This window comes from Nyctibius grandis, chromosome 12 (assembly GCF_013368605.1).
Source record: "Nyctibius grandis isolate bNycGra1 chromosome 12, bNycGra1.pri, whole genome shotgun sequence".
NCBI classification, from domain to species: Eukaryota; Metazoa; Chordata; class Aves; order Nyctibiiformes; family Nyctibiidae; genus Nyctibius; species Nyctibius grandis.
Genome location: NC_090669.1, coordinates 2927371 through 3202426, shown reverse-complemented (window position 1 = coordinate 3202426; position 275056 = coordinate 2927371). Strand labels below are relative to the sequence as shown.

At 51.6% G+C, this 275056-nt stretch overlaps 12 protein-coding genes across 23 annotated transcripts in view; 8 read left to right on the top strand and 4 right to left on the bottom strand.

The window, feature by feature from the left end:
* NUP93 (nucleoporin 93) overlaps window positions 1–77305 on the top strand; it is an 81986-nt gene extending 4681 nt beyond the window's left edge. Inside the window, exons 2-22 of the mRNA XM_068411237.1 lie at window positions 835–1048; window positions 1596–1713; window positions 44700–44762; window positions 46889–47017; window positions 53826–53900; window positions 56038–56127; window positions 57485–57624; window positions 59717–59849; window positions 60845–61002; window positions 62714–62879; window positions 63702–63795; window positions 64882–65073; window positions 65317–65443; window positions 65556–65628; window positions 65961–66005; window positions 67637–67753; window positions 68403–68521; window positions 70520–70637; window positions 71014–71097; window positions 71864–71992; window positions 77059–77305. Of these exons, the coding sequence (XP_068267338.1) occupies window positions 870–1048; window positions 1596–1713; window positions 44700–44762; window positions 46889–47017; window positions 53826–53900; window positions 56038–56127; window positions 57485–57624; window positions 59717–59849; window positions 60845–61002; window positions 62714–62879; window positions 63702–63795; window positions 64882–65073; window positions 65317–65443; window positions 65556–65628; window positions 65961–66005; window positions 67637–67753; window positions 68403–68521; window positions 70520–70637; window positions 71014–71097; window positions 71864–71992; window positions 77059–77169 (2460 nt within the window). The 5' untranslated portion in view covers window positions 835–869 and the 3' untranslated portion in view covers window positions 77170–77305. The remainder of the gene's footprint in view (window positions 1–834; window positions 1049–1595; window positions 1714–44699; window positions 44763–46888; window positions 47018–53825; window positions 53901–56037; window positions 56128–57484; window positions 57625–59716; window positions 59850–60844; window positions 61003–62713; window positions 62880–63701; window positions 63796–64881; window positions 65074–65316; window positions 65444–65555; window positions 65629–65960; window positions 66006–67636; window positions 67754–68402; window positions 68522–70519; window positions 70638–71013; window positions 71098–71863; window positions 71993–77058) is intronic.
* Window positions 77306–83484: 6179 nt separating this feature from the next.
* Window positions 83485–92141, top strand: SLC12A3 (solute carrier family 12 member 3). 2 transcript variants are annotated; one of them, XM_068411124.1, is made up of 26 exons: window positions 83485–83775; window positions 84030–84176; window positions 84466–84541; window positions 84739–84834; window positions 85008–85147; window positions 85347–85457; window positions 85649–85760; window positions 86015–86145; window positions 86408–86492; window positions 86774–86928; window positions 87299–87406; window positions 87631–87754; window positions 87856–87957; window positions 88052–88207; window positions 88285–88384; window positions 88776–88887; window positions 89454–89594; window positions 89772–89878; window positions 90045–90127; window positions 90313–90363; window positions 90575–90676; window positions 90840–90951; window positions 91245–91331; window positions 91421–91556; window positions 91657–91724; window positions 92000–92141. In XM_068411124.1, the coding sequence occupies exons 1-26, from the start codon at window positions 83485–83487 to the stop codon at window positions 92139–92141; spliced, it is 3075 nt and encodes a 1024-aa protein (XP_068267225.1). The 2 variants fall into 2 exon arrangements, with proteins under 2 accessions (XP_068267225.1, XP_068267224.1); XM_068411123.1 differs by having other exon boundaries at window positions 90313–90384.
* A 423-nt stretch (window positions 92142–92564) lies between these two features.
* Window positions 92565–97562, bottom strand: TMEM170A (transmembrane protein 170A). Its single transcript, XM_068411255.1, has 3 exons — window positions 97424–97562; window positions 97160–97330; window positions 92565–95792 (listed from the first exon to the last, which is right to left on the bottom strand). Exons 1-3 carry the CDS (start codon window positions 97533–97535, stop codon window positions 95662–95664), a joined length of 414 nt encoding a protein of 137 aa, XP_068267356.1. The 5' UTR covers window positions 97536–97562; the 3' UTR covers window positions 92565–95661.
* A 365-nt stretch (window positions 97563–97927) lies between these two features.
* On the top strand, window positions 97928–163616 carry CFDP1 (craniofacial development protein 1). The gene is made up of 7 exons (XM_068411323.1): window positions 97928–98054; window positions 98123–98228; window positions 98842–99070; window positions 100892–101010; window positions 117780–117884; window positions 157088–157246; window positions 162878–163616. The coding sequence occupies exons 1-7, from the start codon at window positions 98000–98002 to the stop codon at window positions 162966–162968; spliced, it is 864 nt and encodes a 287-aa protein (XP_068267424.1). The 5' UTR covers window positions 97928–97999; the 3' UTR covers window positions 162969–163616.
* Window positions 163617–169366: 5750 nt separating this feature from the next.
* Window positions 169367–176622, top strand: BCAR1 (BCAR1 scaffold protein, Cas family member). 2 transcript variants are annotated; one of them, XM_068411034.1, is made up of 7 exons: window positions 169367–169443; window positions 170396–171094; window positions 172324–172485; window positions 172704–172808; window positions 173187–174335; window positions 174564–174653; window positions 175379–176622. In XM_068411034.1, the coding sequence occupies exons 1-7, from the start codon at window positions 169432–169434 to the stop codon at window positions 175892–175894; spliced, it is 2733 nt and encodes a 910-aa protein (XP_068267135.1). In that variant the 5' UTR covers window positions 169367–169431; the 3' UTR covers window positions 175895–176622. The 2 variants fall into 2 exon arrangements, with proteins under 2 accessions (XP_068267135.1, XP_068267134.1); XM_068411033.1 differs by lacking the exon at window positions 169367–169443 and having other exon boundaries at window positions 170297–171094.
* Window positions 176623–176730: 108 nt separating this feature from the next.
* On the bottom strand, window positions 176731–180119 carry LOC137669131 (probable D-lactate dehydrogenase, mitochondrial). Of its 4 annotated transcripts, none has more exons than XM_068411030.1 (11): window positions 180037–180119; window positions 179809–179921; window positions 179420–179561; window positions 179171–179312; window positions 178493–178652; window positions 178229–178428; window positions 178022–178150; window positions 177457–177584; window positions 177287–177377; window positions 177107–177218; window positions 176731–177032 (listed from the first exon to the last, which is right to left on the bottom strand). In XM_068411030.1, exons 1-11 carry the CDS (start codon window positions 180103–180105, stop codon window positions 176867–176869), a joined length of 1452 nt encoding a protein of 483 aa, XP_068267131.1. In that variant the 5' UTR covers window positions 180106–180119; the 3' UTR covers window positions 176731–176866. The 4 variants fall into 4 exon arrangements, with proteins under 4 accessions (XP_068267131.1, XP_068267129.1, XP_068267132.1 ...); XM_068411028.1 differs by having other exon boundaries at window positions 177107–177156; XM_068411031.1 differs by lacking the exons at window positions 177287–177377; window positions 177457–177584 and having other exon boundaries at window positions 177107–177156.
* A 574-nt stretch (window positions 180120–180693) lies between these two features.
* On the bottom strand, window positions 180694–182862 carry LOC137669324 (chymotrypsinogen 2-like). Of its 2 annotated transcripts, none has more exons than XM_068411365.1 (7): window positions 182793–182862; window positions 182570–182673; window positions 182386–182465; window positions 182210–182288; window positions 181555–181734; window positions 180956–181081; window positions 180694–180882 (listed from the first exon to the last, which is right to left on the bottom strand). In XM_068411365.1, the coding sequence occupies exons 1-7, from the start codon at window positions 182860–182862 to the stop codon at window positions 180721–180723; spliced, it is 801 nt and encodes a 266-aa protein (XP_068267466.1). In that variant the 3' UTR covers window positions 180694–180720. The 2 variants fall into 2 exon arrangements, with proteins under 2 accessions (XP_068267466.1, XP_068267467.1); XM_068411366.1 differs by having other exon boundaries at window positions 182814–182862.
* A 1025-nt stretch (window positions 182863–183887) lies between these two features.
* Window positions 183888–186064, top strand: LOC137669282 (chymotrypsinogen 2-like). 2 transcript variants are annotated; one of them, XM_068411302.1, is made up of 7 exons: window positions 183888–183936; window positions 184077–184180; window positions 184285–184364; window positions 184462–184540; window positions 185016–185196; window positions 185668–185801; window positions 185876–186064. In XM_068411302.1, exons 1-7 carry the CDS (start codon window positions 183888–183890, stop codon window positions 186035–186037), a joined length of 789 nt encoding a protein of 262 aa, XP_068267403.1. In that variant the 3' UTR covers window positions 186038–186064. The 2 variants fall into 2 exon arrangements, with proteins under 2 accessions (XP_068267403.1, XP_068267402.1); XM_068411301.1 differs by having other exon boundaries at window positions 183888–183957.
* A 573-nt stretch (window positions 186065–186637) lies between these two features.
* On the top strand, window positions 186638–190483 carry LOC137669151 (probable D-lactate dehydrogenase, mitochondrial). 2 transcript variants are annotated; one of them, XM_068411068.1, is made up of 11 exons: window positions 186638–186721; window positions 186836–186948; window positions 187154–187295; window positions 187394–187535; window positions 188054–188213; window positions 188278–188477; window positions 188556–188684; window positions 189295–189422; window positions 189502–189592; window positions 189723–189772; window positions 189847–190483. In XM_068411068.1, exons 1-11 carry the CDS (start codon window positions 186653–186655, stop codon window positions 190165–190167), a joined length of 1545 nt encoding a protein of 514 aa, XP_068267169.1. In that variant the 5' UTR covers window positions 186638–186652; the 3' UTR covers window positions 190168–190483. The 2 variants fall into 2 exon arrangements, with proteins under 2 accessions (XP_068267169.1, XP_068267170.1); XM_068411069.1 differs by having other exon boundaries at window positions 189661–189772; window positions 189847–190150.
* Window positions 190448–209332, bottom strand: ZNRF1 (zinc and ring finger 1). The gene is given in 6 exon segments (XM_068411070.1): window positions 190448–191735; window positions 191866–191956; window positions 192063–192168; window positions 192850–192945; window positions 208462–208813; window positions 208815–209332. Coding segments are annotated over 5 exon segments (705 nt in total). The 5' UTR covers window positions 208908–209332; the 3' UTR covers window positions 190448–191735; window positions 191866–191898.
* A 515-nt stretch (window positions 209333–209847) lies between these two features.
* On the top strand, window positions 209848–269381 carry WDR59 (WD repeat domain 59). Of its 4 annotated transcripts, XM_068411076.1 has the most exons (27): window positions 209848–209925; window positions 213883–213932; window positions 215873–216008; window positions 218855–218940; window positions 219852–219932; window positions 221878–221915; window positions 223928–224016; window positions 224478–224594; window positions 225517–225594; window positions 226615–226771; window positions 228449–228528; window positions 230716–230848; window positions 233894–234018; window positions 234897–235061; window positions 235890–235985; window positions 237338–237494; window positions 238442–238511; window positions 238791–238944; window positions 242729–242785; window positions 248793–248926; window positions 250334–250415; window positions 252313–252425; window positions 253497–253644; window positions 253737–253809; window positions 255367–255493; window positions 255916–256058; window positions 256940–258753. In XM_068411076.1, exons 1-27 carry the CDS (start codon window positions 209872–209874, stop codon window positions 257173–257175), a joined length of 2979 nt encoding a protein of 992 aa, XP_068267177.1. In that variant the 5' UTR covers window positions 209848–209871; the 3' UTR covers window positions 257176–258753. The 4 variants fall into 4 exon arrangements, with proteins under 4 accessions (XP_068267177.1, XP_068267175.1, XP_068267173.1 ...); XM_068411074.1 differs by lacking the exons at window positions 242729–242785; window positions 256940–258753 and adding an exon at window positions 269327–269381; XM_068411072.1 differs by lacking the exon at window positions 242729–242785.
* FA2H (fatty acid 2-hydroxylase) lies at window positions 263242–274451 on the top strand. Its single transcript, XM_068411527.1, has 7 exons — window positions 263242–263505; window positions 269327–269422; window positions 271068–271210; window positions 271321–271427; window positions 272681–272853; window positions 273320–273572; window positions 274372–274451. The coding sequence occupies exons 1-7, from the start codon at window positions 263242–263244 to the stop codon at window positions 274449–274451; spliced, it is 1116 nt and encodes a 371-aa protein (XP_068267628.1).
* The last annotated feature ends 605 nt before the right edge of the window (window positions 274452–275056 follow it).

The following is a 275056-nucleotide window of genomic DNA, read 5'->3' as shown; positions in this document are numbered from 1 at the left end:
GGCATGAAACTGCTGATTTCCACCACCCCCGTGCCCCTCCATCTCGCTGACATGCTAATCTCTTCAAACAAATCCAGTCTCCGCTGTCTCTGCTGATAAACAAGTCAGTGCAAATACGATCGCTGCCTCCCCCAGTAGCTCCTAGCTTTCTAGAAGTGGGTGGGGAGTCCTTGTGAAATTCTCCATTCCTGGATGGCGGCTGTTAGGGTTTGTCCTGGCACCCAGGCAGTAGGGATCAGTTTCTCTTTCTAATTGCATATGTCTGAATGAATCATCATGCAATGCTTTTAAATCACTTGTCCAGACAGACAAAAGCAGTGCTGTTGCCACTGGCAGTTGTACTTGGGAATGGTGGTGAGACTGAGGACATGAGGAATATTAAAATTTTACTGTTAAATTGCTTTGGTATGATTGAGGGGTATCAAGAAATACTTGAATTGCAGGCTATTTTTGGTTTGTAAAAATGCCCTCTTTTCTTCTTGGTGGGCTCCCTTGAACCAGATAGTCTCCATTGATTTTACTTTTGAGTAAATGATAAAGAGCTGGAGTTAATGCTTGAGATCTGGTTTGTCTTATTTGATCCCAGGCACTTTGGGTTAGGGTGCAAATGCTAAGAGAGAGGGATTGTGCTGGAGATTCCCATGTCTGTAGCACCATTTAGCAAGACTAGATTTCTATGGTCTTGTCCTGTGGCTTTACAGAGGTGCCAGGTGCTCGTAGCATGTCGCTGATTTAGCTGCAAATATTCTAGAAGACCCACTCTTGCTGGTCTGTGCTCCTGTAGGTATAGAATCTGGTTATAGCTGAGCAAGAATTTTCTCTCTTTCTCTGAAGGTTTCTGTGCATCTTGAGTGAAACCTGCAACAGAGATGGATACGGAAGGCTTTGGAGAGCTTCTCCAGCAGGCAGAACAGCTTGCAGCCGAGACAGAAGGTATCTCTGAGCTCCCTCATGTGGAACGCAACCTGCAGGAGATCCAGCAGGCCGGGGAGCGCCTGCGTTCCCGCACTCTGACCCGCACCTCCCAGGAGACTGCAGATGTTAAGGCGTAAGTACGGAGCACTGCCATGGGAAACTACGCAGAGGGTAGGAGCTGTTTACAGGTTTGGTTTCTAACCTGTGGGGAGGCTTGCTGGGAGGACGTGTATGGGAGAAACGGAATGACTGCAAAGCTGTTTTGGTTTTTGTTTTTTTCCCTCCCGCCTTTCTCCTACCTACAAATTAAAAAAATACAGTAATTGAAGGATGTATCCAAGGAGCTACCATTCCTGATTTCAGGCACTAAAGCCAAACAGTGCAGTACCTTGTTCTGGCTGCTGCTGAAGACATTTACCAACATGCTATGGAATTTTTCTGTCTGGAAGGACTTGGCAGCTGTGCAGTACTGCAGTGGAACAGCAGAAAGAGTTCAGCTGGGGTGGTTAGATGTACACATAGGGCTGCTCCAGGTTTGGTTTTTGTGTGGTTTTCATAACACAGCTGGGAGCACTGGCTGAACATGGCTAGCTGCTGACCTAAATATTGGCAATGAATTTGTGTTGAGAGCTCTGTCCATTCAATACAAATTTCATACCTGTACAATTTCTTCCTTATAGGTCTGTTCTTCTTGGGTCTAGAGGGCTTGATATATCTCACATTTCTCAGCGACTAGAGAGTCTAAGTGCAGCCACTACATTTGAGCCTCTTGAACCTGTGAAGGACACAGACATCCAGGTAGGGGCATTTCTGACATGTGAATTACACTGCCCTTGTAACTGCCATTCCGGTGTTGTGGTTCAAAGCTCTTCTAAGGCCGTTGTGGAAATAGTCTTGCTCTGTGTTTAATTCACTGGCTAGAGGAAGTACAGAGGAGAGATGCTGCTTTCAATGGTGAAAGAAGTTTGAGTTAGCCATCAAAAGCAGCATTAAGTACCAGATCGGCAGAAGGACTTTAAGTTCCAAGCTCTTGCTGAAGTCAAGAGGAGCTAGGTGTGTACTTACTGCCTTTTTGGACCTGTCTTTGTTGGCTTTGCAAGCCTAAATTGGACAGGGATACCTCTCCCTCATAGTTTTGAGACCTTTTTTTTTTGGTCTGATGGGAAGAACACATGTGGAACCACTTTGCAATTATGAGGTGTTGGAATAGGGGGCATTTAAGTCAATGTGCAAAAGAGGTGAGTATAGCTTGTTCTTTCACTGTATCTCAGATGTCATAACCTTGGCTTGGTGGTAGACTGACTTTGCCATGTTTCATATGCTTTACCACTGCGATTTAATCATGTAAATTTTCCTGTAGATCATCTCCCCAGGTGTCTTAGAAATGAATGTGACCCTTCTATTTTTGCTTTATAATAGTTGCCTGCTCTTGTAGAATATCTTCATGATGAAGAAATCTGTGGAAACCAGTTAAGAGCTGGTTATGGAATTGATGTTGTGGGTTGCATTGAAGATAAGTCTGAATTATTGGTTAATAATTTTGAAGCTTATATTCTCTCTCCTTACTGGCAGATGGCTAAGTTAGGAGGGTCAAAAGAGTTATAAGCTCTTCTTTTTCACAGAAGTAGTATGCCCTAAACTACTTAACTTCAGGAGGGAAGGGAGGTGTGTGAAGTTACCCCATTTTATCTAATGATATGTTTTATTTAAGCATTTGGTGCTGTCCATTTTGGGTGGATGGGCCCTTCGTCTGATCTCATTCTAGGGTTAGGGGAGCCCTGTGCTCTCCTGTCTTCAGGGCGATGTACTGAATCCCCTATTCTCTAGGCCCCATAGCCTTTCCAGCAGGCTATGTGTGTGCCCTGGGGCCCGTGGCAAGGAGATGTTTCCTCACAGTGCAGGCAGTGCTCCTCTGTGACGGGGCTCCCTTCAGCCCTCTTGGGCTAGGAACGCAGAGGGGTGACTCTCTGCGTGTGTGTGAGAACTGACTACTTGGAGCATCTAATGTGTTTGTCAAAGACGGGATTTCTTCTTGTGCCTTTGCTCCTCTTCACCTTCTGGCAATTCCTAGCATATTTGGCTATCTTCTCTCACCCTCCCCAGATGATTTTCCCCTCTCTTTCACTAAAAATTAGTGTTCTCTGGAGACTTTATTGCGTGATCATACAGTGAGAGCTCTAAACCACTGGCATTGTTAACTTTGTCTTTTCTCATTTTATTCCTTTGTTCCAATACTGATGCTGTTGTATTTCTAATTGGTGATGTTAAACTTGGTACATGTCTTCCTTGACCCCATTCTGTCTAGATTTTTTTTCAAGAACTCTTCCTTTTTTTTTTTTGTTTTGGTTTAGTACTGCTCTTAGCTCTTCTTTGATTTCTGGTGTTTTTCCTTTCTGCTTTAAGAGAAATCTTATTGTAGATTCTCAAGCCCAGAAGCAGTGGAGCTCTTGACTCTGGATCTGAGATTTGTGACATATGAAAAAACAGATAGGACTGTGTAATACTCACATTTTACTTTATTTTACTGGCTACTTAACCAAAATGTGAAGGCTTTCTTCTTTTTTAATTATACCAGCTCTCAAGGCTTTATCATTTGATATGGTGATTCTGGTATATTCTGGTGATCTCAGTATATTTTCTCATCTCCAGTATATTTTTTTATGACCCGTGTCAATATTTGAATGTTTTTCATTAGAATGCATTTATTTCTTAAGAAACGAAGTGGTTAAGTTTGAATTCATGGCAGTTGACATTATGGACTAAACTTACTATAAATTATTAAAATTATTTAACTAAAAATTTTTAAAATACAAATTAAGTGACAGATGAGATTTCTTAATTGGAAAAACTTCAAGGATGTGGGAGGAGATTATTTTTTTAAATATCTTACCACCTGAAATCAAGAGATTTTCAGCTGTGCTTAGACAAATTTGGTGTCTGAGACCCCTTGATTTCAGCTCTAGGTGATTTCTGTGGGAACTGGGTACTTAACCTTGCGTAGGCATTCTTGAAAGTTTCTTAAATATTGGTCTGTTTGCATGATGATTTCTTTGGTCTCAGAGACAAGCTGAAATGCAAAGACTTTTAAATACAAGCTGGATACTTTTTTCTTTTATATAAGGCATTTTACTTGACTGAACATTTTTATATGGCCTGTTTCTCATAGGATTCTAGCCCATCCTAGTGGAGCTTAACACAAAGCATGTGTAAGAGCGTGCGTAAGAGTCATCTAGTAAATAAGAAATTTCTCATTCATTGTTTTCAAGCTTAATAAAAACGTTTTAAGATTCTGAATAAATACTGTGCTTTTTAAATAATTTTATATTGTGAATATAGATACAATTGTATCCTCCTGTTTAGGAAAAGCTTCAAATTTAGCATAAAAACAGGGGTTAATTGCAAAGCAATGTGTTTAAATGGCCAAATCAGCCAATGAGATTCAGCCCTTCCTTTAGGAAAACAGCTAAAAAGTACAAATGAAAACCAGGATTAAAATCAATCATTGAAATCAAAGTTCCCTGCTTGCTGTTTTGAACCATGATTAACACTGGTGATTTAATCAGTGATCACTTTAATTTAAATCTAACTACTCATGTCTGAGGCCTAATACATGTGTGCTTTGAATCTTAAATTTTTTTGCAGGCCATGTGCAGAAAACACTCATAGTAGATCAGCTAAAACTGATTGGCAGTGGGAAGCATGGGAAGGTGCTTTGTTTTAGATCATCTTGCAGGCACATGAGATAAGCATCAGTTTTAAATGTTTTGGCCCTGTTTGTTTTGCAGTTAACAGGTGCAAGGATTTTCATGTTGTTTTGCAGAGCATAAGCCTCTGCTCTGTCTGAGGATAATTGCAATCAAATCTCAGGCTGTCTGGCTGATGTCGACAATGGTCTGTTTTCTGAAAGTAACTTTTTTAGAATATGGACAAGCCTCTGCACTCACCTGTAGGTTCTGGTATTCAGTCATCCACAACAGGATCTTGTTCTTTCAGAGTAGGTCTTAAAATTACTTGATGCTTTAGATAAATATGTGCTACAAAAGTTTCTTCCTATGTTACTTTTTCTTATACCTTCTGATGATTGTTGGGATTTGTTTTCGTTCTTCCTAGCTAATTAGTTTCATAAGGCTTCTTCAGGCTTGTGTTTATTTCGGGCCAGGTGTAGCTATCCCTTTACCCTGTGTAGAATTCTCCCTCTGTACATTGCTCCTGTTGTATCCTGGAAGGCAGTGTGCAGAGTGATGTAAGGAAGGGATCTGGTTTATTGTTTTACAGGACTTTACTATTCCTTTGCTGTTACTTAGTATTCACACAGACATACTGGTAGGCTTTAATTCTGTGGACTGGGGTGGTCTGCATCAAGCCTGCAGCCTGCACTTTCTATCATTACCTCTTCTATTTTAACCAACAAAATCTTTTTCCCAAATACTTAATAAACCTGGTTCACAGTTTAACGTCAGTATTGTAGGCTCAGCTGTCCTTTCTCAGTCCCATCTTTTCCTGATGCTCAATACACCTACTCACAAACCTGTGTAGTCTGCAGCAAATTTATTTAGCTTAAATCCTGTCTGAAACTTACTTGTTGTTTGTAGATTCTTTAATATTTCAGTTATTCTTGTATGTGTGGTGTCCTTCAAGCTTCAGTTTGAGTGGGTAGTGTTATAAGTTCATAAATTACAGCCTCATTTGATTAAGAGGCTGAAACTTTTTTCAGATAAGCGCCTGAAACTGCAAGGCTGTGCACTCTTCCTCCCCGTAAAGCTGCGGTGGGACTCTGCATTGGTCCAGCCTAGGTACAGCACAGCACAGGAGAGGGTGGTGTCTCAGGGGATGAATGTGGGCACTTGTGCCAGAGGCGTAGACCTAATGCTTAGCCTTTGCTGACTGTTGCAGTTATGTGAAGGTTACAAATATGATTAAATCTTTATTGTATGAATTTTAGGTTTCTGCTGACTTTTAAATTCTATAAAAGCTCTTGCAGCATGAAAATACTCCTCAGACTTCCTACCATGTGGTCCCACATCGCTCCTTTGCATCTAGTGATTTCTCTGACAGTTTGCTTGAGCTTCTCCAGCTTTCTTACCTGAAGTATTTACTTATTGTCTCTGTTCCTTCTTAGTTGCAGTCTATTCTAGCAGTCTGTACGTGGGCAACATAGAGGGATATGCTGGAATCTAATATCTCAAATGATAGCAGTCAGCACTGCAGAAGGAGAATTCCAGGAAATATCCTGTTTCTTATATTGGGAGTAAAGCGCAGCAAGAAAAATCAGAGGGGAGCATCCTAGGGTATGAAGTCCCAGGACACTGATGTGAGACATTTAGGAAGTGTTAAGAGAATCTAGGAATTCACCTTAGTAGAAGCCTCAGCTTGGGTTAACAAGCAGGAGGGACTTTCTGTACAGAGCCTCTTTTAAATGGTACTCCATAGTGCTGACTAAAAAGAAGTACACCAAATTGCAGCTCAATTAATTATCTGAATTATTTATCGGTTGTAAAATGTAGATTGCATGCACATGAAAGGGTTGAGTCCAGGAAATGTCTCCCACTAGAGCAGTAGGCCGGGAAGATTATGAAAAAGACTTTAGGCTTGTCACTAAATTATAGGAACTTGTATTTTTCCTCTCTCATTTCAAAGATTGTGTTCTTAAATTGCATGCAACACAACAAACACTTCTCACAGCAGAATCACAGAATCAGTCAGGTTGGAAGAGACCTCTGGGATCATAGAGTCCAACCATTGCCCTGACACCACCATGTCAACTAGACATGAATCAACTAGACAACTTTACATCCTACAAAGTTATCATTTTACCAGTCTAACAGATAAGTAGAGCAGTAAGGGACAATTTGACACATCCAGTTCGTGACAATTCCTATGTCAAGAGTTTATAAAGATCAAGATTTTCTAAATTCTCAAAACCCCCTATTTTGCCAAATCCTTTTCAAAGTTGAATATGGTAGTCAAGTGTTTCTTGATGTTCTTAATGCCATATTTAGCACATAAATGCATGTTGGTTTTGTTTGTTTCTTTGTGGTTTTTAAAAATCCCAGGTAAGGGTTGATCATGCAAGCTGGTATCTCAAAGATGGGGTATATGTGTATAAACATAATATTGACATTCTGTTCAGAAAAGGCGTTTCTTCACGCTTCTGATGATGGAAATTATGATGTCCTCTTCTAGTGAGCAGTGTTGTAGCAGACCTCTGTCAGGTTGCAGTAATGGCAGCCAGAGGAGGAATTATTACAAGTATATGGGAAGGCTGTGCTGTTGTAACGTGTGAGCTAGGACCTGGCTCTTGCACGTGTGCTCTTTGGTTTATGTATGGACGTCAGAGAGGGGTTTGGTGCAGCTCTAGTAGACTTGTTTGGGGTACCTGGTGGGGGTTAGTTCAAGGATCAAGGCCTGATTTATACCTACTAAGATAGTTTGATTGTATGTTATGCTCTACTGTATGCTTTGTGTTTCGAACATGTCACGATGACTTGGTATTAGGTTTAGCCCCCCTGTATGCTTGTTTTGAAACGTCTAAGCCTGAAGTCATGGTAGTAACTTTAAGAAACAGTGGTGTTCTCACTTTTAAGGCTTGGTCCAGCTCTGTGCAGATCTGTGAAGTGAACTCTAGAAACGAACACGAGCTCTCCTTGCATACATTGCTTATCTGCTTAGAAAGTTTGAGGTGAAGTCCTGGCTCCATTACACCAAAGGAAAGTTTTGTCTAATTATCTCATTTGTACAACAGTTTCACTTTGGCCTTCTGATGTAGGCAGAACTGAAATTAAAGGTTGCATTACTAGGTTTTGGGTTTGATTTCTGGGTGTGGATGTTCAGAGTATTGACTGAGTAGCTCTCTGGAGGTCCAGATACAGAAATAAGAGCTTTTATCTAAATGAGGGCAGAAGGTTAGACTGAAATCTGTCCAAGTGGCAGCTGAGGCAGACTGAAATTAAGTACCTGGGATATTTTCAAGTTTTTCAGAGTACCAAGAACAGGCTTCGTATCAAAGACAGCTTTGACTTCTGTTTTAGCGTTGGTAGAACCTGGGTCCCAGGATGCTCGCCCCAGCACTGTATGTTCTGTTCGTGTGTATGTATGCGGGTGACTTGTCATTTAAAAATGCTTACTCTGACATCAGGTACCAAAAGGGTGCATTATTCAACCAGTGAGCTCTTACTGCTATTTTATATTACCATTTGTGATGTACTTTGTGGTATCAGCTAGAATAATACCAAAGCCTGTGGTAATCTACTAGAGTGTAACTAAAATCAGAGTTTATAAATGGAAATGCTGACACAACCTTAAAGGGGCAGCCTCAAGTACTGTTCACCATCCATTGTTTGCATTAGCTTAGCCTGAAAATGCATTTTTCCTTTTGCAGATTTTGTCCTTTCCCATTTGCCAAACATTGATTTCTCCCTCCCCGAGTCCTTCAGTTCTAATGGAGCTTGAAATTAAGGTGGCTTTATTTTTCTGTAGCTTCCTTGTTCACCCTAATCGATGATGCCAGCACAGCTGTGGGGACCTTTTAACCATTGCAGAGCCAGGACAGTGAATGCAAGAGGACAGCCTTCTACTTTGCTTTTTTTAGCATTGATTGTTAGCTGTTAGTTTCTTTGCTGTAGTCCAAATGAGATATTACTTACGGTCCTAGTTGTGAATTCTTCAAAAGCTGTAGAAGTCTTATGCTCCAAAAATATCTCTCTACAAAGGTTCTCAGAAGTCATTTTTTTTCCTCCCATTGCTAGAGCATGCTAGTGTCAAACCCTGCTGTCTTCTTTGCCTAGGTTGTCTCATTGATTTCATTCAGGATTTGACCCTTAATGTATACATTTAGGTGTGTAAATCACAAATATAAATATCCTGGTAATTAAATGTAGCCGGAGGCAGTTTTAACACAATTGAAGAAAGCAGTGATGTGGAATGAATGAGTGTTTTGACACGCAGCAAATGGAGTTAAGGGATGTGGACCTTAGAAATATAAATTACAGAAACTTTCTCATCTCTGATGTTTGCATGTCTCCCTTCTTTTAGGTAACATGTAACAATTTTACATAAACCTCTAAAGGAAAACTGCAGCCTGCCTGTGGCTCTCTGCTGGGTGACAAGACTTTCAAGGGCTTCCGCAGCACACAGCCTTGGCGAGGCAGCCAGGGGTTCGGTGGCCTGTCTGCCACCTTCCTGGCACTGATTCAGGGCCCCTCTGAATGGAGGGGTTGGCCCTGAGCCTCCCAAGGCCTGTGCTGATCAAAGAATCTCCTGGGAAATGCCAAGGTGTGCAGAGACTGGGATGTGACTGGGGTTTAAGAGTGCAGGCTCCTCTGTTTCATAGCCAGAGTGGGGTTGGTTTTGTTTGCTTGTTTTTCAGTACAAAAAAAAAACACAAAACAAACACCAACCCCCAAAAAAGCTTCTTCTGGCATCAGGTAGGTAAGTGAATAACACTCTATAAAAAGAGAGGGGAAAAAGAGAAGCACAAAACGTCGAGAATGTATTTGGGGGTTTTGGGTGTTATTTTTTTGCTTGTCACTTTTTCCCTCACATGCTTAGTTTACATCTAAGCAGCAGTTTTCTCTAGTTTTCATTTCTGGTTTAGTAGCATGATTTAGTAGTGCAGTTTTAAATTACCATGGCTTTATCAACCTTAAAAACAAGCACACACATGCCCCAAAAACCCAAACCGTGGCACATTTAATGTAGAATACTCTATGGCATTTTGTTGGTTGGCCAGATTACAGTCACTCAATCAATACTGTGATACTGAATTATTTCAAATTTCTTTTGTTTGCTTGGTTGCATGCTAACTGGAGTAATTATGTGGTGATCTTCCAGTTCATCATGGTTCTGATCATGGATTCCTAACCCTAAGGGGTTAGGGACAGGGAGAGAAGAGGTATGATCTGCCTTTCTCTTTCATCATGGGTAAACAAGAGAGTATGAAAGGGACGTTTCAAAACTTTATGCTAGTGCAAGGTCATGAGATGGAAAAATTGCGAACTCTTGTTCTAGTAGCTATGTTTATTGATCTATTTAAATTCTGCTGTGTCCTGGCACACTTTATATTTCCTGTCTGTGCAGTCCAGATATGTTCTTTGCATCTAAAATAGGTACGACTGTAGACTTTTAATAAACATCTTTGAAGTATCTATCATAAACATCTTAAAACAGAGACCAGATTTTGAGTTGTAACACTTGACTTCATTCCCCCCTCCCCTTTTTTCCTCCTTACGCTGCATAGCTCTGCCTTTTGATGAAAATTGTTCCAATTCCTAATTGAAAGTTAACTTGTGAAAGGGTAAATACAGTATAAAAGGCAGTTTGGAGATCACATATCCAAAATGCAGCCTCTCCTGTGCTGAGGTGTAGACATCTCAGTAGCATTGCAGGACCCTTTAAAACACCACGTGTAGCTGTAGAGCGAACTTTGGCTGGTGGGATGTGATTATCCGAGTCAGAATTCCACCAAGACCCTGCTTGGAGCAATGTTACTATTGCAAGAAGTAATGTGGGATCATTAATGACTTTCAGGATCCATGTTGCATCTTACCAGGAGGACGGCACTTCTGGCAAAGCGGTACCTCTTAATGTCACGCCGTCCCATTAATTTAGTGCTTGCTGAGGTCTTGTATTGACTACTGCCCTAGACAGTGTGTGCTCAGCATGTGCAAATGAACTATTGGAATTAGGGTTTTCATCGTGCTGGAAAAATTTAGTAGAATGGTTTCATCTCTGTGGTTACACAGATTGGTGAGAAGAAACAACGCTGAGATGCAAATTCTTGCAGCCTGGCAATTTACCACCTCCATGTATCATCTGATAGAACTTGGGCTGAAGAGATGGTTTTATTTATTTATTTGGGGCTCAAATGTAGCTTTTGCAAAGCACCACTCCATTTTTGTTTTGTAAAATACTGATATTTCCATCAATTTTGAAACCACTACAAAGAAAGTGTAGACTTTACCGGAGAGGATTTGGAGATTTCCAGTGCCTTGATTATAGCTCTGAAATAAAAGATCTGCAGAGCTGTGCTGGAATTTAACAGTGGAACTGGCTATACACAGAAGTGAACTCAATTCATCTTTGTTGCATTTAAGGCGAAAAAATGTGAAAAATTAACAAGGAAGTAAATTACGTTTCAAAAATATTAACATTTTTGGATAGTAACAGCATAAGACCATAGTTTGGAGTGTTGTTTCTTTTTCATGTATGTATTTTTGAAGTAATCCAGTTCTTTCCTGAGTGGACCATGGTATGTCCTTCTAGTGCCTCTGTGGAAACTGGAAACAAAGACCCTGGGCTTTGGGAAGCCCTGCTCACAGCCTTGCAGAGGTCTTGTTGCAGGGACTTTTCACAGATGGCTGAAGCTTTCTGTCCTGGTGTTGCGGTGGGTTAATGGATTTAAGCTTTAAGTTTGGGACTGAAAAATGAACGTTTACCCATTTAAGCCAGTATGGCTTTTCAGTTCTTACCTCTGAAAAGGAGAAATAAAGATAACTTCCCCACTGCAATAGGAAGAAAATAATCCTGATCTTCAGCAAACTTTTCTGAAATGGGGCAGAGTGGCTTGGGGCAGACCTATGCAAAGAGAGATGGGTTTGTTACCTTTCTCCTGAGCTATTGTTTTTGTAGGGTTTTTTGCTAGTATCTTTATTACTTAAGCGTTGTCTTGAGCATCTTTCTCAACTAATCCCTCACGATGCTGTGAGCTGTACAAAACAAATCACACTTTCTCAAGGGAAGTTTGTGATGTGGGCAGGCCAGACTGTCTCGCTGAACTCCTGTGCTCACAAGCAGCATAAAACCCTGGACACTTTCTTTCCAATGAGGCTGTTCATCACATCTATTAGAAAAACCAGCAGCTGCTGCAGCTCTGGACTCCCTCCCCTCCTTTCAAGCCCCCCTAATTTACTCGGGCCTCTTGAAAGTGTTACTCCACTGATAATTCCACTGGGGTTTATTACTAAATGATTTGCATAATTTAGTCAGGGAAAGGCCACAGGTATATTGTTGTGCATGTCCTCTTCTGCACTCTAGTAATTAGTCAGTTTGATTCCACATCCAAAATTAATCCTAGGCATTATTAAGCTTTGGTTTAAAATAGTCACTAGTAAGTGTGTAAGCTGTTTACCAGTGCCTGGGCATCAAACTGTGGATGTACTTAAGCTTCCCCCTGCAAAACGGCAGCCTGAAAATTTGGCAGTTTGCAGAAGAAATGTTTGGGTGATGTGTATAGATGTGTTTTAGCTTTCCTTTTTGAAGTCAAAATGGATTCTTGTTCCTGCCAAGATATGCTCCTGAAAGAAAGTTGCAGCCTTTTGAGGTGGAACTAAGGACACATGCATTTGCTCCTCTCATTTAGATTTTTGGCACAGCTTCCGTTCTCGCTGCCTCCTTTTTCTTTTCTTTCCTGTCCTTTATTTCTCATCTTTCTTCCACTCTCATTTTTGCTCTTACTCCAGTTATATTTATTCCCTTTCCTTTCCTACTTTGGAGCCATGTATTACCTCCTGCCCTACCTCTTTACTCAGGTCTGTGCTTTCGTGGTATTTTGGGTGCAAGAGGGTTATTTACTTACTTTTAGCTAAATCATTAAACTCCTGTTTAAACAAAAAGCAATTGTTGTGAAATGTCTCATGCTGGTTTTCCGTGCACATGGAAATGACGGAAAGAAGCTTAAGGAGATGAGTTGGAAATTTTCTATACCATTCCCCTATTTGTATCTCAGCAAGCATGCAAGATGCATGGTGCTTCTGCCAGAAAGGATCTGCTTATGCAGCATTTTGAGCCACAGCTAACATTATTTTTTAACTTAATTGGAACAGCATGCTTAATTGTTGCTTGGTAAAAATGGCTTGAGAAGCTTGGAGAGACTTAGTTTTAAAATAACTTTATAGAGAATAAAATAGCATTTTGCCAGCTTTTGTTGACTGTGGTGCAAGTCTCTGTGGACTGTCCTTTCAAAGCACCAACTCCTGGATTATGCGATATCTCCAGTGTTCATGGTGGGGTGGAGATGGGGAAGGGGAGAGAGATTTTTCTAACTCGTGGCGTTTTTGAGGGAGCAAAGGGAAAGCTTACCAGTGTTATGTGAGTGCTGTTCAAAGGCTGGTGAATGAGGAAAGACTGTGGTAAACGTGTCAGTGTTTAATTTCAGTTTCAGCAGCTTTATTAAACCATTTTGGACGGTTCAGTTGGCTATCCTAGACTTGAATCGGAGCTGTGCGATCAGCTGAAACTAAGTTTGTCGTAGTTGATTTATTAGATCGGATTTGGGACATGTCTATTCAGTTGCCTTTACATGCTAATGACCAGCATGGGATAATTCGGAGGAGAAACACTGACAGAGACGTTCATGGGGATATCTGCTTGCTTTCTTGGGCTTCACCCTGTTCTCCGGTGGTTAGAAATTGGTTAAAACCCCAAAGCATGAGGGATAATAATTCTTTCCACAGTTTTATTGTTAAACACAGCTCTAGATATTGTCAATATCCATATACATAGTGAGTCACTTTTTAATCCCATTATGTTTTTGGCCTTGCCATCTTCCTATGGTAGTAAGTTCCACAATTCAATTACAGATTGTGTTAAAATTTATTTCCTTTTATTGGTTTTGAGCTTGGCATCACTTAAACAGACATCCTTTCCTTGTTGTTTGGACCTGTATGAACTGGATTTCAGGATCTGCTCTTTCTAGATCATTTATTTCACAGACTTTTAAAGTGTCAGCTCTTATTTGGTTCCTTTTTAATGTTATCCATCCTGAATGTGTTCCTGTCTGCATCACGTAAGGGGGCATACACGCTTTTGCTAATTCCCCAAATCTGTCCTGCAGTTTCTCTTTTGAGAGTGGCTGTCCAGCTTACACGGTGTTCTTGATAAAAAAGCCACATTATTGTTTGGTTTCTCTGATAATAAAGTTCAGTGCAGCCAAACTTGGTGTGAAAGGCAGAAGGAGCAATCTGTGAAGGATTTGATTTTAATCTCAGATAAGTGGGAGGGCACAGGTGGGGATACCATACAGTATCATGACAAATCCTTATCTCTAAATGTGTTTGCAAGCCAGTAGGATTCTTCAGGCCAGATTCTAATGTTGAGAAAAGACATTTCTGAAGAGAAGTGGGGGAGGAAATGGAGAGGGGAAAAAAACCCCTACATTTCAAATAGATGAGTGGGAACCTGCATGTTATCTCCAGATCCTCTCAGCTGTAATTGATTTTGCCTGCTATGGTTACCGTATAGTAACTCTGAAACATTTGTTCCTTATTTCTTTCCCCTCCTGCTGCAAGGCTTGTAGCAGAAAATGGCATGTTTAAATCCTTTTACTCTGTTAAGGAGATACAAAAACATAAAGGCTTTAACGGCTCTGAAATAAGCACTAATTCAGTAGTCAGAAGTCCCACCGTGTCTGGAGTGAAAGGGACTGCCCATCCTGAGGTCCTAGTGAAAGCTAAATGGTGGAAGCTGGATGCAAAGACCCACCTCGCTGTGGACGTGGACACTGTACTCTGTTTCTCACATAGCTAACACTGCTATATTTCTCTCCTTAGTCCCTGTCTAGCTTGATTTAATTTTTCCAAGGTTAAAGATGGCTTATCCAGAAAATTTGCAGCTCATCTCTAATGGTAACAAGCTTGATTACTGAACAGATACAGTGACTCAATATTGCTTCTCTTATTTTTGTTTTGCTATTTGACTTGAGGTTAATGTTGTGGCTCCATGTTTGCTGGTAGAATGAAGTGCATGATAGTGCTGTATGTAATTCGTTGATGTGCTATGCTAAATGTTTTGTTGTTTGTCTGTGGTTTTGTACCCTTAGCTGCCTTATTCTCTACCTTTTCTAATGTCCTTTTTTTTTCTCTTCTGAGGAAAAACTTCTCATCTTCTCAATGGTTTCTATTTTTAATACGCTTATGATTTAGTGAATTATGGAAATAGGCACTCAAGGTGGACATGTCCTCTGGCTTGCTGCTGGAACTGGGGGGAGCTGAGCTGGGAAGGGGTTACCATCAACTAGTTGTGTAAAATCTCTGACTAAGAGTTGATCTGTAACTTGTCACTTGGTTATGTTTCTGTTAGTCGCTGTAGCAGAGTTGTCATCTCCTTTCCTTCATTCCTCTGAGTTACTTTTTTTTGCCTGCTTTTTCCTTGCTTTCTCTATTATCTTCCAGAGGAGTCTCTCCAGTATGTAAGGTGTGTTATGCTGTGTCATTTGAAAGCTGTCAGAAGGCAGCTGGGAACCTCTAGGCCTTCTCCTGCCCCTGTTACGGTAGGTCGACCGAGTCAGCGGGGCAGTCCTCTGTGTGAAAAGAATCTGGGGCCTGTTTTGAAGGCTGGATGGTTCTTGCTGCCATTTAGGGGCACTGGGTTTGGGGAGGAAATGTTACATGTGAGTCCATCCATCCCCAGGGATGCCAGAAATGGCATGCCTTTTGCAAAGCATCACCAGGAAAAAAAGAAGCAAGTCTTGCTTTTCAGTCAGAAGTTATCCCTACAATAAATAACCCAAAGCTAAGCTTTGTGGAGAAATAATGTCCTTTTGCAGCAGAAGAGCAGAACAGATCTCTTTCCAGCAGTAAAATGAGCATCAGGGGATTGAACCTGCAGTCTGTCTTAAAGGGCAGGATTTAGTTGTTTGTCTCAATAGCTCTATCTTCTCTTGGTTATAGGTTTGCTCTGGTTGTCTCACAAGATTTCTTCCTCAAACTCTTCTGCATTCATTGCCTCTAAAGAAGTGCCTGTAACATTTTCTCTCTGAGACGAAATACTAATTTCCAGCCAATATATTATGTATTAGCAAGGCGTCCTGGCAACAAATGTTGCCTGAAGCCCCATATTCTGAGAGGGAGGTGGGAAGCACAATTCAAAGACTCACGTTGTTGCAGAGACGGCTCAGCAGAACATGTTGCATGTGGGAAGTGCCCTCGTGGATCCAGAGAAGGTTCATCTTGCCACCTCAGAGGAGTTTCTAAATCCATTGATTTTATGCAGACCTCTGAGGTGGATCCTTTTGCCTTTAGCACCCTGGATTGTTGTCATCTACAGGAAAGAACACCCCTTGGTACTGGGATGTGCAAATCCGGTGTTTGTCCTGTTGCAAGCATGCTGAATGGTTATGGCCAGCTCATACCAAGGAAGATGGTGTAAGCTTTTGCTCTAAAGCCCGTATCCTTTACGTTAATAGACTGTGCAGAAGATGTTCTTTGCCTGGTCCATGGCCACATATATCTGTTCGTAAAAGCAACTGTTTAACTGGTTTCTTGAAACAGAATTTTTCTCAGATACTTTGTATGAACCTTACCATGGAAACTTTGAAATTAGAGTCAGATGCTGAAGCAGGAGAAGGATAGCCACCATTTATAATGGAAGTGGTTTTTACTGGCACTATTTTATAGGCTGATTAATTGACTTTAAGCAAGTTGAACAGGCGAAGGCTCACTTCTGCGCTGCATGTAGTGCAAGAGTTGGATGCATCTGGTTGGATGTGCCACTGAAGAGCACAGATAGCCAGGCAGGCTGTGCCTTTGCATTAGCGAGGCTCTTTTGCTAGTGTCAAAGGCAACGGCTTGCTTCATTTCATCCTTTTCCTGACTGAAGTTCCAGAGTGATAAATTGAAAACTGTCCTGACCAGCGTCCTGTACCTATCTGCGTTATATGAAATGCATGCAGCAGACAGTGAAATTGAATCGCTGTCACGTGTGACTGAAGAAAAGGGCTTTTTGTTTCTTTCACAATTTATTTTTCAGCAAGTGTTGCAATTTATTTTTGTAAGCTGAATGTGTAGTTAATGCACTTCCTTGAGAAGCTGAGGAGTTCTGTTAAATGTGTGTATTTGTGGAGCCTTTTGTTCTTGGGCAGGGTAGGGAGGACCTCAGAGTTTAAATGTAACTCTTGAGCTTATTGATCTATTTTACTGCATTTTTTTCCCATCTTGAAACAACCCTTTGCCACAGTTATAGAACCAGATCTTTGGCCTTGCTGTGTAGTATCGACTAATTATCTTTAAAAAAATTAAATTACAGCTTCGAGAACAAACCAGGAGTGGCATCATACCAGCACCAGGAGTGGCAACCTCTCTCTTTGATGGAGAGGCCTCCAGGTGGTCACACAGTAGTGCTGCTTAGAGTAAGGCCAATGGCCCTGAAAAGGCTGAAGTGCTGGACCTTGCAGTGCTGTTTGTGAAAGCAGTGCAGTGTATTAATAAATTTAGCTTTCATTGATGGGGACAGCTTTACAGTCTAAGTCTTGTTTACTCAGACTGACAGTCTCACAGCTGTTTCTGTTGGACTCTTCTTTTCCAGGGCCATCATAAGTGCAGCGCTGCCTTTCAGAGTGTTTGTATGACAGCAGTGCCTTTTGATACACCACGGTGCATTCTGATGGAGTAATCTGATCTCTGGGATCATCAGAGCTCCCTTTTGCATTAGTACCAAAGATTTAGTTGCTTGTTACTTCTGACAGCCCAGCAAAACTAAACCTGTTAAGGAAGAGTTGTCTTTCATTCCTTGCTTTTGGGTTTGGTTTTGGGTTTTTGTTTGTTCTTACTATTAATCTCTTGAAGGACTTGCATAGGTGCTACTAGGAGCATCTGCTGAACAAGCTATTGCTACCAGTAGGAGAAGCAAAATGTTGCAGATGTCAGATGCTATGTCAAATTTCTGCTGTCAGTAGTTAGATGTGTTTAAGAATCACAAATTTTTTTGGTAATAGAATGTAAGTGTTATTGACATATCTTTTAACAGAATTTTTAACTTTGTTTTCAAGAGAAACTTCAGCTGTTTTGGAGCAGAATTATGCTGACAGACCTAGGATGTACAAGCACAGGGAAATGAAGGCTGAAATAGGAGCAGGTTCTGCTAATCAGTATCGAGTGTAACTGTGGAGATCTCAGGACTGGAATGTTCAGCAGAGCTGCAACTCAATGGATTGAATTGTTAGAGTGTGCAGCCAGGTGGGATATTGTCAGTGCACATCTGCGTAGCTTCTACCTCCGTTTACGGCAACTTCTATCTCATCGAGTGTTGCGTCGGTTAAAAGTAGGGGCTGGGCAGAGCAGCACGGGACTCATAATAGGAAAATGTTGCCCTGCAATCTCATAATCATAACTTACATTAATGACTTTAATAATGATTTTTTTTCTATGTCAAGCTAAAACAAGAGATTCAATTGCACATGGAATATCAAAATGCATTTGTCACTGTGCTTTGACTTCTTGAGATTTATATTCAGATCTAAGCAAATATTATAATTCATCCATAGTTTGGAAGTGTCTAATGACAAATTGCATCTTATGGTATTTTATAGCACACACTGTGAGGATAGCTAAAATGGAGCCCAAGCTTTTAGCTTTTGAAGTCAGAGGTTATAAATGAGGTATAAAAATGGAGGGTATTCTGGAATTTTGGTGTTTTGGGTTTTTTTTTTTGTTAAGGGGAATTTAGAACAAGGCCTTATAAAGAGCCAAGGATACAGGATTTCAGCACTTTAGATTTGCCCATTTGTACTCGCTGACTGAAAGCAGCATGTTCAAAACAAACCAGCAAACTGTTGTCAGATGTGCTGCGGATAAGCAGGGAATGGGGTTTTTTTTCAGAGGTTCAACAGGACAGAAGGAAGAAGGGAATGTCTGTTACAAACTTTGAAAGCAACTGGCTGAAATATGTTCCAAGAGTATTTTGGAGCAGGAGTGCCAGTTTAAATATTTATGCAGTGTTTTATTGCACTGATTCAAATATTGAGTAGCGCCTGACCCTTGAATTTTTGGATCCTTGCCTGACTGGCACCCCATGATGGGTATATTTACTTAGAAAACAGCCTTCTGTGGCAGCTGTTTTTCAGTGCAGGAAATCGGAAAAGATGGATTTTGATCCAATTTTTGTCATGATTTTCATGCTTGACTTTAAGTTCAAGAAATACTTTCCCATGCATCAATTTCTTCACCTGAGAAATAAGTTGCATTTACCATTGGCTCTCACAAGATTGTGAGAGTCTGTAGTTGAAGCTTATACGGATATTTTCCTTTTTGCTATTTCCTCAAACCTCTTTACTGTTCATGGTCCTAATCAGTATTCAACAGCATTTAACTGGCTTCCACCTTCCCTCCCTCAGATACCAGACCTTGTGAAAAATAAGGTTGTTTCTCTCCATCAGTAGATGTCTGGTTTGGCAGTGCTGAGGAGCACAGCCCTTGGCTGCCCCTGTGATACGCTGACTGTCAGCAGAGCTCCTTTCCCCATCTGAAGAAACTGAAGCTGTGCTGCAAACACCCATCCACTAGCAGCTCTGCTGAAACCACCCTTTTCTTGTAAAGACACCTGTAGTGGCCATCACCAGTCTGGGCTGGAGATCTTCAGCTTCTCTGAGCTGAAACTGTGATAAGACTGCTGTTAGTTGCTGCCCCAAGCTGGAACTGTGGCCACGTGAAAACCCTTTAAGCTGGCAGTTGATTAGAGTCGTAAGCTAAACCTTCAGTCAATACAGCTACTGCCTGCTACCCAATATAATCATTTTATGCAGCAGTGTTTTGTAGTGTGGCGACTCTCACTTGAGATGGATTATTTAGGATGTGTCTGATATTGAGAGTGTGAGATGAAGTAGCAAAGCAAGATCAGAGGTCTGGCCTAGCCTGTCGCTGGATGCATACCCAGCTGCTGGGCTTGGATCACGTGCCTGCGAACTGCTCTGTGGTCTATGAGGACTTGGGTATTCCTGTTCCTTGGCTTCTAGGCTTGCAGCGGTGGGTCCTTTTGCAGAGCTCAACCTCAAAGTGCAGATGCCCTGACTTCAAAATATCAGCAAAAAGTCTTTGCTGTGTGCTTGTTTATAGCTGAAACCCCAGGGATGCAAGATAGTTTTAGCAAATAAACGTGAGGGATCTCTGAAACAATCATTCTCTGTTTCCCTCTGTGTATTTGCAGACTCGGAGAAGAAAATGGAGAATTCGGTTGGCTTGTTTGCCCAAGCTATTACGCTGGCTTAACTGTTCCTTGATGAAGTTCCATTTCAGTACTGAGCTTACTAGACTGTGGAGATAAAAATGATCAATTTGATTGTTTTTGTCCTCCTGTTTTTTACATTCAGGTTTCACAGGATTGGATCAATGACTGCCACCATTTCTTCCTGAAAAACAAGCTTACCCAGAACCTTTCTGCAGACATACGCAGCTGCTCCAAGCGTCTACCAACCGTGGGGTTTTTCTGCTGTTCAGAAATATAGCAGTGGCTCAGCATTATGGCCATGGCTCAGCACAGGAAGCCAGAGTTAACTAACTTTAAAGCATTTGTTCTATTGCAGAGCAATACTGCTTGATGCTGGCACTTTCCAGAGGGTGTTCAAGTCTCATACTCTGCAGAGCTTGCCTTTGGCTTCGTTTGATCAAACTGATAGAGTACGTTGAGAGGGGACATACAGGACTGATGCTGTGCAGGCAATTAAAGTCTATGAATTGGATTAAAACCCAGATGTTAGTATGCTTTGATGCAGTTCTTTTGTTTTCTTTTGACTGAGATGCTTTTTGGAGATAAAGTTGGAACCAAGCTCCTAATCTGCAGTTGCTTGGGGCTTAGCTGTTTGAGGTTTCTTTGTTATGCTGCTCTTACCTATTGACCTGCTTGATAAATTTTGTGTCTGAACTTCTGTTCTTTTTACTCCTGACTTTTCTGCCATGTCAATACACAGTTGAAAAAAATCTGTGCAGTCAAGAGGACCAGTTAGGTCTAGACTTCAAGAAAAATGTTTGGTGGCTGTGAAATAATATGTACTTCACTTCTTGCTTCAGGACTCTTTATTTTTTTTGATGTACAGCTGAGCATGACCAAGAAGGATGAAGCCAGAGGCAGTTATAAAGGGTGCATTGTATTTTTACTGTAATACTGAAGTATTGATTGTTGACTTATTGGTAGGCTTAATGCACAACCATTTCCTTGGTTAGTGTTTGAATGTCCATTAAAATGTTGGTTGGGTGCCAGAATGTTGAAATCCTGCATTTTATAATATAATTTGGCTATCCAAAAGTACTAATGTGGCTTGGATTTAAACAAAAAAAACCAACAGATAAATAGGCAAGTCTTGAGTTTCTTTGGGTTTTTTTTGTATTTGTTAACCTTTACATACTGAAATTAACCTCTGAAGCAGGAGATGCTGAAAAGATGACAGAGTGGGGGAGGCAGGAATACTGATGTTTTGAGGTTTGTGCCTCTTAAAATTTTCCACCTTTTCTCTTTGAGATGCCCAGTGCTTGCTGAGCTGCTGACAGACATTCAGGGATGCAGAGTAATGTTACTGATTCTTTAATTCCTTAGTTTAAAACTGGTTATTGTTCTTTCTAGGGGAAAGTTTTGTTCATATTGCTTCACAAGTGTGTTGCATGTTAGTAGCACTGGCCATACAAACATGCCTGTTGTCTTCTTGTAACTCTTTTCAGATGTGAGGTGGGGCTTGCTCTCTCTTCCCTGCAGCATCAATAATCTGTGCTCAGTTCTCAGGGATGCTTCGCTGTATTGTTTAATGGTACATGTTCCACTTGGTCCCCTCTGCTCGAGGCTCAGGGCCATCCTACTAACTGGACTGCTTTCTACCTTGGAGAAAAGACTGCATCGGGTTTTGAAGAGATGGGTATGGAAGGCCTGATGCTATCGCTCTTGTACAGGAACAGCACTTGTGCAAAGCAGCTGTCCTGAATGCGGCAGTGGCTTTTTGTTGTATTGGTAAGGTAGACAGGAGTGGAAACTTTAATTGCTCTGAATTATTTGCCACTGCAGTCAACCAGCAGTTACCCCAAGCCCTTCCTTTCTAATTGCTCTTCTGGAACAGGTACCCAGTGCTCCTTGAGGTACATCTAGAGTTTTCTGTCTGCCATTTCTCCATCCTCTTCTGTCTCCTGTTTATAGAAACACAAACTTTCACAAAACAGAAAGGATTGAGTTTGCTTGGGTTTATGCACGTCTCTGGTTTTAGGTGGCGACATGCACACACTTTTGGTGGAAAATAACATTGTTTTGGCTTATCTGGTTCCATGAGGTAGTATTGCTGTTTGTTACAACCTGCTGTGAAGGACAATAATTACACAAAGCCTAAATACTTCATTACAGCTGGAAACAAGTACTGGAAATTAAGGGAGACTGAAACAGCGTTGGGCTCTACCAAATGTGAGGGGAAACACTTGACAAAAGGTGAGGAGCCAAGAGTTTGCCCTCTGGCTACTGTCCTGAGTGTTATTTAATCTTTCTCACTCAGACTTGTAGCCAAGACTTGCTGCAGTCCCTTTCCTGTCATTTCAGCTTGCCCTTAAATAATAAGATTTTGTAAGGTAGGGTTATTGCCTGTTAGAGTCTACCTTTTTAAAAGAAGTTAGTATGATAGTTTTACCAAAAAAAAGATGTTTTTCTCTCACTGGGAAGAAGTAGTAGCAGTTGCTCCATTTCTGAAGCAAATATCAGTTTGAGTGGTACAATTACCCAAATGAAGCTTGTGTTGGTATTTGTTTTAAAATGGACTTTTTTTTTCTGCCATGGAATATTTTGGGCTTAGTGTTTCTTTCCCCACCCATCTGACCACCTCCATTCCCCTGTTTCAGTAGTCTGCCAAATCTGATCACTCTGTGCAAAGGCAGCTGTTGTCATTGTTCAGCTGTCTTTCCAAAACATAAAGATGCTGGAGAAAAACTTTCAGATTTTTTTTCCTATGCAGTTCATATCCATTCAATTACTGTGGCTGGGCTATGGAATTTTGTGGTGACTCTTCAATATTTTGAGTTTGGGTGACAGATGATGAAGCAATTTGGAAATAAGTCTCTTCTCTTTCCTACTAAGTGAGAAAGAGGGAACCTAACAAGCTACTTCGGATTTTCAGCTCAGCTTTGTGTGGAGTACAACACAATTTCTAAGCACTTGTATTCGCTTTCCATGGACTCTTGTATGGCATAGTCCCTGCTTACCTGACTTAATCAGAGTTTAGCTTTAAAAGGTAGAAAAGAAAGGATGTTAGTGTATAGCAATTTAATTTACACTGTGGCAACAACTATTTATAGACTTTAAATAATTGCAATGCCAATTTAAGTTGCCCTGCTCCACTTTTTTAGATACTAGCAATTGCAAGAGATGATAAACTCCCTCTCTACAGGAGGGTGAATTAATAGGTGTCCCAGTAGGCCTGGAAGGGGCAGGATTTGATTGCATTCCTCGAACGCTTAACACCTAAGGCTCTCAAATAGCAAAAAGAATCTGTTGGAAGAACGTGTGGACTTGCAAGAGAGGCCCTTGCTGATAATGGAGGACCCTAGGGAAAATGCATTTTGGGTAGTATTAAATTTCAGCAGCAGGAAGATCTTGTTTGGAGCAAATATTAATAAAGTTTTTCTTAAAAAGGAAATCAAGTATTCTCCATCATATCCTTACTTCCAATAAATATACACAGGAATTAATGTTACTTGCAAGACCCTAGTTCAATAACAGTATGTGAATAATACATTACATCATAATTGATTAGCAACTAGTCTTTTTATATAAAAATATGCATTGATGTGTTTTATCATCACGTGCTGCTGAAACTGGAAATGTTTGCTTAATGAATAGTGTACAGAGAGTGGTTTGACCCAAACTCCATGTAAATACATCTGCAGCCGGTGTTATTGTGCCCAGTAATAATGAGAAGGAAATTGCTTCCCTGGGTGTCTCGGTATTATGCAGCATAGTGCAGTAGTAGAGCTACAATTCCCTGTGAAGACGGGAGACACCGAAGTTTTGCTTGATGACCAAAGTTAAAGCAGCTGCATTACTGGATGTACCTCCTGAGCGCTAAACATTGTGTGTTTACTACTTTTCATTAGTGAAATGTATGTTTTGGAATCCTGTCTGCCCTCTTTGGGCATCTTCTGGAAGGATCTTCTGCAGTAAGTCATCTCGTAATGTATATGTCTGAGCCTGCAGTGCTACGAGATCTTTAATGATAATTGGGGCCTTTTCTGATCAGTGTTGGGGAAAAGGATAAATGATATTTGGTGGGTCTATTTTTCATGAACATGTAAGCGTTATGACATTAATGAATCAGCAGAGTAATTTTACAGGAAAATTCACTGACAAAATAATGCCCTTGAAACCTGCAATGTGATCTTTACGCTTGTTTATAGATGCTAAGTGGGTATCTTTAAATGCAGTAGCTGATTGTATGTGTTCAGCAACAAACAGGTGAGCGCACTAGAGAGTCATAACTGAAAGAAATAACTTACCCATTTTGAGGAAATGGAGCAGTGCAGCCTTCACGCTTCTGCAGTGACTGTGGGGACAGGCCCTTGGGCTCTGGGTACCCACCGAAGCCCTGGCTGTTCCTGTGGGGCTGGGACAGAACGCAAGTTCTGTGGCACCTTCTGTAGTGAATTTGCAATATGGGCACTTGTGTAGCAGGCACTGAAGGAAGATTAATAACACGTTTTTCTTTAAACTGCTAATCAGTCTTTAGATGCTTTAGTCTTGGCCACTACTGATCTAGTTCATGTTTGAACTAGTGACTTCTATTTGAAAGTCACTTTGTCCTTTTAATAGTTTACTGAGTGAGCCTCTGTCCCTTCCTGAGAGTCTTTTTATCTATACACTTGAAAAGGTTGTTCTTTTTTTGTGAAAGACTAATCCCCGTTTTGTATGGCTGTGCACATTGCATTAAACGAAAGCTATGTGTATTCCCCTCACTCGCAATGAGTGAGTCCTTGCTTCTAATCCAACAGTTTGTAACTCAGTTTTCCGTGGCCTTCTATTACCTTCAGTTTGGGAGGGTTTGGATGGGCAAATGGGGAGAAGGTGGTGGTGAGGGTCTCCTCCCCTGCAGCCTGTTGTTTCCAAATCTCTACCAAGTTTATGTTCGTGAGTTTGACCCTTCTCCAGACACTTGCTTTCTACTAGAAGTGCCTAATCGCAGCTAGCTGACCTTAAGACACATTGCATTGTTGATCCTTCATCACCTTGACTGAGCTCTAAGATCTGATCCCTCCCACTTCTTTTCCATCTAGCTTTTCCTGTTCTCTAGCTATCTCAATACTTGCAACAGTCTTTGCAAAGAATTACTGGGTGATAACTCAAAAGCAAGGTGATGTAAGTACTTTTCAACATAAAAAGGATAGACATGTACAGATGGAGGCTCATTGGGAAAGGTGAAAGGCATGTGAGCACAAAAGAAATAAAATCACGGACTTCAGTCTTCTAATTTTGATATTCCAGGTGAAACCTCTGTAGATTTAAGATGTGTTGTGTTTTGGAAGGGATTTAAGGGCAGGATAAGCTGTTCATGCCTTTTGTCTTCCTTTTTAGTCAAACTCGAGAGATGGACACTTTTATTTCCTCTGCTGGAAGTTGTATCCTCAGTATTGTCTAATGTAAGATGGCAAGGCAAGGAGAGTCAGGCAGAGAAATGAAGCGATAAAACTCCAAATGACTTGATTGGGTCCGCAAAGGACAGATTTCTGTTTGTCTTCCAATTCTGTCAATCCTGCATAGAAATGTTACTGGGAGGAGATTTGTTGCTAACCCATCTTTTAATATGACAGCTTCATCATTAGTGATGATGATAATATTAAACCATTAACCAAGCAGGCATGGCCGACATGTGCTCTGTGTGAGGAAGCCGAGCCAGGGCTGGAAGAATCTCCCTTCCCAGTTGTTGGCTGTTCCATGATCCCCTTGAACGCTGCGTTTCCAGTTCCTCCAGGAAAGGGAGAAGAGAACAAACAACATGTGACAGATGTTAGTCATGTCACTTAATGTAGGATGGGAAGGCACTTGGATATTAATGTAATGAGCACAGTGTAAAGACCTGAATAGAGTAGACCTGACTTCTAATTAAGCCCGCCGAGATGCCAATACTGATTTCAGTTGTACGTTCACTATGAAAAATCCAAGGATGGTTTGACAAAGCAGGCATGCACCGCTGTGGTTATTTTAACCATCGTGCTTGTGGGTGTTAATTTACCATGCAGGCCAGTAGTTTTACTGCCACTTTCTTCAGAGCTGACAGCTGTAATTAAAGGAAAAGCACAAATCTAGCTGCTTTGCTAAGAAAAACCTAAAATGCCATCTTCACCCTGCATCTTCGCTGCTGATTGTGGAACTGCATGGTATCCAATCCCAAGCAAACACGCCTTAGGATTCAGATGGTCTTCTTAGGTCCATCACTAGTGTTTGCCTCTTGGCACCTTTTGCTTTAATATTGGGAGCTGTCTGGATTCCTTTGGCAGAGAGGTGAGCAAGTTGTTCTTGCTGTATGTTGGGATGCTGCTGGAGGCCCGCAGGTTACATCCACCTTGCAGGGTGGCCCCCCACTGCCTGCCTTTCAGAGGGACGTCAGGGACACCCTCTTGGGCAGCACTTGTCGTGGTAAGAGCTGAATGTATCTGTCTTTATCTGTACACTAATGGTGAGCAGGCTGGGAGCCACAGGTTCTTATGTGTACATGCCCAATTGGGCCCTGGGCTGGAAACAGCCCCTGCGATGAGGTGTAACTTGGGAAAGGATGGTTCTGAAACTGCTGGTGGGTTTCTGTGGCTGCATGGGTTGGATTGCTGTGGAAATAAAGAATATGGGCTTCGATCTGCATATGTCACTCTTCTTCCAGTGATGCAAGTCCGTGTATAATTGCTGTAATGCAGGGGAGGAGGCAGAGCTTTCTTTTCTCAGACCATTTGCAGCTGATAATATAACCCTGACAAAGCAAAGGTAAAAGCACAGAATTGTTTCTGCTTTTGTATGGGTGAGCGTGTGTGCCTGTGTGGTGCCTTTTGGGCTTTGTGTGGTGGAGAATTCAGAGACATTTTGTGAGATGCAGGAACACTGATAATTGCATTCTGGTTAATCATCGTAGAAGGACCATGATTGCTACTAGCTGATGCTTTCAGCTTCCGCTGGAGTTAATAATTCATTGCCGGACTGTGTCAAAGCGTGCTCTTAAGTCGAGTCCCTCCGTGGATTGCAGGCATCGGTAGGAGTCAGAAGAGATGAAAGATGGGCTTAGTGTTTGACAGTCATTAACTTGGTGTGGGCCTCTAGACAGCAGTAGGTTAACTTCTTCATCCTGTGCTTCCCTGTGTTGGGGAATGTGAGGGACGTGGGAATTCAGCTTCTTGTGAAATTGTGTTAAGAAATTCAGTAGCTAGACAGAAGAATGCTGAAATGAAAGTGTGAATATCAGTGAGCATGTGGTTCTGGTTTAATAAGCTGTGGGGTTGAGAGGATTTTTGCCTGCCAGGACGCTGAGGTGACAGTTTTATAAAAGAGCTATATTACTACGGAGCGGAGTCGCTTTCCGAGGCGCAGTGCCTAACCTCCCAGGGAGAGCACGCTTCTGCCACCGAGAGCCGAATTGGTTGTGTTGGTGCTCGCAGGCATCTGCGAGAGGGATTGACATTCAGGGCTTGTGTATAAAAAAAGGGGTTAGCATTCGAAATTAAAAATTAACACATTCTCTGCATAATTACAGACTTCCAGCACGCACTAATGCTGTACAGAAGAGGGCTTTCCAGGCAGAGTTTAACGGCCCAAAAGCAGAGCCATCACTCCTTCCCCCCCTCCTTTTAAATTAGCATTGGCATGTTTAAAACACTCCTCAGATTCTGCTGCAGAATAGCTGTTTGGCTTCCAGTTGTGTTCTGTGGGGTTTTTTTAAAGGTGATTATTCTTTTTAATGCTAAAGATGGAAAGTGGTTTGCGTATTCATGGAACATTATAATATTGAAAATAATCTCCTAGTAGATATTTAACAATGGCTTTGGGTAAATGGACACTTGTTGCGCTTTGTTTAAACGATTACATCTCAATTATCGCTCGATGGTGAGAACATGGGTAATACCCTCGGTTCTTTGTTAAAAAGGCTCTAATTAAAACTGGTTCCTGCTCTCGCCTCTTGGATAAATATGGACGTGAGGTAGTTCAGTGACACTGTCCAATTGCCGAATTGAGTGCAAGTTCCCTATTCATCCTGACAAATGATACCGTTAATTGGGGTGTGGATGGCAGGAACAGCACTGCCAGTGTTGGTGCTAATCCTCTCTGCTTGGCTGGGCTTCCCCCAGCCTCTCCCCTGCTTGGGACCATCCCTTTCCTGATTTTACCGGACTTGTGTTTCTTTTTCCCCCCCCATCCGCCTGGTCACAAAAAGCAGCGCTCCTCAATCGGTGCTGACAGGGGTGTTTCCGACTCCGTGTGTTTACATCCTGCCTCTTGTTTGGTGCAAATTTAGCCCCAGAAAGCTGTGTTGAAATTCAGGTCTCCTTTGAGCTCTGTAATAAGCTGACGACCAGTCGGAGCGAGTTGGTGGTTTTTCCCCTGCAAGAGGAGGGCTTTCTGCGATGGTGCCACGTGTTGCTGGAGCCAGTCATTTTCCAGTTCTAGTTTTTGCTTCAGCTCTGGATTAAACTCATGTTCTCTTTAGTCCGTGGAAGTTAGCCCTTTGCCACTAAGCCCGAATTCCCTGCCAGGTAGGCCAGTAGCATAGTAACGTACTCAGCCCAGCTGACTTTTTGCTCTGCGCTGTTTGTATGTGGATATAACTGTATTGATGTGAAAATGCTAGCCTGGAGTTCCTTCCTGTCCTCTTCACCCTAACCTGCTTGAATCCAACTGCTGAACCCTCCGGCTCCTTTTTCTGCATCCCTCTGAAGGGAGAGGATGAGTGTGCAGAGCTGAAAGCAGAGGCAGCCTGCTGGGTATGGCAGCCCTCTTTCTGAAGAGACCCAGTGTGTCGGTAATGCTGGGTAATCGCCCTGCCAGCCTTGCAGAGAGGAAGGGAGCTAATGCTTTAAGGCGCTCTCCAGACCCACTATGACAGTGCAGTATTTGCTGCTGCTACAGCGCTGGATTAAGCAGAGATAAAAAGGCTTTTGGGCAGGAGCTACCTATCGCTGTTTTAGCTCGCTGCCAGTGATGTCTCTTGCTTTTGCTGGCTAATGCTTGCTGATGATAGCAGGTGTCACAGCTGTAGGACTTCAAAAAGGAGCTAATACAGGAGCAGATCCAGGGATGCTGCTCATATTGCTCCCCTTACCCCTGCCCAGTGCAAGACTGAAAGAAAGGGAGAAGAGTCTGCAGTGATTGTAGACTAGCATGTTTTATGGGTTTTTCTTGAATTTAAGGTAGGGGTGATAGCATCTTTTGATTTTTGTAGTTACGGTGAAGGAATCTCCTTCACTCCAGAGATGCAGCTATACCTAAAAGGGAGAGAGGTCATTGTGGATACCCAGAGATGGAGAGAGGGAGCAGTCCTGACACAGAGGAGGATATTCATATTCCAGCAGCTTCTGCATGATCTTTGCATCATCATTCTCTTAGGGATATGATGCTTTCTACTCAGAAGGAAAACTCGGAAGCCGTAGCTGTGGCCCAGCAGCCCTGAACAGTAGTTTTCTCCCTTCTCCTCCCACAGTCACATTTGAGTGCAGAAGTGATTGATGTGTGAGCTGACTGAACACTCCACTAAACTGATTGCCAGTGAAACAGATAGCAGTTCCGACATCTTAGCTGGGTTACCACTCAGAGTTGTTTACACTAACAGCCATTTGGGGTGAGTAGTTTGCTGTTTGTATCCCTCAAAGCTGTTGCTTTAAGAAATCTGTAGGTAAGAGGAGACAGTGCTGTACTGAGCCTCGCTGGGAAAGCTTTCCCTGCAATGTTGTGAGCTGGCAATGCAATACATAAAAGAGAAAAAAAAAATATATCTAAACTGTGCTGATCTGTAACATGTAGTTTTGCAGTTGGGAGTAGCTTCTGCAGTAACCTTACATGGCCAGAAAAAAAAAAAAAAAAGAAAATGTCTGATAAAAGCAGCATCTTTGAAGTTGTGGCTAGCAGCTCCAGACAGATCATTACACTGCTGAAACCCCTGACGAGGCTGCAGCCTGCCCCAAAGAGCCAACTGGCTCTCCAGGTAATGCCCTTTACCTCTTCTAAGGTTTGGCTAGAAAGCAAAAGCTCTGTGAATCCCCTGTGCTTTTGGCTCTGCACCACTAGTGGGTTATGCAAACTAGAGGTAAGTAGAGGGAGAAACCATCCAAAAACGGAGCAGTGTGTGCAAGGCGAGTGGCAAGTTACGGAGGCGAGCACGGCTGCAGGGACACCGCCAGGCACGGGTGCTCAGAGATGCAGGAGGAATGCCAGAGGCAGATTATGCCTGTAATATATACCCTTCCTCTCCCGAAATGGACCTTGCTTGTACTCTTGGGTGTAGCTGGTAGCGATCAGTGGTTCTCCCTGCAATGCCACTGACTGAGGTGTTCCTCTAAGAGCGTCGGTGGGTTTGGACCTGTTTTCTCCACTCGTGAGACTCCTGGTACACGGATTCAGGTATTCAGCAGTGTTCATTTGGTCACAAGCGGGGAGGGTTTGCTCCTTGCAGTGGTTTGAGGAAAATCACCCTTAGGATCAAGTTTGCTAGTTTCAAAGCCAAAATGTGCTGTATTTAAGAGATTGCTCTGCCACTTGTGAAGCTCTGAATTGTGCAAGGTGCCCAGTGATGCCTTTGGAGTAGGTAAACCCAAGTCACAGAGCACCTTCTACAGATGTAACACTGTTAATTGGAATTGCTCTCAAACTAGAGAGCACAATGTCAATTCAGAGACAGGTTTTTTTTTTCCTCTATCTAAAATGTCCTGCACCATTTTTACTGGCAGTTCGTGTCCTACCTATACCCCTGCAGCATTGTTTTAATTAAAACAGAAGTGGAAATAATGAATTGGTGGTATTGGTGGTGATTCTACAGATACGTCAATGTTAATGCACAGTAAAACGCTCTCCTGATAGCTTTCTGTGCTTCATTAAATTAAACATAGACATCCCAAATCTGGATTTTTTTCGTGTATGCGTGCTTGCAAATACAAGAGGTGCATTTGATAAGCAGAATTATTGAATTGTGAAATGCATTGCTGTTGCAGCAGGGCTGTCGTTCTGGGATTTAAAAAGAAGCAACTTTGAATTTGGGAGTGTCACCAGCAGTTTGCGGATGGAAGGGAGCTGTTTTGGCACCGTGGGTTAAATGTGCACTTGGGACCTGTGGAAGTAACCGCCTGGTAGTGTCAAGCTCGCGTTTTGTGAAACACTTCTTCATGGTTGCACATTTTGTGTATTAGCAAATGCATTCCTTATTTCTTTGGTGCTTCTAATTTTTTTCTTGAAGATGGGGGTGGTCCGTTTCTCGATGTTTCTCTGGCTTTCTGCACTGTAATGATGGCACCATCACCTGACTGCTGGAATATACTGGCCTGACTTTAATCATCGGGTGACTGGCTCTTAGCATGGTTTCATCTCGGCCGTTTTACATCCCCTCTTGTAATTGCACGATTGCTTGCAGCATTGTTTTTCTATTGGTGACAGTGAAAGGCACATGTTAGTATTTTATGTAACCTTACACTTTTCGTTTGATGTTTAAAGTGTAGGTGAAGGAGTGGCACTTTGCAAATAAAATCCTCTTTATTTGTAAGCAGCATATTTTCAGCCCTCACGTACAATCGTTTGTAAGATAAAGTTATATATAAAAACACGTTCGCAAGTATCGTATGGAGGAAGAAGGAGTTAGGCTGAGCCTGTATTAATCACAGGGCTGCATTTCTGTAGTGCTGACAGTTTCATTGAGGTATATATGCTTACAATTAAATAACCTATTCAAAGCTACAAAAAAGAGCAATGTTTAATGTAAATAGTATCTAAATCTTTTAACTGCTAAATGACCAAACCCAGCAAAACAATAGAGAAGCAAAGCTCTCCTTTAAAGAACATTGACACCAACTGATATGCAGTAAAATTATCTGCCTGTACAAGTTGTTCCAACAGCTCTGCAGGTCTAACATGGCAGAAGCTTTCTGTTGCTGTATAAAAATCCAACTACCATTTATTTCAGCCTCATGGTATGTGCAAATTCATGCAGCTCAGTTAAGGGAATAGCTTCACAACTGCTGTTACGATCTGTGGCTGGAGTGCTGCATCACAATGCAGCAAATGCATTTTCCACATTAACCAAACATGACAGCTGAAACGATTATTACCCATGCAATATGTCGGAAGTCATCAAAAATTCACATCAGAGTAATTGCAGTGGCTCGGGGAAAAAAAAAAATAGTAGCATCTCTCTCCTCTTGCCCGCCTGCCGCCTCACCCCTTCCTAATTCTTACATGGTACAGTCCGTTAACAATAAAATATCCTTCTGTAACCTATAAACTGTTACTCCCATCAGTTACTGGTTTCAGACTGATGCTTTCCCTAGAATTTGAATAAAGCACCACTGGAAAAAAAAATATATAGAGGCTTTACAGGCAGTGGTGTTCAGCTGTGGAAAGCAGCTGCTTTCTTATTGTCTTGCTGGACTCTTGACTGTCTCAGCCATTTCAGGACTTGCAGGTTTGATTTATATATATTTTTTTTAAAGATGAGAAAACTTGAGCATTGATACAGAAAGATAGAGCTGTGTAAGCTTAAATACCAGGCAACTGAAGTGTGGCAGTTACAGCCAGCATTAACAGGTTTGTAACTCCTCAGTACTGAGATCTACAGGTAGGAATGTATATATTTAAAAATATCTAAAATGAAGGTTAAAGGCTTGCTTTGATAAGGGAGAGTTTTCCTTCAGGTGTCTTCTGTGGCGGTTTTTCTTTGTGCTGTTGCTGTGGGTTGTTTAAATTTGTAGGTGAGTAATTACAGAGAACAGGTGGGTAGTATTGGAGAAATCCTCCTTTGCTCACAGAAAAGAAACCTCAGTGTCTGTGCCTTTACCTTCTAATATTCTTCGCTAGAGCAGCTGCTGGGTGGGGCAGTCCGGTGTCTGCTTGGGGTTTCAGCCGGGTTGCCTTTTTAAAGACCCTCTTGACATTGCTGACTTTGCTTTTCATTTAAGCAGAAATACAGTAGCATAACTTTCTGAATGCCTTTATTCCTGTTCTCTCTTCCCTAGGCTATGAAATGTCTACAGAAGGATTTTAAACAAAAAATAAAGATGCTACTTGATTATATGATATTTCTCTTAGTTTTCATTGTGGTGCAAAGATACCGGTACACTGTTTCCTCTGTTCCTACAGATGCACTTAATGATTTATTTAGAAGACACGCTAAACTTTCTTTAATTTTATTTTGAAGTAAGTCTTTCAAATGTGGGATGAGAATAAAATAGAAAATATTTCTACTTGCCCAAAGTAAACGAAGACACTTGGAGATTTGCTTTTTTTTTGCTAGTCTCTTAAATGAGGTGGTGAAGTATATTTGCTTAGTCAACTGGAGTTTGCAGCCCAGACCCCACCTCTCTTTCAGTGAATAGGATATGTTATGAAAGGGGTTAAGCCAGTAAAATCATAGTAAAAGGAAGCAGTCGGGGATTAACACTTATATAAATGTGGTGGCCGTGACTAGCTGGGTGGGTGGCAGCTGATTTAATACTCGGAGGCTGCATGCAAACTGGAAGCTCTGCCTGCCTTTGGTATGGGGACAAAAGTATAGGGTGGGTTGCTTTTTTCCTCCTTTCCTTTCAGTTCTATTTCTCTATATGGAGAGAAGCAGGTTAATGAAACGTGCTGTGCCAGGACGGCGTCTGGGCTCTTGCAGCAGAGAATGACTTGCCTCCTTCAGGGCTCTGTCCCCAAATATTAAGGTGCCTCTATGCCACCTTCTGCGCTCTTCCTATTGTCAACTGAGAAACATCTGAACTGCTCGGAAGGGGAGACACGGGAACAGTGGCATAGCGTGGCCAAAAAGTTGCCTCTTTTAAACAAGATTACCTGTGCTAAGGGGGAGGTCTTGCCACAAAAGCAGCTCAGCAAGAAATGAAGTAAAAGACAATGAAATGTGTGGTTTGCATGTGTAAAAAGATGGAGGAAGCCATCTCCGCTGACCCCGTATGGGAGACGGCTCAATTATCCGTGCGGTTGGTACAGTGTGGCAAATTATTTTCCTTTGTCTGAAGTGGGTGGGAGACAGAGTTCAACTAAGCTCCGTAAATTAACGTATGGAAAAATGACTGCGCCCCTGTAATTATTAATTAGCTGTAGGTCTCTTATAGCAGGGTTTTCCGTGATATCTGTTGGCAGCATCTGGAGTTGGCATTTCATTTACATTAAGGTCCGGGAGCTTGCGTGCCTTGTTAATGCACGGCGCAAATAAAGGCATGCGCTGCTAGAGAGTTCCTTAGCAAGGGTGGGGTACAGCCGGAGGAGAAAGATGGAAACCTTTTGTCTCCGGTGTATCCTCAGCACGCCAGTCTCCTGCCCCAAGTCTGCGAAGTTTAAACCTTAGGTTTATTACACAGTAGGAGAAATAAGCAGAAAAAGAATAAAGTGTTTATTATAACATACCAGTTGTTGCAGCAGAGAATTATAATACATGCCTTTTTCTCCGAGCTTTGTCTAACATTTTTTAAATATAAATTGTATAGTTGGAACAGGCATATTCCAGACTTCTGGTTTTTTTTATTTTAATGATCTGTAATTAATAATTCATAGGTAATTTAAATAATTAACTTTGTGAAATGTATCAGTAATGTAGTAAGGAAACACAATTTCTAAAGACCGCAGCATGTTTAAATTGAGGATTTAAAGATATTGTTACACGTATGAAGTCCTCCAAATTGCTTGCTTTCACTGCCAGTAAAATATTTATATTTATTCCAAGGGACATGCTGCCATGTTGAAAATACCTATTAGGTGAACAAAGTAGCTATGATTTATTTAGAAATATTGAAGAAGAGTGAGCTAGCTGATTTGGGCTTATTTTTCTAACGCAGGTGGATGATTTTGCCAAATCATCTCATATTGTTTAAGAGGGCTGAACTTTAAATTTGCCCATTTTCTTGACATTCCATTGTGTATATATATTAAAAAAAAAAAAAAGCAAACCCAAACCTTGTATTCTTCACACTAAAATGCATGTAATCTTGGCTCTTTGTAGCATTAGCCAGCCACTATCAGCGAAATAAAGTAGATTTAACTTTGGAAAGGTTTTCTTTTTCTCCGTGGGTTTTTCTAGGAGACTTCAAATTGCCGTAGAAATGTTACGGGGAAACCCCGTTGTGGAGGTGCGGCACTAAGGAAAGCCACCTCTGCTGGGGCTTAGGGTTTGCATCCCGGTTTGACTTGGTTGTGGCGTTTACAGCGCTGACAGGATTTTGATGTCTCGGAACCAGGCGTTGTCCCTTCGAGGCACTGAGCGTTTGCTGCATGCATCACTTTGTGTCTGAAATACAGATGGAGGCTGGAAGATTTTTGCTTCGCTTTTTTTTTTTTTTAACTGAAGCAGAAGGATAACTAGTGCTCCTGAGGAACGTTCAGGAAGATGGTACGCGGGCTTTCTGCTGTGGGATGGGGGCACGGCAGCCGAAATCCTTCTCCTTGAGTCAGCCTGAGAGCAGGGAGAGTGTCAGGCTCAGCGCTGCCACGCTTGCTCTTTGCATCCAGACGAGGTAAAGAGAATCAATTTCTTTCATTACTATTTTTTTACATTCAGTTTCAACTAACTTGAAGGCATTTAACTGTTTTTATACCTCTGAAATTGTGAAGGAAGAGATAAGAAAATTCCAAGAATGTGTTTTCTTTCCAAAAAAGCCCGAGAACACCCATGCTTCTCACAAACAGCAAGGTTATGTGCCCCCAACCAGCCAGGCAGAAGGATAAAGCACTTACGGGGTGGGGGGAGATTGAGGGATTGCACTAAAATTTGCAGAAGTGGGTTAGAGGAGACTGGGTGCTAATGACTAGCAGGTTTCTTTAATATTTGTCCCTCTTGCTGGTGTTCCATAAGAAATGAGCCGTTTCAGGCTGGGAAATACTTCATCGACTGATGGGGATGTCAGTTTGGCTTTCGGATGCGAACAGTATATCCAGAGAAATGAATTTTCTGCCGCCAGGTTAAGTGGGTTATTCTGTCTGCCTACATGTTAACGCTAACGTACAATTAGTCCAGCGACGGACACCGCAAGCTTGTCAGCATGCCTCCTTTATGTCTTTTTCTTTTCAAACTACTCTTATTAGCTAGTGTTTTCTGTGGTATTCGGAGAGAAGCCTATCCTCCTGTAACAGGGCTGGACACTCCTCTTTCCTCGGCTTTATCAATTTTCCGTGCGGTGCTGACAGATTTCCAGTGGCTGGTTTCTCAGCTTACACCATCTCGGGAGGCTCCTCACCAGCTCTCGGTACAGTAACTCGAGGTGTGGTCTGCAGTGGCAACCGTGGGCTTCGTCCCTGCCACGCAAGGACGTGACACGGGCAGAAATTCAACGTCCAGGTTTTATTTGTCACCGCGTTATTTGCGTGTGGCTTCCTCTTGGAGGGGGAAGAACGCACAGCTACTGCTCGAGAAAATGTGGAGTAACCACAACGCTAAAATGGCAGCGAAAGAAATAAGAAAATGGCGTCATCAGGGAAATTAGTTTCGATGGCTTGATTTGAGGGCGTCCTGCCTGATGTGAGGACGTTTTCAGCAAGAAGTATTACATTACAGGCTTAGTTATGACTATACAAAGAAGATTTTAAAGCATTTAAATCTCTAGTTTTTTTCTCAGTATTCCCTTAAAAACCGTGATACCAGAGAGGCGGATATAATAGCTTATTCCAGTGGATGATCAGAAATTATCTTTGTTTGCATGCTATAAATATTTTTAATATAAGGTTGCATTGTGGATCTCAAGCCCATTGGAATTACCTCATAATTTAATTTATTTAAACTAAACTCCAAATAAAGAGCCAAAGCCCTGAGTATTGCTTTGATTGTGAACCTCTTGATGCGTTTGATTTTTGTAGGGTTGTATTTTTTGATTGGGATGATAATACAAGGGCATTTATAGGGCGGGGGAGAGACTGTAGCCACTCGTCATGGCACTGAGCAAAGCCCCGCACCAAGGTCACCCCTCTGCATTTAAAAATCTGGAGAAAAAGAGATAGCCGTATATTTGGAAACTTGAGGAACGAGCTCAGATTTCAGATTGTGTGGTTCGTTTGCTCTGTGCTGGTGCCGTTGCTGATGGTGAAACGCTGGTACCAAAGGAGATGGGCTTCCTGCGGGTCCTGCTGGCCTGATCTATGCGGAGGGCTTCCCTTGCTCAATAAGCTGTGTTCCAAGTGAGGTGACAGGGTGTTTAATTGCCTTTGTGACATTTTGGTTTCTTTATTAAGATGGAAACGCTGGCTGAGATGCTTTCAGGTGTGATTACCAGTGTTAACCAGCTGAACAAGCTCCTTCTGGTGGCTCTTTCCTACTGCCGTAATTGGCTGGCAAGAGGCTGTCCACCTTCTTTCTCTAGTTCAGATTTTTGTTTTTTTCATCATTTTTCTTCCTTCTGTTCTTTGCATGGCCTCTAAGCAGGTTAGGGTTATTCCAGACTTTCTATTTTGTTACTGCACAGATTTCCTTGGCGCTTTGTAGCTTGGTAGGACCTGGGATTCTTGTTGAACAGTTCCCAGTTGCATTGTAGGGAGAAAGAAAATGAGTATACGCCTGGTGAGGAAGAGAGGATCGCTAGAGAAGGTAGCACTGTTGCTTACACTATTTTTGTGTTGTGTTAACAATTGCTGTCAAAAATCATCTGTGCAGTGGAGGCTGATAATTGTATGTGGAAGAGAACCTCATTCTGAGCAACTTCGGTGTAAAATTTTAGAATAAAAAAGGTATTATCTTAGTTTTATGTCATTAAAGTGTTTGTGACTTTGAAAAAAGCCTACTAAACCCATTTCTAACAGCATTCCCATGCGCTGTGCAGCCAAACATGACATAGCAAAGATTTTTAGAGCCCAAGAATGAGACGCTAATCTGTGTAATTGAAGTTATTTTGGTTTCACTCTGATGAAGGGGAAAGACACAACAAATAGTATGGTTAATTACTAATATTTTAATAATTAGCTACACTGTATAAGTAATATATAAATTACATATATTGCGATGGTTGCTACATTTTGGTGGTTTTTAGAACAGTGTCCCACTCCACTCAGTTTAATCATTACACTTGGGTTTGTTAAATCTTGCAAATTTCTCTGACATATTTTGTAAAATCTTAAAGTGCGTAGGAACACTGCGATGAATTTTCATGTTATGTTGGGAGTTAAGCCACTTGTAAGTACAATTTTAAGTGAAATATTGAGGTCTTATGGTGCATGAAAGCCTGAACTGGCTGAGCATCCTATGTTGAATTAGAAGAAACTAAAATTGAGCAGAGTCATGTTTCGTGCCAGCAGTGATCATCTGTTTATACGCAGAGCAAGCCAGTGCTGTGTAGCAGAGAGAGTTCAATTTTGTGGCTGCTCTGTGAGCACCTGGCACAATATTCCAGCAGGAAATCTGAGCAGTGGTATTTTTCTAGACCTTTCCAGCATGATAAAGCTGTGCTCCCTGTATACTTCATACTAAATCTTGCTTATATGCGCTGCAAACACCTTGCGCTCTCCTTGCTGGCCGCATGCTGCAAATTGGTTTTGGAGAGCTGTGGTCGGTGTGGGATACGATGGTGCCTCTCAGTGCTGGGGGATGGTTTGATATTAACCTTCTGTGCTTAATAGATGGTCTTCTGGCTGAAGCAGGAGCTAAGAGGTATTTGTATTTCTTCCCTTGAAGCCTATATGTCTAAGAAGCACATTTCTAGTCTTCACTTGCCAGATCCAAACGGTCCCAGCAAGAGTCAAAGAGCATACGCCATCTGCCCCTGCTTCTGCTAGGAGCTGATCTGTGATTTCCTGAGGAGCGCTTCTTTCAGCAGTTTGAGTTTTTCCTGTCACGGCCAGAAGGAATAATGATATTTATCCAACACAGCAAAATCCAGTGTTCCTGGATACGGTCTGAAGATTACTGTGAAAACTGCACGAGTTTCAAAAACCAACCAGTTTAAACCAGTAAAATAATACAAAAAAATTTACTAGATTTTTGCATTGCTGGCACTAACGTGCGTCAGAGAGCAGTCACGGTGTGTGGGGGACGTGGTTCGAGACCCCCGTGAAGGCGGGTAGTGGAGCAGCAAATCTTCCCCAAGGCCAGTGTTTGGCTGTATTAGCACAGTTTTGTGTTATAGCTACTAGTCTGCATGTTTTTCCCTCTTCAGCCTCAGCATGGCTGTTGCTTTGAAAATCTCTGGTACAACAACTGGCTCTTGGGTCTTAGCAAACTGTAAACCTTTCAGTTTTTTCCCTACTTTTTCTCCTGTTTAGTCAACAGTGAATTAATTTTTTAGAAAAATAGTGCAGGATTTCCCATTCTAAACATGGTGGTAAGGAACTTGAGAAATGTTTGTTGTAGTTTGACAAGCTCAGCTGCCTTAAGCTAGGAGAATTTTGTATTGTTAAATCCTTGAATTGAGCCCTGTATACAGCTGTGGGACCAGCCTTGTCAGACCTTCCTCTTCAGTGGAACTTTGTGTCTGTGTACAATAATTTGTTCCTTATCTCTCATGCAGCTTTAAAGTGATGCCAACTGGTAGATCACCCTTCCTTGGGTTCTCCTCCTCTCTGAGGATCTCTGCACTTGGGCCCTCAGTCTGCTTTGGCCCCCTAGTAATTTTGCCATCTGAAGTTCTCTAAGGAGAAAGGCAACTTCACAAATGCTCTCAGCATTTGATAGCTGATCTTCGGGCAGCTGCCTTGCTTTGAGGGACACTATTTCACAGGCCAAGGTATGTAGTGAAGCTGCTTATCTGCTTGTTTTTAACAAAACCTGATGCTTCTGCAGAACAAATCTAAGGAGCGGTGCTTGCAAAAGAAGAGTCTGAATAGAGAAAAATATTGCCTGTGATACACCGGCATGTCCCTGTCCTCAGGAATGCATTAGTTGGCCACACCATTGCTCATGGGCCCATCAGCCTATCTGTTTAAAGCCAGCTAGCAAGCATTGATGCTTGTGTCAGCATAAACAATAATTTGGATAAAAAAAGCAATAATATATAGTACGGTCTGTTAGTGTGGCGGTGGGTTCTAGGTAGTTTTGCTCCATTTTCTGTTTCCAGAGAGAACATGACCAGGAGGGCTGTGCCAGGGTGCACCACCCCGGGAGTGTGCTCAGATGCACGTTTGCAGTAGGATTGCATTTAGCAAATCATTTCTTAAAATTGCTAGTAGAGATAATAAAATCAGGTGCTTCGTCTGGAGCTACTGTTCCCAAACCATTCCCAAAGAGTGATGTTTAACTGTATAATCATCATCCCTGCTGGTCCTTTGCAGGATTCACTGGATTTACTGGAAATCCAGCCCTTGGAAATATTTTAATGAAAGAGCAATTGACTTGAAATGGCCCCAGATTGTTCATTTCATTTTCTCCTTTATTCCTCTGCCAGTGAAAAAGTAAGCATTGCTGTCAACATCCAAGGCCTCAGTATACTATTTGGCAACATTTGCCTTCTCCTGACAGCTTGAATACTAAGATCAAGTATTAAAAGTATGGCCTGGCTGATGGAAGTAATTAAGAGACTTCTATCAGCCAGGAGAGAGTTTACTAACCCCATTTACTGCAGTAAATGGAAGAGACTTTCAATCTCCTGTCAAAAAGAGACCATCAGTGCATGCATGCCCTTTCGTACCGATAATGAATTAGTTACTGGAACACTTTCTTGCTGGAATTCAGGCTGGAGCAAGGCAGGTGCCGGTTCCTGTCACGTCAGGCAGTGGTTGCCCGAGATGAGAAATGACAGTGGAGCAAGGAGCACGGGGAGAACAGGGACATGGCACGGCCTCCCAGGGTCCTGCCTCTCTCCACTGATGGGACCAATTCTACAAACCAGCCCCAAGCAAGGCAGAGTGGGGCTGGATTTCAGTGGAGAGGGGAGAACGTGAGAAGATCAGACTGGAATCCAAGGGGTAAGAAGTCCAAGAGGAACTGAAATGTGCTGGGGAAAGATGCTGAGAGCCAGTAAATGTGCAAGAATAAGCGGGACTAGCTGGAAAATGAGAACCTGAAGGTGGGAGAGTGGGTGTATTTCTATGCCTGTGTCCCTGTTTTGCAAACACCATCTCATGAGATATTGTACAAATTGTGTGTAGGAAACATTCAGCAGCGAGTGTTGCAGAGAACCTGTGATGAAGAGCTGTGCTGCTTCCCTTCCAAACTAGATGCAGGAAGAATGTGTGGGAGTCGCACAGTAACAGAGAGGAAAATTAAATGCCACTCACTAAAGCAGGACAGCATGGTGTGACATTAGGGCTCTGTGAGCTTTTTGCATAAACCTGCCTCAGGGAAATGAGATAAATTTTCATTTTCGAGCAAAATCCAGGCTGCCTTGGGATCCCTGCAATGGCAGAGCTTGTGTACGGAGAGCTGCAAGGTGAGGATTTCGCCTCTGAGGTTTTAGTGATGCTCGTGTTAGCTATTCCTGTCTTTACCATTTGCCGCTGTGAAATAGGCCTTTGTCTCCTAACAATGCCTCTGTTCTCCTGCTTCTCTTTGGATACGGAATATGAAGCGCTGTCTCGTTGTACAATCAGTAGCATCTCTCCTGAGAGGGCAGCTCCTGCGGTGTGGGTCGTGTACTCCCTGTGCTGCTGCACACCATACCTCCGTATCCTCGTTACAGCCTGCAAGTGTTTGTCGCAAAGTCAAACCTTGCCTCTGGGATTGCAGAAAGCTTTTAGGGCAGATGTGACTCAATGAACACAACCAGCACTGTACAAGGCCCAGACTTAAGGGACACCTGAACCCTTAAAGCTGTTGTGTGGCCTGGGGGTTTTGAGGACCAAAATTCTCTAGCGTCAAGCACATCTCTTCCGTCTTTCTGCCCATCCTTGTTCCAGAGCTCTGTTTTTTCTTACAGCAGGTGGACATTTGTGTGCATTCATACGCACAGCCGTGACATCTGGATGTCCAGTGCCCAAAGCCTAGTGCACCACTAGGTGGCAATGCGGCAAACCCAGGGAATAAATCCTGTTACAGCAGCTGGGTACTTCTCACTTTCTTAACGTGAGAAATTTTGGCCCCCAGAGCCTAGAATGACAACCCCAGGAGCTCTTGTTTGGCCTAACTGAGCAGAAGCAGTCTCATGAGCAGTAGCAGGAGCCCCAGCATCAGCTACTGAAGCTCCTTTTGAGGTTTAACAGTTAGCCTGTAATTAACTTGAAGCAGCAATTGTCGTGGTACGGTCATAAGGTTTAGCACAAGCCATAGGGCAGTCCTTTTAAAACGTACCTCTCCTCAGTGAGGCGTGACAGATATTATTTGGAATGTGTGAGGATTTTCATTTGTTAAAAGAGTAGGTTTTGAGATTGAAAAAGACAATTATCATCCCCTAACTGGCATTTGGCGTAATGTAATCCCTTAAATGGACCCAGTGTACTCTCTGGGACCTGGGAGGTTTCATTAAGAAAGACACTCAGCCTGGATTTACTGACTTCAAGGGAAGTTCAAGCACATCTTAAATTACTCTGCTGATTACCATCATTGCTTGTACCTTTCTAGGCAGGTCCCTGCTCAGCTCAGGGCACACATCCCTCCGAGGAGAGAGGGGAGCACTGCGGGCAGTAAGGTGGGACTTGTATCTCTTGGGGCTTTCAGGAGCCCAGTGCTCACAGAGCAAGCAGGGAGGCAGGGCATCCAGGACCTCCGCAAGCTGTGGTGCGTGGCTCGGTGTGCTCGGCACCTTCCATCGCATGCAGGTAGCTGTAGGTCTGCGTCTTAGAGACAGCGGGCTTTTTTTGCCTGTAAAATTAGCAGCGTTGTTAGGATACGGCAAACACAGTGTTCTCTGCAGCTTTAGATCCCTACTATCAGAAATGTGGCTGTGTTTTCTGCTCCTGTGTTGGCCTGTGCTTTGAAGGTCTAGAAGCACTGCTTGTTATAATTCCAGGTAATTTTTCTCCAATTTAGGTTGGAGGCAGAGAAATAAAATAAAAAAAGAGAACATGTTGCCCTCCCAAAGTCCTTCCACCCATGCAGATATGGGCAAAGCTTACAAAGCCATGTCTCCATCCCTCCCCACTGCTCCTGCACAGAGCTGGGTGTTGGCCTGGTTAGGTGACTGCGGCAGCCCTTGCCTTGGTGACAGCTGCTGTAACTGTAGGTGCCCAGACATGTGCAAGGATCTGGATTTAGCTTCCCTTTTTCAGATTGTAACCGTTTTTTCTCTGTGGACATAGTCTAAAAAGAAAGCGGGACATGGCAGATGATGGAATTAAGAATAGGCCGTGTGGAAGTGGCCGCTCTCTTCCGTATGTAATTCAAGGGCTGTTTCTGGGGGCATCACGTCGCATGTCTGTCTCGGAGGATGGCAGTTTGTTCTCCATCTGGTGTACAGAAAGGGGTCACGTTCCTATTTCCAGCTGAAGGGGGTCACAGGCTGTCCCATACCTCGAATGCTTGTTCTACATATTTCAGAAGGAAAGGGTGCAATGCCCTTTATTTCATGTACGGCTGCTGGGTAGCAGGAAGGCAGACGGCACACCTATGTGGCAGAGTTTCCTGCCAGATTTCTTCATTTTGGGGATATTTCAAAGCCTCCTCGCCTCCCAGAGCTAAGCAGCAATCTGATACCTGTGGCTGCGTGTAGTACTGCTGCAGGGCTGTTGCTAAGACCTACCGTAAGTATATTTTCCCGAAGGTCCAAACCCCTGTGACAGCAGGTTTGTGTCCTGCCGCAGGATCCGTGCTCCTCTGGAGATCTTGAGCTTTGCCTAGGTTGGATGGATCCATACTGATGTTGTCAGATTGTTGGGGAACCGTTTATTGGCAGGAAGAAGGTTTGGGGAACGAAGGGCACGAAAGCCTCGTGATTCCTGTCAAGTTCAGTTGGACGCTGCTGCGATTGCGTATCCTCGTTGTAAAAGCATAAAGCATGGTACATTGAACTCCCCCTCCCTGGGTTTGGTAGCGGCTCTTAATTTTAGAGCTGTGGAGTGAGCGTACAGACTCTTAAGATATTAGCACTTACTGGAGTTGAAAATGTTGTAGTTGATTACTTCAGAGGGAGACAAAGGCTTCTTTTCTTTTTTTATTATTTGAATAATGATGAAGTTGGCGTGTGGGAGTACGAATCAACTTGCTTTGTGTAATTGGTGATATAACAATGAAAATGCAAAATAGTTATTCAGGTTAGGGTGTAAGAAATGTTTCCTGTTTGCTGTCTCTGTGTTACTGCAGTTTACCCCATGGCTATTTGTCTGAAATTCAGAAATTGTGTGTTTCCTAGTATGGGTCACAAAAGTAACCTTTGGGATAAAGGGCCAACAGCTCATCTAAATCAGTGTTCTGACCTCTTTGAGACTTACAGATAAGCTGAAAATTAAAAATACAATTCTTAGGTGTTATTTTTCACCCACTCCAGCTGTATGGGTGGAGAGAGGCTATGCACTAAACTTTTTCTGTATGCTTTCCAACTGCTTAGTTATTTCCATCCTTCCTCAACTGACTATTTTTAAGGCTCTTTTTCACAGTGCCTGTCGGGCCTCCAAGAGCTCCACTCCTGCCTGAAGCTGCCAAGTCAAAACCTTTTTTTATTTTTATTTTTTCAACATACTCCAGTCCAACAATCTTATCTTGGCTTATCGCTCCTACCAGCTTTCATCCGAGCTCCCTCAGATGGAGAGCAAGAGGCAGCAGTTGCTGGGATGCAGAGATAAAAGAGAATAGAAGCAGGACATTTCACTAGGATTTAATGCATATTAAAACAGGAGATTAATGCATTTTCATTTCCACATCGCTCTGTATGGGCATCTCACTGTATCTCTGGTGAAGTAAAGTGACCTTTAAACTTCTCGGGAGTGGACTGGGGAGACAGCTGTGAGCACATCTCAGAGTTGAAAGAGCTCAGTACTACAATATGTATCTGATGTTAGTGCAAGGCTGATTTTTTTTTTTTTTTTTGACTGAAGCTGTGTCTCCTTTTCTGCAGGGATTCCTGAAGAATGAAAAAGATAATGCATTGCTGTCAGTCATTGAAGAGTCTAGGAGGAGGGTAAGTTCGAAGCAAGCACCTTTTTTTTATTTTTTTTTTTTTTTTAAAAAAGGGGTGGTCCCTAAGGAATTAATACCTTAGATATTTAATGAACTAGTGGAATTTAAGAGGACTATATTGAGAATATAGAAAAATTAGATGTTAGGAAATACTTGCTTAGAATTTCCAGAAGAAATAGCTGTCGGTTGTATTTCAGCTGCGGTATTCCGTAGGGTCGTGAGGCTCAGTGTTAAACCTGTTTGAACAGAGCAACTGTTGTTTGTAAGGTACGGCACACTCGCTCCGGCCCTCTCCGTGTGGATGCTGCCTTCTCCAGAGAGAATGCTGGATGTGGGGTTTATTTCCTTTGAGAAACACCGTGTGTGCCAACTTCCTGTGCAGTGGTGACACTCCATGAATTTATGGTAGCTATTTCTCCAGGTTGCAAGAGTTGAAGTACATACGACCACATTCAGGCCTATGCAGCAGAAGTGCTGTGAGGTTTAATTCTCGTGTCTCTAGAAGAGCCAGAACACTGTACTGCATCACGCTGTCCAAAGCAAATCTCTCCTATAGGAAAAAAAAAATGTTAAGGATTTTCTGAACTGGAAGTTGCTTTCTTATGTGGAATTAATCTGATCCTGTTTCTGAATCTATTTATGCTTTTGGTATCTTGTCATGTTCTAGGGCAATGATTTCTACAATTGAATTATGCAGTGTGGAAAAATGCTTCCTGTTGTTTGTCTTCAAACTGCTGCTTGGAGATGTCATTGCATGCTTCCTGGTGCTTGTTACGATTGTTTCCCTCTGTGTACACTTGGGGCATCAGGTTTAGAACTGAGCCTGTGTTTTTTTTCAAATGACAAGAAATAGTAATTAAGCATTATTAAATTATTTTAATTATATATAATTATACTGTAATTATTGAAGCATATTTAAAACCCTCTTGAAATTATTATAGTGAAGGTAAGGATAAGACCTGTATTCTACCATGAAAGTATAAAGTGAATTTATGTAATAAAACAAAGAAACACAAATCTTATGCTCTAGTTGCGTGCGTGCACCATAATTAAATGTTTGCCAAATGTCACTGCCTCTTATCAATTCATTTATACTGGGGAATGTTTTGCCCCTTAATTGACAATATCCTAACAGTGGGCTGTAATGAGATGAAAAACTTATTCAGCCATCCAAGACATTTAGTTACGTACACTGCAGCACAAAGCTACGTGAAAGAGAAGGCTGGGAAAGAGAAAGAAGTGGAAGATCCAATATCACTTATTCTCTATCTAGAATTAGTGGAAATATTCTTATTTCCTGTTCAGTATACTCAAGTCTGCTAGTTAGCATCACCCCAACAATAATGGCAAAGATAGTGAAGCATCTTCTCTATCCTAATGCTATTGCCAAAATAAGGGATATTGAGGGAGAAGCTGTTTTTTTTTCCACGAGTTCCCCAATTGGATCTGAAGACAATGTAGCACATAAGCCATTTTAAAGGTAAAAGGATGTTTTTTCTTGGGATATGATTCTGCTACGTGTTTTCCTGAGTTATGTTCCTGATGAGAGAGACTCTCTGGTTCTTTGGCACTGCTTAATTTTCCTTAATACTCTTATTTTTGTTTTATCCTGTTTCCCATTTAAAAAGAAAGAAAATCCTGGTAAAGACTTGAAATGCGGGCAATAAACGTACATCTCTGTTAAAGGTTTGACTTAATACATTCTTATAGCCCCCAGGGAGGTGAAAAACTAGTTGCAATTAGAGAAGTTAGTCTCAACAAACTGTATGGATCAATGATGACCTGGATATTGTGTCCGTGCTGCTAAATTAAAGCAGCCTATCAATTCCCAGCCTGCGAAGTTTTGTGTGTATTGCAGTACCGTGGAAGAGACACAGATTCCCTGTTTTACCAGCTGGGGTATGTGAGAGTTGTCTTCATTCCACACACACCTACTTTGTGAATCCCCCTGTACCTGAAAGGAAGGCTGTTAAAATAATACGTAGCACATCATTAGCCCTTGAGGGCTGGCCTGGTTGATTATCTGGTTGCTGTTTTGTTTCATTTTTGAGCTGGTCTATTACTAGCAGAGCTAGGCTGTTTGGTGTTTCTGTATATTTCTTAGATCTTGTTTTTCTTCACCAACAGACCTTTGCTATGGCTGAGGAGTATCACCGAGAATCCATGCTGGTTGAATGGGAACAGGTGAAACAAAGGATTCTTCATAGTCTGCTTGCATCTGGGGAAGATGCTCTCGATTTCACCCAGGAAAATGAGGTAACTCTGGCGTTCTAAACACTGCATAGTCACACACGGCATGTATGTAGCTGGCACTCCAGCACTGCTGAGACCATCTCTGGATTAATCTGTAGCTACAACTGTGTGAAAATGAGAAATATCAAATTTATTTAATTCCATAATGGCTGTGACTAGCAGAATGCATTCTCTAGCAAAATATCAAACCTTTATGATTGTTTTTATTGACTGATGGGCACAGGCAATGGAGCTCCTATTGCTGAAGCTATGTTTTAAGAAACGTATGTGCAAACTGGAAACTTAGTAACGCTACCACATATTAGGTCAGTAAACCCAGGGGACAGAAAACACATTGGGGTTAACTTCACCTTCAGGAAACCTTTGCAATGCTCAAGAGACTGAACAGTTTCTCAGGTGCAACTGTGCTCACACATAGGTCTTAGAGTGTCTCTTTCCCTTATTACTGTGTGCTAGCCAGGATTTATGGCTTTTCTTAGGAGACTGATGAAGTCTCTCAGGTTTCTTGGCACAACCAAATGACTATTCAACAACAACAAAAAAAGAGGAGTATGCTTTCCTTTTTACCTTGCTGTCTCACACAGTGCAGATTAAAATTTTGTGCTGCTAAGAACTCTAGTGTTCAGCAATTCAAGGTCAATCCAGTAGTGACCAAACCCTTTGGGCAAGACCGCCCTGGTGTTTAACATGAAAAGGTATGACTAGCAATTTAAAACATTCCTTATCTTTTGTTACAACTTAAAACTTTACAGTTTATTCTCTTAAAGAAAATGCTCCAGTTACATGAGTAGGGTAAAGCAGAGCTACGTGCCGAGTTGTGGGAACTCTACTCCTCTGAGCTAGAGGCATCAGACATCAGCTCGGATCCCTGGAGTGCAAAGTTATATCGCAGCCCCTGCACGATGCTCCATGAAAACTGTAACCCTGAGAGGAGAGGTGATAGGGTTGGGGGAATGCAAGTTGCTGTGCTTTCAGGCCAGAAAACAGGCCCTTGTTTTTTTAATAGCCATGTTCCTCCCCCTGCCTTTTTCAAAAAAAAAATTCTTGTTCATTGGAATGACTTATAGAGCTGCAAAGTACATTAAAATAAAAAAAGCCCTTGGTGTTAATGGGGTGTGACCTGTATAGGGATTTGGAAATAATTAAAGTTGTTAATGAAATGTCCCTTTCTGATTACTGTTCTTTTAAATATAGGCTAATCCCAGTTAGAATACATCTTTTTATAGAAGCTGTCTTTCCCAGAAAGTATTTTACTGATACTTTACTGTGACTTCTCAGAAGGTTGTCCAGCTTTCCAATATTAGAAACGCTAAATAATGCAGGCTGAATTAATTTAAAACTAGGAACAGCTATCCCATTATTTTAGGATGTGGGTCTGAAGACTTGGCAGCTATTCTGATAGCTTCTAACATCTTTGATTTGTGTGTGAGTTACTGGTGTGGGGTTTTCCTTTCGAAGTGTGGATATTAACAGCTAGGAGAAGCAATTCAATAACCTACTCTGAAAAGGTAAAACCTCTTTCTGATGTTTCAGTGTCAAATGAACACTACCCCTGGTCCATGGCACTTGAGGTGCCAAGCCTCAAATTGGTGGGAGGGAGGAGGGGAAAAAAAGCCCTCTGATTTTCATGAATGAGTTTAAAGTCTCAATATACACTGTCACTCAGTAATACTCCACTCTCTGTTTCAAAGCACTCGTAGCATTAGTATGTCATTTCAAGAGCATTTAAAATCCTTGATATATTCTAGTCTTAGCCTCAAGAAGTCAAAGGTCTGAGAGGTTTGAAGTGCATCTACTGTGTTAAAAGCCTGTTATCTAACCTCCCCACAGCAGGTTGTTCTTCTAAAGCCTTGTTCCAGTCAAATAAGTTTTTTGTGTGTGTGTGACACAAACAGACACAGCCTGTAGAATATAGTAGAGGTTTAATTGATATCCTCTGGAGATGGAGAATCAACTGAAAAGGCACAGATCCAAACGCAGCAGGGGGCCAATCTGCCTGCGAGCCAATTCTCAAGCTTTGGGCAAGCTAATTTGGGCAGAGTGAAATACCAACACATTATTCATGGCAATAAGACCAATTAACAGGCAAAGCTCATGATTCAAAGAACCTAGTGCAGGACTTGCCATTAGGGTTTTCTGCTCCCCCTTGCACTCCAGCCTGGCCTTCTTCCTGTAAGGGAAAAACAGAGCTAATAAAAAGGTGCTTCTTGGGAGGAAGGCACAAGTTTTGTTTTTAAGGTATCAAACACTTATGCTCTCAAGGTGTTCGTTCCGAGTCTTGTTCCACTGGGTGCCGAGGCCTTTCTTTTGTCCTTTTGTTCCAGGTTTTTCTTTCTTCCACCTCTGCCCTAAGCTCTCCCACTCCTGCTCTCAAGCAACCCGCTCCCACAGTGATGGAGAGACAGTGTCGCTCTCAGTTTCTGTTCTGCCCTCTGTATCTTGTCTTCGTATCCCTTAAATCCCAAGGACTGCAAGATGCTTTCTGCTCCCCCACTGCGCCGCAGTGTATTTAGATGGTGTTTCTCCAGCTCAGTCTCCTGCCTAGTTATTCACCGCATCCGCTGGCCAAGCCATTTGGAGTGCTGACAAAATGTCTGCCCAGACTTGTGCTGAGGAATGTGCATATGCGTATGAGGGTGATGAATAATGCATCTTTATATGCACGCGGGTTGGTGTGCAAGTGAAGCTGAATGCTCGGCTGAGTACAAATGAAGGAGGACTCCTTTGAAAAGCAGCATCGTTAGGCTAAATGAATTTAAAAGATAAAAATGTGCCGGCAGTGCAGTGTAGCTGCAGCTTTCACGAATGGATAATATTCAGAATAAATATTACAGTTCTGAAGAATGTTTTGGAAAGACCTAAATTCAGGGCAGGGAGAAGCAAATGTGGTTGATAAAACCACAAGCCGTTTAAGCAATATCAGACTAGAGATGCAGAAAGATGTGTGTGTGCGCTTGCACTTCTGCAGTCCTTTGTGCATTACCCACTTCGCTGTTTTTCCTTTTGCTGCTCCAGTTAAGCTTAAGAACCTGACCTGAAACACGATTCTTCTCATATGCACCTAGCTGCTGTTTTCAATGCATCGTTCATAATCTTTTCCTTGCTTGAAAGCCTCGTAAGTTCTGACTTGCCACCAAAGGATATCCTCCCCCTTCCCCAGATCCCCCCCTTAGCTTGTAGGGGATGCCTCTTCAAACGCCAGTTACCAGCCGCAGAAGGATTGCCTGCGCAACTCCCCGTTTCTGCAGTACAGGGTGAAAAGTGGAAACGGCCTTCCCCACGCTGACTCACTGCTTTAATTTTCCTTTTGAAATTTCCTTTTAGCACAGCCATGAGAGTTCAGTGAGCTCGTGCTTTTTTCTAAGTTTAATAATTCAAAGGTGAAACCAGAATGCAAGTATAAGATGTAAAGATGGGCAATAAGCTTGCTCCCATGGCTCTTGGCATAGGAAAGAAAAGCAAGACAAATTCTGAAGCTCCTGAATTTTTTCCTTGCTGAAGTGCCAAGTTGGTAGTGGGCACTTAAAGAGTTTAATTTCAATGTGACAGTTCTCAGCTGTGGCAGATTGTTAATAAGTGATCCTCAAAACATAACAGTGAGGGTAAAATTAAAATTGGAGAAAGGAAAGGAAAAAAACCCAAACCCCAGAGCAGTTATTTCTTGGTTTCAGGCGTGCGCTTTTGAATTCAGACCCTTACCTGTGGGTTTTAACCCATCAGTCATACCCCGGTCTCTGGAGCGGCAGCCATGTGGATGCTCTTCGGTGCTGCAAAGCAGCAGCGGGAGAAAAAGGAACCAGATTCACAAAACAAAGCCCCAGTCCTTATGTTTCTGGTGTTTGGGCACTGGTTGAAAAGTGACACTAAGTCACAATGTACCTTCTTCACTTGCTTTAGAAGATGAAACCTCATCAGTAATTAATGACAACGTCCATAATTTAGCGTTACTTTAAATAACTCTGCAATTTATCTGGCACAGCGTAGGGGAAGGCTGCAAAGCGCTATTTCTGCCATCATGTCTGTTTCCCAGGAAACCTGCTTTAACAGCTTCTTTGTTCTTTAGAACAAAGAATTGGTCGGTTTTTAGGTGGGTTTAAAGGAATTTGTGTCAGATGATTTGGCACTGAAAGAAAAATGCAAATGCTTCAGAGTATCAGTATCCATTAGGAGTGACTGTGAAGAGTATTTTTAGTGGAAGTTCAACTGCAAAAAGGAAAAGTGGGATTTCTTTGGGGTTTTTGGTAAGGCATTTTTATACTGCTTAAGGTCTAAATGTATCTGCCTGATTTCATAATCAGGTTGGATGTAATTTAAATAGCACTATTGCTGAGAAATTAGTGCAGTGATAAACTAATTCCAGCAATTTTAAAGGATTGTCCAGGTTCATCTTTGATACCTTCATTCATTTCTATTTCACTATATCAGGGATAAACACAACTGAATACTTTTTATTCTGTAATCAGCTACAGAGAAAGCAGTAATCACAAATAACACAGAGTTCTTATAATTTCTCCATAGAGGTCAATGCCCTTATCGTCACATAAGTTCCTAGCTAACTGGGACAGCTGCTTGGGCATTGCAATTGTGTCACTTTATTGGACTTTAAATTTACAACTGTGAAAATTTTCCTGATCAAAACTCCAGGACTAGAACAGTGGATAGCCATTGTCTTTGCCGGAACATATGCCCATGAGTGTAAGGGAGGTCCCACACCATAGAAGATAACCTGGTTTAAACTGATATCAAGTTAAAATGATAAGCAGTTGGGAATGACTCAGACACTGTTCAGTGCATAGACTGATCTGTAACTTGTCTGGAAGTTCATATGTTTGTATTATTTCATTTCAAAGTTGGGATGCAGTTCCCAAAAAAGTGAGATTCTTTTGAAGATCTTGTCAGCATTTCATCCTCATTTGAAACAAGAAACTGAATGATGGCACCATCTGGAGACAAGCTTACCCATTTCTCAAATCTTTTGCTGAAGTCTACGTAAGCCAGGTCATGGCAGGAATGTTGGTGCTGCCATGCTGCAGCCTGACAGGTGTCAGCAAAGCTGAACTCTAAAACTGATTAAACTGAAAGTGAAAACAATGATTTTTCCATTGCATTTGGGCTTTGTTGTGTTTATGCAAGTTGGTTCATTTAACTGAACTCTTCCAGGAAAGACTAGAACATGTCCTTAAGCAGTACTTGAAGGTGATCTTATCTACACAATAAAGTACTGACATTCAGGGTAACGGATGTAAGAAAAAGTAAAGCTATTTGACAGTATTGCTAAGGTGCAGCATAACAGCTAATGAGGGTGTGCAGCTAGCCGTAACCGACTGTGATGGTAAAAAGCTTATTTTTTAAAACTCTGCAGATGTACCTGCTCTTTCTTGGAAAAAGTTACTGTTTCCAGTTTAGAGGAATATAGATGGACTTGAGTTATACGGTAACAAACCAAGGCACAGCAAAGCCCCTCTGTGTTTGCTTACAGCCGCTTTCACTGTTTACCTTAGGTGCTTTGCATCCTCTCTCCTGGTGGAAGGGAACAACAATCTTAGACCAGATCCTCATAACTACCTAAGCTAGACCCCTGAAGTAAGCTGAGCAAGGTTTGTGCGGAGAGGTGATACCTGTTACCAGACCAACTATACCTGGGAGAATCAAATGAGCTTTTGGGTTCAAAGTCTGAAAGTCAAAGGCTGTTGCTTCAGTTTCAGACCTGAGAACATGCTTGCTTTTCTGAAAGCTTGTCTCTTCTTCTTCGCTTGCTCAGTTGGCTTCATAATAAATATTATGCTTCTATACTGAGCTTGCCTTGCTTTTATCTTCAGACTACTGTGGCTGTAGCACTGCTTATGAAGCAGCTGATATTAAAGGACTGCTTACCTCCAAGGGATCTGTCTTTAAAATGATTGCACTCTATTTTTCAAACCCAAGACTTGCAACACTGATGCTGAAACAAAGAATTGCGTTTTTAGGAAGCAGAAACCCTTGGAGAGTATTACATACTTAATTAGGAGTATTCTTCCCCCCCGCTCCAAGTAGCGAACATCTGTGTTCAGTGGTGGCTATACTGAAATCATACATGTGATTTGTAGTGAACACTTATGAGGATAGTTTTATGCAGCATTAGAATATTCTGTCAGTATTATATTTTGAGTTTTATAAAAGGGTACAAATTTTCCATGCCATGACTCCATCTGCTGTCACTGTACACTGAAAATATCTCAATCTTGACATAGTGTTTGTGGGTAGGAAGGTGGTTTTTTCAGGTCAGTGTATTGCCAGCATCCTCCTTTCTCCTATAGTTGACCAGCAATGGGGCACTTTTTGGCAGAAAATTGAATGCTGCAGTCACATTTTGTGTCTATGTCATGGCACTAGGACAAAACTGCAGGGTCAGCCTTGCTAGACTGGGTGTGTTGAGCTGGTCCATCAAATTCTGTGTCCTTCCTGTGATGGGGATTCAGACTAGATGCTTCACACCGAGATACTAACATGATGACAAGCAACCTTTCAAGAAACAAAAGGAAAGAATTCAAATTATAAGATGCTATTGAGAGACGCTGATGTCCTAATTCTAGAGAGCTAATGGCTGGTTTGTGCACTGAACGAGGAGGGTTTCTGTCACGTTAGAAAGTTTAAGCTATATGGGGAAGATAACGGGGTATTGCAGTGAGACTATGCATTTTACTCCATAGATAGTTCAAAACCCTGTTCTTCTGTCACGAACATGGTTTTGCTGTTGTTCTTTAGGACTAGGTATGCTGGTAAAATGCATTGCAGTAACTTTATACCTTCTTATACACTTCTCATTAAACAGCCTAGCTACGTTGGTGATTCGGGCCCTCCAGGTCGCAGCTCTTTGGACAGCGTGGAGATGGCGTACGCTCGGCAGGTGAGTGGAAATGAGAAAACGTAGTCGAACATTGCTTTCCACAGAGAGAGGTGGGGAAATTAAAGATCTGTGAGGGTAGTGTGTAAGAAGATCTGGCAGATAAAACACGAAAATATCTGCCTGTGGTCAAAATGCAATTGGAAAATACAGAAATTTAGCCTGACTTTTTTTAAGCAGCGTACTGATCTGTCTGCTACAGGGTTTTTTTTGTCGAAAGGAGATCCTGAACGTCATATATGACTGTAGAAGTCATTTATGCTCGTATAGTAAATTGAAACTCTTAACCTTTCAAAAAAAACCCTGTTTTTTTAGAATTCATGTTAATGTGTGATAGTATGTAAATGAAGACTTTACCTTTATTCTCACATGTGGAAGATCACACTTCTGATGTGTGCACGTAGGAAAAAACGTGCTGAAATCTTAATCCTGATGTTTGTCAAATTATATCCCATTTTAATGGTATCACTTATGAGAAGCTTTAGTGCATCAACTATGAATTAATATATCTGGTGGCTTTAGACTCCCTCTGAGCGTTTTCAGGGAAAACTGATAAACCTTTACATAACCAATTTGTTACTTTTGTTGTTTGAGGTGATCTGTTTCCCAGCACTGTTGGAAACAAAATGAAAGAGAAGGAATTGATTTTTCAAAATGGAACATGTAAAACTACGTAGATGAAGCATTGCCTAATTTGCACACAATTACTGTGGTTGTGTGCATTGGTTCAGTCCGTGCTGATCTAAATAGCGTGTACATCTGTTTTTCTATGTCTGTGCTCAGTTGTGGTAACTGTGAAGAAATGAATCGCAAAATAAGGTGCATGGTTGTGCTGATAAAGTGTATGTTTGATTTAGTGGTTGTTAATAGTACATTAATTTGTTTCGTATCTACTGTAATATACCTGCATTAAGAGTCTTCCTTATAGCATAATTATGTCTGTACTTTGAGGCCATCAGCATTACTCCCTGATGTTTTGTGAATATGGGAAGCCCAACCTCTCTAGCAGTGCTAGTACCAGGGGTAGCTGCAGAGTCACAGTGTCTTCCCCGTGGGGGGCAGGTGAGCTCTCATCAGGTTTACAGGCTGCGTGCAGGCTGCTTGCGATGTGCCGTGGAAACGTGGCATTCGTGGCCAGGCTTCTGCCACCAAAACTTTTGGTGCAGTTGTCGTGTGCTCCCAGCAAGCCCTCTGGAGAAGCTGGCCTGGCTGAGCTGTCCTTAACGTCACCCTGCTTGGGTACAAAAGTACCTGGGTTTCAGTGGGTAGTTAGGAGTCCTGGAGGTCAGGCAGTCCATGCTGTTTCAGTTTATCATCAGCCATGAAATGTGTTTTAATTACACTGAAATGATTAATTGTTCTTTGTGAATAGTTGAAGCTGTTTCACAGAGACATGGTCCACATATATGATTTCACTGATGCTGGATTCTGGTGGCAATCCTGAGCTCCGCATCTTGCTTGCTGGGCTTGTTGAAGAAGTAGTGCCTGCAAAGGGGACTTAAAGTACAATGGCACTGCCTTTCTAGCATTCAGAATTATTATTTTCAGAGGTAGCTGGAAGGTCTTTGGGCTGACAGTAGAACAAACAATAGTAGAAGTACCTAAATTAAGACTAAGATTTAAATCAAAATGGCTGTGTGCATGTGTATAGATGTTTAAGGGCAGGTTTTGAAGAGCCAGGTTTCTGTTCTAATTTTCCTGTGTCAGATTTCCCTGAATACTAACACAAACCAGCAAAATTCTGTTTCTTTTATGTCAGCAGGTAGGTGGCTGCCGTGCAGGGGAATATCACAGCCATCCAGTTGTCAGGTGTCTTCTGAATCTTTGGCCTCCAACAATTAGCTGCAGTTAGTCTAACAGGGCATTCAGCACAATGCTTTGCCGTGCAGAACCCCTGCGCAGCTGGATTGCTGCCCGCCTTCAGGCAGGGCTGGGACTTGGTGTGTTGTGGAAGCGCGGTTGGTGCTGATGCCCGTTCCTCCTGCGTTGGATTAGAAGCAGCTAACGTGGGAGGGAAGCAGAAGGGACTTGCCGGGGACGCTGTGTTCTTGAACCTGGTTCAGATTTTGCTGCTGTGGCTGGGGAGAGGGAATGGAAATAATATGTATTGTTGAAGTTGCTTACTTTCAATATGTTTCAGATTTATATTTATAATGAGAAGATAGTGAATGGACATCTGCAGCCTAACCTGGTGGACCTTTGTGCTGCTGTTGCAGAACTGGATGATAAGGTACTGCCAGTGAGTTAACATAAGGAAATGTATTTAATCTGTTTTCCGCTGTGATTAACAGCCTGCTGACACTGGTGGAAAAATACTGATATTGCCAAAAAAATTACATGGCTCCACAGAAAATACAGAGCCAATGCTGGAATCTTCTCTAGTACAGCAGGGCTCACCTGTGATGAACTTGGTCATGGTGAAAATTTCTTAACACAGCGAGGAAGAAAAGAACCTGCTTTCACTGTGGTGTCCCATCATGAGTGACGAGCTGTTGAAGAAAAAAATTGCTGTTCATTTTAAATGGGTTCTATTGTGTTTGGTTTTCAAAATGTGGCCTCCTAATATCCTTTGAATATATTTAGCTGTAGGTGAAGGGTCTTCAGTCAGACCCTGCTAGAGCTGAAGTAGGCTCCCATAGCAAAGCATAAAGCCCCAAGGATTGACTTTAAACCAGTGATCTGCCTGCTTTTCTTTTTTCCCCAACTCCTTTAATTGTGTTACCTTGATCCACCTCAAAAAAAACCCAAATGCACAAACCTGACCACCTTCGAGAAATGCTTGGAGGAGAATACTGCAGGAGAGTCAAGGCATGAAAAAACTTTGCAAATACAGAGAGCAAAGAGCTGTTCAGAAGCTGAGGGGCAAATGCTTTAGTCAGATCTGAATTAGATGTGCATCTTTGCTTTGAACAGCTCGGTTCATTTTGCTAGGGACAACACGGTGAGTTTCAGTGTTCTTGCTGCTTTGAAGCTCTGAGATCAAACGCCTGCCCTTGCTGGAGCGAACAGTGCTGTTACTTCTCAGTATTTTGCTGTTTCAGCAGGGATGCTCTAGTCCTGGAGATACTGATACGATCTTGTCCTTACGGATGAGCAGACCTGGATGGCTTTCAACATTTTTTTCAGACCTGAGTCCAAGTGATTAGTGTCCTTCAGACGTTTCTCACCACAGCTGGTTGCACAGCTTTCCAATGGCAGCCAGAGCAATTTCTTATATGGAAAGCTGATGATGTTGTGGTATTTATTGAGTGAGATGTAAAAGCTGCAAATGGGGAAGGAGGCTGAGCACCAAGTACCCAGCCTAGGTTTGGAAATCATTGTTGATCCTGGGTGGCAATTGTTGGTACAATATCTATAGCCATCTTCTGGTGCAAAAATTATGCTGAGAAGCCTGGGAAATTTGAATTCTGCACAACAGAAGTGGCTTACCTTCATGAGTGCGTCCAAGATCTCCATTACAAATCTAAACTGACGTTAGTCTTACGTTTTAATGCTTTTCTTAAGCATCTAAACACCACGTAGCTCAAAAAAGAGTTGCTTGTTCGTCTCTGTACTAATCACTGTTGCATGGGATGGCTTGTTTATAGAACATCTCTGAGATGTGGGCCATGGTGAAACAAATGACCGATGTTACCCTGGTTCCTGCTAGCGATGCCTTGAAAGTCCGGACCAAGATGGAGGTGCGCATGGAGTTCGTGAGGCAGGCTCTGCACTACCTAGAACAAAGGTAAGGTGAATGCTCTGGGTAGCACAGTTCAATAGAGTTCCCTGGTAATAAGCCAGAATGACTTCTTAATGCACACAAACATATTACTAAGTCAGTTACCTCTTGCTGCTCACAGAAGTGTCTGTTGCCTGTCTCTTCTGCAGGGCTTAGAGCAGCCACTTGATTATAAAACCATTCTAATTAAAACCTATTGTAGTTAAAAAGGCCTTGAATCCATGGGGAGGTTGTTTAGAAGACGCAAAGACCTTTTATTCTTCTATGTTGTCCTTGTCGCTGTGACAGATCTAGAATATTTATGTGAAGATTTTTCACTTGTGGAAAGAGATCTATTTCCCCTCTGCAAAAAAAAAAAAATCCCCTTTTCTCATCTCCCTTTCTGATTGCTGATTGCTGTCAGGAGCTAGAGCTGGGAGGAGGTGAGGACAGCACTGGGGACAACCCTGGTGCAATGAGTCAGGTTCTGATTGTGCCATTTCTACACCAAAAGGTTTTTGTAACATTTGAAGAGAAGTGTCTTACTGTCTGTATGGGCAAGTTTCAGAGGGGCCTCAGCTCCTTGACCAAGAAAATGCTTGGAGAATTGCAGGCTATGGAGCAGACAGAGTGGTTGTAGAGAGAAAGCCCAAAGCTGAATCCCCGGGTGGCTGTTATTACCTATTCACTGCACATGTGGATATTGCAGTCTCTCTTATCTAGTAGCTGCTGATGTGATGCCAGCAGGCTAGTTCAGCAGCGGAAAGCAAACAATAGCTGCAGTGTAGTGCGTGGGCATTTGTTACAGACACAGCACAGGAAGTGCCGCACTCTGATACAGCACACTGGTTAGGGGTGTTTTCGCCTCCTGGCACAGCCTCTTCTTGGCCCCTGACAGTTGGTTGCCACACCTCATCAGCACTCATTGCCACCCAGGGGTGGTGGCAGCGTGCCTGCCTGTGCACGGATGAACTGACACATCGGAAGGATCTTCTGTTTGCAGTTCTTCGGTCTCAGCGGTGTGCGATGAGCCAGTGACTCTTAACCTGATTTGTCAAATGTCCAACTTGCTAAATTTTCACAGTGCCATTAACTACTAACTGAAATTAGGAATTAGTTACATATAGTTCCCCCCCCAACCCTCCCAGTTGTGGAAATTGGGCCCTTCAGGCTTGAATTTTTTTTTTTTTTTTAAAACCAAACTGTGCCTTGCTTTGTAGCTTTTCATCCTAGCAGGAATTGGCTAATACTGGGGTGTTTCCATGCCTCACCAGCCCATCACACGAGGAGGAGATGTAGTGCTGCTCATAGCTGGTCTTGCATTAGTTGCTTTGGAGCAACTGTGAGCTTAAGCCCTGAGGAGCACATGCTTAACTCAGCCGTAATGTCAAGATACGCTGATACTTGCCTATGTTTAGCATAGCCTTTCAGTTTTACAGTCTGGTGGTGCACAAGTCTATCATGTCCTGCAGAGAAAAAAAGAACTTCATGTGATTTATTTCTGCTGTTTATATAGGTATTCCTTCAGTGTACAGACTTTAGAGACTCCTGCTTCTAAACATGAATATTTGTTAAATTGACCTGCCTTGATTAAAGGCTTTGGGTTATTTTAGAAGGGGTTCTCTAAGCTGCCTTTACCAGATATTTTCCTCTAAATTTACTTTTTCTCTGTGATTTCATTCTGGTAGGTCCATGGCCCTGAAGCTTGTATTTGTCTGTAGGGCAGGGAGGAGAGATAAACATATCTGTGGTGTTTAACTGTTCTTTTGTGACAGGATTTGAGAGTTAAAGCATTAGGATGGAAAGGCTTTTTGCCAGTTACATAATTGAGTTTAACTTAGTACTAAGAGAACCTAATGAGAGGAACCTCATAATAGAGTTGAACCTGGAGGAGTACACCACAGGCTCCAAACATGGTTTCTCTTGGGACTGCTGAATACAAGGATCTTCCTAAATTGGCAGAAGTTTTTGCCTCATTTTGTTGTAATGATAATGTTTGAACATCAAAGTAATTTGCTTTAAATTGCTAATTGGGTTGGATCTGAAAGGCAGTGGATGTTTTTGTAGCAAGTATATTTCAGTCTGTTCACATGTTTGTTTTGTTTGTTTTGGTTTTCAGTTACAAAAATTACACCTTCCTGACAGTCTTTGGAAACTTGCACCAGGCTCAGCTGGGTGGAGTCCCAGGGACCTACCAACTAGTCCGCAGCTTCTTGAACATCAAACTCCCTGCGCCTGTCCCTGGTCTCCAGGTATGTCCATCATTTTCAGCGACTGAGCTAAAATAACACAAATCTGTTTGCTCCAGCGCAGCCAGGAAACTAGTTCAGCCTCCAGTGGGTTTTCTATTGTTTAAACTGCTTTTAGGGCAGCAGGCTCTTATTCCTTCTCTAGAATTTTTCATTACGAAGTGGAAGATAGTAGACAAAACCACTTTGAGTTCAGAGGTAGTCCCAAAGCATGGTGGTGCTCATTAGTTTGAGTTCTAAATTCTAGAAATTACGGTCTCTTCTGGGGGTCTTTTTAGACATCAACAAGCAAGTATTAAAATACATTATGATGTAATCTCCCCATTTTGCTTTTTCTCTTTTTTTTTGCATTTATTGTAAGATGTTGATGACTAAACTATTGTAAGTTGTTGATGACTAAATATGTAATGAATTAATCTGGATTGTAGCCCGAGCCTTTTATTTAGGAATCTGAACAAAATCCTGCTCGCCTGCACATACTAGAAAGTGCATAGGTGTGCCTTTACAAAATTACCGGATAAACAGGCAGGCTGGGTTGAAAAATTAAAGTTAAAAGTTAAATGGAATCATAATAAATTATAACATTGGAGACCACATAGCTGAGTCTAGCTGTCCTTATCTTACCTGCTGAGATCTGTGATTAGTTTGGTATCTTTCTTTTTCAATACAAATGTTTTTAATACCTCAGTGGTCAAATCCAAATCCACCTCCTGGGTGGGGAGGATGTCTGTATGCTAGTTCTGGGATTGTCAGAACCTCACTCAGAACTGAAACCTGGCCAAGCAGAAGAGAGTCCATCCTTTGCTGCTGGGATGTGCGCAGCTTTCACAGGCCTTAAACTTCATGACCTCTGGCTTTTGTAACACAAACAGAATTTTTTACCAAAATCAGTGTGTGGGTATAAGGGCAGAAGTAATGAATGAGGCAAATGATAAAGAAAACTCATTAAAATATGCTGCTTTTTAAAAAAAAATAATTATTTCTTACTTTATTTTCAGGATGGTGAGGTGGAAGGGCATCCTGTCTGGGCACTGATTTACTACTGCATGCGCTGTGGAGATCTGACTGCAGCCATGCATGTGGTGAAACGGGCACAGCACCAGCTGGGAGAGTTTAAAACCTGGTTCCAGGAGTACATGCACAGTAGAGATAAAAGGTAATTGGGAACTAGGAATGATCTTTGTGAGGGGTGGGAATTGCTGTGGAGTAGTGAAATAATCAGTGGCTTGGTAGAAATACAAGAATCTCAGGTCTCTTCTGGAGGTGATGGCTGCCTGGTATTTATATTATCTACCTAAATTATATGTAAGAAGCTGCATATTTTAATTTGTGGCTTTGAAATCTAGAAACCTCCATAGAGGAAGAGTTGTTTGAAAATAAGCAAAAATTTACATTTCAAAAATGATATAGTGGTGTAGCTTTGCTTTTTTACCATAGGATCTGCCCTCTGTAATGGTGGGATGCTGCATATGATAGATCAGATTTAGTCTGCTGTCACGAATCCTGTGTCTGTTTATTTCCCCCGTCACTTATTTCAGTTGAATTTCCTTTGAGGAACGCTTTTTACTACACCTGTTTTCATAAGAATGCCACACAATAAAAGCAGGTAGTGTTATTAGAGACCTTTAGAGGTGTTCACCCTCACATCTTTCTTGTGCTTATTCTCCTCTTCCAGATGCTATCCATCACTTGACAGAGGCCACTGGCCAAACTACTGATTATGTGGTTGGAAACAGTTGAGTTAGTGCATCTTAAGATGTGCTCTGAACTCTGCTGTGGTGTTTTAGGTTATCTTGTTTATCTTTCCACTTGCAATGAATTTCAAACAAGCACACAGTCAGCTATTGCATTATGGCTGTGCTCCCTTCAGGGGAACAGCACTGTGCTAAGGTACTGGCTGAAATTGGGGGAAACCGGAGGGCGCAGGTAACCAGGACCTGTAATATCCCACCTCAGCCTATGACAATTTCATTCCTATGTGGGAAGCCCTTGTTCTGCAATATGTTGAATGTGTTGGGGCTCTTCAGGTATGAAAATATGAGCAAGAACATATCAGTTTGTATGTCTTAAAAAAAACAAACCGAGAGGAAAAAAAAAAATCAGTGCCGTTTACCAAGTAGTGTATGCCATGTTATTCTTCTATAAATTAACCTGGTTTGTAGAGAATATCTAGGAGTGCTCATGATAAGAAGATTGTTCCAGAAACCTTGGTGAAGGTACTGCCACTGTTTTCATTACAAACACTTTTATGAGATACAGTATAATTGATTTATTTTGTTTTTTATTACAGCTATGAAAAAGTACTCTGGCTACAGATTTGACAAACAATGTCTTAGTCTAGGAGAACACTTTATTGATTCAATTCTGTAAAATTCTCTACAAGAAGGTACAAGAAATAGAATGACAAAGAACAATCTGACAGTGTTTAATGATAAAGATGAAAGTGTCTCTCCTAAAAGACTTCATAGTACGACCTGCTCACTTGTGAGTTACTAACCCAAAGAGTTCCAAAGACTTTGTGAGCTCTCTCTTTCTGAAATGATGAAATAGCAGAGTCAGACAAAAATAGCTCATCTACCACAGTATTACTGCACCTCTAAAGAGACTTTCATCTGATTGATTTATTTATTCCTCCAATGAGTATTTGAAGATGATCCTCCATAGCTTTATTTATATGTTTAAATTCACGTGTGCAAAATTTTTACCTACAGATGTAAATAGAAAGTGCAAGAAATATCAGCCAGTGCTTACTGTCATTATGGCTTTGCTGTGAATACGCACCTATTTACATTGATTTGTATTCAGGTTTCCTCATATGGGGAAAGATGGGTTTCATGTCTTTTCCTTCAATCTTTTTTTTGCCTTAGACTATCTCCTGCCACAGAAAATAAACTGCGTCTTCATTACAGACGAGCTCTGAGAAATAATACTGACCCCTACAAAAGGGCTGTTTATTGTATTATCGGCCGTTGTGACATTACAGATAACCAGAGTGAAGTTGCTGATAAAACAGAAGACTATCTTTGGCTAAAAGTAAGTGTGGTGTTGGGATTTTGTGGTGTGTTTGTTGGGTTTTCTTTTTTTTTTAAGAACAGATCTAAATGGTATTGCATTTCTGCGCTGCTCTGCTAACCTCCCTACTTCTAGGTCTGGTGGTTTGCATCAAGGTAATGCAACGTGACTTGACCTTGCAGATAGTGAAGGGCTGGGAGTCCCAGGGCTGCTCTGTTACCCTCTGTACTGTCAGGTGTTAATTTGGGGACACTTGTCTTTGAAAGTGTCTCGTTCTTCTTTTGACACTGATCTTTGTCAGCTGCTTTTACAAGTAGTGTTAGCTTGCTAACATGTGTTTTTACAAGTAGTGTTAGTGAGAGGATCCTTTGAATTTTCCTTTCTGGATGGATTATGGCTGAAAGATTGGTGTCAATTGGCAGAAGAAGATGCTGTCAATGTTCTATAGTCCAAAGTCCTTACAGTTTTGGTGGGGGCATGATAGGTACTGGTCAGTACCCATTTCTCTCCATTATCAGAAAGAGGGAGTAGAATGATGTATTTGTTGACACTGGGTAAAAAAAACATTGCTTTTAATTATTGCTTAGTGAGTATTCAGAGTCCCAGCATCGGAGTTTGATGGCACGGACAGACACGAAAGGACCCTTGGGTTTCTGCTCTTGCTGTGTTGGAGATATTTGCTTCCAGCAATGGATGGATCTGGTATTGTGACTGGAAGTAATTTCTAGTCAGTTGGTCAAATCTTAGGAGGGGCTTCAGATGGAACTAATATATTCTGAGTGCATCCCTTGTGCAAGGTGAAGTTGAAATATCTGTGCTTCTTTTTTTGGATGTGTTTTTTAGCTGAACCAAGTGTGTTTTGATGACAATGGTGCAAGTTCTGCACAAGACAGACTAACATTATCACAGTTCCAGAAGCAGCTGCTAGAAGACTATGGTAAGAAACCACACAGAGATGTGTTACTTGGGGCTCTGATTTTCTGCTTAGGGCACTTTCCAGTTGTTATTGCACAAACCCTGGACTTCACATAAAACTCTATAGCTCTCCACTAGTGACAGGCGTCTTTAGGGTGTTCATGGACAGCCTTCTTCCCTAGAGTAACAGCAGACTTCAGTAAGACATGGTGAGTGAGTCTTGTGTGTTCCCAGCAATCCAGAGAGTGAATATTCACCTGTGAACAACACTGCTGCTATTTGTACTCTGTGCATGCTAAATTATGGATTGCTTTCTCTCACCATAAATATGCTAAGGTCTTTTAGAAAAACTTCCAACTGCTGGAATAGAGAACAGAAAAGCAATCATTACCTAATGTAAGCATGTGTTCCCAAGGCTTTTCTCTGTGTGCATATATTGCTCATTGTTTCCATCAAATTACTATTTCAAGTAATTTTTTGGGGACCCAAATCACAGTTCCTTCCACTTCAGAAAGTTTTAGGAACGTCCACAGCCCAAGAGAGTACCTTTTCCCATAATCGTCTTCTAGTCAATCAAAATTAGGTCACTTGGACTGTCCAAAACATACAGAATTTGATCTCCACAGCCTTCTAGTTTGTAGCATCACTCGCACCCAGATAAATATGTGTGGAAAAGAAATACAATAAGCTACCGTTGGTGTCACTGAGTAGGAAAATCCAGGTGTTTAACATTATTTGTACCACTTGGCATAAGTCTAAATGAAGACAAAAAGTTGTGGTCTTTAGACTGCAATAGATTCTGCAGTCTGTCAGAGTTGGTGGCTTGTCTGAAAAGATCAAAGGAACTTTTCTGGGTAACTGTTTATTCTCTTTCACTTTCTGAGCCTGTCTTTATGCTGTGGTCTTCCGTGATATATTTGCAGTGGAACAGTTGTGGATAAGCCACTGATGTGTGATTAGGTATTCAGTTTTGTCTAGTGTGTTTATTTCTGAAGGCACTGAATAAGCAATAGTGATGCAGTGCGACAGGAAGCATCCACTGTCAGTGATCTCTGATTGCAAAATCCTTTTCACTTACGCACCGTGTGTGTGTTGTGGTTTTTTTCAGGTGAATCACATTTTGCAGTGAACCAGCAGCCTTTCCTCTACTTCCAAGTATTGTTCTTGACAGCACAGTTTGAAGCTGCAATTGCTTTTCTCTTCCGGACAGAGCGCTTGCGTTGTCACGCTGTTCATGTTGCATTGGTACTGTTTGAGTTAAAATTGCTCCTGAAATCTTCTGGGCAGAGTGCACAGCTATGTAAGTCCTGCACATTTACTTTCCAATAAAGGAATATTTTGTGAGCCCTTAGAGTACCCTGTAGACACTGCATGCCTATGTAATTGATCCAACAAGCAGCATTTGTCAGAACAATCTCCTAAAAGTTAATTGTTTTAGTTGCATTAGAGCTCTGGATCGTGGCTCTGACTAATCTGAGAGGAAGATCAGAGCCAGCCTTTCCTGGCATTAGATTCTCTGATGATGCTGTTTCTGACATTGCAGTAAGCCGTGAAGCTGGTGACCCTCCTGGCGTCAGGCGTCTAAATTTTGTGCGGCTTTTGATGCTTTACACCCGTAAGTTTGAATCAACGGATCCAAGGGAAGCTCTGCAGTATTTTTACTTTCTCAGGTAGGAGCTAGTATATGCCTCTAGATTTTCTCCTAGTTATTACTGTTTAATTATTCTTATCTGGGAAGTCCTCAGAAACAGGAGTACCTCCCTCCTTCCCTTTCTTTTGTAGGAATGAGAAGGACAGCCAAGGAGAGAATATGTTCTTGCGTTGCGTTAGCGAACTAGTAATTGAAAGCAGAGAGGTATGTTTGGCTGTGTTTTGCCTTCCTCACTTAAGCTGAAATTCATTTCTTCATTGAAGTCTTTATTAGGCAGGACAGTCGTAAACAGTCATTTACTCTTTCTGCCTGATGCAAACCTAGATGAGGGGAGATCTCGAAATGACTATATGTTTAAGATATTTAATCATATCTTTTTGCCTGTTATTTATATAGAAATAATTTTGACATTGATCACTATTTTTCATTCATCCATGACTGCATCTGTGTACTTGATAAATATATTGTGAAATACGTGCAATTCATCTCCTTCTTTTTGTTTCCTTTTTTCTTACTTTACATCTGTGTGGATATAGTTTGATATGATTCTTGGAAAGCTGGAAAACGATGGCAGTAGAAAGGTGAGTTGACAATTTATGTTTGTTTTACACAAAAAGTACAAACGATGTGTGATTTCCAAAGTAGTCATGAGGCTATCTTGCTTTTCTTCATTTTTCACTAGCCAAATTATTACTGTGTTTGAATACATACAAGTTCTCCAAGTATGCAATCGTTTTAGAGAATAACCTATGAAGTGCCCTAACAGAAGGCAGGTCAGGAACTGCAGGGAAAACGATGTCCCTGTAGACAGCCGATGGTTCTAAAGAGACAAATGGCATCAGGTAACTTCAGTGAGGTCAGAATTTCTTCTTTACGGTAGGAAATGGAATTTAGTATGCATTAGTAAAAAGCAATTAGTAAAAATGGCTTGCTTGTAAGTGGGTGTGAGCTTGTTCTGTTAACTGAGATGTGCGTATGAAAACTATACGACATTGTCCTCATTCACCTCAGAGGAGAAATGTGTTGCAGCCCATTAAAAATCCTTGTAATTCAGGGAGCAAGGGCTAACAGGCCACAGGCATAGCCACAACTGATCTGTCCTCTACGTATAGATGAGGATAAGCACTGGATCAAAGATCAGCCATTTTTAGTTGTGGTGGGTCTTACTTCTGCTGTAAAAGCAGTAATCTAAAAGTAAAATGTAAGCTTATATGGTCAGAAGATAAAGGAAACCTTAAGGTTTCACCTGAAGGTGAAATGATGCAAATGATTAAAGGTTTCTGTAATCAATGAAGTTTTTCTGTTCACTTCAGCAACTTTGGAAACTTTCTGTGTAAAGCACACTCCAGAATCGTTTAAATCTTAAAATTAAGATTAGGGCTCATGCTGCAATCATTGCTACTGTCAAAAAAAAAAAAGTTATTTCTGGCAGGATTTTCTTTTAGGTATTTTTGTTCTGTCAGTTTAAAAACAGTGAGATTGCATCCACAAGAGCAAGGTAACTTGGTAATCTTTGCAAATATTTTTTCATTTTACGTTTTTTTTGTAGATAATTTTTAGGTTATACTATTAGTGGTGAATCCTGTTTTCTTGACTTTACTCAGTTCCTTTTGAATTTAGCTATTCTTGTGTTTCTTTGGTATGAAACCAGCAATCTTATTTTTAAAATAAATTATTCTAGATGGTATAGTCTTATTTTTACATCATCAACTACAGTAAAATCCTTTCCAGATATCCTTGACTCTTTCCTCTCTTTTATTTTACTTGTGTTTATTGTTTCTTTTAAAATTCTTGTTCCCCTTTCATTTATCTGTGTAAGATTTCACTTGCACCCTGTCATGCCGATACACACAAACAGCATCCCTGGAGATCCTGGCACATTATATGCTGAAGTCTTTTTTTGTGTTTTCTTCTCCTCTGTAATGTGTCATCAGCAATTAAAATAATTTAGAATTTGACCTGTTATCTGGTTCATTCTGAATGAATTAGAAACCGCAGATGTCTCAGTGCTGACTCTGTCTTGGAGAAAGTCTCTCTCACAAGAGCTCTTTCTACTTTTAATGTGTCCCTTTTGCACGTTCCCATGGAAATGTACAGGCCATTTTAATCAGAATCCAACATGTAAAATATTCATTGCCTTGACAGAATATTCAGGAGTTTTTAAGCATTCTGATTTCTCTTCTCTCCTTTCATTTTTGTCTCACCTCTTTAGCCTGGAGTGATAGACAAGTTTACAACTGATACAAAACCCGTTATTAACAAAGTGGCTTCTGCAGCAGAAAATAAAGGATTGTTTGAAGAAGCTGCAAAACTCTATGACCTTGCAAAGGTAAATATCTTCTATGTGCTGCCTTAAATATGTACCTGGTTCACCATTTTCTTCCAAACGTCCTCCCTGTGATTAGGAGGTTAAATTTCATCTTGGAGATTGAATTGCCCTTATTCAAGCAGATTCTTTCTGCTGCTGTTAAAGCAGAGCCATTGGCTGCATGGAGAGGGATTTCGGTGAGCAAACCCAGATGGGTTGTGCTCCAGCCTGTTCTGATTTAAGACATCTTGGTTCTTGATCAATGTGGGCTTTTGAAGAGATTGCCCCATGCATGATTTTATTCTGGCTAGTGAAGTTATTTACTTGGAGTGTGCTCTTCCAATTTCATAAGACACTGAATTGAAGTCTAAAATAGTTGGGCTTTATAGTGAGTACTCTTGTTTCCTTTTGAAATATATTTGAAATAAAAGTGGATACAACTATGGCCACTGTTTTAAAGGAAAATTAGGGAAAAGTACTTTTTCCCATGAGCCAGCAGCATTATGTTGCTTATAGCTAATATGATCTTGGCTCTTTATGGGAGGGAGGCATCTCTGAGCTTAGACTAGACACCACTGCATGACATGAGACCTGTCTACTTTTTCAATGAGATTAAAACACTGAGTCACATCATGCTCCTTTTATTTGTGTATAACTTTAATACCAACAGAACCCTGACAAAGTTTTGGAACTGATGAACAAGCTTCTCAGTCCCATCGTTCCCCAGATTGGCTCTCCCCAGTCGAACAAAGAGCGGCTGAAGAACATGGCCCATTCCATTGCTGAGAGGTAAGACAAGGGAGCAGGACTGGGTGACTTGCCTGGACCTGCCCTGGGACTGTCTGTTCAGTGGGTATTAGTTCCTGACTTTGTTTCTGCTGGCTGGACTGTGGCATCCACAGCAATGTATTCAGGAAGATGGAGAAGAGGTCAGAATTTAGCCTGTCCCGCTCATGATGGCGTGCAGTACTGAAACGAGAAACATAATCTTCAGGGGCAGGTCAGGTAAATTTGGCAAGAAGCTTTATCTGTAGGTGAAGCAGGAAAAGGGAAGTACAGGATTGCCAGCTGGAGAAAGAGGCTATTAAGGAGCAGTAAATATAATGAATTGTATGTTTTAAGTGATTTTTAAAGCAAAATATCATAACAGTTGCAGAATCATTGCACACAATTCACCTGTTTGAGATAGTATTAAGAGAGAGCTACAAACCAGTAATTCTGAGTTGTAGCAGCAGAGTGGCGAGCTCAGTAGCGGTCTGAAAGCTTTATCTCCCTGCTGCTTTAGTGAAAGCTAAAAAGGGAACATTTAAGCTGAGGTGTGTATATGGCTAATGTAACCAGTGGACCTCATTTCCACAACCTGTTACTTTAGGAAAGTGCCATGTGGTGTTTAGAAAAGAGAGAGAAATGGCAGTGACCAAAAGGAATGTCATCTGCAGTGTCGGTGTACTAATTAGGACACGTATTTGAGAGACGTCCGTGCTCAAGATTCATTAGCAGCTACAAGTCAGGAATAACCTGCTTCTGAAAGGTTGTAATTGCAAAATAGCTTTGGGATTTTTTAAATCATCTTTTTCAACCAAAATGATTCTATGATTCTATCTTCTTTTGGTGCATCTTGTCACAGTGACTGCCATGGGCAATTCCTATATTGTACTAGAGCAAAATATGGGTACCTGTGAGAAACATCTTACTGCTTTTCCTCAACCATTCTCGTGGGGAGAGAATAAAAATAAACCAAGCACACTTGCTGGCACTTTGAAATTGGGAAGACAAATACAGAAATGTGTTGATTTCAGTCAGAGGCCTTTGTCTTCTTTTGACCAGCGGCATTTGCCAGTCACTCCTTCAGTCAGCTCTCCATTTAGTCAGGCTGCAGGCTGAGTGAAAATTGGTACCGTATGGACTTAGTGAGAGACTCATTTGGTAGCAGACATTAAGGCGAATTAAGCCTATGGTTTGAGTTTAAGCTTCATCAAAGGCTGTAGTGGGCTTTGTTTTGCTACTCGCTTTGATCTGTGTGACAGCGCTAAATATTACTGTTCAATAATGCCACTTTACAGCTGCAAACCTTCATGACTGCAAAGCCAGAATGGTTCTGATAAGCTCACCTTCTTGCCAATTAAATGTAGTACAGGGCTTTTCTTCATATACCGTACTGTAGACGGTACTGTAGCGATGCAGCTTTCCTCCTGTGCAATCTCGTGATGTTTTTGGAACAGGGGAGACAGCCAACAGGAAAGGCCAAGAGGCTGTCTGGTGTCCTCCTCTGCAGCAGCACAGTGAACCAGGCACTTGACCACCCTTACCTCGAGGAAGGAGCTCCTTTCTGACTTGGTGCTGTTAGGAGTGAGAGCAGACAGCCCTCCAATTCATCAGAGAGCATACAGAAGTGTCTGATCCATTTTTAAGTCTTAACTTCTTGCCTGAAGCGGAGAGTTGTGCTGGAGAATTGTCTGCTATAAAACAGCGTGTTAAACATGCTTGTACAGCACTTGCCTTGCAGGTCTCTAGTTCCTGTCACTGTTTCCCCCATGAATATGGGAAGTGTAAACATTTAAAAGGAAACAAATACTGGATTTGATGGAAAATAAGAAGGGAATAAAAGTATTTTTATAAAGCCACAACCTGTGAAAATTCTGCCTCTTGGTTAAGGAAAATTAAAACTGTCATTTGCTAGATGCCTTCTGTCCTTGTGCTTGATGTCTCCCCTTCCAAGAATCGCAAGAGCACATTTATAAATGGTTGCCATTTTGCACAATAAAATTGTAAAACAATTTCTTTCAGGTACAAAGCTCAAGGGATAAGTGCAAAGAAATCCATTGACTCCACGTTCTACCTTCTGCTAGACTTAATCACGTTTTTTGATGAATATCACGCCGGTCACATTGACAGGGCCTTTGATGTAAGTTTCAAGAGTTCTGTTTGAAGTGCAGCCTTCCTAATGCCTGTGAAAGCCCCAAATCTCAAATAACATCACTTAAACCAAAAAATTATATTTAATGAGTTAGAAGGTGCTGCAGTGCTATAGACATTTAAAAATGGGCTTCTTCCATGTTGCTTGATAATCGGGAAGATCTTTCTGGAGCTGTTTTGTAGACCTCGAACAAAATATTCCTGCAACTCAACAAAGTGAGGAGATAAACCAGTAAATAACAATGAAATAATTTCTCTTGAGTGGAATCAGGAGCATTTCATTAGCACTTCAAAAACATACTTTATTAATATGTGGTACATAGAACGTTGATTACCTACCCTGATCCCTGCTTTTCTTTTTGAAGATTATTGAACGCCTAAAGCTTGTACCTCTTAGCCAAGATTGCGTAGAGGAGAGAGTTGCTGCCTTCCGGAATTTCAGCGATGAAGTAAGTAACGTCTCTTGGTTTTAGCTTCCAACAGCCTTTTGCTTTGTTAAAAGGATCTTAAAACCTTGTCATCTCATTGTTCTTATTCTTTAATGCGGAAATAGAATGGAATTATTTTGCATTCGTAGTAGTAGACTCTTGGCTTGCAACTTTTTCTCCTTGGTGCTGCTCTTTGAAGCACTAGAATTCCCTACCCAGAAATCCTGTCTCCATTTTGCAGAAGGCAGCTGCAGATCTGAATCTCTCTGAACTTACTGAGTTTGATTCAAGAATTTGGAATATTGAAAACTTTCAACTGTGCTGCTGGCTTAGTTCTTCTGTGCTTTTAATGGTCACTGAGGTCTTGTGTTTCCTTCCCTCCAAATTAGAGGAACTCATGTATTTGGATATAAGCAGATGAAGCATAATGGAGGCTATTACTGCTCTAGAACTGTTTTAACTGCAGGGTGACACTTCTCTTTTAGACAGTGTTTGTGTGCGTTTGGGTGCTTTAAAGTTTTTTGTATTTGGGCACTTTGGGTTTTATCGAAACTTGCTATCAAACATGAAGGTGCAGCCATTAGTCTGTCTTCAAATTCTGGGTAACTCTTTTTGCCAGGTGGTGCAGTCACAGCAGGGGTAACCATTAAATGTATGTATAAATGTATTAAATGTAAATGTATGAGTAATTGTCAACCATAGTTATCGTTGCTTGGTTTTCTGATGTCATATAGCAAGAGTAATGATTCATTGCAATATGGGGTTTTTTTTCCCCTTCTTTATGTAGATCAGGCACAATTTATCTGAGGTCCTGCTTGCAACCATGAATATTTTATTCACCCAGTATAAGAGGATGAAAGGCACAAGCCCAGCCACTCCTGCCAGACCCCAGCGGGTAATTGAAGACAGAGATTCGGTAAGATTACAATCCTCACTGTCTGGCAAGTTTTCCTACTTCCTTTTCCCCCTGATTTCAAGGGACTGGGCTTCAAATAACTGTGACTCTCTAATGGTCTTTGCTTTTGACTTGCTCAGTTACTTAGAGTCTTCGACTACTCAGCTTGCTCAGTTTAATTTAAAGTCTTGAGACTAGTCTCTCGTAACTTCAGCTTTGTGTAAAAAAAGGATATTGCTCTAAGTGGCATTGAGCTAATTAAGTTGTATTACACTGTATATCCACCTCCTAGCAAGAGAAAACAAGTGTTCAGTTTGCTTCTTGGTGGGATCTTAAATAGTAAACAGATGGGGACAGCACGGTGTCTGTAGGATGGTTGGTGTTGCTGCCTTGACAACTGAGCTGTTGTTTTTCAAGAACCTGATTTCCACTCCTTTCATTTGAGTTAGTGCCCTGCTCGTGCAAAACTGAGTTCTGGTGGAAGGGCCTTCCTTGCCTCCTCTCCGTGGCTTGCTTCTGTAGTGCTGTTGGGCTAATGCTTTCGAAGTGTCCTTGGGCAATACACCAAGATGCTCAGTACCTTCACTGGGTGAACGGCTGTAGCAGTTTGCCAGTGTTGTTCCACTGCTTCTGCAGCGGAGTGGGCAGCTTCCAGGTGCGGCAGTGCTTGGTCTGGCTGCCCGGTTTAAATGGCTGACGATGGTGGGTTTGACTTCACTGCTAGAGTTGGTGCTGGAGCATTTCCCCCACCCCCTGATAGGAGCCTACACCTTCAGCCAGCCTCAAAATAGGTGCCACTTAAAGGGCACAGCCAGATTTGTGGGCACTCGCCTGTCAACATGCTGTGTTGAGCAGAAGGGGTCTCAGCTTAGCTGTCGTCGGGTTTGGCCTTGTACCTCTTATGTTAAAGCTGCCACAGGCACTTGAAAACTGAGGCCAAACCACTCATCCCATCTTACAGATTAGGGAATAAATATCACCTCCCTGTGAGAATGAAAACCACCTTGGGCCACAGCCAGCTTTATTCCAGGCTTTAGTTGTCTGCAAAGGCGCCTTTGATCTGTAAATCGCAATATTGGTAAAAGCCTTAGTAGCATTTTGAAATTACATCAGAAAATGAAAGGCTCAAGAAATGATACAGCTTTTGTCTGTGGGGTATGGTCTGTGTGTGAGCTGCGGGATCCTGCCTTCCAGCTATGCTTGTACTCGGCAACACTGGTGAAGGATGCATGCTGCTTGGGCTTCTCCCACCTTACATTCTGCATGTGCAGAGAAGTCCCAGGCTAATGCAATCTGTTACCTGCTCTGTGTGTTCACGAGGATGGCACTGAGCAAACAGCCTTAGCTCCTTGCTTTCCAAGTGAGCTGTTTATTTTGGTTTTGTGGTTTCAGTCTTGTGCCTTACGTAGAAGCATTTACCATCTTCATAGGGGTGTAATGCTGTCAGGAGTCATCTCAGTATGAATACCATGACCGTGGCCTACCAAAGATTGTTAGGCTGATTGGCGATGGGATTAGCAGCTTTGCTGGCAGGAGTTTGTGTAGAAGGAAGCCACCATGACATCGTGTCACATCAACAGCGTGCCTCTTACCAGCATGCTTCCTAAACATGCTCCACAGTCTCGTGCTGTTACAGTTGTGGAGATCAGGTGATGATGTACCTTGCTAAAAATCCTTGAAAGTTTTCTTTTTTTTGGGCTTCAGGTTTTGTTAATCAAGCTCTTGGCCTTGTGATGGGATCTCACAGCAGCAGGGTATCAGTGGTGGTGGAGACACAGGGTTTCTGAGTCATGGATCTCTGGCTGCTGTGTGCAATAAAAGCTGTGCTTAACTGTCGGAGGGGACAAGTGCCTGCTGTCTCTGCAGTCAGGGAGGTGACAGAGAACGGCTATGTGACTGCAATGTCAGAAGGGAGCATAAATCTCCTAATGTAGGATTAGCTAGAGAGGAAAACATCTGCAGCCCTGTAGCTCCCAGCTGCCTAAAGATTTGCATGCGCAGAAAAACACCAGCCATGGGCACACGGAAGGCAGGGTAAGAATAGCTTTTTAGCCTGTGTTCCCTGTTTTTCTTACCCTGAAGAATTTCCTCCAAGCCCATGGGAGCAGGGAATCTAGATCGCTTCAGTTTCCCTGTCTGGGGAGCAACTCGGGGGATTTTAGTGGTGGGAAGAAATGAGGGTGTTTCAAATGTGAGAAGAGAAGGTGTTTCTTCAGCACAATCTCCCCGTTCACCTGAACACAGACAGAAGCTTCTGCAGGCTGTGCTTGGCAAGAACTTTTCTTTTGAACTTCCTTGGGAGAAAGGCAGTTTTCCTTTTTCCACGGGGCAGCAAATTTTAGGGGAAAACAGGCTCTTCCAAAAGCTTTGACAATCTCAGCGCATAGCCCGGTAGACAGTGCAAGCGAAAAATGAGCTGTCCTTGAACAGGTCTTTGAAATCCCTAGATCTGTCGGAGCAGACAGATTCAAATCCCTCTGCTCATCAGAAGAATTTGAAAACACAGGATATCAGCTGTTCATAAGTCTGAGGCTTATTCCCCCATAGCAGGAGAGTCCCTCGGAGCAGGAATACATGGCTCTTGAATTTGCTCTCTGGTGCCAAGCCCTGAGCGGGAACCTGCTGTCATGGGTAGGGAGCAGAGGGGCTTTGGCAGGAGCAGTGGGGACCTGGCAGCAAGGGTAGGACAGGAGAGGAATAGTACCTGTGGAGCCCCTCGAACCCAGTAACCCTCTCTGCTAGAACGTCTCCTGTCCCACTGCGGAGGCGAGATGGGCTTTATACAGAAATGATCAGGTTTGGAGTCAGAGCTGGGGTTGTGCGCTTTGTTTATTTCAAAACGAAATTACCTAAGCGGTGTTTTGAGTCTTTTTTTCTTTTTAATGTTATATACATTAATTAGTTTCGGGAATGAGGGAGCCAAGACCTGTCCCACTTGGCCTGATCCATTTTGTCAGATTTCGGGCAGAGATTGCAGCGAGCCCCAACTGCAGTGCTGGAAGCCATGGCTGTGGTGACAGCCCTGACCCAGATGCCATGAGTGCATGACAGCAATGTCATATGCTCCCTGATCCGGGGTGGCAAACCCTCTGGAGCAGGCCAAGGGCATTATCTCAGTGGTGAAATTAGGTCATGAAAGGAATGGAATTCTTCCTTTTTTATTTGTGGTCTTATTTTAAATCGCAGGCGACTCTAACATTCATTAAGTAATTACAGCCAATAGAACATCTAGACCTCCAGGCCGCTCTTAACCTCTGCAAACCTCTGTTTGTTCCTCCTGAAGGATTGCAACCTATCATGTTGGTTTGATTTTTAAAAGTAGACCAGCTCTAGTATCATTGCAACTGAAAAGGTAAAGGGAACAGTAACTCACACTGCTCCTAAGCCCGCCTTAGTCACAGTGAGAGTTTGTGCTTCTTAATATTTTAATTCCAAAGAGTTGGACACCTTGACATGCTTTTTTTCATCTACCACCTGTTTTGACCTCCACTGAAGAGTAGCCAGTTAGACCCAATTACGTGACCTCGCTGTGTAACAGGGTTGGAAGCAGACTAGAAGAAGGGTTGACTGTGACTGGAACTCAACAAGTAATTTTCAGGCCACCTCGTTTAGTAGTCGGTGCCTTGGTGTTAACTAGGTGGTGAGTTACAGCTGGGGAAACCTTCCTGGGAGCTTTTAGTGATTGGGTCCATCTCAGTTTTGCTGCTCACTCCAGAGGCCTGCTGATGTGCTGTGCTGCTGCGGTGCTGAAGGGAGGGAGGAGTGCTTGTGGTGCCAGGGAGTCATCTGTCCTTGGCCGACAGGAACACAGCCCAAGAGGGGGACTCTGCTCTGTGTTCCAGCCACGCCGCTGGCCTGTGTAGACAGTCACAGCTTTCCTTCAGACAGGGCAATGGAAACAGCAAATTAAACGGCTGTGATCTCAGCGCTAAAGAAAACTTCCTTTCCTGCCCCGTGTGTAAAGTTGAAGGGTTTTGGCACAGCTGAAGCAGTAGCATTTAGACAGTGTCTGGAAACAAACAGATGAGCATCCTGGCTTTTCCCTTATCGGCTTCAAAAGCTCCTCTGTTGCCACTGAATAACTGACTGCTTTAATGTCACCCTGACAAGGGGTAGGATTGCCCAGATGGGCATCGGGGCAGTGTTTGTAACTCTTCCCAGACACGTAACGGGCTTCGGTCACTTCTCAGTTTGTAAGTTCCCGCTGTCAGATTTACCCTCCACATGCCCACAGCAACCAAAGCTGCTTCAGCTTCCCCTGCAGTCAGTAGATTAAAGGAGGATTTGAACAGTGGGATCTTCTAGTGCAGTAATTTAGAGAGGCTTAATATTTAAGAAGAAAACAGTGAGCAATCAAAACAATCGCTCTGCACAGCTTTCCATAAGGATTTGGGCTTTCTGTGTTCTCCTGACCTCTACCAGTTATCGGAATGATTTTCCTTTTCATTTACTAAGGGTTTTAACAAATTCAACAAATTATCCCTGGATTCCTTCAGTTGTTACGCAGCCGCCTGGTGCGCAAGAAGGGGTTTGGTTACTTCAGGCCAAGGTCTCTGACCATACTTGGTACATCTGCTTTCACTGCATTACGGGATGAAGAGCCTTTAAGGGTGTCAGCGTGTTGTAGGTGATGCTGGAGGCCTCCAGGTTCATGTGGCACCACTGGTTTCTAGTGCTTCTGCTTTGAGAATGTTAATGCTGCATTTCAGCAGGGTCAACTTTATATTTCGCGAGGTGGGAAGGATTCCTGTTGCCCTGGGAAAGCCCACTTCATGCAGGAATTACAAGATTGCTGCAGTACAGCAATGCCCCACGTTGTTGAAAATGCTTTTTCCTTGGGTAATTTTAAATAAACAGATTTTTTTTTTTTTAAGCAAAAGGGTAACTTGACATACTTCTAATGGTTGGAAAAGGAAATAATTGGCTTTCCTTCCAAATGCAGAGATACATTATCCAGAGAGCAGCTCTGAGAAATAAAGATTACATTTGCTTGTTTGAAAAGGCAATTGTTTAACTCACGTCTGACTCCGCTTTCATTGGGGTTTTTTGATACTAAAGTCGCTGCACTTTCTTTTTCTGTTTTTTAGCAACTTCGATCTCAAGCTCGTGCCCTGATAACGTTTGCTGGAATGATCCCTTACAGGACGTCGGGAGACACGAACGCGAGGCTGGTGCAGATGGAGGTCCTTATGAATTAGCAGAGCAGCTTTCGCTTAGGGTTGCAGCGACCTGTGCCTCTCTTCAGGGCATTCAGAGGGTGGGACCAGTATTGTTTTGTGTTCTGTATTTTTGTTGATGGAAATAAATTTCTTTGATTTCTGTTTGGTTTTGGCATTTTCGTTTTCACCGATTTTTGTGGTTTTATGTTTTTACTAATTTTATTTTAAATTGGTTTCTATTTAGAAAATTATTCGGAAGTAGTTAATGGGCTGTGCAGAGAAAGAAGTCCTAAATCTGCAATAGGGAGGTGAACGAGCAATTTTATAGCAGAAGAGGAAATGGAGAAGAAAACTTTGGTTTAATGCTTGCTGAGCATACAGCTTGGAAATGTAAGGGATTTTTGTGTTTTGAATGCATGTTAAATGTTGAAAATCTGTTTATGATACACCACACACGTGACGTGCTGCTGCCAGTCCCTAACGTCTCGTGTGTGTATGTGTTTGTGCGGTGCAGGTGAGCTCTGTGTGCTGCAGAGGCTCCTTTAGGCTTAGCGAAGTTTAAACTCTTGGCTCGGTGTCTCAGATGTACTCGGCTCTGCAAGCCCTGGAACTCTGCTGAAGCTTCTGTAGGAGCAGCTGGGGTTGGAAACAGGTGTATTTTGGTAGGAGAGATTTTTGTGATCGATGTGAGTTTTTAGGCAGTTGAATTCAGAATGATCCCGTGTCGAGCTCATGAGGCAGGTAAGGAGCTCACCAGAGAAATCCCAGTGTGGGTGCATTGCGTGTGGGTGGGTGTTACTGTTGGTTTAGTGGGAAGCCTGAGTCCCACTGAAGCGAGGGGCATTAAAAAATGGTGAGCTTTACATGTTCTGAGCTACAATTAAATCAGTGTAGGAGCCCAGGGACCACGTTGCATGATAAGCTTTTCTGTTTGATATAGCTGCCTAGCTTTGAAATGAAGCGGGAGGAAGGTTGGTGGTTACTCTTGCTGCTCCCTGCGCACACGTCCTTCTGCATTGCTGCTGTCTTGCTCTCACCCTGTTTGTGTTACTGGGAGACAAGAACATGAGTGGTTCTGGGTACAGTATGGGCAACACAAGGTGGGGGCTGATTTCAGCCTTTGCATGTTAACAGCTGTTGTGGGAGAGACTTAATCTCCATCTCGCAGTGTCTAAGTTTAATGGCGTAGAGGGATATTTGACTGACTTGATGACAATTTCCTAAATACTTTTTCCACCTGAAATGTTGTAGCATAAATTTTGTCACCCTTTTGGACAGGAAGCCAAGGGCTGGCTTGCCAAGCCACCCAAACCCGTGGCTCGTGGCTTTAGCAAAGTGGCCGCTGGGGCTCCCAGCCAGCAGAGCTGGGGATTGCGTGTGGCACTGAGGGGTCCTGTAGCACGTTCAGGATTGTTTCAACCAAAAGCTGAGAGAGACCTGGACAACACCCTGCAGGTACAGGGGGTTTGGTGAGTTACTGAAGGGTTATTTGGGGGGCAGCATGGAATGACCTAACAAAATGTCAACAGGTGAGCGTGGAAAGCTTTGTTGGTTATTAACATTGCTGGTGGATTCGTGTGGGAATGCTTCTGGGTATGTCTCAATTGAAAATTCATCCAGTCCCCTAGAGAACCAGTTACCAAAAAGTAGATGGCAGAGCAAGGTGTCTTCCCTGACAGTCCCGGTTGGCCCAGGGTTGTCCCCCATACGGTCCTGCGGGACAGACCCTGCTCCTGTGTTTTTCCTGCTGGCACCGTGTCCCAGAGTCACTCCGAGCACCAAACCACCTCGTGTACAGAGGCTGGCGGGTCTGTACCTGTCCTCAGGCAACCGCTGACCCGAACGAGGGAGGGACAGCGTCTGCCGGAGTCCGGGAAGGGTGAAGGCCGCCTTCCCCACTGTGACCCCCCTCCCCCTCCACCCTCCACGCAGGGACAGGACCCCTTTGGGGCTCGGCTCTTACCGTTGCCATTTGCAGGACCTTGTTCTCCTGTCTTTTGCCCGTCCCCTGCTCGGCTGAGCGATCGTGCAGCCTCACTGGCATGTTCCTGATGTCAGATGTTGAACCTAAGGACCTTTTGAAAACGACAAGTTGCCCTTTTTCTGTCTGCCCTTCGAGGGTGGCTGTGGCAGATGCTTTCTGGTGCTTCTCAGCCTTTGTGGGTGTTAGTAAAAGAGAACATTGATGGCTGTGTGCAGTTAGCTGCCTTTGTGCTCGGTGGTTGTGACTCCAGGCTCTGGTCCCTTCTAAGCTAAGCAGAAACTGAATTATTCCATACTTTGAAAAGCCAAGAGAGGGTCCTTCTGTGGTACACGGGCAGAGGACATAAACCCCAGGAAGTCAAAGCCCTGGGACTAACCCTGGCAAGGTAAGGCCCAGCCCTGTTTCAGACAAGATGTGAGAGGTGGTGGGTGTAACAGAAGGTGCCATGGATAGTTAGAATTAAATTAGTTCTTGTTGATTGCCCTGTGATTTCTTTTTGCTCCCGTGCAGGTTGTGAACGCTGCAGCCCATCCGCCTTCCCAGGAGCGGCGGGTTCCAGCTCCGTGCCTAGGCCTGGCTTTGGCAAACCTGGCTCTCCTCTGCACGACTCGAAGGGCTGTGCTGCACTGAGGTAGATGCTGACGCACGTACTGGTGCTTTGCTGAATTCAACACCCCCGTGGTTTTCCAGATGTCACTGTTTTCTCTCCACCCCGTGCTTAATTCTGCCGGAGAGAACAACCTGGTTCTGCTCCCTTGGGTTTCTGACCAGCAGAACTCCTGCTGCTGGACTGGAGTTCATAACCCTTTGTACCTTCACACTCAGCCTTTGCTGATGTGCAGGCTTAGCCTTGGCTTTCTAAACATTTAATCTGCTAGAAGGGCTTTTTGGGATGTCACTTAATTCTTAGGTTGTGTTTGGAGCAGCCTGCTCAAAGGTCGTGTCGCTCAGCACTCCCTTTACAACATGGAGTAGCGCTCGCTTCTACAGCCTGGTGCTGTCAGGGGCAGAGCAAGAGCCGCCTCAGTTTTCCTCGTGCACAAAGGGCTTCCGTCTGCTTGGTCAAACCAAGAAGCGTGATCATGTGCAGCAACATCTGAGGAGGTTTATGCTTTGCCAGGCACAGTTGGCAGCAGAGCTGGGGATGTTCATCTGAGCTGAATTTATTCTTAGTGTAACCTGACAAATCTCTAAGTTAGTGGAGCTCTGCCTCTTTGTACAAGAAAAAAAAAGTACAGATGAATGCTGGAGATTAAATTAGGATAATTCCATCCAATTTAGGGACTAATTCTCAGCAATAAAGATCCTCCAGGTCGATGAGATGCATCCTAAGGGTGGGTCGCTACTTCAGACAAGGTCGGAGTTGATGTGGTCTGGATTTAGGGGGCAGTTACAGGGAGATATAGAAATACTAATTGTAACCTTCAGCCATATGTTACCTGTCCAGCAGGAGAAAAAACAAGTTGAAGCTCTGCCTGGGGGTTAACCATGGGCAACTGGTAAAAACTGACCTGAGCTACTGGAAGACAACCAGCTCCTGTGGGAATTTAACAGGTGCCAACAAGCAGGAAACCTGCTGAAAGGTGCCCTGAGGGCCCCTCCCAGCCCTGCCGTGGAGCTGGTGTCAGCGTGTCGTGGCATCTCAGCTCTGTTTCTTTGGTGTTCATTGTTTTTTTTTTTATCCCCTTGACAACATTAATTCTTCTAAGCGTTTTCACTGTGGTGCCTGCGCTGTTACCCCAGCGTATGCTCGGCTCAGCTGGTCGCCCTGTCAGGTTACTGCCTGCAGCCTGCGAGATACCTTCCTCCTCCTCTGCCTGTCCTTGATTTCCCCACTGACTGCAGGTGCTGCATCTCAATCCTGACCTTCTGTTTTTCAGACCAACGCTAAATGAGGTGGCTCCTGCATTCTCCTACAACTGCTGCGTTTGTCTAAGGCAGCACTTGGACCTTGTTCCTTGCAGGAGCTGAAGGAATTAGGTTCAGAAAGAATTAATGTAATGATTTATTTTTGTTCTTGTTACCCTCTCAACACTTTGTTTTCCCAACCTTAATGAACCACAGCCTCTCAAAGCAGCAAGCTGTTTTCCTTCCAGCCTGGAGGAAAGAAGGGGATATTGTTAATTCCATTTCTGTGCCCCTGGGGTGGGCCAGCGCTCAAATACCACCACTGTTCATCTCCCTGTACTGGGATTTTTGTCCTCTCTCTGGGTCTGAAGTTGGAAGGGATGGAAATACTGTCTGGAAGAGGATGGGGGATGTTCCTTTTGGCCCTGTCAGGTGAGGCTGCTGGCAGTGGCCTGAATAACCATGTGTGTTCTCTTCCCAGGCTTCCTGCCCCGCAGTGCTGAGGAACTCGGTCCTGCTCCGCACGGTGGGTTTGCAGCGCTGAGCCCCTGCGTCGCTCGCGCGGTCCCCAGGGCGGTAGGTTCCCTCTGCCACGGGGGTGGCAACAGGATTGAAGTGGGAACATAGTGCTTTGGCAAACTGTAAAAGGAGCCACGTGTAAAGCGTCACCCCATTCTCTAACTCGATTCAGGTTCATTTGATGCATTTAATAGCCGTAGTGGAGCGGGGGGTCAGCTGGAAGGGACAGAGCCCTGCAGAAGCAACACGTCACCTCTGCACTGCGTGAGCGGAGGGGCTGGAGGGACGTGCCGCAGAGCTCTCCTCTCCCGCCCGCAGCTCCCAGCGCCGCGCTGCCCCGGTATTGGTGCTGCAGCTGGTGTTGTGAATCAGGCCGACGACAAGCGCATCCTACTATCCGGCTATTTCACTACACCAGGGTTGCATCATACCACTCGCTTCGCTCTTCGCCCGGCGTCTGGAGTCCTCCTGTCTCTCCCGGAGCATCTTTGACCACGCTGTGTTTAACAGAGACCCCTCCCACCCTGTTTAAGAGACTCCATGGTTCATGCTGGTTTGGGCAAGTTAGTGTGTTTGGTGCAATAATGAGGTCTTAAAATAAAACCATTTCTGCTGGGCATGAGTCTGCTGCTGCATCTGTTGTGAGAGGAAGCTGGTGTCCACCTCGGAGGAGGTGTTGCACGAGGTGCTGGAGCGAGGCTTTTTCCTCGTCCCCAGCTCACCCTTCACGTCCGCAGGGCCGGGTTTGGGGACTGGGCTGTGCGGGCGTTACGAGGGCTGAGCCGCGCGGGCGCAGTCAGGGCTGCCTGTCCTCAGCTTCCCGGGGAAGCGGGTGCCCGCTGGCCCACACAGGCTTGTGTAGCTGCAGATGGCGTCTGCTCACGCACAAACAATACAAGGGGGCTGAAGCGAGTCCTCAAAAAGCAGCTTAAAATGGGTGTGTGAATGCAAAAGACAGCTGGAGGCGGCGGGGCAGGCAGCCCCAATTTTCCATTAACTCGCAAAGCACACGGGGCTGAAACTCAAATGGGCTCTGGTGCTGCCCTCCAGTTTTATTGCTGCCTTGTTTGCTGTCTTGGCCGATCTTATCTGTAACGGCTTTTGAGGCACATGTGACGCTGGGCTGCAGAGGTACAACAGACGCCCGTCCCTCCCCCTGTCCTCGCCCGCCAGCGGCTGTACGGTGAAGGCCGAGCGGTGGCGCGGCCTCAGCCTGGGTTGTGCATGATGTGGGGAAGGGTTTAGGCGGCTTATTGGATCAGGGGTGGGATGTGGGGGAGTTTTGAACCCTGGGTGCTCGGCAGTTCCCCCTCCCTGGGGTCGGGAGGGCAAAGGGGACTGTGGGACCATGGGCATCTCTGCTGCCAGCGCCCAGCCCTGGGCAACCACTGCTCCATGTCCCCCAGCCTCTCCAACCCGCTTCCCAGCCCCGCAGCATCAGACCCTGCGCAGGGGATGTCGCACTCCCCCCCTTTCCCCTGGTTTCACCGTGAGAAAAAGGGGCCGTTTCCCGTCCCGCGCCCAGCACAGCTCAGCGCCGCAGGCGGCAGCTCGGAGTCCGGCCGAGATGATTTACGGGATCAGCCGGGTCCGGGGCAGTATCCCAGGGAAGGGCGAGCACGTGTGGGAGTCTGCTGCCATTTTCCATAACAAATCCCGGTGGGAACTGAATGTTCCCCAGTTGGGGCCGGAGGCAAACCCAGCGTCGCATTTCCCTGCCGCTCTGTCCTTGGGACTTAATCTCAAACCCGTTATCACCATCCCCATCGAACACTGGGAGTCAGCGATGCCCATTACAGCGCTTTTGATATCCCTTCTGGCTATTTTTTTTCCCCCTGACCAGCTCGGGGTGGTTCGAGCCAATTCTTTTCCCCCGGTTAGCAACAGCAGTGGGTGGGTGCCGGTTGCTTCGCTCCGGTTTTTCCGGATATAAAGCTGGCGAGCCCCTCTCTGCCCCATCCCTGGCACGGCAGGCACCGCCACCGGGGACCTGGGCTGGGGCAATGGCCGAGCTGCCCATCCCCGAGCTGCCCCCCGCCCTGTCCCGCTGCAGCGGCCGCTTCACCATCAGCACCCTCCTGGGCCCGGAGGAGGGCGGCCGGGGTCCCTACGCAGCCGCAGAGGGTGCCGGCTGCGACAGCACCCACCTCTCCGGCAGCACCCTCTGCACCAGGACCTTTGGCTACAACACGGTGGACGTGGTGCCCGCCTACGAGCACTACGCCAACACCAAGGGGGTGGGTGAGGCCGGGAAGGGGAGGCCCTCGCTGGCGGACCTGCACTCCATCCTCAAGGTAAGGGGGGGCTCGGCCGTGTCTCCAGCATCCCCTGGCCGCGCTGCCTGCGCCTGGTCCCTGCGGCGTGTCCGTGGCACGGTGTCTCCCGCTTCCTGATGCTGCGCCGGCGTGCACATCCCCAGGGGAAGCCAGAGGGATAATCCAGCTGTGTCCAGCTGTGTGCTCAGCCAGAGCTCCCCGCAGCTGCACCCCTCAGGGCTGGCTGCCTTCCGCCCTGCCTGCCCTCACCTGCCTTCCCCTTGTCCCCGCAGCCCGACCCGGGCCACCTCCGCGCGCCCGTGGCCGACCCTCAGCGGAGCAATGGGTTGCCCGAGGCCGGGCTGGAGGAGGCGGCGGGGGAGCTGGGCAAAGCCCCCGCGCCGGAGCCCGTCCGCTTCGGATGGGTGAAGGGCGTGATGGTGAGTGCGACTCGTCCCACCGGGAGCATCCTCCTGCCCTCCCGCCCCCCAAGTAGGGGCACGATGCATTTACACCTCATCGTCCCATTTTTCCCAATATACGTGTATTTTTGCAAGCGCCTGCCCTCTGAGCGATCCCTGCCCTCTGAGCCATCTCCTGCCCTCTGAGCCATCCCCTGCCCTCTGCGGCGGGCTGGTGTTCACTCGGAGGAGCGGCAGAGCCAGCGTGGCCCCAGCCGTCCCCAGGTGGCTGCACGCTGAGGGCCGGTCCCCCTCTCTGTCCCCCCAGATTCGCTGCATGCTGAACATCTGGGGAGTCATCCTCTACCTGCGCCTGCCCTGGATCACCGCCCAGGCGGGAATCGGTGGGTGCCGCGGCGTGGCGCGGGCAGGATGGTGGCACCAGGCTCACCAGCACCGAGGACACCCAGGGGGGTGGTGGACATGCCGGCAGCATCGAGCGTGGGGCGATGTGTGAGGTCCCTGTGGGTCTCCTAGGGAAGGCAGGGGGGTCTATGGGGCCGGGGGGATGCAGGACTGAAGCGGTGCCCTCTCCCCACAGCCCTGACGTGGCTCATCATCCTGATGTCCGTGACGGTGACCACCATCACGGGCCTGTCCATCTCCGCCATATCCACCAACGGCAAAGTGAAGTCAGGTAGCGCGTTGTCAACCCCCTATCACAGCCTCCGGCCACGCCGGGGGAGTCTCCTCCACCCTGGGGCTGCCCCGTGGACGTGAGCTCCCAGCACTGGCTGCGAGGTGCAGGGGGGTCCCCCAAAAACAAACGGGGGAGGCAGCTGACGCCCCGGGGTACTCCTGCCACCTCAGGGGGCACCTACTTCCTCATCTCGCGGAGCCTCGGGCCGGAGCTGGGTGGCTCCATCGGGCTGATCTTTGCCTTCGCCAACGCAGTGGCCGTGGCCATGCACACGGTGGGCTTCGCCGAAACTGTCCGGGACCTGCTGCAGGTATGAGTGGAGCTCTGGGTGTCCTCTGGGTCCTGTCCCCTCCACCTTCTCCATCCCCACCTCCTCCCCACACCAGCTGCATTAATTATAACATTGGGCCACTGATAATCAACCACCAGCTGGTAAAACTCCCGGCAATCCCGGTGGTTTGCTAAGGGAAAGGGTTATTTCCACCTTGTGGATGGTTCCCCCTCCCCAGGAGCACAACTCCCTCATCGTGGACCCCACCAACGACATCCGCATCATCGGGGTCATCACCGTGACGGTGCTGCTGGGCATCTCCCTGGCCGGCATGGAGTGGGAGGCCAAGGTAACACTCGCTGCTTCTGCTCACCTTATTCCCTTGGGCTGATAAGAGCCGTCCCTGCTGCCCACCAGGCATCCGAGGGGCGGGGGATGCCCATAGCTCCCCAAAAACAGGCAAGGGTTTCTCCTAATGCACTCTGCACCCTCTCGGTGCCCAGACCCCGACCCCTCAGCTGGCTCTTTCTGGTCTGGCAGGCACAGATCCTGTTTTTCCTGGTCATCTTGGTTTCCTTCATAAATTACCTGGTGGGGACGGTGATCCCGGCCACCGCTGAGAAGCAAGCGAAGGGCTTCTTCAGCTACCGAGGTGGGTCCACCATGGGTTGGACTTACACTCTACAGGTCCAAGCACATCACTGGAGCTTGGCTCTTTGCTGCTGTTGGGGGAGATGTTTGCTATGGGAAGGTGCTCCTCGCCGAGAGGTGTCATTAAAAGCACGGTGTCTTCCTCCCGCGGGTCACCTACCACCAGCGGCGTGCCTCCAGCCAGCGCTGGGATGCTTCAGCCAGGAGAAAGGCGGTTGGGAGGCCCCAAACGCTTCTCCCCTGCTTCCTCCTCAGCCGACATCTTTGCCCAGAACTTTGTGCCCAGCTGGCGCGGCCCCGACGGCTCCTTCTTCGGCTTGTTCTCCATTTTCTTCCCGTCAGCAACCGGCATCCTGGCCGGGGCCAACATTTCGGGGGACCTGAAGGTGGGTTTTGAGCGGGGCTGCCTGAGCTGGCGTTTCTTGGGGCTCAAGCCCCGTTTTCCCCCAGGGCTTTGGTTTTGATCCAACTTTTAGATCCTGTTTTATTTCTTCTGGACATTTTGGGGAAGGCTCGGCCAGGAGATGCTCTGCGGCTCCGTGTCGCAATGCATTAAAATCCCTCTTGTAGAGCAGCCGCCGTTAAAAAACCGTTTTAGCGGTGCTGCTGGAACGCTGTCTGACATCTCCCCATGACTCCCTTGGGCAGGATCCCGCCGTGGCCATCCCCAAGGGCACCTTGATGGCCATCTTCTGGACCACCGTGTCTTACCTGGTGCTTTCTGCTACGATCGGTAAGCGGCATGTCCTCGGGTGAGCTGGGTGGGGTGTGTCCCCCCCCGAAATGGGTGGCCTGGGAGGATGCAGGTGGTGGGAGATGGGAGCAAGCCGTGGCTGGGGCAAGTGCTGCAGGTGCCAGACCTCGTTCCTGCCCCCATGGGGGGCAAAGTCCTCCTGGGTGGGCAACACAGCTCATAGCTGTCGTGCAGTGGGGCAGCCCCACCGCAGGGATGTGGGGGATGCCGCAGGTGCAGGGGGTGAGCAGGCACTGAGCGGGCACCATGTGCCCCCGCAGGCGCCTGCGTGGTCCGGGACGCCTCGGGCAGCCTGAACGACAGCGTGGCGGTGGGCTCGCCGGGCTGCGAGGGACTGGCCTGCGGCTTCGGCTGGAACTTCACCGCCTGCGCCCAGCGGCAGAGCTGCCGATACGGGCTCAGCAACTACTACCAGGTGCTGCTCGGGGCCGTCACCCACCCCAGCCCCTGCTCCTGGCTGGGTTTGTGCTGCAAGGGATGGGTTTCCCAGGGCAGCCCCATGCCCGGCATCCCCCCCAGCACCCTGGGAGGTCCCCATGCTGTTAAAGCACCCGTGTAATGGCGATGCACCGGGGAGCGCATCTTCCTGGGGCTTTTGGACATGGCTGGACTTCACGGGCTGGATAATGTCGATGGAAAAGCACAGAGGGCAGCAGGATGGGCCCGGGGGCTGGAAATCCCTTAGGGTCCGGGCGGAGGTTGATGCGCTGGGGGTGCCGGGGGCCTCTGACCGCTCCGGGGCTCCTGACCGCCCCGGGGCTCCTGACCGCCTGGTTCTCGGGCAGAGCATGAGCATGGTGTCCGGATTTGGCCCCCTCATCACGGCGGGGATCTTTGGCGCTACCCTCTCCTCAGCGCTGGCCTGCCTCGTCTCGGCCCCCAAAGTCTTCCAGGTGAGGGGGTGGTGTGTCCCCGAGCCAGCAGCGGGCGATGCTCCCAGCCCATGCTCAGCACTGCGGGGCTTTGTGGCCATGAGCAGCCCCGGGCAAGGAGGATGCTGCTGTTGGTGAAGGTGTGAGGCCAGCCGGTGCTCTTCCCACCTTGCTCTTCCCACCGTGGCGCTGCCGTCGCATGTCCCCCGTGAAGCCCGCTGTCCCCAACACGTCTCTCCCCGCAGTGTCTCTGCAGGGACCAGCTCTACCCTCTCATAGGCTTCTTCGGGAAGGGCTACGGGAGGAACAACGAGCCCATCCGTGGCTACATGCTCACCTACCTCATCGCCATCGGCTTCATCCTCATCGGTAAGTGGCTGCCGCCCCCGCACCCTCCTGATGCCAACCACCAGCCGGGTGGCTCGGTCCCCGCTGCTGACGGCTCGCACTCCTCCTCCTCCTCCCCGCAGCCGAGCTCAACGCCATCGCCCCCATCATCTCCAACTTCTTCCTCTGCTCCTACGCCCTCATCAACTTCAGCTGCTTCCACGCCTCCATCACCAACTCCCCAGGTGGGCTGTGCCGTGCCGTGCCGTGCCGTGCGGCGGGCGGCTCCCCATCCAGCTCCCCGTCCCGGCAGCGGCCGCTGTGTGTGTTTGCGTGCAGGCTGGCGACCCTCCTTTCGGTATTACAGCAAGTGGGCCGCGCTCTTCGGGGCCGCCGTCTCGGTGGTGATCATGTTCCTGCTGACCTGGTGGGCGGCCCTCATTGCCTTCAGCATCGTCATCTTCCTCCTGGGATACGTCCTCTACAAAAAGCCAGGTGTGTGGCGGTAACCAGGCGCCGGCGATGCGCCAGGAGGCCTCTGGCCCCGTTGCTGATCCATCTTTCCCACGCAGATGTCAACTGGGGCTCCTCCATGCAAGCCAGCTCGTACAACATGGCCCTCAACTACTCGGTGGGGCTGAGCGAAGTGGACGAGCACATCAAGAACTACAGGTAAGAGTGGCTCGGCGCGGTGCTGGGCATGGAGGGAGGGGGATGCAGAGCCAGCCGCCACCAAGGATGGCTTCGTGCCCATGGCCATGTCCTCACCACCATCCTCAGTAACTGGGAGCCCTGGCAAAATGTGGCTGTCTCCAAAATCACACATCTTTGCCGTGTGGGCAGAGGTGGAAAGCAGGGCAAACCTTGCCTTCCCCATACCAGGTAGACGTGTTGGTCTCATCTGATATAAAAAGCCCAAGGAGTGAGGCTGGACCCTCAGCCGTATGACTTTGTCTCATCCTAACGATGCTCGCTATAGTTGCTGCTGCCCAGGCACGGGGGGCAGAGAGGCTCGGTGCCCCCAAAGTACCAGCCTTCACCCCTTTTCTCTCCCTGCCCGCAGGCCGCAGTGCCTGGTGCTGACGGGCCCTCCCAATTTCCGCCCGGCCCTGGTTGACTTCGTGGGGACATTCACCAAGAATCTCAGCCTGATGCTCTGCGGCAATGTGCTGATCGTGAGTCGCCTGCAAAAGCCGGTTGGTTCCTTGGCCAGGGGGCTCCAGCCACCCGTGGGCGGTGGGCTGGGAAATCCGTATGCATCCTGGTGAGCTCGTAGGGTGGGGATTGAAATGTGCCCATTGATGTGCCGCCAGATGATGATGTGTTTCTGGAAGCCTCTCCAGCTCGTTAAGCAACATTGGTGAAGCACTGGGATGTCCCTGTGGGCTAGTGGCTTTCCCCTTGCCAATTAATTGCCAAAGCAAAGATATGGTAGGAGGAGGTGGTTGCTCAGAGGACGGGGTGGTCCTGCAGCCCTGAAGCCTCAAGAGCAACTGGGAACATGTGGTGCAGCAACCACCAGCACATCCGCAGCCAGGGGACTGCTGGCATCAGGTGCGATGGCTGTTGAGTCCCAAAATTCGCTGGTTTTCTGGCTGCAATTGCAACTCCCCACGTGTGCAGCGGTTACAGCCAGGTCTTGCCAGTGATTTAGGAAGAGAGGAGCTGGAGGTCCTTGGTGGGAAGACCACCAGCTGGAAGGGGCCGCCTGTGCCTGAGCCCCTGCCCCTGCTCCCCACAGGGACCACGGAAGCAGAAGATGCCGGAGTCCCGGCTGACGGCAGACGGCCACACCAAGTGGCTTACGAAGAGGAAGATCAAGGCTTTCTACACGGATGTGGTGGCCGAGGATCTGAGAAGTGGTGTCCAAATGCTCATCCAGGTAGAGCCATCCTTGGCCATTGACTGTCAGGGTCCCTCCTCTTCCATCACAGCTCGGGGGCTCTGACTCCCATCCCCAACCTCCAGGCACCCCCCTTTGCATCGGTCCCCTGCGGACTGACACTGCCCCTGTCCGTCTGTCCCTGCAGAGGGGTCTCACGGGGACATCTATCCATAGGCTGCCGGCCTCGGGAAGATGAGACCCAACATCCTGGTGCTGGGCTACAAGAAGAACTGGCAGAGGGCGTCCCCGCAGAGCCTGGAGGACTACGTGGGCATCCTGCAGTATGGCCACGCCGGCCCCTCCGCCCCCAGGGATGCCAGCACCCGGCGGTGGCCTCGTGGTTGGGTGTGGGGACGCTGCAGCCACGTGCACAGGGTCTGGCCACGCTGGCAGTGCCACTCAACATGAGCCGGCCACCATTAACTGCCTTCTCCTCCCTCCTTCCAGCGACGCCTTCGATTTCAAGTATGGCGTGTGCTTAATGAGGATGAAGGAAGGGCTGAACGTTTCCCGGGTGATGCAGGCTCATGGTAAGTGGTTTTTGGGCAGCTGGGGATGCCCAGAGACGTGCTGGAGCTGCAGGACGTGCCAGCCAGCACCATGTCCCCAGGTGAAGGTCACAGTCCTGGGGGGCATCACTCCTGGGCTGGGACCGAAGGGGATGGGGACAGCAGGGCGCTGCCCTGGTGCCCATGCTCTTCTTCTCCCTCCCCAGTTAACCCCGTGTTCGAGGCAGCGGAGCACCCCGAGGAGAACGGCACCGGTGGCAGAGCAGCCCCGGGCACAGGTTGGTCCTGGCTCGGGGCTGCCCGGAGCACCCCAGCTCCGAGGATTATTTTCAGGGAGCCAGGTTGGCAGGCAAGGGCGTGGGTTTCAAGCAGCGAGGGGAAGCAGGGCTGGGGCGAGGAGGACGCGGTGCCTTTAATTCGCAGCCAGTGGTGCCCCTCACCGACACCGGGACCCCCTTGCCCCGGTAGCTGACCCCACCGCCTTGGCCGGCGAGCAGCAGGCGAGCACCATCTTCCAGAGCGAGCAGGGCAAGAAGACCATCGACATTTACTGGCTCTTCGACGACGGAGGTAACCTTCACCTTGGCTGCTGCAGCTCTTCACTGTCCGTCTGTCCAGCTAATGCGAACCCAGCGCCTCCATCGCGGCGCCCAGGAGGGCTCGGTCCTCACCAAACGGTGCCAGGGCATCCCTGGGGTCACCTGGGGTCTGCCACGGGGTGTTTTGGGGACAGGTCTCACGCTGCTCATCCCCTACCTCCTGGGGCGCAAGAAGCGGTGGGGAAAGTGCAAAATCCGGGTGTTTGTTGGCGGGCAGATCAACAGGATGGACGAGGAGAGGAAGGCGTAAGTGCCAGCAGCCACTCATACCCCACAGCCACATGGCCACTGCCGCTGTCCCCATGGGCGGGTGGCAGGAGCTGCTTCACCCCCTTGAGCCCCCCAGGCTTTGCCTAACAGGATCTGTGGGCTCTGGCCTGGCTGCTTTGCCTCACTGCTCCAAAAATCAGTGATTGCAGAGCAGGAAAAACCCCAGTGCCAACCGAGGAGGGGGCAGAGGTTTGTGCTGGGCCGGGTCCTCACCAGAGCCACCACTCCCTGCTCATTTTTTGGGAAATGTGTCCTTTTCCCTCTGCTAGGATCGTCTCTCTGCTGAGCAAGTTCCGCCTCGGCTTCCACGAGGTCCACATCCTCCCTGACATCAACCAGAAACCCTGGCCAGAGCAGTAACCGCCCCTCTCCCCTTCTCCCCCCGCCCCAGCACCCCCAAACCCACCCGGACCCCCTGCCCCGGCACCGTCTGCTTGTCTTGCAGCATCAAGAGGTTCGATGACCTGATCGCTCCCTTCAGGCTGAACGACGGCTTCAAAGACGAGGCCACGGTGAACGAGATGAGGCAGGGCTGTCCCTGGAAGATTTCTGACGAGGAGGTCGATAAAAACAGAGCCAAGGTAGCACCGGTGCCGGGGGGGCTCCCACAAAGGGTCTCCTGATTTTGAGAGAAAATTCAGTCTTTTTGGAAACAATTCTTTGGCATTTTTCGCTCCGCAGTCGCTGCGACAAGTGAGGCTGAACGAGATTTTGCTGGATTACTCGCGGGACGCGGCGCTCATAGCCATGTAGGTGCCAGCAATGCCCTCCTGCCCATTTCCTTCCCTCTGGATGTTCCCCCCGTCCCCAGCCCTGCGCGGGGACATCCTGGACAGACACCCCAATGCCGTGGTGGGACGGGGAAAAGCCCTTGGAAGGCACCGAGGGGTCCGGCCCAGGTCCCAGCAGGGTGGGGAGGATGCGGTGTTGCCCCTTTTTAGGGAAATAACCTGCAAATTAGCCCTGGATTGAGAGAGGTGGCCGGAGGGGCTGCGCCTCACCCGGCCCCCCGCTGCCGCCGCAGCACGCTGCCCATCGGCAGGAAGGGTCGCTGCCCCAGCTCCCTCTACATGGCCTGGCTGGAGACCCTCTCGCAGGACCTGAGACCCCCCGTCATCCTCACCCGCGGAAACCAAGAGAACGTGCTGACCTTTTACTGCCAATAAAACCTCCCGGATCCCCGCCGACTCGCCATGTGAATTTTTCTGGCTGCTTTAGATCTCGGAGCGGTCCCACCCCGGGGTCTGGGGGAGCGGAGAAGGCGTGTGGGGTCACCAGCTCTCGGGAAACGCCCGCCGCACGCAGCTGCCACCCTCTTAGGAACTCATTTTGCCCATCTCCACCTCTGCAGGTTGTAGAGATATAAAATCACGCAGGCCCCGTAGCGCAGGCATGGCTCCGGCCCTGGGTTTAGCCGGAGCCACACAGGTGAGGTGGGGGGGGGGGCCCATCCTGAGAGCAGCAAGGGGGACAGCGGGACCCCACGCCTGCTCCCCCGGGAGAGCCCGAGCGGTGCGCAGGGACTGACCCACGGCCCCGGCAAAGCCACCGTCCCGGGTGCAGGAGAAACACACGACTCAGTTCACCTCGATCGTTACGGAATTTACTGATAATCACCACCAGGATTAGAAGTGTCAGTAGAAAAATAAAATTTACAGAGTTTTCTATCATACAAAGATTTGTTCATGACAGCCACGGTCGTTAGGGAGACAGGACACGGGGCGGTCTCAAAACCAGGCCAGCACAGGGGATGTTTGCGCACAGAAAGCAGGGCCATGGGCTCAGCTCGAGCAGCGATGTTTCTCCAGTGCAGGTGGCTTCTCTGCAAGGTAGAGGCCTGTGGTTCACAGCACTGCCCAGCCCAGGACACCTCGACATTGATATTTTTACAAGCCCTTTGCAGCTTTTGGCAAGTTTGACCGAGCAAAATCTACCCACACCCGCTGAAAACTAAAGGGATTCCTCCGCTCATCTCACGGGGGATAAAGGACCATAAAGGGAAGACCCAACCGATGCAGCGAGAGGGGAGGAAACTGCTGGCATCACCTCGAGATACTCCTCCTTCCCGTCTGGATCTGGTTTTACCGGAGAGGTGGGTCAGGAAGGCAGCGAGGGGAGCGGAGGGTGCTCTGCGGGTACCGAGGTGGCACAAAGAACTCGCCCCCTCAGCGCTAATACCTGTTAAGACAAGTCATCACTGATTGTTCACCTTCTACACAAGAATTCCCTGAAAATTTCTCACGGGGCCTGGGCAACAGAGAGGCACCACCGGCTCCCGCCGCTCGGCTTCCAAACAGTGGCCAAGCTGCCAACGCTTCAAGCGAAGCAGCCCCCCCTCCTTAAAATGGACTTTGGGAGATCACGACGGGCAGAAAACGGGAAGTTTTCAGTTTGCCCAGAACGGAGTGATTTATTGAGCAATTTTTATTCGTTTGTTCTGAGCTCTGAACAGCCCGGATTTGTCCCTGGCACGCCTCAGCCCCGTTACTGCAGAGGAACAATCCTCCTGCTGTAGCACACTGATAAAGTGCTTTCCCAGTTGCAATCAGCTTAGTCCTCGCTCCTGAGGGATGCCAGGCACCGGGGCAGGGCAGCACAGCGGGTGCCCAGGACACTGGTTTCCAGCGTCACCCAAAAGGTAAGGCCAGACCTGCCCAGTCTGAGTCTCACGAGAGACTTGTAATCCATCCAGGAACACGTGGGCTAATTCATGTGAATTAACCCAGGTGCTCCGGACGCGCCCTGTGTACGCAGCCATTTGAAATAGGAAGTGGGAAGGAGGGAAAGAGAGATCATTAATCCTGCTTTTTCATCAGGGGCAGAAGCAAAGAGGGAAGGAGAGGCCCAGCCTTCCCCCGGGGACGGGGCGGGAGGCAGACCAGCTCGCTGCGAGCAGCACAGCACACGGGGCACTCCGATGGTCCAGGGTTTACTACACATTACACCACTTGGACCTCACCCACCTAAGGAGAAGGATTCAGGTTAAAGTCTTTCCTAAAATGCACAGCTTTACTCCCTGAATTAACATGGGCTAAAATTTAGAGTAACCCCAGTAAGTAGCTCCTGAAAAACACCTCTCTCCATCAGCTGTCAACAGAGCACTGCGGAGAAGTTAGTACCTAGAGAGAAATTCTTTTGCATGATAAACATGGGGCCCTGGTGAGGGTTGTTCCAGCACAGAGGACATGGGGCTCCTGGCAGACAACTGGCCTTACAAAACGTGGCGGGTACAAAAGGCGAGCTGGTTTTGGTTTGGAAACCAAAGGAGTTCAGCAAGAACACAGATGGGACACGTGTCCTGGGAGGGCGGACGCAGACAACGCCTGCCCACGGGTGCCAGCAGGGACCGCAGCGAAGGCACGGGGCTGGCTACGCCGCCCAGCCACGTCCCTGGGCTTCAACCTCAGCTCCCCCAAGCGCCCCGAAAAACCCAGTTCCCAGGAAGAGCCCAGCTAGCTACCCGAGCGTCCCAGCCCCACGGCATGCCTCCGGGCACGAGGGCAGCCCTAAGAGTCAGTTAAAAGTCACTTAAAACAAAACAAACTAAAACAATTCATTAGAGGAGACCATACTGCCTGCCCGTCAGGGTTGGTTTGGGGCTGTGTTCACACGGCTCGTCCCTGATGGCCACGGGAATCACCCAGGCTCTTCCCGGGTCCCTCGCAGGCGTCCCTCTCACCAGCATGCTGCGGGCTGGATGCTGAAAATGTGGCGCGTCCCCTGCCTCCGCAGCCGGCGAGCCCCGAGTCACGACAGCCCAGCGCCGGCCATGCAGTTCTCACCAGCGCAGCCACAGAAGCAGCAGCAACGTGCTGGATTTTATATCAGCTGGCCAGCGGCGTTCAGAGATCAGCGGAGACGCCCAGTCCTGCCACAGCAACGTAAACACGATCAGCGAGGGAAAGAACAGAGAAGTTTAAAACCACAAGTTTCCTTCAGAGCCTGTGAAGCAACAGCGCATGCTCACGCGCGTGCCCTGGGCTTTCTAGCGTGGGCAGCGGGGCGTAGCGCCCGTTCAGCCGTGCTTCGCCTCTCGGGCAGAAGGGACACGGTGCCAGGAGAGCTTCACCGTAATAAAATTCACCCAAACGGCAATCCTTTTGACACCGGTTAGTCACAGCTCTCGGCCACAAATTTGCACTTTCATCCATCTAAAATGATTTTTCCTTTTGCTGCTCCCAAATTCACTATGACCAAAACCTGGTATTAGGAAGTTGGGGCCAGGAAGACAACAAATTCATTTTCTCATTTTAAAAAAAAATCACATTAAAAGAGCTTCAGGCTCACTGCAGACAAAGCAGCAAGAGGTCAAAGCACTAAGCGAGCTCCAAAGGTGACACCTCACGCTGCAGTGCTACCCCACAACAGCCAGTGTCACATCTTAGTTACATCCTGTCGCTACAGTTCATCACTGGTAAAAGATATGTGGGCCACCTCCTCCGGAAGCCATTTTCTTATCCTCCAGAGAAATGAAAAGTTTCACTTGGCACTTAATGTTACCAAAAAGTAACAAAATTCACTATTTTGAGCTTAATTTCAAGCGGCGCTGGAGGCAGGAGCAGGCCTCCACGTATCCTTTAACCAGTGGAGAGCCTCGACTTGCGCTCCCTCGTGATTTGTTTCAGAGACGGCGCAGGCAGCACATGCTTTGCTCTTCCTTTGTGATCTCTAGCGTCCGAAGAAGAGCTAGAGAGTGGCTAAAATCCGTAGAAACGAAACCACCACCACGCAGAACGTCTGGCCCACTCCTAAAATGAGGGCTTCAAAGGGAATCATTTTTTTCCCCGCAGCTCTGTAAACTCCAGCAATGGCAGCACCTGCGGAGAGGGGAAAAAGCTGAAACATGAGTGCGTGACGGCCCACGTGAGATACACGCTGTTGTACCGCAGGGGCAGAGCGGGGAAGTCTCAGAGGATGTGAGACTGGGGCAGAGAACAGGGGGGTCTGCAGGAGAGGGCCCTGAACCCCTGCACATTGTCTGGCAGAAATGCCAGGCTGGGTTTACTGTGACAAACCAACGCGTGCTGGTGGCAAGGGGAAAATCGGTGGGGAAACTCCGCTGAGGCCTCCAGGTGGTGTGGAGGTTGGGGCGGTTTTGGACATACTCTTGTCACAAGATCCTCTACACCACAGCCTACAAGTTGCAAATATTACCCAGTTTTGGGCACAGGCACCAAACCTGTAAGTGTTTTTTCTCCGAGTGCTCAGGAACCTGGAAGCCCAGCTGGCTCTGCATCTGACAGGCGGGTTTGGTACCTGACAAAGGGCTCGATAGGTGGGATGGTCCCACACTTTCAAACACAGGGTGAGGGGGGGGAACACACGTGGGTCAGGGTGATTCCAAGCACACCTACAGGCTGGGTGGAGAAGGGATTGAGCAGCCCTGAGGAGAAGGACTTGGGGGCGATGGTTGACGAGAAGCTCAATATGAGCTGACAACATGCGCTGGCAGCCCAGAAAGCCACCCGTGTCCTGGGCTGCATCCCCAGCAGCGTGGCCAGCAGGGCAAGGGAGGGGATTCTGCTCCTCTGCTCCACTCCTGTGAGACCCCCCCTGCAGTGCTGCGTCCAGCTCTGGGGCCCAACATCAGAAGGACACGGAGCTGTTGGAGAGAGTCCAGAGGAGGCCACGAAGATGCTCAGAGGGCTGGAGCCCCTCTGCTCTGGAGACAGGCTGAGAGAGCTGGGGCTGTTCAGCCTGGAGAAGAGAAGGCTCCGGGGAGACCTTCTAGCACCTTCCAGTGCCTGAAGGGGCTACAGGAAAGCTGGAGAGGGGCTTTTGACAAGGGCATGGAGTGACAGGACGAGGGGGAATGGTTTTAAACTGAAAGAGGGGAGATTGAGATGAGATCTGAGGAAGAAATTCTTTGCTGTGAGGGTGGTGAGACCCTGGCCCAGGCTGCCCAGGGAAGCTGTGGCTGCCCCCTCCCTGGCAGTGTTCAAGGCCAGGTTGGATGGGGCTTGGAGCAACCTGGTCTGGGGGAAGGTGTCCCTGCCCGTGGCAGGGGGTTGGGACTGGATGGGCTTTAAGGTCCCTTCCGACCCAAACTATTCTATGATTCTATGAATATAACCAAAACAATCTCCTCTCTACCCCGGGGAACGCCGCGGTTTGGTGTGCTCCTGAAGGCAACCTCTGACCACTACAGAGCCACCCGGTCGGTATTTTCGAGCATCTACCGTACTCGTTAGGATGCCGGCGGTGATGGGTCCCACGATGCCCATCAGCAGGAGGCTCACGGACATGAACCTGCCGTACTTGTGATGCCGGAGCGTGAAGAGCGCTAGCAAAGCGGCCGGGACGTGGAAGGAGAGGGAGGAGACGAGGGCCCAGAGGAAGACGCCATACCACATCTCTGTGGAGAGAAGGGCCGTGAGGCAGGCTCGGGGCCCGCGGGCCTGCGGCGGGAGGGCCCGGCTCCGAGCAGGCCCCGCCGCGGGGAGGGTACCTGGGAAGGTGGAGAGCGGGCTGGAGTAGGTGGTGCCGTTGCCCACGCGGGGCACCAGGCGGAGGCTGAGGATCTGCTGCAGGAGCCCGCCGCCCGCCTCGCCGCCCTCCATCCCCTCACCGGCCCCGCCGCCGCCATCCGCCGGCCCCTCTGCCGCCCGCCCCCTTCCGCCCGTCCTACCCAATGGGAAGCGCCGCGCGGTGACAGGCAGGGCTCCCCACCAACCGCCGCTCGCCGGGAAGCGTCGGGCCAGCCGGGCCCCGTCCCCGCCCCCGCGCTGCCATGGGAACGGCTGTCAGCCGCAAAGCATGCCGGGAGCCGCGTCGCAACGGAAGCGGCCCTGGGCACGCGGGCGGCACCATCGGCCGGGGCTGGGGCCGCTCTAGCCCGCTGGCGGCGCTCTCCTCGCTGCTCCCCGTGCTCGGCGCCGCCTCGGAGGCGCGGCCACCTCCCGCCCCGTCAGGGGGCGCCCCGGCACCGGCGGCGACGCTCTGGGCAGCGGCGGGCGCGCGTGTGAGGAGGCGGCGGCGGCGGGCGTGAGGCGGCGGCGGGGCCGGGCTGGGCTGGGCCGGCAGCATGTCGGGCTCGGAGGAGTACTCCTCGGCCGAGGACGAGGACTACGTGCCCTCGGGTGAGCGGCGGCGGGCCGGGGGGTGCGGCGGTGGCGGCGGTCCCGGTGCTCACCGGCTGTGCTTGCAGGTGCGGAGTACAGCGAGGACGACGTGAGCGAGCTGGTGCGGGAGGAGGCGGCGGACAGCCCGCGGCCGCCCCGCGGCAGGAGGAGCCCCCGCCGCCCCGCCAGCAGGTAGGGCCGCGGGCGGAGCCGCCCCCGGTTCCGCACAGAGGCGGGTTCCCGGGTGGGAGAACCTGCTTTAGCTCTGCCCGGCCCGGCCGGGAGCCGCCTCCGCCGGTGCCCGTTCCGCCGGGCGCAGCGCTGAGGGGCTGAGAAATGCTGTACTTCGTTCCGGTTTAACGTCAGAGGCAGGGATCCTCAGGCTTCAAAGACACCGTGCCTGGAAGCCCTCCCCCGGAGCTAGTTATTTCTCTTTTAATAAGCCTTTTTAAGTACAAAACACTTTTTGGAGCCACATATACACAGTTTATTTAAAAGTGGTTCCTGTCCTGTCCAAGTTCTCCTCCCCTCGTGGTTCCTACAGCATCCCAGAGTCCATGATACCCTTACGGGTGCCAGTCCACGTCAGGGGGCTGCCTGCCTCACTCTCCCTGTGTCTGCTGAACAGCATCATCTCTTAATTAAGTTGCTTCACCCCAAGATTCGGGGAAACCTCCCAGGTAGAATGTGTTAGTGAGAATATGAAATACCATGTTGCTTCACCCATGCTTACAGTTCAGCTCTGGAATAGTGTTGCAGCACCTCAGTATATATATATTTTTGTTTTTTTGGTTTCTGCTTCCAGGAAGCGGAAGAAAGGAGGTCTCCTGCTAGAGCCAGATGAGAAAGAGGAAGATAAAACTCAGCAGAATGAAGAGGAGGAGGAAGAGGAAGTGAATAATGTAGAGCAGGTGGAAAGAAACAGAGAAGAAGAAGAAAAAAAGAAAGAGGATGCTCTTTGGGCCAGTTTCCTTAGCGATGTGGGACAGAAACCCAAAGCGGGGGCTGCCACGCAAGGGATGCAAGCTAAGAAGGTAACGGGGGCCTGGGCCTTCACCCGGGGAGTGTGGGAAGGGCCTGGAGCTTTAGAGCACACAGCGCTGGTTCTAGGTGGTACCTACTGTCAGTCAGAGCTGGGAAGAGGCAGGGTTTACTCCTGCCCCGTCTGCTTTGTAAGCCTGGAGCCCCACCATGGGGCAAACTGTCAGCTGCTGGTTTCCTTCTGACTGGGGAGGTCTGTGATCTGGTGGTGCTGCTTTTGGAGGTGCCTGTTAGTGTCTCTGAGTGTCCCACGGAGCCCTGTTGGCTTCTCTTCCTGGTCCTGGATTCTCCCTGTGGCACAGGAGCAGCACTATGAGCTTCGGCCTGAGTTGTGTTTGTGGGCACAGCTCTCCCCCGAGGCTCGTGCCTTTCCCAGAGCTCAAGAAAAGGGCAACTCTGCGTGTGTGAGTGGGGAAACTGAAGAGACCTGTGCTGACATCTCTGTGCCTCACCCTTCGTCCTCGTACAGTGAGGGGGTCTGACAGCTCCTGCATGTTGGGATGGGCATTTGTAACAGGAGTGAATGTAGCTTTCTCTAGTTGCCTTTATAAACCCCATTAACGTGCTCTCACTCTCAGTCTGCAGGGGTTTTCTGTAGAGGGATACTGTAAATAATAACTGTAACAAAACCAGATACATCTACTTGCCTTGCAAAACCTTTCACACTGAAGGTGGCAGAAGGGAAGAAGGTAGCAAAACTGACCCTCTGTTGCTAGAATTGACTTTTTTTTTTCCCTGAGTGGTCAGCCAAAAAAGTATTTTGTAACAAAATTCTGGGCTCTTGACCCAGTGATGCCTGGCGAGTACAGTTCTCACTGTGTGAAGCTTCTTTCTACAATTGTTGGAAAGTTGCAGAGCAAGTGTAATTGTGTAATCTTTGCTTGCAACTTTTAGAAAAGTTGTCCTTTCATCTGAACCCTCCGGCTTCTCTCCACCTCAGTTGCTAATGGCTGAACAGCTGAGATGGTTGCAGGTAGAATTAGAGAGAAGGAGAGAGGAAAAGTTCTGTGCTGAGCAATTCTGCTTTTATGGGCAGATTGTTAAAACAGGGGTGGTCTTTGCAAGTTCCTCTGTAGCCTGGAATAATTCATGGAGAGATGCAGTTCCTCTGTTCTCTTTGTGAACTTCTGATTTTGGACTTAAGTTGTCTGCTTGAAGATCTCTGCGGTGTCTGGTTGATTGAGAGCAAGAACTTTGGTTTCTGTTTTGATTATTTATAGGGCCTGAGGTTTTTTATGTATGCTGTTAAAAGCTGTAGTTGTGACTGAGTAAATTAAGAGGCATTGTTGACAAATAGCTTAATAAAGGTATTTCTCTCTCAAATTAAAGAGATGTTATTGACAAGAAGTTTCATATCTTCACTGTTCTCTATGAAGATCAGCCTTGCTTTTCCTGCTGATGGGTTGTCCTCTGTATTCTTGAGTAAAAATAAACCTATTTCTGTGTAATCCACCCTGGCAGCTTTACTGCCTGGCGGTGCTTAGTTTGGGAGAACTGAGTCTTCAGGCCTTTACTTGCTTTCTGAACCCCAGCAGTGTATTCTTGCTCCTCCCTACATTTAATTACAATTTCACATCTTGTTTTGTGTCTGTTTTGATCCTTGAGCTCCACTGAGAGCCTGGAACCAAAGTGGGGAATTTTCTTCTGGTGACAGGGGCGTTTGTTTCCTTTTTCTTGTATGTAGGTGACTTGCTTTGACCAGCCAGCCTAAATTGCAGTGCTACATGAGGTCTGCGTTGGATCCTCGGCCCATTGGAGTGATAATTTCTTGGCTCCACAAATGCATTATTTTGCTTTCTCTGTTTATTTTGTAGGCTGAAGAAGGGAAGAGTGGGAACAAGCTTCAGGAGAAACCAAAACAGTCGGAGAAGCCAAAAGATTCAGGAAAAGTGACAATCACCAAAGTGTTTGATTTTGCTGGTGAGGAAGTCAGGTAAGTTGGCAGATGTGACACATCCCCTGCGGACTCAGTGCAAACTGGGTGCTGCTCTTCTGCAGGCAGGCTAGAGGTGTGCTGTGAAGCATAGTGTATCTTCTCCTTTTTCCTTCGTGCTTTTTTTTTGATCATGAGCACAGACAGACCTCAAGGAAAATGAAGCCAAGATTTTTCTGCCTGAGCGCTGCAGAGGATCCTTATACGCAGACCTCAGTCTTTGCTCGACTTCAGAACATGCCTGTAAATTCACTTAGGCTTCCCCATCTGGACAGTGCTTAGAATGGTTGGCAAAGCTTCCTGGTGGCACTGCTGCTGTGAAGGTTGAGACGAGGAAAGAACCATGTATGACCCCACAGGGATGGCAGTAGTGCATTTTATTCCCTCAGTCTAGTCCAAGCCCTGTGCTGGGGGCAGGATATCTGCTGGCACTTTCCCTGGTGATGTGCACAATCCACTACAAAGATCTGCAGACAGTCAGAGGTGTTCTGCTGAACAGACTGATAGCTGGGTGCTTTTACCTCTGAAAGAGCTGCAATGAAGGTGATGGGCTAGGTAAAATCATCCTTTAGGCTGAGTTTGGCTTGCAGGACGCCTCTCGGGATGTGCTGCAAAAAGGGGCAGGCGTTTTATAAAAGCCTGAGACCAGAACTGAGGGGCCTGGGTGAAGCCACTTGAAACCTGAATGCACTGTGACCTGTGTGGTTATTACCGTGGTGTAACTTTTTTTTTTTTAATATGTAGCTGTAAACCTGGTTTGTCAGAGGAGAATTCCGCCTCTGTTTTGTGTGACAGCAGAGGGCAGCAGTTCCCAGCAGTAACACCCACGCTGCCTAAATCTGGAGGAGGGAGCAGAGAGCAGGGGCTTCCTCTGCCCTTGCTTTTCGTGTCAGCACTGCTGCCTGAGCTGATGGAAAAATCTGAGGAGAGCCATGAGTCATAGGAGTGACTTCCCCCTGCACGATCTAGGCTGTAGGAATACTCTTCATTCTTTGATGAAATGGCAAAGAGCAATTCTTGTGAAATGGCTGTTGCTTTTATTGGTAATATGAGTTAGAGGAGTCCGGGAAACTTTCTCTGTCCTTCAAAAAATGGCTTACTTTATGTGAACAGAACTTGTCCAAGGCTCCTAAGATGCTGAGTTTGTGCTTTTGAAATGATAAAATGGCAAAGAACTGTACCACTGCAGCTTTTCTCAGAGAGTATCCGTCATACCCTTTCTAGGAAGGAAAAGCTAAGTCTTTCCCTTGGACAGATAAAAATCTGTAGCAGAATTACAGACAGAAACTTTGTCTTCTGATGCACACTCTCCTCCTCAGCCACCAGCTTGTTTGTCCTCTATTTTCCTGGTTTTTTTTCTGGTTCAAACACGATGTCCTACCAGGTGAGAATAGCTGAAGCTGTAGGATCGCAGGGCTGTCATGCAAAAGCCGTGTTGGGTTCTGATGTATCCTCGGGTGGCATATGGCAGAACTGTGTTCCTGACGCTCTGGGCTTGCATGAAATCAGCGTGCAATCTTATTTGAAGTCTGGACATGTCCATCTGTGTGTTGTAGGCGAGTGTCTTGTCCTAACACAAGCACAGAAGTGTATCACTTAAAGGAGGGGCTTGACTGAGAGGAAACTTGCCTTGTGGCTTACTTCAGAACATGAGTCTTCCACTTGTGGAAGGGAATTTTTTTTTGTGCAGTTTTTGGTGAAGTACAGGACCCTTTAAAGTAGGGAGCTGGTAAAAATGTCTGCCTTGAAGCTTCTTGTTTACCTGTCTGTATGAAAAGAAGCCCCAGAGAATTATGATTTAAGCACAGAATTACTCGGGTGTTGGTCTGATTGTGGCATTCTAGATTTTGCGTGGTGGTTGCAGATTAGCTTTACCAGTGCTGCTCTTGCTTTTATTGGTAATATGAGTTAGAGGGGTTGGGGAAGCTTCCTCTGTCCTTCAAAAAGTGACTTGTCTTATGAGAACAGAACGTGTCCAAGGCTCCTAAGATGCTGAGTTTGTGCTTTTGACAGCAGTATCTTATCTGTAGTTTTTTGATAGCTATAGGAAGAAGTTTCCAAGTTAGATAAAGGCGTATTTTTCTGCACCAGTTGCTTTTCCAGTGTCGTTTGTACTGCTCAGTACTGACTGTTTCCCTTGGGGAACTTCAAAGGAATCGATACAAGTTTCTGCTAAATTTTGATCAAATAAGGCAGAAGCTGGAGCCTGGGCAGCAGTGAGATTGTAATTCTGCAGACCACCAAGGCTAACGTATTTTTTGTTTCCAGGAGCCGTTGTATCAACAGGTTACAGAGCCAGCAGCAGCGAGTTTGCAGCGAGGTCTGGAGGGCCGTTTTCTGCTGTTGCCAGAGTTAAAACACGCTACTTTGTTTCGCTCTTTGATAACAGAAAAATCCTTCCGTGCTTTTTGCCCCCTTAATTTTTTGTGATATTCAAAGCTGAAGCTTTTGTGTTGTTTGCTACGCCTTGCATCTCTAAATACATTACACTGTCAGCTGTGAGTAGTGTATAAGGAGTTACCACTGCTTACAGCTACTGATGCTTTCCTGTCACGGCAGTAGGTGAGGGCCAGAGGGCTGCTTTTTCTTCAGAAACCCAGGAGGTTGTCTTTGCACGACCCTAACATCTGCAAATGCTCTGAATACCAAACGCTGACTTCCTTGCCTGGGGAAGCAGCTGGCAAATTGTTGGTTACAAAGGTCAACACACGGTAGTTGTGTGTGTTTCTGGACTCAAAGAACTGAAATGAGACAGCTGTCTCTGTTGCTTTCCTTTCTAAATGGTTCGAGGCTGCTTTTGAGTGTTGCTTTTTTGAAAGCTTGAGAAGAATTTAGATCAGTATTTAGGCACTGATAGATTCAGGGCACAAATTTCGACAGTCTGCTCACTGAAGCTTTTAACAGAAGATCATTTAGTCCTGATCTCATGTTGCAGAACAATTTATTTTCTCCTGTAAGAAGATGGTATAATCTCTCTTGCATGGTTGGAGTAGCAGAAGTGTCTTGAAAGATATCTCCAGCTACAGGGCTATACTAGAATAGTGAAAGACCTTCCTTTCTAAGCTGTCAACTCCCTATAGGTTATTGTTGCACTTAATGTCCATTTTGATTAGTCTGTGTTTGTATCAGTTGCTAATGCTCAACTTTAGGTTCAGAGTACTACAAATTACCAATTACCAAATAAAAAATTAAATTTAGTGGCTTTTAATTTTATAAAATACATTATTTAGTATTACCTTGTAAAACCAAAGCCGTTGAATCCTGGAACTAGAAACAATCTTTAAGTGATTTCTGTGTTTTCCACTTATGACTTTTCTGTCTGCTTTTAATTCCTCCCTGGTGTTAAATAAGAGCAGCAGGTGACTGTCACCCAAATGGCTGTAACTGTGGGCAGTGGGAGCGATTTGCAAAGGCAGTTCAGCATCTAAATGGAAGTTCAAGTCATTTCTCACTGGCAGAGGAGATTGAGGCTCCTTTGAAGCCTCAATTTATGAACTTGCCTCACGATGCAGGACGTGTGCTTGCATTAATAGAGAATCACATCCCTGGTGCCAGGGTTTATCTGTTGCACAATGTGATTGCTGTGTGCTGAGACTTGTTTTCTCTTTAGCAGTCCAAACTAATTTGGCCCTTGGCTTTCTTTAAACTGCTGCTGTGCTCAGTGTATCAAAATGGTTCTTCTGTGCTCCTTCCATGAAAGTCAGCTTTGTGTCCGTGCAGGACTGCAGCAGAATGGAGCTCACGTACGTGGAGGTAGCCCAGCCCCACAGTATCAATCACAGCGTAACAACTTGTGAGGGAAGAGCAAGTTGGGTCACTGAATGCTAGCAGGAGTAGGTTTTAGTTTGAAATGCCTTCTGTGTACTTTCCTCTGGCTTGTGGGAGGCAAAACGAAGTTGAGAGGAGTAATGGTGTCTGGCTGAGGTGCTAGTTCAGGAATGGGAGGCCTGTGTTTGACACCCTGCTTTATTCATACATTGCAAATTCCGAGTACAGGACTCGAAGCGTGAAGCTTGGTATTTCTGCACGTATGTGCTTTGTTCACGTGGTTTAAATCCAAAGCTGTACACGCTCAGGTTATTCTGCTGGGAATGCTTTCCTGGTATCACAGAGCTGCCGTGCTGTACTGATAGTGTTGTGTTGTGCTGGCAAAACTGTGGCTTGTGCTGCTTCAGTGACCCTTGGCCACTTGCCCATGTGTGTGACCAGAGCAGCCAAGCCAAAGCAAAGCCGTAGTAGGGCTCCACTCTCCATCTGTCACTGGGGAGAGCCCTGCTCTCTTCCTGAAATCTGGCAAGGCGTTTCTGTCACGGTCCCCTTTGCTCTCCCACAAGGCTGTCTTCTCCAGGAGTGCCCGTCTGGGATCCAGAAAGAGTCCCAGCAGGCTGAACAGTGGCCTCAGACCTCTGCACTGTGGTCCCTTCCTGCCCAGTCCTCACTGGTAGGTGACAGCTAACTTCTCGGAGGCAATTGCTCCTGAGCCCTGCAGGACTTGCAGATTAGATTTTGCATTAACCCTTGAGCTTCTTTTCTCGAGCGTCTTCACTGTGCTTGCACACTCTGAACCTGTTCCTTTCAGCACTCTCATGTGTCTGGCAGGTGTTCCTGTGATGTGAGTAGCTCTTGGCTTCTTGCCACATCTGGGGCCAGAACTGTCATGCAAGCTGTGTGACCGCTGGCAGCGTGCTGGGCCTGGATCCATGTAGAAATGTTTCAGGAAGAGGTTTCAAGATCTCCTCTCTGTGTCTGCAGTGTGAGCTCCCTTCTGCTGTCTAGCTGCTGGGGTGAGCGATCGCAAAGATCCAGCTGGTACTTTCTTGTACGCTGCGTGTCTTCCTCCTGCCGAGCAGCTGACAAGTGCTGAAGGCACCATTCTTACTGGTATGTCAGAAATTGCCAGACCACAGAGCCCTGAACCTGGAGCATTTACAGCCAGGGAGCTGGGGGTTTACTGTGGACCTTGCATAACGGGTAAATGTTTGTCTAGTGAACTCTTCAGTTACTTTCGTATTTGAAGGCTGAGCAGATGGGTGAGATTTTGCTGAGTTTGACTGAAGCTCATCTTTTCAGGTTGAGCTCGGTAATCTTTATCTGCTTCTGAAGTGCCTGTTTCCTGATTAATTCAGGCTGCCTTTGAAAGTATTCTTCAGTATTTGCCTGATTAAAGCTTACTGTTGCTTTTAAAGTTGGTGCTGGCATGCCCATGTTTGGTGGGGCGGCAAGCCCTGCGCAGTGCTCTCGCTGGGAGGGCTCTCAGCGTAAATTCACAGCTGTGAAAATCACCTGACTTATGGTAGTCTTTTTTTCTTGCTCCAAGGGACAGATGATGACCCAATTCCACGGATATTCTTCGCTTTTTTAGATTCCTTTTAGATGGGTTTTAATAAGGCGTTTAGTCCAGAGGTACATACAAAGGAGCAGAAATCTCTCTGATGTGTTTGAAGTCCCTGAAGGCTTTACAGATGTAAAGAGGGAAAATCCTTAGCTTTCCTGCAGAACTTTCTGTCCATGTGTCTCAAAGCACTTCTGAAAGAAGTGTTGTTATTCCCCATTTGGGAATATGAAAGCTGAGTTATGCAGGAGCTGATGACATCCACTGATTCACCGGGGCTCCTGGATCTCATGGCTCAGGATACCCAGGGGTCCAAGCTCCCCTCGTGCGTTGCATGTACCAAATCAAACTAAGAAGGGCCAGTGCCAAACATACTGGACAAAAAGCTGCGTTATGCTCAGTATGGGACTTGCTGCTGGATATAATGAATATTTAAATGTTCATACAGTTTTGTAGAAGGAACTGGGAAAACTCATGTCAGAAAAATTTGTCTGGGCTGTCTTATGTGAGACGTGAACTCCATCTCTGGAAAAGGGCTCCTGGTCATTGGCTCTTGTAGGAGATGGGATTTGTGACTTAGAATAGCCTCTGGTCTGCTGCAACGTGACTGCTTTTATTTGTGCATCCACCGTGCTGCAAGGGAGCAAGTTGTGCTGGCTACGTGTGCTGAGCAGAGCTGAGAGGCAGCCTGTGTGCTATGTTAGGGAAGATGATGGTTCACAGTGCTGCTGTTGCATCTTAAAAGCAGAATACAAAGCTTTAAAGAGGTACATAAAGTATCTGATTAATAATCAGTTATAAACTTAAATCATTGTCATAATTACTGGGGTTTATACTGGCTGAGGTTGATATTTCATTTGCCACGGTTGAAGTGTGGGGTGAAAGAGAACCTGATCTTCATCTGTTTCTGTTTGTAAATGGTCATCATTTAGGATGTTCCTAGAAAAAAACCCTCATTCTGTGTTGCTGCTTCACAGGTTTCCAGCCTGGCTTAAGGAATCAAGAAAAAAAGATTATTCAGAGGAGATTGTTCTTCAGTTGGAACTTAAGGACCTTAAGCTGGACCTTAAGTTGGATTAGTGGGTTTTGGTGGTGAAATTCATGACCTTTTTGAGCAGGCGGAGCAAAGGTGAAGTGAGGTGGCTGAGGGCAGGCTCGTGGCAGGAGGCTGGCCTGTGCTAATAAAAGCCCTTTCTCAGGCAATAGCGCGGATCTCCTCTGTACAAGAATGCCATTGCCAGTGGGAATTGTGCAGGCAAGGCTACAGGCCGTGTCCAAAGTGGTTTGGGTTTTTTTTTTGTCCCATAGAGTCCTCAAGGTCAACATAGCCTTTAACTTAGGCCTGGTTGGATGGGGTGGTGAGGTCTGAGCCCAGGCTGTGTTGTTAGCTGCGCTGCTGGACTCTTCATCTTGGTGAGCTGCTCCGGAGAGCTGTGCAGAGCTGGTTAGGGACTGATGTATTCCCTCACGGCGAGAAGTGCTGACCTGTGCGCAGCAGGGCTGAGGCTGTAATTCAGTTCTGTGCAGTTGTACAGTGCTGCGTCTTGGGGTTTGCTTGATGCTGCTTCTCATTACTGAAATACTGGCTTTCTTTTTTTTTTTTAATCTTAGCTCATCTGTGTGCTTGTTGAATAGAGGAATAGCACCTATGTCCTAGACTGCTCGCTATTTCTAACCCCACATCTGCTGTCCTCTTCCAGACCTTCAGCCCCTTGATCCTGACCCTTTTCAGGAGAGAGCAGGTGGGAATGGCTGCAGGAGAAGCAGATCAGACATCTGAGAGCAGCTCGAGCTTTCCAAAGTCCTTGTTCAGCCTCTGATTTCTTTCTCAATGGCTGTGATGTCCTCTTTGCTCCTTACGTGATAACTGAGACCAATGAAATGTGACAAAGTTGGGAAGCAAAGGGAGTGTAAGCCAAGGAGTTTGGGAGACTACCTCCTATTTTATTTTATTGCTTTGAAAACAGTTAAGGCAGCTGTCTGAGCAATAGCTGCTGCTTCTGCTTCCTCCTGGCAAGCACTAAGCAGGAGCGGGGAGAATGCTGAGGCTGATAGAGTTAATATATTTCAAGGGGAAGGGGAAAACGAGCAGGGATTTCACTCCCACAAGTCTCAGGATTTAGAGCTGGCACAGAGGACAATGTTAAAAGTGTGTAATTGTCCACCTGTGTTCTCGCTCCCCAGTCAGGTGTGTTGGCTAATTAGCACTGAGAGAACATGTAACACCATTAACTCTCTCCTTACCTTGTGATGCTTTTCAGGAAACTCAGCAGATGCATAATAGCACGGGGTTGGCAGCATGCTCACACCTCTTGCTGGGTGTGAATCTTGGTCATTTGTTCTGTGCTCATGGGGTTTGGTGCAATGCTGAGTGAAGGACAGTTCCTTTTAAATCAGGAGAAAGGTCAGCAGTTTGGATGTGCATCTCTTATTGATGTTGTAGGTAGTGTGGTGCACATCAGCACGAGGCTGATATGTGACATGTTCCATATGTGCTTTTTTTGCAAAAGCCTTTGCTGTATTGCTTTTACGTGTGAGTGAGAAGGCAGGTGAGCATTGCCAGAACCTGTGTCCTGAAGCCTTCTGTTTGGGAAGCCCTGCCTTTTTTCCAGGTGGCTAGCAAGTGGTACACAGCTTCCATCAGATGAGGTAGGTGGGTGTTGTCAGATGAGATATGGAAGGCAATGAACTGAATTAATAGGGGCAGAGGAAGAAACCGCTTGTTCTGTTCTGGTGTGCTTTTTGCAATGGCATCGACTACAGTACCAAGGAAGTGTTAGGAGAAGTAAGACAAATGAATTTCAGTAGCACCTTGAAAAGCCACTCCAAAGCCCAGCCTCTCTGAGGACTTGTTTCGTATTGATGCCCAGTGATGCTAGATATTCATAGGGTTTCATCCTCAGTTCTCCTCGGCTAAGGTGTTCTAGAGAAATGCATTCTAGCCACTGCCTCTTCCTCAATGAGGCTTGCACGGTACAAAAGCCTTGGCTTTTCAGATTTTTCCAGAAATTTAATCTGAGCAGTAGGAGCCTGAGGATGATGCCTTGGGACCGTAAGACAACTCCAACCACCCAGAATTACATGGAATATCCATGTGAGTGTGCTTTAGAGGCGGCAGTCTAAAAAGTGACTGGTTGCTTTTCTACAAACCAGCACCAAAATGCTGATCTTGGCATACTGGAGTGTAGGCAGCAGCCTGTTCCTGTCCTTACACTGTTGTTATTTGTGGAGGTCAGAGCATGTCTTGGTTATCCACAGTTTATACTGGCTTTTTCCAATTTAAAAAACAGCTATTGATTTTTTTTCTCCAGAAGCCAGTAAGTGAAAATATGTTACCTTTCAAAAGATGCTTAAGAATGAAAGGGTCTCGGGGCGTGTTTTGATAACCTTTCCTCTGTGTGCATCCATTCCCTGATGCTTCAGAATTTCCTCGGGGAATCCTAATGTTGTACGATGCTGATGGGCACGACAGTGGCGCAGAGATGAGGTCATTAAGTGTGAGCAGGAGCTACGTTGTGTGGCTGGTTCACTCCCTAGGCATTTGCCTTTCTCAAAGGCAGCTGCAGAAATTAAAACTTCATAAACAGGGTGACAAACCTAGCCAGAACTCTAAGCCAGAGCACTTGCTTCTAAAGTAAATCATGTTACGGCTTGCTTAATGTGCTTGAGAAGGGGAATAGCCTTAGTGAACAGCTCCTGTTTGGGACTTTCATTAGTAGATGTGCAGATGAGGCTTCTGCTTAGATGGGGAAGCTGAAGCACAGAGGGGCTGTGACTTGCAAAGTGCTACACTGTAGTGCCAGCTTTTTCCAGGGCGTTATCTGGCATTCACGGACGCGCTGACTCCAGTTATCTTCATTTACATGACCACGCTTTTGAAAATCCCAAAGTGACTGAGCAGATGTCCACCTGAAAGTCCTCTTATGCTTCTAATAGGGCTTGATGCTTTTAAGGAAATAATTGACATGTGCTGGTTTCATTTGTGCATTTTTGCTGGTAATCAGTGTGATGAAAAAGAAGGCTCAGCTGGGATCTCCAAAGGTGGGAGGAGTCTCCAAGCATCTCTGAAATGATGGCTTGACCTCCAGATTAACTTGGGCATTTCTAGGGCTTTCAAACCTGTGGTATCTGGGCGCTGCCTCAGCTTTGGGAATTGGATGACCAATTGCATTCTCCCATTTTCAGGTTCTTCCAAGTGATTTCTGCCTGTGTTGTGTGTAGTTAGGGTGGAAATGCTTAAGTAAAAATCCCACCCTTCCCCAGCAGGTAAGGGGGGAGACACTGTTTCTGTACCTGGCTCTCAGACAATTTCCTGACTCTTAAAAATCTGGAAACAGAAGGTGCTTAGTGACCTATTCTGGACTCACAGGGGCTCTCTTGCTATTAGTAAGGGGATCTTTTGTCTCTCTGTTCATGCCTTCATCTCAGGGGCCTCAGATCCAGTCCCAGCATTTTGCTGCTTGCCGTGTTTCCCTTGCTTCCAAGCTGCTGCCTCATTCCTGACAGCTCCAGGCTCAGGAAGGGGCTTTTGATGTCTGGTGAGATGCTGGCAGAGCCTGCTTTGCAGCCCTTGGGCCTGGGGTTTTCCCTGCTGAAAAGTGCAGCTTGTGAGATGGGTTTTTTTTTTTTGGTAACTAAGAGATTCTGAAGCAGGAGCGTTTGTTAGCCTGAAGGGAAGGCAAAGCTGTTCGCTGCCTTACTATCTCATTAACACATTACAAACCGAGTCAAGCTTAGTCTGGCCTTTTCCCCATGGGGATGCTTCTGCTTTGTAGTGTGTGGTGGCTCCTGTTGTGATCTGGGTAACCTTTGTGTCTAGTGTTCATCGCTGTAAGTGAATTTTGAACCCCTGGCTCTTGAGACCTACGATACTCCTTCCCTCAGCAAGAGAAGACATCCATAATGCAAATATTGCACTGCTTTGCAGGAGTTGTGGGATTGCAGGGGTCTGTCTTGCTTTTGGTATACTTGGAAGTCGTGGTTAACAGGATCAGAGGACTGTGACTCTCACATGTACAGCAGCTGCATCTGTTCATCTGGATTGCTCAACTCGGAGGTGTGTAACGTAATTTGAAGTTAATCCTTTTGGGAGCTACAAACGAAAATGATGGGATGCCTCACAGACTGAAACGCAAACTGCATGTTGGGATTTTGGGCTGGCCAAGGGAATTGTTATCCAAAGAAACAAGCAGAGACCTGATACTTGGAGATGCTTAAAACTAGGGTGGATAAAGCTCCAGTCAACAGGGAGGTGAAGCCTTGTGCCCTGGCTGTGAGTCAGCTGCTCCAGAGAGCCGTGTTTGACGTGCTCTACCTATTGCAAGCCCCAGTGGGAGCTTGGTAACTGGAGTGTTACTTCCCTTTGGATTTAGAGAGGCTCTTATGGAAGTAGCAAGCAGAAGCCCAAAAGGGGCCTGACAGCTTGGTCAGCATCGGGTGGCAGCACTGTCCTTACATTTTCTTTACATCTGTCACAGAGTTGTTGTCATACAGGAGATGATGGAAAACTGCTTGTTTCCTTCAAGGCTTACAAGATCAGGATGTGGATGTCAAAAAGCACTTTTTGTGCATTATTGATGTTAAAATACCATTCATCTCTGCTTGTTTTCAGATGATTTGGTTTGAGATGCAGCCTGGGCTGACTGCTTGGATAGCAGCACACACCTGCTGCGAGGAGCAGCACCAGGCAGGCAGCTTGGCCCTCGCCTGACTCCAGGAGGGCTCTGATCAGATTTGTTTCTTTTTAAAACAAGCCAGCAGCTTCTGTGCAGAGAGGCAGCCCACAAAATTATCAGTCACTCCAGCCTGGTCTTGTCTGTGTTGCTTCAGGGAATAGGCTCAGTTTCCCAAGGAACAGCTTCTCCCACCTGGTTTGAAGAGCAAGGTTTGGAGAATGTTGTTTTTTTTCTGAAAGGGAGAAAACTAATGTTTTACTTTGAAATTAGAAAAGTGATGGGGACCTATACATTTTAGCTCTGTTTGCTTTACACTGGGTAATCCAGCATAAAACAAATACATACCCAGTGTGCAGGCAGATGTGGCCTGGAAGTTCAGTTGTGCGAGGACTTAATTCTCTCCTGGAAGGTGCTGAGCATGTGCACCCCAGCAGCTTCAGGATCTCTCAGGCTGGAGCACTGCCGCTCGTGCAGTGCATCTGTCTGTGGAAGGCACCAGGACATGGCAGCTCAAGCACAAGAGTCCACCAAAAAAATATTCAGACAAAATATTCCTCTTGGCTCACAAGGGATTAGTTTTTTTACAGACCCCTGTAGATGAGCATTACTTGCTTCTCAAGTGATCATTCCAGAAGGCTGGAGGTCTACTTAATGAGGCTAGACACAGATGGGGAATATTGAAAAAGGATAATTAGCCTCATTTTTCCCCCCTGCTTGGTCTGTGATTCCCCAGAGCTAACAACATTAAGATCGTGTGGAAAGTTTTATAATTGTGTTGGGTCTAAACTGGGACAGGTTTCCCAAGTGAGGACTGTGTGTCCTGAGTACGAGTGGTAAAGAGCTGGCATTTTCCAGAGGTTCCACTCTTGCACTCCCTTTCTCAGCATGGAGGTCAGGGGAGATGGTATCTTTGTGTCGTTGCAATTAGGGATCCTAACTATCTTCTCAACTCTGAGTCCCCTTGTACCCAATACCAACATGTGCTTTGTCAGCCCGATGTGCACCAGGCATTTTGATGAGGAGAATGCAGTTGTGTTGAGTCACCTGGGGGTAAGTTGGAAGGATTTTGGCACTTGGGGTGCATAAGGTTGCTATTACACAACGGACTATGGACAGAAGCCTGCAAGCCTTCTTGATGTGGCTGTTTGTCTTTCCCAGCTTTCCCTGTCCTGCCTCTGAGACCCTGCCTCCTTTTCCCTTCCTTGCAAGGAAGTGGCTCTGCTGATGTGCTTCTGTAAGGGCTTGCAGGGCACCTTGCTGCTCGCTGCTGAGCTGGGCACTTTCCTGCCACACCCTTGGCATCCCTTATGCTAGTTCTGTTTCACGCAAACAGGACTGGATTCAGCTGTGCTGGAGTAGAGGCACCTGAGCACTGCGCTGGGGTGAGTCCTGCGGTGTGGGTGTTGTGCTGTGCCACGGTAGCATGAGTGGGATGATGTGCTGGATTGGGACCCTCCTCTTCACACCTGGGAGCTCTGTACCTGGTGTAAAGATCAGGACTCAGGAGAAAAACTGATGTATTAGACTTATTCCGTCACTGAACTGAAGCATGAATATTTGGTTTTAAGCCCCTTTTGCAGATTAGCTGGAGCTGTGTGATGCAGTGCTTATTTTAGCCTGTGTTCCTCCTTCCTTTTAGCTGCTTATGTGGCTAAGGGGACTGCTGGGAGCAGATCAAACACTTCTTAAATTAGGATGCTACAGTTCAGTAGTGTGAGTGCTCTGTGGAAAAACTTCTGGGACAGTTCATGACAGCATGTGGGTTGTCTTCATGTGGTTTGGTGCCCAGCATACAGAACTGGGGCCTCTTCCACGCACGTAGGTTGCAGTGTTTCAGTTGGTAAATGGTAAAGGGAAGGATGAGAAGTTCTTCGGTGGAAGATGGAGGTGATGTACCCACAGCTGGGCACCAAAACAGCAGGCTGGGTGTGTATGGGTATGCTTAAATGCTTGGGTACCACTTTGAGCTTGGTTCAGAGATGAGGAGTTGTAAGGAGGACACCTGTGAGTATTAGAGGAACTTAGTGATCTAGTTTCTAGCATGTTTTCCTTATAATAACTTCATAATATGGAAGACCTTTCTATTTTACAGTTGCACGGCACCTCGTACAGTAGCATCATCTGTGCTACCAGGCTCCAGCACGGTCCAAAAAATTAATAACTGCTCTGTGTTTTGGAAGTAGTCTTGCTCAATTTAATAGCATGGAAAAGTGATGAGGGTGAGTGGTTTTGTGTGCGAATTACAGGGTCTGCGAGTGGGCGAGACACTAGCTACTTGTTTTATTGCTGACAATATACTTATTTTCATGTTTATTCCTGGATTACAGTGTGTGAATAGCATCCCAGTAAACAGTCAGGCAAATAGTTATTTATCAAGCATTTAAAAGTGAAAGGTCTTGTAATTTTCCTTAGTAATGACTGTGATTTCTTCCAGCTGGATTAATGGCTCCCATTTCTCCCCGTGAAGAACAAGAAGTGTTTTGGTTTCTACATGGAGAGTTATTGTCTCCCATAATAATGCAGACCAGAGGATTTTTTTTCCTTCCTGGCCTGGGATCTGGGAAAGGTTGAAATGTGCATAACCTGAATTAATACCTCGTAATGCCCTTCAATGTTGTTTTCTTTTTGTCATTCCTCTTGGAGTGGTGCAGGAGTTGCTGCTGGCATCAGCCCAGCAGCAGCCTGCCTCAGAGCTGCTTTTGTTTCAGTTTATGAAGCAATCAGTGAGTCTTGTGATGGAATCGCCTTGGAAGGTCACTTTTAATTACGTTTCTGATGCACTCCTCTGTCCCCAGCTGGGCAGTCCTGGTGGAACAGGTTGCCCGCAGCTTGGCGGCTCTGTTGCCACAGCAGACGACTTCAAAAGTATACTCTAGAGCAGCTGCTGGCAGGCCAAAGGGGGCAAAAAAAAAGGGAATAGTGTTTTATTCTGTGCCCAGCCATTGCTGCTGGGACCCTGGGGTGGTGGAGAATGCAAGTATCAAAGCCTAAGTAGTCCCTTGGTAGTAACCTGTCTCGTGCCTCTGGATAGCAAAGTGACTTCTTTGCTGCTGAAGTGACTGTCATTGGAGGGCTGTGCCAGACCCTCCCTGCACATCATGCTGAGGGGCCACAGCACGTAGAGGTTTCTCCTTTCTCACCCTTTCTGGGACTGACCATCTTCCTGCTCCGAGAGCTATGGCTTGTAGCGCTGGTCCAAGCCACAGCGTGCTAACTCAGTCAGACTGCAGGCTGGCAAATCCCTGGAGCCGTTTTTCATGTACATCTTAGCTTCGTGCCTTCCTCTGCCTCAACTGATGCGATGGACATCATTCAGTCTTGCTTCTGGGTTGGAGAAGACTGAAGGCATCATGAGGTTAAGACCAAGGGGCCCTGTGTTTAGATCCTGGCTCTACCACAGGCTTTGAAGACCTGCTCCCCGTCGTGCGTGTCCAGATCTTGTAAGCATTTAATTGCTGGATTCCTGTAGGTTTATGGGAGCTGAACTGAGCTGTCATCTCGTAGCGCAACAAGCAGAGTTAACGGCAAGGCGTGCTTTCTGTGACCTCTGCTTCCTTTCCCAACCCCTGCCTCCTCTTGGTCCTACATTCTTCAAGTCCCAGAAACGTGCAGGGTTTAACAGTTGGGATCTAACCCAGGAGCAGGTCCTGTGGCTATGTCGAGGCCAGCACGCAGGTTTTTTTTTTTTTCCCAGAGCATGTGGTTACTGTGCTATGCCTCTGAAATTCCTGCATGCTCGAGGTTGCCTGTTGTTTCTCACGGTGGCTTGTGTGCTTCCTGCACCCTGGGGGTGGACCCTGATGGCACGAGAGTGCAGGGGGGTGACAGGAGGAGGGGGACCGTGCCGGGAGCCAGCGCTGCAGAGCACATGAGAAACGGGCGGAGCCGGCTCTTTGGATGCTGCGTTTGAGAATGGACTGTGTGATTGTGTTAGTCTGAACCTGGTGCTCGTGGCTTGCAGGGGCTCTGCGAGGAGTTCTGGCTAACTGCTGCACGAAGACACCGAGTTTATTCTGTCAAAGGAAATTCATGGATGTAGAGTAACCTTTGCCGTATGGCTGCTGCATGATGTGACCGTCCCTGCTAAGGGCTGTGACCGGGTGGTGTGTTTGGGATGCCCTAAATTGTGACAATGCTGTAGTAAGGCTTTTGTTTCTTCCTGAACTGCTTTTCCCCTTTTCCCACCCCACTCCTTTCCAATCTCATCAGCAAACACTTCTAAATATTCATAACATGGGATTTGTCTGTATCCGCATGACTGCCGCCGGTCTGAAAGGCATGTGACGGTGCAGGGGGGCAAGCGGGGTTAATCTCCTCCTGCCCTGGCAGAACACGGCTGAGCAGGAGGTGTACAGCACAAGAGTTTATTCTCATTTCTGAACATGCCTTTTCCACTGGATGTGCAGCCTGAGGAGAAGGAGGAAGAACAGTTTCTCTTCCCTAACTGCTTCTTCAGATGCTGATTCACTGTCAGGATGGGGATGTGTGTGCCCTGGTCCTGTGCAAGTGGGATTTCAGGGCATCGATGCCTCCAGGCTTAACAAATAACTCCCCAGCGCTTTCCTCGCCACCAGCCCAGCAGTAACGCGGCTGGGTTTGCAGGTCCTCAGATTTCTCCATGTCCATCAGCCAGTTTCTACATGGAAGTTGCAGGGACAGGTTGGTGGGTAGAAGGCAAAGCAGCGATTAAGCTTGACTTGTAACCAGGGCAGATCCTCTGACCGACAAGGCTTTCAGCCTCTCATCGGCACACACTGTAGACCAGGGACAAGCCTGCCCACCCTTGCTGGCAGCAGATGCAACCAGAAGCCCAGACTGCAGCAGGGTGGGATGGAGAAAGGTGCCTTCTGGGCTGGCCGAGCCATGGGTCAGGCTGCCTCTGTGCCCACAGAGCTGCAGGGCCCCGGAGAGGCTCACAGGCTTGTGCTCCAAGGGAGCAAAATTATCGGCTTGGCAAACTGGGGCAGCCTCATTAAGAGCTACCGAGAGCGTGAAAAGCGTGTTGCTGGAGGCAGGTCATTGGAAATGAGGGGGCTAAAGTAGCTGGGATTTCCTAACAATTAATTATTGAGTGGTTTTCTAGAGATTCTTTCTCATGTTTGTAATTCATTCCCTGCTGTAGATGCCGTATTGATTTATAATTTTTTTTGAAGTTCAATATTTTGCGCCCTCAGGGCCTCCAACAAAAATTAACTAGAAAATGAGAGTAAATTTCTGCGTTCTGCCTCGTCAGAGCTTTCTCTCCCATTCCCCATCCCTGGAGCCAGTTTCCGTGCTGCGGTTTGGGTTGCAGATGTTGCCAAGCCCGTGTGCCGTGGGCTGCGAGACGTGGGTGGCAGAACAGCTGTGGCAGAGGAGCTGCCTCACTGACCAACAAATGAGGAAATCAAGAGCCCAATTAAGAGCCCGGAGCTGCCCCCAGTGACCTGAGCAGAGCATTCAGTAGTTGCTAGTGAGACAGGCCTGTTTGAATGAATAAGCATTCCTGTTTGCTTGAAGAAAAAAAAAAAGATCCCCTCCTCCCCCAGCTCTAATTAGCTACTCTTTTCCTTTTTTCTGCTATGAATGTAGAGGGTTTGTCACTGGAATGAAATCTTAACAAGATGCATATTCTTCAGCTTGCGGCTGATGGAGGTGATCTCTGTGCAGGTGGTGTGGGGGCTCCTGTACCTGCTTTCTGTGTTTCCTTGCTGGATTGTTGGTTTTGCTGTTGCTAGTACAGCTCTTCCTTACACTCTGGTTTGTCTCTTTTCCTCCAACAGGGTGACTAAAGAAGTGGACTCGACCTCAAAAGAAGCGAAATCTTTTCTGAAGCAGCAAGAGAAATGGCAGTCAGCAGCTCCAGCTTCCCTCCCGACAGTCTCTGGGTGAGTATGTGGTTTCTCTGCCCAGGTATGGACCCTTAGTGAGAACGACGGCACTCGAGGCGATCATGTTTAAGCTAATGGGTATTTGTTTTCTGCAGGGTTTCAGTGGGAGCAAAACTAGGCCTGGAAGGTGTGATGATTTGGGTGGGAGGGAAGCAGGGGAAGCAACGAGTGACTCACTTTGTAGGATCAGGCTCCAATTTTGCAATCCTCATAAATCATTCATCCTAGTAAGGAAATATTGTTTTGAATGTCTTGAGCAGCCTGATGAAACTGCAGGTAGCCAAGGAACATGCCTGAGATTGCCTGCGGTTCCTTTGAAAGGTGCTTCTCGGGACCGTAAAAAGCCGTGACAGGCTGGGCTGTGGCTGCTTATAAACTTTGGGGGAACATTTGAATGAGAGATGCTTTTGCCTCTTTGTTCTCTAGTATCATTTCGATGTGGATTTGTCACTTTCTGTTCGAGCTGTAACACCTAATTCTGAGATTATCATAATGCTTGTCAAAGATACAAGGAGGTCAGGTCCCCTGTGCATCTGACGTGCCACTCTGTGTAGTTCTGATGAGCTTGGGAGACCACCTGCTTCTCAGGAACAGAGGAGATGCTTCTGTGTCCCAGCTATGATTTTTATTTAAGTCAATCATTTGCATTTATATTTGAAAGACATGAGCTGTGTACGATTTGGTCACATAGAAACAACACCCATCAAATAAATGCGTGGTCCTTCCCATCTGCTGAAGAGCAATTCTCCAGTGCGAGTTCAGGCTGCCTTGCCTGAGATAGCTGGAAAAATGAGTGACAATCCAGCTGCAGCAACTGAATACAGCCTAAGTGTTGCATAGCTTGTAGTTAGATCAGGGTAGTGAAAGCATAGTATGTGTGTGTGACTCTTGACAGCTGCTGTTCCCTCAGATGAATGAATGCATAGATGAGCGTAGTCTTGTTGCTGTTGTTCGTGCTGCACAAGGGTTCATCCCTGCAGAGCTCATTAATTGTAACCTAAGTGTTGTGTATGGGGTTTTGTGCTGGAAAAACTTGCCTGGAGTTGGACTGGCATTCTTTGTTCGGTCTGGGCAGCCACAGAGGCGGTTCGGGTGGCAGCTGAAGCTAGGGCAGCTCCTTACTGTGCACACTGCTGGTGGTCCCATGGCTTCAAAGCTGCCTTCTGGTTCCCCCAGCAAATGCCCTGCTGCTCTGAGCGCAGGCAGGTTTGGTAGCCTGCTGGGAAGGCCCCACGGGCTGCTCACCGTCCTGCTCTGCTGAGATCTGTGTTTCCTCCTGTATCTTACTGGCCCAGGGGAGGAGGTGGGTGGCCAGTGGGCCTGCACAGCCTAGTCCTTGTCAAGGTGCACGGCTCCTTGTGCTGGAGCTCTGATCGCTCGGGAGAAATAGCCAGAGCCCAGTTTGAGTTAACGCTCAAGATAACTGAAGTGAAGAATCTACATCAGTTATGGAAAAAATGGGATAAAAATCAATATAAGAAGTAACAAGTTCAAACACTCCTTTAACTTTCCTCCAGTGTGATTATTTGGGAAGCAGCTTAATTAGGCCGTTGTTCAGCTTGCTGATGTGTGATGTCCTACTGACAGTTGCTTGCCCAGAATAAGAGGTGGCCTGGCCGCGGGGAAGGGAGGGGAAAAATACCCTGGGCGTGTGTGTCCTGCCTTCAGAGCAGCAAACCCTGATGCAGTGCAGCCCCGTTGCCTTCCCTTTCGCAACCTGCTGCGGAACATCCTGGTTTTGTGCAGTGATACCACTGCAGAGGTGTATGTGTGGAACAGCCCAGCACTCTTGAGGGTTTAGCAGGAGTCTGTCTGGGGCAGCCTGGCCAGTGTGTGCCCTCTGGTCTGAGAGTGCTCCAGGCAGTCTTCTGCCTTGGGGTAGTATCCAAGATGACCAAGATCTCTGAGACTGCCTACAAACATGCTTGCCTTTGGGCTTAGGAGGGTGCTTCCAGCTGGGAAGTCAGCCAGGGTATTATCAGGTGAGAAAACTACTGACGGGCTTGCAGTGTTCCTTAAAGCCAGCGGCGAGTCCCTTATGGTAAGAAGATTACAAAGGTCAGGTTTTAGACTTAGAGCCAAGCTATTGTCCAAGCTCTGCTCCTCTGGAGCCACAAGCCTCAGTGACATGCCGGAGCAGCGCCTGGGGACCGAGGGAGCCTGCCGTAGCCTGATGGTTCTTTGCTGGTGCCCTTTGGCTACTTAAAATAGAAGTTTTGAGGAAGAGGATGCATTTCTCCCTTGTGCATTACAGGAGAGCCCCAGTCTGGGTCAGTATCCTAGAAGGCAGTGAAAAACATGGGATTCGGGATCCTCGATGTGCCTGTGGACACCCACTGTGCTGTGAGCCATCGTCAGCCCCCAGGAGCTTCATCAGCTATTGGAAAAAAAAAAAAAGAGCCTTGCCCAATGTACAGCTCAGAGTGGCCTCTCCATCTGGCTTTTCTTTCTTCACCTTGCAAGCAGCTTGCATTCTTTCTGGATGCAGCCAGCCGACCCTGCATTTATTTAATTTCCCTTCTCTAAACAGACAGAAGTAATCCAGGAAAGCAGCGGTCACAAAACCAAACATCCGGTTCCACATCTCCACGTTACAAACCCTCGCAGCCTCACTGGTCCAGGGGAAGGGATGTTTGGGGCTCAAAGTGCATTTCCTGAATGGGTTTAACATCCATACCGGATGTGCTATAAAAAGCTAGATCTGTGCTTCTGAGGGACATGGGGGTGGTTGGAGGAGAATAACTTAAACACTTGGCTGTAATTAAAGCCAGGAATACAAAACAACCCACCCAGTTCTCTCAGCAGGCTGTGCTAGAAAGGTCAGAAGCCCTTGGTTCCCAGGGATGCGATGGTTTCCCAGCCTTCCCATTATTCCCATCGTGTCCCCCCGTGACACCCAGCTAGGCTGCGGTCTATCAGCAGTGGGCATCGGTTTGTTGGAGGGCTTTGGGGTTGATACTCTGTTCCAGCCGTGTTTCTGTCGTGCTCTTGGGTTGTGTTAGGCTCTCACTGATGCTGTCAGAGGGATCAGATGTGATGAGGGGATCCACTGATCCCTTCTAACTTGCTGTCAGAGGGATCAGATGTGATGAGGGGATCCACTGATCGCTTCTAACTTGCTGTCACAAAAAATGGGTGGAAGGCTCCCCGCATTCAAAAAAAAAAAGCCCTCCACCCACCCTGCTAAGCCTTCTTGCCTGTCTGTGTGTTTTAGGGCTCATTTCCTATCCTTACCACCACTCCTGGGCCTTTTGTGGGCAGCAAGAGGAGCTCCTGGCTGTAAGTGCCTGACCTGATGGTCAACCAGCTCTGTGGGCATCCCTGGTGCTCCGAGAGCTGCTTTCTGCTCCCTCCCCGGGCCAGGCGGGACCAGCGAGGCGGGTCCGTCATCCTTTACATTAGTAATCTCATTTTGCAACACGATTTCACGTTCAGAGGATGTTAAAGCAAATTAAATCCTCCGTGCAGCTTGCTGCAAAATGACTGTGTGCATGTACTTGTGACTTGAGACACAACGAGAGGGTCGAGCTACGGTCTGGGAAATACCCGCGCAGACCAGTGCCCTTCGGTGTCAGCGGCTGCGACCTGCCCGTCGGTTCTTGCCACTTGTGCTTCTGTAGCAGTGCTGAAAATGAAAAAAAAATGGAATTGGTGGATTTTATTTGAGATTCTCCTCTAGGCAGCTGTTTTTACACAACCTGAACAGGAGCCAGGAAGAAAAAGGGAGGTTTTTCGCTGGCTTTGTTCTTGCCTTTGCTTATTACCAAAACCATTTGTAATTAAACGTGGACTTGCTCACTCAGCCCAGCTGTTGCTTTTCTGTTTGATCCTGCCTGAAATTACAGTGGTGGATGTGTGACCTCCTAGGCCTTTTCATGCCTTGTAGGCTGGTATAAACACAGGGTAGAACTTGCCTTTGAAGCAAGCAGGCACCACTCCCCCGGAGTTCAGGAGGTGTGGTGCTTGTCGACCCCGGGGCTGAGTTTGGTCTGCGAGGATTTGGACCTCGGTGCAAGACCTGGCAGGAAGAGGCACTGCAAGAAAGCTCTGACCCAGAACAAAGCAAGCAAGATAAACTCTAGCCTGTTCATGGTGGGTGCTCTCCTCCCCTAGTCTACAGCAGAGCAGTTCACGAGGACCGTCCATTATACGGTGTGAAAAGCTTCAGGCCTTTGCTTTTAGAAGTCATGTACTCTGCTGCATGCTAACGTTGGAACAGAGGGACTCCAGCAGGAAGACCTCGGTCCCTGGCTTCTCTCCCACCTTCGGTGTGCAGGAGGAGGAATGGTGGCAGTCTTTGTGGGAGGACATGGGTGGTGGGAGAACCCTGAGCCTGTTTGGAGCATCCTGACCTGTTACTGTAATTTCTAAGCTAACCGTTCCCCTCCAGCCTGGTTACTCCTAGGAGCTGCTTTGCATCCAAAGCTTTTTCTGACAAAAGATGTTCTTTCTGCACGAGTTGGCTGGAGCTAATTGGATCCCTTTGCTGTCATGACCAAAACTGGTTACTTGAGATCTTAAGTGGACACCAATGAGACGGGCACAGGCTGTCAGCTTCTGTAAACCTCAGATGATCTAGAGCAAGTGCTGCAGCACTCTCGTGCCTCCAGGGAGCAATTTCATTTCACAGCAATCCCACGGGCTTTTTTTTTCTTCAGAAAGCAGGAATTTACAGTCCAATTTCAGCTCAGCATCAACTGCAAGCGGTTATTTAACTAAAACTCTTGCATATTTTGCTTGTATGGGCTGAACAAGGATGCAAATAAAGCAAGTGATCAAGACCTTTGGGAGAGCTGGGGGTGGGAGGGGGTTCGGTAGTCACTGAAGCATTTGAATAGCTCTCTTCTTGCTAGTGATTTCAGGGCTTCTCTGCTTTCTCCTGCGCTTCCCTTACTGTGCTCCAGAGAGTGCTCTTCTCCCGGACGGAGAGATCCAGCCCCTTGCACCACAGCCAAATGTCTGGATGTGAGTAGTCCATGACATATTTTTCTGTGCACAACAAGATGAACCAGCCAGGGGCAATATTCATGTGCCCTAGAGCTAGTTTTACTTATTTCCTATTCATACACTTTGGTTGTGAAAGATTAAATGTGGCGGTAGCTGTTCCGAGTGAGTAATTTCTCTTCAAGTCTCAGATCCTTTGTTGGTTTTATTTTTGTTTTAATTATTCATTGTTCGTGTCTGTCTACTGGTTTACGTGTATCCACTTCTTGAATCAACATGGTAACGAGGCTGGGTGATTTTTTGGAGTACCCTGGTTTTATTTGCTAGGTGGGACTGAAATTACTTACCCCACGGGGATTGGTGTGGAAAGGTGTTTGTGTGTGCGGGGAAGGGGAGGTTTGTCATTAGGAAAAGTGGTGGCTGGTTCCGTAGTGACGAGAAGGGTTTCCGTCAGCCGTGGTAAATAAGATGCTGATTGCTGCACAGTTGTAAAGCACGCCAAACAGCCTTCTCCTCTGAACATCTGCCTCTCCTCTTGAAGTCCACGTGGACTGAGGCTTCCAGCGTCACACGAAATCAGACCCCTTGCAGAGCCCGCGGCGGTGAGGATGCCCATCTCCCATCTCTGGCTGGCGCAGGTTCGACAGCAGCGAGGGCGCTGGCTTGGGCTTCGCAGCCCAGCTGAGAAGCAAAGTCAGTCTGGCCGTGAGCCATGGCCTCGCTGCCATCGGATCCTGTGCTGGGGAGCTGACCGCTACCTGCAGACAGGCTCATCCAGGGCTGCAGTCACCTCTGGGGCTGAGCTGTGCGTGGGAGAGCTCTGCCATTTTGGGTCTTTGCGCCTTCTCCGAACAGTTCTTGCTCTTGAGCTTATGCTAAGCCTTTCCCGATAAGAAATGGAGCTCTGCGTGTGGGAAGTTTCGTACCCACTCTCCCAGACGCAAAGCAAAACATGCACTAAACAACCTTCTTTTAAACTAGTCTCTCAGGAGCAATCCTTTCTTGTTCCCAGGGCTAAATGAGTCAGTGCCTTCTACCCCAGCCTCTATTTTGCAATAGAAATGAATGAGATTTTTTAGCTTCATTCCACGCTTCCCTGCGGCCATGCTAGCGTGTGGTTGCTTTTGCTTGGGGCAATGGCATCTTATTGGAAAGAAGTTTAGCAGCGCTGGTATGGCTCTGTGCCTTGCTTCAGTCTTCTGTCTTGATGTGGCTAAGCTGGATCCCTGGGCCGGACTAACTGGGATCAGCTGTTTCTTTTTCTAGTCTCGTTGGAGGTTCAGCAGAATGGAATCTCAGCTATTTGAGGACTTATACTCTCTAAAGCATCTGTCTTATAAAATACAAACAACCCCCCACCAGTCTGGGGCCTTTGATAATTCCCCAATGAAAGCTGTGGGGCAGTTTTCCCTTAGGGCTCTACAGGTTTATGAGGCTTATTTTCATTTGCTTTCATCTCTTAGATCACGAGCATTTCTCTTTCTCCCTCTGTGAAAATGACTGAGGAAATTAACTGCTAATGGGGAACAAAGCCAGCTGTATTTTATTCCAGACCCCTTGCAAGGTTGTGGAGGGAAACCCCTGTATCTTCCCATGTTAGACTCGGTCTGGTTGGAGTGAGAGGTGAGAGGGGCAGCCTGGCTTTATGGTTAAAGCCTGGGATTGGAGGTGGATGCTGAGAGCTCCTGTTCCCAGCTGTGCCATGGCTTGGGGGTGTGTCTACCACGAAGATTGTTTCCACTCCTGTCTTATTTTGCTTTTATAGTGCCTCTTTGCGTATTAACTGAGCTGCACCATGTCCCTTGGGTGTCTCCCCCATACCAGATGCTTCTGTTACATCCTCTTGCTTTCCCACACTCGTGTTCCTCCCTTTTTCTCACGTCAAGGAACAAGTTCAGCTGAATCATTCTTCATAAAATATGAACCAGCTAAGTAAGGCTGGAGTGGCAGTCAGAGCAGAGCGGTGCTCCCTGCTTTCAGGCAGTCTTGTTTGCCCCAGGCTTTTCACATACTAGTGGCTGCATTCATGGAAAATCACATACTGGTGGCCTCATTCATGGAAAATCAGCACACCAATATTTTCCAGAACATTTGTTAGCCAAAACTTTGATCTGCACGCTAAGGTTGTCAGCCTCGTGCAGGACTAGGCTTAGCAAACAGGCATGCCCAGGCTGGCTGGCTTGATATCAAGATGTGAAGTCAAGCAATTAGCGTTAAAGTTACCCACTAAAATGCTGGCTTTCTCCCTTCGTGTTTTAAAGGAGATGTTGGTGTGGCTCTGAGCTCTCGAAGGGCGCACGGTCTCTCTTCAGAGCTCCAGCCTCTTTGGATGGCAGCAGTCTCTGCAACTGATCTTTTGTTCATTTCCAGAAAAAGCCTGAGAGAGGCTGAGCAAGTGTTCACCCCGGCCGTGGGGATTTCCTCTGCCGGTGTCTGGCCATGAGGATGGTTAGCATGGCTGGGGTTCGCTTCGGCTATTGCTGTCATGGCATGGAGGTGGCAGAGCCCCCCAGTTCTTGCACTCCCCTTGCTTAGTCCTGCCCGAAAGCCTGAGCCTCAAGTGAACTGGTGCACGGGCTGAGCTGAAAGGGCACCTTAAACAAGCTCCAGACTGCCTCAAGCTCTCCAGGGTGCTCTAATCCGGTCTGCCGAGCCAGGGAGTACTTTATTTCCCTGTCCAAGGAGTTTCAAAGCCTTCCTGAAGCGTTTGGTCACAGCCCAGTCAGCTTTGCCCCGGAGCCCTTGCCGTTGCGCTCTTCAGAGCGAGCGTGGTCCTTGGGGCAGTTGCCGCACCGAGGGGCCCTCTGTGGCGGCAGATAACTGCTGTCGCGCTGGCAGCAGCCGCGCAGACCTCCCTCCGGGTGTGCGAGGACGTGCAAGAGATGCTCTTGTACCCACTGAGGCAGGGAGTGGAGGGGACCGATTTATTTGAAGTTTCTGTTGGAGACCACTGGTTGTTATGGGAATCCTGGGGGAAGATGCATTTTGTGCCCTCTCTTCTGTTCTCATAGCGTCTGCTGTCTATTATCAGCAGATAATCGTGGATATATGAGTTTGATCCGACCTGGTGCAGTAGCTTTTCGTACTCTTTCAGGAACTCTCACTTCAACACTGTTGCTATAAGCCTCCAGGCAGCCAGTGGACAACACAGACGCCTGTTCATCGCCCGACCGCCTGGCTTGAGAACAATGATGGCATTTCTTGAAGTAACAAGTCCTGGGCATGTGCAGAGTTGCATCATAGCACCACTTTTTTTTTCCCTTTAAGGTGCAAGCTTGAGAGCAGCAGGCCGGGCTGCAGCACCCACGAGTGCAAGCGCAGAGGAAACTTGCACCTTTTGGATAATACTCCCCGAAAGAAAGCAGGTGGCTGTTCTTTAGGTGCTTGCCGCTCTTGTCGTTGAGCGTGTGCGCGCTGTGCATCACCGGCGCGTGCATGCAGTTAGGAGGTCAGTTGAGAGGCTTGTTTGGCAGCAAGGAGGGGGTTAAAGGGAACCCGCAAAGGCTGGCTGATTGCAGCTCATGGCTTTCATAATGCAAAGCCGGTGGGAATTCAGCCGGCTTCTTCTCCCCCTACCCCCTGCCCCGCTGCTAGAGGCAGGCTAACCTTCCTGACTCGGTCTGGAGCTGCGTCCCTGCCAGTACAGCTCATGCAGGGAAGCTCTGCAAAAAAACAGCAGAGGCGTAAGAGTGTGAAAGATGAGATTATTAAACTTTCTTGGGAGAGCACTGGAAGAGTCGTTTTCCAGCGTGGTCGTGCTGTTTCCTTACACAATGGCTGCCTCTTCATCTGCGACCTGCAGATTTCCCATGGCAGGTCGGCTGAGGAAGCAGCTGGTATATGCGATATCTCTGACTCTCTGGAGACTGATATGTGGGGACGTCCTTGGCTTTGCCGTAGGCTCTGGATGATGCACAGCAAAGTCGCTTAGGCCAGAAAAACATGAAGGTGGTTCCGCAGTGGTTTGTACAGCACCCGGCACGCTGACCTGTGCTGCAGCCAGGAGCGGTTCCTGTGATGTCCACCCTGCTGCCAGGGTCTCCGTCTCACCATATAACGCCCATTTTGCCTTAGAGAACTGCTAAACAGGCAATGCAGCCCAGGGCCTTTTGTTGTGCAGCGTTCACTTTAAGGACAAGCACCATCGCGGTATTTTTCCTAATGTGTAAAATCCCTTCTCCCTCCCTGCTGTTTGCAATAACCCTTTGGAAAGCTGGAAGGGCTCCCCGTTTCCTCTCCTGCTCACACGCATGCACTAGCGAGCCTCGCCAGCACTGTTTGGCTGTTGGTGTTGGTAGGAGGGGGGATTTTTTTTTTTTTCTACTTTCCCAAGTCAAAGAAGAGTGTGTAGCATTTGTTTTGGAAACAAAACCACTTCTAGAGAATTACATGGCCTCTGCAAACAGATCAGTACAAAACAGGTCGTGTGCTTTGGGCTGGCTCTGAAGGCTGTACAAGATAGCAGTCTCCTTCCTCGCTTTATGGTTTCATGGCCATTGCATTTAACAAGGACTCTTAAACCTTTGAAGGAGTAGTGTATCGTCAGCTTTACTTGTCCTACGGGACAGTCAGGATGCTTAGCAGCTTGCCCCTGGTCAGGGCTGTGATTGCAGGGCAGGGTTTGAATCTTTTACGGGGTAGAATATCTGCACTCAGACAAATGGGTAGGGCTTTACATACTGACTTTTCTCCAAAGCCTTTGGGAGTAAAAATGTGTTGGTGAGTATTAGTAAGAGGTTGTTGATCATAGCTGTTGAGGAACACTACAGAGCTGATTGTCTTCAACTTCCTTTGTTACAAACAAATGTCTTCTGGAAAAAAATATTGCCTTCTGCCTCCTTCCTTTAGCACTAGGCGAGCTGGATGGGAATTAGGTAGCACTGCTGTGACAAGGAGTGCTTTCCTGTCTCTGCGTGGCACGGGAATCCTTTGGTCAGCTTTGATACCTTCCTGCTCCATGAACTGCCGTGCTCATGTAGTGTCAGATCAGTAGGTATATGTGCTGTGTTGTCCTTAGCTGCTGAAGTCATACTTAATGAGCATGGGACTCAGTGTCAGATCTGGAGGAGCTTGGGAGGGACAGCACTGGCACCACAGATACCTGTAAACACATAAATGAGTGTAGTCTGTGGCCATGGGATTTCTGGCCATGCTCTTCCTTCGGGAGGCAATGAGATCATATTGACAGGACTGAGAATATAAATCCAGGCAGGCTCTGCCCCAGGTTGTGGAAAATCTCGAGAGCTTTTTGTGCCAGAGCTTCTGCTTTGCTTGATGTATGACAGGCTGAGAAGGGGACTGGCTGGATATCGGCCATTGCAGTTATGAAGTTTTCATTTTCTTTATCAAACTTACAAACCAAGGGAGCCTGGGATGGTCCTGGAGACTCCCAAGTCATTCTCCATGTAGGATTCCCAAAGCAAACCCTGCAGCTGTCTCTCCTCCCGTTTGCTGTGCTTTTCCTCCCCCTTCCACACCTCCTGTGTTGCTTGGGTGTAACTTTAGTACAGGGCACAACCCTGAACCACAGACTTGGCAAGGCAAGCCGGATCGACTTTCCAGCAATCCCATCCTCAGACTGATGGAGAAGGCTTGGAGGGTGCCCGTGCATTTGTTGTTGGCAGATTGGTTTCATGGTTTACAGCTAGTATACAGGAGGAAAAAACCTTCACAGTACGCAGATTTATTGCCACTACCCGCTCTGTAGGACAGGTGTCTCGTGGAAGAAGGTCTCATCCATTCATGGAGCCACGTTGGAAGCTCTGAGAGCTCATAGCTGAGGATTCAGTGGGGTAAATCCTAAACCCTGCTTATGTTGGGATGGGGACCTAAGTCAACTCGTATACTTTTTAGCTAGTAAAAGTGCAGGGTCCCAAGTCACTCTAAAAGATTATTTGGAGTCAAATCCGTGCCTGAAATGGAAGGAGGGCTTTAAGCACAGTCTGATTTTGTCCACACCTGCAGACTAAACCATCGCAAACCTCTAGGCCTGAAGCAGCTTTGGGCAGTATGTGCAGCTGCCTCGGGAGCATGGCACCTTTACAAGCCCACCCTGGCCTCTTGCTGCTGCTGGTTTGTTTTTTTGAGAAGCAATGACAAACTGCAAACACTCAGTGCCTTTTCATTGCCAGGAGCTGTGCTTTGCAGGAGGGGCTCCGGGCTCTAGCATCACTCTCTAGGCAGTTTGAGCCAAAACAGTGGGTTCCTGATCTATGCTGAAGGTACTGGTACTGTTACAGGTGAAAATGTTTGGGACCAACTGTCCTGTTTGTGCACTTCCCTGGAGATGCCCTTGGCCTGGTCCTCGTCGCTGCGGTGTGGTTAATATTTTCATCCTGACGGTTAAAGGGAGAAGGGAAGGCACCAGCTTACCCAGGAGGTCTGGCAGATGAGGTTTCCCAGGTCTGAGACTCATCCCAAGCTTCTGGATTGCCTTTCTTGTAGTACTTGCTTTCCGTGTAGCCTTCGTGTCTGCTGGGTTAAATGCGGCTGCTTTTATGTGAGAAGTGTGATTGTACGTGGAAAAAAGTTTTTAATAAAAAAAAAAAAACCAAACCCTGTCTGAATTGGGCATGCCCAAGGTGGCAGGCCTGCAAAATAGCTCCATAGCCAACTGCTTCCAGCTACAACCTCTGCCTGGCTGCTGGAGCTGGAGGGCAGAAATGCTCATGAGTTCGTCTGGCCTGAACTCCTGCACGGTTCGCTTCTCCCCAGCCACCCCTGTGCCAAACCAGTGGCCTTTGTTTGCCCTTTCTGGTAAAGGATTTTAGCTGATCTTGAGTTGAAGCCTTCAATAAATGAAGAATCCTCTCCTTTCTCTGAGGTTAATTAACTGCGGCAGCTAATTGTTGAACAAATTGTTTGAAACAGTTGCAAATACGCCAGAACTTCCTAGAATACAGCAAATTGCTTGAGCTCTGCTCGTGTGGGTTTTATTTGGATGTCACTAGGACACAGTTGTGTTTATGCCTGTTTAATTCAGGGTACTCTGCTGCTGCCCCTCTTGCTCTCCAACTCTCTCTAGGTGCCTGCCTCTATATTTGAGGATGCACAGTGGCTGATTTATGACATTTACCAGCTTGACCAAGGGCAAACTCCAGAGCTGTGTAGCTGTGAGTGATTCATCTTTCCTCCTCACACACGGAGATAAATGTGGGGATGGATGTCAACTGTCTGGCCGATGCATGAGTGAATCTGGTTTTGTATGTGCACCTTGAGCCGAGAGTACGTGCATGCATTTTTTACTGTTTGTGATAAACCTGGAAGTGCGGATTGTGTAGGGGGAAGAGGGCCTTTTGGTTTTAAATATTGATACCAATATGACAGGGCTGTGGCTGTGACAATCTGGGAGCCTTGAAGCATTAGCTCAGAGATTGTGCTGAATGCCGTGGGGAATTCAGTGTTGTGCAAAGTCAAATCAAGGGCTTTGCAAAAGTGCTAACGTGCTTCAGATGCAGAAATAATGGACGGGGTCCTCTTGGGTCCACAGGCTGTGGACCTGTGGGGCTGCAAATGGGAAAGGAAAGATTCAGACCGAGTCTTAGGAAGAGGCCCCTGACAGAGTATTTTATTTACTTTGATTTGTGATGTAACTGAAAAGAAAGCAGCTGCCCAGAAACCCAGGCGCCTATGGATTGATTGCTGTGGAGGAAGAGGTGAAGACCCTGTTCCTTGGAAATGCTGGAAGCATGGTGGGTTGGATGTGGTAGGTCGTCATCATCTCTGGAGCCTCAGTTCAGAGAGCACTGAGTAGTTGTGCTGTGTGATTCTTCATCAGCTAATCAAGTTGAACCGTCATCCAGAAGGCATGATAAGGCCTGAGAAACTTCTTAAAGTAACTTTCAGTGTTCTCATCTCTCTGATCCTTCTAGGACTTCGAGCCACATGCAGAGTTCATACGCAGTCAGAGCACGCTGGGTTTCTTGCGTGTGCAGTTGCCCCTTCCCCAGCGAGGCACCCACCACGTGGCTTGGGAATAAACCCTAAGAGGGGCCCACGGACCCCTGAGCTGGCTCCACGCAGAGCGTACCTGCCAGTTCTTGGAGGGCTTACTAGCAAAGGCATAGCTTTGTGCAGGCTGAGCTGTGCCGCTTCCAAATCCGAGCTGGCTTTGTGCCTCGCTGTGCCTGGCCTAATAAGCTCTCTCCGAATGGGATTTGCTGGGTGGTGCCTGTGGAGGCACGCGGGCTGGCTGTGCCGCAGCGAGCAGGGGTCTGGCGCTTTGTCTGGGCGTTGCAGCCCCCCTTCCTCCCCTGCTGCTGTGAAGATGAGGAGCTGACCGTAGGGTATTTTCTGCATCTCAGCACCGGCTTTTACATTAGCTGGTTGTAATAAGTGTAGTCCACAACATAACTAGGAGTCGATGGTTATTTAATTGTTGCAGGCTGTTCCGTGTAGGGTGTAGCTCTTGCTGGGAGAAGTGTTCAAAATACAGGGGTAGCTGTTGATGAGGGTAGCAGAGACATTCCAGCACAGCTCGGACTCATCTGGGCAGGAGAGGACTCACCTTTTGTCCTGTGCCAGAGGGGTCTCAGCATCTGATTGATCAGGTAGCGGCATGGGAGCACGTTGTCATGAGTTAGTGTGCGTGCCAGTTGCATACACTGCCCTGGAGAGTCTGAGCACCTGAGCGTGGTTATTTGGTAAAGGAAAAGCAAGCTTATAAAACTTCAGGATAACTATCTTCATGTAAAAAAGCAAACCACACCAAGAGGCTGCAGGGGAAGGGGAGGGGGATGGCAACCCAGTCTTTTAATTCAACTGAAGTTTCACTTAATGGGGAGAGAGTAAATGAGAGGAAGTGATTTTTCTCTGCCAAGTCCTTTATTTAAACATAAAGGCTTTTCCTGGCTACTTGCAAAAGATACTGTTAGCAGAGTGGTCCTGTGCATGACACTTCTTTCAGGCTGAGGCTCCACTGAAGCGTCAGCTAGAAGATCTGGCTGTTGTGTTCCCACTATTCCTCTCACATCCGTGCTTGTTGGCTCTTTTTGCTGAGCTATTTCAGTGCACGTAGCTGAAACTAGCCTGACTGCCAGCGTCTGATGCTAAAACAGCTCTGCAACAGCTGAGTGCTGGAGTCAATGTCAGAGAAGAGGTAGATGTGGTTTAAATTGTGAAGGAACTTCAGTCTTACTTAAAGATCTTCATCTTTCCCAAAGGAGCTCGTTTTCCTGAAGCAGGGAAGGTACACCGAGGAAGGATCATTTTCCACTTGACCTTTCCTCTTTCCCTGCATGCGTGCTCTTGGGCAGTGCTAGAGACATGGCCCTGGATGAGACACGACCTTCGGACAACGGATGACTTGCAGTATCTCCTGTTTTGAAAGCTGCTCTATGTCCATGTATATTAAGGTTACTATTAGGATAACGTCATCATTTGTTGCATAGAGTTGCAAGAAAAAATATTTTATGTCCCAGCAGAGCATTGCTGCAGTCACATACGTGCAACTGCTGGGGCCCGTGGTCTTTGCAGCCATAGCTCACTCAGACGTAAGACATTGTGATATCATTTTCTTCAGCTTTTTAATTAAACAGAGGCTTGAATTTCATATATTTCTTTCCTCATTTCTTCAAAGCTCTTATGTTCACCCCCTTCCCCCCACTTCAGCTTTCCCTGGTAGATTATAGCCTGCTGGAAAACATAGAGCACATTGTGAAGCCCAAAGCAAAGGCTGACTCAGCGATCCTTCCCATTTAGGCTGCTGCTGTTCGTGGAACAGGAGGTTAGCCTTAAAATACTTTTGCCAAAAAATACTGCTGCTGTAACGGAACTAGTGCCCCTTTTATTAGCTGTTGCTGTGTCCTTTAACTTAGTTTTTTAAAGAATGTAGTCTACTAGTGCCTTAACACTCTGGGAAAGAGAGTTTTCTTTTCATATGCTGGAATAATTCTGATTTTTCTACAAGAAGCATTTGGCATCTCTTCTCCAGATCTCAGGAGAAAGGCTCTGTCCTGGGCACAGCTCATGTCACTACTGACAGTGGCCCCTGTCCTTAAAGGATTTCAGCTCATCCCAACTGAAGTCCTGGGAGCTGCTGTATGGAAGGGTATGGGCCTTGCTTAATATCTGGATGTCAGCACATGGGTGTGTCTTTACAGGTTCAGGCCCACCTGTGGTCCTATAGAGCAGGTCTTTCTCTCCCCCATGGGACTTCTCCAGGTTGCACTTGGATCTACAAAGAGCCACCCACCAGCTTTCTGCTGGGGACTGTTTCAGCTCCTGAAGTCAGGATTGGTTCTGGAGCTGCCAAACCTAGTCCCTGCTAGGAGCATCTCCCCAGCTCTGCCACGCTGCATGGAGCTGGAGGGATGCAACGTTGCTCTTCTGTGCTTCCTCTCTTGAGGAGTGCAGGGATGGAAGTCGTGCTGGGTGGGCCCCTTTAGAGCAGGCACAGGGCAATACAGGAATAAAAAGCCTTCCTTATCATTCCCACCATCCTTACTACCTGGAGCAGATCCGTTCATGACCTCGGACCAGATGGGTGGCAAGACCTGATCTGTGTGCCTGAGTGTGATCTCGCTGATGTGTATGAAACCAGATGGGAACATGGCAGCAATGCAAGACTAGCCAGTGAAGTGAGGTGCTGCTCTAAAGAGAAGAGTGAGTATCATCAAGTTCCTGTGTTCTCCATAAAGCACTCAGTGACAACTTGGGTGATATTCCAGGGAGAAAGTGGGTTTTAAGGAGGGAGCTGGCCAGAGAGCAGTGCTTCACGTGACAATGGTGGGAACTGTGGGTGTCTGTCGTTCACGGAAATACACTCGAGTGCCCTTTTTCCACCGGGGGATTGAGAAGTTATGCAGACTCAGCCTAGTTTCATTAATGGATTTAAAGCAGGTTTTGGCAGAAGGCAGCCAAGCACACTAGGAATGGAACAGAAAATATTCCTCCCAAGTCCAAGAGCCTGGAAACTGCCTCTCACACCATCTAAAGCAAGTGACAAATGCTGTTCTTGTTGTAATCTGAAATCTTTCTCTTTTCTCCCTCCCCCACATCCATTGTGTACATGAGTGCACGGCCTATTTATTAGGAAATTTAAAGCCACAGGCACAGAACTATTGTGGAGTCACCCTAGGACTCCTGCACTGGAGAAGGAACAAGTTGCATTAAAAGGTACTTACCAAAGCACCAGAATTCAGTTTCTTGATTGCCTTAGCTACAGCTCCAGGTACTTGTTCGTATTTTTTCCTTTTAACCCTTATTTCTTCTCCAGTCTGATCTGCATCTTTGACAGGTGATTATTATCACTGACAGCTCTGGTAGTCTCAAGTGCTGCTGAAGTCCCGATACTAGTTGTGATGCACACAAGTTGTCTTTGAATATTTGGAAAGAAAGGCTGTAGAAAACTTGCACCATACACAGCTTGTCTGCGCTGGTGTGAGCCGGAGCACTGAGCACTGCTCTGTCAGGGCAGGACCTACCCTGGTCCCAGAGCACCCCAAAGATCACAGGGTGTCTTGGACCTCAATGGGGAGCACTTCTAGTCGTGAAAACTGGAGCAAAGCGAGGCCAACGACAACTAGACAACTCCTGCTGTAGGTATTTTCAGCATTTCCCTGGCTCTGTCTTTAGTGCTGTTTTCTAACCCTCTACATTTGGGGTGAGGATCTCAGCTTGTCCTTCTCCCAGCTGGGCTTCCCCAGGGCCAGTGCACGTGTCTGGAGCTGTACATCAGTGACCCAGCTTCTGGGTTTGTTTTTCACAGCGGATGCCTCTTACAAAATTCATCTCATTAGTGGGTAATCTGTGACTTACCCTAGTCCAACGGAGAAGCTTGTCAGTGTCGGACCCAAACCCAGGCTGTCAATGTGTGAATACCTTCCTGCTACGCTGAAAGGCTGCAGCGATGCTCAGGCCGGTTCCTCAGGATGTCTCAGTTAAGCCGTGTTTGAAGTTGGGATAACTCTACTGCACTGCCTGCTGCGGTACTTTGAGACCTGTTGATGGGAAGAATATTCCACCACGAGGAACAATGGGAGTCCTGGTGGAAAGCCCCCCCCCCGCACAAGGTTTGAACAACTAACAAATATTAGGATGACATTAATTCCATAAAGGCCCTATTTTTAACTCCTTAACATACAAAAATCTTTGTGGTTGTAGTTGCAGTTTCGCAGGGTCCTGCCTCTTGCAACAGGGGTCACTACCTCCATACAACGCTACAGCTGGTTTAGCCTATTCTTACTAAGCTGCGAAAGTTGTTTTTCTAACGTGCTGTGACTCTGCTTGCTTCCCCACCCTTAGCCTCCATCTGTACACTTCAAAATAGTAGGAGGAAGAGGGCAGAGAAAGAACAAAGGCTCATAATACGAATGGAAGGAAACTAGGGAAATTCAGGAGGAAATGGACAGTGAGAAATACAAAAAGATCCAGCTACGCTGAATGCATGGGGCGTGAGTGCACAGGGATGCTTTCTGCTTGGCATTCAGAGCTCAAGACCTGCATTGTGGAGGTGAACTTTCCTTTGAGTCAGTGACCTATTCAGTCACCTAACAATGTCCATTATGTACAGTCAGCTTGTTTATGCCCAGTCCTGGGGTTTCTTACCTTTTTTTCATGTACAGTAAAACAATATCCTACTTGTGAAGTGGCCAGGCCGAGCTAGATTTTGCTGTGTGAGCGCTTGACCATCAGCTTTCAGCAAGCTTCTTGTTACTTAAAGATTTAAGAACACAAACTATGATGACACGATGCTCAAGGAGAACATCTGGTGACGAAAACACTGCTCTTGGTTGACTGATAGCAAATGTCTCTTTCCTTTGAAGGATGGAGGGGAAAAAAGAGGTAGCAAGAGGTGGGTCCCTGCCTCTCTGGAGTTGTAGTGCTTAAATTGGCAGCCTGGAGAGATAAGTCCAGCACAGCGCTGAGGCTTGGTGGCAGCGTGGGACCAGCCTGCTAGCGACGCTCGTGCAAGAGCAGCAGAGAGGTGAAACCCGGGAAGCTGAGGGAGAACATCTCTGCTGCGGAGAGGCAAGCGGTGCTGTGCAGCCCGCGTCCTTGCTGCAGAATAGGTGGGGCTGCCGGCCCACGTGAGAGCTCCGCTTAGATTAGTTCTACAGCTGCAGAGAGACCAGCTGGCCCAGGTTTAACATACGAGGGGGTCCCCTGAGAGGCTTTGTACTCTCTCTGCGGAGTTCAGGGCAGCAGCTGCAGAAGTGCCTGAGCGTGCTCCGCAGTGGAGATATCCCCTGCGACCTTGGGCAGCCCAAGGTTTTAGCCCTGTTACTTGCAAACAGCTCCCACAAAACACAGCGCGAGTTGTCCTTGGATCCCGTGGCAGCTCTGATTAACGTGAGAGCCGAAGTACAGCTTTCGGGTTAGAAGGAATCGTGTATGATATGACTTGACCTTAGCCCGTACTTTTCTGCACAAGGACATCATTCTCGGTTGAGGGAGGTGCTCTTTAACCCAGCCCACCAAGGAGCAACTGTAAGCGGTGATTGAAAGAGCTGGAGCTAGAAATAAGGTTTTGTGGTGAGAGCAGTGTGGGCATTGGAGCAAGTCCGTGCAGGCGATGGTGCTTTCTCCTCCTATTTAAAGAGAGAAAGCATTCTGGCAACCTGCTTGTTCCGTCTTACGCCCTTGTTTAACCACCACTCATTCAGAGCCACTTAACAGCTTTTAAGACATTTCTTTAGGGGTCAAAAAATGAATTCTGTGCATTCAGGGAAACATCTGTCATTATTTAGAGGAGAAACTGTTGTTAATACAGTCCCTGGAGCGTGTGGGAGAGCTCCAGGTTCTTACTGCCGCTGTGTAGTCACTTCTCGGAGAACAGAGCTGGCTGTGAAGGGTGGAGGAGGTGGTTTAGCACCATTGCCCTACATCTAGAGAAATCAGGCGGTGCCTCTATGAAGCCTCGAACGTGTGCGCAGCACATGACACACGAGAAGTGTTTCTATTCATGTTTGCTCTCAGGAAATTGTGTTGCTTTGTACGCTGAGCCCTTTCAAACGTCTTAAGTTTGGCACCCCAAAAGCTGGGCTTTGGCAGACACTTCTGGAAGATGTCAGCCTGAGCTGTATTTTCCTGACTCAGATCCTTGCAGTAAGAACTGAGGAATGGAGCATTTAAATAGAAAAAAATAGAAGCTACAGTGCAGCTAGATAATGTCAATCTTGTCATTGCTTTTAATATTCATTGCCAGGCACAGCGATCAAACTGTGTCAGTTTTAAGTTAAGCAACCCTTAGTCCTAGTCAGCTCCTGTCTGTGTACATGAAAGGGATGACTGAGCCCACAGCTGCTAAAAGCATCTCTCAATTACTTATATCTCACTAGGTATTTAAAGATTAGGTTGGGGCGTAGAGGATGAAAGGGCTTTTTTTCTTTATCTTTTAATAAGGAACTTGTATTTGCAGATATGAAAAAGACCAAAGACTGAAGCGTATAACATGCTCCTGTTCTCCCCGCTGCTTCTCCCGAGTGGGGTGGGGGGTATGGGAGCGTGTGGAGATCCTACAGGGAATAAAACCATGTCCCTCTTGGTCTGCTGCTTACCACAGCTCTGCCCTCATTCCCAAAATTGAGGGGTAAGGATGTGCCGTGCTGCAGTTCTCATGACATAGCCTTGCTTGCAATGCAGAAGACCAAGCAATGTACGTGGGAATTAAATATATGGGGCTTTGTGTGCTTTAAATGTGAAAACAAAGGGGAGGAGGATCTCTTCTCTGTGCCTGTAATGTGAGAAGCTTTGGAAGATGCCTGTAGTCACTTGCTTTGGCTGTCTCCACTATCAAACCCTTTTGGGGGCAAGGATGTCTTCATTAGCTGTGTGGTGCTCCAGCCCTTCAGTGAAAAAATAACCATCCCTGAGTTCTCCAGAAAATTATCTGGCAAAATCAGGGAGGACCAGATTAACATTGTCGGAAACAAGAAAGAAACAGGGTAGAATATTTTGGAGAATGGCTTCCAGCTGTTTATATTTTAAAAAGTAGGAAGGGGGGGAGAAAGGCATGAATCCCAGTGTAAAACAAACCCAGCAGCTTTCGTGTCCGTTCAAGGCAGACGCATGTGGCAGGACCAGTGGTGCTCCCCGCGCTGTAGCTGTGTGACCGCAGGAATGAGCAGCGTACGGACTGCATTCGCCCCAGCGCGCGCTTGGGAGAAGGGTGCGAGTGGTTCCCACACACCCTCCTCAACAGCAGCATTTAACGTCCTCCTGCCAGGCGCTCGTCTGTACGCTGGCAGGTTGAAACAAGTGATGGAGCTGCTTCGAGGGCATTCGCTGGCGAGCTGGGTGTGTATGGCATAACAGACTTCACTGGTGTCTTGGGATGCTGCTTTGTTCATAGCTTAACTGGACATAGAAAGCTCTGACTTCGGGATCAGTAGGCTGGGGGGTGTGGGGGGAGCTGGGCACACTAGATCCAGAACCCTCTGTGTCACCAGATGCACGTGGTGTGGGTGAGGAGGGCACAAGGAGCTTCAGCCCAAGCTAAGGCGGAGTGTCTGCACGGTGCAGGGTGGCTGAAGCGCCGAGCAGTTAAAAGCACCCTTTGTTATTCGGGTTTTTATTTGGACTGTACACTACCTGTGTGTGCAGCTTGGCTGAGGAAGCCTGGCCATGCTGTGGAAGTGCTGGTAACTCAGCTGATCCTAATCCAGATCAGGGATTTTTGTTGCTGTGCCTTGGTTCCTTTGCATTTTTAGCTTATCCCATTGTAACAGCCTCAGGGCCTGAAGGCAAGAAGTGCAAGGTGAAGAGGAGGTGATCCTGGTAGCTGGGTGTAGCTAGGAGCACATCAGCTCTCCTTAGCTCTGTCTGAGTTTGCTGTGAGCCTTGCCTTCATCTCTCCGTACTGCTGTTCTCTCCCCCAGGTCCCAGACTGTGCCTCACTCACACCCGTGGAGGGCTGTGAGGGGTTATATCTGTCCTCTTCTAACATGCAGCATCATTCCTTGCGACAGATTAACCCTGCGAGTTAATACCTCCGGGTCACCTTTCCTGGTATAAACCAGCATCACCTGTAACTTTGGTCCCTCTGCTTATGTGTTCATGCCCCAGCAGTCCTTTACTCCTCCATCTCAATCAAATGTGCAAGGTCAGGACGCCAGCAGAGAAATTCTACCTCAAACTCACATAAAGCAAAGGAACCAGGTAAAATAAACACTTGCCTTCTAAAGTGGTTACTTGGGATTGTACCAACGCAGACTTTCCCATCTGCTCTGTTCTCCACGGAGTTGAACGCAGCAGGGTCTGCTCAGGTAAGCATCACCCCACCTGGGAGCTGTTTCTGTAGGATTTTGTTATGAGGGAGAAGAAAACTGAGGGTGTTTTTTGTTCATAACATCAAGAACCCGGCTTCTAAGCTGTGCCTTTAGGCATATATTTAAATGGCAAGAGCTGTCAGTTTTTCTTCCGTCAGAATTTATTCTTCTTGTTGCCGCATTCGAGCGGGGGTATGTTGTGAAAAGTGATCGTCTCTAGTGGCAGCTTCACTCCACAGCCCTTTGCCATTCAGAATTGGCCTTGTTTAGTTCTGCTGCTGAAAAAGGGTGTTCAGGCAGCGTTGCTTTGCTTTTGTTACCTCTGTGGGGAGTCAGTGTGGCAATGATAAGAGGAGAACGTAAGCTGCGATTTCTCCTTGCACGTTGTCACCAGGCTGGCTATCAAGCTTTGGGCATCTTTGTGTCCTCCCCACTATTCAAGGCAGGAGAGCAGATCAGAGTCCCCAGGGTAGGTTTCAGCCTGCAGAGATGTTTGTGGTGACCCACAAGCTAGGAGCAACCCTAATTTGACGTGCAGACCCTTTCGTATTGCCTCGCTGCTGTGTCCGTGAGTTGTTCGTGCACATCAGAACAGCATTTTTCTGAGATCTCTGGGGTTTCTGCTGTCAGTGCTGCTGTGCTGGTATTGACAGCTTTCATGCCCTGCTTCGGCTGCTTCTCGGAGGATTGCACTAGTAACCCTGTTTGTCTGCAGCGTGACATTGCACTGCACCTCTTCCAGCACAGAGGATTTTAGAGGGTCATTCACATGGCCCATGGTCACAACATGGTCATTCAGAGTCCATGGACAGTTTAAGCCTTTGGTCTCCCAGCTGAAATTCTTAGAAAAGGGACTTGGTGAAGAGCACTGATTTGGTGGCATAGACCTTTCCGTCAGACTCTCTGGGCTGGGTTGTGGACAACAGTTCTCCTCTACTCTTAAGCAGCACAAGCCTCTTGTTGCAAATCCTGAGTCACCCAGTGTCATATTTGATTGCCTGTGGGAGGGGGTAATACTAGCTTTGCATGAACCACTAAGTCTGACAATATTCAGCAAATTTTCATGTCCTGGGGGAAGGCGATCAGGTAAGAACCTCAGCTTTCAAGCAAGGAAAAGAAAGGTTCTGCTTCTAATGGCTGGAAGGAAAGGGCAGCCACTCTGTCTGGCTTAACCCAAGGCTTAGAAACTAGGAGGCAAATTAATACTGTTTCTGATTTTCTTATTTTTTCTGCAATGTCTAGCTTTTAAGCTGACCTCGACCAGAGGGGGTGCGGAGGCTGACTCACGGCTCTTGAACACTGGTGTTGGCAGCTCTACAGAAGAGCTCCCATGTGCTCTTGGTTACCCTGGTGTCCATGTGCCTATGAAATTTGGGTGTGTGCTCTGGTTCACAGCACTGCTGGGGACCAACATGTGGCTGGATGTAGGTGGCCTGCCCTCGTCTGTCGCTTGGCTGGTGCTCATACATCAGCTCTAGGCAAATCTGCCTTTGGTTAGCTGTTTTCTTCTCCCAGATGTACGACAGTGCCTGGGGGGTTTGGGTGTTCGGATCCACGAGGGCAGGCGCTGTTGGAGGGTTGTAATTCGCCCTGGTTTAATTACGTGTTCAGAGACAAGGGTTTGGTATTGAAAAAGCTGGGGTTGTTCTTTTGGCTTCTGACTCCATCTAGTCACTCTCCAGTCTAAAAAAAAAAATTGGTTATTATCAAGAATATTACTGTCCTGGTTGGGATAAAACTGCTGGGTGATTTTTACATGCATCCCAGTCTTGCCAGTTAATGATGGGCTGAGAGAGTGGATCAGCTGGCTTGGTTTAATAGCAGAAGCAAAGGAAAGCTGATGGTGGTGCTTTTTTTTTTGGTCTGCAGTGATCTTTAGCTCAGAAGAGCACATCTCTGCTAATTGACTATTAAATGAGATTGCTTGCTGAGGTGTGCTGTCTTGCCATTTCAATCCTTTAAGGAATAATCCTCTGATCAGCTGCACATACGGCTCTTAAATATAATCTGCCTAATGACTGGAGGGCTTTGACCTTCTGGTATCAAGGCGCCAATGTTTTGGGTTACAAACCAACCCTTTGGGGTGAGGAGCCGAGCAGGGGTGGGTTTTTTTCTGAAATGGTAATGTTCCAAACAACAAAGGCTGCTTTTTTAATCTCGAAGCGAGACTTGGAAGCAGCACAGAGACAGTCTAGAGATAAAGTCTCTTTTAGCTGGAGATTTCTAGGGTTGCACACATGTTACTGCACGCCTGGACCACCGTTTAGACACCTACCTGGCCACAGATCCTTTGTCCCAGTTGCTGTGCATGCAAATAACGCGTGTTTGCGTGTGTTTACCCAGTCTGGAAAAAAATCTGAGCCCTGCGGGATTCTCGCTTCCCTTTGTGTTATGAAACAGGCCACGCCGAGAGCCAGCCGAGGCAACGCTCGCTGCCGGCTCTGCAGGGACGCTGCGGGCTCCGGGAGGGCGTTGGAGCCGACGCGTCGGTGTTTGAGGAAGGACGGTTAGTCCCATCGCTTAGCGAGGATTCCCACTGCCATTTTAAAGAAAGTTCTGCTGACAGACCCCGGAGGGAATCCCAGCCCAGGCCTGAAAGATAGCAGCAGCTCGGGGTCGGAGTGAGAAAGGGCTGGGCGAAAGGAGGGGCTGGCAGCGAACAGAGGCAGCCTTGCTCTTCCCCTCTTCAAATCCTGCTCTGTTTCATTCGGCTGGGCCAGCCCCTGGCACCGTCCTCCGCAAGCGTGGATGCAGGGGAGGAATGCTCCTTGTCCTGGGAGGCTCGGGGCACCCTCCCCGGGGCGTGGGGAGGGCACAGATTATTTGGATGCTTTCCCGTCCCGTTCTCCCCCACCCCAGTTGGTTGATATACATCATCCTAAAGCCTTAATACCACGTAGTGATTGGCGCAGCAGGCTGGAAATGGGAAGGAGGACAAGACTCAACGCTTGCTCTGCTGCTTTAGAGTGAATGCTGCAGGAGCAGTCGGTATTTCATCGCTGATATTAAACCTGGATGCAGGGAGAGGAGGGAGAATGTGGCTAATGCAGAACACCTGCCTCTGACAAGAGCCCAAGCCACTAGAGACCCCACCGTGATTTTGTAAATCACAGGCAGGTTTTCAGCCTTCCCAGAAATGTGAACCATCAAATGGCCTAAATTACTGATCCAGCAGATTAATCTATGAATTGAGGGAGGCTTAGAACAGCCGTTGGAGAGCAGTGTTTAGTACGTGGTACCTGGTCCAGTGCTCTCTGTCTCTTCTTATTCTGACCTGACAAATAATGCAGCCTCTTGTTTGCGTTGCACTGAAATATATCGTAGCAAGGCTGTTTAAATGGGGTCTTTTGGACCTGTCACGCGGCGTGTACCTCTAGGAGGGAGTGCTGCTGCGTGCGGCAACGCTGGAAACGAAGTAAGTGCGAGACCGTGGGCAATGAGTGGTGCCTGGAGCCTCAAAATCCAGCCTGCCTGTTTTCCCTGCCTCTCTCTTCCTCTCTCGCTCCAGACACTTGTCATCAGAGAGAATATTGAAGGTTTGTTGTATTGCTCATAATAAAACCTCAAAGCAAGGCTCAGCCGTGGGAGCAGTATATTCCTGTTGTAACCTGAAGTGGTAGCAGAGCGTCTCTGTGCTGCACGTCCCAATGAGATGAGTCAAGTTGCCACCTCTGAGGTGACATTACAGGATGTCTGTCTGCAGACTTTGGGCTTTTATTTGGGAGGGGAGAGGAGAGAGATGGTTTCCTTTGCGGCAGCAAGGGCAAAATAGGCTTTTAATAAAGCTTAAATTCTGCAGCTGCTGGCTAAGTTAGAAAAAAGAAGTGCTGGCACTCCGTCCTCCTGGAGATGAGCCTTTTCCAGCTCTCTGACATGACCCAGGGTTGCCAGCCATCCCTGCTGGCCTTTTTTCCTTTGTGCCACTTTCTTGGATGAGAATAGTGGGAGATTTCTTCCCTTGGCAAGGCTTTACCCTGCTTGGACTTTTCTGCGCAGGAGATGGTTTAGGTTGGGAATGGAAGGAAAAGAGCCTCAGAAGGAGAAGTGCTGTAGGAGAGACACCCTGGAGGGGGCTGTTGCTTTTTATTGGGTATAAATCAACTCCTCAAATCTCTGCTTATAGACCCTGGAGAGAACTAGAAATTCAAAAGCCAAGAAAAGGAGGAACAACTTTATATATGATGCAATAAACCTTTCCACCAAGGTGCAGCACTGGTAGGGATCTGCGAGCAGGCCCACACGTCACAGTCCAGATACGGACAGGAACGCTTTATCCAAATATCACTGTGGTTGAGGCAGATAAGGGAATTTTTTTGTTGTTGTTCCTGCAGAAAGTTTCCTGTTTTGTGGCGGTCTCCTGGGATGTTTGGCGTGACCTCCTTGCTATTTGCAGAGCCTGGTCCTGGTGCTGGTGAGCCCTGTAGCGTGGTTTGCAGTCAGGAGGGTTGCACAGCACCTGGCTGCTCCTGCTTCCTGATGAGTATAGGCTGGTTTAGGTGGACTTGAGTAAAGTGAAGTGTTATCCCTGCTTCTCCCCTGTTCTCCCTACCTCTCTCCTCCCTCCAAGTGTATTTTTCTCCCCCTTTGCTAACAGTAGCCTCTGAAATGCATCAGAATTGTTTGCAGGCAGATTCTCCACTGCAAACCACTGGAAACCACCAGATGTTTTGGAGCAGCTTGAGGCGTCTGGTTGGACAGGAGAGGGCTCTGAATACACTTGTAACTGGGTGCTTAGCATCATTCAGCACGCTGCGGTATGTGTGTAGGGGTATCCCGAGGCAGCTACTAGGCAGAGCCTTGACCCTTGGTGCAGTTGTCACAGGTGAAGTCAAAGAAAAGGAGGGGTTGTGCTATGGGTGAGACTCAATCTCATCTCTCTCTTGCCCAGGAATCTTCTCCAGGAACTGGGAGCAGGCAGGGTGGTGGAGGACCTGTCTAGCAGTATGGGTCGTTGGGTCCTGCATGCTGTGAAGGCTTTCAGTAGTCCTCATCTGGAAGTGTCACCAAGAAACTGTGCTGGGGGAACACAATCTGAAGCAGAGAAACAAACTTTCACCAGGAGATCTGATTTATAACCAACAAACAAACAAACAAAACCAGCTAGAGGGGTGACAAGGTTTAGAGGATTGCTCAACAGGTTGGGTCAAAGGGAACTGAGCTGGCCCGGGGCAGATCACAGCAGCAGCTGAAAACTAGGCTGGGCAGAGACATGGAAAAGGAGCGTAGCCAAGAAAAGTCTTGAATTGCCATGGCAAGGTGCAAAGGGCAGGGATTTCGTTGGTTTGTTGCATGAAGGTCAGAAGCGGCTGCTTGGGTGCCCAGTCTGAGCTGCTGCCTCCGCTGGGGTCGTGGCGTTTCCCTGAGAGCTCCCTGCGAGCGCTTGTGGTTCAGCTGCAGCCTGCATTTTCGAAAGAGGCATCCACTCGCAACAGCAAGACTTACAATTTGGGATCCACCACATCCTCTGGGAAGCTGTTCCCATGGTTAATGCGTTTACCGCCTAACTGTTAGAGTTCCCTGAAGGGGTTTGAATCCTCAGCTGGCAGCCTGCCTGCCCTTGCTCAGCGCTGCCGCATAGCTCGCTGCCTCCTGAGACACAAGTCTTGCTACGAAGGGACTAAATGGCCTGCCCAGGGTCATGCAGGCTGTCTGGGAGAGCCAGGGACCTGAACCTGCCCCCTCCAACCAGGAGTACCGGAGTGAGTTTTGTGAAGCATTTGTCTGTTCATTCATCAGGAGCCCGCCGATCTTGTCTCCTCTCTGGATGATGTATGCCTTGCTGGTTTGCCCTCAGCAGCTGGTAGGTCATGCAGGATTTGAGAAACGGCTCTGGCGTTGTACCAAGCAGAGGCTGTGGGATGCTTAGCACCGAATTCCAGAGATGATGTGTCATGAAAACCCTGGCCCTGCCACCTCCCTCTGCATGGGGCTGCTGGAGGTAGTGGGAGCCCTGCCGGGTTGCGGTCCCCACGTTCAGTGAGAGCTGTGGCTTCCCAAGCAGCCTTTGGTAGGTGGATGTTCACTGCAAAATCTTTTTGGGAGCCTCCCACTTTGCGTGGGTGGAAGGGAAGCCTTGCTCTTACCCTTCTGCCTGTCTCCAGCTGGATGGTGACAACTGAGCTTGGGAGAAGCTGGGAGAAGTCAGCTGTTTCCATGTTCTTCCTCTGGGGATTTGAAATCTATTTCCAGTGAGGTGGGTCCCTGGGAAGAGGAAGGGCAGCTCTTCGAAGTGGCAGCTGCCAAAGCTGGAAGGCACTCAGAGGTAGCCTTGCCAGCCGCAGGCATTCAAAACACTTCAGTCAAGCCCTGGAAAAAGAACAGGGGATAATCTTAGTTTCTCCTCTTATATGTGTTTTGGGCTCTCTGCTCTGTCCTCTGGTTTGTTACTGAGCTTTTTCTGCAGCCGCCAGCCTTAGAAAGTTGTAGTTGAGAAGAAAAGCGGGTCCTTTCATCAGTTAACTTTTTATTGCCTGTTTTCTCATGGGTTGGACTTCAGGTTTTATATGGCAAACATCTTTAAAGCTTTTAGGGTATCTCCCTCCTTTCCTTACCCCCTGAAATACCCTCTTTGATCTGGATCATTTGACCAGCTCTTAATCTGTGATGGTACAGTTTTGTGGGAGGGAAGGTAATTGTGATGGATACCCAGGTGATGTTACCCTTCCCAAAAGCAATTAAATGTGATCAAACCCTCATTCTTGTTTTATAGCTGCTTGTAGCAGTGCCCAAATGTTTATTGTCCCCCGTAGTCCCACGTGCTGCCAGGCCAGGCTTCCCACTGGAAGATAATATATTATATTCATGCTATTTATTAACTTGCATGACACTGCAAAGCAACTGCTCCACCAGGCTCTAGTTTGTTGCTCGTTGTAGCAATGCGTTGGTCCTAGGGAGCCCTGACGCTCGCTCACCCTGATTTAATTTCCTGGGAATTTTCCCCTCTCGTCACCTGCTGAGCTTCGCAAACATTTGCCAGTGGAAGGCGGTGTATTTGTTTTAATCAGAACTATTCTTAAAGCTGTCAGATTAATTGCTGGGGGAGGAGGAGGAGGGGGGTCCCTCCCTACTTCTTGTCCTGGCTTTCTCACGTCGTTTTGATCAGAGCCTGGCGTTGATCTGGTACAGTGGGAAGCTCATCAGGACTAAACGCTGGGGCTGTCTACGGCTGGCAGGGACAGAGCCAGGGACTCTGCATGGCTGGGGGGGGACAGTGGGGGGTGTTTTCTCAAGGCTGGGGCGGTTGGGGTGTTAGATCCTCCTTGCATGGCACACGGCGCTGCCAGGAGCGACCTGGGGCTCGCGCCAGCTGCTCTGCCATCCGCGCTCATTCACTCCGAAATCCCTTTAGCGCTGGAACAATTCCATTAGCAGTACTTCTTTAGGCGCGATTTGGAGCGGTTTTTCTGCCGATTAAAACCGAATCCGCGTGCACCAGGCTGGAGGGCTCGTCATAACCAAGACATTCCCTGCGTACCTCGGGGCTTCTCGCAACTGAAATCCTGAACAAAAGATCTGCTGTTAGACAAAGGAGCAAGGAGCGAGCCTCTGAAGAGAGGAAGAATTTCTCCTCTGTTTGCCAGCAAGTTTTTTCTGACTAGTCTTTTTTTAAGGATTGGTCACCAATTAATCTGTGTCATTTTGCGGACAAAGCTGTCAACGTTTTTAAGGTTGCACGGTGAAATAACTTTAGTGCCGTTGGTTCTAGCAGCTCTGAATGTTCTCAAACAAATGCCTTTTAAGATAAAAATGGCCTGTGCTTGGTCCCAGCCCAGAGTTGTGGTCGTTATTGTTTTGTTTGAAACGTCTCAACTGAACCCAGTGAAGTCAGTGAGAGCTGCGAGTGTTTGAAAGTCAAGTCACACTTATTTCCATGGCTAAATATGGACGTAACACAGGGTGTTACTCTAAAATGCTCCAGCGTGTGACCCAAGCTGTGGCTCAGCAAACACGCTCTATGCTGCAGGTACCAACTTGCAGTAGCTTCTGGCACCTTCTGGGTCATCAGCCTGTTAGACGTGGGTACCAAAAGCATCGTGCCTTCTCACTTTTATTTTTTGCTCTTGCCTGCTGTTGGGGTGTGAGGTGCTTCACAGGCACGTAGGAGTGTAAGCTCGCTGGCACGTGTGTGTGCATCAGAAATGAGGGTAGTAGAAGCAGGGCACCTTCCCGCACCCCCACGCACATACACAGAGCGGACAGTTACAGCTTTATAAAAGGCTTTTCTTGCCACTTCTCAGTGTCACAACTGACATACCAAATTAAATGTGGCCAACCACCTTGCAGTGGGGTAGGTGTACTGGTTCTGTGCTGGTGTAGCAAAATCCATCTGAAACAGGCACAGTTGTTATCCCAAAATGTTTACAGGACTTAAGAGCAACATAAAATATATATGAAGAGCATGCATAATATTTTTCAATAAAAAATAAATGCAAGCAGTGCTGTGCAGGTTCAAATCAGTCCATGTGGGAACAGTTTTGGGAGTTGCGGTGCGTGTACATGGTCCCTCAGCAGCAGGAGCAGGTCTGGTTTGTATTGCATGGATGCCCTGGGTGAAGAAGAGCTCATGTGAGGAGTTGCTGGGAAGGGACAACTCCGTCAGCACTTGGCCGCAGCTGCGGTGCTGTGCTGAGTTAACAGGGGCGTAGCTTTGGCTGCGGACCAAGCCCCGAGTTACAGGTCCTCACCCATCAGCTGAGCATCAGACAGGGCTGGTTAGCGCTGAGTTGGAGTCGTTAACGTCTTCATAGTATCAAAAGTCATTTGAATGCTACAGCTCTTTCAATTAAGCTCCTGTTGAGCTCCATGCGCAGATATTGTAACGTAATTGGCTGGCTCGCTGCAAATGCGTTGGGAGAGTCTGCTCCTGGAACAGCCTCCGTCTGTGCTCCGGGCTGGAGAGGAGCCAGAGCGAGCCGTGGTCTCCGCACAATGTCATACTGATTAGGAGGGTGCGAGGTTTTGCTTGTGCTAAAATAGTTCTGCCAGTACAGCCCGGAGGGCAGCTGCAGTTATACTGGTACAGAGGGGCCTTATGCCACTCTGAATCGTCCCCGGCGCGCAGGGCAGGCAGTGATGCTGCTGGGAGCACCTTTATCCTCCAGTAACAGCCCGTGCGCTGCCCAGCTCCACAAGTACAACTTTAATTTGTTGACAACCACCCCGTAGCAACTCTGTCTCAGAGGCCCAAGGGAAATATTTTGCTTCCTCTGGCTGTTAGGAAGCGGGTTCTCCATGGCAGCAGTCCCTTCACAAAGGGTTCGGTCCTGCGCAGGAAACCCTGGTCCGTTCCCTAATGAGCCCTTCCTGCTGATAAGGGGACCTGCAGGTCAGGGGCTCTGCCTGAGCCAGCCAGCTCCCCGAGAACTGATGTGCTTCTTGATGAGCATGTCCTCCAAAGCCTGTAAAACGAGATTCCAGCCTGTGCTTCTCAGCCAGGTCCTCCAGAGAGGTGGGTGCAGACCTGGATGGGACCTGCTTGAGGAGAGGCCGGCTCCGGCAGAGCTGTGCACCTGTGTTACTGCTGCTGCTCTCGGCCGTTCCTGAGCCAAAGCATCCCAGCTCTCCCTTGCTCAGAAAATTTGCCTCTTGGTGTACATGGAGACAAGACTGGAGAACAAGGTAGTAGAACATCTGTGCTGTCCTGTTTTAGAGCAAGGCAGCCCTTAGGTCTGTTTTCCTAGCCCTGCACTTTGGAAAGTCCTATCTAGCACAATTCGTGACGTGGAGATGAGCACAAAGTATTTGTGTATCTCAGAAAGTGCACCAGAAAAGAAGTCAGTAACTGGGATCTCCACTGGCACCTGATGGCGTGATGCTCTGCAAGCCCCTTCACCACCTGCCTCGTTGGTTTTGCCGTTGGTAAGCCGGTACCGTGACGCTAATTTCTGTCCTGAAGGTGAGGTGCACTCTGCCAGAGCGAAGCAGCATTGTGCAACTTATCAAGTCCCACAGAAACTCGCTGTGCTGGATTAATGACAAACCCAGCAATAAAACAGGAGCTGGAATACCGGAGCGTTGCCCTTCAGCGGGCTGTTGCTCACTGCTGCTGGGGGGTGGGAGTGACGTGGGTTTTTCCCCTGTGACAAATCTCTGTTCCCCACTGGCTATATTTAGACATAAATACATCCAGCACCAACCGTGCCCGTGGCACGCTCTGCCGCTGCCTGCAGCAGTCCTCACCAGGGCAGCATCACGCGTGCGTTTAATCTGTCGCATCTGCCCTTGCATCTCTGCACTGATGGAACCCACATCAGCTTGGCCACGCTTCGATTACCGGGGTGCAGCGGTCCGCCTGCCCTTGCCTGGCGGTGCCTTTTATCTCCATCTTAAACTCTTTTCCACATAGATTGTGTTTTGCCAGCGCACTGGCATCTCTTGCTACGTCCTGATGTAGCTGCCTGCTCTGTTGTGCCCCGTGGCACTGCCAAACGGGTTCTGCCCCAGTCGTGGCTGCTTTTCCACGGTGGTTTGGTGCATGTTGCTCTTCGGAGTGCGAGAAGCTTTATGATCCTTGTGACAAAGATACAGCTTTATAATCGTGCATCAGAAATCGCTGCTGGAGCATTTCAGGCAGGTTCTTTGGCTCAGTTTGTGCGTGCTTTAGGGTGTAAATGCTGAGTATCTGCTACCAACTCAGCAAGCGGAGCATACGGACAGGCACCGCTGTCTGAGCTGGCAGCGAGGTCCTCAGCCTGCGCTGCCCTGGCCAGGCTGCGGGAACCGGGCAGTCCTCTCCCCGCCAGCCTGCCCTGCGTTTGCTCCGTCCTGGTCGCTGCCATCCAGACAGGATCACCACCACCCTGCCAGCCCTCCAGCACCATCCACCCTGCCTTTTATCTTCATTTCCTCCTCGCTTTTTTTTTTTTTCCCACCTGGGATTTAAATGTTTGTTTGGCATCGGGGAGGCTTTCTTGTTTGTTTGTTTTAAATACCTGTTGTGACAGGCAGGGCTGAGAACGAGCTGGGCTGCTCTCTGCAGCCATCCGAGTGCCCGTTGGGGAAGCAGTGCCAAGTGGGGGGGGGGCGGGGAGAAAGAAATGCAGTTGGGTTTGGCCTGGGAGATTTTTCTGTCCTCGGATGGTTATGAAGGGGAAGGGATGGGAAGAGCTGGTTGGTTTTAGAGTCTGAAGACCTGTTTCATCATTCTGGCGAGGGTTCCTGCAGGGCGCTGTCGTTCTGCTGCTGTCTGCTCCATCCAGCCAGACCACCCTGACCTTGAGGAGCAGATGGCACCGTGCTTCCCGTCCTGCCGTGTGCCCCTCTTCCTCCCCGCCAGCATTTTCGCTCCTCCATCAAGGAAGATGATCTGGAGAGGCTGGGAGCGAAGAGCAGAGCTCGCACACAAGCTGCCAGCCAGGTCTCTGCGTACATCCTCCTCGTGCGACGTCTCTCCCACACCCATGCACGAGGTTTGAAGGGAGGACAGCCGGGCGGGTGATCCCTGGTGCGCTGGGCAGGAATCTTCCAGTGTATTAAAATGAAAGTATTTACTGGCTGCATCAGTTGCCCAGCTGTGGTTAGTTTGTATGAGAACCATTTCCTGCTGTTAAGGAAACTATTCAGCTTTACAGCAGTTCGTGGCAGGAATGGATATTGCCATTTATGAAACCTTGTGCTCTTCTCTTTGCTGAGTTTCTCACCTGTGTCCCTGCCATCAAAGCACTTGGGGTGACAGGAACAGAGCTGCCGTCGCGGTGCTGCAGGTAAATATCGCAGGCTCCAGTGTGGAGGAGAGCTGGGCAGGAGAGGGCCGCAGGAGAGCCAGGGCTTCGTGATGAACACGGTGCTTTGAGGGCTGCGTGGCCTGAGATGCCACCTTTCTGCACTCGGTGACATTTATTCACCAGCATCCTATTCCGATCGAGGGGTCTGACGTGCTGCCCTGCGTCACAGGGAGCTGGCAGGGAAGTGGTTTGTGTTACAGCTTATGTCTGAATTGGATCCTTCTGCTTGAGGGTTCCCAAAGCCGTTCAGCCGTGCTGAAAGACCTGCGAGCAGATGCCTCCTGCTCGTCCTCTTGTGCCCGTTGCAATGGTCTCGTCGTCTAAGGCACCACAAAAGCTCTCCATCCTAGTTCTGAACCTTCCTCGAGAGTGCATTTTTTAGGTTGTAGGTGTAGCCTGCCTTTTTTAATGGTCAATGGTAACAGTGATTTCTTTGATAATCTGCGTACAAAGCCTGGAGCAGGAGATACGGGTTCTTTCCTGGCCTCGCAAGATTTCCTTCTGATGAAATCGTGTCATCTCTGCGAGTCCAGGTCTTGCAGCAGCCACGTTGTCACAAGATCCTTATTGGCAAAGCAGGTTATTAGCTGCTCTAACAGGGGCTCGAGGGGCTGGATTTCGTTAAGGGGTGGAAAATGAGGATCCCAGTTGTGGTTTGTGTACATCAGTGACTGTCCTTGGAAGTGCATTTGCTCACCCTGTTTCCCCAAAAAGTGACGTAACGAGAAGGGGTGTGGGGGAGCGTTGGGGTGTTAGCTAAGCACCAGTAACATCCCATTCTGTGTTCAGTGTTTGCTTCTTAGGAATTGAGCCCTTAAAAGTATTGATAGGAAACAGAAGTAGGACCTTTCTCCTGCAGAAGTTGTTGTTATCCACAAAAAGGAGGATGATACAAGGCAGATGGAGAAGCAGCGCAGGGTTTGTGGTCTGCACGCTCCCGCAGAGCCAGCAGAACCAGAGCAGCAGAGGGTTTGTGATCCCCAAGGGTGGAGGTCAGGCTGCGGGCTGGAGCTGGGGGTGCTGCTGGCTCCTTGATCGACACGTGAGTAGGTGTCCTTTGGGCACCCTGCATTCATTGGGGCCGGACAACAAGAGCTGTCACAGCTCCTGCAGTCTGATCCTCCTGGTCCCTGCCTGCTTCTGGCCATCAGCTTGATCTTGTTTGGCCAACTGGTGCAGGGTTCAGCTGCTAAATTGTCTCCGTAGGTATTTCACAAAGACGAGCGGTACTTTCCCAGTGTTACCCTTGAGCAGCTGCGGCATGGGTGTTGTGAATAGGAGAGGCTGGTTTGCAAAGACATCCGAGATCCGCCGTGTCGAGGGAAACGTGAGGGCAAACAGGAGGAACAGCGCAGAAGGGCCAGCGCAAAGCTCTGCCTCTGGGTCGCAGCAATCGTCTGCATGGGTCGAGGAAGGAAATAACTTGCTTGGCAGCAGAGGAGCAGACAGAAATCTCAGTGAATCACAGGCTCGCCTTGAGTCAGTGGTGTCACACGGTTGTGAAAAAGGCACACGTCATAGGAGGCTGTGTAAGGAGCTGCACGCTTCGCAAGGCATCTGAAGTATTCCTCCTGCTCCCGGTGCCGGTAGAGCCGCGGCTGGAGCCCTTTCTTTCCCATTTTGGATGCTGGGCTTTGAGGAAGATGTGGGCCAATAGCAGAGAGTCCGAGGAGAGCAGCGAGAGCGGTCAGAGGGCTGGAAACCATGAGGAATGAGAAAAGCTTGAAGGGACCTGGGATTGTTTAGTCTAGGAGAGAGCAGGCTGAGCAGGGGGGAGATAGGAAAAGCTTTCAAAGACATAAAAGGCTGCTGCGAAAAGTGAGGGAACGATCTGTTCTTAGTAGCTACTAGGAAGAAGATAACAAGTCATAGGCCGAACAAGGAAATTTAGTCATTGGGGAAAATTACATAAGTGAAAGGCTGATGAAGTACCAAAACCTCTAGTGCGTGTGGGATCGGTGTCAGGAGGTGTCAGAGCACCCATCTCTGGGTGGGTGGCAGAGGAACTCATCTTGCTTTGACTGGTGGGATGCACTGCGAGACCTTCGTAGCCCTGTTTTTCTATTGCTTGAAGATTGTGTTATAAAGCTTGCGATGAAGTCTGCCTCTTTGGAGGCATTTCCCGGGTGCTGCTGACCTTCATGTGACAAAGCAGCAGGGATTACGTGTGACAGTGCCACCTTATCACTGGTGTAGCAGTGATTCTCCGTGGTCTTGGTCGGGCTGCAGGCTCGCACTGACATGGGAGGACGCCTCGTCGTTAAGGGCAGGATACAGAGTGTGTTCGGCTGTGGTGGGACAGCAAGGGAGCCCTTGGCGTGCTGTTTGTCCCTCTGTGCGGCCGTGCTGGGTGATGCACAGGCACGGTCCTTGTCCTGAGGACATTAGGTGCGTGCAGGGGAAGCTTCCCCACCAAGACAACTCACCAACACATTCGTTTGCTGGTTCAGGGGCTGATTTTGCCCGTGCTTTTTGATCATAGAAAGGAAGAGGGTGTCTTTGTGTCCTAAATAGGCGATTGTCCTGATTCTCATCCCCGGGATCCATTATGTCTTAGCAAATTACTTTCTCTCATTTAAATGCCTTGGTGATTAAAGATGCCACAGCAGATACCCTTAATGAGTACAAAAAGGGTAATAATTCCTCTTGCTGGCATTGAATGCAATTAATCAGGCCCCTTTACTTGCTTTTTAAACAGATGAGGCATTTAAGGCCAAGCAAGTTTTTAATTGAACTTTAATGTCTCTCATTTACTTCGTTTTGGCACAAGCATAGGAATTCCCACCCTCAGGTTTGCCGTTGGATTTATTCAGAGTGATGAAAGGCTCATCGTGGAGTGAAGACTCAGCAGCAGACTCGAACATGTCCTTCAGCCCATGCCTGGCTCCGTCTCGTTGCCTGGCCCAGGCTTGGTCCTGCTGCAAGCAGCACAGGATTGTCCGGGCAAGATCAGAGCCAGGTCATCCAGCCCAGGACCCGTCTCCAGCATGGGGCTGACACCAGATATTAGCAGTATTTTTGGGGTACTCATCCACACGAGGGTGTAACATAGCCTGCCCTGTTTCGTTAGGTTCCTTTGCCCTGAAGGAACCGCTGACTTGCAAGCATTCCTGCGGCTATCTGGAAGCCCTTGATGGAGGTCCATGTTCGTAACCTAGGCTCTGTAGCTTCACACGTGGGGTGAGTTGTATCTTTTAAGGGGTATTCCCACAATCCATGGCCAAGAGGAGATACAGAGGCCTTGAGCGCTGTTACAGATGGATGTGTGCATGTAGATGTTGTTAATTTATGCCAGGAGTTACCAGGCGAGAAAAGGTGTGTGATGAGCAGCCTTCACCTAGCCCGCAGCCCCTGCTCCCTGCTGTGAAGCCAGCACCACCCCTGCTTCCACCTCTGGCCACAAACCATCTTGCCTTTGGTTCCCTTTGCTCATGGATACCCTCCGCTGTGGTTTGGGGATGGCAGTTGCCTGTCAGCGTGTCCCAGTCTGTGTTTCGTGCAGGGGGGTGTGTGGCAGCCCAGCTTGGCCGACTGGCCCCTGTCCCACCTCAGCTCTTCCCCACGGGCAGCTGACTGCCAAAAAGACCTCAGTCCCGGCGTGTGCAAGCCTGCCTTTGAGCCTGCTTGTCACACCTCTTGGCATACCTCTGACACCCAGGAGAGTTCCTGAAACGGCTTCAAGTGGGTTTTCAAGGTGCGTGCTGTGTGTTTTGCAGAGTCAGGCGTGTCTGTGGCACAGCTGTACGGTGGCTGTAGGCTCCCACCTACGGAAGAGTTGGTGGATGCAGGTGAGCTGTGAGTGTCCTTGGACAGGTGAGATGGCTTTTATGCCATTGGGGTTCTTTGCCCCAGAAACCATTTAGGAGACATGTAGGGACGCCCCATTTCTGCATCCCTGCTTCTCCCACTTCACAGGTCAGCAGAATTGTGAGCACAAGTGTGTCTGGGAAGTTACGTGCATTCAGAGCAATGTGTTATTGAACACCTTGTGTTAATTTAAACACCTTCTGCCTGCCAGGCTGGGGGGAGAGGAGCGTTGCCAGCTGGGTCAGCCATAGCACCTCTCTAGATCTGTCTCAGAGCATCTTTACTTTTAAATTCCGTGCTAAAACCCAAAGCCCAAGTGCAGGGTAAGGAGCTGCTGTGCACAAGCACCAGGCTCTGCCTTCCAGACGGCTGCTCGGCAAGGACCCACAGGGGATGCTTGCCCAATATTTTACTCAGTTTTCCCTTCTTACTTGTCGTATCTCCTCTGCTCCCACTCCCTCACAACTTCAACACGCATCTGATACTGGGTTTGGTGGTTGTGCAAGGCTCGCGTGTAGTCCTGGATAGCGAGATGAGGGAACCGAATCTCTCTGGTTTTATCTTGTGCTGAGAACACCTCTGCACGTTTTGCCCCCTTGCACCACTTCCCTGCTAGATAAGGATACTGGGAGCCGTGATGTCTTGAAAATTCAGGGAGAGCTGGAGGCGGAGTGAGGATCAAGATTTTATTGTGTAATTGTGATGTGAAGGGCCATAGACATCTTGATGAGACATTCGGGGATAAAGGTGAACAAAAGAGCATCCTACCTGCTCTGTGTCTGGGCAAGGAGAGAAGTGCTGGCTGCTGGCATGTTCTACATCAGTGAGCAGGGACTGAAAGAAATAAGAGGGCCAGGTGCTAGGACACTTCTGCTCCTCTGGCCAGGCAGTATGAGGAGGGTCAGGCAGCTTTGGACCCTGCCAAGATGCCCTTAATCCAGAGTTTGTAGCCCAAATATATCTACATCAGGAAACTCCAACCCCAGGTGACCATGGCCAGCCATTCTTGCATTGAGAATCTCCTGGCTGAGCCTTACAAAAATGTCATTTTCTTTGATTTAATTCCACATAAACTACAGAATTATTTTCCTTTCGAGGCTTGCAAATTATGGAAGCATAAACCACGCTAACGATCCGATAAGGACAGCTTTGGATGCGTTCCCAAGAACAGCTTCCCCTGGGCAGGACGTGCTTGGAGAGAACTGATGGAGAGCAGCCTGCCGTGCTCACCTGGCTGCCTTCCTCGGGCCCCCCTCCCCAGATTCCTCCATCTCTCAGGAACGAGAATCATTTCCTCTCCAGCTTCTTGCAGAGGCAAAGGCCCTGCAGACCTGAAGTTATCTCTGGAATGTGTGTAAACACCGAGTTCAATGGGATGCTGTTTGCCCCCCTCTCCTGGGGGGGTTTAAGAAGGGGTTAATATGAGTTTGTTTTACGGGTTCCTAGCCCTGAGAATTGTCTTCCTCGGCAGGCGACCCGGCTGACCCGAGTCCCTGTGTGTGCATTTCCCAGCGTAAAGGGGAGATTCAGGGGCCCTGCCACGCGGGTGGGATCGCAATCATCTAAGAACAAGGAGATGAAAGACCAAGGTGGTCTTTCTGCTAAGCAGGGACCTGGGAGTTGGTGTAGGCTCGCAGTGCATGGGCACTGGGACTCAGCGTGTTGGGTGATGAGGTAAGGAACAGGATTTACGCAGTCCTGGGACAGAAACAGATCAGGAGAAGGGTGGGGGTTACGTGCGGTCCTGGTGCCCCCGTCTTCAAAGAGCGTTGGAACGTAAGCAGGGGGGCAAAGCCTTGGAAATGACTTACGGGCTGGGAGAAAATGCATTTCAATGAGAGGCATAAAGAGCTCCATCTGTTTGTAAAAAAAAAAATAATAATAATTCGACTGTAAGTTCGTGATGGTGTACGAGTACGTTACTAATGAGACCCGCCTGGGCACCAAAGTACTCTCAGGTTTACAATAAGCAGCGGCAACCAGAACCTAAAGCTAGACAAAATCAAGTTGAAAACAGGCGTGTTGATAACGATGAAATGGTTAATTCCTAGTTGTGTTGTCAGTGCTGGTGACGCGCTGAGGCTGGATCCCTTCCAGAAAACAACGCTTTAAACCGAAGACAAAGAACCGGGCTTAGCACGGAGGTGATCAGTGGAATGGCTTGGCCTGGTATATACAAGGGGTCAAACGAGATGATTTAATGATCTCTTGTGGCCTGAGAGCTTTCTGTTCTCTTCAGAAGATAAATGAAAAAGCCCTTTCACAAAAAGCGAGCACTTGAGATACGTGTGTAATGAACTCTGCTGCTTCCAGGGGAACGGCGGAGCAGGGTCTGCAGGAAGCGTGACCTCGGTGCCTGCAGGCTGCCCCAAGTTGGTGGCCATCTGTTCAGTGGAGGTGGCTCACCACCATCAAGGCCACCGCTCTCACACGTGACGTTTCTCAGCTCCGTTTTTAACTGCTAACTGACACTGTCTCCCTGCGTTTAAGTTAACGTTTGCTCCCTTATCTCCATCAGGGTGAAGAGGCCAAGTGGCATAAGCAGCCTCCTGGGGAAGATTGGCTCCAAAAAGCAGAAGATGAGCACACTGGAGAAATCTAAACTGGACTGGGAGAACTTCAAGGAGGAGGAGGGGATTGTGGAGGAGCTGGCGATCCATAACCGAGGGAAAGACGGGTAAGAGGGACTTTACCTAGTAGCAGTCCAGCATTTCCCACCACTTCATGTACAATTAGGAACCCCATTGCTTGCTACAGAGGGAGTTCAGCAAACCCATGGGATTTTTTAAGGATTTATCCTAGGGATGTATAAAGCCAGTAGCTGCTCTAGGTGTCACAGGGAGACAGGTAAGTCTGCAAGCACCTATCGCTCTCTGCTAACAACCTCCTGAGTTCTTCAAGTAGAGTCTGGCTGTGCTTTATCTTCTCCCCTGCTAGTGGCACAGATGCAGCGTGAACCGGTCTAATGCAGCACTCCCATGAGGAAACACAATTGCCTTTGCCCTGTTTTTTTTTTTCTTTTAAAAAAAGTCTCCAATTGGGAGGTATGTTTTTTGTTCCATTCTTCAAATGGCGTGTTCCAGCTGCGTCTGTCCTCCCTTCTCCTGCGTAAAGATGCGTGCAAGCCCGGAACAGCTGGCAAGGTGCGTTAGAGATTATGGCAGCACTAAGCATTGATTGTGTGCATCAAGCAATGTTCACTCCAATGAAGTTAATGGAAGTATCGTAAAAGTAAATGGCAACGCTGTAAATAAAACAGAAAGTTAATAACATGCACTGCAGGGAAGGCTAATAAGATCAGAAGTGGCATTTCCCCTACAAGTGCTTTGCTAAGCTCTGGGAAAACGTAACCGGCTTAGTGGACAGCTCATAAAATGTATTTTTATTGTAAGCTGTTCTTTTACTCTGCGGAAAAAACTCAGAGCTTCTGCATTCCAACAGATTGGATTTTCTATTTCAAATAGGTATTTTATAACTGCTGGGGTTTTTCAGTTTGGCCTCACAGCCTTCCACAAGACCCCTTGTCCGTCAGATCTGCCCTGATCTGTTTCTGGACACTTGCCTTGGAACAAGTCGAGCAATTCAGTAGTAGAGCTGGAGCGAGGCAGGTCTGGAGTGAGAGTTTGCCCTGCGTGGACGTCCTGAGTGGCTGCCGAGTGTGGTAATGGCTTTGGGCCTTTGCTGCTCTGGGCTGATGGTGGTAGTACCACCGTTAACAGCCAGACCATCTCCTGTCAGTTGCTGGGACACGCTGGTTCTTTCTGCAGCCGGTGGAATCAGCCTGAGTCAGGGTCCATCACTCTCAGCTGGACTGTGCACACCCCAGACAGGCTGGGGTGCCCTGCCTGGGCGTTCTGTGGCATCTCTTGCTTCTTCAAACCTAGCATGTTGACCTGGGCCAGTGCTGGTTCCTTTCCCACCCCATACAAGCAGGACAGCTTGCTCTTCAGGCCTGGCAGACCTTTCCGGAGATGCTAACGTAATGATCCTTGAAGGCTGATGAAGGGATCAGCACATTGAAAAGATGAGCAAAGCAGAGCAGCAATTCTAAGAGCATCTGTAAGCTTGGACAGCTTTGGGCTTTGCTGCCTCTCACATGCCAGGCGAGAAAATCCGCTGGGCTATTGGCAAGTGGTTTTTGTCATTAAACCAAATGAGAAATGTGATGCCATGATAACTTCAGACACTCCTTACAGATCTGGTTGTGCTAGTCAGGCATGTAGTGTGAGGGGATCAAACGAGTATCTGCTCACTGTGAATTACATCCGCCTTCGAGGTAAAGGAAGGGAGAAGGGAGGAGCACTGATGGACGTGCAGCACCCCACTGTGTTTCTGCTTACACCTGTCCATGCCCGTGGTGTGCAGCGTGCTGCACCACGAGGGACCAGCCGGCCTCCTCGGGGGGCAGATCGTGCAGACACAGCTGCTGCCGGCTTCAGGCCCTTCTGCAGGAGCCTGTTGTCCCTTCCCCAGCCGCCACTTCTCCTTTAATACTGTAGGCTCTGCTCACCCTTCAGTGGGCAATCATTTACACATCTCTTTGAAAATCCTAATGGGCGGTTGTTAACCCTTCAACCCAGGCAGGAGGGAGCGGGACGCTGCCTTTATCCCTGGTGCTGACATGCGTTAGAAACCTCTGGTCCCTGCGTGTCGTGCTTTGTAATTGTAAATGTCTGCCTGGCGAGGAGAGCCACGGCTCGCTCCTGGAAGCGTCTGCCTGACGCCACGCGTGCCTGCGCGCTGCGGAGATGGCCCGTGCGTGTCTCGAGGGAGGCAGGAGGCATTTCTGTTTGCTCAGAAGGGGAGGCATGCTGGATTTCTCTTTTTTGCGGTAACCTTGCAGAAGTCGCTGTTCACAGCCCAGAGCTCCTCATGCCTTGGACCTGCCCGGCCCTTCTCCGGCAGCACCACGTGCTCAGCCAGCACGCTGGTAGCCGGCTGAGCAACGGGGCCGCGGCATCTGTCTGCTTCTGCTGCCAGTTATTAGCCAGCCGCAGCCTGGCCCCGGGATTCCCAAGGCAGCAGGGACACATACTGCCCCGTGGCTGTTTCCACCCTTGCATCTGATTTTCTGCCCCTTGTATCACCAGCCCCAGACGATTTGCATTTTGCCAGCAGCAAGATCTGGGCTCGTGCAGCCTGGTTGTGTCAGATCATAGAAGCACAGACTGGTTTGGGTTGGAAGGGACCTTAGAGCCCATCTCGTTCCAACCCCCCTGCCACAAGCAGGGACACCTTCCACCAGACCAGGTTGCTCCAAGCCCCATCCAACCTGGCCTTGAACACTGCCAGGGAGGGGGCAGCCACAGCTTCTCTGGGCAACCTGGGCCAGGGTCTCACCACCCCCTCTGTAAAGAATTTCTTCCTTATATCTCATCTAAATCTCCCCTCTTTCAGTTTAAAGCTGTTCTCCCTTGTCCTGTCACTCCATGCCCTTGTCAAAAGCCCCTCTCCAGCTTTTCTGTAGCCCCTTCAGGCACTGGAAGGTGCTAGAAGGTCTCCCCGGAGCCTTCTCTTCTCCAGGCTGAACAGCCCCAGCTCTCTCAGCCTGTCTCCAGAGCAGAGGGGCTCCAGCCCTCTGAGCATCTCCGTGGCCTCCTCTGGACTCGCTCCAACACGGCCTGACCTGGATTCGACAGGAGGGGCTGAAGTAAGGAGCGGAGGCAGCTATCCCCTCTGCTGTCGATCTCTCTGGTGTCCTTTATAAATGGAAATGTCTAGCGGCCTCTTAATTGGGCCACCTTTGTAGGGCAGGCCCAGTGGGGAGCAGCCCCATGTACTGGGTGACTGACGGTGGCTGGCAGGGGACAGGCAGCACCGACAAACCCTCCCCAGAGCAGTTTGCAGCTGCCCCCGTTAGCAGAGCCAGCCTCTTCTCCCAAGGACTTTGCCTTCCTCTGCTGTGGGTCACAGCTGCCCTGTTTCCGCATGGGCTGATGATTTACAGGAAGGTATCGATTCAGGTAGCAAAGGTTATTTGGACAAGCGCGGGACGGGTGTTTGCGCCTCGCTCGTGCACTTTGCACTGCCGTTTGGCAGCGCCTCGCTGCTGGGAACCGGCGATGGAGCCGCTGCTCGGTCACAGGGTTCAGGGCGCGGTGGGGCTTGTGCCGACCCTACAGACCTGCTGCTTCCCTGCTTGTGTCCGTCAGCACCTCCAGCCTCTGTGTGCCTGCAGCACAAGCCGGCCAGGCTCATTCCCAGGCTGCTGCCCCATAAACCCCAGTGTACGCGCAGGTAGTGCCTTGCGGGGTCTGCCTTGGCCCCTACGGCGCTTTCCTGTGGCTGGCCAAGGGCAACGCCACGGGTAACGTCACGGTTCCTCCTCCGTGCAGAGCCGCTGGCTGTGACTGTGAGACTGCATTCCTGGTTCATGATCCGTATCGATCCCCCAGGAGCGAGCCCCTGCCTGCCAGAGGGGCACGGCAGCCACAGAGGAGGAAGAGGAGGAGGAGGAGGAGGAAGGCACTGACCCCTTGCTGGGGTTGGGAAAAGCGAGTCGCTGAAGGAGCTTCAAATTCGGTAGCTCAGGCTGTTGCTGCCCGAGCAGTCGGGGTGTTCCCAGGTTAACAGCGGTAACCCCGATCTCTGGCCTTCCCGGCTGTGGTTGCGGTTGGTGTTCAGCAGCGGAGGGGGAGGAAGGCCACACGCCCAGCAAAAAGACACGCTGTAACGTACAGCATGACCCCCCCAGCTTCCTTCCCGTGGCCTCTCCGAGCCCGGCCCCGGGAGCGGGTCACCTCCCTACTCGCGGGGATGAAGGGAAGCGACACTCCCCTGCCCGCCTTTCCTGACCCGCCGTGGGGAGGGGGCCTCGCTGCACGGCCCTCCTGCGACGGCGAGGGGCAGGGGGCCAGAAAAACACCCCCTCGTGGGCAGCACATCGTCTGTGTTACGGCCCCGGCCCCTCGCAGCCGCCGGAGATGAGCTGTGACCCAGTTGTGTCAGCGTGAGACGGGCTCGGGCTGCGATGGGCACGGGGTGGCAGCGGGGATGTTATCCGCTCCGGGACAGAGCCCGGGAGGGAGTCATTCGCTGAAATGAATTTGGATTAATTCATTTCCAATGACGGCTGGGTGAGCAGGAGTGCCAGGGCTGTTCCTGGCAGCAAGGGCAAAGGCAGCCTGGTCCTGGGAGCACGTTCAGCGCCGGTTTGATGGCTGTGGACTGGCCCCAAAGGCAGCGCAGCCCCGCTGCCCTAGAGAGACCGCTGCTGGTGGTGGGAGGGGGCTTCACCCTTCCCATGCCGTTGGGACTTAGGCACCTTCATGCAGGCTGCCAGCCACCCAGGAGCCTGGCAAACCCACAGAGCCTGCGACGCTCCTCTTCCTCGCAGCCTTCAGTCTTGCCTTCACGCAACGGGCTTGTCTGGTTACCAGCAGAGAGAAGCCGGACGCGGCGGCTCGTGGTGCATCTCGTGCCATGCCGAGCGTAATGACCTTGTCATGACAGCCGAGCGTTTGCCGCCCTGGAACAAACGCAAAACAATTGTGATGATTCAATTACAGCTCCTGTTTTGAATTGCAATTTCGCTCCCTCTGTAGGTTAATTAGTAGCACAGCCCCGGGCTATCTGTGGCAAGGGTTTGCAGGAAAGTACATTAAAATTCAGCTGCGTGCGTTAATGAGCGGCAAGGTGCTTTTCCAGGCACACGCGCGCTTGCCTTCTTCCTTGCAGCGCTCAGGTGCCTCGCTGAGAGGGAGAAGTAAATACTCGGTGGTGGTTAGGAGCTAGTCTGTGGCTGGGAAACCCCTGGCCTGAATCCCTTAGCTGCTGCAGGCTTGCTGGGGGAAGCTGTTCGCGTCCCTGATGCTCCCCGTGCCCGTTACCGGCTTGTATCATGGGCCGTGCTGCCGCGGTTGGGTTTGAGAGATGCTTTGCCGGGGGTGGGTGGGCAGGCTCGCCTGGGCAGCCTCGGAGCTGCCTCTCCTGCCGCCGTCCTGCCCTGAGCCCGTTCAGGCTGTTCCTGAAGGTCATTTCTCAGCTGGAATAGAAGAGCTAGAGCAAGAAGCAGTCAGGCCATGGCTCCAGCCTTCGGGGACCCTTCACCCCAGACCTCAGCCTACAGGGACCCTTCACCTCAGACCTCTGCCAGTCCCACCGGGAGACACCCAGCAGGCCAGGGGGCAGTTTTGGTGTCCGTAGGAAATGCTCAGTGCAGCGATCAGCTCATGGAGAGAGAGAGGCAGGGAGGCAGATGACCCCTTCCCTCCCTGCTCAACCCTTCAGGGCGGTTTTGCCCCGGGCTGGGGGCAGCGCTGGCTGCTGCGGGCGCTGCTTACAGCCTCTGCCTCTTGTCTCCCTGCAGGTACATCGAGAGGAAAGCATTCCTGGAGCGCGTGGATCACAGGCAGTTCGAAATCGAACGTGACATCAGACTGAGCAGGATGAAGCCCTGAGGTGCCGGGGGTGGCGGCGGGGGATCCTGCTCCCTTCTGTGCCTGAGCGCTGGCGGGGGGCTGCCAGCCAGGCACGGAAACTGTTCACCCAGGACTCAGCCTGTATGTCTCAGCGTACAGGTTTTTCCTTTTACTGTAATAGTTTGGGGAGGGTATTTGTCAGTGGGCAGGGGGCACGTTGAGGGTTACATGGTCCAGCAAGTGACAGAAGAGACCAGCGTGATTCTGTCAAGCGGCTTTCCAAAGAGAAGAGGTGATGGCACCCATCCTTTGCCAACCCCGGGTGCTTCTGGCTGCAGGAGGAGCCCCCGAGGCTGGGAGGGTGCTGGAGCCTGGCTTAAGGCTCGGCTGGTGTATTCGGTTGAGCTGCAGGAAGGTTTTGCGGCTGCTCTGTGTGCACAAGCCGTGGGATTCAGGGCTGGAGCCCTTCTCCCCACTCCCCCTGCCCCTCCGTGCTGTACTCCTGCCTGGACAAAGCCAAACTGTCTGTACTTGTTTGTGGGGTCTGATGATGCTGGGGGGGGTTAAGCAAGCCGATGAAGAAATCCTTCCTTGTTCACGCTGTCAAGAAGATGGGAGCAGCTGCAGCAGGCAGGACAGGCCAGGATCCTCCAAGCGCTCACGTGAATAAAGTATTCCATCCCAACACTCTTGCACGCTGGCAGCGTGGTTTGTGCAGGAAGCAGAGGGCAAAGAAATTAAGGGTCACATGCAGTAACGAGCGTCTGACTGCAGTCGTGAAAAACCCGGGCTCAGAGGTGCCTGGTGTCTGCCTTGGGTCAGGGCGAGTGCCGGGATCCCTTTCCCTCTGCGGTGCTGGGGCTGGCGTTGGGATTACATCCCCAACTGGGGGGTCAGCTCGGCCGTCCCTCCTGCTCTGGCTGGCCCAGTGCAGCAGCTCCCCACGTTTGGCATGTCCTCGGGGCAGAGGTGCTCACCAGCCCTTCCCCAGGGGCTGCCCGCTCGGTGGGGCAGCCCCTGCCGGCGCCGTGCCGGGGGGGAGAGCGGCACGAGCCCCATCCTTCCTGCGCACGGGGCGAGTGATGCTCCCGCTGGCCCCTTGCCCGCGGCTCCGAGCGTGGTCTCAGCTTTGGGCTCACGTGTCAGCTGCTGAGTCAGCCCTTGCTCTGCGGCCGCGTTGGGGGATAGACAGAACAAAACACCACGTGCCCGGGGGGAGCTGCGGCCTTTGGCGCCCTGTTATGTACAGGATCAGCTGTTAGGGACCTGCTTAAACGAGCCTGAAATTGGACAGAAACAAAACAATGAGGGCGATGACATGTTTTCATCTCCCAACGCTTCAAAGCCAGTTGCTGCTTTGGTTTTTGTTGCAAAAACAACCGGAGTCCCTGTCCAGGGCACCGTTGCGGGGGGGTTTCAGCTCAGGACTCCTGGCCGGCCGCGAGCAGTCCCGACGGCCGGGCTGGAGCGCGGAGGGGGCCGCTGTGGTGGCCGGGCTGCTGGCCTGCTATGGGGGGGCAGGACCCTCTCTGACCCCCTCCCTCCTCCCCATGTGCTGGGCGGGGGAGCCAGACGGGTCCTGCCCTGCTTGCAGGGGACCCCAAGGCTCAAGGCTCACCAGGGTTCCCCCACGGGCATCCCGGCTGCCGCTGGGTGCTGCCTGCCGTGTCCGGCCTCCCAGGCAGCTTTGTTTAGGGCTCATTCTGCTCCAGCAGCTCGGCAGCACCTTGGGCTCTAGAAATGGGAGATAATTCTGTGTTATAAGCGAGAGCTGAACAGAGATGCAACAGGGCAACCTTTGGAGATCCCGAAGGCCCGAGGCACCAAACCCAGCCCTGCTCTTAACAGCCTTAGAGAGCTCCAGGCTGTGTCCAGTGAGCTGTGCGGCAGCGTCAGGCTCCGAACAGCTTGGGGGGGGTGGCTGTGGGTTTACGTGCACGCTCACGGTGTGTTAGTGGGATCTGGCCAGCACGGCCTCCGCTGGCACGCTGCTGAACTGGGAAAATCGGTGACCCCAGTGCCGGCCCTGCACTGCTCTCCAAAAGCGCTCCGGCCTCTCTTCTCTGGGGTGTTTTTTTCCTTCCCTTCAGCTGAGCGAATGTGGAAAATGTTGAAATCTTGGAAGCAACTTGACCTGCTGGAAAAGTGCGGTTTAACAGTGGTGGCCAAGAGCCTCGGCTCCGCTCTCCGACGGGCTCCGCAGCTCGCGGCAGCGCGGCGTGCCCGGCTCGGCTCCGAGGATGCCAGGCTGCGGTGCCAGCTCCCGGCCCGGCAAGCTGGGACGGGCTCGGCAGGACGGCCGGGAGGTGGCCGCCAGCCCAGGGCTGGGTCCTGGCGTCCTCCATGTGCACTCCCAAGCGTCCCGCGTTTTTGCTTGCTTGGATCATGTATTCCTCGCCTCTCTTTCCTGAAGATGAGGAGTGATTTACAGGTCTCCAGAAAACACAGCTTGGCTGCTTCAGAAGGGAAAAAAAAAAAAGCCAAAAGCCAACCCACTCTCTATTTCCATCCCCCATCTGCCTTCCCACGAAGGGGGGTGGCCCCGGTACCTGCCAGCACTTGGCGTCCCCAGTGGTCATGAGCAAAGGTCCCAGATGTGGGTCCCTCTTTTGGGATGTGCCCACCTTGAGCCGTCTTCTCAGGGAAGCTCATGTGTCCTCCGTGGGTCGGGAGCCACCCGGGGCATTTGCTCGGGATCATTTTGGCCCTCCAAGGAGTCCTGAGCATCACCTCACCCCGAGGAGCTCCCCCTTCCCCGGCCGCCTGAAGGGGCCCCTTGTGCAGCCGGGCCCCGAACAAGGCAGCGATTGTGTCGGCCGGGGTTTCTGCCGCGGCGGCCGTGCTCTGGAGCCGCGGTAAAACCGGCTGCGTGCGACCCGTGCCCACGGGCTCGGCTGTGTTGGGCTGTTGGTCGGGGTTCGGGGAGGCTGCTACAGGGCTGCAGGAATCGCGGGCGGGGAGGCTCCGTCGTGCATTTAAAGCTGCTTCAGCGATAGGGATGTGGGGATAAATGTGCGGCGCTCGGCGTGGGAGGAGGGTGAGAGCTGGCTGCCTGGGGTGCATCCCGTGGGCTGTCCCAGGGACCACCATGGGATTCGGGGCTGGCCGACCTTGGGGCAGAGCGTGATGGGACTGGGGCTGGGCAGATGGCCTGGGCGTGATGCTGGGGGTACCGAATCTTCTCCAAGATGCTGGTTTCAGCCTCTCCCACCTCTTGTCCTGTCCGGCAGCGCAGCGGGGTTTCTGGCTGCCGTGGTGTGGGACTAATGGGGAGTAACGGGGCGGCTTGCGGCTCTCCCACCCCATCCAAGCAAGGGTCCCCACCCCAGGTGTCCTCGCACCGGTGCCGGCGTTCGAAGTCCAGCCGTTGGCGATGGCAGCCGGCCCTTCCCGCTCCCAGCAGCCGGCCCCGGCCGGGGTCGAGGATCAGCGCCAGCCCTCGCCGGGGGATGAATGGGGAGATGAACAGAGCTGCTACTGTTGGGGCAGCCCGAGGCCCGTGCTCCGCCTCGGCTTTTCTGGAGGCCGGGGGGTGCCCTGCCATCCCGCGAGCCGGTCCCCCCCCGCCATCTCCTCTCCGCCGCTGAAAACCAACCCAGCGCCGTAGAAAGGCACGGGGATAAATCCTTGTTGTGATCCTTTTGGGTCCCGTGATATTACAAGCCAAGAGAAATGTCCTCATTATTTCCAGAATATTGAAGTCTAATAAATCCCGTCCTGCCTTATAGGATTTATTTCTCCGTTCATCGCTAGGAGACTCAGTCCCGTGTAATCCTATTGCTGCTCCGGGAGGCGGGGGGCAGCTTCCCGGAGCACGGACCCGGCAGGGCCGCGGGCAGGAGCAGGCAGCCGCATCCGGAGCCGCTGGTCCCCGCTGGGGATGGCTCCAGCCCCACGAGTGTCCCAGTGCCACCCCCTTTCCTGGGGTGTCACACTCTCCCAGAGCTGTGCTCTGGCGTGGGTTCACCCAAACGCATCCCGTCCAATGGCTGGGGCATGGCTGAGCCAACGGGGCATTAATTAGCTAATTAACATGGCATGGCACGGCACGCCCTGCTCCCCCAGCCCTGTGCGCACCCACCGTGCTCCCCTAAACCCCCCATTTGGGGTCCTTGACACCATCCCACGCCGGGACCCAGGAGGAGAAGCCAGGCCCGGCACAGATGGTCCCCGCAGACGCGGCAGCAGCCTATGCGGTGCGGGGCCGGCCGTGCCTGGCTCGCCGGACCCGGGGGGACTCTCCCAAAGACAATGACAGACATGAATATGGCTGGAAATGTCACCAAGGAAGGGTTTTCCATAGCAACCATTGCCGGGGCAACCCGCATCCCGAGCAGCGCCCATCCATCCCGCAGCACCCAGCCCCGCGCCGGTGCGGAGCCGCGGTGCGGTGAGGGCCTTGCCCCGGCTCAGGGCATCCCCAGCGCCGCAGGGCCCCCGTAACGCTCCGCTTTTGATCTTCTTCTTGGCATTTAATTCTCTTAGGGGTGGGAGAAGCCGAAGGGGGACCTGTCGGTGCGTGTGGCCCCCCGGGCGTTGATGGGAGCAGGGGGGTGCGGGAGGTATTGCCAGCTCCGGGCGCTCGGCAGGTGCAAGCACCGATTTTGGCTCCGATGCACCGAAATGGCCGGGATCGAGTATGGAGAGGGGATGCTTTAACCTGAGCATTGCCACGGGGAGGGGGGGAAATAAAGTCCCTGCTGAATTAGGTACCAATGCGGGGAGCTCGCAGACCCTCGGCGCCTGCCTGCAGCCGTGCGGTGGCAGGTTCACCCCGGGGACGCCCTGGGGATCCCAGGAGAGACCCTGGCTGCCGGCCACAGGCCCTCGCTGCGCTCAGGGTCTCCCCAGCAAACACACCGTGGCCCCGTGGGGTCGGCTGCGGCGGTGGGAGAGGGGCCGGGAGCTCGCACCCATCCTGGGAATGCCCACAGAGCTCCGCTGTCACCGGCAAGAGGAAACTGCGGTCCTCAGGCTGCGTCTGCCGGGGCGGCTGCGGTTTGTGGGTGCGACCGCAGCCCCTGCAGCCGGATATCTCCTACCCGCAGCCGTGCCTCAGTTTCCCCATCCACCGGCGATGCACAGGGGAACCTGCCTCCGAGCAGGGGACGGTGCGGGGAGGTTGCTGGTGCCAGGGGACGGTGGTGGCGGTTCTCAGGGAGCAGGATGAGCCCTGCTTTTTGGGGAAGGGCGTGTGTTTGCGATCTGGCCTCAGCTCTGCGTGGCCCAAAGGTTACCCCCGCGGGCGAGCGTGGCTGAGAGGAAATGCCGTGGCGGGGGAACGCACACGCTGCGCTGAGCCACACTCGCGCCATGAGCGGGCGTGTGTGTCCGTGCAGCTCGTGCGTGTCCCGCCGTGCGTGTGCCTCCACGCAGCTCACACGCACCCCGCAGCTCACGCACACCCGTGCAGTGCAGCTCGCAGGGAGCCCCGCAGCCGCCCTCCCAGCCCGCTCCCGGCTCCGTGCAGGTGCCGGCAGCGCCAGAGCTGTGAGCAGGGACTGCAGCTCAGCGTGCGGTGGTGGCAAGCTCGGGCTCGCCGGTTGTCGGGCGCCCACAGGCCGTGTGGCCGGGCCGTTGGAACAGGCTGGGAGGGCAGCGTGCCGGCTGCTGTGGCGTGCCGTGTGTGCCATGTGTGCCATGTGTGCTGTGGCGTGCCATGTGTGCACCATAGTGTGCCATATGTGCCATGGTGTGGCATGGTGTGCTGTGGTGTGCCGTGGTGTGCTGTGGTGTGCCATGTGTGCACCATAGTGTGCCATGGTGTCCCATGGTGTGCCATATGTGCCATGGTGTGCTGTGTGCTCCGTGGTGTGCCGTGGTGTGCCCTGGTGTGCTATGTATGCCATGGCGAGCCATGGTGTGCCCTGGTGTGCCGTGTCCCCTGTGGTGTGCCGTGGTGTGCCGTGTGCCCTGTGGTGTGCCCTGGTGTGCCACCGCCCCAGAGCAGCACCTGGGCTGGCGAGGGACGCGCAGCTGAGGGAAAACAAAGAAGGGAGAAGGGTTTAAACCCTTTACCCTTTGCACACCCATTAGACACCCGTTACACACCGTTTGCACACCCGCTACACACACTTTTTACCCATTAGACACCCTTTACACCCCTTACACACCCTTTGCACACACCTTACGCACCCGTTACCCTTTGCACGCCCCTTACACACCCTTTGCACATCAGCTACACACACTTTACCCCTCGCGTACCCGTTGCACCCCCGTCACCCTTGGCACACACACCCCGTCACACCCCCCCGCCCCGTGCCGGTGGCCCCGGTGCCCGCCCCGGCCCCGCCCCTGCCCCGCCCCGGCTCAGCCCCGCCCCCTGCCGGGCGGGCGCAGCCGCTGGGGGCGGGCGGGGCCGGCGGGCCCGGGCGGGCACCGCGCTATAATGATCCCTACGGCGCCCGCCGCCGCCAGCGCGCCGCCCGCCCGCCCCGCCGCCCCCCGCCCGGCCCCGGCCCCCGGCCGCCCGCCGCTAGGGCCGGAGCGGCCCCGCGGGAAGATGAACTACCTGGTGAGCGGGGCCCGCGGGCGGGGCGGGGAGCGGGGCCCGGGGACGTGGGACACGCGTGGGGCCCCCCCCGGGCAGGGCGCGGGGCCCCGGGGTAACGGCTCCCGGCGGAGCCCCGCGGCGGGGAGGAGGAGGAGGGTGAGGAGGAGGGTGAGGAAGGGCCCCCCGAGCCCGGGCAGGGCCCCGCCGGGGCCGCCGAGCCCCCCCGCGTGTCCTTGGCCTGGCCCCGCCGTGCCGGGGGGGGTGAGGCCTTGCCCGGGGACCCTCCTGCCCGGTGGGTAACGGTGCTCCGGGACCCCCGCGGGGAGCCCAGCGGGGCCACAGGCCGCGGCCTCCCCCCGGGCGGGGTGGGCGCCGGCGGCGGGCGGGGAGAGCCGGCGGTAGCCACAGCCTGCCCGCCGTGGGGCGGCGAGGAGCCGGGGGTCCGGTGCCGCCATGGCGGGCGGTGGCGGGAGCCCGCGGCCTGTCCTGCCGCCGTGGCACCGGTAGGTCCCGGCGGCGGGCGGGGAGCGGCGGCAGGTGCCTCCGAGCTGGGGCACGGCCAAGGCGTCGTGGCACAGCCCGCGTCCGCCGTGGGGACGGCCGGCACCGTGGGCTGGAGCGGGCCTGGGCCCGGTGGCGGCCGGCGTGGCGATGGCTACGGCATCGATGGCCACGGCTACGGCTGACTCACCGCCCTGGCACTTCCTCCCCGTTGGCGGCGGTGGGAAGGGGAGGGAAAGGCAGAGGAGGTCCCCCCGAAACCGGGGAGGCGGAAGGGCCCGGCCCCTTCCTAGCACCACCTCCGGGAAGGATGGGTCGAACTCCAACGGGGAAGGAAAAGGCGGCTGGAACGGGGCGATCCAGCCGGTGGGACCCGCTCGGCGAAGCCCCCGGGGCTCCATCGTCTGCCGGGATGACTCCCCACCGGCCGGCGGGGCCCGGCTCACCGCCCCGGCGCGGGGTTCTCTTGCAGAACGTGCTGGCCAAGGCGCTGTACGACAACGTGGCCGAGTCGCCGGACGAGCTCTCCTTCCGCAAAGGCGACATCATGACGGTGCTGGAGCGCAACACGCAGGGGCTGGACGGCTGGTGGCTCTGCTCGCTCCACGGCCGGCAGGGCATCGTCCCCGGGAACCGCCTCAAGATCCTGGTGGGGATGTACGACAAGAAGCAGCAGCAGCAGCAGCAGCAGCAAGCGCCAGGCCCGGCGCAGGGACAGGCACCGCCGCAGCCGCCGGTGCCGCAGCCGGCTCTGCCTTACCACCACCAAGGGGGCTACACCCCGCTGTCGCCCGCCTCGCAGTACACACCCATGCACCCTGCTTATGCCCCCCAAGGGGACAACGTCTACCTGATGCCGGTCCCCAGCAAGGGACAGCAGGGTCTCTACCCGGGCTCGGTGCCCACCGGACAGTTTCCGCCTGCCCCGGCTAAGCAGCCGCCCGCCTACCCGAAGCAGACGCCTCCCCACGCCTTCCCCAGCCCCGGCCAGGAGATCTACCAGGTGCCCCCCTCCCTGGGCCAAGCGGCAGAAGCGTACCCCGGGGGCTCTGCCAGCCCCCCCCAGGACGTCTACCAGGTTCCTCCCTCTGCCGGGCAGGCTCAAGACATCTACCAGGTGCCCCCATCGTTGGACATGAGGAGCTGGGAAGGGCCCAAGCCGCAAGGAAAGGTAGGACGGGGGTCCTGGGGGGTGGCAGCATGGTTGCGGGGTGCTCTGTGGTGGACAGTGGCCAGTGGGTGCCAGGGCTGTGGGGCTTCGGCTTATCTGCCCGCCACCGCCTCTTGGAGCGGGGAGTCCTTGCGCCCATGGCAGGGGGTGTGTGGGCATCGTCCCCCCTGCTGCTGGCAGGAGTGGGTACACGCCAGGGGGGTCCTTGTGGTGACTGAGGTGCCCTGGTTGGTGTGGGCTACCCAGCTCGGGGCTGGCGCAGCATTTGGCACTTTGGTCCGCTTGATCTCTAGCGTGAGCTCTGCCAGTGTCACCAAGGGCACAGCAGCCGTGGCTGGGGTGGGCATGGAGTTCTGGTAACCCAGGAGCTGCTTGGAGATGCCCCTTGGCAGCTATGGAGGTGGCTGTGGTACCTGGCACGGTGCTGAGATGTTTTCTTCCTCCCGGGAGCACGGGCAGGGGCAGGCAGCCAGTGCCAGCGTGTCCTGGCTGTGCCAGGGAGCCTGCCGGCGCTTGCCAGTTGGGTTTGCTGGTGGGGCAAGGGGGAGCCACTGATCTGTCCCCAGCATGGGGATCCCGGTGTGGTGGCCCTGTCCGGGGCAGCGTAACGGCTGCATCCCGGACACCAGGCTCCTCCCGGCTCCGCCGCTTCCCTGGCACGTCATTCCGGGGAAGAGCAGCTTTCAGCATCGCTTTTCCGGGAAGGTTACCCTGACTCACACCGCTGGCAAGCGGCCGGTGAAGGGGAGGGGGGGTTGCCAAATCATGGCCCGGGCATGGGGAGCATCCTAAAAGGGAGGAGCAGCCCAGCACCTCCGCGGGTTGCTCAGCCCTTCGTGCCCCCTGGTACCGCTGGCTTTGGCTCTTTGCCGCTCTCGTGTCGCCGTGGTACGGCAAGGTGGGCACCAAGCCGCGGGCAGGGCCCGGTGCCTGAATCGACCGTTCCCTTCTGCACGCCGTGGCCGTGCCGGCTGGGCTTTGTCTCTCGCCGAAGCTCGCCGCTATAAATAACCGGTGATATCATCTCCCGGTCCCCGGCGTCACCGCCAGGAGCGTGCACGGCCGGCCGGGGAGCGCCCTCCCGTGGGCACCGCCTTGGCCGGTGCCGGATAGTCTGTCACGGAATCCGGCGTCCATCCTCTCTGCAACCCCATCGCTGGGTTTTTGGGGGGCTGATGTGGGGCGGGGATGCTCGGCAGTGCCCACCTCATCCGTTTCTCTCTTGCCAGGTGCTGGTGCCCACCCGCGTGGGGCAAGTGTATGTCTACGACTCCCCCAAGGGCGAGCAGGATGAGTACGATTTCCCTCGCCACCTCCTCTCGGCGGGCTCCCAGGAGATCTACGACGTGCCGCCTGTCCGAGGGGGGGTCCCAAGCCAGTTCAGCCAGGAGGTGAGGCTGGTCAGGGGGTTGGGGGCGGTCTCTGGGTCCGTCCCCTGGCACAGGAGATGCTCTGGGATCCAAACCTGGGCAAATTACACCACAAGCTAGGCACATTATGGGCCTCAGGGCTGCTTCTGGCACATCTGTCCTTCCCAGCTGGTCCCTGGGAGGAGGTGGGTGCCCACGCCACCCCTGACACACTGTCCTGTGTCCCCCCACCTCTCCAGGTCTACGACACTCCCCCCATGGCAGTGAAGGGTCCTAACGGGCAGGACCCAGGGCAGGAGATCTACGACGTGCCGTCCAGCGTGGAGAAGAACCTGCACCAAACTGTAAGTGCTGCTGGGAAGCTCCCAGCTCCTCCCTAGAAGACAGACACGTTTTTACAGGGGGAACAATCCTTCACTGGGACAACCTGCCCAGGGGTGCAGTGACATTCCTGGTGCTGGAGGCTTTCAGGGTGCAAGGGGATGGGGCGCTAGGTGATCTCACCTAGGGGATGAGCTTGGACCAGATGAGCTTTTGAGGTCTCTTCCAACGTGGGCTGCTCTAGGATTTTGTGATTCCCACCCCAAAGGGGACGCAGGAGGCTGGGGGTGTTGCACAGGGCTGTGCCAGCCTCTCGTGTGCCCGGGGCTGGCACTTACACGCACTGTGGCACGGCGCAACCCGCCTGCGCACGCGTGACAGTGCTCCCGCTGCCCTTGCAGGTGTATGACGTCCCCCCCTCGGTGAGCAAGGACGTGCCGGACGGCCCCGCGCGGGAGGAGACCTACGACGTGCCCCCCGCCTTCGCCAAGCAGAAAACCTTCGACCCCTCCCGCCACCCCCTCGTCCTGGCCCAGCAGGAGCCCTACTTGCCAGAGGACGTCTACGACGTGCCGCCGGTGGCTGGGAAAGGCGCCCCCGAGCCACTGCTCTCCCACGAGATCTACGACGTGCCCCCCAGCCTCAAGAAGCTGGGGGGGTCAGCCTTCCCCTCCCAGGAGGTGTACGATGTACCCCGGGACCTGCACGCCCCGGGCAAGGGCTCCCTGGACACGGAGGGCGAGTACATCTACGACGTCCCACCGCAAGTGGACCGCGAGGCCAAGGGCGCCGACGGCAAGCGCCTCTCGGCCTCCAGCACGGGCAGCACCCGCAGCAACATCTCCACGTCCTCGCTGGACGTGGTGCCCGTGAAGGAGCCGGCCAAGGGAACCGGCAAGGAGTTCTCCTTGGACTTGGACGCCGCCATGGAGACGCTGGCCAAGCTCCAGCACGGCGTCGGCGGCGCCGTCTCCTACCTCATGTCCTTCATCGGTGCCAACTGGCGCAGCCCCGAGCACATGGAGGCCAACGCCGCCAGCATCCGCGGGGCAGCCGAGGGCGTCCGGACGGCCCTCCGGGACCTGCTGGAGTTTGCCCGGGGGGCGGTGGGCAATGCCGCCCAGGCCTCCGACCGCTCCCTCTACGCCAAGCTCAGCAAGCAGCTGCAGAAGATGGAGGAGGTCTACCAGGCCCTGGCACGGCACGGCCAAGCGCTGGACGCTTGCCACTGGGCCCCGAGCACCCTGGCCGGAGGCAAGCCGGGCACGGATGACTTGGAGCACTTTGTCATGCACTCGCGCGGCGTCCCCGATGACACCAAGCAGTTGGCCTCCTTCCTGCACGGCAACGCCTCCCTCCTCTTCAAACGGACAAAGCCGGTGGCGGAGAGTGGTGGCCACGGACCCTCTCACCCGTCTGACAAGGCCAGCAGCATCCAGTCGCGGCCACTGCCCTCCCCGCCCAAGCTGCTGGCCCAGGAGTCCCCCGATGGGCCCTACGAGAACAGCGAGAGCGGCTGGATGGAGGATTACGACTACGTCCATCTCCAGGTGGGCGTGAGCGGGGGGGGCTGTGCCCCACGGGTGGGTTTTGTGCCGGGGAGCCACCAGCACCGGGGCATCGGGCAGCTCTGGCTGCGGTGGTGCTTCTGCCACCCACATCTTGCCACCTCCAGCTTGATGACTGTGGGGACCAGGGGTGTCCCAGGGCAGGCAGGGGCTGGCGCCCGCAAGGCTGGTGTCACTGACCCCAGTGTCATGCCCCTTCCTTCCCTGCAGGGCAAAGAAGAGTTTGAGAAGACCCAGAAGGAGCTGTTGGAGAAAGGCAACATCATCCGGCAGAGCAAGGACCAGCTGGAGCACCAGCAGGTAACGGAGCCGGGGCAGGCGAGCGCCGCTGGGCACAGCTCTCTGGGTGGGCAGGGGGCTTTGGGTCCTGCTCCCCTTGTACCCCCACGGCCCCCTCTTGCGTGGCTGTCCCCACGGTGGCTTCTGGCTCACCTCGCATGCCAGCAGAGAGGGGCACCCTGCTCCTGGAGGGAGCCTGGCACGGTTGTCCTGGGGCTGGCACTGTCCCTTGCTGTTTTCCCTGGGGCACAGCCGTCACCTGGGGCCAGTGGCCATGGCCACCCATGCTAGATGCTCCAGGGAGGGGGGTGCCCTCCCTGGAGGTTGTTTAGCCTGGAGGAGGCTCAGAGGTGACCTTATTGCAGTCTACAACTACCTGAAGGGAGGTTGTAGTGAAGTGGGAGTCAGCCTCTTCTCCCAGGCAACTAGCGATAGGACAAGAGGACACAGCCTCAGGCTTTGCCAGGGGAGGTTCAGGTTGAACATTAGGAAGCATTTCTTCTCAGCAAGGGTCATTAGCCATTGGAAGGGGCTGCCCAGGGAGGTGGTGGAGTCACCATCTCTGGAGGGGTTTAAGAAAAGACTGGACATGGCCCTTAGTGCCATGGTCTAGTTGACATGGTGGTGTCAGGGCAATGGTTGGACTCGATGATCCCAGAGGGCTCTTCCAACCTGGTTGATTCTGTGATTCTGTGAGTGGGCGCTGGCTCGGTGGCTGTTTGGCCTCACACTCCTCCCTCCCGCAGCTGAAGCAGTTTGAGCGGCTGGAGCAGGAGGTGACGCGCCCCATCGACAATGACCTGTCCAACTGGAGCCCCCCCCAGCACTACGGCCCGGCGCGGGGCGGCGGGGCCCTGTGTCCTGCTGACCGCCAGCTCCTCCTCTTCTACCTGGAGCAGTGCGAGGCCAACCTCACCACGCTCACCAACGCCGTCGACGCCTTCTTCACCGCCGTCAGCAGCAACCAACCCCCCAAGATCTTCGTGGCCCACAGCAAATTCGTCATCCTCAGCGCCCACAAGCTCGTCTTCATCGGGGACACGCTGTCCCGCCAGGCCAAGGCCCAGGACGTCCAGCACAAGGTGATGCACTACAGCAACCTCCTCTGTGAGATGCTCAAGGAGATCGTGGTGACCACCAAAGCGGCCGCCCTCCACTACCCTTCTCCTGCCGCCTCCAAGGACATGGTGGAGCGTGTCAAGGACCTCGCCAACAGCACGCAGCAGTTCAGGATGGTGCTGGGCCAGCTGGCAGCCATGTGATGGCCCCAGGCTGCTGTCCCCTCCCCACGGCCCCCACCCCAGCCCCAGACGCGTGTCCCCCTCCACGAGAGCCCTCCGCCCGGTGTGAGCGGACGTGTACATAGAGACTCCCACGCTCACTGGGGACCTGGGGCTCTGCTGGTAGAGGGGTGAGGGGCTGAGGCCATCATCCCCCTTCGTCTTCTTCCTCCCTCCAGCCAGAGGCCAGGGTTGGTTTCGGAGCCGTGCCCGTGATGGAGCAGCGCTGGGACGTGGATTCGTGCCCGCTCCCTCCCCGCTGCCCTCTCTCCATACAAAACCAGCCACTGTTCCTGGTGTGGAGGCCATGGGGCCATGTCCCCATGGGCATTTTGGGGCACGGGGGTGGCTGTTCCCCTCTCGGGAGGGTTCCCGAGGGGTCTCTGGCGGCCAGTGGATTTTAATGGTGTGGAAGCCACTCCTTGCAGTGGGGCAGGGTGCTGTCCCCCTGTGTGCCGGGGGCTGTGGGTAAGGGTCCCCGGGGGGTGCTCGGGGGAGCTGGGGGGGGCTGGGGGGCAGGAGGAGGCTGACCTGCGCGTTCTCACGTCTCGCGTTTTGCTGCCGTACCAGCTGTAACCGGAATGCAAACGGAAATTGGTGCCTTTTGAACACGGGGGAAGCTTCCGCTGGTTCCCGGAGCTACAGAGTCGCAGCCCCCCCAGAGCTCAGCCCCCTGCCCCCCCCCCCCAGCAGCATAAAGATTTGCCTAGACCCCCCTCCAGCCTCTGGGTATCTGCGTGTGCGTGCTGTGGGGTGGGACCCCCAGGAGAGGGGCTGGGGTGCCCTGTCCCCCCAAAACACGTCACGGCAGAAGGGGGTGCAGGTGCAAAGGGGTTTATTAGGGATGGGGGTCCCTGACCCAGAGGGGTGGGGATGGGGGGTTTGGGGGAGCAGGGAGGGCATTACGGCAGCGTGGCCACCCCTGCCCTGACTCCGGGGTGCCGCTGCCCCCCCTCAGAGCACCTTGCCGGGGTTCATGAGGTTGTGCGGGTCCAGCGCGGCCTTGATGCGGCGCAGGGTGTCCAGCCCCTCCTGGCCCAGCTCCTCCAGCAGCAGCGCCCGCTTGCCCAGCCCCACGCCGTGCTCCCCGGTGCAGGTGCCCCCCGCCGCCAGCGCCCGCCTGCAGGATGGGGGGGTCAGGGTCGGCGTGGGGCCGTGTCCCCGCCCGTCCCCCCGCGGTGTTCCCACCCCCACCTGCCCAGGCGCTGGGCGAAGGCATGGACGCGCTGGGCCTCCGCTGGGTCCTGGGGGTCGAAGAGGAGCAGGCAGTGGAAGTTGCCGTCACCCACATGTCCCACCATGGGCCCTGGTGGGGGTGACGGGTCAGGATGGGCGCGGCGGGGAGGATGATGGCCCCCAAGCGCCCGCGCTGACCGGTGAGGCCGGAGTCCTGCAGGTCCCGCTGGGTCTCCGCCACCACGTCGGGCAGGCAGGAGATGGGCACGCAGACATCCGTGCAGTAGCCCTGGGCCAGGCAGGGCAGAGCTGTGGCGCCCGTGGCTCCGTGGGACACCGAGGCCGTCGTCCCCACGCCTGTCACTCACCTGGCAGCCGGGCCGCAGGGCCAGGGCCGCGTACCGGGCACTATGGCGCATGGCCCAGAGCCGCCCGCGCGCCTCCGGCTCCTCCGCCCAGGCCAGCCCGGAGCCACCGTTCAGCTGCACAATCTCCTCTGCCGGTGGCCGCGAGCCCTGGGATGGGGCCGGGCCGGGACCCACAGCAGCCGCGGGCACCCAGCCCTTGCCCCGGCACCCCCAGTCCCTGCCCTGGGCACCCAGCCCTGAGACCCCCCCCAGTCCCTGCCCTGGGCACCCAGCCCTCACCCCAGGACCCCCAGTCCCTGCCCTGACCACCCAGCCCTCGCCACGGGACCCCCAGTCCCTGTCACTGGGCACCCAGCCCTCGCCCCGGGACCACAGTCCCCAGCTCTGAGCACCCGTCCCTCGCCCTGGTGACCCTGAGGTTCCCCCACATCCCGTTCCTGGGCACCCGTCCTTCACCCCACGACACCTCTGCTCCCCCTGGCCGCGGGCACCCATCCCTCACCCCTGGGTGCCCACCGTGCCCCCAGGCACACCGCCCCCGTCCCCGTGCCGGCGCCGTCCCTACCCGCCTGCCGCCGCTGCTCGGCCAGCCCGTGCCGGGAGCCGTGCAGCTCCAGGAGCAGCGTGGCCGCCGCCGGCAGCTCCAGCCCGCTGAAGCGGCCGCAGGCGCCCGCCATCGCCTCGTCCAGGAGCTCTGGGGGGAGCAGGCGGCGCTGAGCCCCCGCCGCCGGCACCCGCGGCCCCGGCCCCGCCGCCCGGCCCCGGCACCCACCGATGCGGGCCACGGGCACGGCGGCCTGCAGCACGTGCACGGTGCAGGCCACGGCCGCCCGCACGCTGGGGAAGGTGGCGGTGGTGGCGGCGGCGGCCTCGGGCAGCGGGTGCAGGCGCAGCGTGGCCCGCGTCAGGAAGCCCAGGGTGCCCTCGGAGCCCACGAAGAGCGAGGTCAGGTCGTAGCCGGCCGCCCGCTTCCTGCGCGGGGACGGTGAGCGGGTGCCCCGCGGCCCCCCCGGTCCCCCCGGCCCCCCGTACCCACCTGGGCTGGCGCCCGGGCCCGGCGGTGTGGAGCAGGCGCCCGTCCGGCAGCACCACGCGCAGGTTGAGCACGTTGGGCCGCATGGTGCCGTAGCGCACGGCGTTGGTGCCCGAGGCGCCCGTGGCCGCCATGCCGCACAGCGAGGCGTCCGCCCCGGGGTCTGCGGGCAGGGACGGCATGGAGGGGACGGGACGGGAGGGGAGGGGTGGCTGGCGCGGGGACGGGGCCATGGGGCATCCCCACAGGACCCTGTGCTGGGCCCGGCCGTTGCCCATCCCTGCACCAGCCCCATTGTGCCCCTGGGCCCATGGGGACCCCACCACCCCGGGGCCCATGGCACCCACTGCCCCATGGGCACCCCTGGGACCAGTGCACCCCATGGGGACCCCCAGCACGCCTGGGATCAGGGCTCATCCAGCACCTCTGGGACAACATGTGGACCCCAGCACCTTTGGGATCACAGCACCCGCTCCCCTATGGGTGCCCCAGGGACCACAGCACCTCAGCGGGGACCCCCAGCACCCTTGGGACCACTCCACCTCCATGGGGCTCCCTGGTACAGCCCTGGCAGCACAGCGCACCGACAGCACCCTCAGTGCTCCCGGCACCCCCAGACCCACAGGCACCCCCAGTGCCACCCCTCCTGGCTGTTCCCCGGTGCCCCGGTGCCCACGGTACCGACAGGGAACCAGAGCCCGGTGCCGCGCAGGTGGCTGTTGAGGGCCTTGTGGGTGACGCCGGGCTCCACCGAGACCGAGAAGTCCTCGAGGCTCAGCTCCGTGATGGCGTCCATGCGGCTCAGGTCGAAGCAGACGCCGCCCTGGCACAGGGGCATCAGCACGGCTGGGCACAGATGGGCACCGAGAGCCCCTGGGCAGGGGCTGGGCGGGGGTGCCAGGGGTCTGAGGGTCCTGGGAGTGCCCATACCTTCACGGCATTGACACCACCCTCAACACCGGTGCCGGTGCCGAAGGGCACCATGGGCACGTGGTGGCGGTGGCAGAGCGCGGCCAGCTCCTGCACCTGCCCCACGGCCTGGGGCCACACCACGGCGTCCGGCGGGGCACAGCTGGGGGACAGGGCGGTACCGCTGCCCCACGGACCTCCCCCTCCCACACCTTCCCCTGCCCAGAACCCTTTCCCTGCCCAGACCCTTCCCTTCTTCATGGCCCTTCCCCTCCTCTTACTTCATGGCCTCTTACCCTCCCCATGGTGCCTCCCCACCCCAGACCCTTCCCCTTCCCAGACCCTTCCCCTCCCCATGCCCTTCTCCTCCCCAGACCCTCCCCCCCCGGGATCCCAGCCCGGGCACCCACGTGTGCATGGACTCGTCGTGCCCGTGCTGCTCGCGCACCGCCATGGCCGTGGAGACGTTGGGGCCCCCTACCACGGCCCTCAGGGCCTCCACGAAGTCGGGGGGCAGCGGGGGCTGAAGGGAGGGGGATGAGGGCCCTGTTAGAGTGGGGGCGAGAGGGACCCCACCCATGCCAGGGCCCCCTTCCCTCTGTGCCCCCTGGGACCCCAGTGCCCCTGCCCGGCTCCACCTTGGAGCAGCAGCTCCGTCGCCCCAGGGTCCCCCCCAGCCCCAGCCCCAGCACCCGCCACAGGGCCATGGTGGGGCCTGGCCAGGGACAGGAGCAGGACTCTGCCCTCCCCCTTTCTGGCCCCTTCCCAGGTCCCCTCCTTCTGCCACTGCCACCATATGTTAAGGTGGCTCCGGCTGACGGGACTGCGGGGCTGGACAATGGCCCTCCAGCTGGGGGTCCTGTGCCTCCAGCACCCATGGCAGGGGTCCCCGTGCCAGGCCAGGTGTCCCCAAGGGAGTGCACATGCCCCCACACCTGGCCAGGTGTCCCCACGCCTGCTGTACAGCCAGGTGTCCCCAAGCCTGCTGAGGTGTCCCCACCCTTGGCCACGTGTCCCCGTACCTGGCCAGGTGTCCCTGACACCATGGGAGGCCACGTGTCCCCGTGCCTCCAGCACTCCAGGTGTCCCCTTGCCCCCCCCATCCACCTGTCCCATGCCCAGCCATGTGTCCCCACGCAGCCAGGTGTCCCCCTGCCTCCAGCCGTCCCCCTGCCCACAGAAGTGTCCCCAAGCCCACCGCACGCCCCTGTGCCCGGCCACGTGTGCCCCGGCCGCCCGCAGCCCCGCGCCCCCCCTCCCGCCCGTCCCGGTGCCGCAGCGAGGACGCGGCGCGGTGGCGGTGGCAGCGTTTATTGCCGGCCTCAGTTGGCCGCCAGGATGGAGTCGATCCAGCCGCGCAGCGCGGTGACGCGGGCGTAGACGCCGGGCACGCTGGGGTCGCAGGTGCTGCTGCCCCAGGACACGATGCCCACGAGGGTCCAGGCGCCGTCCTTCTGGCACACCAGCGGGCCCCCGGAGTCGCCCTGCGGGCAGCGGGTGAGGGCAGGGGCTGGGGGCGCGGGGGGGGCCGGGGCCAGGGGGCCCGGGGGCACCTACCATGCAGGAGGAGGCGCCGTCGGCGCCGGCGCACACCATCACGTCGGCGATGCGGAAGCCCCAGAACTGCTTGCACTGCGCGTTGGTGAGCAGGGGCAGGGCCGCCTGCTGCAGCAGGGCCGGCGTCTGCGAGGCTGCGGGCGAGGGGCCGCTCAGAGCCCGGGGGGACGGGGAGGGGGATGGGGATGGGGATTGGGATTGGGATTGGGATTGGGATTGGGATTGGGATGGAGATGGAGATGAGGATGGGGATGAGCATTGGAATGAGTAAGAGGATGGAGATAGGGATGGGGATGAGAATGGGGTTTGGGGCTGAGCGTGGGAATGGGGAAAGAGACTGGGATGGGCATGAGGATAAGGATGGGGATGGCGACAAGGATGAGGATGGAGAGAGGGACAGAGATTGGGACAGGAACGGGGACAAGGATTGGGATGGGGGTGAGCATGAGGAGGAGGATGAGGACTGGGATGGAGATGGAGATCAGGGTGCAGATGGGGATTGGGATGGGGATGAGGATGAAAGGGAATGAGGATGAGGGGTTGTGATGAAGATGGGGATGAGGAAAAGGGATGGGGATGGGGATGGGGAGGTGCGGTACCGTTGGGGTCAGTGAGCCCCAGCCTGTGGTGACACAGGTCATGCCCCCCGGGAAGTCGTCGGTGGCCTCGGGCAGGCACACGGGGGACACGCGGGCCGACAGCCGCGCAGGGGTGGCCAGTTTGAGCAGGGTGATGTCGTTGCGGATGGTCAGCATGTTGAACTTGGGGTTCTTGAAGACCTGGAGCAGGCGGCACCGCTCCCAGCGCCCGCACCCCCGGCCAGGGCGCCGGGCACCGGGGACTGCACAGGGACTGACGGGGACCCCGGGAAGTGCTGGGGACTCTGGGGACTGGTGGGTTCCCCGGGGACTGACGGGGACCCTGGGGGCTTATGGGGATCCGGGACATCCCACAGCACATCTCCTGCAGGGACGAAGGGGACCCGGGGGCCTGACCCCCAGCCCTTGGCGGTCCTGGAGACCGGGGACACCCTGGGCACCCGACCTGAGGGATGACGGGGAGCAGGGACACCCCAGGGGACCCAATCCCAGCAATGCGGGGCACCACGGACACGCAAGGGACCTGGCCCTCAGGATAAGGGGACCAGTGTTCCCCTGGGGACCCGGCCCCTGGGACAAGGGGGACCCGGACCCGCAGGGCTCCCCGTGGTGACCGTGGGACCCCGCAGGCACACGGCCTCCGCCCCGGCGTTACCTTCTCGATGGTCAGCTTCTGCTCACCGGGGGAGAGCAAGTTCTGGTCGTACGCGCCCACCACCACGGTGTCGGTGGTCCTGGGCACGGGCAGGCGCTGAGCACCGGGCACAGGAAGGGCACCCCTGGGGACCCTGTGCCCGCGCCCAGCCCCGGGCCGGCAGGGCCGGTGCCTACCTGACGCCGCAGTGGGCAGCGGTGACCACCCAGTTCTCGCTGATCAGCGACCCGCCGCAGAAGTGGAAGCCGTTGTTGCGCTGGCGGGGAGAGCTGCCGTCAGCACCCGGCACCGCTGGCACTGCCACCGGGGTGCCCCGTGCCCGGCCCCCGCCCCGGCCCCCGCCCCGCCGCGGGCGCTCACCTGGAGGGACACCTGCCACGGCCAGGACCCCGGCACCGCCGCCTCCCCGTTGACGATGCGGTTGTAGCCGTGGACCACAGGCGTGATGGCGGGCACGCCGCAGCCTGCGGGGCACAAGCAGCCGTGGCACAGGGGCTCCGGCCGACCCAGCCCCGTGCCGCCCCCTCACCGCTGCCCCCCCTCGCCCCTCGCCCACCCCGCCAAGCCCCGCGGCCCCACGCACTCGGCAGGGAGAGGGTGGCACGGGCAGAGCCCGCCAGCGCCAGGCAGCTCAGCAGCCACAGCAGAGCCATCGCCGCTTGTGGGGACAGACCGTGCCCGGGGCTCGGCGCCTCTTATACCCACCGCTGGGCACAGCCCCGCTGCTGGCCTTGCCACCACGGCCTTGCGAGATAGCGTGGCACCCGGCACGGGGCCAGGATAAGGCCTGGGAGCGCGGCACCTGGAGCCAGTGGCCTTGGCCGGGGCCGTGGGACAGCACCGGTGGGGTCCAAGTGGTGGCTTCACCATGCTCCTTGGTACAGTGCATGGGCTAGTCTTTCACGGGGTGGTTGAGGTTGGAAAGGGCTTTTGAGCTCCTGGTGCAGCCCAGCAGGGCCACCCAGGGACCATGTCCGGGTGGCTTCTGAGTAGCTCCATGGATGGATACTCCACAGATGCCCCGGGCAACCTGTGCCAGCACTCGGTCACCCCACGGCCAAAATGTGTTTCCTGATAGTGAGAGGAGCCCTCCGGCCTGTCGGGTTGTCCCATCACCTCTGGTCCTGGCACTGGGAACCAGTGGAAAGAGCCTAGCTCTGCCTCATCGCACCCTCCCTCTGTTGCCGTCAGAGATGCTCCTGTCCCTGCCAGGTCTCCCTGGACTTTCTCCAGTATGTCCCTGTCTCTCCTGTACTGGGGAGCCCAGCACCAGACCCAGTACCGCTGGGGTGGCCTCCCCTGTCCCCAGTGCTGAGCGGTGGGGCAGGACCCCCACTTTGACCTGCTGGCGATGCTCTGCCTCCTGCAGCCACGGCCTGTGGCTGGTGCCTGGGCACCCCAGTGCCCACCAGCACCCGGGGTTTGGTCGGCAGAGCCGTTCCCAGCTGGGGGCCAGGACAGGGCACGGAGCCCCTACTCGTTCCCGCGGGCAGGATCCCCATGCACCCAGGTGCTGGGCAATGGCCATTGTGCCAGGGCTGACACTGTGCCAGTGGCCCCGTGCCGGGTGCCACGCTATCTCGCAAGGCCGTGGTGGCAAGGCCAGCGGCGGGGCCGTGCCCAGCGGTGGGTATAAGAGGCGCCGAGCCCCGGGCACGGTCTGTCCCCACAAGCGGCGATGGCTCTGCTGTGGCTGCTGAGCTGCCTGGCGCTGGCGGGCTCTGCCCGTGCCACCCTCTCCCTGCCGAGTGCGTGGGGCCGCGGGGCTTGGCGGGGTGGGCGAGGGGCGAGGGGGGGCAGCGGTGAGGGGGCGGCACGGGGCTGGGTCGGCCGGAGCCCCTGTGCCACGGCTGCTTGTGCCCCGCAGGCTGCGGCGTGCCCGCCATCACGCCTGTGGTCCACGGCTACAACCGCATCGTCAACGGGGAGGCGGCGGTGCCGGGGTCCTGGCCGTGGCAGGTGTCCCTCCAGGTGAGCGCCCGCGGCGGGGCGGGGGCCGGGGCGGGGGCCGGGCACGGGGCACCCCGGTGGCAGTGCCAGCGGTGCCGGGTGCTGACGGCAGCTCTCCCCGCCAGCGCAACAACGGCTTCCACTTCTGCGGCGGGTCGCTGATCAGCGAGAACTGGGTGGTCACCGCTGCCCACTGCGGCGTCAGGTAGGCACCGGCCCTGCCGGCCCGGGGCTGGGCGCGGGCACAGGGTCCCCAGGGGTGCCCTTCCTGTGCCCGGTGCTCAGCGCCTGCCCGTGCCCAGGACCACCGACACCGTGGTGGTGGGCGCGTACGACCAGAACTTGCTCTCCCCCGGTGAGCAGAAGCTGACCATCGAGAAGGTAACGCCGGGGCGGAGGCCGTGTGCCTGCGGGGTCCCACGGTCACCACGGGGAGCCCTGCGGGTCCGGGTCCCCCTTGTCCCAGGGGCCGGGTCCCCAGGGGAACACTGGTCCCCTTATCCTGAGGGCCAGGTCCCTTGCGTGTCCGTGGTGCCCCGCATTGCTGGGATTGGGTCCCCTGGGGTGTCCCTGCTCCCCGTCATCCCTCAGGTCGGGTGCCCAGGGTGTCCCCGGTCTCCAGGACCGCCAAGGGCTGGGGGTCAGGCCCCCGGGTCCCCTTCGTCCCTGCAGGAGATGTGCTGTGGGATGTCCCGGATCCCCATAAGCCCCCAGGGTCCCCGTCAGTCCCCGGGGAACCCACCAGTCCCCAGAGTCCCCAGCACTTCCCGGGGTCCCCGTCAGTCCCTGTGCAGTCCCCGGTGCCCGGCGCCCTGGCCGGGGGTGCGGGCGCTGGGAGCGGTGCCGCCTGCTCCAGGTCTTCAAGAACCCCAAGTTCAACATGCTGACCATCCGCAACGACATCACCCTGCTCAAACTGGCCACCCCTGCGCGGCTGTCGGCCCGCGTGTCCCCCGTGTGCCTGCCCGAGGCCACCGACGACTTCCCGGGGGGCATGACCTGTGTCACCACAGGCTGGGGGCTCACTGACCCCAACGGTACCGCACCTCCCCATCCCCATCCCCATCCCTTTTCCTCATCCCCATCTTCATCACAACCCCTCATCCTCATTCCCTTTCATCCTCATCCCCATCCCAATCCCCATCTGCACCCTGATCTCCATCTCCATCCCAGTCCTCATCCTCCTCCTCATGCTCACCCCCATCCCAATCCTTGTCCCCGTTCCTGTCCCAATCTCTGTCCCTCTCTCCATCCTCATCCTTGTCGCCATCCCCATCCTTATCCTCATGCCCATCCCAGTCTCTTTCCCCATTCCCACGCTCAGCCCCAAACCCCATTCTCATCCCCATCCCTATCTCCATCCTCTTACTCATTCCAATGCTCATCCCCATCCTCATCTCCATCTCCATCCCAATCCCAATCCCAATCCCAATCCCAATCCCAATCCCCATCCCCATCCCCCTCCCCGTCCCCGTCCCCCCGGGCTCTGAGCGGCCCCTCGCCCGCAGCCTCGCAGACGCCGGCCCTGCTGCAGCAGGCGGCCCTGCCCCTGCTCACCAACGCGCAGTGCAAGCAGTTCTGGGGCTTCCGCATCGCCGACGTGATGGTGTGCGCCGGCGCCGACGGCGCCTCCTCCTGCATGGTAGGTGCCCCCGGGCCCCCTGGCCCCGGCCCCCCCCCGCGCCCCCAGCCCCTGCCCTCACCCGCTGCCCGCAGGGCGACTCCGGGGGCCCGCTGGTGTGCCAGAAGGACGGCGCCTGGACCCTCGTGGGCATCGTGTCCTGGGGCAGCAGCACCTGCGACCCCAGCGTGCCCGGCGTCTACGCCCGCGTCACCGCGCTGCGCGGCTGGATCGACTCCATCCTGGCGGCCAACTGAGGCCGGCAATAAACGCTGCCACCGCCACCGCGCCACGTCCTCGCTGCGGCACCGGGACGGGCGGGAGGGGGGCGCGGGGCTGCGGGCGGCCGGGGCACACGTGGCCGGGCACAGGGGCGTGCGGTGGGCTTGGGGACACTTCTGTGGGCAGGGGGACGGCTGGAGGCAGGGGGACACCTGGCTGCGTGGGGACACATGGCTGGGCATGGGACAGGTGGATGGGGGGGGCAAGGGGACACCTGGAGTGCTGGAGGCACGGGGACACGTGGCCTCCCATGGTGTCGGGGACACCTGGCCAGGTACGGGGACACGTGGCCAAGGGTGGGGACACCTGAGCAGGCTTGGGGACACCTGGCTGTACAGCAGGTGTGGGGACACCTGGCCAGGTGTGGGGGCATGTGCACTCCCTTGGGGACACCTGGCCTGGCACGGGGACCCCTGCCATGGGTGCTGGAGGCACAGGACCCCTGGCTGGGAGGAGACATTGTCCCAGCCCCGCAGTCCCGTCAGCCGGAGCCACCTTAACATGGTAGCGGTGGCAGAGGGAGGGGACATGGAAAGGGGCCAGCAAGGGGGAGGGCAGAGTCCTGGTCCTGTCCCTGGCCAGGCCCCACCATGGCCCTGTGGCGGGTGCTGGGGCTGGGACTGGGGGGGACCCTGGGGCGACGGAGCTGCTGCTCCAAGGTGGGGCCGGGCAGGGGCACTGGCGTCCCAGAGGGCACAGAGGAAAGGGGGCCCTGGCATGGGTGGGGTCCCTCTCGCCCCCACTCTAACAGGGCCCTCATCCCCCCTCCCCAGCACCCGCTGCCCCCCGACTTCGTGGAGGCCCTGAGGGCCGTGGTAGGGGGCCCCAACGTCTCCACGGCCATGGCGGTGCGCGAGCAGCACGGGCACGACGAGTCCATGCACACGTGGGTGCCCGGGCTGGGACCCCGGGGGGGAAGGGTCTGGGGTGGGGAAGGGCATGGGGAGGGGAGGCACCATGGGGAGGGTAAGAGTGCTGGGGAGGGGAAGGGCCATGAAGAAGGGAAGGGTCTGGGCAGGGAAAGGGTCATGGGGAGCGGAAGGTGTGGGAGGGGGAGGTCCGTGGGGCAGCGGTGCCGCCCTGTCCCCCAGCTGTGCCCCGCCGGACGCCGTGGTGTGGCCCCAGGCCGTGGGGCAGGTGCAGGAGCTGGCCGCGCTCTGCCACCGCCACCGCGTGCCCATGGTGCCCTTCGGCACCGGCACCGGCCTCGAGGGCGGCGTCAACGCTGTGAAGGTACAGGCACCCCCGGGACCCCCCATCCTGCCTTCAGCCCCTACCCGGGGGCTCTGGGTGCCCGCCTGTGCCCAGCCACACAGGTGCCCCCGTGCCAGGGCGGCGTCTGCTTCGACCTGAGCCGCATGGACGCCATCACGGAGCTGAGCCTCGAGGACTTCTCGGTCTCGGTGGAGCCCGGCGTCACCCGCAAGGCCCTCAACAGCCACCTGCGCGGCACTGGGCTCTGGTTCCCTGTCGGTACCGTGGGCACCGGGGCACCGGGGAACAGCCAGGAGGGGTGGCACTGGGGGTGTATGTGGGTCTTGGGGTGCCGGGAGCACTGAGGCTGCTGGCGGTGCGCTGTGCTGCCAGGGCTGTACCAGGGACCCCCATGGAGGTGGAGTGGTCCCAAGGGTGCTGGGGGTCCCCGCTGAGGTGCTGTGGTCCCTGGGGCACCCATAGGGGAGCGGGTGCTGTGATCCCAAAGGTGCTGGGGTCCACATGTTGTCCCAGAGGTGCTGGGTGAGCCCTGATCCCAGGGGTGCTGGGGGTCCCCATGGGGTGCACTGGTCCCAGGGGTGCCCATGGGGCAGTGGGTGCCATGGGCCCCGGGGTGGTGGGGTCCCCATGGGCCCAGGGGCACAGTGGGGCTGGCGCAGGGATGGGCAACGGCCGGGCCCAGCACAGGGTCCTGTGGGGATGCCCCATGGCCCCGTCCCCGCGCCAGCCACCCCTCCCCTCCCGTCCCGTCCCCTCCATGCCGTCCCTGCCCGCAGACCCCGGGGCGGACGCCTCGCTGTGCGGCATGGCGGCCACGGGCGCCTCGGGCACCAACGCCGTGCGCTACGGCACCATGCGGCCCAACGTGCTCAACCTGCGCGTGGTGCTGCCGGACGGGCGCCTGCTCCACACCGCCGGGCCCGGGCGCCAGCCCAGGTGGGTACGGGGGGCCGGGGGGACCGGGGGGGCCGCGGGGCACCCGCTCACCGTCCCCGCGCAGGAAGCGGGCGGCCGGCTACGACCTGACCTCGCTCTTCGTGGGCTCCGAGGGCACCCTGGGCTTCCTGACGCGGGCCACGCTGCGCCTGCACCCGCTGCCCGAGGCCGCCGCCGCCACCACCGCCACCTTCCCCAGCGTGCGGGCGGCCGTGGCCTGCACCGTGCACGTGCTGCAGGCCGCCGTGCCCGTGGCCCGCATCGGTGGGTGCCGGGGCCGGGCGGCGGGGCCGGGGCCGCAGGTGCCAGTGGCGGGGGCTCAGCGCCGCCTGCTCCCCCCAGAGCTCCTGGACGAGGCGATGGCGGGCGCCTGCGGCCGCTTCAGCGGGCTGGAGCTGCCAGCGGCGGCCACGCTGCTCCTGGAGCTGCACGGCTCCCGGCACGGGCTGGCCGAGCAGCGGCGGCAGGCGGGTAGGGACAGTGCCGGCACGGGGATGGGGGCGGTGTGCCTGGGGGCCACGGTGGGCACCCAGGGGTGAGGGATGGGTGCCCGCGGCCAGGGGGATCAGAGGTGTCATGGGGTGAAGGACGGGTGCCCAGGAACGGGATGTGGGGGAACCTCAGGGTCACCAGCGCGAGGGACGGGTGCCCAGAGCTGGGGACTGAGGCGCCAGGGTGTCACCAGGGCGAGGGACGGGCGCCTATGGACAGGAGACAGGGGACCAGGGGTGTCCTGGGGTGAGGGACGGGTGGCCAAGAATGGGGACGGAGGGGCCGGGAGGGTCACCAGGGCAAAGGATAGGTGCCCAGGGACAGGGGACAGGGGGACCAGGGGTGTCTGGGGCTGAGGGATGGTGCAGGGGGGAGACTGTGGTGTGGCTCTGGGGTGTGGGACAGGGGCCCAGAGCTGGGGACTGGGGGTCCCGGGGCGAGGGCTGGGTGCCCAGGGACAGGGACTGGGGGGGGTCTCAGGGCTGGGTGCCCAGGGCAGGGACTGGGGGTGCCGGGGGCGAGGGTTGGGTGCCCGTGGCTGCTGCGGGTCCCGGCCCGGCCCCGTCCCAGGGCTCGCGGCTGCCGGCAGAGGAGATTGTGCGGCTGAACGGCGGCTCCGGGCTGGCCTGGGCGGAGGAGCCGGAGGCGCGCGGGCGGCTCTGGGCCATGCGCCATAGTGCCTGGTACGCAGCCCTGGCCCTGCGGCCTGGCTGCCAGGTGAGGGACAGGCGTGGGGACGATGGCGGCGGCACCCCACGGAGCCACAGGTGCCACAGCTCTGCCCTGCCTGGCCCAGGGCTACTCCACGGATGTCTGCGTGCCCATCTCCCGCCTGCCTGACGTGGTGGTGGAGACCCAGCGGGACCTGCAGGACTCCGGCCTCACCGGTCAGCGCGGGCGCTTGGGGGCCATCGTCCTCCCCGCCGCGCCCGTCCTGACCTGTCACCCCCGCCAGGGCCCATGGTGGGACACGTGGGCGACGGCAACTTCCACTGCCTGCTCATCTTTGACCCCCAGGACCCAGCCGAGGCCCAGCACGTCCACGCCTTCACCCAGCGCCTGGGCAGGTGGGGATGGGGACGCCGCGGGGGGACGGGTGGGGACACGGCCCCGCGCCGACCCTGACCCCCCCATCCTGCAGGCGGGCGCTGGCGGCGGGGGGCACCTGCACCGGGGAGCACGGCGTGGGGCTGGGCAAGCGGGCACTGCTGCTGGAGGAGCTGGGCCAGGAGGGGCTGGACACCCTGCGCCGCATCAAGGCCGCGCTGGACCCCCACAACCTCATGAACCCCGGCAAGGTGCTCTGAGGGGGGCAGTGGCACCCCGGAGTCAGGGCAGGGGTGGCCACGCTGCCCTAACCCCCTCCCTGCTTCCCCAAACCCCCCCATCCCCACCCCTCTGGGTCAGGGACCCTCAGCCCCCCAATAAACCCCTTTGCACCCACATCCTCCTTGTGCCGTGACGTGTTTTGGGGGGGACAGGGCACCCCAGCCCCTCTCCTGGGGGTTCCTGTCCCAAGCAGTGCACCCACAGACAGGTCATGGGGACCGGGGGGGGACCCCCTTTAGCCGCTACCCCAGAGCCGCGGTGCCGGTGCTGCAGGGCTGGGAGCTCCGGGACGTGCCAAGCACCGCCGCGGCCATCCCCACGCCAAGGCGACCACAGGGAAGGGGCATCGGCGTGGGGGGCTCCGGCACCCCGCAGGCATCACCTGCTTCCCCAAGAAAGCCAGTGAAATAAAATAACAGTGAACATTTTATTGAACATTGTTTTAATACCATATCAAAACACCTTGACTAATGAAGGAAGCTCCCCCCAAGCTCTGAACTCATTTTCCCCCCCCTTATTTTTTTAATATATAAATACAGAAAGGTTTCCCGCAGGGGCACGGCCACCGGCACGGGAGGTCTCACCATCGAAAAGGCGCCCGCCACGCTGGGAGGGGACGGGGATGGGCTGGGGGGGGGTCACTGCCATGAAACGACTCCATCTTGGCACCTCCAGCAAAGCCCCCACCGTGGCCGAGGGCATCCGAAGAGCCATGGGGGACCTTCCCCCTGTAACCTCCTCGAAAGGGTTCGGCTCCAAGGCGAGGGACAGGAAGAGGAGGGGGCGGTTTTGGCAAGAGGAGCCCGGCGGGGGGGCGGCGGGGATGCTGCGGCTCTCCAGTCTCTGAGTGGTTATAGCTGAGTTAAAGAGTGACCAGTCTGTAAACATCACTGGGGCAGGGAAGCTCAAATCGAAGAACACGCCAGTCAACACGAAGCTTCAGTTGTGGTTTGGTTGGGTTATTTTTGTCTTTTTTTTTTCTTTTTTTCCTTTTTTTTTCTTTTTTCTTTTTTTTTTTTATCTTTTTTTTTTTTGTCTCGTTGTAAACACTTGAAAGACGGACCCCTGTGGCTCGGCAAAGGGGAGCAGTGGCCCCGCTCCTGGCGTGGGGCAGAGTCCCCGTCTCACGCTGCCGGAGCCAGGGTGGAGATCTCCAAAAGGGAGATGGGAGAGAGGAGAAAATTTCCCGTTTAGTCAGTGCAAAAAAACCGAGCAGAGCCCCCGGGCAAGTCCGGGTGGGAGGTGGGGGGGTTGCCGGTGAGAAATGCCATGTGCTCCGTTTGGCCGGCTGTTCCCCGGCAGCTTTCCCCTTTGTTGCGGGGAGAAAAGCCAAACATCATGGCAGGGTTTCCGAGGGTGTCCCCGGGGCTTCCCCGGCGAGCAGAGCTCTCCTGGTGACCAGTGGCTGCAGAGGGGAGAGCGGGTCGCTCCATTTTTCTCACACTGTCTTCTTCTCCTGGATGTTTCTTTTTCTTTTAAATCTTTTAAATTAAAAAAAAAAAAAACCACCAAAAAAAAAAACCCAAAACAACAAAACAAATAAAAATAATAAAATAATAAAAAAAAAATTCGCCGTTGTCCCAAGTGGATTCAAGTTTCTGGGTTTTGTTTTTGTTTTCTTGAGGAATTTAAAGTCAGCCCAAAACTCCAGGCGGGGCGGGGGGATGAGGAGAGGAGGTACAGCAGGTATAGCAAGGTGCCCTGCGAAGGCAGAGAGAGACGGTGCCAGTGAGGAGCGGGAGCCACGGCCACGCCGTCCCAGCCCAGCCCAGCCCAGGATTCAAGCCCAGCGCGGGATGAACGCCGCCGGCACAGCCGGGCGCGGGCTCACCTTAGAGAGAAGTCAGCAAGCGCGCCCGGCGGGTCAATCCGAAGGATGCTCCGGGCAAGATCTGTTCACTTCAAACCATGAGTCTATACAGCTGCAGAGAGGAGAGCGCGTCACCACCGTGCCGCCGAGCCTCGGGATGTCCCCGTCCATCCCCCTGCCACCCGCCTGGCCGCGTCCCCCGGCTCCCGGCGCGGTACCTTTTGTGATAAATGCAGAGGCAGGGCAGCCTGGCTATCGTGTCCCCCTGCAGCAGCTCCTCCAGGCAGATCACGCACTCGCCGGCGTCCTTGGTCAGCACGTCGTCTGGGAGGGGAGGAGAGCGCAGCGGTGAGACGCAGACCACCGCGGCGTCCCCCTTCTCGGGATGGAGGGGAGCCCGTGGCCACCGCCGCGGAGGCGACTGGGACGGGGCAGCCGAGAGGCAGCAGTGCCGGGTAATGCTGGCAGGAGGCTCGGGTGGAGGCACAGGGGGGAGATGGGGCTGGGGCAAACACACCACCTACCCCTGGCTTCCAAAAAAGCCCCACTGAGGAAGGGCGAGGTCAGGAGAGAGGATGGGAGATGCAGGAGTTCGCAGAGCCTGCGCTCAGCCCAGTAAGCCTCGGTGCCAGCGAGAAGGGGAGGAAGGCAACGACCTTCTGGAGGGGCAGCCGAGGAGGACCCATGTCCCCTGCCCTGGCCAGGCAGGAACACCGGGCCAGGATGGCTCCCTCCGGCACGGCACATCGTGGTGAGCCACATAGGGAGAGGGGCTGTGTTACAAAGGGTCCCAAGGGAAGAGCAGCGGGGTTGAGCCATGCCAGGGGAGCGGAGCAGAGCAGGGACCATGAGCTGCACCACTCCGCTGGAGCACAGCCCTCTTGGCAAGCCCAGCCGAGCCGCCCGCCTGCCCAGCCTGCGGCAAGCGTCCCTCCAGCCCGCCCGGAGCCGTCCCCAGCCGGCAGGACGCCGTGTCCCCCGCACAGCCTGGCCGCCGGCCCTTACCGTTGTAGGAGAGGCGAGGTTTGCTCAGACACATGATAAAGTGCATTTCCATCTCGTCAGAAGCCACGGATTTGGAGCAAATGGGGCACTTGAAACCTGGAGGGAGAGCAGAGAGATGAGCTCTGAGCGAGGGGAGGAGGAGAAGAGTCCATCCCGCATCCCGGGGAGTCCCCGAGGCCACGGCGGGGCACGGCAGCGGGCAGTCCCTCACCTGCCGCCTGCATGGTGGCACGCACCCCACGCAGCGCCCGCCGGGCACCCGCTCATCCTGTGCCGGCTGCCAGCAGCGCGGGCGTGGGGGACAGCCACCAGACAGGGGACAGCCGCCCGAGCCGGCGCGCCAGTCGTCCCCGCGCCCACCGCGCAGAGGGCACGCAGAGCGTGCCAAGGCAGCACACACGTGGCCATCAGCTGCTGCCAGGCCTTAAAGGGCGAGGAGCAGCCCGGGGCATGCAGCACCCCGCGGCTGGCAAGTGCAGGGGCACGTCCCTGTTCCATAGCTCAGTCCCACGTGGCTGAGCCAGAAAAGCTGCAAGGAAGATTTTCTGTAGGGCCGGGAGCCACAAGCCCAAATTGCTGCTTTCTCCAGCGTTTTGCAGGAGCAAGGTGGGTGCTCGCCACCCCACTGCCTGCAGACAGCCCCAGGAGCATGGGGACCCCACAGGCTGATGTCCCAGCTTGACCTTGGCCCTGCCTTGTCACCTGGACCTGCCTGGTGACCTGGACTCTTGGATGAAGCTGGCCGTGATGTCCAGACCTGCTCTGCATCCTTGCTTGGGCATGAGGACGGGGCCCAGCTGGTGCCAGGGTATCACAGCGGTGCCACCACCTGCTCAAGCCATGCAGACTGCCATGGCATCGGCCCCAGCGCCGCCGAGTGAGGCTGCCCCAAACCCGGGTTTCCAAGCCCCAAACTCCCGGGTTTCCAAGCCCCAAACTCCCGGGGATCAAATCCTCAACCAGACCCACAGGTCACCCGTCCAGGACTCCCCACCGCAGCCAGCTTGTGGCCATGCGGCTCGAGGCCAGCTCAAGCCGGTGCAGCTGAACACACGCGTGCCACCACCGCCACCGTGGTTTGCACCAGAATACCCAGCAATTCCCTGCCTGCAGAGAGCGAGAGGGTAATTTAAGGACCTGCCTTCTAAAAGCAGATCAGGTTTGACTGCAGCGCCGCTTAAGAGCTTTCTTCGTATATAGGCAAAGGCTGCTCAGGAAAGAAGAGAAAAGGAACGTACGCAAATTATCTGAGGATGATTCAGGTTCTTGTTTGCCACCACGTGGATGTGGCGAGGGCGTTTTTTGGCTTCTTGGAAGGGAGAAAGTGCGGGTGGCTTTAACGGGAGGCAGCTCCGACCTCTGCTGTGCAAACAGCCAGGACAACTGCTCGACACCTGAGCACCCTCTCACTAGCAGCAGTGACAAACACAGATCACTTCCCAGCTCCCCCCGGGAAAGCCTAGGACAGGGCTGCCGCCTCCTGCCCCTCGGAAGGTGGTTATTTCCCAGGAGGGCACAGCAAGGATGAGCGTCATGGATGGTGGGGGACTGGCTCCAAAGGAACCTGCTAAAACAAAGAGCCCTCGAGCCCAGGGAGCCCTCCGGCAGGGTGCCAGGCTGGCCCGCAGCGTCCCACCCCAGGGAGATATCGCTGCCCCAGCCGGGCAGAGCCATGGGGTCTCTGCTGCGAGTCCGGCCCCGTTTGCACCGAGCCCCGGCTGAAAGGGCAGTGCCGGCAGCCGGAGCCTCGCGGGCAGCAGCACCAATCTGCCTTCTCTCCAGCCTAATTTTACTCCTGACCGATTTATACCTCGTGGCAGCAGTGCCCATTAGCTGAAATAGTTGGGTTTTTTCTCCTCCCAAGTGTTTACCCGGCTGGTGTATTTATAGAGCGGGCTCAGATAGCCTCCCCGCCTGCCTTCGGCAAGACCCAACTAGCCTCCCCTTGCGAGACACCTTCCTCATCCCCCGGCTCCGCTGGCAGCCCGTCCGACCCTGTCCCCGGCTGAACCGATCCTGCTTCAACACGGACGGGCTGCCAGCACCACAGGGACCAGTCCCTGCCGGGGAAGCTCCGGGGACTGGTTTCCAGCTGTTTTGGCTGTGAACTCCGTGTCAGGGCAAGGCATCTGCAGAGGTTAGGTACCGTCCCCCGCGCACCGCACGGGAAGACCTTATTTTCTCCGGTTCCCCCTTTTTCTGTGCCAATGTGTTATTTTAAACAGCTGCCCCAGATCTGCCGGCTCCGGCAGCACCCAAAGGGATCCTACGAGCCGTGCAAGCGGGGCAAAGGGAGAGGGCCCTGGAGGAGGCTGCCGGGGCACGACCGCCAGCAAAGCAGCAGGAGCCGGGGAAGGAGCAGGCTCCGGTGAGCGGCTGTTGACATACCTCCAGGCCTCTTTGCTAGCTGCGGTGGCTTTAGCATGGTTATAAATAGCCCGTCACGCTCCTCGGTGCTCCCCGGGCAGCTGGCTGGGGAAGGGGACCCCCCATGGCAAGGACGCGGGGACACGGCGGAGGGGCCGGGGCTCAAACCCCAGCACGTGCGTGGCGTGCTCCAGGCATGGATGCTGGCTGGCGGATGGGTCTGGGGGCTGAGCCAAGCACGCACACACACACACACACACACACACTTTCCTGGCTCTGCATTTCACAAGATGGAGAAGGGTGGAAATAAAATCATGAAAAGACGATTGCAAAAATTCCTGGGTCTGAGCGGGAGCGAGGAGCCGGTGTGGAAAGGCGGGGGGCTGCCCTGCACCCCAGCTGTCAGCACAAATACTCGGCATTGCAGGAGCAACTGTTGGCATCCCCCTTCCCAGCAGGCCGGGAGCCGTGGGGAGCCCACTGACAATGGAAAAGGGGAGGCGGAGAAGGGGGTCGGGCTCCCTCACCCCTTCTCTGGGTGGCCTTTGGGGGAAGGTGGTGGACGGCAAACCCCCGAGGCCCGAGGACAGCCGGCCTCTGACAGCGGCAGGCCTCGAGCCCAGCGTCTCAGAGCATCCCTCCGCGGATCAGGCAGGCGCTGGGGCCCGGAGCCGGCCCTGCAGATGAAAGGGACGCTCCCCATGCGGCCGGCCCTCTCCGGGCCATGGTATTTTCCACGCTCCCCGAAATCCCCGTTAATTTATCCTGCCTAAGCTGCCAGCCTGAGCGACGCAGGAGATTACATTTTGACAGCTGCTCATGGAAAATTCAGCTCCCTCCCTCCCTCCTCCTCGAGCCCTTTCCACCTTCCTCCCACACGCCTAAAAAAAAAAAATGAGAGAGAGGAAGGGCCCAGCAATATATTCCTCCTCGGCTGGGCCTCCCACACGCGTGGGGAGGCTCAGGGGATGCTCCGGGGAAAGGCCACGGACCCTTCCTGCCTCCCAAGGCACCCAGCGCTGCTCCTGCCTGCGGCACATTAACCCTGAAGCTGGCACCATCCCCGCAAGCCGAGATGTGCAGGAAGGCACCAGCTCGTGCCAGAAGCAAGCGAGGAAGAGGAGGATGCTGCAGGAAGCGGGCTGGCCTGGAAAGGCAGGTTCAGATCCAGATCTGGACTTTTGTATCCTGCAGGAGACTCTGAGAAAGCCAAGGGCTCTCCAGGGCTGCGAGACACACGTTGCCAGGTCATCTCATCTCTCCGATGGCTTGGTCTAGAAACCGGGAGCAAGGAGCGCTGGTGCTCTCTGGGGGCTACTGCCCTCTGAGTATTTTTAGGAAGGTTACATGGTTAATTTTAGACAGCCAGGCAAAGCAAGAGCTGGGAACCTCTGAAAACCTCCACCAGGTCCTATGTGAGCTGAAAAAGCCCCATGGTTAACCCTCACGGTGCTGAAAGCACCACCACACAGGCTGCCGGGGCGTTGGTGGTGGAAGGAGGGTCAAGACACATTTCCAACCCATCTGTACACATCTCAGACACTGCTGCTGCTGAAGCTGGGATAGGAAACGCTTGTGTCTACAAGTGATGTCCACAGCAACCTGTACGGCTCGGGGAAGCCACCGAGCACTACAGCGGGGCCAACCACACCACGTCCTGCGAGTGGAAGCGGCTGCTCCCATCAGGGACGGGCGAGACAGCGTCCATGGGAGCTGCAACCCCATCCCTGACTGCAGGGAACGGCACGTGCCACATACCCATTCACTCACCAAACCCCCCGCTACCTCGGTGTGCCTCCAGATGGACCACTTACAGGCTACGGTGCTGCCAGGAGACACAGCATCGCCCCAGCGTAGGAGACCCTGGCTCTATCACTAGCAGATGGCCAAAACGCAGGGAGCAGCATCTTCACCCCCGTGCAGCACCTCCAGCGACGTGAGGAAGATGCCGGTGGGGGATGACGTGCCCTGAAGGCAGGGGGAAGAAGCAGCCCAGGCGCAAGTGAGCGGGTGCCATCCCAGCAACCACCCCATAGCGAGTAGCATTCACCAAAGGGATCCCCAGCTGCCCAGGACCCTGCTACTGCAGTGGGGTAAAGCAGGAGCCCTGCGTGCGGGAGCGGCTGCACAAACTCCCCCAAACACACCCGCCCCAGGAGGGGTCCCTCCTGGTGCCCAGCCACCCTGCGGGACACCCTGAGCACTGGGGAGCTCAGGGGTAAGCCCCAGGCTGCCTGATGTCCACAGGAGGGCTGGAAACCTCAGCTGCATGGCTCATCTCCATGTGTCCAGAGAGCATCCCGGGCCTCCGGCCAAGGGGGCTGGCTTACACCAGGTGAGGATGCAGCCGAGCGCAAGATAAACGCAGGGAATGTTTGGTCCAAGCAGGCAGCCCAAGCAGAGTCCTGGTGCCTCCTCCTTGCTGAGCAAACCATGAGCATCCCACCTCCTCCCACAGCTTCCCCGACATCACCAGCTGAACCAGCACCAGGTGGAAACTGGAAGAGATGGATCACCTTTAAAAAACCACAACGCTAGTGATTGAAGCAGAGGGCAAGACTGAAAGACCACGTATATGGGCCCAGTCGGTCAGTTTGAAGCAGAAACACGTGGGGTTGGGTAAGGAGAAAGGATGCCACGTCCTCCATTCCCTTACCCCTCGTGGGCTCCAGCGCAGCCCCAGGAGGGAAGGGATCATGGAGGAGTTGTCCTCCTTGCCAGCTGAGCAAAGGAAACCTGCAGAGCCAAGATATTCAGACCTGACATCTCCCGGACAATAAATTGCCTACGGGCTTAAAGCAGCCTCGGTGTTTGAAAACGACAGTTGCGGGACAGCGCATTGGAGATGGCATACGGGGTGCACAGAGCACATCTCCCGCACTTGGGCACCACAGGGACCCGGCAGCTAAGGATGTCCACTGGTGTCCTCTTCTGAGAGCATCACCGACCGTGGAAGTGACGCTCTACCAGCCTCTGAGCAACGCAGCCAGCGATACCGGGGCCAGGCGGCAGCTCACAGCCGCACCAAGGCCCCGTCCCACCAAGGACCATGCTCCTTCTGCCAGCGAAGGGCCTGCATTGAGTGTGTGGAGGCCGGGGCACCCAGCAGAATCAGGCCTGGGCCCACTTCCCCTTGCAGAAGGAAACAGCAACAGCTGCGCGGGCAGATGTGGGAGCTGGAGGCCGACACAGCCCCGCTGCCTGCTGCCCTGGCAGGACACGAGGCGCCGGGTGAACGCCGCGACGGTGCTCGGCTATTGTGCAGCACAAGGGCCGACACGAGCGGGGACACGTAGGCAGGAAGGAGTAAAGCACTTAAGGGGCCTCATTTACTGGCTCTGAAGAAGGGCCGTATGAGAGTCCTTCCTCCCGACTCAAGGCTGCAGGGAGGTGGGGAAAGCATAAAGGAGGGGTTGAGGGAGGAAACAAGACATCCCACCTTCCTGGGGGCGGAAGGGAGGCAAGGCTGGGGGACGCCAGGCACGAGCCAGGCAGCGGGGATGTGGCTGGGCTGGGATGTCCCTGGATGGCAGCGCTTGGAGAGAAACCCAACGGTGCAGGCTGCTGCCTCAAAGGGATGGTCTTGCTCCATCCCCATCCCACTGTTCCCTTGCTGTTCAGCTGGCTGAGCCTGGAGAAAATAAACTCTGGTAACGTGATGCAGCACCCCAAAAAGAAGCCATTCCTGTGCAATGTCTAAGCAAAGCTGTCCCTGGTTCGTGGTGGCTCCTGGCAAAGCCCCCACTCTGCAGGTGTTTGCTGTCAGGTCTCAGGTCAGCCACACACCAGCCAAGGGTGGCAGGGGCATGCCATGGACCACGAAGCTGGCCATTTGCTCCAGAGCACCCAAAGCCATCAAGCCTCAGCAGACAAACATGCCAAAGCCCTACAAGACACCTCCAGCACAGCCCATGGACACCAAGAAGCAGGAGGGCAAAGAGGTCTGGCTACATGGTCACAGGATGTCCAGAGGCACCCTCCTTGGACACACACCCTCAGGGAAGATGTGCAAACAGCCTCTGCACCCCACGCATCCCCCCTGCCTGTTGCTGTTTGAGTATTACCCCTTTCATGGTTGCGATTGCAATTTTTGAACAAAAGTACCCACGCTACAGGTAGCGAGCATCTCCCTCCTATAGCCCAGGCCGTGCTGCAGGATCAGTTCCCACAGACCTGGATGAGAAAGGCAACCTCCTGGGGTCACCCTGCCTTCCAACTACTCAGAGTTTACTGCAGAAACACTCCCCCAGATGCTGGGAACAGGCTTCATAAGGAATAACGTGTAGCCCAAAGCTAATTTTAGCATCCCGGGGAACTGCAAAGTTAAGCAGAGGGGTCCTGGGTGCCAGCCCAGTGAAGGCATTAACACCTTAGGCTCCTGCCGTTGGGCTGCAGGGCTTGAATTTAGCGAGTTACAAGCTCATTCAGGGCTCCTGCTAGTCACAAAATACGCCTGGGGCCATCTCATTGCGCAGAAGAGCTGCAGGGATGCCCCGGAGCTGTGTCCCCACCCCTCAAAGGATGCTCGGGGTTTGCCCAGAGAGGAGAGGGATCCTGCAGGCACACTTGGGAATTTCCAAAGGGTTTGCCTGCCTGCCTGCTTTTCTCCTCCTGAATATCGTGCGAAGGAGGAAGCCCAACCACAAGGGCAGCAATCATTCACAAGGTGCATGGGGGCAACGGGGGGGTCCCAGGTGCCCAAATGAAGGAGTGCAGGGGATCCTCTGGCAGCACAGTGGGACGCAGCGACTCGGAACGGGAGCAGAAAGGGAGAGAGTCGGACGTTTGGGCTCGGCAGGGGCTGGAAGGGAGCAGCGAGGCAACGTCACGCGGGGACCGGGGGTGAGTCACTTCTGACTAAGCCATCCGTTGGGGAGGCACCCACGGAGTCCCCACCGCCGGGCTCCGGCCGCCGCAGAGCTCCCAGAGGAAATCCCACTTTTGGAAAGGCTTAAGCGCAAAAATCTGACCTGAGCCACTCCCAAAGGCAACCAGACCTGGCCCCGTGGGGTGAAGCGGCAGCTCCCCGACTACCTCCCTCCTGATGCTGGGTTTCTCCGAAGCGGAGGACTCCTGCCTTGGTGCTGCTGAGGCTCCATCACGCCTCAGATGATGCGGGAGGGAGGATGAAGGGACACTCCAGACACACACGGTGACACGCTCTGGCTTTGCGACGCTGGCAGAGAGAGCAGAGCCCAGCACTGATCTCACCCATGTACCCACTCCTGCTGGGAAGCAATCCCACCCGGCTCCCCGGGCATCCCACAGCAGCACCGCACCAACGGAGCAGAGTCTCCCATGGCACTTCATGCTCGGGCCACGGACACCCCGTGCAGGCAGCAGCAGTTCCCAGGGATACGAGCCCCCCAGCCCCTGGGGTGCATGGGAAGGACAGAGCACTGCTTTTCAGGGTAGAGAAAGGGCAATTTTTATGTAGTGGGCAGCAAACAGAGCACAAAAGGCACAAGGAGCTATACCCTGGCTGTGAAATGCTTATGGCCATTTAGCACTGGGTGTTTCTGCAGGAAGAAAGACACCATTGGAAAAAAGTCCTAGGGAGAAGCACACTGCAGAGTGAGCCCTAACCTCCCCTGCCCCAGAGGCTGGGGATTTGGGAGATACCCCTGTGCCAGGGATGGGGCCACACCACACAACTCGCTCCGGAGCAGCCCTGCCCCGGCTGCCTTTGCAGCATGGAGGTGGCTGGCAGACAGAGCCGGCTTTCTGCAGCTCCAGGAGCCGAACCTCTGAAACACAAAGCGCGACGTCTCGGAGGGACGAACCCCTTGGCGAGCAGCAGGGTCTGCCCACGCCGGATCCCGCTGGCAGAGGCAGGAGGGGCTGCACACCATGGCGCAGGCAGGAACAACCCTGCCCGGCTGTCCCACCTTCTCTGCTCCTGCCTCCTCGTTGCTTCAACACGTGCCAAAACACCAAGGCAACACCCAGGGGAGCACAGCGTACCCCCACTTCCAGAGCTGGGCAGGGCCTTGGGAAGCAGAGCCCCCCGTGAAACACTCACCCCCAGGACCGGCTGCAGGGTGCTGTCTGCTTCACACCTGTCTATGGGGAGCAAAACGAAATCAAAGGTGTCCCCAACCACCCTCGAAGGGTAAGATCCAGGCAAACAGCAGACTTCAGGGCTAGAAAATCAACATTGCAATAAATAAGCACGTGGACAATAGCTTCAAAGCAGTGAGATCCAGGTGGGGATAACCCGAAATGCCGAGGCAGCTCAGGCAGGGTGCTCAGCCTCACCCCATCCTGCCTTAACAGGGGCTGGCCCCAAAACCGACCTCAACCCATATTGACTCGACCTCCCTGCAGACGGTAATTTAAGCCATCTGGCTAGAGCCAAACTCCCCCCCTCATTCTCCCCGGCTACAGATGTACAGGCCGTGGATGGATGGATTGAAAGGTGGATCCAATTCCCCTGCAGCACTGCCGACGCAACGCCGCTCCATCGCCTTGTAGGGAGAGCTCCCAAAATGAATTAATTACAATTAGGAACTGCGGGTTTTCCCTCGCTGGCGACAAAGACTTCTCCAAAAAACAACCCCCAAAACTCCCACCGCGCCAAGCTGCAACGCAATCGTCTGGGGTGCGCACAGGGGGGCCCCCGACACCACCCTCGGGCCGCTGAGCTGTGATCAGAGGAACGCGCAGCCACGGCAAAAGCCAAGGGGAGAACGAAGCCAGCCGCCTTCCGAGGCAGCGACAGGCAAACAGACACGGAGGATGTGGAAACTCCTTAATACCAGGAGCCCCAGCTCGTGAGGAAACAAAATGCTGGGCAGGGATGTGGGACAGGAGGAGCATCGGTCGGTTCTCCTGCCTGACTGCTGCTTTCCCTCGCTTGCATTGCAGGCAGCTGGCCTCTAAAAATACCCGCTGTTGTCACGCCGTCCTGCCTGCTAGGGCCAGGAAACAGCTCTGAGCAGCTTTCAGTTCAATTCTTCATCCGTGCCGTCGTGCCTCCCTCGCCAGGGCCCAATCCAGCCCCATTTCTGTGCCTGGCAGGTGACGGTCTCTCAGGAACCGTGGCCATTACCTGACACAGCCTCGAGGAGCCGAGGGTGCTCGCTGGGAACACACAGCCCTGGGAAAGCTCTGCCAGCGTCGCTAAAATGAGCAAAAGGGTAAGTATTTCCACTGCATCTCTCTGCTCCCCTACAAAGCACCACAAGACCATTGCACAAGGCGCACGGTCTCGTTTCTGCACCACTGACAGAAGGCCCACGGCTGCACGAGCACGCACGGGCACAGAGAGGCAGGGATTTCCCCGAGGTAATTCAGCCCGCGCCCTCCCGCGTGGCACGACACCGACCCGCTGCAGACACCGGCCAGCGCAGCTGGGCTCTGCGGGGAAGGAGGGGTGAGAAGAGTCAGCTCCACCTCGGGAGTTTTCCAGCAGGCTGGAAAGCTAAACGACACCAAGAGAAAAGCAGCCCCTGTCCCCCGCCGCAGGCACTGCCTGCGCCTGCCCGCAGCCTGGCAGGGCAGGAAACCCGCCAGCAGCCGGGCTCTGCCCACGGGAAATGCTGCGCAGCGGCATTAGAAGAGGCCCCAGGCCAGCAAAGCTTCCTGCAGCTGCACCTCCGGACGGCCTCGCACCAGAAAGCACCGAGCAAAAGCGTTCGGCCAAGCAGGACCCACAAGGGACAGCAGGAGCATCCCCCAGGGTGACCCAAGCCCCCAACAAGTTCACCCACATTTGAAACCTGCCTGGTGGGACCGGTGCAGGCAAGAGATCTAAGGCCCAACTTGAACCACTCCTGCTCCCTCTGAAATAGAAAATGGGCCTGTCTCTACAGAGAGAGGCTTGTTGTACCCCGACATGCAGCCAAGCCAGAGCAGGCAGGTAAAACACGCTGCATCAGGGCCCGCTGCTTTACAGCATCACTCAGCTGCTCGTGCAAATCAGTTGCGAGCCCTTATGATTTCAGTTTTCAAGGGAACAAGGAGAAAGCCAGGTTGCATTTACTCAAACCCAAGTATTTGACACATCCGGGGTTTCAGAGTACCAGCAGCAGAGGCAACGAGACATGCCTTGTGGTTGCCCACTGGCCAGCCAGGGTGCCACGGGACTGGTCCCTGCAGAGGGAATTAATTCAAAGAGCTCTTTGCTGCCTGGTTTGTCACACAGGAGATTACATCGGAGGGAAAAAAAGCTTTTCTTTCTTTCCCCCCCCCCAAAGTGGGTTTTTCTCCCTCCCCGCGTTTCTCTCGAAATTAATTTTCGGCATTTAGCAGCATTTTCCCATGACTCTCCACGGCTCCCTTGGCCGGGCGCCAGCCCTGGTACAGCTCCTCCACCAAAGGTGTCTGCATCCAATTGAACCTCTGGCCAGCGAACGACACAGAGAGAGGAGAGGAGCCCTAACAGCACATTAATAAATAAAAGAAGCCTTTACGGTTATTCCAGTCACCCGAACAAACATCTCAGCAAAACAAACCAGCATGGGATAAACTTACGTCACGGGCCGGGAAGACAGTCCTGGCTGGGAAGTGGGTCAGCCCAGGGAGCACGAGAGCATCACGCTCAGCATCTCTGGAGCTGTACGTGTGCGGAGGGGGGAAGAGGGCACCCAGCTCCCCTGTGCTGATTTATGCACAGGTTTCGAGCGGAACAAGCCCAGCCAAGCCCGTTAGCACACACGGCAATTAGTGCCTCACTCCTGGGCAAGGCAGCCGAGAGATTTCGGAGGGCACCGGAGTGGCAAGGCTCCTGCTGCGGAGACTGAAGGTAACTGCTGCCACCAGCTTCTCACACACAACGCCAACACGTTTAAACGTCATCTCCAGGCCACGGGTCTGGTGTGCATTAAAGCCGCCTTCGAGTCTCCCATCTTCTGGTATTTGGTGCTTCATTCTTCCAAGGTAGCTGCTGCCTCTTGCCCCGGTCCCGGGCATATGCTGTCCTGCAGCCAGCTCGGAGAAGGCAGAAGCAGAAGAGCAACCCCTCCAGACCCAGACAGCCCAACAGTTGAGTATCTCCAGCCTGGGGAGTCATCAGGACCATTCCTGCACCGCTTCCCAGACGATCCACAGGCCTGACAACGCTGCGGGTGCCCAACCTGGCTGCCAAGCACTCACCAGCACCAAACCCACAAGAAGATGGTTTGAGGACAGCCTCCTTTGGAAATTTTCACTGGCAAAAGTAGATTTGCAATAGCAAGTTCCTGCAGACCTTGGGGTGCCCGTCCCCTGGCCTAGCCCCTGTAGAGCGGGGAGGGAAGCACGTATGAAGTCTGCATGTTGAAAAGTTGGTGGCAGGAAAGTCAGGGCTGAAAGCAGACTAGAATTAAAAGCCTTCTGGCTTTGGTGTAGAGATTGCAATGGCATGACAAGCTCAGGAGTGAGGATCGCCAATCACCGGCAAGAAAAGGCTCAGGACTGGAAGCTGTCGGAGCACAGCGAGGGTACACCCCTGCCATGCCTCCTCCCAGCTGGGCAGGGACTGGGGCTGCCCGACGCAGGTGTTCACACACACCTCCAGCTCATCCCCCAACAAGCAATCCCTATGTCACAGCCCTTACTCCAGAGCTGGATCAAACAGCTATTTCACTCTCTAACCCTGCCTGGACGAGGACCCAGCCCAACACGTGGCTGCCGTCTCTGCGCCAGGCACCCATCTCCCCCAGGCTGGGCCCTCCTGCTCTGGGCCAGCCACTGCTGAGAGCGCAGCAGCTCGCTTGGCAAAGGAGACCTCCCGCCCTCGCTGCTGCCAGCATCCAGGACAAACAGCTTGTTTTGCCGGCGCGTGGAAAGCCTGCGACATTCCTGACGGCACCCCGCAGAAGGATGAGCCAGGCGTTTCCTTTGGCTAGCCAGCAGTCAGGGAGATACGGATTTATTGGAGCTTCAAACACTCAAGGGCTTTGGGCGATGAGGGGGATTTTCAGATAAACTTTAAGCTACTTACAGCCTCTGCAAACTCCCCGAGATCCTGATGAAGATGAATAACACGAGCAATACTAAGAGGACCCCACAAAGCTGGAGACACACAGCATTAAACCACACGCCTCCTCTTTCTCCCTTCTTCCCGCTAGCCTTGGCTTTGCCAAGAAGACCTAATGGTCACGAAGCTACGGGGACAGGGTCAAGGGCCACGAGCAAATTCCAAAGTTGCAAAAGATGTTTTGTCATCTTCCACCCGCATCGGCCAGGAAGCAGATCTCAGAAACCCTGGGCAGACAGGGAAACCCCGGAGCAGTTACGCTGCTCACGTGGATGGCAGACGCGTCTGGGAAAACCCCCATCGGGAAACAGGATCCACTTACCCAGGGAGGTGCCGTCCCCTCGGAGAGAGGGACAAGCCCCACCACAAAGGTCAGAGCCCCCTCACCCACCCCTTTGAAAGCTTTGCTATTCGTAAGAGCAGCAGCTCTCCTCCCTGGCCCTGGAAGGGCTAGAGGCCATCGGTCCGTAACTGCTCCTCCTGTCCCTGCGCCCTGGCAGCCCGGAGCAACTCATCAGCGTGCTCTCCTTGCCAGCCGTCAGGACCCACAGGCTGATGCTGCAGCATATGCTGGCCTTGGGGACCACTTCTCAACCTCCCTCCACACAGGCCTCCCAAAGCAGCCCTCCTCTCTCCCTCCCCGGGCACACCTGGATCTTCTGCACGCCTTCGATGGCAGAGAGGGGAAGGAGTGACACCAGCCAGGGAAAAGAGCTCAGCCCGCCCCAGCTCGCTCCTCGGGGTCCCTGCTGACGGGCCAGATGAGCCACAAAGCAGACAGAGAGGCGCACAAAATCAGCACCGCAGATAAAGGCGGCGGCGAGGCGCCAAGGCTATCTGTGCGCTCCCATTATTGTGGACACGCTGCTGCAACGACAGCACCTTATCACCGGCGTTAAGCCAGGGCTCCTCGCTGTCCCACTGAGGTCCCCACAGGTTGCACTTTGAGGCTCCTGGCTCTTCCCTCAAACCCAAGTACTGCTGGCAGAGCAAGCCCACGAACACAACCTTCCCTGCTTGCTGGATCAGCACCATCCAGGTCTCCAGCCTGCGCAGAGGCAGGAGGAAAGGGCAGGCAGGGCAAGGATCCACTCTCCGGACCTGCTACCCACAGAGTTTGGGGGGCTCCTCTCCCCATGGCAGTACAGCAACTCGGGCAGATCCCCATGACCCCAGGCAGGCATCCTCCTGAGTGGGTTCAGTGCATCGGCGGGTCCCCTCGTCCCCACCCTCGAGTCATCCTTCAAAAGGAGCAGGGACAGCCAGGCGCAGCAATGTCAAAGCTCCTCTCCATTTACCGGAGCACTGCTGCTTCAGCACTTCCCAGTGGCTAATGGAGTGGCTCAGCGCCGCGAGAGGAGCGGGTCGATGGGGAGGCAGGGGGGAAGAAGGATCGCCAGCTGCAATGGGAGATCAGCAGGAATTTTAGCAGTCTTGAGGTGGCTTACTTCTCTTTCCCCTGGTCTCCAAATCCTCCGTTAACTCTTACATGATGAGGAAGAACACAAAAGTTTAATGAGCTCTGACAAGTTTTCAGAATGGTTTTTAAGCATCCTCCGCTCCTTTTGCTATTAATTAGCAACGAGGAAGAACCACCGCTGGGAGAGGCTTCAGCACGGACTGAACGGCTCTCGCTGCTGCCCGCGCACGCTTCAGCGCAGCTCAACCGCTCTCGGAGGGCCCCAAAAGAGGCACCAGAGAAACCCAGTTCTTGCAGCACTTCCCACAGCTCATGCTGCAATCTTCCAAGGGCACCGCGTTTAACTTACCATCGCACTAACTCACGCGAGCGGCCAGAAAAAGCTTACTCCATTTTGCAGCCGGTTTATTTTTATGAACAGGTTTTTGCTCTCAGCATTGCAGTTTAAAAACTACCATTTAACGTAACTGATACTCTCTGACCGACCACCTCTACGTATGGATTAGCTACGGGCTGTTTCTGTAACAAAAACCAGAGCAGCGGCACAGTCTGCGCAAGGTCACGGAGCAAGAAAGTTTGCAGAAGCGCTCGGTCTCCACTCGGGCGCCACACGCCAGCCAGCCCTCTCCATCTGCCACAGAGGACTGAGAGCGCCGGGCTTATCCAGATCAATAGGAACCGGGCCCCGGGGCGTTCTGCCACCGAGGATGCAATGCAAGACACGCAGTTTCGATCTAACTGAGAGGAGCAGCCCTCGGAGACTGGGTAAAGGGGAAAAATCCCAAGATGGAAGCAGGAAAATGGGCCCCATGAGTCTCGTTTTGCACTTTGTTCTCGTCCACTGGTTCGGTTTCAAGCCTTCCTGAAAATGAGGCATTGTCCCAAGGCGTATTACGAAATTCCCAGACCACGTCATGCAAGGAGAACACTTACAGCCTTTGCAAGGGGGCCGGGTGGGAGAGAAATCCCAGACTATTCCAGGAAACGCAAGGAGACATCCCTGAAATGACTTCCCCTCTAGCCAGGAGGGGAAGGGAGGACCTCCCACCTCGCTCCCTGGACCCAGCCAAAACTAGGTCAGTGACACAGCCCTGCTCACAGCCAGAGCTTCTCTCCAGACACCAGGACACAGGGAAGGGTCCAGCCAGGAGGATGAGGATGGGGGCAACCTTGCCCCCCCGCTCCCTTAGCCTGACAGGTTTCCTGCAAGAGAGCCCAGCCGGCTCCCCAGCCCTGTTTAAAGAGGCAGGCAGTTCCTCCTCTGCTTCCTCCCAGGCACCGCAACAGTGCCAGCTGGCTTGAATGAAAAAAACCCGCTTCAGCCTCTCCCTGGCCCTTTATCAGACAAAACAAAGGAGAAAAATTCCCACACCTCGCTTTCAAAGGCTTCCTCTGCCCCTCTCCCAGTTTCTAAGGCATGGGAACCGCTACACCTGACGGGCACCCCACAAACACCTTCAGAAGAGGCATGAGGATCTCAGCCTAGTCTTCAAAACCAAGGGCTCGAGCTACAGCACCCTCAGACCCCTTTCCCCCGTGTCAAGGGGGGAGCACCACATCTACCGCTTCACATCCCAGAGCCAAAACACCTCCCTTCTAGAAAGCCTCCTCCCTCCACAGCCCCTTCCCTCCCTTGACCTTGACACAGATGCCAGCCCCGGTGCTCACCCACCCACCCGTCCATGTCAGGGAGGGGATGGGGGTCCTTCCTTCAGGCTTGGCACAACGGGGCTTGACCAGCCACCCAAGCGGGGGGCACCCCCCCCTTCCCAGCTGACCCGTGCCCACCGCCACCCCCGGGCCCGGGTACCCACCGAGGGATGGGAAGGCGGGGGGGAAGGCTCGGGGGAGCCCGGGCACTCACCGCTGTGCGAGCTGAACCAGCGCGGTGCGATGTGGAGGGGCAGCGCGTCGGCCAGCGAGGCCCTGGCGCCCAGGTAGAGCATCCCGTCTCTATGGTGACCGCCTCCCGTCTCCTGGTAACCGTTGCCATGGGCGTACGTGGAGTCGGAGCCTGGACCGCCGCCGCCGCCGCCCGGGGCCCGTTCGGCCTCCCCCGCCGCCCTCGCCGCCGCCGCGTACAGCCCGAAGGGGACGGCTCCGGCCGCCGCGGGGTCCATGCCCATACCGGCCACCGAGCTGACGGAGCGGCTGCGCAGCCCCATGGCGCCGCCGCCGCCGCCCGCCCGGTAATGGCCGAAGGGGGGTGGCCCCCCCCCCTCCTCCCGGCGGCGGCACGGCGCTGTCATCCGTCGACACCCCCGGGAAAGGGCCCCGCGAACGGGTCGCCGTGCTCTGCTTGCCCCCCATATGGGTACCGCCGGGCCGGAGGGAGCCGAGCGACAGCCCCCCGCGGGGAACGGGGCCGCGCCGCCCCCGGGAGGCGAGAGGGGGCGGAAGGAAGCGGGGGGGGGGGCGCGGGGAGCTACGGGTGAAAACCCATCCCCGCCCCAGGCATCCTCCCCCCGCCGGGCCCGCAGGGGCGAGGGCGCCCCGAGTCCGCCGCCGCCGCCGTCACCCCCGGCGGGGCCCGCCGAGGGCTCCGGGGCCGCGGGGAGGGGGGGGGGGGGAAACGGGATAGGGAGGAGGGGGAAGGGGGGGTGGGCGCCGGCCGGGTCGCTCCGCCCGCCTCGCTCCTGCCCGGGGCTCGGCCGGCAGCCGGGCGACGATCAGCTACGGCCCATGGGGCGCCGGAGGGGGGCGGCGGGGGCGGCGCGCCCCGCTCCGCTGCGCTGCGCCGGGTACGGCCTCGCTGCCGGCCGCCGCCAGCCGCCTGGGTGCTCGGCGCCGCGCCGGAGACAATAGAGGCCGGCAGCACGCATGCTCCCGCCCCCGGCCCCCCCCGGCCGCCGTCCTTAACCCCTGCGCTGCTGCCGGCCGCCGCGCCCCGGGCCTGCGCTCGCCGCCGCGGCCTGCGGGTCACCGAGGCGCCGCTCCCCGGGCGGGCGGGCGCTGCCCCGCGGAGCACAGGCCTCGACACCCCCCCTCTACACACACCGCGCTCCGCAAGGGCCTGCAGCGGGGCTGTGACCGCCCGCGGGCCGCCGCAGCGAGCCCTTCCGGGCAGGCCGGGCCCACGGGGACCGTGAGCCCCCGCGGGCTCCCCGGGCCCCGCCGCCCCCGGTGCACCGGGGGCGTACGGGGGGGGGGAACGGACTACATTTCCCAGCCGCCCCCGCGCGGTGCCCCCCCCCTCCCCCCGCTGTGCGCAGGCGCGCTGCCGCCGGTCCGCCCCCCGCCCCGCCGGCGTCGGGGGTTGCTGGGGCGGCCCAAGATGGCGGCGCGCTGGAGCAGCGAGAATGTGGTGGTGGAGTTCCGCGACGCCCAGGTCGGGGGGAGCGCTGGCGCTGCCGGGGGGCTGCCGCGCTCACCGGCCCGCGGGGGGCCGCCCCGGGCGGGCCCGGCCGTTCCCGTGAGGCGAGGGAGGGGGGCCCGGTCCAGCCCGGGCGGGCTCGGCGGCCCCGCGGGGCCTTTCGCCGGCTGTGGATGGGGCTGAGCCGGTCTCGGAGCTGTTTGCGCGGAGATAACGCCTTAATTCGCGGGGCACTTTATTTCTAATCTTAATTGGATCTTGGATATTTTTTTAACTGTATTGGCAGGCCTAACGGAGGATATTACCGCTTCCCACACATCTTTCCTCATTTTTCCTCTGAGACCACGATAGCTCCTTTCTCAGCTGCGGTGGAAATTGTTGAGTATTGCTCAATTAGCAGGACAAGCGGCTTAGATTTTTTTATTAATAGCGAAAAGGTCAGCTTTCTTTTTTGAAGCTGCTGGTTAGAGGAGAAAGTCCCCTTAGAGTTGCTTACGTGCTTTCTTAGAAGCTACTCTGAGAAACGTGTTTTTTTAAGACGTTAGCAGTTGCTTAGCAAAGCTGGGTATGGTGGGTGAACTACAAACTACTTCAGCAGGAAACCCAGAAAGATTGAAAAGTAGTTCTGGAAACTCTCGAATCTTCTAGTTTGTCCTGTTGTGCTGGAGCGATGTCAGCTCAGTGTTCACCATTGCAAACAGGGGCGTTGAATCCTGTGTGCTACATCCAGCCCACCCTCTCTGAGCTCACAAAGCCTTTTGCTTTTATACCTCAGAAGCTTTATATAGGTTGTGTTTTCCTCCTGGAAGAAACGCTAAAGCAGTCTTGTCTGCTATTGAAGGTGTGCTCTCAGGAAACTGGTAATGAAATATGAACGTACATCTTCCTAGATCACAGATTCAAATTGCATCTGGCTCAGGAGATACGTGGCCTCGTGATTTGATTGCTTATTCATGATGACTGGTGTGTGGGAGCAGAGAGGGGAGAGAACAGGTGTTCCCATCCTCTTCTGCAGCAGTTAGTTTCAATCTCACTGTTGTGCAGGCGTGTACCTTAATAGAGAGGCTAACCACTGGTATTTTGGTTGCTTCAGTTTACTCTGGTGTGATCTTTCTAGAGCTGTTCTGACCTGCCTGCTCTCTTGTATGAAACCAGAGAACTTTGGTGGCCGGGGCTGCTAGACTACTGCTTCAAGCTAAACTCATTTATATATTTGTGCTTGAGCTTTTTTTAGGAGTCTGCACGAACGTTTTTGCAGATGGGAAACCTGAGCTTGAGAAATGGAAACACCTTGGCCTGTAGGCCACGCTATCTCCAAATCCCTACCCCAAAACCAACTTAAATTGTAACAAGAGCCAAAAGAGTGGGCAGCTGTTGCATTTCTAGCCTGTCCGTGTCTGCAAGCACTGCAGTTGTCTTTGTTCGCCACGCCAGAGTGTGTCGTGTGAAAACTACGGCACCAACCTGTAACACTTTGGAAAATCTGTGGCTAGTTTGGGGCCAGTATTGCCTACAAGCGTCATCTTTCTGTACAAGCTGACAGAGGCGACAGGCTCTTTACTCTTCTGGTTTAAACGTGACCTGCAGGTCCTTGTCAGGCTGTCCACCCGATCACAAGGAGAGTAAAGCTCACCATGTCCAGGGGTGAAATAGTACCATTTGTAGCAACTTATTGTGTAGATGGGAAGTTAGCTATGCAGGGAACTGGTCTTTCTTGCTAAGAGTTTGCAGCTCTTGAAAACCAGTGTAGCCTTGACAAATTGGGTTGGTCTGTTGCCTTTCAGGTGGAGAGGATGTAGCTAGATTCAAAACTTATGTAAGTTCAGAGATGAAAAGGTGTTTTCCTTGGCTTGCCTAGCAGAAATCAAGCGAAATGCCAAAGCAGACGTTTGAAGTCTGAGAAGATGCTGCCTGGGCTGTGGGCTCAGGGCTGGTTTTCAAATGTGTAGTACTCCTACTGTGCTTATTCACATAATTGTTACTCATAAACAGCAATTCTAGCTATCCTGATTGTTGTTTTGGGATAAAAGCTGCTTTCAGGTTGCTTTGTTCAGCTGCAACTCCCCTCTTCTGGAAGGTTGTGCTGTGAAGACTGACATATCAATACACCGAGCGCATTAAATGACACACAGCTGTTTGGGGTTTTTTCCTGTTGCCTAGCTAAGTCTGTAGTATTGTAGGGAACTGTTGATTGCCATAAAAGACTGTGTTTGTGACCCGACAGAGTAGCAGCCTGACATGGGAAGCTTTTTACTTCCTTCTCATTACATTTTATGATGTTTGGTGCCTGGAAAAACAGTTTATCAATGTTCATTATTAAAAACAATTTGTAAGGATTTATGACATCCTGGTGCCAACACCAGAAAAAATAAACTCGTGTATGAAATTATCAATCACTTTAAGTTGATGGGTTTTTTTTTTCTGTTTTGAGGAAAAATGGCCACAGCTGTATGAAATATGTCATCTGACTAGCTCTTCATCACATGAGAAAGCTCTGGTTCCAATCATCGCTTTAGTGATCCTCGTTTTAATTCCTCACATGTGAAATGTGTATCATCTGGGAAAAATTCCTTCTCCTGCTTGCTTTTAGTAACCCACTTTGTTATTTTGCAAGGTGCTGTGAAATCTAAGAAGCTGAAATTATTTCTTTACCATTTAGATATTTTAAAACTGGCTTCTTATTTACAGCATTGGTTTTAGGACTGGGAAGACCTTGCCAGAAGACTGGATTTGCTAGCTAGACAAAAGCAATGAAAGCGGATTGTTCCTGGAGCAGCAAAAGCAGTGAACCTCGGCTTGGTTGGGGTATAGACATAGGCCTGGGGTTTACTGCAGACTTCTGCTGAAACTCTGCAGCCGTTTGTAGCTCTTTCCCATGTGGACTCTTGGTGTCTAGTGAAGAACGAGCCCGTGATGCTGTTTTTCCCTTAGGTGGGGTGCTTGCAAGCAGGGGATGGGGCCCTGGTTGAAAAAACTAGTTTTTTGTGGTGGTTATTCTGTCAAATCTGATTGAAATGGCGTGGGATTGCCATATTGTCTGTCTGGTGTTAGTGATGCTTATAAATAGTAGCTGTGGGACATCCTGAAGCCTTGTTACATCCATGCTGAGAGTACGTAGCAGAATCCTGAACAGCAGCAGAGACACCCCAAGCCTTTTGGGGTAGCTTTGAAGATGACAGCAGCTAGTTTGAAGAACGTGGGGCATAGTCTGACTTTGTGCTGTGAACACTGAAAACTGCATTGAAGTCACGTCTATGTTCATGGGCCAAACTGTTCAGCTTTCCAAGTAAAATTTTCCTTTATTCTCCTGGCAATTAAATGAGATGATTGGCCGATTCCGTTCTGAACAAAAAGAGGGGAAGACAATATTCAAAGTCTATTTTTTTTTCTTCTTAGGGTGTTGAAGTTATCTCTTAGCCTTCTTTACAAGTAATGCCAAGGTAAATTCTGATGCCTCTTAGCCATCCCTCGTTTTTGGAGACCAGCTGTACACAAATGGTTTCACTTCTATCTCCCAGTACGTATATAATTAAATCTGTCTCTGCAATGGAAGAGAGAGAGACTGAGGAAGCTCCTGAGCAGGAGCAGAGGCTGATTAATACGGATTATTAGAGACTGCTGATTGAAAGGCTGCAGCTGTGATTGCCATAGTGGGGAGAAGGGAGCAAGGTCTCAGTACTTCTAGTGGTGTCTGCCAGGTCTTGTCCTCAGTGTACTCTAACAAAGATGTTCTCTTGCATGCTAGCCTGCACCCCAAAATCAACCGCTACAGCCCGTCACCCATCTGTGGTTCTTCAAGGGGATGTTACTTCTACCATCCCTGACAGATATCAGCCTTGACTCTTACCAGAGCAGTTTGTACCTTGAAGATGAGCTGGCAGGTTTTCCTGAACTCCTCCCCAAAGCTGTGTTTGACTGAGAAGCTGACCTGACAGGTATAATTTAGCTTTGTTCTCTGTTTCTCTTTGACAGGCGACTGCGATGTCAGTGGATTGCCTGGGACAGCGCGCAGTACTCTCGGGGTGAGTGTGACAGTCCCCATTAGAAATGGATGACAGTCATTTCCACAAGCCAAATCAGCAACCTTCAGGCTGACCTCAACTGGAGGGCTGATGTATTGTTTCAGAAAGGTGCAGCTGAAGACTCTTCCAAGGTTTGATGAAAAGGATTCTGGGTCACATTTCCAGTGGGATACAGAGTGGAAAGCCAGCAGCTACTGCATGACAAAATACTGGCTTTCCTGATGCACACTTTCCCAAATCCGTTTGTGGGAGGTGGAGCATCATGAAGGAATGTTTGGATTCTACTTGAAATACAGATTAAATAATTTCTTTAAGACAAAGTTTGCCCCAAATATTCCCATGGTGTATTTGGGCAGAGGAGCCAAGCTCTCTGACCTGCTCGTCTGCTGGTTCAGTGTGGGATGATACTCAACAAGAGGAGTAGGTGCCACAGACTCCAAGCTGGCAGAGCTCTCAGGAGGGCTTGGCATTATGTAGCCACCTCCAGGACAAGTCTTCAAGCAGCTCAGCAGTTGGCTGCCCAGCTGCTGCTGTTCATACTAACAGCTATTCTTCTCCCACTATCAGAGACACGATTACCACACCAATTAGGATATTCACTTCAAATTCAGGATTGTGCAGGTGCAGCTGACCTTTGGTCAGTCTTGGAGGAAACAGGTCCTTTGATACAACTTGGAGGCCCACTCACTTCCATGTAAACCCCTAGTCCAGCAGCCCTGCATAGGAGTAACCAGCTCAGCAGCTCGTTTGGGTCTAACTTGATGCCTCTTCCTCCTTACACCTGCCCAGTTTTATAGCTGGCTTATTTGGGCCAGCAGCAAGCTGGGGATGGTCTGCCTGCACTTCAACATCAGGTCCATGGCCCTCTGCTTTTCAGGCTTCTTCTGCATGCTCAGCAGCCCTTCAGGGTTTGCCTCCATTATTTTAAAACTCTGCGAGCGCCTCAGGGGGCTCAGCATCTTCACTCTTCAGAGTAGGGAGCCCTGAGGACTTTGGTCTGGGAAGGCAGCAAAGATGTTCTTTGTGTTCCTTCTCTTGGGAAAATTCACAGTGCTCAGAGCAGCTGTGTGCTTGCTACGCAGCTGACGTGTGTGATGCTGGTGTGGTTAATTATATATGGTTCAGTATGTTTTGGTGCTGGTCTTCCATTAGAGTTCAGCTGGCTCACAATTATTTCTGGGCGGTTTATCGTGCTTGTAAGATGAATCACACTGGGGAGGGAATGACACCTTGCCTAGCTTTGTGGAGAGCTGGCCACGTCCAGCAGAATGTATGAGCTCAGGTTTAGCATCGTGCAAATGTATCTCTGCAGCATATAGGGTTAGCTCAGGTAAGTAACGTACCCAGATCAGCGCACTGCTGTGTCCACCCACGTTAATAAGCTGCTGCAGCTGATAGAGCTCTGTGCAGGTGTACTTGTACCGTCTGCGGAATCAAGCCCCCCAAACTGTGGTGTGGAAACATGCAGCCACATAGAATCATCTTAGGTTTGTCAAGGCTCATTAGCTCTTGCTCAGAGCAACCTCTCCAGACTGAAGGTGGCTCCTGTGAAGCTATTGCATTGCACTCCCAGCCCTGTGCCACCGCAGCTCTGCTGCTGCTGCATGAGGCCAGCAAAGCGTGTTTGGATGTGTTTGCACCCTTTCCCAGTGCTTCCTTTTGTATCCTGGTTATTGAGGGTTTTCTGTGGTCTGAGCTACCCATGTGTGCAAATCCTGTGTAATTTCAGTACGTCTTTTCATATATTTTTTAAATGTAGCCCTTTTTGAAGTATGTAGTCAAATTCTCAATACTATTCTTAGGAATAGTATTTTCATCTGTCTTGTCAAATGTTTCTCTTCTTTGGTCCTCTAGGCCCAAGGCTGTGAGCTCCAAGTGAGCTTGGGGTTTTGAGATCAGTCCTGTGCGATACAGCCTCTTTGTATCTGTGTGTCTTGCAGCCGCCGTTTCCTCTACATAGTCAACCTGGATGCACCAAATGAGGGTCATCGAAAGATCTCCCGACAGAGCAAGTGGGACATCGGGGCAGTGCAGTGGAACCCACACGACAGCTACGCATACTATTTTGCAGCTTCGGTAAGTTCCCTCAATTAAAAGCTGTAGCTCGTCATCTTCCCTGGTCTTTCATGGGTGAACTTCTGCAGACTTGGAAGGCTGTATGGAGCTGGCACAGGCACGCCCCTGCAAGTCACATTGCAAGATCAAGGCCTAACTCTGATTTACTGCCAGGGAGGTGCTTGGCGTGATGGCTCTCAGTTATTGGTCAGCCAGTGTGGAATCTAGTTTTGCTTGCTTGACTTTTATAAAACACCTTGCCAAATAAATCGAGCAGACAAATGGTCCTTTTCTGGAGGGAAGGGGGGATGTGCTCTCTGACTTCCATTCTGGTATGAGATTTGTGCACTTAATGAATTTCTTGCTCTGTGCCGTTTTGTTTTCACCTCCCTGCCTTCCTGGCGGGATGTGGTGCACCAGGCAGCCTGTAAATAGCACGAGTCAATACTGGCTCACCGCTGTACCAGTCTAGGTTTGCAGATGGGCAGGGACCGAGACAGCGAGGAGTTCTTATTCAGTGTGTGGAGAAGTAAATAGGCCGGTCTGAAGAAGCAGTAGTGACCATCTGGGACTCGAGTGCAGTTTTTAGCTGTAATCTTTACTCGGTCTGTCGTGCTCTGTAGCTTGTTCATCCAGAGCCCTGAGCTTCTGCTAGCAGCAGTCTGAGCCATCAACCGTAGCACTGCAGGAACCGGCACTAGCCGGGCGCAGACTGCTCTCATGGCGAGGTGCCTTTGCTGCTGTGTTGCATCTGCTTTTATAGCCTGAGAGTCCTGGAATAACTGGGGTGAGAGAGGTTTCATCTGCTTTTTTGAGCAAACGCTTAGCTGATGGCGGTTTCCTGGGATTTTTGTTCCTTTTGCTTCCTGGACTGGCTACAATTGAAATTAAAGGCAGTCTTAAAAGTGGACCAGTGTTGTCAGGAGCCTTTGCTTGTTTGCTCTCTGACATCCCCCAGCCTGTCTCCTCCCAGCTCTGGTGCATGAGTGACAGGGAGCAAAGATGCATTGGGAAGGCTAAATCAGCTTGGATTCAGCACTGTGAAGATGTGATTTGCTACTTCTGGAGTCAAGCTGGCTGTCAGTCCCCCATGAGTCCGCTGTTGAGGTTGTCGCATGTTCAGGTATACCACGCAAGTGGTGTAGACAGCCCTGAGAGTCCTGTCCCTGTGGATGGAAAGGGAGTGTAAAAGGCTGCCATCCTGGTTGCCAGCAGCTTCACCTGGTTTGCAGTGCAGTGCAGGGGAAGGGGAAGTCTGTCCTTGTGTTTGGATAAGGGCTTCTCACGTTTTTAGCTTCTTTCCAGAAGAGCTGAACCATGTCCACTTGCTGTGCTTGGCTGTGCCTGCCCTCTGGCTCTGGCACACTTCTGAGGACTCCTGAGCTGCTGTTTCAGAAATGCCATTGTTTTCCATCTGAGATCCTTGCTACTTCTTTTGTGTGGTCACAAATGCTTGAACAAGCGGGCGATGAATTGTTGGAAGCATATACTTGTCACAAGAAGCACATTTTTTTAGAAAATGGTGCTGGGAGGAGCTGTCATTCTCTCACACCTGGTACTACAGGCAACACTTCCCATGTGAGATGCCCCACTAAGAGTCTGAGAAACTTCTGGTGATCCTTATCTTGTAGCATCAGCTCTGGAATCCTGGACAAATCCTGTTGAGCAATTTCACTCTACCCCCTTAAATCCTTCTGTCAATGAGAAACATGCAAGGAGTTTTCCTTGCCCAGAGCTCTTGTGCAGCCCTGCTGTGAGCCTTTAGAGAAATGCCATGTATTATTGCTGAGCTGGGAGGAGACCTTCCATTTCAGGGAAGCCTGGAGTATTTTATCCATCTTCAAGTTCAAATTCATATCAAGCAGCTTTGGGGTAAAGAAACCAAAAACACCACCACAAAAACCTGTCACAAAAAATGTAAAATAAGTCTTTTCTTGTATTATCTTTTCTCTCATCTACTTGTAAGTTTGAAAACAAGGGGCTAACGAAAATGAAAATTTGAAGTCATGTTATTTCTGTTTCTGCAAAATAAACATGAATTTCCAGTCATGGCCCAAAGCCCACTGTGCTTGGTGCTGTATATGCACCCAAAAAGGCAATTCCTGCCCCAGAAAGATCAGAGTTGGCCTGGGCCGAAGTGAACCTTGATTGAGGCAGAACATGAACTTAAAGCACAATAACTAGTTTTAAGTAACTTCGTGTGTGGCTGCATTTGGGGGAGGATTTATTCCTGGAATGAGTGAAGAAGCCCTAAATAATGTTGTCATTGATTCATCTGGTTTGCTCCTGTGGTTTACAGTTAGTGATAAGCACTTAAGGCTTTTTTTCCTGGGCTGGCAAGGATGGAAGTACGCTTGAGGAGGTGACCTTGAAGCCATTAGACTGTATTGTTTGTGTTTGGCAATGGCCCTGATTTATCCCAGAAGGGAATCGAGGGAGAGTTGAGGAGGACCAGTGGTGATCCATCATCCCCCTCACTGAAAACACCAGTTGTGAATCTGAACAGACTGGCAGGATATTCCTGCAGAGAGAATTCGGCTGCCTGTTGCCTGCAGTTACACCATGTTGTTAGGAAATAAAAGCTCTGAGAACATCATTTCATGGAAGCATTTTGCAATGTGATTTTTTTTTCTCCCATTCTTGTTTATCTCCATTTTTAAGTGGGTGTAATTAAAGTGTAAGCTTTTGAGAGTCCTTGCAGCCTGTATGTTCATCTTTGCTCTCCTGCTTTGAGCAAGGACTTTGCTAACCACAGTGTGACTCACTGGTAACTAAGGTTCAAAGAGAAGAGAACCTGGTCCTGACACATGGATTCCTGTCCTACCTTGTTCACCTGACACTGTCTCCTTTCTTCTATCTAATTTCAGAGCAATCAGCGAGTTGACCTGTATAAGTGGAAGGAAGGGAATGGTGAAGTTTGCACGTCGCTGCAAGGACACACACGTGTGATCAGGTGAGAAGCAAGTGATGCTGCAGATTGCTGGGTGGAAACTGATGGGTTGTTTCACAGAAGGTGAATGTTTCAGCCCTGGCCCTGCTCAGGCTCTGCTTTGAGCTGGTTTTTACTCACTTTTCTGGACTGTGCTGTCTGCCCCTCTGTCATTCCCATTTGGAGACACGGTCAGATGTGAAGCTGCTCACCTTCTTATGACTCCCCCCAGTATATCACCTTAGCCTTTGATGGCTCGAGTGTCATTGCCTTAGGCTACTGTCCTTGTAATGAACAGCAACCATCATCTGGGAAACAGATAGCAGCATGTTTGTTAAAGTGAATCCCAGCTGTGTTTCTGTGTGATAGCAGCTTCATCAAAGCAAGTAATCTTGAAGATCAAGTTCACAGTGTGTTACAGTGGTGCAGGGGAGGTTTCTGCCCCTGGTTCTAGGGGTGCATTTTAGTGCTGGGCTGGAAATGCAGGTGAAGGACTGTTTTTACTCCAGCTCCTGACTGTGGAAAGTAATTGCAGCCCTTGAAATGGCTGACTGGGGGCTGTTTGTGTCTCAGGTGCACCTGGTGAGGCCAGCAGGAAGGCATCCCAGAGTGAGGGCTTGGTGCTAAGAATGCCTGGTAACTGGGAACTCGCTGAGACAGTGTCCCTTTTCCTGCGGAGGAAAGAGCACACACATGATAGCTGTAAAGTTCAGGGCTAGGAGGATGCTTCACTGGAATTTACTTAGAAGCATTTCATTGCTTCTTGGAATTTACTTAGAGAAATGATTAAGATCTTGCTTTTTTCTTTAAAAATTTCAGTACATGTCATGGAGTGGTCATGAATTTGTGGGAGAAATGTCCTGGGGACTGGTGAGAAGTTGGTACAAACTGCGTGCGCTTTTCTTTACTGACCTACGCTGATTTTGCATTTGCAGCGACCTGGACTGGGCGGTGTTTGAGCCAGACCTGCTGGTCACCAGTTCTGTTGACACGTATATCTACATCTGGGACATCAAGTAAGAATCAGTATGTTTCTGCGCTGCAGGGAAATCATTGGACTCCTTTCCATAATTAGCAGCTTGCAGAACAAAGCACGCACTGATGGGCGCTGCTCTTCAGCTCTGCTTGCAGGGGCTTCAGCTGCTTCCCATGATCTCAAAGATGACTTCTGTTCCTCTACTCTCAAGCCAGTTCAGAGTCAATGAATGGCAGTACAGTGGTAGGGTTAAGCCACAGTCGTGCTCCTGATTGGAAGAAATACCACCTGGCTTCACTCCCTCCCCACTTCAGATCTTTCCTTGGGAGCATTTCCTAGAACCCGAGGGTGTACCTCAACCTGTTGGGGTTTTTTTAGCGGAATGACTGAGCACCATTTCAGGATCCTGCAGCTGTTTTCCACCACATTCAGTGATTGTTGCTGACTCTCCCTCAGTGGTGGGAAGACTGGCAGTGGTATTCAGGAACCTTTTCCTGTTCATGCCTTCCCTTGCTTCCTGGTGCTTTCTATCATGAGTAATTTCAGGGTAACAGATCTTTCCAAACCCACTAGTATTAAAACCCCACATTTTACACCTGAGAAGTGAGGAGCTGGCACTGAGGCTGCTGGGTTCTCTTGCCGGCTGTACAACAACTCTTTATGACCCCTGGCAAGTCACTTTGTTCCTCTCTGCCTCCCTTGCTCAGTTATAATAGGAGGATAATTATATAACCCCACTGCACCAGGCTACCCTGAGGCTTATTTAGCTCCTATGAAGCACTTAGATCCTTGGTTAAATGGTGCTTGAGAATGGCAATATATTATTAATGCATAATTAAAAGACATAGAAAGACAATAACTGCTCGTTGTGTTTTCCTGTGATACTATCTTAGTGCCAAGCAAAAAAAGAGAGTTCTCTGAAGGTTATCAGAAGCCCTGCTTTAACTCTATTGTGCCCTTCCATCATTTTGCATCTGCATGTATCACTTGTCCAGAAATGCCTGGTTAGGCAGTCTCTGAGTAGCCTCTACATCCCACTTGTGCTAGAAAGGTCTCTGAGCTTGCCGGGGCAGCGAGGTCCTGGGGCTGCTGGCGTCCAGCAAATGAACATCCTGCTGAAGCGGCTGTCTCTGATGACACCCCAGGGAGGTAGCCCTGGAGTAAGGGTAGCTGGAAATTCCCTGCTTAATTTTTCATACAAAATAACTTTTTGTTTAGGCAGAAATTCGTAGAGGGAGAGGTGCAGTCCATTCCAGAAAATGTTCTGCTTTTCAGCAAACACAAAAAGCTGAAGACAATATTCCTTCTTTTTACTGGCATTTTTCATGAAAGGGCAGGTGACTTCCTGAGGAGCAAGGTCAAGGAGCAAATTACTGCCTTGATCCATGTTGTGGCTGCTAGCAGTTGTCATGGTGCCTCACTGGCTCCTACCACAGCAGAATTTGTAGAGTCTGCACACAGCTAGGCTTATTTCCTACTAATTTTGTTGTTATATGCTAGACATGAAGTCTTTGCTCTGAAGTCACTGCTCCATCTGCCTTGAATCAGGGTCTGCAAAGGCTTGACGAACACATCAGTGGCTTTTGTCGAGTTTTTCCACAGCTCTATTTGTTCCTTTTAATCCTCCTGGGAAAGGCTGTTTTGTTGCTTCCTGCAGTAACACTTTGTGAGCCCAGTTTCTTTGCCTGCCCAGTTGCAACATGCCACACTTCGCACGTATTTCTCCTCCCTCTAGTCCCCTCCAACTCCATCCTATGTCCTAAACTTGCTGCTGTGTGTGGTGGCAAGCCAGAACGGCTGCTGTCCTCCAGCTGGTCACCTCTTTCTTTATTCCATTTAGTGTGGTGTATTTTGGTAAGCAGGAGGCATGTTAGCTCCCAAGAGGCAGCAATAAAATTAGTCCTGGAATAGCAAGGAGCTCAGTGGGGAGGCTGGACCTGCTGGGCTATGCTGTGGGTGCTCACATTAGCCATGTTGTGTTTCAGAGACACCAGGAAGCCTACGGTCTCGCTCTCTGCAGTAGGTAAGTGTGGCAAGTGTGTGTGATACAGGCTTGTTTAATACCTATGTTTAGTGTTGTGTGCCCCTGCTGTTATTCCTCCCTCCACGCTCCAAGGCTGAACATGGCAGAGTACAGAAGTGCCACCACGTGTGATTATCCCGTGTCGTAGCAGCCTGAGAGGCTCCAGTTCTCAACTCCTTTTAGAGGAGCAGAATTCCAAAGGGATGTGGAGCCCTTGGAGGTTCCCAGGCATGGAGGGCAATGGTAGTGCTTGTACTGTCTGTCCTAAAATTGGTGGACAGTCACATAGCATTTGCACCTTCTAGACAGGAGTAGCTTCTTCCCTGCTAAACCAGCCTCTTGCACTGCTTGTCCTGTGTTGTCTGTCTGCAGTGTCTCCCTGTCCTTTTATGTTTGATTGAATCAGCTGAGAAACTAAATCGCACCCCAGGCAGTGGTGTTGAATGCTGCCGACTGCCAGCCTGCCCCTTACTTACTGAGGGGCTGGGTACGTAACCGGCTGTGTCTGCTTCCCTGGGGCACCTCTGACGTGCAGGCAGCTGCAGTGGTGACACGAAGGTGCTCTCGTTGGGCTGCGCTTGCTCTGGAAAGGCACTTGTCATGGCTGTTGGCAGTGCGACTGTCCAGCCGCCTGTAACACTGCCTGCTGGCGGGTGCTGCGTGTCAGTCCTCACCAGCTGCCTGTGGGAACTGGGTGGTGTGAATGACGAGCAAAACGTCCTTTTCCTGAGTTACTGTCCCCAGTACTACAGCAATCCTTGCAACGTGATCTCTTATGCTCTGCTGCTTAGATCTCCTGAGGCTACACACCTGCAGTGGCTCGCCCTTCCCTCCCAGCCAGCAAACCTATCTATCACAGTGATGCAAAAACCTTGCTGAACCAAAGAGAAGTAGGGTTTGGTTCTGGTGCCTGGGGTGAGGTTTCATGGGTCAGGTGAGCCAGCCCAGTAGCTAGCTCCCCAGAAAGCTTCCTTCCTCCCATGCCCGATTCTGTCTAGTGTTGGTCCAGACGTTTGTGTACCCTTCAGTGAGTGGATCAAATCAATCATCTGGCAGCCTGTTTACAGCTTTTTTCCCCCCTGGACTAGCTTTTTGCGAGGTTGTCAAGATCAATCTGCTCATCCTGGAGCAGGAGATGGGTAGTGAAGGTAGGGAATAGCAACAGGCTGAGATCTGTTTAGCTTTCTCATGGACCTCATCTTTCTGATGAGCTTAAAATGCTTTGAAAAAACTGCCAGACTAAGGATGAACACAACGTGTATTTCTCTTACAATATCTGAACAATCCACATCAGCTGAAGCTGTATTTTGCTGCTTATTAGAAATAACCAATGAACTTCTGACTTTAGGCCCTTGACCGAGTCCCTCATGATATCATATCATCATATCTGGACCATCATCCCGTTTCTTTGCAGTGCCATTGATGTCTCTGGCTTCTTTGGTGTATTTTGGCAGTTGAGCCTTCTGGTCCATCCAGTGAATCTACCTCCAGCTGGCCAGACATGAGGTCCACCTGCGCTGCAGCCTTCTCCTACGCCTCTATTTTAATAATAGATCAACAACGCTGATTCCCTGTATAGCATCAGATAGTATAGAGGGTGTTGAGGAGACAAATGCAGCAATCCTTGAGCACCTGGAAGTAGCTTGAATGAAAACAGAAGGGATTTGAGAGGGGGTGATGAACCTGCAGTGCTTGTCTGGAGCAAGTCACTCCACGTGAACTAATGGACATGAGGATTTTCTTCAGGTACAACCCATGGCTAGAAATTGCAATGAAGATCTCTAAGCGTGTAGCTGGAACACTCTTGCTTTGAGGTCCTCAGGACGCAAACACTAAACTGAGGAATCAGGAGTAAATCCTTTTCATGCCATCCTTCATGCTGGCTTCTGGCATATTTTTCCTCTGAACTGCCTTTCCTGTGCTAAGAAGAGCAGCTCTAAGCCCAGGTCAAGGGTCTGTTGTGCCACTTACTTTTTAATTGCTTGTTATGACCTGCTCTGTTTGTGCTGCAGCTGGAGCTTCCCAGGTCAAATGGAACAAGAAAAATGCCAACTGTTTAGCAACAAGCCACGATGGGGATGTCCGAATATGGGACAAAAGGGTGAGTTGAGAGTCTCTTGAGCAGCTTGTGCATATTCCTGCTTAGCTGATACAGAGATCCCTCTGGTCACAGATGAATACTGAGAAAAATGTACTATTTTATCCCAAATCTCTCTAGTTGGTCCATTTTTAAACTAGAGAGAATTGGGAGCCCACAAACCTGAAGAGAGCGTGTAGATAGCCTCCTTCTCCAGAAACTGTGCCCATTAACATTTTGCTTTTGATCTCATAGTACTTAACTGTTACTGAGTAGGGAGCATGGTTCAGGGCTGTGCTTGGTGACTGGATTTGCCACACCTTCACAGGACCTTTCCTTCAACTACTTTTGCTGAGCTATTTGCCTTTCCCCAGCAGGAGAGTGTTCCACCTCTTGCCCTTCTTCAAGTGTCTCTTTTTTATGCCAAAGAACTAGACCAAATTTCAGGAGTCCTATGCTGAGGAGGAAAATGTCTCTCCTTGCAGAAACCCAGCACTGCAGTAGAGTACTTGGCAGCTCATCTCTCTAAAATCCACGGTCTGGATTGGCATCCTGACAATGAGTATACGTTGGCCACTTCCAGTCAGGACAACTCTGTCAGGGTAAGTGTTGCTTCTGGGACTCCTGCTCAGAGATGTCAGGATGGTGGAGCAGATCCCCTTCTACTACTGCTGAAGTCTTGGGGAGTGCTTGCCGTTGGCAAGATCTGGGTCCTTATTTTTGGGTTTCTGTGTGTGTTGAGCCAGGGGTGTGCTTACAGAACAGGCAGAGAAGTTGTTGCAGGATGAGTGCACATATGTTTGCCACATATCTGTGGTGGTTTGGGCAGTACTGAAGCTGAAAACAACCGCCTCTGCCTGTTGCTTGCCAGAAGGGAGCTGGCCACACATGCCAGAAGAGCCTTCTCCCCAAAATGGGGAGACATACTCCAGCCCCTGGGGTTCCCAAACTCATGTCGAATTGGGTTATCAATAAGAGACTGCCTGCAAGCATTGCTATGCAGGGCCCTTTACTTGGGGGGGAACAGTGTGCTTTGTGTGTCAGCCAAATGGAGTTCATTCACATTTAGCTGAGCTCTGAGGCAAATGCAATTGATGTGTATTCTAGCAAAGCAAAAGGTTAGATTCTTCATTACAAAATTAGCAGTAACAGCAGGGTGGGCCTGCCCCCAGTCTGGACTGGCACATTGACTGGGAGCCTGCAGGGTACCTTGTAGCTCTGAAAGCCCGAGCAGGCTGCCTGTGTCCCTGCTCTAATTACTCAAGCTATGATCACTGCGAATATGACCCCAAGTCACTTGTTGTCTGAGGGATGCTGATAGCTTGATATTTGTCCTTTGGGGCCATCTCTGCTCTTAATGAATGGGATTACTAATGATGCTGTGGGCACCCTGGCATGTTTTTCGATCTGCTATATCTGCAAGCCACATGGAAAACTGCAGCCTGAAGGTATAGCCAGCTGACTCCTGCCTTTGCTTGTCTTTTTGATATTTTTTTTTTTTTTTTTTTTTTTTTTTTTTTTAAGTTCTGGGATTACCGTCAGCCTCGGAAATACCTCAATATCCTTCCCTGCCAGGTTCCTGTCTGGAAGGCAAGATACACGGTGAGTGAGAAACCCTCACCAGCCCCACTTGTGCTGAGAGAGCAAATGCACAAAGAGACATTAAACAAAGAACTGCTGAAGGCCTTCTCACCAATTCTACTGCTGGACATGATTAAGTTGCTTTTAAAAACCCCTCTTGATGCTTAAAAGCCCCAGAAAAGCAGTGTCCGCAATGGGGGCGCTCAGGAGAAGGAATGACTATGAGTGTGAGATCCCAGTCTTTGGCATCATCCTCCTGAGGGGAAAAAACCCAAGTGCAGGTGGTTGGCTCTGGGAGCAGGAGGCTCAGAAAGTGGCTGCTGCTCTCGCTGTCCTGATTTTCCTCTCAGCTCCGGTATTGGTACCAGTTGCACAGAGCAATGCAGCAGTCTTCTGCCCTCTCTGAGTGCCTCCTCTGCTCCCAAGGTTTTCATGTGTGCCACAGTGGGCTCTTGCAGCATACCACATCCAAGAACAGTTGCCTTTTATAGAGCAAGCACCCAGCCATGTGAAGCTGAGGCTCTTAACATCAGTCATATCCGTTCTCTTCCCCAGACATCTGAATGTGGCCTGAAGCCAGTGCTGTGCCTTGGGTCTTTGATCCCCTTTCCCATCCCCATGGTGGGGGGTGTAGGGCTGGGTTCCAGGGTTCCTCTGAGCATTGTGACCCTGAGCAGCTGCTGGGGCTCAGTCCCTAGGCAGCAGTTCTTGCAGCTCCAGGCAAATTGCTGTAAGGATCCCATGTGAAAAGTCAAGGGTGAAATTCATCCAGCCTCACAGCTGAAAAGTGAGGAAGTAGCAGAAAGAAATGATTACTCTTAAGTGAGCTGCATTGAATATCTCAATGTACTGCATCTTATCCCTTGTAAGACACTGGTTTTGCACAGCAATTGCCTTGGACTCTCCCAGTTTTAGGCCTGCTGAGCTCCTTTAAAACCCAAGCATTCTTGTTGGTGGGAAAAGGGAAAAATTAGAGTATGGTAACAGCAGCATGGGAGCATAATTCCCCAAGGCTAACCAGAAGGGTGTTTCTCTCTCAAGCCTTTCAGCAATGGGCTGGTGACAGTGATGGTCCCCCAGCTCCGGCGAGAGAACAGTCTCCTTCTCTGGAACGTCTTTGACTTGAACACACCTGTCCACACTTTCGTGGGACATGATGATGTGGTGCTGGAGTTTCAGTGGAGGAAGCAGAAAGAAGGTGAGTTCAGGGCTGGATGTGCTCTCTTCCCTGTGCTGCAGTTAAGCTTATGCTATTGCCATTTGAATCTTGTCTTTGCTTGGAGTAGCTCCTACCAACTCTCCTGCCCCCCCTCAAGTTACAGCTGTTTTGTGCTTGTTTTATGGCACTGCCCACAGAAGCATTGCCCTGTTGTTTCCATGCTAACAAAGCAAATCTACCGAATGCTGAGTGGGTCAGCGGTGACTCGAATTGCTTCCGCTCTCCCGTGAGTCTATTTTTAAACAGATCTTTCACAATAAATTGTACAAACTATTAGATGGGTGCACGAGTGCAGGCCCCCTCCCCCTGCTCAGAGCTGCAGGCTAACCAGTTAACCCCTCACATCGCTGCCTAGATCAGCAGCCTCCAGCATATCCCAGACCACAGACTCAGCGAACCCACCTTATCTGTGTACTGGCAAAGGCAGGGGAGGAAGAGCGTGGGATAGAGAAGCTGCTGTTAAGAGTTCAATCCTGACTAAATTTTCCAGTGTAGGCAGCTAAATATAGGAGATTCCATATTAGAGGTTGGATAACCACACAGAGCACAGCTTTGTTTCCAGCATCTCAGCTGCCGTTCACACAATGTCTGGCTTTGGTGTCACTTGTGGTACTGCTTTGCAGTGCCATGTAGAAGGTCTGGTCCAACCCTCTGCCACCAGCTGCTGGGGCAATTCAGTTAAGTCCCCTTCTTCTTGACACCTTGCTTTTCCTCTTTCAAAAAGAGGAGCGTGATACTGAACCGTGCTAGGATCTGGAGGTGCAGTCTTAAGTATGTGAATGAACATTCAAGCAGGCTTGAACCACAGTTGTGTTGTCTTAGCTGAGTTCATGCATATATATCTGAGGCTGGAAGTCATGCTTGTCTCAAGCAACATAAATCCATCATACAAGCATTCCAAGTCTGCTTCACCGCAGAGACAACCAAGATAGCGCAAATCTGCTTCCACAGAGTCTGCTGTGCTGTATTTAGACAGGCACTGTGCCTCAGCAGAGGCATGTAGGAAGCAGCTGTGCAGCAGCAAATTCCTGAACACAGCAGCTGTTTGACAAGGGAAACTTAAGCTGTATCACAAGGCCTAAACATGGGCATAAATAAGGCTGTGTACCTTTATCTGTTGACAGATAGTATGTGGCTAGATGTATTTCATTACAACCTGAACTTGTCTTGGCATCATCCGAGTCTCAGAAGGAAAATGGGGGAGGGTAGAACCAGCTTCTCTTAGCTTAGAAATGTTTTAAAACATCTGCCTCTTTCAAGAGATACGATGAACTAAAAGATATTTTGATTTTACAGTTATCGTAAAAAATAAATCCATTTTTGAACGATATTATTTCTTCTGCTTATATAAGTGTTGTAGTAAAGCTTGTTCATTCCTAGTCGGAATACTTGAATCACATGCTTTATACTTACTTTGTGCTTTTCACCTCTAAACTATACCCCACTTAGAGGTGTGGTAACCGTGGTGCAGGCAGGCATAAAGGCTGATGCACCTAGGTCGGTTCAAAGTGGAATAGGACTCACTCTGCTTTTCAGTTTAGTACCTTATCCATTGGATCTCCCTGCTGGCTTGCTTCAATCTGTTTACACTAAACGCAGGGCTGAGATAAGTCTCTGTTTTCAGCGGGGTCTGTAAGTTGTTTCTGTCCTTTTTAGGTTCTAAAGACTACCAGCTGGTTACGTGGTCCCGTGATCAGACTCTGCGGATGTGGCGGATTGACTCTCAGCTGCAGAGGGTACGTGAACGCTTTTGCTCTTGAACTGTAGACAGTTTTCTTACAGGCTGGATTCACCTCCCTTTTCTTGCATTCCCAGTCGCTCCTCTGGTATCCTAGAGCTGCAGACACAGCAGCTGCTTCACTTTTCTCTTCAGCTCCAGCCCAGAAACATCCCCAGGGAGACCTGTGATGAGGCCTCCCTGTGTCCGTGCCTCAAAAGCTTCTGTGGAAGTGCAAGGCCACTTTGTTGTGTAACAGTAAGCACACAAGTCGTTTGGGGAAGGTGGAGATCAGTTGCTGCTTGCATTGCCTCTGAAGGTGCCACCTCCATGGCTGCAAGACTGTATGACTCTTTTCATGGCATTTTAGATACCGGGTAAATGCAGGGATCGTGCCCTCCTCTTCCTCCCCTTATTCCCATCGCCTCTTAGCCTGGTGCAGGCAGTGTGAATCCTGCTGCTCTGCTGTCTGGCAGCAGTTACAAACTGCTGATGCAATTACTAGAACAGCTGTGCTGGGTCAGCCCAGAGGTTCATATGGCCACGATGGACCATATAGCTCTGTCTCAACTTCAGCTGTGGATGTCTTGGAAGAGGATAAGAACGAGGCAAGTATGGAGCGATGTTTCCCTCTAATACCCTGCCAGCCTCCTGCAGTTTGCAGCTTAGAGGCTCAATGAGTCTGGTGTCTTTGTATTTGACAAAGTTTGGTGAGTTTCATTTCCATAGGCTTGTTCTGTCTTTTCTTGGACCTGTGTAAATTTTTGTCATCTTAAACATCCTATGAACAAGGAGTTTCATGGCTTTTCTGCATGTTGTGTGGAAAACCAGCTCCTTTCACTTGTTTATTTTGCAACCTGCGAGTTTCATTACATTGAAGATGAAATGAGCAGCCATCTTGTCTGTACTACTGATGATTCTGTAGACCTCCATCGTATCCCTCCTCAGCTGCCACCTTTTTCGAGTCAAAAGGTCTTGATTTACTTGAACCCTTGTGCAAGAACTTTGATTGTCCTTTTGTCTCTCACGGCCCTTTTTCAGTTCTACTATATACTTTTTGGGATGGGGATGTGAACTTTGTTCTTTCCAAAGAATTCCCAGTGCTTATTTTGTTTTCTAAATTGTCGGGCATAATTCCATGAAAACATCAGCTTAATCTGGCCTCTACATCTTGTTCCCTCAGTCAGCTTGAACTTGCCATTTTTTCCCCTGTATGCATTGCTTTATATTTATCTGAACTGAAATTTGTCTTTCATTTTAATACAGTTACTCCTGTAAGGTCCTTCTGTGATTGTTTGCAGTCAGCCACTCTTGTTACTACCCTGAATAACTTGGTGGCATCAGCAAACCTGGTCATGTCGCTATTCACCTCCTATTCCAGGTTTTTAATGAATGTGTTGAGAAGCATGTGTCCCAGCACAGATCCTGCAGGAGTCCTGCAGGTCTGTAACAAACTTTTTCTGTGAAAAATGACCCTTTACTCCTACCTGATATATTTGTGAATATTTGATTTCTTTCCTGTCTTTAAACCAGTTGTTCATCCCTGTCAGAGCCTTTACTCCTCCTCTAATGGCTCCCACTCTTTTGTCCCTGTCTGGATCAAGCTACACACATGATGGCACGTTGCTGGTGACCAATGCTGTAATTTGCTACATTGCAACCTTATCCTTTCTCCTCCCTATGTTTCTTCTCTTCATCTTACCTGTTTTCTTGTGCTGAACTTAAAATACAAGTTTTCATGGTCTCTTTTTGGTGCAGGACCTAGAATACTGGGGTCCCTGGTATGTACCTGGGTCTCTAGATCCTACTGGAGTGTAGATATCAAAAGCAGAAAGTGTGCTACTATTATATCCAATCTAAAAAACGAAAGCAGTTTTGACAAATTAATTCAAGGAATTAAAGTCATATAAGCTTTAGTTTTGATTAAAGTAAAACCTCTGTTACTTAGGCTGGCCTGGTCAATTAAGTGGCTTTGTAAGTGAGCAGGAGATTTGGCCAGGCTGTCTGAGGTGACGGAGCTGAGGATGCTGGAAAGTGGAAGATTGCCTGTCTTTGTCACAGGAACAATGCCGAGGTCTTAGTCATGACTGTTGTGTGGACAGACCTGCCTTGCAAATCCAGCCCCCTGGAGAAATGAGTTTAGTGGTGGCTCTTTCCACAGCTTGGTTTCTGTTGTGCAACATGTGGGTGTGTTTGTTCTTTTCAGCTGTGCGCTAACGATATCCTGGATGGAGTCGAGGACCTTATCGATGGGATTTCTCATCTGCCAGAGCCAGACAAGACCCTTCACCCCCAGGACTCTGAGCCCCAGCATAACTCTGGACATGGGGATGAGGAAGGTGAGGCAAGCAATGGGTCGTGGGAATTCAAACACCAGCTGTCTTTGTGTTGGGAAGATGATGCATCTTGGTATAAGAAAACAACGTTGTAGGCAAATCACAAACTGGTGCTATTTCAAAGATTCATGGATTCCCCATCTTGGGAGGAGAGAAAACGCTACAGTTTCTCAGGATGGTCCTCCCAGGTTTTTTCTCCTCTAACACAGTGATGTCATTCTAGTTGCGAAATGGAGCTCTTCCTTGTCACTAGTATCGTTTAATTGCATTCTCTTTAGGTCATAGTTGTGGCTTGCAGCCAAAAGTAAGGCACTTAAGAAGGTAGATTAGTTTAAGCTGAGAGATAAGCCCACAGAAGAGGGGAGTGTATGGGTAAGGCACTCTTGACAGGAGCTGCTTACATCACCTGGTACCTTAACGCTTCTGCTGGGGCCATTGTGTGAACTGATCTAACATGGAGCTGCTTGCTGGTGTCTCCTCCCATCCACCAGAAGTAAGATGGGGAGAGCTCATGGATTTTTGTTCATGCATGGATGAGAGGTGGCTGAAGGCTGGCAGAGCAGAGAGGGAGGGATGGTGTCTCCAACTTCTGAGTATCAGATGGGTGGATGGGAATGGGTCAGAGGCTTTAACAGAAAGCATTGATTTGATTTTATGGAAGAGAAGGCACACAAGGAAGGAATGCGAAGGGAGGGTCTGTGTGGTTAAGGCTCTGGCCAGGTTAAACATTCAGGGTGTTAGTGTTTGAAGAGTGTAAGTACCAGAGTAAAAGAGATTACAGCAGCTGAGACCCATGGTGATGTTGTGCATGTGAACAAGCTATCTAAAGAGATTTCTGTATCTAATTCTGAGGAAGAATAATTGTGTGCTCCCATGCCTTTGTGTCAGTTTGGGTTTGAATTCACAGTTCCTTTCTGTATTGTAGCAGGGTGCTGCAACAGATCCCCGTGTGAGGGGCCTACAGGAAAGCAATTTGATTCTCCCTTTGACTTGCCAACAGACTGGAGGGAAGGGGAGGAGGTGGTCTAATGTCTGTCCTTCGAATAAAGGAGCCAGCTGTGGTCCCTTAGGGAAGGCATCTCTTCCTAACTGGAAGTTTCCTGCCCAGTAAAGTTCCTCTTTGCCATCTGTCCTATGTGTCAGCAGAACAACTTTCTGAGAGTTGTCAGCACCTCTGTCTACATGAGGGTTTTATAATATGATAGAAAAAGCCCTGGTTACCTGTGCTCACCATGAGCAGTCCTGTGTGGGGAAGCACAGCCTTGCTTTCTCCAGCTGGGAGCATTAAGAGTTCTCATTCTGGCTGCCTGACCTCTCTTTTTCCACAGGAGAGAGTTAACTCTTTCACTGTCCCTGCTGAGATCACGTTCATACGTCCTGTGTGGTTTCTGTGTGTGTCTGGCTTTCGTTCTGACTGTTAAGATTTCCCTTGTGGCCAAAGGGAATGAAAATAGCTTTTCTGTAGCAGGGTAGGTTTTGCTGCAAATACTGTGACTGCAGGATCAATGCACAAGCAGGTCCCTAGGTAGGAATTTCAGTTCTTTCTAGCCTAAAAGCTACTGTGGACTGTTGATGTTTCACCCTGGAGGTGGCTGCGTTTCAGCTGCAGGCAAAGTCTCCATGTTATTTTAGTAAAGCACTTTGGGGGATCTTTGAAGAGAACAGAGCTCTGCAGATAAATCAGAAAGCCCACCAGCTGTGTTGTCAGTGTACAGCTCTCCTCACTGGCTGCTGTCTATAAAGAATTTTTAGGATTCTAGACAAATATGTGGGCTTTTGGGGATTTTAAACTAATTGGAAGGGAATGGGAAGAGAAGACAAAGGGAGGGTACTGCCCAGATTGGGAACCTCAGAGGTGGCTTTTCGGTAAGCTATGTGGTGTCTTGAGCTAGAAATAATTATCTTCCCTAAGAGCCACTGATCTTCCTTTAATCCCTTTTTCAGCTGCCGTTTGTGAAGTATATCAAAGCACGACAATAAAATTGCAAACAGGAATGAGTAGCTAAGCATCCTACCTATCCAAATTCAGCAACCCACTGGGCAGCAGTAAAACCAGATATATTTGTCCCAGCAGCAAAGTCAGTAACTTTTAGGCAAACACCTGGAAAAGACCAGCTTTTTGCATTTCTTGTAGTTTATTTTTTTGCTATGAGTAGTCTGTGCAATATGATATTGCAAGCATGAGGATGACAGCTGAATAATCAGGACTTCCCTTGTGTGCTTGGAACCATCATCAAAAAATACATTTGGTCTTTTTAAGAAGTGGTGCCACAGCAAAACCCCCCTTCAGAAGGAGCTGCCCGTGCCCTAATGGGTGTACATAGCAAGATACAAGGCAAAAGCCAGGCATGACCACAGGCAGAGATCAATTCTCAGTCAAGTTTGCTCTCTTATCCATAATTCCTTGTGTCCTGCAGCGCTTGCCTGGCTGTTTAAATGTATTCTGGCCTTCAGAGATTATTGTCCTCCTGAAAACTGTTGGAATCAGACAGCTAGACCCAGCATTTGGATGAGTCTTTAAAGACTGTTAAAGCACTAGATTGCTTTGCAACATTAAATGCAAACGGCTGCTGCAAATGAATTAAGCCTCTGCTAGGGCCAGAAATATCCTCTTCTCTCTCCCAAAGCCGCCTTATGCTTTGGAAGCATTCCCTGAAAGCCGAGTGGTGGGATGTGAGTCCCAAAGACCAGAGCTCCTCCTGGAGACTGCTTTGGCAGCAGTTCTTTCCCACTGAACCGAGATGCTCCAGTTCAGCCCTTTGTGACTCTGGCAGTACTGTGTAGGGAGGAGAAGGGGTCTCAAATGAGTAGAGACAGACCACTTAGGGCTGTACGGAGTACAGGCAGCTTCTGTAACCTTCCTGGGAAACCTGTGTGCCTCTAAACAACAGCTGAGACCCTCTAGCTCGCAGGTCTTTGCCAGGTAAAACTCATACCTCCATGTGTCAGAAGAACAGAGGAAAGCCTACTCTCTTGGCTGCCTCCTGGCATCGTGTGCCAAAAGTCTGTTATAGCTTATTTCAACCTGTTCTCCATCTTCCCTGTCAGCCTTAAAAGAAGATTTCCTGAATGACCCCCTAGTGGGAAAGAAAACGGACCAGCTGGGGCTGCCTCAGACACTGCAGCAGGAGTTCTCACTGATCAACGTGCAGATCCGAAATGTCAATGTGGAGGTAAAGAGTTTCCTTATTCTGGCTTGTTAGGAGGGGGTGTGGGCAGGCTGGCTTGTCGGAGCTTTTTGAGGGTAAGCTTTTTTGCTGCAGTGACTGCTGTCTGTAAACAAGGTTCATTTTGAGCTGCAGAGATCCTCTTGGCCAGGGCTAGTAGAAAAGAGGATAATCCCAGACTCTGGGAGCGAGGGAAGTATTTCAGCACAGTAAGTACACTGGCGCTGGTCCCGAGAAGACTGGACAGTGTTTTCCTCTCTGCCTAAACTGCAGAGTGGGAAGTGACTTGTTCCACTACGTGCAGCTGATCTCATTTCAACTGTTTCTGAACATGATCTGCTGAACCCTCCCTAACCTGCACTCTCTCGCTCCGTTTTGGGATCTCCCTTGCACACCAAACCCTCCTCTGTGCATGGCAGCTGCCTGGAGGCACAGCACTGTACTGGGATGGGAGACTTGAAGCAGCTGTCTGTCTCCTTTCCCCACTCCTGTGTTTTCACAGCTTATGGCATGATCCTGATTTAGTTTTCTGGGACAGAGGTACATGATCTTAGGTGGTGCCTATGACTGCTGCGCTGGGCCTGGAGCTCTCCACAGCCAAGTGAAGTGGGCTGGGGTGCAGTGGCTCTTGGGGCTGGGCCTGATTCCTGGCGCAGCCTGGGCTGCCTGTGGTCTCCAGATGCTGGGATGCTGGACTGGCAGTCTGCTGGTGCGAGCTGAGTCTGTCCTGGGTGTTTTTGCTGTCACTGTTCACTGCCCTTGAGAACAGCATGACTTCGTCTTATGGGTGTGCAGAGGAATCAGCCCCTCAGCATGAATTTAAGCCACTATAAGTTTAAAAGTCCTTGGAGATCTAACTACAGAGCAATTGTTTTTCCTCACAGATGGATGCAGTGAGTCGTAGCTGTACGGTGTCAGTGCACTGCGGCAACCACAGAGTCAGGATGCTGGTGATGTTCCCTGTCCAGTATCCCAATAATGCTGCACCATCCTTCCAGTTCATCAACCCAACCTCCATCACTGCTTCCATGAAGGCAAAGCTGCTGAAGGTTCGTGGGGAGTGTACGCTGTCTTTATAAATATACAAATGCTGGACACTTGATGCCTAGATTACTGACTCGGTAAAACATCTGACCTTGCTGAAGACACACCACAGGTCACTTTGAACTGGTACATTGTGGAGCTCCTGGGGTGAGGTTTTTGTTGGCCTTGCAGCCCAGTATTGGCCTTTCTCCACTGGTGCTTTTTAAACATGTGTTCTTCGCTGCTACTCTGTTCCAGTGTGATGTGTGTTGCCTGAGAATCCCTCATATCCTTCTCCTCATGCAGTAGCCCTCAACCCCATAAGAGACAAAATGACCAGCTAAGCGTCCAGCTGCAAAAAGATAATATTTTCAAGCTGGGATGTTGTTTCCTGCTCTCCTCCACAAACTGTTTGAAAAATTAGGGGACTTTTTACATAGGCCATGCAAATTCCAGACCAGGTGTTTGATCATCTGGTGTAGGAAGTCCTATTGCTGATGAAATCCCTTCCCCAGCAGCAAGTTGATGGATCAGTTTGGGTTCCTTCCTGAAAAAAACCTGATCCATTTTACCACAAACTGGCATGGATTGTATGGGCTGCAGTAGTATAGAAGCCCAGATCCTGGCTGAGAGTGTGCTGAATCTAGGTGAACCCTCAGTGCTCTGATCAAAGCTCACAGCCGTTCCTCAAAGCAGACAGCACACCCGTGGGTCAGTGTGTCTCCAGTGGGTGTTAGGGGATGTCTGTGGCCTCTCTGCATCCTGGCATCTTAGCTGCTCTGCAGACAAAATAGGATGTGGGGAAGGTGTGGACGTAACCGTGATTCAAGCTGCATCTTGTATATGTATTCCAGGTACTGAAAGACACTTCTCTGCAGAAAGTGAAGCGGAACCAGAGCTGCCTGGAGCCCTGCCTGCGTCAGCTGGTCTCCTGGCTGGAATCTGTTGTGGTATGGAGAACTGCGTGGGCTTTCTGCCCTAGTTTGTTGTCTCCTCCTATGTCCCACACTTCTGACTCTTCAGTGAGAGTCCAACCTCATTAGAGGTGTAAACAGACCCCTGTGACTGGCTGTTACATTTGTGTAAGCACTTCTGGTTAATGTTGAAGAAAACTGAGCGGATGATTAGATGTGGTTTGTTTCTGAAAATCAGGCCCTGAAGGTTTGCGGCTTTGGGGAACTCTGCACGCTCACTGATGTTCAGGTTAGCAGGAGTGCCTGGTGGTTGGAGCATCTTAGTGGTGTCTGGTAGCTTCACAGCTCTGAGTATATCTCCTTCAGTGCCAGGGCATGGTTATGATCTGTGAGAGAAAGTAAGAGGCCTCAGGGAGCTGATGGAGTCATTCTTGTCTGAAAGGCAATGGTAGATGTCTTTACCTCCTCAGTTCTAGTCAAAGATCCTGCTAGTCCTATTCTAGGGTCTTTGTTTTCTTCCCTTGAAAAAATAGCTGGGAAAGTCTGTTTTTTCTGAAGCCTTGTGCTGAGGTTTTGTAGGGATGATACTGCAGATAAATCCAAGTCACGCTCTGCCCTTAGCTGAGAGATCTGTGATACCTACTCAGCATCCCAGAGTCAGGTATTAGGTCTGTGTGTGGGTGAAGTGTACCGGAGTGGGTGTTTTTAGCATTCAGGAAAAGACTGGAGAGTCTCCTCAGGTTTCCTTTCTGAGAGTTTTTGTTTATTCATCACAAATAAAGGGCTTTTTTTTTTTACATGGAAAGGCTTAATTCTGTTTGGTTTCAGCAGTAATGTTGTAAGAGTGGGAACTTTCTACATTGTGTGGAAATCTGATGACTCAAGTCAGGCACAGCTGCCTTTAAAGAATTCCTTTAGACTAAGCTGTAGTACTCTTTATCCAAATAAATGCAGATTTCTGCCAAAATTCCTGTGGATAGGCCAGAGGTCCCCCAGTATTTCACACCACCTGCCTTCCTCACTTCAAGACTCCCAACCTGCATTTACCCCCCCCACAGTTGGGTGGTATTCCTATTTAAGGAGACTTTGTCTCACTAGCATCATTGAGGTATCAGGTTTAGCTCAGCTCCCTGTCTTGAGAGTCGTATCCAGAGTTTGAAGGTCAGATTTTCTGTATAGTTTCCCACTGTTTCACCCCAAGTTAAGCTCTGCATTTCAACATGACTGTGGTGGGAGAGAAACCTCTGGACAAGCAGCCAGAGAAGCCCTTTCGTCAAAGGGACGAGCACCTTCCATGAGGCTGCTTGGCATTGTGATGCCTGGTGCTCCAGCTGGTTTTCCTTCCTGTGTGGCAGCAGGAGTGTGACCTTGGGTAACTTCTATTTCAGAACCAAGAGGACAGCACGTCCAGCAATCCCTACGCTTTGTCAAACTCCGTAACACCCCCCTTGCCCACCTTCGCCCGGGTCTCCAATGCCTATGGCTCCTACCAGGACTCTAACATCCCATTTCCACGGACCTCTGGAGCCAGGTTCTGTGGTGCAGGTTAGCCCCATCACTGATATGTTACAACAGCCACCTGGGGAATGGTCCTTTTAATATCTTGGGGAACACTTGCCTCTGAACAAGATGAAGCTTTGGTCACTGCCATACACCCTTTCTGTTGTTCAAAATAGCTTTCCCAAGGTCACTGGGAAGCTTCCCCTAAATGGGAGAGGGGGCACAATCACGTCCAGGTGTCCGGGAGAGTGTACAGTGCAAAGATCATCCTTAAAAAACAGGTTAAGGTCTGAGTAAGAGCTGTTACGTTTCACTGAGCTGTTTCAGATGCAAGCATGCCACCTCGGAGCGGACCACATCCCACTTTGAGCGTGTTTTGAAAGCTGCTTTTCATACAGGCCTCACTGAATTCCCAGTAAAAGTAAAACAGAGTAGTATTGCATTGAATAGGCTCAGTGAAACCTGCCAAGTCCCAAAACTCTTGCAGGAGTGGGTGGCTGAAGACACTTGAGATGCTGTAACAAATGGGGTCAGGCTTGTGAGAGAGGGCTGTGGAGTTGGCTTCAGGTGGCTTGGGTTATGCTTTTGAAGAGAAGAGTTGTACAAGCTGCAGTGGTTTCTCTGCATAGCTAAATATCACCTCACTTGCCTCTAGAGTATCAAAGTGCTTGACAAGTTCTGGTGAAGAGCTGAAACATGAGTATGTATTTGCTCATTTTCTTTTACTGTCTTTCTCTAACATCTGTAAACCACTTGAGTTGGTGCTTTTAAGACAGTCATCTCAACAAGACGTGCTCTTTAATGGGTTTGCGGGGAGTGGTTTTGGATTGAGAAAATGAGATTGTCTGCTTGTAGTTTAAAAGCACTCAGGGTAGTGGATAGGCACCCAGCCCCTTGACTCTACCTTAAAGGACCAGGTTTCCCTGTGTATACCACCACTGGGTAATCTGCTTCTCCTTGCGTGATCTTTATGCCATGTCCTGTCTCTTCAGGGTACCTGGTGTACTTCACAAGACCCATGACCATGCACCGTGCGGTGTCCCCAACGGAGCCCACACCCAGGTGAGTACCCTGCGTCGCATTTGAGGTGTGCCACTGTCGTGGACAGAATATCGTATCCCACCCTGGAGCTCCTGACCCTCAGAAAGCAGAAAGACCTCTAGTGTTAGCTGTGCCTTCGACACAGAGAGGCTGGTCCCTTTGATCACTGGCCCTCACCAGAGAATCCTTTCAACACACCTGAAACATTGCTGGCAGCTTGGGTTAGTGGAGGTGTCAGTGTGAGCCTCCAGGGCAATTTGGTGGGCGTAAGCTCCTGAAAGTGTGTTCTCTTGTTTCTAGGTCCCTGTCAGCTTTATCAGCGTACCATAGTGGCCTCATTACTCCAATGAAGATCCGCACAGAGACTCCAGGCAACCTGCGTTTGTACAGCGGGAGTCCGACGCGCAGCGAGAAGGAGCAGGTCTCCATTAGCTCCTTCTACTACAAAGAGAGGGTAAGTACCAGACCAAAAAGCCTTTGTAACACTTCAGCTTTTGTGATCTGTATTCCTTTCATATAGCTGTGAGCATTGCTGGTAATGGAAGCTTCATATTCCTCTCAAGAAGGCATCCTTTTACAGGCAGCTCTGTAAAAATGGATTTATCTACTATTAGTAACTTCTTTACTGATCCTCTCTAACATTTGACCTGCTTATTTTGATATCTCTCTGCACTGACCATCACAGCTTCCTTCAGTGCGTTACACTGTCTCCATTTGCGTTACATAGGGTTAAAATCTCACACTTAAGAAGTTGTAGTCTCCAGATAAGGACATATAGTAAACTCTGCTTTTCTGTGCACTCCCTGATGTATGTTACTGCAAAGGGTTGTGGCTCTCTGCAGCTCACTGACAACCTCTCCTGGGTCATGGGTTATATTTGGGTTATTTCTATTACAGATGTCTCTTTCAGGGATATGTGCCCCTTTGGACTGTTTTAAACAAAAATCATTCCTACATTATTCTCCAAAGATCTTCCAAACCACATACTTCTGGTTTAGGTGTAGGTTTTGCTGTCCTTGCTGTTTACAAGCAAGGCTTTGGGGGAGACTGGGATTGTTTCCTTCTGAGATATAGTGGGTGAGGAAGACCCACTGGTAATTGTAGGGTAGTTCTGAAGCAGCTGAGGGCTGATGTGCCCGGAGCAGATGCTGTGGGAGTGACTGGCCGTGCAGCTTGCTCGGAAACAAACTCTCTATGCTTCAGCAGGGGGTGAAGTGGCTTGCAAAAACAGGGTAAGCTTCCACCGAGAGCCTGAGAATTCAGGGCACTCAAGTAGTTTGCCTGGTGGTCGTGTTGAGGGCACACATCTGCAGCACCAATGGAGAGCTTCCAGGTACCCCAAGGAAAACCAAGAGCTGTCTGCGCTCTGCTGCAGGGGAGCTTGGGAACTCCTATCCCAGGAGCAGAGGGGAAGTCAGAGCCGTGAGCTCTCATCCTTCCTGGGCACTGGAAGAGCTCTTAATTTTTCAGTAGTCCTGGATGTGACAGCTGACCCCTCTGGGACTGCGTCCTGCTTACGTGATGCGAGTTAGTGATTAGACCTACCAGTCGTGGGGCAAACCCCTCTCCCCATTGCAAGCTTTGCCTCTGTACAGACCCCAGAATACTCTCAAAGTCCCTGTTCTGTTTTTTTTTTTACACACACACACACACAAACTTCTTTTTCATGAGAAGAGAAAATGGTGCTGGTACAAGAATTACAGCCTGTTCTAGTCTTTGCAGGAGAGTTTATTTAAAGAGCTACCTCTGTCCTCTGCAGCGTGCTTGTCTCTGACACGCAGCTCTCTAAGATGACAGACAAGGCTAAAAATAACATGTGGAAGCAGCTTGGTGCAATTTCATGTGGCCTGTCTCCCCAGCCCTTGTGTTGATGGCAACAAGATTTTTTTGTCAGGGGGGAAAAAAAAAGTCAAGGGAACAAAACATGCGTAGCCAGGTCTGCTGAAAGCCAGAGAAAATTACGGTGTTCCCCTTCCCACTGCTGAGCTATCTCCTCTCATGCTGGGTTGGAAGAGGTGTAAGGGCCCTAGCAGGGAGCTAGTTCAGATGTTCTTGCAGATTACATAGTTTAAAAAAACCCTGTATCTCCCTTCAGCAAAGGTTTTCTTATTCTTCAGCAGTTGATGTCATGGCCTCTGTTAGATCAATGCTGCATATTTTTCTGTCATTTCATTTTGAGGATTTTAAAAAGCCCAGACTCTGAGTCTAGTTAGCTCCTTGCTCTGAAGCTTGGATTTTATATTTGCATTACATAAAAATTGAAATTATGTGTGTTAAACTCTCATGTTGTATAACTTCAGCCCCAAAACAGAATTTGTCAGTGATAACCAGGTATTTAAATCCCGTGTTGCAACCACTGGCATCGCTACCATTAGCAAACAAATGGAATTTGCCCATTGCTAGACGGGAAGTATGTCACGTTCCCAGAAAGGCAGGGGAGCTGCTGAACCCAGCAGAGATCTGCTTAGTAAACCAAAATGGAACTAAACCTGACACTGAGCTTTTCTGTGCTCATTTAAATTTTTGTGTGTGTATATATATACACACACAGACACACACACACATATATATCTCTCTTTCTCACTTTTTATTCACACATGCACACTCCTCCTTTCTTCCTCTTTTTCACTCCTCAAAAAATCCCACTAAAGCACAGTAGTCAGCAGAAAGGAGAAGCTGTATCTATACTGTGGCAATGCCATCAGTGTTTCAGACCTGGGTGTCTCTTAAAGAAGGTGCCATGGCTGTGTTTTTCTCCCTCCAGTTAGGGGGTCGTGCCAGTGGGGACCTGGGGACAGCTCAGCCTTACCTGAGGGACAGCTGTACCACAGGGGTGGTGACAGCAGTGTCCTCATGCTTCCCATCAGGGAATTTGGCAGGGATTGGAAGCTGCTGCTTCTCGGGACATCCCTCGGGCTTTGCCTGGTGCCCACCTGGTTGCAGACCTCTCAAACTCGCAGCACGTGGGAGTGTAGGCTGGCAGCAGTGGCTGCCTACAGGAGAGCAGGGCTTTGTGGGGCGACTGAGCTTAGTTTTGCTGCTTCTCCACTGTACCAAATTTCCTTCAACTAACCCTTTTCTCCTTCTCTTGTGAGGCCTGGTGGAGGAACCTGTAGCACAAGGCTGCAGTCTTCTACTCTCTCTTTCTGTGGGGCCCTGCAGCCAGCCTCACCCCTCGGCTCCCTGACTGCAGGGTTCTCCCAGCAGTGAGGTGCAAGGGAACATAGAGGCTGAAGGCATGGCTGATGGTCCTGACTGCTTACCATCAGCTCAGATAAATGTAAAATCCATTGCACACGACACAAATAACCCTTTTTATTGTGTTGAGTCTTACAGAACTGTAACAGAAAATTTTTCTTCAAGTGAGTGCACAGTAATTTGCTTTGAGAGATTCCATTTATTGTTGCTATAATACTGCATTGAGTACTTAATGAAATGTCTGCAAGTTCATAATGAAAGCCTACTTCGGAGCTATTCTGCATAGTCAATCAGTGAATTTGATTGCTCACTCAACCTGAATATGTTCCTCAACCTATAATGACGATTTGGACATGGCCCTGCTAAATAGCAGGGTCTCTACATCCCTCCTAATATCCTGACATGTGGCTTTTATTGTTTAAAATGAAAGTGAACAGTTACAGCAAGTTCCAGTGAATGAAGTCCTGGAGGCTGCTGGATGTTAAAGGGATATCTGAGTAAGCAGGAGTGGTTATTTAGCTTCCTGCAGATTTCTGTGCCATGGTGCTGCTGGACAGCTCTGTTAAAAATGATGCAGTTTGCACTTAGCTGCCTTCCTCTTCAGCCAAGACGAGTAAAACTGGTTAGAGTAGGGGCCTGGCATGTGAGGCACCAGGGTGTTGTCCTCTGCTCTGCTGTCAAATCGTGGTATGAACAAGGTCACATGAAGCAGTTCAGTGCTTCTTGCAGTAATACACCTCCAGGTGGAAGACTTTATTCAGATTTGTGGTTGCTGAAGTCTTTCACAGAGGCTGGTGTGGGGCACAGACACAGCAGCCCTTGTTTTGCCGGGGCCGTAGGTAATGTTGTATAGTACAATTGTGTGTGGATGAGAGCGGGGACCATGGTTTGCAACTGTTCGTTGTGTAACAGAACCATTGGGAACAGTATCTTTTACTCTGCTGGTTCAGGGCACTTTTAATTTCAGTTTATTTACCTTTGTCTTTAATTTTCTTGGTGTCTTTCTTCCCTTTTCCTGGGTATAACGTTTTCACATACAGATGTCTCCTCGCTCTGCCCGGCGACGTTGGTCCATACAAGCAATTAACGACTTCCCGGTACTGTGTGCTGTGCTAATACTGTCCTTGATATAACCCTGTCTTCTGCCCGAGTGCCCAAGAATAAAATGCCACCTACCTGCCTTTGAGTAACCTGCACAGAGGTGGGGGACTCGCACTCCACACAGGGCCTAGGGCTTCAGTAGGAGTAAATGCACGTGTAAGCAGAGGGAGCAGACACTAGTTTGCAGGGTACAAATACTGACCTACAACATGCCTACTTTACCTGGCCTAGCAGTCAGGAAAGGATGCCAAGGGGTAGTTTGAAGTGTAAGAAAAGATCAACTTCTAAGAAACAGAGAGTGCAGTGCAGAGAAGCTGAATGATTATTATGCATCATCAGCCAACTGAGGAGACTGACATTAGAGCACCTTGTTTCTGAAAATGATGAAGCCTTGCTGGAGAGGCAGGATCACTTAAGAGCTGTGGAAGAAACAAACTGGTTGAGCTGCTGACAACGATCTGTCATCTCATTAAAATGAGCTGCCTATTCTCAGTGCAATGCACCATAAAGTCTTATTTGCTTGAGCAATAAATCTAATTTCTCCTTAATTTGTGATGTTCTCCAGCCCTTGGAATCGCACCGCCCTGCGATCGGTTCGAGTGGTTGCACTTCCAGCCACCTAGGCAGGTGCTCCCTCCTCCTGGCACTTGCCCCTCTGAGACTGCTTTGACAGTCATTTTCCATTAGTCAGGTGCACTCAAGCTTCCACATCGTTCATGTGAACATCTTGATGATATCAGTGTTGCTCAAGCTGTGCTGTAAATTTGGGCAATTACTATCTCATCAGTCATCTGCCAAGCATAGGCAAAGCTTAGAGAACTCCATTTCCATTTAAAGATAAACTCTTTAGGTCCATTTTTCCTAATGTCTGTGTGAACAACTGTTTTTTCACAGGTGCTGTCCTTCATGCTATGTCTTCATAAGACAGCAAGGAATAAAATAGAATCCTGAAACACCTAATTTAACTTGGTATAATAGGATCAAGCCTTCCTAATTACAACAGCTCTAAGACTATACTAGCAAATAATAGGTGAAAGAAACCAGAAGTAATTTACTTGACTCCATCAGGGCTTTTTGCAAAGAGCTAATAAAGAAATGTGAGCAGTGGAGGCAAGAAATTATGTTCTGTCTTGGATCAGGAACAGACTGAAAGAAAGAAAACCAAGCAAGGAACATGCCAGCTTGTGGTGTGGTAAATTGTGGTGCACAAAGGGCCACAGTTTAATTCCCTTACCACTGGCTTGGAAGGAAGAGCAAGTAGTGATGTGATAAAGTTATAATTTTGTATACCATATACTTAAAAATGATACATGGATTAGTCCAAGCCTTGAAGGATTTGTGGATAACCTTTGGAAGAGGCTAATCACACTCTCTAAAGTGGGCAGTAGTGCCCAAGGCGAAGACGCAGGCACGCACGAAGAGAGGCGTGGATTATTTGTGCAGACCAGGTGCCTGCCTTGTGGAAGAAGAGCTCAGCATTGCCCAGGGTGCTCAGGGAAGACAGAGCTTAGCAAGTCCAGAAGAAGGAATAATTCCTCCTTCTTCTTAGGTAATGACTAGCCTCCAGTTCAGAAATGCCCGTGCTTCAGGGCAGGGGCCAGCTATTAATTGATGGAAGCTATAAAGAAGCATTCCTGCTGTGGAGCACGTGATTCAAAAGTGCCTCAGATTTTGTAGCCCCTTTGTGGACGGTGCCCTGGTACCGTGGGAGATGCTGGAAATAGTAAATGTTGATTATTTTGAAGAGAAAATTCAGGCAGTGCTGCATGACCTGCGTGGGGGAGTTAATCTGTAGGCAGTTGTTCAGAATAAAGGAGCATAGCTTTCTGCAGGGAGGCAGCAATTTTTAATTTTTATTTAAAATAATAATATTAGAAGCAGCTTGAACCTGACTTTGAGCAGGTTTAACTCTTTATTTTGTAAATGCCTTATTGTAGCTTAATCTTCAGCATCAAGTCTATTCCCTTCTGTCCACAACCCTTCCCTTTGCCCTGCTAACACCAGTTTATACCACGAACCCTGAAATTTTGCATACGCTTATGCGAAACAGGCACTTTACATTTCACGATGCTCCTTGCAGGGCCGCCTGCCTCAGCAGGATCCAAAGACACACACACCCAACTCTCCAGCATCCTTTCAGAGCAGGCACGCAGCATTTTGTAGCTACTTCTGCTGAGTATGCAGTGATAATGGTGGTTGCTACAAAGCAGTTGGTGGCTTATTCTTGGGCTATCTGTTTCTACATGTAACCCATTTACTGCCATCGTTATCACCTCAGGTTGCAGCAAATTACAGCCTTGGGTATGATAGTGCAGGTGCAGGCTGGCTTTTTTAGTCATTATTCAGTGCTGTTCCCCCCTGTCACCTCCAGCCCCGTGATTGTCATAAATGCTCTGGTTTCTTTCCTTCCGGTGCTCTGAGGAACTGATGAGCCTTAATTTGCTATCACTCTAGCTATTTTCTTTCTTTTCTTCCTCTCCTTAAACTCTCAGGAGCAGCTGGGTAGATGCAGTTCTCCTTGGCATGGATTCTAGACTGCAAAAACAGCTAGAAATGTCGGGGGCAGTGCAGAAGACCTGTGCCTTTGACCTTCAGCTGTCAGTAGTTAGCTTGGCGCATGCATGTTGGTTTCTGCTTCAGTTCCGACCGTTATGTTCCCTGCTCCCCCTGGTGACCTGTGCTCCAGCCCCTAGGAAGTGACATGTTTTCTGTTCTGCCCTAATGCCCCTCAGCCTCGGTGACACCTTTTGATAACACCATAGTGGGAGCTTCTCCTGGGAGAAGAGGTGAAGCAGAAGGGAGAGAGGAACTTTGTGGTGGACCTTGGCCAGACAGACCCAAGCGGGAGCTCTCCTTGCCTCTGGTAATCCCTGTTAAAAGTACTCAAATACTGGCTGGTGCAGAGCTACTCCTGTAATTAATGCCAGCAGTTATTTGGTTCAAAGTAGAGCTTCTGCTGTCGATGGTGATGAGCTGTACCTTATCCATGATGGTTCCCATCCTTCTGATCATAGTTTTTTCTAACACTTTGTTGCTGTAGCTGAGGCAAACCCAAATTGCAAAAAAACAGACATTTTTAATGGTGACTCTACATGCAGCTTTATGATTTTCTTCTGTCGCAGCTCGAGGTCCAGGAAGTAGTGGTCATGGAAGTGTAGTACTGGCAGGGCATATGGCCATCGACTGACTCAACTCCAGGAGCTGCACCAGTAAAGATTTAGGGCTTCCCTTTTTGCCAGTAAATAGGCAATGCTAAGAGGAAGAAAATAGGATTATTTTGTTGCGAGTCCCAAGTTTTCAGTGGGTTCTGATACATTTAGTGTTTTCATTTGTCTGGTGATATGCTAACAGCAAGCAGTGGACACCACTCATGGGATCTTTTCCATTCTCATCCTCATTTGTTGTCATTCTCTTCAAAAAAAAGTGACTGAATTACCTGTGGAAAGTGATATGTGTTGTCCATGTTTCTAGTCTTTGAAATGCCTATTGGGAGGCCTCTTCAGTCTGCTCTTGCAGAGGGCAGGAGCAGGTTGAATCTGTTCCTGATGACAGGGCAGTGAACCTGCCTGGGTCAGAAGGAACTCTCCATCGGCTGCGAGTCCTGGGGGCAGCTGGCTTACAGATGACTGGGAAGTGGCAAGTTGCTCTCCAAATTACCTGCCAAGCTCTAGAAGCCCTTGATGGTGGACCTGCAGAACGTGGTTCTGCGTCTGCAAGCCTGGGTTCAAATGTCTGCTCAGACACAGCACAAATAACAGCTTTTGATGGGACAATATTGTGAGAAGCCTGGTAGCCCTTCCAGGACGGTACCTGCACTCTTGCCCTGGTAGCATGTTGTTGTGCTGGGGCTCCCAAGCTTTGCTCAGCTATTGTTTTTGGCAGCATCAACAGCTCCTCGCTGCACATATGGGACAGCATTTGGCTACCGTGACAAGGAATGAGGTACAGGTGCCACTGTTATTTGGGAACCTTGTTGTAATACAGCCCACATCCTTCAGCACAGGAAGGGGAGCTATGGTTTTAGGTGCTACTGAAAGAGGTATAGTCTGCCCAACGATAAGAGAATCAGAGCAGATCCAGACAGCACCTTGATCAGGAACTGGTGGACTGAAGGGAGTTTGGTCTCCCACCTGACCACGTTCTAGCCACCTTCTGCTGCATAGTGCTTCTCAACTTCAGAGTGATGTAGCAGGTAGATACTGCAGGCAAATTCTGCTTGGATGAATTAGGACTTGAGGGGCTGTGGCAGAGGACAGAATTAGGCCCTAGTCAGCCAGCTTTTCCATAGCACTGAATGCTGACAGCCCTGCTTCCACCAGCGTTTGGCACCTCTGAATATTGGGCAGCACGCACACTCTGCTCCTCTTTGCTCTGGGGAGCGGTGGAAGATCAGGGGAACTGATGATGCTCTGTCACGTGGGTGTCCCTGGAAAAACCCACCTTCACCTCCTTGAAGTCTGAAATGCCTTCTTCACTGTCAAGCCTGTGCTTAAGCCTCGGTCACCCAGTGTCCAGAGTGACTTTTGCTTCTTGTAGTGTGTGCTATTAGTATGCTCAGCACAGCAAGACCTCCTCAGCACGTTGGCCTAAGATTGGGCCAGGCAGGCAGTGAAGGAGGAGTTAATTTCTTAAGGTTATTAGGTTTGTTTTTAAGGGCATTTTGTGTCTGTGATAAGCCTGCCCAGATTCTCACAGGACTGTGTGATCATGGTCAAAGGCAGTTTGGCACCCAGCCATCCCAGAGCTGGCCTGACATCCACAGTAGAGGTGATCCTGCTTGCAGGCCAAAGACTTGCCCTTCCTGTAGCCCAACCTGCTCTTCAGGAGCCCTGACGTGTTGCCTGTGTGAGCTCTGCCTGCCTCGCAGAGCCATCAGCACAGTGCTGTTTTGCTGGCCCCTGCAAAGGGTCTGTTCTGCTTCGGGTAGGGGTGTAGGAAGCCCCACAAGTGCCTCAGGACATCCTCCATATGACCAGGAGATCCTTGTGCGTAGGAAGAACACTGTGTGTCAGTGAGAGAGCACGCCACGGGGGAGCAGCATTGCAAAGCCTCCTTCGCTGCGCTTAGGAGCCCTGCGCAGCAGCCACTGCTTCCCTCCGTAGAGCTCCAGTGCCTTCTGCCTGTCGTGCTGCCGCACATCCTCTCATCCCTCCTCCTCACCCTCCTAGAGTGAGTGAGGAGCTGGAAGAGGCCAGGATACCAGCCAAATACTCTACGGTGTTTCTTACAGCCAAGGTAGCTTTATGCAGCTTGGCATTAAGATGTCCTCTGTGTCTATTACGGGGAGTATTTGGGAATCTTGGCTTCTCGGTTTTGTTCCCTTGTGTTGATTCCTCTCCTTTCTTCTCCCCCCCACCTTATGTCCTGAGCCAGCTGTGAGTAGCTGTGAGCATGGTAGCTAAGGATCCTTGCTAGGAGAACTTGGGCCCTGCTTTATCACCTGCCAGGCGTTTGGTTGAAGCTGTTGGTAAAGCAGGAGGTGGGAGGCCCGTCCTGTCACTCAGCAGGGGTGTGCTCAGACACTGAAAGGAGAGACCAAAAGAGACAGTCTGGAGCTGTCAGCTGAGGGCAAGCAGAAGCTGCCTCCCGCACATCTCTGTGCTGATGTTGGCTGAAGTCAGCGGTGGTCTGTGTGCAGAAGGTTCCCAGACCAGACCTCTAACGAGAATGATAATTGAGCCGTCCTCCTGCCAAACCTGCCCAGGTTTGATTGGCATCCCGATGCTGATTTGTTCTCTTATTGGCTTTCACAGGGGAACTCACAAAATATTTTTTGAGTGAGTTTGACCTTGAGCTCGCTGCCTTGACCTGCTTTTCACTTCCTACAGATGGAGATGCTTGTTTTCCTGGGCATGCCATGGATGTTTTCCAGGGTAACACAGAGCCTTCCGAAAGGCAGGTTTGGGTGCTGCTTGCATTATTCCTGACCCTAGTGCTTTGTTCCCTGGCCCAAGAAGCCTGCTGTCCCTCCTCCCCAGTGACACGTTGCCATTTGTTCTGCAGAAATCAAGGAGGTGGAAAAGCAAACGAGAAGGAACAGATGCCAACAACCGACCCATCAAAGCTGCAGGGAAAGTTATTATCCAAGATATTTCCTGCTTGCTACCTGTCCACAAGCTGCTGGGAGAGCTCTACATGTGAGTACAGGCTGGCATCCTTTCCCAAATGAAAGCAGCCATCTCTGGCATTGCTGTGCTTTAATCCTGAAATCAGTCAACACTGATCTTGGAATGTTTCCGCACCTTCGTCGTCTGTTTTTGCCTTGCTGCTTTTTTAGGCTATTCCTCTCTGCCTGTGAGAGGGGACTTGTCTCCTATAAATCTGAAAAGTGTGGATGGAAGAAATTTGTGTTGGGGTATTGTACGCAGAGTTTGAACTGGTGCTCCAGCATAATTACTGCAGATCATAGAGGTTCAGGTTTTCGTCAGCTAAAGAGAGGAATTACCAGTACAAATTCTTTTTCAAATCTCATGTTAAACTCCACACTTAAATGCACATTCTCATGCTATAAAACTGTTACTAGCTCATAAGGCTTTTTAATTTCAAGAGAGCTTGGAGTGCCCCGTTCGCTTAGAGACTTGGTTGTACATGGCAGTCTCTGTACAGCACGTTCTGCTTTATTGGAAAGGATGGAGAAGTTCTGTTTGTTTGGTTTGGTTTTTCTTTAAACAAGGAGCTTCTTTTTCCAAACTGTCTAATTCAGATAGTTACAAAATCTCTGTTCCTGAATTTTTGCTTCCTTACTGTCTGGTCCTTCACAGAATTTCCAGTCTATGGACATTCAGGGAAGAAGCAGGTTTCCCTTGAAGGAGGGGGAGGAGAAAAAAAAGAGAGAAGAAGACTTCCTTCTCTCTTTTCTATATTATTCAATAGGATGTTCTTTAAAAAGACCTGTTGGACCTTTCTTCTCTGGATATCTCATGTGTAAACAGCCTGACCCTTTTTCACTTGCTGTAAGATCTTAAGCACTGAAAGTATCAAGAGGCTCGAGAAGATTTCTGACGCTAAGCTGGAAAGCCCACGTGGGTTGCCTCAGCCCACTGTGCCAGCCTCTCGGAGACCCCCGGGTGGGTGTGTTACCCTGCTGGGGATCAGGCTGATGAGCAGCCTGTTTCTCCGCAGCGTACCGCCGTCTCCCTTCAGGTCAGTCAGAGCAGACTAACAGGCTGAACAGGAACAGCACCGTGTGACTTGATGGCACCAGCTTCTAGGAACAAGAATGAATCTTGGCTCGGCAATATCCTCACACAAGTTTGGTCCCGTATCTCCTTGGAAGCAGTGCATCTTAGGATCAATCCCAGCTAGTTTGGAGCCGGACTTGATGTGTGGTGTGTTAGGGGAGATGAATAGTGGGAGTTACCATAAGGATGGCAGTGATCCCTGAATAACAGGAGGAAGGGATGGGATCCTGGCCATGCTCGCAGGCTCGTGTTGATCTGGAAGTTCAGGGCTACTCCCTGCTGCCAGTACCACTTTCCCCCCATCCCTGCCTGCCTTCGTAGGTAATGTGCCAACCAGACCTGAGTTATCTCCTTTCTTTACAGACTGAATGTGAATAATATCCAGGAGACTTGCCAGAAGAACGCTGCCTCGGCCTTGGCTGTGGGACGGAGGGATCTCGTACAGGTATGCGCTGAATCAGACCTCTTCCTCAGCATGCTGTGCTACCCTCAAATGACTTGTGCTGTCACCTTGACACCCCAACAGCCACCTGGGTTCAGCAGTTGTTCCGGGGACTCTCTGGTTGGTGAAGCGAGGCCTGTGGAACAGCCATGGAGGTGGTCTCTACCTCATTGACTCTTGGCACCGAGAGATTCCTTCCTAGGGCTGCGAGCAGGTTGTGTTATGCCCTTTGCCAAACGGAGTGAAGCACACTTTTCAGGGAATTCCTGCAGGCAAAGCGAAGAATGCTGCCTGCTTTTGAGTCAGCAAATGGAGTAACTGTGCACACAGTTGCCTAGCTGCTGTCAGCATTTTGATCGGTGATTTTGTCTTACTTATACAATAGTTCACATTGTTTGGCGGTCATCTGCACTGGCACTGGGTGCTGACTGCAGCTAGCTTCTTCCCAAGAGAGTCTGAGACCAGGGACGCAGCCCCAGAACAGGGCTGGTCGCTTACCTTCATAGGTAGGCAGCTTTTCTCCTTCATAGGAGAAAATGGCCCATCCTTTTCCATGTGATTAGTCCATCGCAACAGGCAGAACGTTTGACAGGACTCAGGAGTGCCTGAAAGAGATGGGAGCGGGCCGGCACTGCCAGAGGAGCCTGTGCTCTTCTCCTGAGCATTTGGCTCTTCCTAGGCCTGGGCAGGGAACATGCACAGGCTTCACCTGATCTAAGCAGAAGCAAACTCAAGCTGTTGTCTTCCTTCTTGGTGGGTTCTGCTAAACCAGGAGAGAGAAGGTAGGTCCAGTTCCCCTTTGCCTGTGCTTCATCCTGCTGTCTGGTTTGCTCACATTGGACTAGAGGAATAACTTCAGCAAGATTTCTCAGAGATACCTCTGTTTCTTGCTTGTTTTTCCCTGTCCCATGTAACTCCAGCCTGCATTGCAGCGTGCCTTGCTCCTAGCAGACATGGAGGCTTGGGTTGCATGTTACATGTAAGACGTGCCCTCTAGCAGTGCAGGAAGTGGCAGCTTTCCCGTTTCCCTTCTGTGGTCTCTTGTACTCAGCCCTGTCCTTGTTTCAGTTTCTCTCCTGTTTCTTTCTGTCTGATTTCACAGTGAGGAGCTGTGGGACTACTGTTCCTGGCTGTTCTTTGTACTTTGAGCACATTTTTTCTTTACTTTTCCGTGTTGTCAGCTCTCTGATTTCTGCTGTCTTTCCAGCACCACGCTCCTTCTCCTTTCCTGCTCTTTTTTCATGCCAAACGAGGAGCTTTTCTTTTCCCTGGGATATTCTAATTTCCCCATTTTAAAAGGTGCAGCAGAAAAAAACACTCCTAGATCAGTGGTACAGAGACTGAAAAGATTGAACCATTTTCAGAGTAGAGGATGATGAATAAAGGAGAAGTTTTGTGTAGAATAGTTAAACTGTTGGAATAGAAATGGCAAACTGTACTCTTGTCTGAGCTGGGCTGTGCTAGGAGAACAGAGGTGTTCAGTAACACTCACAGGTAATCAAAAGATAGTTTTAATGTAAATAGTGATTCACCAGTAAACCTTCTGCCACCAGACATCTCCGAACCCAAGAACTGTATCAAATTTAAACCCTTTGGAGGTTTGTGAATATAAAATACACTAACAGGTCTGTTAAGCTACCCTGACAGGTCTGTTAGACTACAGACTACTATTCTTCAAAGTTTAACCCAAACTCTAAGCAAGCGGGACAGGGAAAGCCTCAGGTTTGTGTTACTCTGTATGTTGTTTGTGACACAGAGGCTGAAACTGCTCCCTGCTGACAGGAAGAAAAAAAAAAAAAAAGCTCCATGATTATCTGTGAGTGAATTTGTGCACACCTATGCCCTGGGAGCGTGATTATTTCTAATTGTTGCTTTGATGCTTTTCCTTCCTGTCTGCCAGGTTTGGTCACTGGCCATGGTAGCCACTGATCTCTGTCTCGGACCGAAGTCTGACCCAGATTTGGAGATACCTTGGGCACAACATCCATTTGGACGTCAATTACTGGAGTCACTGTAGGTGTCTGAATGCTGGGGAGGGGTTGGGGAATGGTTGCTGAAGCAGAGCCCTCCATAACGATGTGTACGTTGTATGGCATCATTTCAGACTCTGAACAGAGCCACAGCTTGTAATTTTTTCCCCCTCTCAAGCCTGGAATGCATCAAGAAGGGAAGCTGCAAGTGTGTTTATGACACGCAGGAGGCAGCATTTGCCTCCCATGTAGCACCCAGGCCTTTGGCTAACATTGAGCAATAGGCCAGGTGCAGCAGGAGCTCTGCTTTCCGGCATGCCCGCAGTGCCTGCCTTGGAGATTTGGGTTTTCTGCTCCCCACCTCCTAAATGGGTGGGTTGGTGCAGCTGATTTGTTCACCTTCAAATTCACTGTCACCATACAGCATTACTGGGAAATCATTTGAGCCGGTCTCAAAGCCAAGTATTATCTGCAAATGTCTTCCTGCCAGTGAATCTGTCTGGGAGGGGACCTAATTACTAATTGAAATACCCTGTTTGGAGGTGCAGGATTTGTGCGGTGTGTTTTGCATACTATCACTTGACTAGCTCTTTCCTGCTTTGTGGCAGCAGTGGGAGGGGAGCACAGGACTCATTGCTCTGAGTCTTCAGAGCAATCCAGAAGCTTCACAGCCATCCAGAAAACCTCTGGTGGGGTTTTGCCTTGTGATCTAGATGTGGAATGCTTACACGTAGAGATTTTTGTCAAAAAGACATTGTGGCTGGGGGTGAGTCTACTGGCTCCGGCTTTACATCCAGTTAAAACCAGTTCTGTGAACGTTGTTCCTGAAGCTGCACAAACTTGGGATGATGAGGCCACAAGCAGTGCTGGATTCTCAGAGCTCCCATCTTTCTCCCGCCTCTTAGGCCACAAGTGCTTTCGGAAGGAGGACTTGGCTCCTCAAAGGTGCGATGGAAAAGACAATCCAGTCCTGCAGAGCACGTGTGATTCCTGTGGGCAGTAATGTGACCCAAATTGATTTATGCAACAGGCTCAAAATCAGTTGCCCTGGAGTCTCGATGCTTTTGCCACTGGATCCTGCCTGGTCTCATACTGTGTCCTTTTCATTTCCCAGGCTGGCTCATTACTCCCAGCTTCACGATGTGCAGACCCTGGCCATGCTCTGCAGCATCTTTGAAGCCCAATCCAGGCAACAGGGGTGCCCAAACTCCTACGGCCCCTTTCCTCAGCGTGCCTCCAACCTGGCCTCCCACAGCCGATACGTATGATCGCCTTTTCTTTCCCGTTTGTCTTGGATATCTTTCAACATCTCTCATGTAGATGACATGATTTCTTCTCCTTTCCCACTCAACAGCCCAGCTTTACTTCCTCTGGCTCCTGTTCCAGCATGTCAGATCCTGGACTGGGCACTGGAGGCTGGAGCATAGGTACTGAGACCTGAGTAGTAAATACAGGAATCTCCCTCCCTTCTGGCATAGGTTTTAGATGGCTCCTGTGGCCGGGAAGGAAGGGAATTAGTGCTGGCTGTGACTGCAGACATGCTGTACTGGAGCAGCTTCCTGGGGTTTGGCCAACGTGATGTGGCTGGAAGCGAGCAGGGCTTGCAGTAACCATGTTGATGCTCCTGCAGTCCTGCTCCTTCTGACTTGTGTAGCATGCTGTCTGGCTGGGCTTTGGAGAAACACTTACAAACACCCCAGAGATACCGAGCAAGGCCCCTGGATCGCAGGTTAACCCACAGCCAAGGGCTCCCACTGCTGCCTTTTCCAGTTGGAGGCAAGTAAAGAGACCAGTTTGTACTGGTTTGCTTCCAGCCTGGCTATAGCAAGCACTTGGGGTGACTGCCTCGATGCTGCCCGTGCCCCAGTGCTTTGCACAGCTTGAGGCTGTTATCCATGCGCACTACTACTGGTAATTTCCTTGTCCTTCATGTGCCTGGACGTGGTTTCCAGGATTTGTTGCTGCTTCACCTTCCCAGGGACTGAGGTCAGGCTGACTGGCCTGCAGGCCCCTGGGTGGTCCTTCTTGTCCTTTTTGAAGACAGGAGTGACGTTTGCTTTCCTCCAGTCCTCAGGCACCTCTCCCAATCACCATGATCGCTTCACTCAACGATTGTTGAGCATGGCCTCGCAATGTCATCAGCCAGATAATTCCACAGGGTTCAGGGGGAAAGAGGAATGCTGTGCTTTCTCCTGTCACTGGAAAAACAGCGGCAGTTGGGAAGGCTGGGTTCTTGGTTGGGTATTCATGGACCCCTCTGGGTATTCATGGAGTGGGCCTAAGGAGGTTTTCTGCTGAGCTGTGAAGGTGTCAAAGACAAGTCACTCCTAAAAGCCCAGTGTCAGAGTTGAAGCTGTTGGTTGATTCCTGGTGATGTACACGGGCTGGGGCAGCATCAGCCCAGTTAGCCCCAAAGCTGTAACTTTTCGGTGTGATAGGAAGGCATGTGTGACATGGGGAAGAGTGGAGAACGGGGGTTATCTGAGCTGGTGTTGTCTTGTAGCAGTTACTAGCAGACTTCTCCCTGCCTCCAGGCCACTACCTTACCTACAGAGGCCCCTTTACGTAACAGCAGCCCTGGTGATAAGAGTCTTCCCTGTCTAGGAAAGGAGAGCCCAGACCTGCCAGGAATAACGTTCCCGAGCAAACTCCATGGGACTGATTGCCTGGTTACTTTCTGTGTAAAGTGGAAGGCAAAAGGGATTCCTCCATGTTAGATTTCATCTGCCTGATGATCCCCATTCCCATCCTGTCACCAGAAGTGCTGTGGAAGCACTTGGCAAGCAGAGGTTGGCATTTAGTTTTCTGAGGCAGGGCGGTGTTTGTAGGAATGCAGAAGGTGATGTGACCATGTCTTAGAGAGAAAACAGGGTTGTGTGAGTGTGTGGTCTTCCATGTCTCCTTCCCCACCGGGGTTTTGACGAGGTTGTGCTAATGAGCGCTGTGCTTTCTGGGTTATGCTCACAACCTTTCGATGCTTGCAGCAAACAAAGACACGGAGCAGGCCTCCACTCCCTGGTGCGAGTCTTCTCCGGAGGATTTCCGCTACGGAAACCTAATGTACCCTGATCCTCGGGAGCGTGAGAAGGACCAGCATGAGAAAAACAAAAGGTAGGTTATAGCGTGCCTCGGGGTATTCAGGAGTGGGTTACTGTGCCCAAGTCAGCTGGAGCTGTACAGCCAGGTCTCTGTTGGTGCTGTGAAGTGCCACACCTGCTCCTAGTCCTCTTCATTCAGATAGTCACGTGGAGAAGCTTCATGCTACAGATCAGCTCTGCTGGGATTGCATACGATACATCTATAAGTGGCCCTGGTGGGGGGCCAGAGGGCAGTCCACCCACTGAGTCTACACTGTTGAGTGTAGAACAAGTGAAGGCCAGACCAGTTAGTGCTCAGCAATGTTTCAGCAACACATGGGAAGTGATCTGCTCTTCTAGCACTGTGAGCTGGTTGTGTGGCCATCACTGGGAAGAGGATTGCAACCAGAGTCTGAGAGTCAGTCAGGTGGCTGACAACCCTGTTTGTTCCTCTAGGCTCCTGGATCCTGCCAACACTCAGCAATTTGATGACTTTAAGAAGTGCTATGGAGAAATCCTTTATCGCTGGGGCCTGCGAGAGAAGCGGGCTGAGGTTCTGAAGTTTGTCTCTTGTCCTCCTGATCCCCACAAAGGAATTGGTGAGTACCTGCTTCGGTCTGCTCCAGCTGCCCGGGCAGGGTCACGGCTCTGCCTTGGGAGCTTAGGAACATGCAGTCAGCAGGTGGGATGAAGAGCGTCCATCGCTCTGCCCAGAGGTTAGCTCTGCCAGCACACGGGTTTAGCTTCTTCACAGCTCTGGGTGGAGAGGAGCAAATAGAACGTTTCTCCCAAAACATTTTCAGCAGCGTAGGTGCCCAGAACTGCTGCTTAAGGCCAGCTGCCAAAATGTCTTCTTCCTAGGCCTCTGGGAAAAGATGTACTTAACCAGGGAGGAGAGAAGCAGGTGAGAGATGTCAGAGAAGCAGCGGTTGTCTCACCTCCTCACCTGGGACTCCTCCTGGGGAGTAACTGGAGTGAAAATTGGTGACTTTCGGCCGCTGCCGTTGCCTCTCTGTGGCTAACGGTCATGGCAGTGGTACCACGGGCACTGAGCGCGCTCTGTGCTCTCTCTGTGATGAGAAACAAAGGCCGTTCCCGTTTGCTCTTAGTTACGCCTCACAGTGATGTGAGGTGGACGAGACCAGCAGGAAGCCTCCATCTCTGCAGCACGTGTCAGCGTGTCCCAAGCTAGAGATCTGACACGCGTTCCCAGCCGACAGCTCTTTAGCCCTGAGAGGAATCGGTGGGCCAGGCTGTGCCCCGGCACGCCGATTGCCCATGTCTTTGCTCCCGTGTGGAGACCAAACTGAGACCTCTCTAAGACACTGTTCTCCCAGCCTGAAGGAGATTTGAGGCAGATCTCTTGGGCGGTGGCTTCAGGGGACTCATCTGTCGAACAGGGGGGCTGTGTGCCGGGCTGCTGTGTCCATGGTTCTGCCAGCACTAATGGTCTTGCTCTCCGTTTCTTTCCTCCGGCCAGAGTTCGGCGTGTACTGCAGCCACTGCCGCAGCGAGGTGCGCGGCACCCAGTGTGCCATCTGCAAGGGCTTCACCTTCCAGTGCGCCATCTGTCACGTGGCCGTGCGGGGCTCCTCTAATTTCTGCCTGACGTGCGGCCACGGAGGCCACACCAGCCATATGATGGAGTGGTTCCGCACCCAGGAGGTGTGTCCCACGGGCTGCGGATGCCACTGCCTGCTCGAGAGCACCTTCTGAGCGCTGCTGGCAGCAGGGCACCCCTGAACTGGATTTGGTATTTAATTCCCAAGCCATGTTAAATCAGCTCGGCTGCACAGCGTCTGGAGGAGATGCCACAGGGAGCTGAAGCAGGATGTCCTGGCGTTGCGCTGCGGTGACGTTTACAAGTGCTTGCAGTATTCTGACACTTCCCAGGTTGCTTTGAGGCTCATTTGACGCAACTCCTTGTGTCCATTGCTGGCGATGGATGCCAGGCCAGAAAAATTGTTCTCTCCTGCGGCAGAAGGGTGTGTGAATATTAGCTAGTCTCCATTGGGATGAGGAGGTGTTCAAAAGCTCCTTTGGAAAGCACTCACCTGGCAGAGCCAAACTCCAGCTACGTGGCATCGTTCCAGGTGCCTCCTGACAGGGGCTCAAAGTGAACAAAATAGTCATCTTTGCACAGTTAAGGCAGAAATAATTCCCAAGCAACAGTGAGCTCTAAAGGTGAGCTGTAAACTGCCCTCAAAGAGCAAATAGTCCCTGGGACTGTGCTCGGAGTTACTTTTCGAAGCAGCAGGGTCCTTATTGTGAATGGCTGTTTACACCGTTTAGGTTACCCCATAAAGCAAAAGAACGAAACTATGTTTTTCTGGGTTACTTCCTAATTAGCTCCTGCTCACCGGGCAGTGTCTGCGGCTGGGGTGAGAAGCCCAGCCCTGTGCCCAGGGTCACTCAGATCAGTTGCTTTTTTCCTGCAGTTTTAGTCCCGTTACTCTTAAAGGGTCTCCACCTTTGTGCCCTGACCAGGTGATAGAATGCACTTTAACTCGCCTGTCCCTGCCTCGTCGGTGGCACGTCGTGGTCACTGGGAAAGGCACCTGCCTTCGGAGTTTGGGATCCACGCAGGGGATGGTGGCATCTGAGGGCGTTTCTGAAAGCCTTTGCATCCTCGCTGAGCAAACACCAGGAGGATGCTTGCTCCCTGCAACTCCTTTTGGCTGTTTTCTCCAGGCTCTATGGGGGGAATCACTGAATAATTTGAGATTTGCTGCCAGTGTGCTTGAGTGACGAGGCTCCTGAGCTGGGAGGGCAGCGATTTCGAGGGGGAAATGGGTTTTGGAAGGGTGGTGGGATTCACGGAGGCCAAAAGGTTCGTGCCTTTTCTCCCTGTGGAGCTTCAACTGGAGAATGTACCGGATCGATCCGTCTGTTTGGGGCTGTGCCGCTGCCTGCGCGGTTGTGTGCACGCCCGGAGCGCGCAGCCTGTGCCTCTCCTGAGCAGGCTGCAGCCTGAGCTTTTGGCTTTGGGCAAACGTGTGGCCAGGGCTGGGCCCGCTGCAGTGACCCCCTGCCCTGCGCCGGCTCTGGTCCCTTCCTGCCGAGCAGGGCCACGCGCCATGCCCGCGCCCAACCTTTGTGCTAACTCAGGCTGTGGGATCCTGCTGTGGAATAAACAGATGGTGTATCTTAAACATTCAAACATTAAAATTATTTTTTTAAGTGCTGTTCTGATAGAACTTGATGTCGCTGTGCTGGTTCTCCCTCCGCAGGGAGCCCCTGGCACCTCTCCCAGCAATGCACCCCACAGACCTCTCCCTGCACCCCAAAGTGGGGTCAAGCCCCGCATACCTGTGCCCGCTGGCAGCAGAGACCAGCAGTAGCTGGGGGGCTCGCTGGCTGCTGCTGGGACCCCCAGCCCTGGCTCTCGCAGCGGCTGCGATGTGACGGCGCATGGCACGGCCGTGCCCCGGGATCTGCCCGTGGGACACGATGCACCTCTTGCGAAAAGGAAGGCGGGCGGTGTCTGAGCTGCCAGCGAGCCCAGCCCCGCGTCCTGCAGTGCGGGGAGGCCCTGGGCAGCATCTGTGCCCCCCACACACAGGCAGGCACCGCGGCGGGTGCTCCGGTGACACCCTACGTGACAGCCCTTCAGCTGGGAGGTATTTTCATTTCCATGTTGAGTGCGTGTGTAGGTTGGAAGGGAAAGGAGACTTGTTATTTAAAGGTGATGGGCAGACAGAATGTGGTGTTTGTGTGTGTTATTACGGTTCGTTACGGTCTGTCTCCACAGAACCTGAATACCCCCGAGGTGGAGGGCGGCTGGTGCTTCGGAGGAAGGCGGAAAAGCACCACCTCTTGCCGGGGCTGTTTGTGCAACCCTGTGCAGGTAGGTTGGAATTTCTTCCCGGACGCTGCCGGCGTTGTGTCTCACGCCCTGCAGCGTGCGTGGTGCTTTGGGAGCGGTCTTGCTCAACGCAGAAGTGACTATTGCGAGGCAGCGAGAACGGCTTCTTACCTGCCTGGAGAGAAATGCGTTGGCTTCGCTCTGCTCGGCAGCCCTGGTCTGGAATAAACGATCAGAAATGGGGCGTGCTGGTGCGGCGGTGACCCATGGCAGCCCCTTCGTCTGCTCTGCCCCCCCACTGCTCCTCCTGCTCTTTGGAATAACTTGGTAAAGTGCAAAAAAGTTCCCAAATGTGGCCAAATCTCAGTCTGAATTTCAGGCTTTAGAGAAGGGAGCGGAGGCAGGCGCTGCTGGGGGAGCGGGTCTGGGCACAGAGCGTGCCAGCGTGCACTGAACCAGCTCTGGGGACACCGGTGAAACCAGGCAACTCAAATGGTGGGGATTAATTAAAAAAGGAATAGAGGAGAAAAGGAGAACTGGCATTGCGTGACTATGTAGTGTGCCTGCACCGGGTGAGGCTGTGGCTCTCCCCAGCCCCAAGAGGCAGTTGCAGCCGTACGTGTGCTGCTCAGATGAGGGAGCAGGTCTGGAACAGGATCTAGCCGAAGGACAGCGCCGCAGACCACGGTCGGTGCTGCGTGCCAGGGGCGGGGGGTGACCCCTTCGAGGGTCCTGCTGGTGCAGGAACCAGAGGGCATCAAATTAAATGGGTGCGAGCTCTTTGCACGCCGCATGGGAAGGGTGTGAAACCGCTTCCCTCAGGGCATGGCCGGTGCCACGGGTTTGCCAGGGCTTCCAGGAGCGAGCGGGCACTTCCAGGGAGGGAAGCCGAGCGTGGGGGACCTTTGGGCCGACCCCGAGTAGCTGCATGCAGAGCGCAGCCCCGGGGCTGCTCCCAGGGCATCGGCGCTGGCTTTCCCAAGGACAGCTTGGGAGAGGAAGCTCCCACGAGAGCCCACGCCGTGCCCTCGAGGCCACCGTCAGCTTTTTTACCCCCTTTTTGTGCTCTGCAGAGCTAGCAGGGGTGTAAGGAGCGTGGGGTGCCTTCCCTGGCCCCCCTGAGGCTCTGCCTGCGCCGAGAAGGAGGTTTAATATCTGCTGATCAGTTTGGCAGAGAAACGAGGAACGATGATAGCAGAGAAGGTCCCAAGGAAAACCTTTCCCCGTGGATGCTGCTCCTCTCAGCGCCTGTATCAGCCCCCTCCTCCTCTGCGGCCGCAGCCCCATTAACCCACGCCAGCCTGTGCCAGTGCTGCAGGGCCTGATCCTGCCCCAAGCCCAGAGGCACGTTCCTGCCGGCTCCCTTGCGCCGGCCCCAGCATCCAGCCATCTACCCAGTGGGGAAACCAGTTCAGGAACTGGGGAGCCAAAGCCATTTGGCTGCTCTCGTTTCATCAGCCGGCTCCGCTCCCCAATGCTGTTGGCCCCAGGGCTGGCGTGGTGCAGGGATGGGGACAGTGGCGGGGATGGGGACAGTGGTGGGGATGGGTAGCCATCGGCAAAGCCCCCGCAGCGGATTTGGTGCTGTTACGGGGGTGTCTGCTGTGCAGTTCAGTCCCAGCACCATCCCCCTCCCGCTGCCACCAGTGCTCGGTGCATCCCTGTTCCTGCATCAGCAGGGATGGGTGACGGGGTCCCCCTGCTCCCCCATCCTCACCACAGAGCTGGGGGTCAGCTCACCCACCCGGGGGACACCCCTGTCCCTTGCATGGGGGACAGAGCCCCACACGGAGCCCGGGAGCCGTCAGCACTGTAATGAGGGCAGACGGGGTGTCAGCTCACGACGGGCTCGCTGCTGTCCCCAAGTCCTGCTGCGGCAGAGCTGGGGACAGCAACCCCTGTGTGCTCGGGACGGGACGGTAAGTGGAGACCCACGGGTGCACCTGGCAGCTTCGCACCCTGTGCCACGCCGGGGAACGCGGAGCTGACAAAGGACACATCACTGCCCCGAGCTGGGACCAGGAGCGAGCCCCCAGCGTGGCCCTTTGCAGCACATGGTGCCCGAGGGACCTGGACACCCCGAAAGCCGGGTGCGTGGTGCATCTCCCCGGTTCCTGGGCCATCAGCGTGGCGCACGCCCAAGAGTGCAGGTTGGGGTGTGGGCGGGAAAGGAAGGGAGGAAATGCTTTTCCCCAGCTTCACCAGAAGCGCCGGGGGCCGCTGCTCCCAGCACCCCTGGACGCCCTGGCAGGGCTGGGCTGCGAAGAGCACCCCAGAGCCACACCGCTGGCAGGACCGGCCGGGGCGGCGGGGAGGTGGCAGAGCCGGTGGGACAGCGTGGTGAGGGTCCCCTCTGCCTCCCCCAGCACCCCACGATGGGGCGGTGGCCATCGCGCCCGCCCCAGGCACACTTGGGGTCCGGGATGCCCACCCTGTTCGGGGTGTGGGTGCAGCGGCTGCTGGCTGCGCGCCCCGGATCCGCCTCCGTCCCCACCTCGCCCCACGCTCACCCAAAAAACCTTAAGCCCCACGCGGGAGCCGCCCTGCCATGCTGGAGGGCGGCCGGTGCTGAGCTCACCCACCAGCACCGGGGCTGCTCCCCGCCGTGGAAGGTGTCAGGAAAGCCCCCCAGGAGAGCGGGTCACCCCACCCCAGCACCTCCTTTGGGGTGTCCCGGCCTCCTCCACCCTCCCGCCTGGCCCCCAAAGGACATTTTTGACAACGACCCCACAAACCTCTCCGTGGGACCCCTCTGCACCCATCGGCCGATGCGCCGAGGATGCACAGCGGCAGTCCCAGCTGGGGACGTGCCCCCCCCAAACCCTATTGCTCCCATCGGGGTGGGAAATTAACCCACCCCCAAAAGAAAAAAGGGACTATTTCCCCCGAGCTGGCAGCGGGGCGATGCTGGGAGCCGGGCGGGGAGGTGGAGCAGCCACCAGCCGCCGCGGTGGGTTTGGCATCCGTCTTGATTAAAGGCCTCGCTTAACGCCTGGCCGGCCGTGCCCGCCAGCACCCCACAGCGCCCCACAGCCGGGGCAGGGCCGGGGGGGTCCCCATTCCTGAGTTGGGGAACCTCACCCTAATCACCGGCTGCACCCCAGCATGGCCAGCGAAGCCGGAATTTGCCGGCACGTGGCCAGCCCTTGTGGTCAAGGGTGTCACCCCAAAGCACCCCCCGAACCCCAGCGCGTTCCCCAAAAATGGGGAGAAAAGCTCCTTTCTCATCGTTCTTTGTGATTTATTTGTCTGTGATTCCCTCGGGGGTTTGGGGCTGCTCGGTCCCGGCCCCCCCTCACTGCGGTGCTGCCCGCCCGGGGTAATTGCATGCGTGAAATTTAATTAAATATTAAAATAAATCTGCAAAGGGCTGGGAGGGATGTGGCGCCTCGTGGCAAGGAATGCCGGGGTGGGGTGGCCCCGGGGGGGGAGACCCCAGGAGGGACCCCAGGAGGGACCCCAGGAGGGACCCCCCACTCTCCTGGGGTGGGGTCTGAGCAGGGACTGGGGTTCCCACTGCTGAGCTTGTGGGCGGGGGGGTGGCACCCTGGGAAGGGTGATACCCCCGGGGGTGCCCTGTTGCCCCCGTAAATCTCTGGGATCACGCTGTACCCCCCTGGGGTGCCCCCGTACCTCCCCAACTCCCCCTCCCCAGACGTGCCCACACTCCTGCCCCCCTCGGGGTGCCCCAGTGCCCCCCATCTCCCACACTGGGTTGCCCAGACCCCCCATTGTCCCCGTGCCCATGTGCCCTGTCCCCCCCCCCTCGGAGCAGGGCACCTGCCGCGGGGCGGAGCTTCCCCCGGCCCAGGGGGCGGGGACGGGGCGGGGCGTGCCCGGGCGGCATATGCATGTATGCAGATGAGCAGGTGCGGGCAGAGCGCGGCGGCGCGGGCAGCGGGCCGTGCCGTGCCGTGCCGTGCCGTGCCGTGCCGTGCCGTGCCGTGCCGTGCCGTGCCGTGCCGGGCGGCGGGGCCATGGCGGCGGCTCCGCGCTCCTTCAGCGCGGCCGAGGTGCGGGCGCGCTGCGCGCAGGGCTCCTGCCTCGTCCGCTGCCGCCGCCGCCTCTACGACCTGAGCGGCTTCGTGCGGCTGCACCCGGGCGGGGAGCAGCTCCTGCGGCGACGGGCGGGCACGGACGTGAGCGCGGCGCTGGACGGGCCGCCGCACCGGCACTCGGCCAACGCCCGCCGCTGGCTGGAGCAGTACTACGTGGGGGAGCTGGAGCCCGGCGAGGAGCAGGTACGGCCCCGGGTCCGCGATGTGCGGAGGCTGGAGGGTGCCCCCGGACCGGGGTGTGCTGGGTCCGCGACGTACAGAGGCTGTAGGGTGTCCCAGGTCTGATGTACAGAGGCTATAGGGTGTCCCCGGACCGGGCTGCCCTGGGTCCGCGATGTGCGGAGGCTGTAGGGTGTCCCAGGACCGGGGTGTGCCGGGTCCACGATGTACAGAGGATACAGGGTGCCCCAGGACCGGGCTGCCCCGGGTCCACGATATACAGAGGCTATAGGGTGTCCCAGGACTGGGCTGCCCCAGGTCTGCGATATACCGAGGCTACAGGGTGTCCCAGGTCTGATGTGCAGAGGCTATAGGGTGTCCTAGGACTGGGCTGCCCCGGGTCCACACTGTACAGAGTCTATAGGGTGCCCCAGGACCGGGGTGCGCCGGGTCCACGGTGTACAGAGACTATAGGGTGCCCCAGGACTGGGTTGTGCTGGGTACATGATGTGCAGAGTCTATAGAGTGCCCCAGGACCGGGGTGTGCCAGGTCTGCAATGTACAGAGTCTGTAGGGTGCCCCACAACCAGGGTGTGTGGGATCTGAGCAGTGCAGGGTCTATAGAGCACCCCAAGTCCAGGGTGCACGGCGTGCGAGCTGTACAAGGTCTATAGGGCACGCCACGTCTGGGCTGTGCAGGGTCTGAGCCATACAGGATCTATAGGGCACCCTGGGTCTGGGCTGTGCAGGGTCTGAGCCATGCAGAGTCTATAGGTCACCCCACATCTGGGCTGTGCAGGATCTGAGCTGTACAGGGTCTATAGGGCACTCTGGGCTGTGCAGGGTCCGAGCCCTATTGGCTCTATAGGTCACCCTGGGTCGGGGCTGTGCAGGGTCCAAGCCCTACAGGGTCTATAGGGCACCCCAGGTCCAGGGTCCTCAGGCCCCAAGCTGTACAGGGCATGCAGAGGCTATGTAGGGTCTGGGGTGTACAGGGCATGGAGTCTTGGGGTATGTGGTGTGTGTTGGGTCTGAGCTGCATGGGACGCTCAGGGTCCAGGCTGTGGAGGGTCTGGGGTGTACAGGGCATGAGGGGTGTATGGGGCAGGGGTGTTTGAGGCTCCTGGGGTCCCACATGGATGGTGCCTGAGGCGTACGGCGTGCAAAGTCCTGGGTGCATGGGGCACGCTGGCTCCGGGGAGGTCTGTGGGGCTGCCAGCATCTATGGGGCATCTATGTGGGGCCTGAAGTGCAGAGTGTCCCAAGGCACATAGGGTCCAGGCTCCTCAGGGCCTGAGACGGACCGTGTCCCAGGTGCACAGAGCCCGGTGTCCATGGGGTCCCACCCCATGGTCACATCCTTCCCTGGCCATGACGGGAGGCAGAGCTGGTGGGTGGCCCTGGTGTGCCAGCATGGCATGGAGGTGTTGGGGTCTCCGGAGGGGTGCGGGAGATGGGGACGTGCAGCTCGGTGTCGGGTTTAGCGGGGCCATGTGGCATGGGGTGGGCGATGGGACAGGGCACCCTTCCCCGGCACTGCCAGCGCTCGGCCGGGGACCGGGGTGGTGGGTGCAATGGGGAGAGGAGCCCAGCCACCTCCCTGCCTGCTCAGGCGCGGGGCGAGGGTGGCCGTGACTCAGCGCCGTCCCCTCCGTGCCAGCCCCACGCTCAGCCGCTGCCCAGGCGGAAGGGAAAACGCCCCGGGGAAGCGCCGACGCTGCCGGGTGAGCTTCCAGGAGGCAGCGTGGCACCGGGTGCTGCCTCCCCGGCTACCGGCCCTCGCCGGCGTGCCGCGTGCCCGAGCAGCGGGGTCGGTCCCACTTATCCCCTCGGGATGTCCCAGCGAGGTTGGTGACTGGCCGGTCCCTGTGGGCTGGTTGTTTGCCCCCGCTGGTTCTTGGCCCCGCTCGGCGGCAGCGCCACAGACGGGGCTTTGTTCGGCCCCGGTGCGATGCCCGCGCCTTCCCCGGGTCCCGGCAGCAGCACCTCCTCCGCTGGGACGCTCCAGCTGCCGCCTCCTCGCAGGCAGGACAAGCCCGACGGGTTGGGGCAAAGGAAGGTACCGGACAAACGAGTTCTCGCGCTGCAGCGTCGAGGGGAACGGCCACTGTCGCAATGCAAATACACGGCGTGATAACGCCGGGGCACGATCAGACACTACCTGGCACGAGATAAACCGTCCCAGCTTGTAACATGGGGGGCACGGGAAAAGCTGCCCGGTGAGGCTGGCCATGCTGTGCCTGGCCGTGAGCTGCTCTGCCAGGCTTGCCGCTCCCCAGAAATCCCCGTCGGAGGGAGATGGGGGCATCGATGCCCTTGGTGGCACTTGGGTTCTTGCTTCAGCTGCTGTCGGGCAGGCGTGCCCCAAGCAGCTCTTCGAAGGAGGTGTCGCATCGCCCCGGTCCCGCTCCAGACCCCCACGGGTTTGCCAGTGCCTCTCCTTGCCCGTCTTGGGTCCCGGGGCTGTGCCATCCCCATGCCGAGGGACATCCCGCCTGCTTACACCCAGGGGGCTTTGAGGGTTTTGGAAAAAGGGGGAAAAAATGTGTTAATGCAGCAGAGGTGAAGAGGAAGGTGAGAGCCAGCCGTCATCCCACCGGCACACCTCTCGGGAGCTCGGCTCCATCCTTCGGCCGCAGGTCCCTCTTCTGCGTCCCCCAGCCCCGCCTGGCTGGGGACAGATTAACCCCCCAACTTTTAATCTATGCAAACAGAGCGTATAGGGGAGATGAAAGCGAGAAGCGATAATTACCCAAACCAGACTGTGGATTTTAACAGCCTTGCCAGAGGGAAACTGGATCATCTAATTACCCTGCCAATTAAGCAATGACTTTCATCACAGCCTCTTTGGGGTGTGTGACGTGGCCGTGAGTCACGGTAAATCCCCCGTCCCTCTCGGGGCTGGTGTTCTCCCCTACCTCTCACCCGCATCGCCGCGTGTCAGGCTGGCCCTGGCTCTCCGTCCCAGCCGGAGCTCGCTTGGACGTAGGCGCTCGCGCGTTCTTCGGAGGCGGCGTGACAAGAAGTGGCTTCATAAAATTCTTATTATCGTTAGGAGAAGTTACCTTCAACCTCCTTTTTATTGGCCCAGTGTTTAACGGGCTGAGACACAGCCTCGTGGGGCTCTGCCAGCTGCTGCCCAGGGACCGCGATGCTGGTGGGACGGTGATGCCGGGAGCGTGCCACCGCGTCTGGGGACCTCACCTGGGCTCCCTGCGCCTCGTGGCGTGTCCTCCTGGGCCTGCCTCGCCAACGCAGCTCGTCCCATGTGGACATCAGCAAAATCAAGTCATTTAGGAGCTTGGTGAAGGTGCTGGAGGCTGCGGGGCAATGGCGAGGCATGGCGGGGCTCCTGCTGCGTCACCACGCCGTGCCCTGGGTGTCCGGCCCCGCTGCCTCCCGGCAGGAGAGCCAGCACCTTGCCGGGGCTGCCGCTCACGGGGAAGGCAGCGCTTCGTAGGCATTAACTTTCCCTTCGTTACATTAAGCCTCTTGCACATCTTTCCCGGCAGGACCTGTTTGCCTGGGGACGACTCGGATGCATCAGCATCACCCACGGGGCAAGGGGCAGAGCCCGGCGCTTGCCAAGACCCCTTTGGCCTCCTGTGAACCCACCTTTTGTTTTGGGGAGGAGGAGGAGGAGGGCGGAAGCCCCAGCGCTGGTCTGGGTGCCCGTGGGGCTCAGTCCCCCTGGGGCAGCCGCATGCTTGGGGCAGACAGGGGCACACCGGGGCACGCAGGCGTGGCTCGCACCCCGATTGTGCCACGGCTGCGGGTCCTTTTGGTGCCAGCCCCGGGGTGAACAAGAGGAGAGCCTTCCTCCCGGTTCCCCAGCCGAGGAGGAGGAGGAGGAAGTGACTCAGGTGAGGGAGGGAGCTGCTGTGGCATGCAGGGCATCTCGCTGGTGGCACCCATCCTCCCCAGCATGGGTGCTGCCGGTGAGGTGGGATCTGAGCCCCTTGCCCACCTCCCCAATTCAGGAGGATGGGGAAGCCTCTGGCCACGACGCGGTGCTCGGTCGTCAGTGGGGAGGGGAGTTGGAGGTGTGTGGACTTTTCAGAAAGGGGAGGAGAGGTGCGGGGGTGTTGCGTTACCCCGGCATCCTTCCTGTGGGGCAGGCGTCGAGGTGGAGAGCACCGGCTCATCTCCTGGGGCATGGAGAAGCCGTCCCTCTCTCTTAAAGCCAAATTTTCTTCCAAAGCACCCATGGGGAGGAGGCAAAACCATGACCTGACCACTCCTGGCTGGATTTCAAGGCATCCCACCTCCCCTGGGATGTCTGGCTGAAGGACGGAGCGTGCAGAGCCGAAAATATCGGTGGGGACCCTCGCAGAGGGAGCCGCGGTGGCCCACAGCATCAGCTTGCGCCCGGCCCTCTTCCTGCAGTAAAACTGCTGCCTGGCTGGAAACGTGCCATGTCGGGGCGAGGGGTTGCCTCCGGGCTGGCTAGCGCAGCTCCCGTACCACCGGCGTGAGGCTTGAAAGCCGGCTAGCCCGGGAAAGGGGGTGGGAGCCCGGCCGGCAAGGAGTGCCCGCTGTGGGCAAACAGCACCGGGGCCCTGCCTCGGTGTCACCAACGCGGCACCAAGTCCTGTCCGCCCCGGCGAGGCGACGCCGGTCCTCCTGCATCCCAGCTCCTCCTGCGGCTGCCGGAGGCGGGGTTATTCCCGGCAGGGATGCGATGTCCTTGTGTCCCTCGAAGGCATCGCATCCCTTTCGGAGCAGCGCTTCAGATCGAGGAGCCCCGCGTGTGCCACGGTGTGGTTGGAAAGCCCGGCGGGCATCGCTGTGCCGGGCCGCGCCGTCCCCTGCTGCCGGGTTAATGGGTAACCCAAGGTGACAAAGCGGCAGAAAAGGCACGTTCGGCACGTCCTGCCCGGGGAGCGAGCGGGCGGGCTGCTGGGGGGCACAGCCAGCTCGGGGCTTGCATGGGCATGCCGCGGCCTCGCCAAGCCCCCCGCCGGCGAGGCCGGCGCCAGCGCTGGCAGGGCCGCGGGAAGGAGGCCAGCGCTGGCGGCCGGCGGCGCGATCGCTCCCAAGCACCAGGCGAGGCAGGTTTCTCCTGTTCCTCAGTCCCGCAGCCGGGGCTCCGTCCTGCCGCCGCAGCGCGTCCCCCGGGCCGCGGCGCGCCCTCCTTAGCCAACACCAGCCCCTAATGGGTTGCGTCCCCTGCGGCAACGGCGCCCAGCCCGGTGCCGCTCTGCCAAGGGCGCTTCGCCTCTTTCCCCACGGCGAGCTCCCTCCCAGTGCCCGGAGCCAGGGTGGTGGCGGTGGCACCGGCTGTGCCACGGTCCCCGGCAGCTCAACCTCCTTGGTGACCAAAATGCTGAGCCAGGCGTATGCTGGAGAGCAGGAGGGTGCGGAGGAGGGAGCTGGCGCTGATGTTGTGACCACTAACCCGGCGATGCCCCTCGTGGGGCTGGCTCGGGCTGGTGCTGGCCGGCCTGCAGGAAGGTGAGCTGCGCTCCGGCACTGCCAGTTTGCCGGGGAAAACGCTGGCCACGGCCCGGGAGCCTCTGCTTTGCAACGCCCAAGCACCCAGTGCCCTCCCAGCAGCACGGCGGGGTGGCCCGGAAAGCGGGCTTGGGGGGAGGCTTCCAAAAAGACGGGGGGTGCTCGATGCTCGGGGCACGGTTCAAAGGGCAGCACGGCTCAGCGGCAGCCGCATCCCTCAGGAACCTGCTCTGCAGGAACTGGCTGACTTAAATTCATCAGATTTTTTCCCATATTTATTTAGCAGGCGGGCACGAGCTCGCTCTGCCCGTGCCGCTGCGTGGGATGGCCACCGCCGTCCCCATCCATGTCTGCCGCTGGCGTTTCACCGCAGTTTTCCTTCTCTTTTCAGAGCCAGCCCGAGCCGGTGGATGAGCAGGCGGTGGGTGCTGCAGCCCAGACCCCAGCGCAGATGGATCCCCGCTGTAAAACGGTGGACGTGGAGAATGTAAGTGCTGGGGGTTTCTCCGGCACGTTGTTTGCCAGAGTGCTCCCGAGGGGACACCAGGTCTCCTGTTCCTGCGCGAGTGCTGGCTTTGGGCTGGCCCAAGGGATGCAAGAGGCAGGTGAGGTGATCTGGCTGCTCCCACCCTTTCTCCCGGAGCAGACGGCATCGCTCACACTTTATTGCCCAGGCGCGGTCCTGCCGCGGCGGCGTGGGCGGCGATGGCTTTCTCTGACAGCGGCCGTGCCCTTCGAGTGGGACGTGCTGCCAAGCCACACCTTGCTCGCCTTATTTTCTTGCTTGCTTTATTGTTTTATTTTTTCCTCTTGATGGAGCACCCATAATGAGCACTAAGGGATCCCCCGGCCTGGGCAGGGCAATCCCCGGGCACGCAGGGTGCTGCCTAGCGTGCCGCAGGAGCGGGGACTCGTCCCCAAGGTGCCTTTGGACGTCCCTGCCGTTCACGGCGGCACCACCTGCCCGCTGCGCCCTGCACAGCCCCGGCTCGTGGGTGAGCGTGCTTTTATCTTGCAAAAGGATTTTTTTCTTTGAGCAGAACACCTTGCACTCACCCCTCTTAATATTTTGCTGCTGATGCCTTTAAAAGCAAATCTGCCACCCCAAAGTGACATTTTTGCTCTAGCTTTTCCCCTACCTCCTCGACGGAGGGTATCTCCATCCCCATCCACACACCCGCTACAGGCTGGGGTTCTTTCCCATCCTGGATGATTGTGTCCATCCCTGCCTTGAGCAGAACCCCAAAAATGCCCATGGCCACCTTGGCTCCTTGCCCTGTGATGCCCCAAACTGAGCCATCCCCCCACCAGATGGCTATCAGCGCAGCCCCGGGTTGCCACACTGGCGCCATGCGGCACAGGGTGGCCAATGGAGAGGTGCCAGGCCCAGGACTCAGCTGTGCAAGCACAGTTTCTGTCCCGGGGCAGAGGTGGGACCAAGAAACCACCTTATCTGGCTGGGCCAGCAAAAGACGCGTCCGGGGATGCTGAGCGGCGGCAGAGGCGGTGCTGCCGGTTGGGTCTCTCTATTTTCGTGCCGCACAGACGTGCGCGCCCGCACGGGTCCCTTCTTGCTCTCGCAGCCGCAGCGACCGGCGTCTGCGTTCCCACCCTGTACCCTGCCCCCCATCCCTCGCTGCTTCGCTCCCGCTGCCGGCGCGCTCCAACGGCTGCGGCCACCCCGCGCGTCCTCTCCGCAAGGAGAAAAGCCCTTGGCTGGGGCAATGCTGTGGGGATGGGCTCTGTGTCCTACCAGTGGCTCGCTGGCACGGCTAGAGAACGGGTAGGATCGTTGCTCGCTATCTAATCTTGGCAGCTCCCGGCGGTTATCAGGGCCTGATGCTGAGCCAGGTCCGGGTACAGCCGCCTTCACCTTGAACCGCCAGTGGGTACCCGGTGGCACGGGGGTGAATTCAGCCCCGCGTTCGTGCGTAGATGGGGTTGATGCGTGTCTGGCTGTGCTTGCCTGCCCCGCACCGGTGCTTGTGGGGAGCTCGGGGCTGCTTGAAGCAAGAAGCAGCTGCTCGTGGGGCATGGGAAGGGATTTGGAGCCCAAAATCATACCAGTTTGTGCCCGGTGCCGGGGTGGTGTGTGGGTCACAAGGGGGTACAATCGCTGTCTGCTCCCTCAGGACCTGGTGGACTGGCAGAAGCCCTTGCTGTGGCAGGTGGGCTACCTGGGGGAGAAGTACGACGAGTGGGTGCACCAGCCCGTGGATCGGCCCATCCGCCTCTTCCACTCGGATTTCCTCGAGTTCCTCTCCAAGACGGCGTGGTGAGCCCCCGGGGGTCTGCGCCGTGCTCCGGCCGGTGCCTCCATGGGGAGGGGGGGATGGCTTGCCACCCCGCGGGATGCTCCCTCTGACACCTCCCTCTACCCCGTAGGTACGTGGTGTTCATGGTGTGGACCCCAGTGGTGCTCTATCTCAGCTGGGTCAGCTACACCTCCCTCGCCCAGGGCAACACCAGGCTCTTCTCCTCCTTCACCACAGGTACAAGCAGCAGGCAAGCCTTTGGGCTTGGCTCTGTGCCCCAGCTCCGGGTCCGTGGGTGGGGGGAGCCCTCTGCATCCCTTCCCCATCCCTCCTTCTGTGCACGCTCACCACGAGCCGCATGCGAGAGCAGTGGGTCAGCCCCCGTCCCCGCGGCCACCGGCATGTCCCCTGCATGAAGCCCCCTGCGCTGCCCACCTCCATCCCCTCCTCTCGCCCACGTGATTCAATCCCCCCTGGGGGGATCGATAGAGGCGTGGAGCCCACCGGCCCGGGCTGTAGCCCCCCGCTCCCTCTCGCCTCCCTTCCCTCCATCCCCAAAGCCAGCCCGGCCGGCGCTGCGGTGCGTGCCACCCGCCGCTGCCGCCCACCCCGGGCTGCGGCTGGATGCCGGCGCGGTGGGTGAACAAACCCGGCTCTCAGCACCGCCGGCGGCGCACAGTGCGGGGCTTGTTTGCCCCAAGCGCCTGCCCTTGAATCTCCCACTGTCTGCTCCCCCGGGAATAACAAGCGTGGCCGGGGCACGCTGTCGTCTTTGTTGTCTTTCTTTTTTTTTCTGCTGGGCTCCCTATTTTTTTTTTTACAAGGTGCCACCCGGTGCCAGCTGTGCCCGGCTGCGGGGTGGAGCGCCCGCTGCACCGGCACCCCTCCTGCTCCTTGCAGCATTCAGCACCTTGCTGCCAAGGGATTATTATTTTTTTTTCCCCAAAAAAATGAACAGTTTTTGGGGGATCCACATTCTGCTAGCGAGGACGCAGGGCTGGCAGCCAGCCTTGAAAGGAGGAGGTGGTTGAAAAATGCTCTGCGGGGGAAAGTGCCCAACAAACCTATTCTTTTTCCTCAAAAATAAAAAAAATCCCGACGCCAGCAACAACTTTTTAACTATCATGAGTGCTGCCTGCGCAGATAAGGGCCCTCCTGCCTTGTTCTGGTGGGTGAAGCAGCTTTGTAAGGACAGGGCTGTCCCTGGGGTGCACGTCCATGCCCCCACTGGCATCTGGGATGCAGGGGACACCCCTCGCTGGCTTCTTGCGGCAGCGAGAAGCTGACTGTTTCCATAAAGAGTGTAAATTAATGGGATCAAAGGAAGGTGTGGTTTGGAGCCGTGCTTGGGAAGGCCAGGGCAGGAGGCGGACGAGAGGTGAGAGGGAGGGAGAGCCGAGCTTCACCCTGATGCTGATGGGAGGATGGCGATGGCTGAGAGCACCCGCACGTCGCCTGCCCCGCTGACCGCTGCACGTCTCGTTGTGTAGAGTACTCCATCCCCATCTACAAATACTGCTTCCCCTTCATCTTCCTCCTGGGGATGATCCTGTGGTCCCTGCTAGAGTACCTCATCCATCGCTTTGTCTTCCACATGAAGCCACCCGCTAGTAACTACTATCTCATCACGCTGCATTTCTTGCTGCATGGGCAGCATCACAAGGTGAGTCGCGGTTGATGCCTCCGCCGGCGCCCGCTGGGCTGTGGGAACAGTGGCCTTTGCTCAGGCGGAGCCTGTCGGTGCGTGTTCAACGTGACTAGTGGCATCTTCGCCCCAAGCGGGGCCCTTACCTAATACCGGCAAGGGCTGCAAGACGGGCTCCGAGGAGCTGGAGTTAAACCTGCAAAGCTCCGGCTGGGTGAGGGGACAGACCAAAAAAACCATGGGCTCCCTCTAGCTTTGCTGGAGGAAACGTCCTCTTGGAGCTCAGGGACCTGCTAGCCAAAGCCACCGGCTGCCCGGCCACCTCGGTGTGGGCAAGGGGCTGCTCTCACCGCCGGGTACATCTTTTGGGGAGGGTTTCTGGGGGCTGCTTTGGTGTTGGCATCCCCAATGCTTGGCAGGGATGTTCTGGGGGATGCGGGGTGAGTTAGGAGCTGCCTGTCTGACCATCTTTCTCTGCTTCCAGTCTCCCTTCGACAGCTCCCGCCTGGTCTTCCCTCCCGTGCCGGCCTCGCTGGTGATCGGCTTCTTCTACGGCATCATGCAGCTCCTGATGCCTGAGGGGCTGGGGCTCTCGTTGTTCGTCGGGGGGCTCTGTGGCTACGTCGTCTACGACATGATGCACTATTACCTCCACTACGGCTCGCCGAAAAAAGGCACCTACCTGTACGGGCTGAAGGCTTATCACGTGAAGCACCACTTTGAACACCAAAAATCAGGTAGCGCCGCCTTTCCCGTGCGTGCCGGCGGGGGCGAGGGCTGTCGAAGCCCAGCCTGGCTGCACGTGTGCGGCTGATGCTCTGAACTATTTGGCGTTCAGGATTTGGGGTGGGGGAACCCAAGAGCCGTGTCACTGGGGAAGCAACACGTGAGGTGCTGTAGCCTCACGGGGGAAGCTGGCACGGCGCGGGAGCGAAGGCAGCAGTCCGTCTCGCCGGTGGGCACCAATGCCACCCGGGGATGCCGGGGCGGAGGCAGAGCACCCACGGCACCAGGATGTGGGTGCCCGTCCCTGCCTGGGACGGCATCTCCTCCCGCCAAGAGGCGTTGGTGGGTGCAGGGTGAGGCCCCGGGCTTCCCTTGATTCACCCCACACCTTCCTCGGCCCGGCGCTTGCTCAATCTGCCCTTTGCCCGGTTTCCTAGGAGAAAACGCCCCGTCCAGATAAGCTATTATCTGTGGGGCTGGTGGCATGGCCCAGCCAGCTCCTCCTGCTCCCTCTGCTCTTCTTCCTCACCTTGCCTTCCTCCCTTTCCAAAATAAGGTCACTCCTCCCTCGCCAGCCTCTCTGGAGGGACTGCCTGGCCCCAGCATCGCTGTCAGCCATCGTTACCTTTGCACCCAGCTGGGTGACATCCCATCCTGGCCACATGCCCCTCATGCTGGCTGCTCCCAGCCCTGCCGGTCTCAGCCACGGTGGCACTGGCTCGGTTAATGTCGAGCGAGCTGCACCCTGCCCCCGGTGGCATCCTGGTGATGGCAGCACCGCAGGCTGAGCGCTCTCTCCCCTACCCACAGGCTTTGGCATCACCACCCGCTTCTGGGATCACCCCTTCCGGACACTCATCCCCGAGGAGACCTTTGAGAAAGAGGACTGATGGCCCCGGCGTGGTGCCCGACTGCTGGCTCTGTCCCTCCCGGCCAGGGGCTGGCATCCCTCCCCAGCCCTCGGTGAGGCCAGCTGACCTCCTGGGGGCTGTGCCACAGCGGTGGCCCCACACCGGAGCATCCCCGTGGTGCGCTGTGGTCCAGCTGCAGCACTGCCAAGGGGGACAGGGGGGCGAGGATGCGGGGAAAGGGGAGGAGGAGGCTGGGGGGCTCCTGCCCCTTCCTTGCTGCCCTCCCGCTCCAGGTCACGGATGCGCAGGCAGATCTGCTGCCTGAGAGATGAAGTGCCCGATGCCACCCTCCCTCCTCCGCCCCGGCACCTCGCTGGAGCCCACCCCAAGCCCTTGGCCCTGCCAGGGTGCCCCCTCCTCGGGGCATCCAACATGCTGTGGTTAACCCCATCACCTAACTCATGCCGAGGGGCTTGCGTATCCCGGGTCCTTCTCCCAGCCCCATCCCAGCACAGGGTTTTCTTGGCCTGCAACCCTTGGGGTGGGGATCCCGCAGGTCTGGATGTTGCCTTTTTCTAACCAGTGCACCCGTATCTCTCTGCCAGATTTATCAAGTTCATGTTTTTTGTAGACAGTGGCTACTT

Excerpts from the sequence above, each read along its gene's own strand:
- TMEM170A (XM_068411255.1), bottom strand. The coding sequence starts at position 97,535 with ATGGAGGGCGGCGAGGCGGGCGGCGGGCTCCTGCAGCAGATCCTCAGC. Across the intron at positions 97,331-97,423 it reads CCCGCTCTCCACCTTCCCAG|AGATGTGGTATGGCGTCTTC; the intron begins GTACCCTCCCCG and ends TTCTCTCCACAG. Across the intron at positions 95,793-97,159 it reads CACCGCCGGCATCCTAACGA|GTGCTGCCATTGCTGGAGTT; the intron begins GTACGGTAGATG and ends CCCTCTCCGCAG.
- LOC137669324 (XM_068411365.1), bottom strand. The coding sequence starts at position 182,862 with ATGGCTCTGCTGTGGCTGCTGAGCTGCCTGGCGCTGGCGGGCTCTGCC. Across the intron at positions 182,674-182,792 it reads TGCCACCCTCTCCCTGCCGA|GCTGCGGCGTGCCCGCCATC; the intron begins GTGCGTGGGGCC and ends TGTGCCCCGCAG. Across the intron at positions 182,466-182,569 it reads CGTGGCAGGTGTCCCTCCAG|CGCAACAACGGCTTCCACTT; the intron begins GTGAGCGCCCGC and ends TCTCCCCGCCAG.
- SLC12A3 (XM_068411123.1), top strand. The coding sequence starts at position 83,485 with ATGGCCGAGCTGCCCATCCCCGAGCTGCCCCCCGCCCTGTCCCGCTGC. Across the intron at positions 90,385-90,574 it reads CAGAGCAGCCCCGGGCACAG|CTGACCCCACCGCCTTGGCC; the intron begins GTTGGTCCTGGC and ends TTGCCCCGGTAG. Across the intron at positions 91,332-91,420 it reads CAGAAACCCTGGCCAGAGCA|CATCAAGAGGTTCGATGACC; the intron begins GTAACCGCCCCT and ends CTTGTCTTGCAG.
- LOC137669151 (XM_068411068.1), top strand. The coding sequence starts at position 186,653 with ATGGCCCTGTGGCGGGTGCTGGGGCTGGGACTGGGGGGGACCCTGGGG. Across the intron at positions 187,296-187,393 it reads GCGGCGTCAACGCTGTGAAG|GGCGGCGTCTGCTTCGACCT; the intron begins GTACAGGCACCC and ends CCCCCGTGCCAG. Across the intron at positions 189,773-189,846 it reads TTCACCCAGCGCCTGGGCAG|GCGGGCGCTGGCGGCGGGGG; the intron begins GTGGGGATGGGG and ends CCCATCCTGCAG.
- LOC137669282 (XM_068411301.1), top strand. The coding sequence starts at position 183,888 with ATGGCTCTGCTGTGGCTGCTGAGCTGCCTGGCGCTGGCGGGCTCTGCC. Across the intron at positions 183,958-184,076 it reads TGCCACCCTCTCCCTGCCGA|GCTGCGGCGTGCCCGCCATC; the intron begins GTGCGTGGGGCC and ends TGTGCCCCGCAG. Across the intron at positions 185,802-185,875 it reads ACGGCGCCTCCTCCTGCATG|GGCGACTCCGGGGGCCCGCT; the intron begins GTAGGTGCCCCC and ends CGCTGCCCGCAG.
- CFDP1 (XM_068411323.1), top strand. The coding sequence starts at position 98,000 with ATGTCGGGCTCGGAGGAGTACTCCTCGGCCGAGGACGAGGACTACGTG. Across the intron at positions 117,885-157,087 it reads TCCCTCCCGACAGTCTCTGG|GGTGAAGAGGCCAAGTGGCA; the intron begins GTGAGTATGTGG and ends TATCTCCATCAG. Across the intron at positions 157,247-162,877 it reads CATAACCGAGGGAAAGACGG|GTACATCGAGAGGAAAGCAT; the intron begins GTAAGAGGGACT and ends GTCTCCCTGCAG.
- FA2H (XM_068411527.1), top strand. The coding sequence starts at position 263,242 with ATGGCGGCGGCTCCGCGCTCCTTCAGCGCGGCCGAGGTGCGGGCGCGC. Across the intron at positions 263,506-269,326 it reads TGGAGCCCGGCGAGGAGCAG|AGCCAGCCCGAGCCGGTGGA; the intron begins GTACGGCCCCGG and ends TTCTCTTTTCAG. Across the intron at positions 272,854-273,319 it reads TGCATGGGCAGCATCACAAG|TCTCCCTTCGACAGCTCCCG; the intron begins GTGAGTCGCGGT and ends CTCTGCTTCCAG.
- BCAR1 (XM_068411033.1), top strand. The coding sequence starts at position 170,336 with ATGACTCCCCACCGGCCGGCGGGGCCCGGCTCACCGCCCCGGCGCGGG. Across the intron at positions 171,095-172,323 it reads GGCCCAAGCCGCAAGGAAAG|GTGCTGGTGCCCACCCGCGT; the intron begins GTAGGACGGGGG and ends CTCTCTTGCCAG. Across the intron at positions 174,654-175,378 it reads ACCAGCTGGAGCACCAGCAG|CTGAAGCAGTTTGAGCGGCT; the intron begins GTAACGGAGCCG and ends TCCCTCCCGCAG.
- LOC137669131 (XM_068411028.1), bottom strand. The coding sequence starts at position 180,105 with ATGGCCCTGTGGCGGGTGCTGGGGCTGGGGCTGGGGGGGACCCTGGGG. Across the intron at positions 179,562-179,808 it reads CACGACGAGTCCATGCACAC|CTGTGCCCCGCCGGACGCCG; the intron begins GTGGGTGCCCGG and ends CCTGTCCCCCAG. Across the intron at positions 177,585-178,021 it reads CGAGCAGCGGCGGCAGGCGG|AGGAGATTGTGCAGCTGAAC; the intron begins GTAGGGACGGCG and ends GGCCACCGGCAG.
- WDR59 (XM_068411076.1), top strand. The coding sequence starts at position 209,872 with ATGGCGGCGCGCTGGAGCAGCGAGAATGTGGTGGTGGAGTTCCGCGAC. Across the intron at positions 224,595-225,516 it reads GTCAGGACAACTCTGTCAGG|TTCTGGGATTACCGTCAGCC; the intron begins GTAAGTGTTGCT and ends TTTTTTTTTAAG. Across the intron at positions 238,512-238,790 it reads CCAACGGAGCCCACACCCAG|GTCCCTGTCAGCTTTATCAG; the intron begins GTGAGTACCCTG and ends TCTTGTTTCTAG.